General features: G+C 39.7%; 5 protein-coding genes and 2 long non-coding RNA genes across 15 annotated transcripts; 4 read left to right on the top strand and 3 right to left on the bottom strand.

The window, feature by feature from the left end:
• Nucleotides 1-48,486: 48,486 nt before the first annotated feature.
• On the top strand, nt 48,487-82,029 carry ZNF133 (zinc finger protein 133). 3 transcript variants are annotated; one of them, XM_036892209.2, is made up of 5 exons: nt 48,488-48,613; nt 49,908-49,979; nt 75,858-75,984; nt 76,122-76,217; nt 80,087-82,029. In XM_036892209.2, the coding sequence occupies exons 2-5, from the start codon at nt 49,935-49,937 to the stop codon at nt 81,811-81,813; spliced, it is 1,995 nt and encodes a 664-aa protein (XP_036748104.1). In that variant the 5' UTR covers nt 48,488-48,613; nt 49,908-49,934; the 3' UTR covers nt 81,814-82,029. The 3 variants fall into 3 exon arrangements, with proteins under 3 accessions (XP_036748105.1, XP_036748104.1, XP_036748102.1); XM_036892207.2 differs by having other exon boundaries at nt 80,084-82,029; XM_036892210.2 differs by lacking the exon at nt 49,908-49,979 and having other exon boundaries at nt 48,487-48,613; nt 80,084-82,029.
• LOC130683853 (uncharacterized) lies at nt 49,986-54,530 on the top strand. Its single transcript, XR_008997886.1, has 2 exons — nt 49,986-53,163; nt 53,890-54,530. It is a non-coding gene; the product is annotated as an uncharacterized LOC130683853 (long non-coding RNA).
• An 11,329-nt stretch (nt 82,030-93,358) lies between the features above and the next one.
• DZANK1 (double zinc ribbon and ankyrin repeat domains 1) lies at nt 93,359-208,453 on the bottom strand. Of its 2 annotated transcripts, XM_036892220.2 has the most exons (21): nt 208,170-208,453; nt 206,055-206,230; nt 203,216-203,369; nt 180,367-180,481; nt 177,998-178,094; nt 176,918-177,042; nt 173,376-173,461; nt 169,677-169,794; nt 162,435-162,548; nt 144,802-144,894; nt 139,136-139,258; nt 138,138-138,302; nt 136,642-136,849; nt 117,294-117,397; nt 115,299-115,373; nt 113,459-113,555; nt 112,927-113,027; nt 111,922-112,002; nt 111,278-111,405; nt 94,830-94,904; nt 93,359-94,393 (listed from the first exon to the last, which is right to left on the bottom strand). In XM_036892220.2, the coding sequence occupies exons 2-21, from the start codon at nt 206,161-206,163 to the stop codon at nt 94,270-94,272; spliced, it is 2,292 nt and encodes a 763-aa protein (XP_036748115.2). In that variant the 5' UTR covers nt 206,164-206,230; nt 208,170-208,453; the 3' UTR covers nt 93,359-94,269. The 2 variants fall into 2 exon arrangements, with proteins under 2 accessions (XP_036748115.2, XP_057358679.1); XM_057502696.1 differs by lacking the exon at nt 180,367-180,481 and having other exon boundaries at nt 93,360-94,393; nt 176,918-178,094.
• Nucleotides 208,454-208,658: 205 nt separating this feature from the next.
• On the top strand, nt 208,659-222,833 carry POLR3F (RNA polymerase III subunit F). 2 transcript variants are annotated; one of them, XM_036892224.2, is made up of 9 exons: nt 208,659-208,857; nt 209,907-210,024; nt 212,810-212,877; nt 213,381-213,448; nt 214,778-214,890; nt 216,820-216,963; nt 217,174-217,245; nt 218,100-218,291; nt 219,282-222,833. In XM_036892224.2, the coding sequence occupies exons 1-9, from the start codon at nt 208,796-208,798 to the stop codon at nt 219,357-219,359; spliced, it is 915 nt and encodes a 304-aa protein (XP_036748119.1). In that variant the 5' UTR covers nt 208,659-208,795; the 3' UTR covers nt 219,360-222,833. The 2 variants fall into 2 exon arrangements, with proteins under 2 accessions (XP_036748119.1, XP_036748118.1); XM_036892223.2 differs by having other exon boundaries at nt 217,174-217,281.
• LOC130683852 (uncharacterized) lies at nt 213,948-216,822 on the bottom strand. Its single transcript, XR_008997885.1, has 2 exons — nt 216,083-216,822; nt 213,948-214,407 (listed from the first exon to the last, which is right to left on the bottom strand). It is a non-coding gene; the product is annotated as an uncharacterized LOC130683852 (long non-coding RNA).
• Nucleotides 222,403-229,807, bottom strand: RBBP9 (RB binding protein 9, serine hydrolase). Its single transcript, XM_036892225.2, has 5 exons — nt 229,656-229,807; nt 228,415-228,457; nt 227,587-227,692; nt 224,858-224,943; nt 222,403-224,447 (listed from the first exon to the last, which is right to left on the bottom strand). The coding sequence occupies exons 1-5, from the start codon at nt 229,752-229,754 to the stop codon at nt 224,221-224,223; spliced, it is 561 nt and encodes a 186-aa protein (XP_036748120.1). The 5' UTR covers nt 229,755-229,807; the 3' UTR covers nt 222,403-224,220.
• A 21,139-nt stretch (nt 229,808-250,946) lies between these two features.
• SEC23B (SEC23 homolog B, COPII coat complex component) lies at nt 250,947-284,656 on the top strand. Of its 5 annotated transcripts, none has more exons than XM_057502694.1 (20): nt 250,947-251,333; nt 253,323-253,546; nt 254,577-254,634; nt 256,737-256,823; nt 257,998-258,234; nt 258,338-258,423; nt 259,325-259,469; nt 259,888-260,046; nt 260,362-260,477; nt 263,681-263,804; nt 264,855-264,935; nt 269,969-270,058; nt 270,755-270,861; nt 272,285-272,438; nt 275,111-275,188; nt 277,571-277,732; nt 278,819-278,905; nt 280,915-281,070; nt 281,558-281,623; nt 284,209-284,656. In XM_057502694.1, exons 2-20 carry the CDS (start codon nt 253,326-253,328, stop codon nt 284,296-284,298), a joined length of 2,304 nt encoding a protein of 767 aa, XP_057358677.1. In that variant the 5' UTR covers nt 250,947-251,333; nt 253,323-253,325; the 3' UTR covers nt 284,299-284,656. The 5 variants fall into 5 exon arrangements, with proteins under 5 accessions (XP_057358677.1, XP_057358676.1, XP_036748087.1 ...); XM_057502693.1 differs by having other exon boundaries at nt 253,312-253,546; XM_036892192.2 differs by having other exon boundaries at nt 250,947-251,351; nt 253,312-253,546.
• Nucleotides 284,657-288,358: the final 3,702 nt, after the last annotated feature.

Genomic DNA, 288,358 nt, shown 5'->3' with positions numbered 1-288,358 from the left:
AATATTATAATTTATTGCAATTCTTTGCCTGGGCTAAGGTAGCTCATATAATACTTTGTTCTAAAAATACAAAACAATCTAGAAACCAGTTGGTGTGAATTTTGCTTACTTGAAATCAGATGTCATGTTAACCCTGGCCTCACATGGATACACTGATGCCCTCAGACCAGATCCAGCAAGACTACATTCCATAATGCAAGGTTTTGGTTACAGGGATTTAATTGATGGGAAAGCAAATAGAGAGCAAGGGATTTCCCCCTACTAACCAAACTCTCAGGACCTTCTGAGAGAAAAAAAATCAATTTTCAAGTTAACTAGAAGGGTTTGCATCATCCTGGTTATGAAAATCACAGCAAGCAACAGCAGGAAATGTGGATGGTATCGTACTGCAATCAGTGAAACAGCTGAAAAGAGTACAATATTCTCTACTTCTACTTTTTGTGTGCTTTAAAAAGGGACCTTTATTTTTAAGGAAATTGTCTTTTTAACAATAGCTGCTATGTGTTCTTTCTTGGTCTATGAATAATAACACTGGTTGAGGTAGGGAAAAACTGGCTCTAGCCAGGGCCACGATGCACAGTTGTGCATGTTGTGCACTGCAAAAAGAAGCACCCAGTTGAAGAGTTAGTGGGGCTGAAATCTAAACTCTTCTCTGTTTCCCAAGCTGCACTCCTATGGGATTATATCCACCTAGAGAAAAGGACGTATTTTCTAATTATGCAAAAGTGCTGATTGTGTTAGAGTGGGCTCTAACAGTATTTGTGCTGTGTATATGTGACCAGTGGGGGAAGCGGATTAGGAGATACAAGTTTGGTGTGGCCAAAGGGATTGTGATGTATATGGCTATTGAAACCTCCTTACTGAAACCTCTTTATCATATGGCAAATAGCCTTTTCTAAATCTAGTGCTTTTGTTGAAAAAGTAAAGCTCTATTGCTCTTAATGTATCATTTAGAAATGTCCTATATATGTACAAATATATTTGTGTACACACAAATACACTCACATATTTGTTAATTTGTGCAAATAGCAGCTTACTATTATATCCTTTGCTTTTTAAAAACTTTAAATAATACCCATTTTTATTCTGATATAAAAATATACCATCCTGTTTTTAACTGCACAGTTCAATAACATTAGACACATTCATATTGTTGTACAACCATAAATACTCTCTATGTTCAGGACTTTTTCATTATGCCAAATGGAATCCCTGTACCATTAAACCTTAATTCCCTATATCTTCAGCCCCCAGCCCCTGGCAACCACCATTCTATTTTCTGTCTCTATGAATTTGACTATTCCAGATACCTCATTTATGTGAAATCAGACAATTTTTGTCACTTTGTGTCTCTTATTTATTTCATATAGCATAATATCTAAAAGGTTCATCTATGTTGTAGTTCATATCAGAATGTAATTTCTTTTTCAGGCTGAATAATCTATTATATGTATATACCACATTTGGTTATCCATTTATTAACTCAGTGAACACTTGGGTTGCTTCAACCTTTTGGCTATTGTGAATAATATACAAATATCTCTTCAAGACCCTACTTACAATCCTTTTGGGTATATATCCAGAAGTGGAATTGCCAGATCATGTGATAATTTTATTTATAAGTTTATGAGGAACAGCCTGCCATACTGTTTTCCAGGTAGCTACACCACTTTACCCCCACAATACACAAGGGTTCCAATTTCTCTACTTCCTAGCCAACACTTCTGTTTTTTTGGAAGTAGCCATCCTTATAGGTGTGAGGTTGTATCTCATTGTGGTTTGATTTGCATTTCCCAAACGATTTGTGATGTTGAACATTGTTTCATGTGCTTATTGGCCATTTGTTTATCTTCGTTGGGACAATGATTTCCCAGTGCCATTTGTTGAAAAGACTGTCCTTTTCCCTTTGTATGGTCTTGGCACTTTGTCAAAAATCATTTGATCCTGTATATGAGAATTTATTCCCGGCTCTCTGTTCTTTTTTGTTGGTCTACATGTCTATCTGTATGCCAGTACCACACAGTTTGGATTAGCATTGCTTTGTAGTAAATTTTGAAACCATGAAGTGTGAGTCCTCCAACTTCAGTTTTTATTTTTCAAGATTGTTTTAACTATTTGGAGTCCCTTGATATTCCACATGAATTTAAGGACAGAATTTTCTATTTTTGCAAAAAATATCATTAGGATTTTAATAGGGATCACACTGACTTTGTAGATAAATTTGGGTTATATTAACACCTTAACAATATTAAGTCTTCCAATCCAAGAACATAGATTGCCTTTCCACTTATTTATGTCTTCTTTAGTTTCTTTTAGCAACATTTTGTCCTTTTCACCTCCTTGGTTAAGTTAATTCCTAAGTATTTTATTCTTTTTGATGCTATTGTACATGGAATTATTATCTTAATTTCCTTTTAGATTATTTGCTGTTAGTGTATAGAAATGGAACTGATATTTTTATCTTGATTTTGTATCCTGCTCTATCTCTTGCTTTTTAAAATGTAGCATTGGGACTTTTCCACATAGTTAATACCTAGGCATGCACACCTCATCATACCCTGGATAGCTTTTCATTGTGTGGATATTCTGGATCAGAGAACAGAGCCAAATCTGTTTTCATACCTAAGCTGAGAATAGTTCTAAAATAGTGCCTACATAAAAACCTCTGTCTTATCTCTCAGCCCACAAAGCTAAAAATACTATCTGGCCCTTTAAGAAAAAGTTTGTCAATCCCCATTCTAGAACACACTTGGCCAGTTGCCTATTGAAAGGCATTTGGATGGTTTCCAATCCAATGCTATTATAAACAACGTTTGTTTGTAATTTTCATTCATGGAATTTTGCCCTCAGATATATCTGTAGGGTAAATCCCTACTGGAGAGAGAATTGCTGGATCAAGAAGGGGTATGTGCATTTTTATTTTTGATAGTTCACACCAAATGGCCCTGGAAGGAAATCCCAGACATTTACCTCTCATCAGCAGTGCCTCTTTCCCTACGTGCTTACTACCTGAATGCTGGTCTACTTTTTATTGTTTCGTTGTTGGAATTTCCATTTCTTTAATTGTAAGTAAGATTGAGTACCTTCTCAATTACAAATTACCTCTTTTGGTCTTTTGCTCATTTTTCTTTTGTTCAGTTGGATTACCTATATTTACCACCTCTTTTTGTTTTTAAATAACCGTTCTTTATACATTAGGCCAACTGGGCTTTTGTCATAGCAAATTTTTTTACAAGTTGTTCATTTCTAAAAACCTTTTCAAGTAAGTATGTTACTGTAAATAAACTTTATATGTACATAAATGTAGCAGTCTTTCATGGCTTCTGGGTTTTCTGTCTTTGAAAGATCTTCCCTATTTGGAGATGATTTTAAAAAACAACTCTTAAGTTTTCTTCTGGTACTTTTATGTTTTTAGAAGTACTTGACTCCATCTGGAATTGACTTTGGTATAAGGAGTAAGGTATGACTCCAGCTGGTACTCAGCTGTCCCAAAGCCATTTATTGAATAATCCACCTTTTTTCACTGCTTTGAAATGCCACCATTCCATATGCATTTGGGTCTATTTTGGGCACTCAATTTGTTCCATTGATCTAGCTATGCATTCATATGCTATTTCGAGCTTCTTTAATTAAGTTTAAGTTTATAATGCCTTTTATTATTTGGAAGGAATAATCTACTCTTTTGTAGAATTTTCTAAGCTATTCTTGTGTGTTTTACTTTTTCTATGAACTTTAGAATCAGCTTGCCTAATTGAAAAGTAGGCATTTTCAATGAGATTGCACTGTTTTAAATAAATTCAGAGAGAAAAAATTTATTATTTCTTCCTTTGAAAATGGGGTATGTCTTGCTATTTAAAAAAAAAAGATTTATTGCTAAAATTTTGGTTCACTTAAATTCATTTTAACTGAGTTTATTCCTAGGTATTCTGACTTTTGTGGGTATTGTAAATGGGATTTTTCTTTATATTTTCTAACATGTTTGCACAACAAACAGCAATTGCTTTTTGTATATTAAATTTGTAATCAGCCATATTATTGGACATTCTTATTATTTCTATTCATTTTTCAGTTGAATCTCTTGGGTTTTTCAGATATTCAATCCCATCACCTGCAAGTAATGATACTTTTGCTTTCTCCTAAAAGTTAATTAAAGCTTATTTTACTATGGGATTTCACTGCAGGGCCATGCAGAGCACCTAGTTCTCTATAAGTCTGTGTCTACAGTGGGGATATGCCAGCTCCAAAGGGCTATTCTCTTTATTCTGGGCCCCAATAGCTAATTTCCCACAAGCAGAAACACATAACAGAGAAGATTTTAAACAAAGAAATGACAAGACAGGTTTAGGAAAGAAGAAGTTATCTGGAGTTAACAAAGACCTCTCTGGTCACAGAATGAGAAGACGCCTAAGGAAGGGCAGAGGGAGGGGCAGCTTAGCACACCAGCATAGCCCCAAAGCAGAAGAACCATGCATCAGGGGTGGGGTGCAGCCAACCAGGTAGGAGCAGGAGGTAAAGTTGCCTAAACTTTAATGAGCATTTATTTAGCGCCAGGTAACAACACTTAAGCCCAGCCATCCTAGGATCATTATGCACTATTTACTCATGAAGGAACTAGGGCTCAGTGAAGTAACACCCCAGACCTCCCAGCCAGCACACGGTGGTGCCAACATTGGACTGGGCTGAGGAATCCCCTGTGTAGCACTGGAGGGCAAGAGGAGTCGCAGAGGGCTGGATCTTCAGGAGGCTGCCGCTCAGCAAGATCAGGCGGTACCAGGGAAGGGAGAATTCCACTCTAGAAATGCTGAGATTGGAAGTCCAACAGGTCCAGTCGGGGGATGAGCCTGGGCAGCAGGCTCATAATTTGGGAGGAATCCTTAATTTCCAGGTGCCCTGAGACTTCAGCCCTGCCTCAAAATCCCCATCTAGTGTAGGGTGTGTTCTAATTACCGAGACATTCCAAATGCTGACACCAGTGCTTGGAGACCTGAGGATGGGTAACTCAAGGATTCGGTGTCATCATCTCCCCACTGAGCTAGTATGAACCAGGCTTCTACTACAGGCCATTTACCCTGCAACATGCCCTGGGCGCTGGCCCATCTGCCAGACCGACCTTCTTCATTGACCCATCCTGACTTTCCAGCTGGGAGACCTTGATCAAGTTATTTAACTTCTCTGTGCTTCAGTCTCCCCCTCTGTAAAATGGGTATGTAAATGGTATACCCATTAGTAAATCTCTCAAAGCATTGTTATAAGGATTAAATTAATTAATATTAATACATGTGTAAGTTCTGTTAAAGTGTTTGCTGAGTTAAGTAAATAAATACAAGGAGAGACTTTTGTATGGGATATACTATGAATACTAAGGAAGAAGGTCAGTTTTATCTGGGGGTTAGGCTGGAGTCAAGAAACAGATGATCCTTGGGGTGCTGTCCATGTGCTCCCCCACCCTTGCTGTGGGTCAGGTAGCCCCGAGTTCACCTCTCCATGACAGTCCCCCATGCAAGCCATGTGATAATCCTAATTTCTATAGCTGTTTCTCCTGCTAACAGCTATGTCAGGTCCTTTAAAGTCATTCATTTTTTATGTTTTATATATATCTATATATCTATATCTATATCTATAGATATATATAATTTTTTTATGAGGTATGTAAGCACATAGAAAAATTTAAGTGTACAAGACAATGAATTTTCACAAACTGAACACACCCTGTCGGTAGCACCAGATCAAGAAATAGAATGTGACCGGCCAGTCCCTGGGCCTGGGGTAACCACTATCTGAGGGCACATACCCTGAGAATATTCCTCCTGCCTGTGATTTTTAAGTGGCTCTATGCACTCATTTCTCTTGAGTGTACAAATTTGTAAGTGTAATTTCTGGATCAGAGGGGATAAGTGTGGTCAGTTGTAGGAAATTGTGCCAAACAGGTTTCTGAGGTGGTTGTTCCAATTTACTCCTGCCTGGAGTTAGTCGACTTCAAGAGCCAGAGGCACTTCTACGGGGTGGAAATCATTCTTGGATTTGAATAATTCAAATGAGGCCCAGTACAGCTTGTAGTGATCCCACTGTCTTCATTTTCAGCAGAGAATTGTAAAACGAGGTTCAAGGAATATAATTTACTTTCCACTTACTGATAGTGAAAGAGAGAAGTTAATTTATTCACCCAAAGACCCAGAGATTGATGGAAACCAGCATTCTGGGATCTCTCCTCACTATATGAACCTATGAACAGTGTGCTGGTTGGGATCTTGGACTCCGGAGCCAGCCTCCAGGTGTCGGGACTGGCTGCCCTACCCCGCTAGCTGGACACCCCAGGACAAGGAATTGATGCATCGGGTCTCTGTGTCCCCATTTGTAAAATGGGGGTACCTGATTCATAGGATGGTCATGGGGTTTGAATGACATCTATTTGGAATCTCAAAACAGGGCACCGTGTATCATGCAAGCTCAATGAACTAGCTATTGTTTTGATATCTTGAAAAGAGTAGCAATAATTTAATATAGGATTCCGGACAAAATGAATTAAAACAATGCTGCTATCTGCCTTCCTTTTTACCACACGACCTGTCCTGGCCAGAGCCCAATTAGCCAGAAATACCACCCAAGAGAGTGAGAGGCCAGGGCTGTTTTAGCGTGCCTACACTAAGGCTCAAGTCCAAGGCTCTGACACAGCCTCTCACTGGCCCCAGGGAGGGTGGTGCAGCCCCCTGCTGCTTAGGGAAGCAGGTCCGCAGCGGGAAGACCCAGCCACTGGCGGCGGGGGGTGGGGTGGGGGGTGAGGGGTGGGGACCACAGGACACAGAGCAGAGGCAGAGCAACTAGAAAAAGATGAACAATCCTCAGGTATCCCCAAGATGCCCATACAGTTGAATCCTGAAAGGATTCCCATCATGGCAGAGGACAAAATAGCTGACATTTTTACATGATAATCCCAAAGAATCAGGAAAAAGACAAATAACATTCTCTGCCCTCTACCTACAGAGTAAGCAAGAATTTTTCTTTTTCTGAAGAAGAATTCAGGGTTCTTCAACACACACAGTGTAAGAAAAAAAAAAGATAGAGGGCAAATTGTTAGATTAGGACACTCAAAAACTATATCACAATGTTAGTGTGAGCTCCTTATTTGAATTGATTGAATCTTGATTATTTTTTGAAGTCTGATAAAAAAATGTCTGAATTTGTGACATAATTGAAAGGTGAGCATAACCAGGTATATGATATTGAGAAATTATCATTAATTTTTACATGAAATAACAGCAGTGTAATTATATTTAAGAAGAATTTTCTCTTTTAGAGAGTCATACAGAAATATCTAGAAATTAGATAATAAAATGGCTAGGATTTCCTTCAGAATTAGGTGGGTGGAGGGTCACTGACCACCCCTGGTGAGGGTAGGGGCCAGGGGCTGGGCACTGAGCAATCATTCAACTACAAACTGTTTTTGTGTATCTTCAAAATTCTTCATAATAAAGTGTTTTTTGAAGCTGCTTTTCTGAAATAAAGAAAAGCTGACCACTACAGACCTGAGAACACCAAAAAAGATTTCTAAGGCCTAAGTTTTGTAGGTTTCGTTTACTCTGGGAGTCTCAAAATGAAAAAACTAAAAACCATTTGTTAATTGAGTTAAAGGCTAGACCATTTGCATCCACGTACCTGTTAAAGGATAAGCAAAATGCTTCCCTTTCCCCTTAATTTCCTTCTGCACCAGATGCCTGCCAGGATGTGTACTGCCTCCAACATAACATATCTTATGTAAATGAAATGTACTCCTCTGAAGTTCTGTCTCTCTTGCCTATCTCAAGAATATAAAAACTTTGTATGACTTGGGGCCTGTGGAACATATCTCCTTCTTCACCCATAGGACTTACATCTTCCCAGCTCTAAATCCAAAATTTTGTCTTAAATAAAACTCTGTCTTTTACTTCAAAGTCATTTATTGAATTTTTCATCAACATTCTGAAAAAAAATGTGAGGAAATATGTAATGTTTTTTAGAAAAAAATTTCCATCAAAACTGCTTAAAATAAAGACTGGCAGTGGAAGAAGCAAAAAAAAAATGCAGCAAAATGGTAATGTATTTTACAAAAACGGTAATCCAAAATAATATTTAGGAAGATTTTTGCCCTATGGCAGAGGAGAGGGTGAGGTCAGCAATGATCTGAAGTCCTCGGTGAGCAATTCCTATCGGAAATCGGCTTGGCAGCCCACTGTGGGTAGGTAGCCTGGCGGGACCTGTGTATGGAGCAGGGAAACCTGCACACCCTGCTTCTGCCACAAGTGCATGGCCACACTGCCAACCCTCCCAGGCACTAGAGCAGCACCCCTTCCCTGCTCTGTGATAAATAGGAGATTCAGGGGTACAGGTGCCCCTGCTTTATGCAGGAAATCAAAACAGGCCTGGGGGACAGGTTTGCTTTTGGAATGCCGCTCTGAGCAGGCAGGGGAGCAAATGGCAGTTTCTTTAGTGAAGCACACAGAACCCTAACACTGCATTAGTTGAAAGAATAGGTTCTCATGATGGTTTAGGGCCGTGCCCCCAAAGCTGCAGGAGCTGTATGTGCCTCATCTGCTCCATCCCCAAATTCAATATGACCTCCAGGGCCCACAGTGGTGATTAAAAGAGTTAATATGCCATCACGGGAAGATGGCAGAGTGAGTGGTTCAGAGGAAATCTCCTCCCCAAAGCATATATATTTATGAAAATACAATAAATACAACTATTCCTAAAAGAGACACCAGTGGATGCAGTACAACAGCCAGGATACATCTTCATCTGCGTGAACTCCACATCACACGAAGGGGTAAGATACAAGCCACGGCCAGGCGGGACCTGAATGGTCCTCCACCCCAAAACCCGGTGGGAAGAAAGGAGTTAGAATGGGGAGGGAGTGAAAGCCCAGGACTCCTAAACAACCAGCTCTAGAAATCAGCACCCAGAGCACAGACACAAGGTGCATGGGGAGCTGGATATTAGAGAAAAGGAAAAGCAAAACCTGTGGGCAGGTCCCCGCAATCGGGGCCCCTGAGACAAAAGAAAAGCAAGTTCTTTCTGCAAGTCTTAAAGAGACAGGGACCCCATAGCTGAACAAAGTTGTCACGGCACACATAACCAGCAGCTGGGAATCTCAGGGAAACTTAGGCGCCCTAAATCCCGGGGAGGCAGTGCAACTCTGAAGCCACTCATGGCACTAAGCAGCCTGCCAGTCGTTCCACCAACTGGCATGGACCCTGACACACCGGCACAGTAGCAGGAGAGTGGCAGTGTGTGCTGGGGACAACAGCGCTGGAAGGGACCGGAAGTAGATCCGTGCGCCAGCGGTGCCAGATGGGCCAGGAAAGGCTTGTGCAAGCCCGCAGTGGCGTGACCAAAGAGCCCAGGCATGGCTCACACGCACCGGCAGCAGTGAAGCCAGAGGAGCCTGGTAGAGGCCAGCGCAGGAGAGCCCCATGTGCACCTGCAGCTGAGCCAGAGGGAGCAGGCGTGCTCCCAGAAGCCGATCGGAATCGCAGCCCAATGCACAGCTGCCCGGGCCACACCCAAAGGCCGCTGCTGCCACACAGTTGCCTGGCAGGGGTGCTGCTAGCATGGAGGAGAGCCTGGCATGCCTGCCACTCCCCGCAGGGCTCTGTGCTGCTCTGACAGAGACCCCGCCCACAGCAGCTTAGGGGACTAACCAGGTGGCTGCTCCAGGAGTGTGGATAACCGTCACAGACAGTGGAGAAGGGCAAGGCATCCAGCAAGCAGGAAAGGACCTTCTCCCAGCTGATACACCTGCAACCTGCCTACAGCCACTGCTATCACCATGAAAAGGTAAAAAAATTTAGTCCAGTCCAAGAGAGTTACAACACCTGAGAAAGGATCTGCAGAGGCAGACCTAACCAGTCACCCTGAAAAAGAATTCAAAATAAAAATCATAAACATGCTGACAGAGCTGCAGAGAAATATGGAAGACCTAAAGGATGAAGTCAGGAGGGAGATTACAGACATCCGGAGGGAGATTACAGAAGTGAAACAAACTCTGGAAGGATTTATAAGCAGAATGGATAAGATGTAAGAGGCCATTGGTGGAATAGAAACCAGAGAACAGGAACACATAGAAGCTGACACAGAGAGAGATAAAAGGATCTCCAGGAATGAGACACTATTAAGAGAACTGTGTGACCAATCCAAAAGGAACAATATTCGCTATTATAGGGGTAAAAAAGAAGAGAGAGAAAAAGGGATAGAAAGTGTCTTTGAAGAAATAATTGCTGAGAACTTCCCCTAACTGGGGGAGGAAATAGTTGCTCAGACTACAGAGGCACACAGAACTCCTGAGAGATGGGATCCAAAGAGGTCAACACCAAGACACATAATAATTAAAATGGCAAAGATCAAGGACAAGGACAGAGGATTAAAGGCAGTGAGATAGAGAAAAAAGGTCACCTACAAAGGAAAACCCATCAGGCTATCATCAGACTTCTCAACAGAAACTTTACAGGCCAGAAGAGAATGGCATGATATATTTAATGCAATGAAACAGAAGGGTCTTGAACCAAGGATACTGTAACCAGCACAATTATCATTTAAATTTGAAGGAGGGATTAAACAATTCCCAGACAGGCAAAAGTTGAGGGAATTTGCCTCCCAAAAACCACCTCTACAGGGTATCTTAGAGGGACTGCTCTAGATGGGAGCACTCCTAAAAAGAGCACAGAACAAAACACACAACATATGAAGAATGGAGGAAGAGGAAAAAGAAGGGAAAGAAATAATCATCAGACTGTGTTTATAAAAGTTCAATAAGCGAGTTAAGTCAGAAAGTAAGGTAGTAAACAAGCTAACCTTGAACCTTTGGTAACCACAAATCTAAAGCCTACAATGGCAATAAGTACATATCTTTCAATAATCACCATAAATGTAAATGGACTGAATGCACCAATCAAAAGACACAGAGTAACAGAATGGTTAGAAAAGCAAGACCCATTCATATGCTGCTTACAAGAGACTCACCTCAAACCCAAAGACATGCACAGATTAAAAGTCAAGGGATGGAAAAAGATACTTCATGCAAACAATAGGGAGAAAAAAACAGGCGTTGCAATACCAGTATCAGACAAAATAGACTTCAAAACAAAGAAAGTAAAAAGAGGTAAAGAAGGACACTACATAATGATAAAGGGCTCAGTCCAACAAGAGAATATAACCATTATAAACATATATGCACCCAATACAGGAGCACCAATATATGTGAAACAAATACTAACAGAATTAAAGGAGGAAACAGAATGCAATGCATTCATTTTGGGAGACTTTAACACACAACTCGCTCAAAAGGACAGATCCACCAGACAGAAAATAAGTAAGGACACAGAGGCACTGAACAACACACTAGAACAGATGGACCTAATAGACATCTATAGAACTCTACATCCAAAAGCAACAGGATACACATTCTTCTCAAGTGCACATGGAACATTCTCCAGAATAGACCACATACTAGGCCACAAAAAGAGCCTCAGTAAATTCCAGAAGATTGGAATACTACCAACCAATTTCTCAGACCACAAAGGTATAAAACTAGAAATAAATACTACAAAGAAAGCAAAATGGCTCACAAACACATGGAGGCTTAACAACATGCTCCTAAATAATCAATGGATCAAAGGCCAAATTAAAATGGAGATCCAGCAATATATGGAAACAAATGACAACAACAACACAAAGCCCCAACTTCTGTGGGACGCAGCAAAAGCAGTCTTAAGAGGAAAGTATATAACAATCCAGGCATATATAAAGAAGGAAGAACAATCCCAAATGAATAGTCTAATGTCACAATTATCAAAATTGTAAAAAGAAGAACAAATGAGGCCTAAAGTTAGCAGAAGGAGGGACATAATAAAGATCAGAGAAGAAATAAATAAAATTGAGAAGAATAAAACAATAGAAAAAATCAATGAAACAAAAAGCTGGTTTTCTGAGAAAATAAACAAAATAGATAAGCCTCTAGCCAGACTAATTAAGACAAAAAGAGAGTCAACACATATCAACAGAATCAGAAACGAGAAAGGAAAAATCATGACGGACCCCACAGAAATACAAAGAATTATTAGAGAATACTATGAAAACCTATATGCTAACAAGCTGGGAAACCTAGGAGAAATGGACAACTTCCTAGAAAAATACAACCTTCCAAGACTGACACAGAAAGAAACAGAAAATCTAAACAGACCAATTACCAGCAACAAAATTGAATCAGTAATCAAAAAACTACCCAAGAACAAAACCCCTGGGCCAGACGGATTTACTTCGGAATTTTATCAGACATACAGAAGACATAATACCCATTCTCCTTAAAGTTTTCCAAAAAATAGAAGAGGAGGGAATACTCCCAAACTCATTCTATGAAGCCAACATCACCCTAATACCAAAAACAGGCAAGACCCCACCAAAATAGAAATCTACAGACCAATATCCCTGATGAATGTAGATGCAAAAATACTCAACAAAATATTAGTAAACTGAATTCAAAAATACATCAAAAGGATTATACACCATGACCAAGTGGGATTCACCCCATGGATGCAAGGATGGTACAACATTCAAAAATCCATCAACATCATCCACCACATCAACAAAAAGAATGACAAAAACCACATGATCATCTCCATAGATGCTGAAAAAGCATTCGACAAAATTCACCATCTGTTCATGATAAAAACTCTCAACAAAATGGGCATAGAGAGCAAGTACCTCAACATAATAAAGGCCATATATGATAAACCCACAGCTAACATCATACTGAACAGCGAGAGGCTGACAGCTTTTCCTCTGAGATCGGGAACAAGACAGGGATGCCCACTCTCCCCACTGTTTTCAACGTAGTACTGGAGGTCCTAGCCATGGCAATCAGACAAAACAAAGAAATACAAGGAATCCAGATTGGTAAAGAAGAAGTCAAACTGTCACTATTTGCAGATGACATGATATTTTACATAAAAAACCCTAAAGACTCCACTCTAAAACTACTAGAACAAATATCGAAATTCAGCAAAGTTGCAGGATACAAAATTAACACACAGAAATCTGTGGCTTTCCTATACACTAACAATGAACTAATAGAAAGAGAAATCAGGAAAACAATTCCATTCACAATAGCATCAAAAAGAATAAAATACCTAGGAATAAACCTAACCAAGGAAGTGAAAGACCTATACCCTGAAACTATAAGACACTCTTAAGAGAAATTAAAGAGGTCACTAACAAATGGAAACTCATCCCATGCTCCTGACTGGGAAGAATTAATATCGTCAACATGGCCATCCTACCCAAAGCAATATACAGATTCGATGCAATCCCTATCAAATTACCAACAGCATTCTTCAATGAACTGGAACAAATAGTTCAAAAATTCATATGGAACCGCCAAAGACCCCGTATAGCCAAATCAATCCTGAGAAGGAAGAATAAAGTGGGGGGGATCTCGCTCCCTTCAAGCTGTACTACAGAGCCATAGTAATCAAGACAATTTGGTACTGGCACAAGAACAGAGCCACAGACCAGTGGAACAGAATAGAGACTCCAGACATTAGCCCCAACATATATGGCCAATTAATATACCATAAAGGAGCCATGGAGACACAATGGGGAAATGACAGTCTCTTCAACAGATGGTGCTGGCAAAACTGGACAGCTACATGTAAGAGAATGACACTGGATCACTGTCTAACCCCATACACAAAAATAAACTCCAAATGGATCAAAGACCTGAATGTAAGTCATGAAACCATAAAACTCTTAGAGAAAAACATAGGCAAAAATCTCATGGACATAAACATGAGTGACTTCTTCATGAACATATCTCCCCGGGCAAGGGAAACAAAGGCAAAATGAACAAGTGGGACTATATCAAGCTAAAAAGCTACTGTACAGCAAAGGACACCATCAATAGAACAAAAAGGTATCCTACAGTATGGGAGAATATATTCATAAATGACAGATCTGATAAAGGATTGACATCCAAAATATATAAAGAGCTCACACACCTCAACAAACAGAAAGCAAATAACCCAATTAAAAAATGGGCAGAGGAGCTGAATAGACAGTTCTCTAAAGAAGAAATCCAGATGGCCAACAGGCACATGAAAAGATGCTCCACATCGCTAATCATCAGAGAAATGCAAATTAAAACCACAATGAGATATCACCTCACACCAGTAAGGATCGCCATCATGGAAAAGACAAACAATAACTAATGTTGGCGAGGGTGTGTACAAAGGGGAACCCTCCTACACTGCTGGTGGGAATGTAAATTAGTTCAACCATTGTGGAAAGCAGTATGGAGCTTCCTCAAAATGCTCAGAATAGAAATACCATTTGACCCAGGAATTCCACTCCTAGGAATTTACCCTAAGAATGCAACACTCCAGTTTGAAAAAGACAGATGCACCCCCATGTTTATTGCTGCACTATTTACAATAGCCAAGATATGGAAGCAACCTAAGTGTCCATCAGTAGATGCATGGATAAAGAAGATGTGGTACATAGTACACAATGGAATATTACTCAGCCATAAGAAAAAAAACAGATCCTACCATTCACAACAACATGGATAGAGCTAGAGGGTATTATGCTCAGTGAAATAAACCAGGCGGAGAAAGACAAGTACCAAATGATTTCACTGGTATGTGGAGTATAAGAACAAAGGAAAACTGAAGAAACAAAACAGCAGCAGAAGCACAGAACCCAAGAATGGACTAATAGTTACCAAAGGGAAAGGGACTGGGGACGATGGGTGGGAAGGGAGGGATAAGGGGGGGGAAAAAGAAAGAGGGCATTACAATTAGCATGTATAGTGTTGGGGGACACGGGGAGGGCTGTGCAACACAGAGAAGACAAGTAGTGATTTTACAGCATCTTACTACACAGATGAACAGTGATTGTGAAGGGGTATGTGGGGGGCACTTGGTGAAGGGGAGAGCCTAGTAAACATAACGTTCTTTCTGTAATTGTAGATTAGTGATACCAAAAAAAAAGAAAGTTAATATGTGGAAAAGGGATGCAAGAGCACTAGGCCTGTAGCAGGTGCTTAATGTGGTGCTAGGTAAACTTTTTGTTACTACAATAATAACACAACTGGCTGTTTATTCTGATCCCCAAGGAGTCCCTTAAGTATTTCTGGGGCCAGCCTGTATTTACAAAATGGCAAGACTCTGCCATAAATAGCTTGAGCACCTTTTTGCTAAAACCATGATTGATAAAGGCTGTACCCTAGCTAGGAACTCAGTTTCAGTATGACCACATAGACCTTTAATAGTGTTTTTATAGTTCATGTCCAAGAGCATGTGCCACTGTGACACAAATCTCCATTTTCTCCCCCTGTGAAATGGATACACATCCTTAAGGTGGTAGGAAGGAGAAGCCACTCTCATTAATGTGGGTAAGTCCCTGCTCAAGGGTAAGACCAGGACGTGCCAGGAAGACAGCCTCAGGTAATTCCTCTCCTTTCTGAGTTTGCTCCAGACAATTCTGCCCCTGCCTTTCTCACCGTGACATGCTGGGTGATTCACTGGGTTCAATCGGGGAACAGGCACCAGGGTCCTGCTCATCTTCCTAGACACCCAAGATTCCAGTTTCTTTCTCCAAGTCTTGGTGTCCTCAGTTGACGTTCCTGGGTGGCTGTAAACCATGGGAGTGTGGAGAGCCCACTGGCTCCTTGCTATGGGGTATCATTAGGGAATTAGTCACCTAGGAAAGCCCTTGGCACATTTGTTCAAGTAATGGAGAAACTTCTTTGGTATTCCAGACTCAAAGTATTCATCTCAAAGGAGCCTCATCAAGCCATTGCCATTTACTCAAAAGTACAGTGCCTGTAAAAACATCGTGCCAGGAATGTGGGCTGCTTGCTTGGCTCAGTCTGATGCACTCAGAATGTTCTTTTTTTCAGAAGCCCTCTGGCAACCCCTCCCACCATCATTTGAGCTCAGGATATCACTCCCTGGTCACACCTAGATTCTTGACTGATTTATTAAGTTTTATGGGGAAAGGTTTCTATTATTTGCTTGGCAAATACTTTCTGGCTCCTGTTCATAGATGATTACAAGAGCATATAAAGAAGTGGAGGCTGTGGTCATATATGGTCCCCAGAGCTATTCCAGCAGTTTTCCAGAGGCCTGAGGGTCTGGGCAGGGGGCATGTGAGGCTTGGTTGTGGTGAATCATTTGCCAAATATGGACACATAGATAAACTGAGAGCAATGCTGAACATCCCCCACAGTGAGTCACAAATTCCCATGACTCCCCAGTCAGGCCACAGGGAGTGGTGGGAACTATGGTGAATTGGAAAATGCTAGCCCCTTCAAGAAAGCAGCTACCCTACCCCACTAGCTGACTGTTGCCTTGCAGGAATGAGTGCCCGGCTTTGCCAGATATTTTGACTTGTCAGAAGAGGCCAGAAATTTGGAGTTGTGAAATTTTCAGATTTTTCGTGTTGGTAACTATTTTTCTGCAAAAACATGAGCAGATGAAGTGATGCTCAGCATCACTAATCATTAGGGAAATGCAAATTTCCAGATTTTTCATGTTGGTAATGATACTATCATTAGGGAAATGCAAATTTCCAGACTTTTCATGTTGGTAACTATTTTTCTAAAAATATATAAACAGATGAAATAATGCTTAGCATCACTAATCATTAGGGAAATGCAAACTAAACTATAAGTACCCCCTTTATACCCATTAGGATGGCTAATGGAAAATAACAATTGTTGGGAAGAATATAAACAACTTGAAACCCTTGTGCACTGTTGATGGGAAGGCCAAAATAGCATGGCTACTGTGGAAAACAGTATGGCTAGTCATTAAAAAATTACAGATAAATTACGATATGACTCAGCCATCCCACTTTTGGGTATATACTCAAAATGATTGAAAGTAGGGTCTTAAAGAGATATTGGTACACCCATGCACATAGCAGAATTATTTGCGATGGCCAAAATGTGGAAGCAACCCAAGTGTCCACCGATGTATGAATGGGCAAACAAAACGCAGTACATACGTGCAGTAGAGTATTATTTAGCCTTAAGGAAGAAGGATATTCTGTCACATGCTTCACATGGACAAACCTTGAGGACTGTGGGTAAAATTGCAGTATTTCCAGAATTTCACACCTGGATTTAGTGCATCTCCATATCAATAGGTGTTTCCAAGGGGTGGAGAAAAGTAGCCATCTCCATGTCAATAGGTGATTACATGAGAGAGTGAGGGCATATGTGGACTTGAGAGGTTGGGTGGGGTCCCTTTTTTGCAGCTGATTCAGGAGAGACATGGGCAAGCAGAAGTGGATGACTGATTGTAAGCAATAAACGGGTTTCTCCGACTTTATTTCTCCCTTTGACTGATTTTGGTTTCAAAGGTAATTTGCCCTGGGCTGGGAACATGATCTGCTCCCCCCACCGGAGTTACAAGGATATTATGCTAACTGCAATAAATCAGTCACAAAAGACAAGTACTATATATTTCCACTTATATGAGGTACTTAGAGTTGTCAAATTCATAGAAATTCTGCAAAAAGTAGAATAGTGGTTGACAAGCGCTGGAGGAGGGGAGAGTGGAGGGTTCTTGTTGTATGGGGACAGTTTCAGTTTTACAAGATGAAAAGAGTTCTGGAGATGCTGGTGGAGACAGCTGCACAACAATGCAAATATGCTAATGCCATTGACCTGTACACTTAAGAATGGTTAAAATAGCAAATTTTGTATGTGTATTTCACTGCATTAAAAAAAAAAATGGAAAAAAATTTTTAAGTACAGTGCAGGCCAAATGAAACTTGTCTTTGGGCCCAGCAGGGCCTGAGGCTGCTCTGCTAGCTTGTCCACTTTGCTGTACATGATGCTCCACATCATCCCGTTCACAGTTCATATTCTGTCACATGCTTCACATGGACAAACCCAGCCCAGCTCTGTGCAGCCCAGCTCTGTGCAGTCTGGGGAGCAAGGCACACCTGGGTTTGACTCCTGGCTCTGCCTCTTACCAGTCAGGAGATGTTGGACACTTCATTGATAGGTCAGGGACTATCAGCTTTGTCACTGTGTCTGTGTCATGTCTGAAGGTCTCTGGAGGGACTGGCCCCAAAGGCCTCAGTGTGGGTGCCCTGGATCCACTGGCCTGGATATGACATCTGCTGCTGATTAGAATATGGCCTGTGTGATTCCCAACATGAGCCCCTCCCCTGGCTGTGTGGACTGGGTACCGACATGCTGACTTAACATGGTGCTTTAGAATGACAAACTCTGTGAACCTGAATGAGAGGAGGATGGAAAAATCACCCAGGTACCCTGAGGGCAGGTGTTCAGGGGGCCATGCTCCACATACTGAACGAAAGAGGACAGAGGATGTAGTAGCAAAACAATTTTAAAATAATGTCCCCTCATGGTTTTTCTTGTAGCTTAAAATGTTGATTGTGGCCTGTTTTCTCTGAGGTATTCCAACTGACTTGCTTTTCCTGAGAGTATAAAATTTAGTGAAAGTGTATGAGAACTTTTCTTGTGAAAGTAAATTTTCAAGTTATATTCCTGAAATGGACCACCTTTTCTTGGACAGGCACTGAGGATTCGAAGACAAATGAGTGGTGCAGGGTCCTGTCCTCAAGGAACTTACGTTTCAGAGGAAAGACAGAAAATTAAGTGTATTTTTTAGCTTCTGGGCAACAGGGTACCTGGAGGGTTCCATAGGATGGTAAGTGAGCCAGCTGGCAGGAAGGGGCCAGGGAGCAGGTCCTGCTGGGGGGGTGCCCAAGTGGGCACAAAGGGTGAGCATGAGTGAGCCGGACAGAATGGGAGCCAGGAGCACAGAAGCACAGAAAAGTGCTCATGCTGGGATGGAGGCCTAGGAGTAAGTACTGCCTGGCTCCTGGTGACACTGGGAAAGCCTCAAGTACCCTTACCACAAGGTCACGTCCACACTCGTTCCCGAGGGTGAGCACCCGCAGCCAAGCAGGCCCCCTTGTCAGGGGGCAGAGTTCCTCCTCCCTGTCTCTAAGTCGCAGGTTTCAGTTCCCTGCGAGCTGATGGAATTGTTCCAACAAGCCAACCACATCCTCTTGCATGAGCCAATGGTCACGCCATCCTCTTGATGCCACGGAGCTGACGTCCAGAGGAAGTGGTGTTCACTCTTTCCAGGTGCAGCCCCTGTGTGGCCCTGCATTTTCAGTGTCCTCTGCCCCGGGCTGTGAGGCTATGTGACTGATAAACTGCTGTTGAGCCCATCTGTCCTGTGCCACGTGTGTGCACTTGGCCATCCCCAACCCTTAGGACATCCCCAAATCACTCACCAGTAGGATGGATAAGAGGGGATTAAAACAATGCCACTAAGGTATGTGTGTGTGTGGAGCCCTTCCCCAGCATTGCTGGAGTGTTCCGTGAGGCTGGAGCAGTGGCACGGCTGCTGAGGAAGTGGGCAGAGACCAGCCCATGAGAGCTCCAGGACCTTTCGCTGGGGAGCGTGGCTCACAGTGGCAGGAGCCTCAGTGCTGAACAGGCGTGAGTGAGAACCAGCCATGTCTGAGTTCCAAATAGATGACTGGCCAATGTGTGGGCTGGGTTCCCAGGGGATGAGACTAGAAGTAGCAAGATTAGGGAGCCACTGCAGCCATCCAGGTAAGGATGATGGGGACCTCAGGACCTCTAGGGTCAGGAGTGTGGGGTGGGAGAGAGAGAACCCTGGGAAGTGTTTATAATGTAGAAAATGTAATCAGTTTGGCCCTGCTCAATTGAAAGGCAGCAGATGTGAGTTGAATACATTAGTGAATGAACACAATGTTAACAGAGCTTGTGCCGGTGCCCAGCAGGACTGCAGGGGGAAGCTGCTCAGGGAGAGTACTTTCCAAGGGCAGCCACCCTGGAAATGAGCCAGGGCTGTGGGCCGCCCTTGCATTCCACTCACAAAGGACAATAGAGAAGTTTGTAGGAGGTAACAAGGAGAGACAAAGATATGGCCCCCTAGTTTATGGCTTTGATTTGCAAACCCAAAAGATGACCCAGTTTAACTGGATCACATGCTCAGTTGCTGATTCAGCCTGGGTGTGCAGGGTTCTGAAAAGGCAAATACCATCTCTCTCCTTTTTCTCACGCAAGATAAAAGTTGGACTTCTTGGGAAAAAAAAAAGCTTTCATTTCTTTGGGTAGGATTAACTTTGAACATGTTGACTCAAGTGTGCATTAACCGATGGATCCAAATTTAGGACTTTTTCTTATTTAGGACTTTATCAAGACTAGGGAGTATTACCAGGGTCCTCTGGGCTATGATTTCAAGAGAAAATTTAGAAAGATGAGAAGCTCAATGAATGCAACACTAAAGAACTTTATGCCAGTGGTTGTCAACCTGGCTACACATTAGAAACATCTGGGCAACTTTTAAAAATATTTAAATCCAGCTTCACACCCATAGGTTGTGTACAGTTAGAGGGACAAGGCACTGCCATTAGTACTTATGTTATCCTCAAAACAAGTGAAGGGGAGGTGCTTGAGGGGGATGGGTAAAATAGGTGAAGGGGATAAAGAGGTACAAACTGCAAATTATAAAATAAATTATCCCAGGAATGTAAGTACAGCATAGGAATATAGCCAATAGTGTAATTTCTTTGTATGTTAACAGATGGTAACTACAATTATTGTAGTGAGCATTTAGTAATGTAATAGTCAAATCACTATGTTGTACACCTGAAACCAATATTGTATATCAACTGTATTTCAATTTTTTAAAATCTCAGGTCAAAAAAGGGTGTTAGCTCAGACACTAACACCTGGAAGAGAAAATGCACACTCTGAGACCAGCAATCAACATTTTATATTTTATTTTATTCATCTTATTCACATATTATACTAAATCAGTACTTGAAAGTCTTGCTCATGTACTCAGACCAAGCATATAAGATTTAATTATAGAAAACTTCCAGCTAAAAAGGAACAGTCAAGAAGATTCCATCTTACTAATTCAAACTTAAACACATTATCAAGCACTTTGAAGAGCAAGTTGTTATCCACTGTGTTGGATGGGGTTTGGAAAAACACCAAATGATAAAATGAACAAATCATATTCAGTACCTGAAAGGTATGATAATTAGGTTTACATCTTAAATTCTGATGACAATTTTTGTTTCATCTTCTGCATGCCCCAGAGTAAACCATAAATCAAGATTTACAAAATTTAAAGGATTTATTTTTTTACCATAGTAAGTCTCCAAAAAGGTGTGGCAGAGTCTGGAGAAACCTGCTCTTCATGGGCTTCTGGGTTCAGCTGCCTTTTCTCCCTGTGGCTTTTAGCCATTTCTTCTCAGTTTTCCCATCACTGTAATTAGTGAAAGTCACCACACCCCCGTAGATGACACCCACAACAACTTGAAGCTTTACTAAGTACTTTCAAAAACATAGAAGAGACATGTTCTGCTCCTCAGACAGGCTTAAATTCCAAAACAACACTGTGGTTTACACAGTAGTATAGTGAGCAAACAGAAAATCAAATAAGACCTAGCTAAAGATATATATATATCATATTATATATTAATGTGTTATAACATTATATTTTATATAATATTATTATTTTATATTACTGGTGGAATTAATGATCTACAGCAGCAATCACCAGAGTTTCTCAGCTCATGGTGCCCTGAGCATCTCAGTAGTTTTTTCATGGCACCTCCTAGACCAACAAGAATACTCCAAACTTCCATTTTTAGGTTTAAATAACACAGGTATTATATAAGTATTTAGCAGCCATTTGAAAAGATAATAGCATAGCTTGAAAAAAATATATTTTATTTATTCCTTAAACATCCTGAAATCAATTAAATATTAGTGTGTCTGTTGGGCACCCACAATCTCTCAAAAATCTTGGAATCAGCTTGGGTAATGCCTCCTTCACTTCCTGTACCATGTTGATCTTCACATGAGTAAACACTGAAAGCTCAGCTTTATAAATTTATAAAATTTTATTGGAAAGAATGAGCATGATCAAAAATCGGAACTGTGAACTGCTTGAAGCTGGTCAACCTCTCTGAGCCTCAGTCTCTTCACTCCTGAAATGGTGATAAAATAAATGCATGCCTTCCTTATTTGACATGACTTTTGACAAAAAAATGAGTTGAGGAAAGTGTAAAAATGGTGTCTAAAAAATATAGAGCACTATAATAATAGACACTCTTATTTCCTGTAATAAATAATAAAAATAAGTTGGAAAATACCATAAAATAAATGGAATTAAGAAATTAAATACTAAGCTTCTTGAAAGTTATTATCATCCTTTAAATATTGCCACTCAGTATGGTCTGAAGACCAGCAGCAGCTGAGAGTGGTGTTAGAAATGCAGAATTTCAGCTGCACTCTAGCCTTATTGACTCAAAATCTGCATCTTAACAAAAAGTCAAGGTGATTCATATGCACAAAAAGTTTGGGAAGCACTGATTTAATCAACTTCCATTGTTTATTATTAGTTAGTTATCATTAAAATTACTTGTGGAATAGAAACTAACAACAGAAGGAAGTCTTGGAAATCTCCAAAAGTTTGGAAATTAAATGATAAGCTTTGAAATGACCCATGGATCAAAGAAGAAATTACAAAGAAAATTAGAAAATATCTGGAAGCTGAATTAAAATTAAAATGCAGTATGTCAACATGTATGGCACAGATCTAAACCAGTGCTTAGAGGAAAGTTTACAGCATTAAATGGTTATATTAGAAAAGGAGAAATTCCTCAAATCAATTACATAAGCTTCCACTTCAAGAACATAGAAAAAGAAGAGCAAATCAAATCCACAGAAAACAGAAGGAAGAAAACAATAAAGATCAGAGCAAAAATCAGTGAAATAAAAAGCTAAAAAATAGAGGAATCAATGAAATGCATGAAGTTGACTCTGAAAATTCAACAAAATTGATCAATGTTTAGCTAGACCAAGAGAAAAAGAGTTAACTCCCAAAATCAGAATGAAAAAGGACATGTCACAACATGCCCTATAGAAGTCAAAAGGATTAAAACAGAATATTATTCACAATTTTATGCCAACAAACTAGACAAGTTAGATAAAACAAATTCTTAAGAGGAAATTACCAAAAATGACTCATTAAGTAATATGGAAGCTGAACAAATGAGTATCAATCAAAAACATTGAACTAGTAATTTAAAATCTTCACACAAAGAAAAGGCTGGATCCAGCTGGCTTCACTGGTAAATTCTATCAAGCCAAATTTTCTTCTAAGGATAAATTTTCCTTAAATTTATTTTAAGGAAAAAAGCAGTTATATTTTGTGCAGATCCAGTTTTTCATTTGATGTCATCTTTCTGCATGAGGGATTTGTTTTAACATTTCTTACAGTAAAAAGTCGGTTAGTGATTTCTTCCAGCTTTCAAATATTGAGGAAGTAAATTGCCTTCATTTTTGAAAGGTATTTTTCCTAAGTATAGAATTCTAGATTGATAGTTTTTCTTTCTACCTTTAATTTTTTTTTTGGTATAATTAATCTACAATTACATGAAGAACATTATGTTTACTAGGCTCCTCCCTTCACCAAGTCCCCCCTACATAACTCTTCAGAGTCACTGTTCATCAGCGTAGTAAGATGCTGTAAAATCACTTGTCTTCTCTGTGTTGTACAGCCCTCCCTGTGCCCCCCACACAGTATACATGCTAATAGTAATGCCCCCTTTCTTTTTCCCCACCCTTGTCCCTCCCTTCCCACCCATCCTTCCCAGTCCCTTTCCCTTTGGTAACTATTAGTCCATTCTTGGGTTCTGTGATTCTGCTGCTGTTTTGTTCCTTCAGTTTTCCTTTGTTATTATACTCCACATATGAGTGAAATCATTTGGTACTTGTCTTTCTCCACCTGGCTTATTTCACTGAGCAGGTGAATAAGGTTCAAATAAGGTTCACTTATTTGAACCCTCTAGCTCCATTCATGTTGTTGCAAATGGTAGGATCTTTTTTTTCTTATGGCTGAGTAATATTCCATTGTGTATATGTACCACATCTTCTTTATCCATTCATCTACTGATGGACATTTAGGTTGCTTCCATATCTTGGCTATTGTAAATAGTGCAGCGATGAACATAGGGGTGCATCCGTCTTTTACAAACTGGAGTGCTGCATTCTTAGGGTAAATTCCTAGAAGTGGAATTCCGGGGACAAATGGTATTTCTATTTTGAGCATTTTGAGGGACCTCCATACTGCTTTCCACAATGGTTGAACTAATTTACATTCCCACCAGCAGTGTAGGAGGGTTCCCCTTTCTCCACAACCTCGCCAACATTTGTTGTTGATTGTCTTTTCAATGACGGCGATCCTTACTGGTGTGAGGTGATATCTCATTGTGGTTTCAATTTGCATTTCTCTGATGACAAGTGATGTGGAGCATCTTTTCAGGTGTCTGTTGACCATCTGAATTTCTTCTTTAGAGAACTGTCTATTCAGCTCTTCTGCCCATTTTTTAATTGGATTATTTGTTTTTTTGTTTGTTGGGGTGTGTGAGCTCTTTATATATTTTGGATGTCAGCCCTTTATCGGATCTGTCATTTATGAATATATTCTCCCATACTGTAGGATACCTTTTTGTTCTATTGATGGTGTCCTTTGCTGTACAGAAGTTTTCAGCTTAATATAGTCCCATTTGTTCATTTTTGCTTTTGTTTCCCTTGCCCAGGGAGATATGTTCATGAAGAAGTCACTCATGTTTATGTCCATGAGATTTTTGCCTATGTTTTTTTCTAAGAGTTTTATGGTTTCATGACTTACATTCAGGTCTTCGATCCATTTGGAGTTTACTTTTGTGTATGGGGTTAGACAGTGATCCAGTGTCATTCTCTTACATGTAGCTGTCCAGTTTTGCCAGCACCATCTGTTGAAGAGACTGTCATTTCCCCATTGTATGTCCATGGCTCCTTTATCATATATTAATTGACTGTATATGTTTGGGTTAATGTTTGGAGTCTCTATTCTGTTCCACTGGTCTGTGGCTCTGTTCTTGGGGCAATACCAAATTGTCTTGATTACTGTGGCTTTGTAGTAGAGCTTGAAGTTGGGGAGCGAGATCCCCCCCACATTATTCTTCCTTCTCAGGATTGCTTTGGCTATTTGGGGTCTTTGATGGTTCCATATGAATATTAGAACTATTTGTTCCAGTTTGTGGAAGAATGCTGTTGGTAATTTGATAGGGATTGCATTGAATCTCTATATTGCTTTGGGCAGGATGGCCATTTTGACGATATTAATTCTTCCTAGCCAGGAGCATGGGATAAGTTTCCATTTGTTAGTGTCCTCTTTAATTTCTCTTAAGAATGTCTTGTAGTTTTTGGGGTATAGGTCTTTCACTTCCTTGGTTAGGTTTATTCCTAGGTATTTTATTCTTTTTGATGCAATTGTGAATGGAATTGTTTTCCTGATTTCGCTTTCTATTAGTTCATCGTTGGTGTATAGGAAAGCCACAGATTTCTGTGTGTTAATTTTGTATCTTGCAACTTTGCTGAATTCTGATATTAGTTCTAGTAGTTTTGGAGTGGAGTCTTTAGGGTTTTTTATGTAAAATATCATGTCATCTGCAAATAGTGACAGTTTGACTTCTTCGTTACCAATCTGGATTCCTTATATTTGTCTGTTTTGTCTAATTGCCGTGGCTAGGACCTCCAGTACTACGTTGAATAACAGTGGGGAGAGTGGGTATCCCTGTCTTGTTCCCAATCTCAGAAGAAAAGCTTTCAGCCTCTCACTGTTCATTATGATGTTAGCTGTGGGTTTATCATATATGGCCTTTATTATGTTGAGGTACTTGCCCTCTATGCCCATTTTGTTGAGAGTTTTTATCATGAACGGATGGTGAATTTTGTCAAATGCTTTTTCAGCATCTATGGAGATGATCATGTGGTTTTTGTCCTTCTTTTTGTTGATGTGGTGGATGATGTTGATGGATTTTTGAATGTTGTACCATCCTTGCATCCCTGGGATGAATCGCACTTGGTCATGGTGTATGATCCTCTTGATATATTTTTGAATTTGGTTTAATAATATTCTGTTGAGTATTTTTGCATCTACATTCATCAGGGATATTGGTCTGTAGTTTTCTCTTTTGGTGGGGTCTTTGCCTGTTTTTGGTATTAGGGTGATGTTGGCTTCATAGAATGAGTTTGGGAGTATCCCCTCCTCTTCTATTTTTTGGAAAACTTTAAGGAGAATGGGTATTATGTCTTCTCTGTATGTCTGATAAAATTCCGAAGTAAATCCATCTGGCCCAGGGGTTTTGTTCTTGGGTAGTTTTTTGATTACTGATTCAATTTTGTTGCTGGTAATTGGTCTGTTTAGATTTTCTGTTTCTTTCTGGGTCAGTCTTGGAAGGTTGCATTTTTCTAGGAAGTTGTCCATTTCTCCTAGGTTTTCCAGCTTGTTAGCATATAGGTTTTCATAGTATTCTCTAATAATTCTTTGTATTTCTGTGGGGTCCGTTGTGATTTTTCCTTTCTCGTTTCTGATTCTGTTGATATGTGTTGACTCTCTTTTTGTCTTAATTAGTCTGGCTAGAGGCTTATCTACTTTGTTTATTTTCTCGAAGTACCAGCTCTTGGTTTCATTGATTTTTTTCTATTGTTTTATTCTTCTCAATTTTATTTATTTCTTCTCTGATCTTTATTATGTCCCTCCTTCTGCTGACTTTAGGCCTCATTTGTTCTTCTTTTTACAATTTTGATAATTGTGACATTAGACTATTCATTTGGGATTGTTCTTCCTTTTTTAAGTATGTCTGGATTGCAATATACTTTCCTCTTAGGACTGCTTTTGCTGTGTCCCACAGAAGTTGGGGCTTTGTGTTGTTGTTGTCATTTGTTTCCATATATTGCTGGATCTCCATTTTAACTTGGTCATTGATCCATTGATTATTTAGGAGCATGTTGTTAAGCCTCCATGTGTTTGTGAGCCATTTTGCTTTCTTTGTAGTATTTATTTCTAGTTTTATACCTTTGTGGTCTGAGAAGTTGGTTGGTAGTATTCCAATCTTTTGGAATTTACTGAGGCTCTTTTTGTGGCCTAGTATGTGGTCTATTCTGGAGAATGTTCTATGTGCACTTGAGAAGAATGTGTATCCTGTTGCTTTTGGATGTAGAGTTCTATAGATGTCTATTAGGTCCATCTGTTCTAGTGTGTTGTTCAGTGCCTCTGTGTCCTTACTTATTTTCTGTCTGGTGGATCTGTCCTTTTGAGCGAGTTGTGTGTTAAAGTCTCCCAAAATGAATGCATTGCATTCTGTTTCCTCCTTTAATTCTGTTAGTATTTGTTTCACATATATTGGTGCTCCTGTATTGGGTGCATATATGTTTATAATGGTTATATTCTCTTGTTGGACTGAGCCCTTTATCATTATGTAGTGTCCTTCTTTACCTCTTTTTACTTTCTTTGTTTTGAAGTCTATTTTGTCTGATACTGGTATTGCAACGCCTGTTTTTTTCTCCCTATTGTTTGCATGAAGTATCTTTTTCCATCCCTTGACTTTTAATCTGTGCATGTCTTTGGGTTTGAGGTGAGTCTCTTGTAAGCAGCATATGAATGGGTCTTGCTTTTCTAACCATTCTGTTACTCTGTGTCTTTTGATTGGTGCATTCAGTCCATTTACATTTATGGTGATTATTGAAAGATATGTACTTATTGCCATTGTAGGCTTTAGATTTGTGGTTACCAAAGGTTCAAGGTTAGCTTCTTTACTACCTTACTGTCTAACTTTACTCACTTATTGAACTGTTATAAATGCAGCCTGATGATTATTTCTCTCCCTTTTTATTCCTCCTCCTCCATTCTTCATATGTTGGGTGTTTTGTTCTGTGCTCTTTTTAGGAGTGCTCACATCTAGAGCAGTCCCTCTAAAATACCCTGTAGAGGTGGTTTTTGGGAGGCAAATTCCCTCAACTTTTGCTTGTCTGGGAATTGCTTAATCCCTGGTTCATATTTAAATGATAATCGTGCTGGATCCAGTATCCTTGGTTCAAGGCCCTTCTGTTTCATTGCATTAAATATATCATGCCATTCTCTTCTGGCCTGTAACGTTTCTGTTGAGAAGTGTGATGATAGCCTGATGGGTTTTCCTTTGTAGGTGACCTTTTTTCTCTATCTCACTGCCTTTAATACTCTGTCCTTGTCCTTGATCTTTGCCATTTTAATTATTATGTGTCTTGGTGTTGTCCTCTTTGTGTCCTTTCTGTTGAGAGTTCTGTGTACCTCCGTAGTCTGAGCAACTATTTCCTCCCCCAGTTTGGGGAAGTTTTCAGCAATTATTTCTTCAACGACACTTTCTATCCCTTTTTGTCTCTCTTGTTCTTCTGGTACTCCTATAATGCAGATATTGTACCTTTTGCATTGGCCACACAGTTCTCTTAATAATGTTTCATTCCTGGAGATCCTTTCATCTCTCTCTGCATCAGCTTCTATGCGTTGCTGTTCTCTGGTTTCTATTCCATCAATGACCTCTTGCATGTTATCCATTCTGCTTATAAATACTTCCAGAAATTGTTTCACTTCTGTAATCTCTCTCTGGACGTCATCCCTTAGCTCTTGTATATTTCTCTGCATCTCCTTCAGCATGTTTATGATTTTTATTTTGAATTCTTTTTCAGGAAGACTGGTTAGGTCTGTCTCCTTCTCAAGTGTAGTCTCTGTGATTTTGTCAGCCTCAGATTCTGTCTTTTCATGGTGACAGAGATAGATTGCGGAACTGGGGCTAGTGACGGCTGGGAGAACTTCCATTCTTGTTGGTTTGCGGCCTTCCTCTCCTTGGAGAACAGGGACCTGTAGCGGCTTGTGCTGGGCAGCTGCGCACAGACAGGGCTTCTGATTCTTGCCCGCCCGCTATGGAGTTTAGCTCCGCAGTTACTGTGGGCGTGGCCTGCGTCGGGGTGCTGCTCCGATATGGCAGAGTGGCTTCAGAGGGGAAACGGCCGGGAGGCTGTTTATCTCCGTGAGGGTCCTCCGAGCAGCCCTTCTGCACAGGGGGTTAGGGTGCCCAGAGTTCCCCGGGATTCCCAGCTGCTGGGCTGTGTGTCCTGGGATGCTTCCGTCCAGCTGTGGGGTCCCTGTCCCTTTAAGACTTTCAAAAAGCCCTCACTTTTCTTTGTCCTTGGGGCGCTGGCTGCAGGGACCCGCTCACAGGTCTTTCTGTCCTGTTTCCCTAGTTTCCAGCACCCCACGCATGCACTGTGTCTGTGCTCTGGTGCGGATGGCTTGGCCTGGGTGTTTAGCAGTCCTGGGCTCCCTCTCCCTCCCCGCTCTGACTCCTCTCCTCCCACTGGGAGCTGGGGTGAGGAGCACTCGGGTCCCACCGGGCCGGGGCTTGTATCTTACCCCCTTCATGAGGCGCTGGGTTCTCAAAGGTGTGGATGTAGTCTGGCTGTTGTGCTGTGTCTTCTGGTCTGTCTTTTAGGAATAGTTGTATTTGTTGTATTTTCAAAAATATATGTGGTTTTTGGAGGAGATTTCCGCTGCTTTACTCACGCCACCATCTTGGCTCTGGCCTCTTTCTACATTTACTTTTAAACAGTTTGATCGTGTTGTAGTTTGGTGTGTTTTTCATCATATTTCTTGGTCATATTACTTAGTTTGTTCTTCTTTTTCTAGTTCTTCAAGGTGTAAAGTTGGGTTGCTTATTTGAGATCTTTCTTTTTTCTTAGTGAAGGCATTTGTTACTTCAGACTTCCCTCTTAGAACTTCTTTTGCTGTATTCCACACAGTTTGGCAGGTTGTGTTTCCATTTTCATTTGTTTCAAGACATTTTTTTATTTCTTCTTTTACCTGTTGGTGTTCAGGAGTATGTTGTTTAATTCCCATACATTTATGAATCTTTGAGTTTTCTACGTTTTATTAATTTATAGTTACATATTGTTGTGGCTTGAGAAGGTATTTGGTATGATTTCACTCTTTTAAAATTTGCTAAGACTTGCTTTGTGACCTAACATGTGATCCATCCTGGAGAATGTTTCAGGTGTGCTTGATAAGATGTATATTCTGCTGCTATTGGATGGATGTTCTCTACATATCTGTTAGATCTATTTGGTCTGAAGTACAGTTCAAGTTCAATTAATGTTGCCTAATTTATTTTAAGTCTGGATGATCTATCCTTTGTTGAAAGTGCTATTATTTTATTGTTGTCTAGTTGTGCCTTCAAATCTATATTTGCTTATTATATTTAGGTCCTCTGATGTTGAGTGCATATATATTTATACCTGTTATAGCCTCTGGATGAACTGACCCCTTTATCATTATATAATCTTTGTTTCTTGTTATAATTATTTACCTGAAATCTATTTGTCTGCTATAAGTATAGCTACCATTGCTCTCTTTTGGTTTCCATTTGTGTGGAATATCTTTTTCCACTTTGAGTCTATGTGTGTCCTTAAATCTGAGGTGAGTCTCTTACAGGCAGTTATAGTCCAATCTTATATAGTTGAATCTGTTTAAAATCCATTCAGCCACTCAATGCCTTTTGTTTGGAGAATTCAGTTAACGTACATTTAATTATTGATAGGTAAGGGCTTACTAAACCCATCTTGTTTTCTGCCTGTTTTATAGTTCTTTTGCTCCTTTCTTCCTGTCCTGTTGTATTCCTTTGTGATTTGATGTTTTCCATAGGTATACTTTGATTCTCCTCTCTTTATCTTATTTGTATCTACTGTCAATTTTTTGTTTTATGGTTAACCTGATGATAGAGCATCTCATAGATATAAAGTCTATTTCAAGATGACAGTGACCTAACTTTGATGGCATACAAAATGTCTACCCTTTTATTTCTGCCCACATCTTTTGATATCACAATTTACATCTTCTTATATTGTATATACGAAGTGATTAACACACCACCATATTATGTATCAGGGCATTCTGAATTTTATTGTCTATCTACAAATACCAGTGTGCTGTATATTTTCATATGCTTTCATGTTACTAATAGCATAAAGTTAGTTCCTTTTGGTACTGAGCAGTGCTAGCCTGGAAGGCGGAATATTGTGGCAAAAGGTATTCTTTCTACTCCTTTTGTGCCGTTGTCCTCAGGATTTTTGTTCCACTGTGTGGCTGAACCTTCTTAAGTGGACTCCTGAGCTCTTCCAGAGTTATTTTCATTCATGGATAGCTGTCTAGTTGTTGATCTTTGTTGGGGCATGGAGGCTGGAGTCTTCTACTCTATCATTTTGTTTACCTATGCATATCCTTTTAAAGAAAAAAATATACCTACTGATTTTTTTCACTTGATAAGTTACAAACAGAAGGATTTAATTTCAGATAAGATTATTCATTCAACAGGTATTTACATACTTCTTATATATTACTATATACAAGTAGAATGGAGAAAATAGATGACCAATGTGGAAGTACCAAAAAGCTTAAATCCTTACACAAGTTTGGTCCTTTACCTGCTGTGAATTAGGGTAAATGATCTCATTGTGCTATGTTAATATTTTTAGTGCTTATTTTATAGGGTCCATAAAAGTCTTAATTAAAAGCATTAAAGTAATTATATTATTTATCCCTTAGTTTCTCTTTCTGTATAATCACTATTTGGGCAGAATATATTCTTCAGGGCATGATAAAAGATAAACAAAATATAGATAATAATGCAAGATATAAAATACTCAAATAATTAGGTGTCAAACTTCAAATTTAAGGTTTCATACTCACCCTGGCATTTATTTAGGAAAGCAATAAGATGCAGTTAAAAGAGTAGCTTTTATACAGAGACCTGCTTTGGAATCCAAGCTTAGTCCCAGTGAACAGCTGGCACCCTCAGCAGGTTCTTAATGCATTAACATAAAGAATTCTGTGGCTGGTCTGAATTTCCTATGTTACTGTTTATGAAGGTCTGTTTCCTGCAGGTGGCTGAAAGAAGTGCTCATTGGGAGTTTCATATATGTCCAAGGCTTACTAATGAGCAGTTTTCCCTCTATAGAATAAAGGCTGCAGATGATGCTCCATGTACTCAAATGAGTAGAGGCCTGCCCCAATATGGGAGGAGTCTTGGCTTTCCCTGGACAGTAAAGAATGTGGTAGAAGTGATGGCCTGTCACTTTTGAGACCAGCCTCTTGACTCTCTCTTTTCTTGCACTTGGAACCCAGCCACCACTGTGTAATGAAGTTTAGGGCATATGCAGAGGGAATGTGTGGCTGTACCATCTGCAGCCCCGGTTAGGCCCTCAGATCACAACTGACATTAGCCACCAGACATGAGTGAACGTGCCTTCAGTTAATTCCAGCTCCAAGCCTTAGAGTCTGATAAATCATCCTCTTTGTGCCCTGTCTGAATTCGTGTCCCCCAGAAACTGCAAGAAATAAGAAATGATTACTTTTGCTTTAAGCCACCAAGGTTTGGTGTAATTGGTTATACAGGAATAGGTAAGTAATATAGCCAGCTGTGACAAGTTAGAGCATCTTTAAAGTGATTCCATAATGGGACCTACTCACTGATATTTAGGTACAGGCTGCAGACTGTCATTCATTTATTTACTAAAGCATGGTTGGGGAACCAGAGATTCTGGGTATGCAGCAAAGTGGGAGGTAGTGCTATAAAATAAAGAACTAGCTCATATCCCACACAGCTTTCAAATGTTTTTTGCCCCCTGGTTTCTGTTGGATCTGGTCAATGTGAGGCCAGGAGAGGAGAGTGGAGGGTGGAGGGAGAGAGGTCAGGGTACTTATAACCTGGATTTCCCCCCAACCCTCTCACCCATCTACTCTCGCAGCAGTGGGTTGCCTGTAGCCAAGTTCCTCTGCCCAAGCCTACAACTCTGGTGGAGCAATCCTCTCCTTCAGCAACACAACTCAACTGAGCTCTAACAACCACTGCCTCCCTTGAACCTTCAGGAACTTTTGAGAGCCCCTTGAGAGCCTCAACCTTCCCTGATGGTTTCCCTGAACCTGCCTATACCTTCATGGAGCATTTCTACTTCCTTGTTAAAGCAGGCCATCTGCTTCCTGAGGGAGCACTCGGTACATCGTATGTCTACCACTTCCCCTCTTTGGAGGTGTTTGTTCCTAACATGTTATTCCTACTTAGGTTAAATTATTTGTCTATTTCTTCTATCATATGCAAATAAGTCTGATTTATCTCATTTGAACACTAGTTTACATTCTCTCCGCCACCCTTAGCTCTTTTTTTTTTTGTACTTCTCAACTGGAATATATTCTGAACTTCTTGCTTACTTTTAAATCTAGACTTATTCATTATAAATTGGTATAGCAGTCTAATTTCTACATACAAGTGCAAGCATTTGCTCTTTTACTATGTTTTCTAAAGTAGTCATGCTAGAGCAACTACACATTGAAATACATGTTACATGTTATTTTATAAATTGCATTTCTTGTACTTCTTTATATTATAGTTTGGAATATATATACATACACATATATATTGTTTGGGTCATATATGTGATGTGGTATGATGTGTGTGTGTGTGTTTATTATCTATGAATTTCATTTCCAGACAGTAAAAGGGATTTACCCAATATTAATTAAAACAGGGAGGATGTTAGGTCTTATAGGGTTGAGGACCTCTGACGAAAGTTTCAGTGTTTGACAAGAATTCAGCAAAGTCTCCTCCATGACGTTGGTGTTGACTACCCCACACACCCCTTCAGCAACCTATAAGATTTTGTGGCTTTCCAGAGAACAGTAATTGATTAACCTAGAGAAAGGACTCCCAAGTGCAGGAAGCTTTCATATGAGCCCCTTCTCTTGACTTTTCCAGAAGCCTGGTAGGAATTCTGAAACCCACCTGTGTGGAAGCCTCAGAATTGCTTAAGCTGTGGAAGTCAGTCTCGTAAGGAGGAAATGGGCAATGTGACTTCCTTAGCCCACGTTTACTGATCCCGTCCTCCACTTCCCAAGATGTTGGAAATATGAACATAGACTGCAGTGGCCTAGAAGGTTGTGAGGACCCTCTGGAGTAGATTGCTGAATGCAGGAGTGATCACACTGGGGCACTCTTGGAAAGTACCAATTGTTAAAGACAGTTGTAAGGAAAATGCGTCATTGAAATGCACCATCCTGCACACTGACTATCATTAATTCCCTTATTCTTCTATGTTCTCACAAAACACTCTGTTGTGACCTTCTTTAGAAAGCTTCTGGTTATACTGAAACCAGACAGAGACAAAGTACACTAGAGCAGATTTCACTAAAAACAGTTAGACTCTTGATTGCTGTAATCATTATGGCTCCATAGAATCATCTTCCTCCAAGGAGCTGAGAATCCCTGCAGACGTGACTTCATTTATCTACATGACAAACCTGTCTTTAGGTGAGGTATTATTATCTCTGTAATGCCTTATGCAGTTAGGACTGTCTCAAGGTCATCTGGAAAATTGGCCAAAGAGATCCAGCTTGCTGCATGGAGCAAGACATATTTTGGAAAAATGCATATGCATGTTGCCACCAAATGTGAAAGCAGCAGTATCAAAGCCCAGGTGTTTGAAACATACTCCAAAACAGGAAACAAAAAAGATTCTAACACATCACCTAAAGAAACTAGAATATCTTTGGCTACAGACATGCCAAAAGATCTTGGGTCTTCCAAGTGTCACACCATGAAGATAAAAGAAAAAAAAAGAAAAGAAGTATGAATAAAAAATAGAAGATGAAATCAAGAAACATTCCTTTTAACAAAATAGTGCAGGTAAGGGAGAGACGTTCCTCTGGAGCCCTCTTCTAGAGGCAGCAGTACTTAGATATGAGACGGTATTGAAGAAGGGTAGAAATGCATCAAAATAATTTGCCTTTTTAAAAGAGATCTAATTTTAATCTCCAATTCACTGCAATCTTCTTCCTATTTGGTATATTATCCCAATGCAATCAAGAATCTGAAACATTTCAGGGTCCTCTCATAAACGTCTACCCATAAGCTGAAAGTATCCAAGTCTATTGTTAATATGATTTCCTAAATTAGAAAAGCTAATTATCTGCAACTATAACAACACAGTTTTAAAATAACCTGGAAAGCAGCTCTCTAAAGCATTGACTTTAGAGTTTGGTTTCCACCTGGCCCAGTAACACAAAGCTTTCCTAACAAACTCATTTAAGACTTCAGGGCGTGCTGTGAGGTAGGGTAAGGCACTAGACCTGGCTTGGAGGACTGGCACTGTGCATGGACCTGGGTGACCTTGTGCAAACCACAGTTCCTATGCCTTGAAACTTCACTGTAAAGGAATAGGGCCAAACAGGAAGTCTTTGGAAGCCCCATTCTTCAGCTCCCACAGGCTGAATTTGCTCGATTAGACTACCTGCTTTTTTTGGCCTCTCCTGGAGCCAGTTTGTGTCCCCCTTTGTGATGTGTACCCCAGCATCACCAGCTAATTATCAAACTGAACTTTGTGCTCCACCAAAATGTTAAAGACCTTTCTACACTCATTACACTGACATGAATAATTCCTTACTTCGTCATTCCCCCAATGATACTATGAGTGTCTTTGGTGCCGGAGCAGAGTTCCTCCTCTTTGAATCCCAGCAGCTCAGCGGAGCCAGACCCAGTAAGCATCCAATACATGTCTGTTAGTTGTCTAAGTGTTACAGCATGTTATCTAATAAATTAATACAAATATAATATAGATGGATATATTTTTTGGAGATATATATGTTCATCTACTTAAATATTCATAATCTAAGATGACCTTTTGTTCCTTAAAAAAATCTGAAAATATCTTTTTTACAGGTAAAAAGAAAATCAATTTGACATTGCACTAATGAAATTTAAGCAAGCAAGATAATGAGACTCCATTCATATTTTATTTTCAGTAGAATCTTTTAACTCCAAGGAATTCAAAATATATCATATAAGCAAGACTGACTTAGCTTTGTAACAATTTTGAATAAGCTGGAAGAAAACAGAAAAGATAACATTTAATTCTGATCTGTTGTTGGAGTCCATACAGCAATTCCAGAACTCTAAATTTTCAATTCACTGAATTAGTTATTTTTTTCTTAGAGTTTGACATTCTAAAGATGATCACTTTACAGTCAACAGCACAGATCCTTCTGTTTCATTTTGTAAATCCCCAATCCAATGGAACACCAGCATGTCAAGTGCACAAAACAGGAAGACATTCCGATGAAAGTTCTGGTTTTTAATAATCTTGAGTTTTTTTAGCTATGTAAGCAACCAGTGGCCTACTAGCCAACAGCAGGCTGCTCCCTTCTGTCCCTGAAGCTCATTAAAAGTTGCTCAACAGTCCATGGAGTCACCCACCTATCTCATTCTTATCTTTCCATTTCAAAGTTTTTTCAACCAGGTCCTCAGCACTTTCTGAGTGTCAGCTCTGAGGGTGTTAGGTGATAGAATGACACGTGGCACTTCCCCTGGGGGAGCCCTTTCCTGATAGGAGACAAACCACAAGGAACATGTTGCAGAAAAAAATGAAGGCAGAGCTTTGTACAATGTGCGAGAAAAGTCAGATGAAGAGGGGGAGGTTTCAGAAAAGAGGTGACACTTGAGCTGGACCTTGAAGGGTGAAAAAGAGTTTGCAGGGGAAGAAGGGGCGATATTCAGTGCTTGGAGTAATGGAGGATGAGGGGCTAGTAGCACATTTTGAGGAAATTCTAAGTAGCTTGAAGTGGCAGGGTATACCATGAGGTGAGGAGGTGGAGCAGAGAAGAGGACAGTGAATAGCGGTTAAAATAGGAAAGAGTTGAAGTAGACAGGAACAGAGTGGGGTTTTATCCGGGGGACAGTGAGGAGCCACTGGAGGTGTATAAGCAATTCGGGGAAATGGTCAAAGTGCTGTTTAAATAACAGAAGTGCAGAACATAGAAAGGAAGTGAGGAACCTCCTCATTGCCAGAACCTGGGCCGAGCAGCTGCATTACTCCTGCGGGGGAAGGACAAGGCCGAGGCTACATTCAAGGCTGTGGGAACAAGAACAGAGAGAACCCAGTAAGAATCCATTACTGGCAACGGGTGCTTGGTAATCAGTTAGATGTTGGGCTGAAGGGAAACGAAGATGTTGAGAAAGACTCTAAGAAAATGCTTAATCATTTGTGAAACTAAGAGGAGAGTAAGAAATGAATGGAGATCAAGAGACTAGGACGTGAGTGAGGACTGGGAAGGAAGGGGATGGGATGAGGTTGAGACACACTCAGCTTGAGGTTCCTGACAGTCAAGCAGAGACATCCACCTGGCATTGCAGACTAGGTCTGGAGCTCCAGAAGACTGATATGGGATGGGTCTTATATTCTCCCACATGTGCAGAGAGAGAGTCTGCTTTTGACTCAAGAGGTTGCAGAGCCACTGTAATTCCAAAAAGATGGAGCAATACACATGCAGAGATATTTTGTTTTGTTTGAGGGGCTATGTGTGTGCAGTTCTATTTGCTTGTTTGTTTGTTGTGGTCATCTAGATATTAGTGGACTGTCTTCTCTCAGGAATGTACTTAATTTCTAGGTCCTGGGGTAGATTTATTAATCACCAGCATGAAAATTTATGTTTGCCTCCAGGTAAGAAGAGTTGGTAACAGGGGAAAGGGCAGAAAGAGGGCAGGTACAAAATAAAGTTACGAAATAAGCTGCTCTTCTGCTTCTCTCTTCACAGGATTTGATTAGTTTCTTGATATCTTTGGGCAGGGTGTGCTCTGAACAAAACTAGGAAGCGCAATTTACATCTTAGACCTTGTAGAAACACATATCTATTATGAAAGATTTCAAGATGAAAAAATTCCTTAAGGGAGCATCTTTTTGTATCTGCAAAAAAATGCTGTCAAGTCTGTTAGAAGCTCTCCTTTCCTATTGAAGATGGTTCACTGGTGAGAAATGTAAGAACAATAACATGTATTTATTTCACCTGTATATTAGAAGGCTAAAAGGAAACACAATCCATTCACTCTCCAGCTGCTGGAATCACACTATGGATATCAGCTGGAATTCAGTCTTTAGCCAGAACAAACACAATGTAAGATACAACCAGGCTTAAATCTTGTTACAATGCAATGTTCTTTTACCAGAAGAGAAAGTGTAGCATCTCCATCTTCTTGCTTACATTTTATGGAAGTGGTGAAGGAAGCCAGAAGATATCTTGACAAGTTCTTGCTAGGATTCATGTTTTAATTCCTTATGTAGATGTTTTCTTACATGAACACATCTTAGTCCATCTGGGCTACTGGCATCAAAATATAGACTGGTTGGCTCAAAGAGCAAACATTTATTTTGTGAAGTTCTGGAAGTCCAAGATCAAGGCACTGAGATTCTGCGCCTGGTGAGAGCCCACCTCCTGGCTCACAGATGGCCTTCACACCACATCCTCACGTGGCAGAAAGGGAAAAGGAACTCTCTAGCATATCTTTTATAAGGGTACTAATCCCACTCACTGGGCCTCCTCTCTCACGACTGATCATCTCCTAGAGGCCCCATCTCCAAACAGTATCACCTTGGGGATTAGGTTTCATTTATTAATTTGGTGGGGGACACAGAAATTTAGTCTACAGAACATATCATCAAGAATACCATAAACAATATTTTAATGTTGTTAAAATTAATTCCAAAGAAAGAAATACAACTTATATCCATCAGATCTTCACCTGTGTGTTTAGTTTTTCATGTGTTTTCTGCCTGACATCTCCCTGGAAGTAATTAGCTCCTGAGAAGGTAGATGCTCTGCCTTGTTTATTGCCATGTCTTTAGCACCTAGAACAGTGCCAGGCACAGAATAGGTGCTCAATAATTTTTTTTGCTGACTAAACAAATTTTTTAAGACTTGTTAAACTAAGGTTTAAAAGAATTTAGTCAGGATGAAAAGAAATCAGGCCAATTTAAAACTATAATAATAATCATGTTAATGAGTATGTCAAATGTTTATTGAGCAATTACTATGAGCCAGACCACAGTTCTAATGGTTAAAATGTATAGACCTACTGAATCCTCCCATGAACCACTGAAGGTAGAATAAGAAACTTCCCCAAAGTCAGCCAGTTGTGAGTGGCAGAGCTGGCATTCAAACTCGGACAGCCTAATTTTGGAAACGGTGCTGTTCACAAAAGAATACTTGCTTCAGCTGCCATGGTTAGTATGAACACTAAAATCTTTCGACCAATGCACCACCCTGAGGCTGATAAATGCAAAGTGAGCTGGCTTTACTGTCTAACTTTCTTTCCACAATGTTCTATCTGTACATTTAATTCATTCAGTGGTCATTTTCTCAATTACCTCATTTTGGAAAACTGGACAGCAGATTTCCTTTCCCCTGAGCAGTTTCATTTGGATACTATGTGGTGTTTGTAAGGGCCACACTTGGAAATGCACTTCAAGGCCTGGAAGCCTATTTCAGCCCATTTCAGCTTAAAATACTCATAAGCTTTAAAGGGGGCAAGGGCTTTGCTTTATTAATGCTGTTAAGAAAAATGGTTGGCTCGATAGTAGATGCTCAATAAATATGAACAAATGAATGAACTCATCTTTGAGAATCCTAGGACATTGTGTGGTACATCTCTCCCCACCACCATCCTCCCACTACCACCCCAAAAAAGAATGGCCATATTACTTATATGTGTTTGATTTTGGAGCAGTAAATTACCATAGGATTACAAGAAATGAGTCATTATTTCCATCTTCTTCAGTGATATCCTATGCTTAAAATACAATTAAATGTTTCAGTCTCACAAATATTTGGAAAGACAGGAAATCAATGGCTGCCTGAGGCTTTGGCTCCCCCTATGGCTCAGGGAGATGACCTTCCCCTGACAACAGAACCCTGATTTTTGAGAAGTTGGCTTGCTCCCATTGTCCACCTGATGGCCAGAAGTGCTCACAGGGAAGGGAATGGATCACTGTGTTTAGGGCACCGCCTGCTGTTCAGTGGCGCTGAGGCACTGGGAAACAGGGGAAGAGCCTTCTGTGAATGAGGATCTTAGGTCAAAGGTCAGATAATCACCTACTTTCATTCTCGGAAGGACCTTAGAGGTGAATTTAAGCCCGTATCTTACAGATGAGGAAACAGGCCTAAAGAGGTCCAATAAAGGGGTAGTTCCTTTATTGACTTTAGTTTGCTTTATCCACACCCTCTCTGAATCCCTTTTGAGATTTTACCAGCCTTTGGTTATCTTTGCCTCTTTTTAGCCTAGCCATTTGGTAATCTTACCAAAGGCAGGTAAAATCTCAAAAGGGCAAAGCTGGACTCCCTGACCCATGCCTCCCATCAAAGGAAGCTGAGCTCATAACTCAGGTCTCCTCTGCTTTTTAAAAAACTTAAGACCAATCACAAAAATTACTTGCTGAAATCCAGCCAACAAAAATGTGACATTAATGAAGAATTCAAATTTAGAGGAGCCGTGATAAATAGCTTATTAGAAAATGTAGAATCTAACTTAATCTAGATCCAAGATTAAGCAATCAGGAGAATCACAGTGTAATTTATAGAATGTAAACCACAAAAATTTTTACAGATGAAAATAGTTAACAAAAATTATTAAGGGGAGTATATATATACTGACTTCCACATTTCTTCCAGCAATAAATCAATAGGTACTATCTAAAACTGAAATATGTAGTTTAAAAAAAATGTTCCAATTACCTTATATTTTTCATAATCTTCCTTATCTTTAGAGGGGTCATTCAGGAAAGGGAGTCAATTATAAATGTTTAGCTGACATTCAAAGTTCAGTTAGATTCATTTAATTTCTCTTTTTCTCAATATAGTAAAGTAAATCCGCTATGTTAAATCTTTAGTGTAATTAATATAATCCCAATTTCATAAAACTATAGCAAAATGGTTGAGTCTAAACTCTTAACTCAGATTGCTAGTGTGACCCAGAGAAGATTACTAACTGCCCTGTGTATAAATTTGGACTGATAGTCTCTAGTTTATGGTTCATCAGTAATCCATGTAAAGCTTTTAGAACAGGGCTCAAATGTTAGCTATAATCATCTTTCCTTCTATTTCTGTTATTCCTAAAGATGTAAATTCATGTTGGTAATAGTATTCACCAAATGTTAATGATAGCTGTTTCTGAGGGATGGGATTTGGAGGTGATTTCCTTCTTTAGTTCTGTACTATTTAACTTTAAAAAAATTTTTACAATGAATAACAAAGCTGTCTCTAAAAAATAAAGTTAAAAAAGTATATAAATTTTTTAAGAATAATCATAAATTCATTGTGCCCATTTCTTATGCCTTATACCTTCAACTTCCTATAATGTGAACTATTCACATTTTCAATACATGACTTGAAAAAATTAAATTATCATTTTTGGATCCCAAAGGGTCTCCAGACATGGTTTTCCTTAAGAATTAAAGAGATGGTTGCTTCTTTTAAGCCTAGACATTTCTTTCATTACTATTCTCCCTAGGCCTAATTTTGAAGGTTTTTAATCAACCAATGTACATTTAGAGGAAAAATGTGTTTTTTCACTATTTTTTTTTGGTATCATTAATCTACAATTACATGAGGAACATTATGTTTACTAGACCTCCCCCTTCACCAATTCCCCCCAACAAACCCCATTAGAGTCACTGTCCATTAGTGTAGTAAGATGCTGTAGAATCACTACTTGTCTTCTCTGTGTTGCACAGCCCTCTCCATGCCTCCCCCCACATTATACATGCTAATCGTAATGCCCCCTTTCTTCCCCCACCTTATCCCTCCCTTCCCACCCATCATCCCCAGTCCCTTTCCCTTTGGTAACTGTTAGTCCATTCTTGGGTTCTGTGATTCTGCTACTGTTTTGTTCCTTCAGTGATTTTCTTTGTTCTTATACTCCACATATGAGTGAAATCATTTGGTGCTTGTCTTTCTCCGCCTGGCTTATTTCACTGAGCATAATACCCTCTAGCTCCATCCATATTGTTGCAAATGATAGGATTTGTTTTCTTCTTATGGCTGAATAGTATTCCATTGTATATATTTACCACATCTTCTTTATCCATTCATCTACAGATGGACACTTAGGTTGCTTCCATTTCTTGGCTATTATAAACAGTGCTGTGATAAACATAGGGGTGCATATGTCTTTTTCAAACTGGGCTGCTGCATTCTTAGGGTAAATTCCTAGAAGTGGAATTACTGGGTCAAATGGTATTTCTATTTTGAGCTTTTTGAGGAACCCCATACTGCTTTCCACAATGGTTGAAATAATCTACATTCCCACCAGAAGTGTAGGAGGGTTCCCCTTTCTCCACAACCTCGCCAACATTTGTTGTTGTCTTTTGGATGGTGGCGATCCTTACTGGTGTGAGGTGATATCTCATTGTGGTTTTAATTTGCATTTCTCTGATGACTAGCGATGTGGAGCATCTTTTCATGTGTCTGTTGGCCATCTGAATTTCTTCTTTGGAGAAGTGTCTGTTCAGCTCTTCTGCCCATTTTTTAATTGGATTATTTGCTTTTCGTTTGTTGAGGTGTGTGAGCTCTATATATATTTTGGATGTCAACCCTTTATTGGATCTGTCATTTATGAATACATTCTCCCATACTCTAGGATGCCTTTTTGTTCTATTGGTGGTGTCCTTTGCTGTACAGAAGCTTTTCAGCTTGATATAGTCCCACTTGTTCATTTCTGCTTTTGTTTCCCTTGCCTGGGGAGATATGTTTATGAAGAAGTCGCTCATGTTTATGCCCAAGAGATTTTTGCCTATGTTTTTTTCTAAGAGTTTCATGGTTTCATGACTTACATTCAGGTGTTTGATCCATTTCAAATTTACTTTTGTGTGTGGGGTTAGACAGTGATCCAGTTTCATTTTCTTACATGTAGCTGTCCAGTTTTGCCAACATCAACTGTTGAAGAGGCTGTCATTTCCCCATTGTATGTCCATGGCTCCTTTATCGTGTATTAATTGACCATATATGTTTGGGTTAATGTCTGGAGTCTCTATTCAGTTGCACTGGTCTGTTGGTCTGCTCTTGTGCCAGAACCAAATTGTCTTGATTACTGTGGGTTTGTAGTAGAGCTTGAAATTGGGGAGCAAGATGCCCCCCACTTTATTTTTCCTTCTCAGGATTGCTTTGGCTATTTGGGGTTTTGGTGGTTCCATATGAATTTTTGAACTATTTGTTCCAGTTCGTTGAAGTATGCTGTTGGTATTTTGATAGGTATTGCATTAAATCTGTAGATTGCTTTGGGCAGGATAGCCATTTTGACAATATTAATTCTTCCTGGCCAAGAGCATGGGATGAGTTTCCATTTGTTAGTGTCCTTTTTAATTTCTCTTAAGAGTGTCTTCTAGTTTTCAGGGTACAGGTCTTTCACTTCCTTGGTTAGGTTTATTCCTAGGTATTTTATTCTTTTTGATGCAATTGTGAATGGAATTGTTTTCCTGATTTCTCTTTCTGTTAGTTCATTGTTAGTGTAATGGAAAGCCACAGATTTCTGTGTGTTAATTTTGTATCCTGCAACTGTGCTGAAATCCAATATTAGTTCTAGTAGTTTTGGAGTGGAGTCTTTAGGGTTTTTTATGTACAATATCATGTCATCTGCAAATAGTGACAGTTTGACTTCTTCTTTACCAATCTGGATGCCTTGTATTTCTTTGTTTTGTCTAATTGCCATGGCTAGGACCTCCAGTACTATGTTGAATAAAAGTGGGGAGAGTGGGCATCCCTGTCTTGTTCCCGATCTTAGAGGAAAAGCTTTCAGCTTCTTGCTGTTAAGTATGATGTTGGTTGTGGGTTTATCATATGTTTTTTCACTTTTAAAAATACAGATACAAATACCATGTCTGACATATGCTGATTGTTATTATCAAATGAAATTGGATGTGTAAAACACTTAAAACAGTGACTGATAAAGAGCAAAAGCATTCTGGAAACGGTAGCTATTATGACTATATAGTAACAGACTAAAAGCAAGGCAGGGAAAAAGGGCTTGTCAGTCTGTGCTGCCTTGTGGGAGAATAACAAATCATTTCTTTTTGACATTTTGAAATATTAAAAACAATAATAAGGGTTCAAATGACTCTGAGGACACTTAAGAGGCCTGGGAGCTCCAGGCTGTGGCCACCTGCTGTAAGCCATTGAATCCCCCCACTGGGGGTCACTGCTGTCACACAGGACTCTGATGCTCCTTCATCCACTGTGTCCATGTGTGTACTGTGGTGTGAAGGTCATGCCCCTGCAGCCCTCTACCCTTTCTTATCACTCAACTATACAAACATATCCTATCAACTAATGCTAATGGATACATACCTGAAGTCCAGTTAATTAACAACTGTTTGCTAAAACCACAGGCTTCTTAAAAAATAAAAAAGGCTAATTCCATTTACATGAAGATTTAGGACAGGAATCACTAATTTAGTGATTCCTTCAAGACTGTGAGCACTAAGAGATATAAGGGAACTTTCTGGAGAGATGGGAAGCTTCTATATCTAGGGAAGAGTTTGGGTTTCATGGGCCTGGCATTTGTCAAAAGCCATTAAATGGTACACTTAAGATATGTGCATTTCATTGTAGTTTTACTTAGAAAAAGGACTGTGAATAAACATTGAATTCTAGTTAGTGATAGGCAGGCTGATTAGGGGTGAAGTGAACTGATATCTAGAACTTTGAAATGCCTTAAAAATTAGATGTACTGATGGATGGATGACAGAGAGGAATGTGACAAAAAACAGAGTAAAATGTGAGCATGTGGATATTCACTGCACAATTTTCTCAGCTGTTAGAAAGTTTTCATATAAATGTTGGGAGGAAAAGAATTAAGGTAGGTTTAATTAATTATTTATTATGTTTAAATATGTTACTTCAGCTTATCCAGTTTTCAATATTTTACTTTGTTAAAGGGCATTCATTACAGTTGTCCCCAGAGCATTCTGCATAGCGGAAAGCTAATACCTCAGTGGTACTTTCCCTACTAACATGGCTGGATGGTAATTACCTGCACACATCCTTCTCCCAGCCATTAGTCTGTGCTGCTGGAAGGCAGGGCCTGCAACCCATTCATTTAAGGAGCCCTGTGTGTGGTGTGTGATGGGAACCTCATTAAGAGCAGAGTTGTTTGGTCAGACAGGGGTTCAGATGTGGGTTCTGTAACTTTCTGGTTGCCACCAGCTCTGAGCTTCTGTGTTCCCATCCTTAAAAAGAGGGTAATCTCCATTGGGCTGTTCTGAGGGCTCAGTGAGATGATGTGAATAAAGCATAGTGTCTGGCTCCTGAAAAGAGCTTAAAAAATAGTACCCAGTACCTGAGATTGAGTCACACCTGGGTCATCGGGCCCTCGGAGACTACTGGGGACTAAAATCCCAAAGGAATCATCAGGTAGTGATCGTTTATGTTCATAGAGACCGGGATACCTTGTTAAGCCATTTCCAGGACAGACCTTTGGCTCCTTCTGTAGTTCGCTTTATCCACACCCTCTTTGTCATTTATAGCCTCCTAGAGTTTCACAACTCCCAGCACACACCAGCAGCTTCTCCCCTGATGGGGAGCTCAGGTTCCAGACTCCCAATCTGCATCTTATCAGAATCCCCAGTGTATCTGTGTTTGAGCAGCTCTGGTCTACATTGGCTTTTCCAATGACTCCCAGGAGCTCATCAATAATAAATCTCATTAGTCTTTACCAAAGGTACCATCAGCCCTTTATGCTCTGTATCTTACTTCCTATTGTCCCTTATCTCTTTATTCTTCAGGATCTGCTCTTCACTGCTGCTGGCATTATTGTAATTTTTAAAAAATCTGATCACGATGCTCAGTCTTGCTTAACTATGAATATAATTTAAAAATGTTAACTTGCTAAGGGGCAATAGGCATTTCTGAAAATATCAAATATATAGGTACTTGGATGCATTATTTAAAAAAAAATTAATACATCAATAAAGCTCCTTTCTTTAACAATCAGGTTTTGTGTTGTTATAAGCTCACCAAAGTACAGGATGGAGTCTGGACACCTCATCCAGGAAGGTGAGGAGGTTGGTGGAGCCTCAAACTCCCTCACTAGCCTTGCCTCTTGCTGTTTCCCACCTCATGTTCCATTCCCCCATGCTCTCACAGCTCTCCAAAGCTCTGAATCGCCCCATGACACTGAGATCTGGGGGTTGTGCATCCATCTCTCACTGCTACCTGGAACACTGTATTTTCTTTTTTAAAATTGCATCCTGTTTACATACCTAGTGCCAACTCAAAAATATGGAAGAACTGATGGCACTGGAAAATTGTAACTTTGTAACCATCATGGTAAAGATTGGCTTAGGCAAGAATCATTGAGGTTGTCTCAAAGTTACCTCCCCAGAGTTTACAAGGGAAATAATAGAAACTGACAAGGGAGAAATCGGGACCACCAGGTGATACTCTGAGAGGGACACAACTCCCCTTAAGTCAGTACTCTGACCAGGATCATACAACCTAAATCTAATCATATGGGACCTGAAACAAACCTCAGTGAAAGATGTTCAACTTCCAAAAAAGACCCCAATTTTTCAAGAATGTTATTGTCATAAAGGACAAAACAGAACAAAAACTGAGAAATATCCTACACTGAAGGAGACTGGGGACATGACAACTAACTTAAAATCCTAGACTGGTTTCTATATTAGAGTGAGGAAACATTATCGGGTCAATTGTTAAATTGGAATATGGATGGTAGGTTATGTACAAGATTCATTTCGGTGTTAAATATTGAACATCATGTAAAATATCTCCTTATTCTTAGGAAATGCATGCAGACATATGGTATATACAACTTGTTCACTAATGGTTCAGGAAAAATGTGTGTGTGCATTCAGGGGGTACAATCAGAGTACATATGGTATATTCTGTATTTCTCAGATGTGGGGAAGTCAATATAACAAAATGTGCCTGAAGTTCTAATTTAAAGTTGTAATTAATTCAACCCGAACAAGGAGATTAACTAGATAATTTAATGATTACCTAATCATAACCTAAGATCAGCACAGTTATGTATTACAAGTTTACAGAAAAGCTAAAATACCATATACCTGAAATATTTGTGTTGTATTTCTAGGATAACAGTAATACCAATCACTTATCTTTATATTTTTTAATCCATCAAATTATTTTATCTCAAAAGTGGTTACTGAATATCCTTAGCTTGTGAAGTATATTTCTGTGAGTCAAGGAGAAACATAATTACCTTTTCACAATTGGGGCTGATTTTTTCACAATGAACCTTATCACAATTGGGGCTGATTTTTTAATTTGCTAATGAAAACCTCCCTCACTGAGGCCAGGGCAGTCTGCCCAGTGGCACTGACTTGGATTCCTTCTGCCTTCCCACTAGCCTGTTTTCCTCCAACTCTTCATCTTGCCTCTTCCCTCAGGGGAGCTCAGGTGGTCCCTCATCTTGGAAGTCTTCCTTTGGTCTCCAGACTCAAGATCACAGCCATCTCTGCCCTTTGCACAGAACAAACGTCACTGTACACTTAAACACAGATATCCTTGATACTGTATGTTGTTAACAGCTAATTTCTTGAATGACTGAGTCATGGGTGGGGCAGAGAGGGATGACGACCGCGGTTCCAATCCTGGACACTTCTGCAGGGCCAGGGATGAACTGAATTCACAACGAACAGGGCAGCGCGGCAAGAGAAAGAATGGATTCACTCTCCAAGAAGTTGTTTTAGGAGATTCTTGTCTATCACTAGCTCTCTGGGCCACGTGAACGTTTTCTTGGTCTTCCTTAGAGAAAGACAAAATCTTGGAAAACAGCTGACGAAGGTAAAGAGAAGTGAGAAAGTGCCCGGGTGGAAACGCCCTCCCACGGGTGAAATGGGTCTTACCCTCCAGCTCCCCCACTGGGGTATCCCAGACGACACTAGCACTGCCCCATTCTCAACCAGAACCTGGAGCACAGCCAACCAAGTCGACGGCGGGCTCTGGCCCAAGCAGTGATCTGAAAGTGAGGTTCCTATGCCCCATGAAATAGTTTGCCCATAACTTCGTGGATTCCAACAGAGAAAAAAGGTCTCCGGGTACCCGTGATCGGGTGGTCGGGTTGAAAGCGTGCGCTCAGAACCCGGGTCTGCGCAGACGTGAGACTTCGGGAAGACTGCTCTGTTTCTCTCAGCTTCGGTCTCTCCTCGGGTTTAAATGGCGTTAAAGGGGTCTGTGAGCAGGACGAGCCCACGCCTCTCCGGCGCTCGCGGAATAGCGGAAACATGTTTACAGCCCCTCCGCCGCAGCAGCACCACCTCACAGCCCAGCCGCCGACACCCGCCAATCTCAAGGGAATCGAAGCTCTTCTGACGCGTCATTTCCGCGATCTCGGAGGCGGGTCCAGAACCGAATGCATAAGTCACTGCAGGGTTCGCTGGGGCTTGTAGTCGTTGAGGGGGAGGCGTTAGGGAAGGTGTTACGTAGAGCGGGGAGCTTCACCTGAACCCTTTACGTGTTTTGTGAACATGGTTTTAAATAAAAAGAGGGGGGATCCAGGTGCCACAGTAGTCATTCTCCAGCGACCGGAGCACGTTGCCTTGAAACGGCTCCCTCGGAGTTCAATGGGAACAGTTGGCCCTCTGTGCGCTCCTGGATGCGCCGAGCATCCTGGGAGGTATGGTCCCCGGGCCACGCCGAGGGTTCTGGGTAGTGTAGTTCCGGCGACCTACTGAAGTGGCGTCCCAGCTGGTGGTTGGGTGACCCCTTGTTCTTTGGTGGCGCTGGCGAGTGGGGTTCCCGCGGGACCCTTGCCTCAGTAGTGCCCTTGCGCGCGCGGAAAGGTAGGTCCTCAAAGACTGGTCTGTGGGCTGGGGCTGGGGCAGTGCAGATGGCGGGGAGAGGAGGGAGGGTGGGGACGCGCTGTCGTGGCTCAGGCCGTGCTCTCCCGGATGTCTTATTTTGGGGGTGTGGGCGCGCATCTCCGGGGGACTGGGGTGAAGCTCAGCCGTGAAGCCCAGTGGTGGTGGGTGCTGGGCTCGGATCTTTGTGCTGGGTGTCTTGTGGGTGGGGACAGGTTCGGTTTGGTCGAAATCGAGATTTTGGGAGAGGGGAGATCGCTTATTGAAACAAATCCTCAGGTTTTGGGGGTCGGGGGAGTTGGGTAAGTAGACTTTTGGGGATCTGATATTTCCCAAGTGGTGCTGTGGGATCCGCCCCTGGGGCCATGTGTCAGAATTTTTGGTGGGTGGGCACTTAGTCTTATTTCGGGCCCAACTACCCCTCAGCTTTGCTGTGGAGGAGCAACGCTCGGGCTGCCTCGACCAGACGTCCCCGGGTTGCACTGGGTGTGGAGTGGCCATTTTGGCGCGATCTTGGGGTCTCTATTTGACTAGTCGTCCCTGGTTTCGGTCCTTGGAGGAAGGGGTGGGGCGGGGGCGCTCTGGGCAAGTTTTTCTGAAGTCCTGAGACCACAGGAATCACGGATTCCCACATCTCTGGTATGCCATGCTTTGGATTTTAAGTTCCATTTTAAGTTTTTATTACGGAGAAATTTCAAGAAGTCTGAAGTAGAACTCTGTAGATGCATTATCCAGATTCAGTGCTTATCGCCTTGTGACCAATCTTGATTCTTCTCATAACGGATACACTGAGAATTCTTACAGCCCACAGTGGCTCACCATCACTGCCTTTACTGGTTAAGAATATGGCCTCTCCAGTTCGATTTCATCTAGGCTCCGTCTCCTTGGGCAAGAGACCCACCTCACTGTACCTCAGTTTTCTCACCTATAAAATGAGATACAGATCGTACCGCACTGGGTTGTTGTAGTAGAATGAGGTAAAACTCTTACAGTGGCCTGGAACAGTCTCTGGTATATACTAAGTGCCAAGTTAAGTATTAACTTGCCTTATTAAGAACCAAGGTGAGAGAGGGTCAGTTCATGCTCAGCTTCAGCAGCCTGTCAGGGCAGGCTGTGTCCACATCCTAGCTGTGTTCCCAGCAAGATGCCCACAATCTTTTCTTCTGTGGCAGGTCAATTCCTGGTGCCTTTAAGGAAGAGGAGCCCTAGTCTGCTGGAGCTTGAGGGTTTCCATTGACTCCCCTGAACGCTTCTTGTTCTCGTTCTGCTCCCACAGCTCCTGTCTGCCCAAGAGAACTGCCTGATGGGCACAGGGAGGATTCCTGGGCTCCTGACGGCCCAGCTTCAGGTGGGAGCCACTTACCAAACCACCGCGGGCTTTGCTCAACTTTGGTATCTTGTGCCATCCAATGGCACATCCCATCAGAGCCCCAGCTGGTTTCCCCAGGAAGTGAGGCCTGTTGTAAGGATGACAGTTCTCACAGGGACTGTTCTTCAGACTTTGTGTCCCCTGCTCATGACCCCTCCACCCCAGCATTTGATGGACTGCTCACACGCAGGGCTTGTCTGCTCTGGAGTTACCACTGTGCTGTTCTTGCTCCGTCCAGTGCCCTCACTCTTTTCCCTGCCAGAGGAGTTGCAGCACATCCCTTCACTTGCAGATGCTTTGGTGGGTGTCTAATGGATAAGGGCTTCTTGTTGTAACAGAATCACAATTTCATGATTACACCCAATGAAATTAAGAGTTCTTTCCTCAGTTGTTTTAAAAAAAACTTCTTATTTTCCCAGTCAGAATAGCTCTGGTCAGAGGCAGGTGAGGGAGACATATCTGGAATTCAGTGTGGTGGTTTTCCCTGTCTCTGCCTGTTTCCCTTCGTTTCTTCTGACCTTGCTGATCTAAGTTAAGAGCTACAGTTTCTACCTGTGGTACAAGCTGGGCCTCTTGCTGTTTCCTTGCCTCTTTGTTCTTTCCAACCTTACCTCCCATCTGTTGTCTCCTATCAATTCCACCTGTACTCTACTCCTTGATTCCTTCTCATTCCCTTTGCACTCCTGTACACCCATGCTTCCTGTCTCTTCTCCACCTTCTTGTCCCTACTTTCCCCCACCTGTTGAGTTGGGCTCTGAGATAGAAATACTGATCCTGTCATTTAATCTGCTAGGAAGAGACTTTCTAACTGTCTGTTTGTTTCTGTCCAAACTCCAGAGTCAGACTGCCTAGGTTCAAATCTCAACTCACCATACTCCAGCTGTGGCCATGAACGTGTTACTTTCCCTCTCTAAGCCTTCTTTTCTTCATCTGAAAAATGGGGATCATAATGGCGTCCACCCACAGGAATCTTGTATGTGATAACACTAGTGATGATGTTAAAGCACCTGGTACATGGAAAATACTCAATAATCATTAGTTAGGATTATTGTTATTGCTTCCAACTTCTCCAAGTCGCCGTTTCCATCTCCTCCCTACCAGCCATCCTTGTCAGACCATTTTACACCTGCATGGAGATACATTCCATTGTGTGCTTATTTTCCATGCCTCTCTGCTTCAGTATAAACTCCCGTTGAGACATCGTCATTCCTGGATTTCCCCAGGCAGTATCCCCAGGCTCCCTGTCAGCAGCAGAACATTTGATGCATCAGGGCTGCCCCACTGGGCTGTATGGTAGTTCTGTGAGGGTTGGTTACCTCATCTTGCTCCTTTTGAGTCACTGATAGATTACCTGGCACCTCGTTGGACCAAGCAGGTGTTGCCGCGCGAAGACAGGAGGTGTTGTCCTTACCAGTCGGGAGGAGGGTTCACATGGGGAGTCTGGTTGGCACAGTGTGGGCTGGGCATTATTAGAGTGAGCCCTAAATGACAAGTTAGTGTGGCCTTGATCTGAGGGCAGGAGGGGCCACTAAAGGGTTTTGAGCAGAGCAGTGACCGTGATTTCCCCCTCCACCTGTGGGCCTGTGTCTGCTCTCCTTTAGGGCAAACCACTTGCAAGACTTGCCTGTACTTGCTGTTCCCATTTCTTGCCTTCCATTGTGTTTTACATATTCCAGTGAGGCTTTTTCAGCGATGTCCACTAAAAAATATTCTTATTCTTGTCAAGGTCACAGTGATTTCCCAGCGGCTAACTGCCTCAGCCAGTTCTCAGCAACATTTTACATAGCTACATCAGTCTTCCTTGTTAGAATATCCTTTCACATAGTTGCTCCTGGCTTCCAGGCTCCCCTCCCTCAGAAGCTGCTTCCCCTCTGTCTCTTTTGCCGGCTTCTTTTCTCCCAGACCCCCACCATGGAAGGCACTGGTGCAGTCCTTAGCCCTCCCCTCTTCTCCAGCCACAGTGTCTCCTTGGTGGCCCCGTCTTCTCTCAAAGCCTTAAGTGCCATCTCTCTGAGGCTCAGCCTGAACCAGTGCTTTAAATTTCAGTATTCTACTGACTACTTCACATTTCCACTTGGATATCTCCTGGGCATCCCAAACTTAATGTGTGCAGAGAACACTGATACCTCCCCGAATGTGCCATACCACAGTGGCGTACTGACAGTTCATTCATGGAGATCAGCTCTGAGAGGGAGCGAGACATAGTGACTCCTTCCTTCAGACTGCTCAGTCTCAGAACCGTGGAGTCATTCTCAGCTCCTTTCTTACTCTTATACTCAATCTCCAGTAAACAATCTGGACTCTTAACAGTTCTCTTCAACCTCTACTGTTGCCACTGATCCAGGCCACCAGCTCACCTGGATGATCAATAGCCCTCAGGAGATCTCTTTGCTTCTTCCCTTGTCCCCCTAAGGAATATTAATCAGTACAGCAACAAGAGGGATATTCTAAAATGTCACTCAAATCATGTCTTGCATTTGCTCATAACCCTCAGCATCAAAACCAGTGTCCTACAGGGCTGGGGAGCATCTCCCCCAACACTTACCCTGGAACTTCATCTCCACCACTTGGTCTTAGTCACAGCATGCAGTGAACTGTCTCTACCTTGACTGTGCACTGTTCTCTTGCCTACACTGCTTTTTTCAAAGTTACACATTTGACTCATTCTCTCACATTCTTTAGATTTTTACTCAATCACCTTTTCAGAGAGGCCTTCCTTAATCACTGTTTAAAATTCCAAACCCCAACCCACTTCTGTAACTTCTTTTTTCCTTCCCTGTTATATATCTCTTCATCTCACTCACCACTTTCTGATGTACTGTGTTTTATTTATTAATTTATGATGTCCATCTTCTCCTTCCAGAATTTCATATCAATGAGGGCATTTCTCTGTTCATTTATGTATCACCAGTGTCTAAAATAGTGCCTATCACACAGTAGTGGCTTAATAAATACTTACCAAATGAGTGAATAATCCTTAAATATCTAGAGCTAGTTCTGGGAGGAATGGATGCAGCCGGCTGGGTGTTGGGAGAATGTCTGCAGAGACTGTCAGGCGGGGATCTTACTGTTGTCCTCATCCACCAGCTGGTGTGCGGTAGGGAGGAAATGAGCATTCTCAGGTGGAAATCAGTCAGCCTTGGGAACTGATTTCACGTGGCAGGTAAGAAAGTAGTCACAGTGATAGGGAAGATGCTTCTGTCACTAAGAAAGCTGAGCAGGGAGAAGGCACAGTATGTCTGGAAGGGTTCTGATTATTGATTGCTGTACAACAGAACACCCCAAAACTTAGTGTCTTAGAAGAACCTGTATACTTTAATCTCTCACAGTTCTTTGGGTACTCTGGGATCAGCTGGGTAGTTATAAACTTGACGGTGGCCGCAGTCACTTGGGGACTTTCTGGGTTGGAACATCCAAGATGGTTCCCTTGCACATTTGATGCTTCACAGGTTGACCAGAAGGCAGGGGTCAGCTGGAGCAAATGGCGCTCGTTCTCTCTCCATGCAGTGTCAGGGCCTCTGCTTCTGCGTGCTCTCTCCAGCAGAGGGGTTGAACTTCATACATGGCATCTTGGGCCTCACAAAAGCTTCCTTAATACTTAAGCCTGTAACTGGCACAGTGTCACTAGGGCCACATTTGTTGGTTAAAGCATGGAAGAGCCCAGCCCCAGGGAGCTCCCAGTGTTTGAAGCATAAAATAGTGATAATATTCTGTTATAACCCATGGTAAGATATGAATCCATACAGTATAAGTAAATAATTGAATAAATAAATGGAGGAAAAGGGACAGCTCTTCCCTATGAACAGTTCCAGTTAATGGATTTAGAGTGAAAGCAAGAAACAGAACATTGTCATTGGCTAAACCCCACATATATAACTGTTGCATGCAGGTGCCACAAATGTATGCTGAAGTTAGTGGGTGGAAGTTTGAGAAGTAGGATATTTGTATAATCTCAAAGTATCTCTCCCAAGGTACTAAAAAGGAAAAAACAGTGACTTTACAGTGGAAAAACCCAGTAGACACTGTCTTAATCAAATGATCAAGACCAAGGTTAACATCATCAGTAATGAGACAGAGCTGTATGGTGAACCCTTTGCTATGTTGCACTGGGGTAACCTTTTGAGGTAACCTAGCCAAAAATGAAGTAACCACCTCTAATCATGAAAAAACATCCTACAAACAAAAATAAAGGAATATTCTTCAAAAGTGTCAAGTTCACGAAAGATAAAACACAGGAACTGTCACAGATTGGAGGAGACTAAACATACATGATAACTAAATGCAACTCCCTCAAACCTCCTTTGAATCCTGGACCAGAAAAAGGACCATAGTGGGAAAAACAGGCATAACTTGATTAGGATTAAAGTTTAGTTAATAGTATTGTGTAAGAGTTAATTTTTTGGTTTTGATCATTGTACTGTACTAAGATGTTAATACTAGAGAAAGTTGGGTTAAGGTTATATGAGAACTGATATTTTGTAACTTCTCTGTAAGTCTAAAATTAGTTTAAAATAAAAAGCTTTAAAAATCTATCAGTCTTATGTTCTTTAGTTGTTTTGTTATGTAAGGAGTGGGTGTTGAGTTTTGTTAAGGAATATTTCAGCATGTGTAAAAGCAATCATGGTTTTTCTCCTTTAATCTGTTAATTAATATGGTAAATTATAGTAATAGTTTTCTTAATACTGAACCAGTCTTGAATTTCTGGGCAAATCCCACTCTATCATTGTGAAATATTTTCTTATGGTGTTGGAATCTCTCAGCTGGGCCCCAACTCCCAGTGCAGTCAAAAACCCAGTAAGTCGACTCCCCAAAAACTAAACTACCAATAGCCTAATATTGACTAAAAGCCTTACCAATAACTTAAATAGTTGATTAACACATACTTTGTATATTATATGTACTATATGTTATATTCTATGTACTATATGTTATATTCTTACTGTAAAGTAAGCTAGAGAAAACCAAATATTTTTTCAAATTGTCACAAGTCTCCAAAATATTTTTCCACTGTATTTATTGAAAAACATCCACATGGTTGAAACCCATGTTGTTAAGGGCCAACTGTAATTTTCTGTTGTTTGAACTTTCATCAAGTTTAGTTGTCAACATTATGGTTGCTTTATTAAAAGAAGGAGAGGGAGTTTTTCTTCATTTTTCAGTGCTCTGGGACAATAAGTGGAGTATTGTGATGGTCTAGTTTGAAAGTTGGGCAGAATTCCTTTGTGACCACGTAGGGTCAATTTCAGTAATTTGTATTTCCTTGGAAGTTATTCACTTCATCCACGTGTACAAATTCATTTTCAGAGGTTTGAAAAATACTTCTGTATGAATTCATAAAACTTTTGGTGAGTCATTATTAATTTCTCCTTTGTTATTTTTAATATGCTTTCTCCCTTAAGTTAGCCATTTTTTAGTAGATTTTCTTTAAGTTAGCCAGTTTGTTTTACTAATTTTTTAAAGAAATTAGGAGTTGACCTGTAGGACTTTTTTTCTGTTCATTAATTTCTGCTTTTATTTTTTGTTAAGGAGTCTGAGGCTATAAATTTTCCTCTCCTGACTGGTTTTCTGTTTTGTTTTTAAAATTTTTAAATTAAAATATACCTGACATGCTGTATTAGTTTCAGATGCACAACATACTGATTTGACATTCATTATGAAATGCTGGCCATGATAAGTATAGTTACCATCTATCATTGTACAAAAATACTACAATATTATATTAACTATATTTCCTGTGCTATATTTTTTATTCCTGTGACTTAACTCATTTTATAATTGGAAGTTTGTACTTCTTAATCCCTTTTACCTATTTTGCCTATCACCCCACCCACTTACCCTCTGGTAACTACCAGATTGTTCTCTGTATTTATGAGTATGCTCCTTTTATTTGATTGTTTTGTTTTTTAGATTCCACATATAAGTGAAATCATACGGTATTTGTTTTTCTCTGACTTAATTTCACTTAGCATAATACATTCTAGCTGTGTCCATGTTGTCACAAATGGCAAGATTTCATTCTTTTTTATGGCTGAGTAATATCCCATTCCATATATGTATATATATAGATACCCATCCTCCATATATATATATAGAAACACATCCTCTTTATGCACTCATTTATCAATGGACATATTTTACTTTTCTGAACACTTCATCCAAATCATAGATTTGTAAGTTTAATCTGAGTTATCATGATTAATTATTTCAACATTGAAAATTCATTCTTGCTAGTTTTTGTCCTTGGCTGTTGTTTTAGGTTTCACTGGTTTTGTTCTCAATGCAGTATTTTTCCTGTCTTGGCTACCCAGTGAAAAAAATTGTATATAAAAAAAAATGTATACTTTGTACTTTTTTAATGAAAAATCTCAAAAATAAAGGCAGTAATAACATACTGATCATTCTTACATGCGTCATCTTGATTTAACATTTATTGATATTATGCCATATTTATTGCATCTGTTTTTTGGTGGTGGTTAAGAATTCCAAAATAATTTTTTATTTAGGGAAAAACTTCAACCATTTTCAAAAGCAGCAAGAATAGTATAATAAAACCCCAGCTTTAATAGTAGTCACTATGTAGCATTCTTGTTTTATTTGTCCCAATTTTTTCTGAAATGTTATTAAAACAATCCCATGAATCATCTTTATCCATCAGTACTTCAATATTTATTTGAAAAACACCTACAATACCATTTTATAACCCCTCCAATTAACAATGTGTATTAACATCATCTAATGTCAAGTGAATGGCCTCAAAAACGTCCTTCTGCATTTAGTTTATTGGGATCAAGAGAGTTTGGGGCTAAAGCTGCTGAAGGCCTGGATTTCTGGACCTTTTACAGGGACCTGGTAGAGAACCATACTGTTACATCCCCCATCATGCTACCCTTCCCCAACTTGTGGGGTTGGAAAGCAGGTCCTGCCTCACTTGTGGGGAGAGCATTTATACCTGACACCCTTTCATTTCTATTTTCCTTACCCAGATCTGCCTTCCGAGATATCATCCTTTAGGGATACCAGGAAAAGTGGCCATGGGGTCCCAGAAAGCCAGGATGATGGTGTTTCCTGCATTTCCACACTGGCTGTCACAGTATGGACACATTGTCTTCTCTTGTCCTGACTGCCTTGTTAGTACCTGGCAGAGTCCATCACTAATCCTGGATATGACTTGACTTACTTACAGCCTGTTCAACCCATGACTTGTCATCTACCAAGTAGTTAACTCTGAACAACACAGTTGGTCTATAGCACAAGATAGGGTCTCCTTTGTTCAACTTCAAAACTTCTATACACTGAGAGTGATGTCAGGGATAATAATGAAGTAGGAAGTACCAGGAATCTATCTCGCCACCTAGATAACAATTGTACTGGCACACTCTGTCTGATATAACTATTTTGAAACTCTAGAGTCTTTTTGAATGCAGCTTCCAGGGGAGACTTGGAATAGTCAGTTTCAGCTCTTGGTGCTGTAGCTGTCACTCATCACTCACCAGTTAGCCCCAGAGCAAACAGCTGTGTGTGTTGATTGTTGCTTCTGATCAGAGAAATTGTTCCCATTGTTACAACCCCTATTGGCTGAAGTAGGGTATTTAATGCAACAGACCCTGAGTTTTGACCAGCTTCATTTTCCCCTTGTTTTCCTTTGGGAGCCAGACATCTCAGCCTGAACCCTGGCACAGAGAAAGCCTGCAATATTAAAACTCAGCAAATCCTAAGGAATCTGAATTCAGAGTTGCCATATAACAAGATTCAGATGTCCAGTTTTCAACAAAATTGGAAATTGTTGAATTTCAAAGGAAAAGGATAGAGTAGCACATTAAAAGGAAAAATATAAATACAAACCATCCCTGATAAAAGGCCAGATGGCAGGTTTACTAGACAAAAACTTTAAAACAGTTATGCTAAAGAGTCTCAGGGCACCTAAAATTAATATGTGACAAGGGAGCCATGGATATACAATGGGGGAAATGACAGCCTCTTCAACAAATGGTGTTGGCAAAACTGGACAACTACATGTAAGAGAATGAAACTGGATAATTGTCTGAATCCAGACATAAAAGTAACTCAAAATGGGTCAAAGAGCTGGATGTAAGTCATGAGTCTATAAGACTCTTAGAAGAAAACATAGGCAAAAATCTCTTGAATATAAACATGAAGAACTTTTTCCTTAACACATCTCCTTGGGCAAGGGAAACAAAAGCAAAAATGAACAAATGGAACTACATCAAACTAAAAAGCTTCTGAACAGCAAAGGACACCATCAGAACGAAAAGGCATCCTACACTATGGGAGAATATATTTGTAAATGACATATCTGATAAGGGGTTAACATCCAAAATATATAAAGAATCACATGCCTCAACAGCAAAAAAGCAAATAACCCAATTAAAAAATGGGTGGAGGATATGAACAGACAGTTCTGCAAAGAAAAAACTCAGATAGCCAACAGGCACATGAAAAGATGCTTCATATCACTGATTATCAGGGAATTGCAAATTAAAACCACAATTAAATACCACCTCACACCAGTTAGGATGGCCAACATAAAAAGACTAGGAACAACAAATGCTAGCAAGGATGTGGAGAAAAGGGAGCCCTCCTCCACTGCTGGTAGGAATGTAAGCTAGTTCAACCATTGTGGAAAGCAATGTGAAGGTTCCTCAAAAAATTCAAAATAGAAATACCATTTGACCCAGGAATTCCACTCCTAGGAATTTATCCTAAGAATTCAGGAGCCCAGTTTCAAAAAGACATACGCACCCCTATGTTTATCAGCACTATTTACAATAGCCAAGAAATGGAAGCAACCTAAGTGTCCATCAGTAGATAAATGGATGAAGATGTGGTACATATACACAATGGGATATTATTCAGCCATAAGAAGAAAACAAATCCTACTGCTGGCAACAACATGGATGGATCTAGAGGGTATTAAGCGCAGTGAAACAAGCCAGGTGGAGAAAGACAAGTACCAAATGATTTCACTCATCTGTGGAGCATAAGAACTAAGCAAAACTGAAGGAACAAAGCAGTAGCAGACTCACAGAACCCAAGAATGGACTAACAGTTACCAAAGGGAAAGGGACTGGGGAGGGTGCATGGGAAGGGAGGGAGGAGGGGAATAAGGGGCATTTCAGTTAGCATGCATAACATGGGGGGTGGCACGGGGAAGGCAGTATAGCACAGAGGAGACAAGTAGTGACTCCATAGCATCTTACTGCGCTGATTGACAGTGACTGTAATGGGGTATGTGGTGGGGACTTGATAATGGGGGGAATCTAGTAACCACAATGTTGCTCATGTGATTTTATATTAATGATGCCAAAATAAAAATTTAAAATTTAAAGAAAGAAACACCATTTGACCCAGCAATTCCACGCCTGAGAATTTACCCGAAGAAAACAAGATCCCTGATTCAAAAAGACATATGAACCCCTGTGTTTATTGTAGCACTATTTATAGTAGCCAAGATACAGAAGCAACCTAAGTGTCCATCAGTAGCTGAATGGATAAAGAAGTGGTGTGTGTACACAGTGGAATATTATTCAGCTGTAAGAAGGAAACAAATCCTACCATTTGCAACAACATAGATGGAGCTAGAGGGTATTATGCTCAGTGAAATAAGCCAGAGAAAGACAATACCGATTGATTTCACTCATTTGTGGAGTATAACAACAAAGCAAAACTGAAGGAACAAAACAGCAGGAGACTAACAGACTCCAAGAAGGGACTAGTGGTTACCAAAGGGAAGGGCATGGGGAGAATGGGTGGGGAGGGAGGGAGAAGGGGATTAAGGGGCATGATAATGAGCACTCACAATAGAGGTAGGTTATGGGGAAGGCAGTATAGCATGGAGAATACAAATAATGACTCTATAGCAGCTTACTATGTTGATGGACAGTGATTGCAGTGGGGTGGGTGGGGGGACTTGATAATATGGTGAATGTTGAAACCAAAATGTTGCTCATATGAAACCTTCATAGGATTGTATATCAGTGGGTTTCAGGCTAGGATTCAAGATGGCGGCATGAGAGGTGAGACAGAGAATTTCTCCCAAAAACCACATATAGTATGAAAATATAGTTAATACAACTGACCCTGAAACAGCAACAGACGGGAAGGCTGTACCAGATGGCATACAGATCTCACGAACAGAGCAGAACTCACGAAGCAGGGTAACGTACCAAAGCTTTGATCCAGTGGGACCCAACCCCACCTCACTTGCGGGAGAAAGAGAAATGGAGCGGGGAGTGGGTGGAAGCCTAAGACTGCTGAACAGCCAGCCCTGGAGGTCTGCTTTGTGTGGTGCTCTGTAGGTTGGTGGGGTTGGGGAGCTGAGAGCTTGAGAGGCAGATTCCAGCCATTTGTGAAAGAAGGGGATCCACATGCGGCCAGTCTGGGACAAAGGAAAGGCAGGGGGTCTGAGAGGCTTCCTAGCAGCAAGAGGGCTGCTGAAGGAGCAGAGTTTGCACAGAGCTTGCTGCATGGGAGAAGGGATAGGTGAACAAGGTTGTCTGGGCATGCTTTGCCCAGCAGGTTTGGAACTCTGAGGAGTTCAGGCGCTTCATCCCTCTGGTTGGCTACTCAGCTCTGAGGCCCCCCACTGTGACATGCAGCCTGCTGTGCCTTCCTTCTGGCCTGCAGGCACTGGCTTGCAAACCGGCAGTCACTGTGGTAGTGTCAGGCCAGCCAGTGGGAGGTCCCACCTATAACAGCTAGAGACACAAAGCACAGAGGCTTACACCTGTGTGCTCAGCCCACTGGCTCTGATATGGGAGACAGGCACTGCAGTTGGGAATCAGGAAACAACTCTTTCCTCCCCACCAGGCACCAGCGCTGCTCCCCTATGAACCCCAACCTCACTGTACTTTCTGAGCAGCTCCAGAGACTAGAGCTTCTGGGCATTAGAGGACATCACATAGAAATATGAAATGTCAAAAGAGCCTGCTTCAGAGCAAAATCCCGCATATCCCAGAAAAAGGGCTAAATGAAACTGAACTCACCAATTTTCCAGAAAGAGAGTTCAAAATAAAAATCATAAACATGCTCATGGAGGGACAGAAAAATATTCAAGAACTCAGGAACAAATTTAAGACAGACATTCAATCATTAAGAAATTCCATATCTGAAAGGAAACATACAATGGAGGGATTTAAAGGCAGATTGGATGTAGTAGAAGAGATGGAAAATGGAATAGAAATTAGAGAAGAGGAAAACAAAGAAGCTTAGGTACAGAGAGAAGAAAGGATCTCTAAGAATGAAAGAATATTGAGAGAACTGTGTAATCAATCCAAACAAAACAATATTTGCATTATAGGGGTACAAGAAGAAGAAGAGTGAAAAAGGGTTAGAAAGCATCATTGAGGATGTAATTGATGAAAACGTCCCCAATCTGGGGAAGGAGACAGTCTCTAAAGCCATGGAGGTGCAAAGATCTCCCAACACAAAGAACCCAAGGAAGACAACATCAAGACATATAATAATTAAAATGGGAAAGATCAAGGATAAAGACAGACTTTTAAAAGCAGCTTGAGAGAGAAAAATGATCACATATGAAAGAAAACCCATCAGGCTATCATCAGACTTCTCAACAGAAACCTTAAAGGTGAGAAGGGAGTGCCATAATACATTTAATGCAATGAAGCAGAGGGTCCTCAAAACAAGAATACTCTACCCAGCAATGTTATCATTTAAATTTAAAGGAGGAATTAAACAATTTTCAGATAAGCGAAAGCCGAGAGAATTTACCTCCACAAACCACCTCTACAGTGCATTTTGGATGGACTGATACACGTGGGAGTATTCCTAAGGCTAAAGATGTCACCAGGAGAAATAAAACCACAGCGAAGTAGAACAATTAATTAGGAAGCACATGCAAAATCAAATCAAATACCCCCAAAGCAGTCAAGGGATAGACAAAGAGTACAGAATATGATACCGTGCATATAAAGAATGGAGGAGGAAGAAAAAGGAGGAAAAAAAAATAAAAAAGAACTTTTAGGTTCTGTTTATACTAGCATACTAAGTGAGTTAAATTAGAATGTTAGATAGTAAGGGAATTACTGTTGAACCTTTGGAAACCACGAATCTAAAGCCTGCAATGGCAATAAGTACATACCTATTGATAATCACCCTAAATGTAAATTGTCTGAGTGCACCAATCAAAAAACATAGAGTCACTGAATGGGTACAAAAACAAGACCCGCCTATATGCTGTCTACAAGAGACTCACTTCAATCCTAAAGACATATACAGACTGAAAGTAAAGGGATGGAAAAAGATATTTCATGCAGTTAATAGGGAGAAAAAAGCAGGAATTGCAGTACTTGTATCAGACAAAATAGACTTCAAAACAAAGTCACAAGAGACAAAGAAGGACATTACATAATGATAAAGAGCTCAGTCCAACAAGAGGATATAACTATGATAAATATCTATGCACCCAACACAGGATCACCTACATATGTGAAACAAATACTAACAGAACTAAGGGGGAAATAGAATGCAATGCATTCATTGTAGGAGACTTCAACACACCACTCACTCCAAAGGACAGATCAACCAGACAGAAAATACGCAAAGAGACAGAGGCACTGAACAACGTATTAGAACAGATGGACCTAATGGACATCTACAGAATACTCCATCCAAAAGCAACAGGATACCCATTCTTCTCAAGTGCACATGGAACATTTTCAAGAATAGATCATACATAGGCCACAAGAAGAGCCTTAGTAAATTCAAAAAGATGGAAATTGTACCAGTCATCTCAGACCACAAAGGTATAAAACCAGAAATAAATTACACAAAGAAAACAAAAAAGCCTACAAACACATAGAGGCTTCACAACATGCTCCTAAATAACCAATGGATCAATGGCCAAATAAAAACAGAGATCAAGCAATATATGGAGACAAATTACAACAATAATTAAACACCACAAAATCTGGTATGCAGCAAAGGCCGTGCTAAGAGGGAAATATATTGCAGTACAGGCCTACCTCAGGAAAGAAGAACTATCCCAAATGAACAGTCTCAACTCACAATTAACAAAACTAGTAAAGGAAGAACAAATGAGGCCCAAAGTGAGTAGAAGGAGGGATATAATAAAGATTAGAGCAGAAATACATAAAATCGAGAAGAGTAAAACAATAGAAAGAATCCATGAAAGCAGGAACTGGTTCGTCAAGAAAATAAACAAAATAGATACACCCCTAGCCAGACTTATGCACGTAAACAGAATCAGAAATGAGAAAGGTAAAATCACTAGGGACACCACAGAAATACAAACTTATGAGAGAATACTATGAAAAATTATATGGTAAAGACTGGATAACCTAGAAGAAATGGACAACTTTTTAGAAAAATACAACCTTCCAAGGCTGACCCAGGAAGAAACAGAAAATCTGAATAGACCAATTACCAGCAAGGAAATTGAATTGGTAATGAAAAAATCACCTTAGAACAAAACTCCTGAACCAGACGGTTTCACTGCTGAATTTTATCAAACATTTAGTGAAGACCTAATACCCATCCTCCTTAACGTTTTCCAAAAAGTAGAAGAGGAGGGAATACTCCCAAACTCGTTCTACCAGGCCAACATCACTCTAATACCCAAACCAGGCAAAGACACCAGAAAAAATGAAAATTATAGACCAATATCCCTGATGAACATAGATGTAAAAATACTGAACAAAATATTAGCAAACCAAATTCAAAAATTTATCAAAAAGATCATCCATCATGATCAGGTGGGATTCATCCCAGGGATCCAAGGATGGTACAACATTTGAAAATCCATCAGCGTCATCCACCACATCAACAAAAAGAAGGACAAAAACCACATGATCATCTCCATAGATGCTGAAAAAGTATTCGACAAAATTCAACATCCATTCATGATAAAAACTCTCAACAAAATGGGTATAGAGAGCAAGTACCTCAACATAATAAAGGCCATATATGACAAACCCACAGCCAACATTATACTTAACACCGAGAAGCTGAAAGTGTTTCCTTTAAGATAGGGAACAAGACAAGTATGCCCACTGTCCCCACTTTTATTGAACATAGTTCTGGAGGTCCTAGCCATGGCAATCAGACACAAAGAAATAAAAGGCATCCAGATTGGCAAGGAAGAAGTCAAATCCTCCAGGTCTGCAGATGACACGATATTGTACATAAAAAACCCTAAAGAATCCACTCCAAAACTACTAGATCTAATACCTGAATTCAGCAAAGTTGCGGGATACAAAATTAATACACAGAAATCTGTTGCATTCCTATACAGTAATGATGAACTAGCAGAAAGAGAAATCAGGAAACAATGCCATTCACAATTGTATCAAAAAGAATAAAATACCTAGGAATAAACCTAACCAAGGAAGTGAAAGACCTATACCCTGAATACTACAAGACACTCAGGACAGAAATTAAAGAGGACACTAATAAATGGAATTTCTTCCCATGCTCTTGGGTAGGAGGAATTAATATTGTCAAAATGGCCATTCTACCTAAAGCAATCTACAGATTCAATGCAATCCCTATCAAAATACCAACAGCATTCTTGAACAAGTTAGAGCAAATCATTTCAAAACTCATACAGAACCATAAAAGACCCCGAATAGCCAATGAAATCCTGAGAAGGGAGAATAAAGCAGGAGGAATTATGCTTCCTGACTCAAGCTCTACTACAAAGCCACAGTAATCAAGACAATTTGGTACTGGCACAAGAACAGACCCATAGACCAATGGGACAGACTGGAGCGCCCAGATATAAACCCAAGCATATATGGTCAATTCATACACGATAAAGGAGCCATGGTGAAATGACAGCCTTCTCAACAGCTGGTGTTGGCAAAGCTGGACAGCTACATGTAAGAGAATGAAACTGGATTATTGTCTAACCCCATACACAGAGGTAAACTCAAAATGGATCAAAGACCTGAATGTAAGTCATGAAACCATTAAACTCTTAGAAAAAAACTTAGGCAAAAATCTCTTGGACATAATCATGAGCAACTTCTTCATGAACATATCTCCCCAGGCAAGGGAAACAAAAGCCAAAATGAACAAATGGAACTATATCAAACTAAAAAGCTTTTTTACAGCAAAGGACACCATCAGTAGAACAAAAAGACATCCTACAGTATGAGAGAATATATTCATAAATGACATATCTGATAAGAGATTGACATACAAATTATATAAAGAGCTCATGCACCTCAACAAACAAAAAGCAAATAACCCAATTAAAAAATGTGTAGAGGACCTGAACAGGCAACTTCTCCAAAGAAGAAATTCACATGGCCAACAGGCACATGAAAAGATGCTCCACATCCCTAATCATCAGAGAAATGCAAATTAAAACCACAATGTGATATCACCTCCCACCAATTAGGATGACCACCATCCAAAAGACATACCACAACAAATGTTGGCAAGGATGTGGAGAAAGGGAACCCTCCTACACTGCTGGTGGTAATGTAAATTAGTTCAGCCATTGTGGAAAGCAGTATGGAGGTGCCTCAAAAAACTCAAAATAGAAATACCATTTGACCCAGGAATTCCACTCCTAGGAATTTACCCTAAGAATGCAGGAGCCCAGTTTGAAAAAAGACATATGCACCCCTATGTTTATCACAGCACTACTTACAACAGCCAAGAAATGGAAGCAACCTAAGTGTCCATCAGTAGAAGAATGGCTAAAGAAGATGTGGTACATATACATAATGGAATATTATTCAGCTATAAGAAGAAAACAAATCCTACCATTTGCAACAACATGGATGGAGCTAGAGGGTATTATGCTCAGTGAAATTAGCCAGACAGAGAAAGACAGGTATCAAATGATTTCACTCATCTGTGGAGTATAAGAACAAGGGAAAAACCGAAGGAACAAAACAGCAGCAGAATCACAGAACCCAAGGATGGACTAACAGTTACCAAAGGGAAAGGGACTGGGGAGGATGGGTTGGGAAGTGAGGGATAAGGGGAAAAAATGGTCATTATAATTAGCACACATACTATAGTGTATGGGGGGACACAGGGAAGGCAGTATAACACAGAGAAGACAAGTAGTGATTTTATAGCATCTTACTATGCTGATGGAAATTTACTGTAATGGGGTATGTGGTGGGGACTTGATAATAGGGGGAGTCTAGTAACCATGATGTTGCTCGTGTAATTGTACATTAATGATACCAAAATTAAAAAAAATTAAAAAAAGATTTTATATCAATGATACCTTACTTTAAAAAAAAGTCTCAGGTCCTGAAGGAAGACATGAACAAAGTCAAGAAAATAATGTAAGAACAAAATGAAAATACCAATAAAGAGATAGGGCACATAAAAGAAACCAAAAAAGCTCAACAAACTCCAAGTAGGATAAACTCTCAAAAAGAGCTATACTGTAATCAAACCTTTGAAAGCCGAAGGCAACAGAAAATCTTGAAAGCAGCAAGAAAGAAGCAACTTGTCACTTAAAAGCGTTCCTTTAATTTCAGCAAATGTCTAATCAGAAACTTTGGAAGTCTAAGGCTGCACGCTAATATATTCAAATTGCTGAAGGAAGAAGCTATCAATCAAGAATCCTGTATCTAGCAAAACTGTAAGGGAAAAATTAAGACATTCAAGGTATGGGGAGAAAGGTGAAGCAGTTAATTAAAACTAGACTTGCCTTGCAAAAAATACTAATGGGCGTTTTTCTGATTGTAATAAAAGGACATTAGCCAGTTACCTGAAGCTTATGAAGAAAAAAGTTCTCCAGTGGAGGTAAATAAATGGGCCATTATAAAAGATAGTGTTACTGTCATTTTGGTTACCTTCATTATTTGTTTTCTTCATGATCTAAGAGACTAATGCATATTTTAAAGTTATTGGTCTGTATTTTTTAATACAATGCAAAAAGGTGTGGTTTATGACTTCCGTAACTGAAAAGAGATAAGGATGGAGCTGCATAGGGGAATGTTATATGCTATTGAAGTTAAACTGGTAGCAATTCAATGTTAAAACTTCAGAATGTTCAATTTTAATCACCATGATATCCACAAAGAAAATAGATGTATATGCAAAAGAAAATGAGAATGGAATTTATAAGTTGTACTAAAATCAATACAAAACTCAGTAATGCAGGAGAAGACCAAAAAGTTATATGACCCCTGCCCAAAGCAATTTACAGATTTGTCCCTCCCTGCTTCTGCCCCACAGATAAGGGAGGAGACGTGATGAGTTATCGAAGATATGAGAGGACCAGCCAGGGGACTCAAGGCGTGACAGCACAAGAGTGGTGCTGAAAGGGCACCTCTCATATTTATTGGTCAAATGGTTAACAACAATATAATTCTGTATAGGGGACTCAATGCACAATCATTAATCAACTCCATCTCTGAACAGTCTCCAATCTTCTGAAGCATAACAAACAAGTTCTTACATGGTGAACAAGTTCTTACATGGTGAACAATGCAAGGGCACTCATATCACAGAGACTTTCTGTTTTGATCACGAATCATGAACTATAAACAATCAAGTCAGATATGATTATTCGTTTGAATTCCCACACAGATTCATTGCAATCCCCATCAAAATACCAATGGCATTTTTCAATGAACGATAGTAAATAATCCTAAAATTTATATGGAACTATGAAAGACCTGAATAGCCAAAGCAGTCTTGAGGAAGAAGTACAAAACTGGGGGGTATCATGCTCTGATTTCAAGCACTGCTACAAAACTACAGTGATTAAAAACAGTATGACACTGGCACAAGAATAGATACATGGATCAATGGAACAGAATAGAGACCCCAGAAGTAAACTTATGTATATATCGTCAATTCAGATATGACAAAGAAGGCAAGAATATACAATGAGGAAAAGGCAGTCTTTTCAATAAATAGTGTTGGGAAAGCTGAATAGCTGTATGCAAAAGAATGAAATTGGATCAATGCCCAACACCATACTAAACAGTAAACTTGAAATGGATTAGAGACTTAAGACATGAAACTGTAAAACTTTCAAAAGAAAACATAGGCAGGAATCTCCTGAATATCAACATGAGTAATTTTTTCCTGGTATATCTCCCCAGGCAGGGGAAACAAAAGCAAAAGTAAACAATTGAGACTGTATCAAACTAAAAAGCTTCACAGCAAAGGAAACCCTCAGCAAAACAAAAAGGCAGCCTACTGTATGGGAGAGCATATTTGCAAATGGTATATCTGGTAAGAGGCTAATATCCAAAATATATGGAAAACTCATACTCAATACCAGAAAAACCAAATAACCCAATTTAGAACTGGACAGAAGACCTGAACATTTTTCCAAATAAGACATAATGATGACTAACAGGTACATGAAAAGGTGCTCCACATCGCTAATCAGAGAAATGCAAATCAAACCACAATGAGGTATTACCTCCAGTCAGGATGGCTACCGACTGGAAGACAAGAAATAACAAGTGTTAGCGAGAATGTAGAGCAAAGGGAATCCTCTTACACTGTTGGGTGGAATGTGAATTGGTGCAGCCAATATGGAAAGCAGCATGGAAGTTCCTCAAAAACTAAAACTAGAAATACCATACAACCCAGCAATTCCACTTCTGGGAATTTACCTGAAGAAAACAAAATCACTGATTCAAAAAGATATATGTGCTCCTATGTTTATCACTACATTATTTACAATAGCAAATATGGAAGCAACCAAAGTGTTTTTCAGTTGATGAATGGATAAGGAAGATGTGGCACATACATATAATGGAATATTATTCAGCCATGAAAAGAAAACCCTTGAACATATCTCCCTGGGCAAGGAAAACAACAGCAAAAATGAACAAGTGGGACTACATCAAGCTGAAAAGCTTCTGTACAGCAAAGGACACCATCAATAGAATAAAAAGGTTCCCTACAGTATGGGAGAATATATTCGTAAATGACAGATCCAATAAAGGTTTGACATCCAAAATATATAAAGAGCTCACACACCTCAACAAACAGAAAGCAAATAATCCAATTAAAAAATGGGCAGAGTAACTGAACAGACAGTTCTCCAAAAAAGATATTCAGATGGCCAATGGACACATGAAAAGATGCTCCACATCGCTAGTTATCAGAGAAATACAAATTAAAACCACAATGAGATAGCACCTCACACCAGTAAGGATGGCTACCATCCAAAAGACAAACAACAGCAAATGTTGGCGAGGTTGTGGAGAAAGGGGAACCCTCCTACACTGCTGGTGGGAATGTAAATTAGTTCAGCCATTGTGGAAAGCAGTATGGAGGTTCCTCAAAATGCTCAAAAAAGACTTACCATTTGACCCAGGAATTCCACTTCTAGGAATTTACCCTAAGAATGCAGCACTCCAGTTTGAAAAAGACAGATACACCCCTATGTTTATTGCAGCACTACTTACAATGGCCAAGATATGGAAGCAACCTAAATGTCCATCAGTAGATGAATGGATAAAGAAGAGGTGGTACATATACACAATGAAATATTACTCAGCCATAAGAAGAAAACAAATCCTACCATTTGCAATAACATGGATGAAGCTAGAGGGTATTATGCTCAGTGAAATAAGCCAAGTGGAGAAAGAGAAATACCAAATGATTTCACTCATCTGTGGAGTATAAGAACAAAGGAAAAACTGAAGGAACAAAACAGCTGCAGAATCTCAGAACCCAAGAACGGACTAACAGTTACCAAAGGGAAAGAGACTGGGGAGAATGGGAGGGTAGGGAGGGATAAGGGCGGGGAAGAAGAAAGGGTCTATTATGATTAGCATGTATAATGTGGGGGGGTGGGGGAAAGGGGAGGGCTGTGCAACACAGAGAAGACAAGTAGTAATTCTACAACATTTTGCTATGCTGGTGGACAGTGACTGTAATGGGGTTTGTGGGGGGGACTTGGTGTAGGGGAGAGCCTAGTAAACATAATATTATTTATGTAATTATAGATTAATGATAACAAAAAAAGGGGGGATTACTCCCTGATAGAATAAAATTAACTGCAAATCAACGATTAATGCATGCTTTACATATCCTTAATTTTGATCTTTTAAACGGTGTTGGATGATCAGCTATGGAAGTACAAGTTTCTGATAATATTTCTTTCTCCCAAAAAAAAAAGCAGTTCCTGTGTGATGGTCTCCAATAGGTTCTTCACAATGGTATAAAGGTCATATCAAAGTGTGGGCAAAGGGTTTGTTTGTGTTTATACAGAGGATCAAAGCCTAATTTGGCTACCCAGAAAACGAATTAAGATATGATATGAAGAACTTCCAACATCAACATCCTCTGGAAGAGTCACTCCAGAAGATGATCATCAAAAAACTTCAACAAAGATCCTGGTGCTGTTGCAGTTGTTGCTGCATTCATCCTGCCGTTCCTGGACTTGCCATTGGAATGAAGAAGGAGATATCTAAGCTGGCCTGTGCATACAGTAAAACAACAAATTTGACTGGATCTATATTGTCGGAACTCAACCAAGAATTGAGCCCTTGCACTGTTCACCATGTAAGAACTTATTCACTATGTAAGAACTTGTTCACCATGTAAGAACCTGTTTGTTATGCTTCAGAAGATTGGAGGCTGTTGAGAATTAGGCTTGGGGTTGATTAATGATTGTGCATTGAGTCTCCCCTATACAGAATTTTATTGTTGTTAACAACCATTTGATCAATAAATATGAGGGATGCCCTCTCAAAAAAAAAAGAAAACCCTGCCATTTGCAACAACATGGGTGGACCTGGAGAGTATTATGCTAAGTGAAATAAGCCAGGCAGAGAAAGACAAATACCATATGGTTTCACTTATATGTTGAATCTAAAAAGAAAAAGAGCAAAACAAAATAGAAATAGACTCATAGACACAGAAACTGGTGGTTACCACAGGGGAGGGTTTAGGTTGGGTGGGTTAAATAGGTGGGGTGTATAAGGAGGTATACAAATTAGAATATAAATTAGTCATGGAGATGAAAGTACAGCATAGAGAATATAGTCAATAATACTGTAATATATTTTTATGTTGACAGTAAATAATACTTATTGGGATGAGCATTTAATGTAGGTAACTGTTGAATCACTATGTTGTATACTTGAAACTAGTATAATATTGTATATCAGCTGTACTTCAATTTAAAAAATTACATGACATGTAGAAAACAGCAAAATGATAGAAGTCCAGAAATTACATGATATATAAATGGATTAAACTCTCCAATGAAGACAAAATTTGGCATAATGGAGCAATAAAAACAAAAACCATGATCTAAGTATACACAGTCTATGAAATACTAATTTTAGATCCAAAGACACAAATACATTAAAAGAAAAAGGATGGCAAAAGATATTCCATGTAAATAATAACCAAAAGAGGTTAGAGGTGCCTATACTAATATCAGACAAGATAGATTTTAAATCCAAAAAGGATATGAGAGCAAGGAAGACATTGTATACTAGTAAAAGGTTAGTATAGCAAGAAGATAAAAGTATATACACATACTTAATGACAGACCCTCAAGGTATATCAGCAAAATTGACAGAATTGAAGCAAGATACAGATGAATAATAGTTGGAAACCAATACCCCACCTTCAGGAATGGATAGAACAACCAAGTGGAATGTAAGTAAGGAAATAGAAGACTTGAGGAACATAATAAACCAACCAAACCTAACAGACATATACAGAACATTCTACCCAATAAAAAAAGTGCACATGGGACATTTTCCATGATAGACTATATGGTAGACCACAAATTAAGTCTCAACAGATTTTAAAAGATAGCTATGTAAAGTATCTTAACCCACAATGGGATGAAGTTAGAAACCAATAACGAGAAGGAAAATTAAAAAATTCACAAATATGTAGAAATGAAGCAACACACCCTTAAACAACCACTGGATCAAAGAAGAAATCACAATGGAAATTAGAAAATGCCTACAGACAAATGAAAACAAAATCAACATACTAAAACTTATGAGATACACAGCAACAGAAATGCTAAAAGGAACAATTTATAGCTATCAACACAACATTAAAAAAGAAAAAATCTCTAGGTTATAACCTATTTTTACAACTTAGTAAATTAGAAAAAAGAACAAACTAAACCCAGGCTAGCAGAAAGATGGAAATAATAAAGATTAGAACAGAGTTAAGTAGATAATTTTTAAAGAGAAAATCAACAAAACAAAGTTGGTTCTTTGAGAAGATTACCAAAACCAACAAAACCTTTAGCTAGCTTGCCTAATAAAACAAAATGAGAATTACTGAAACAAAAATGAAAATGGGTACATTACTACTGATTCTACAGAATTAGAAAGGATTGTAAGAGAGTATTAGGGTACACCAACAAACTGGACGACCTAAATGAAATAGACAATTTTTAGGAACAAAGAAGAAAACAACCTTAAGAAACAAGCATGCAAAAAACAAGACAGAATCATGAGGAAATAGAAATTCTGAATAGACTAGTAAGGCAATTTAATCAGCAATCAAAGACCTGACAAAGAAAACCCTGGACTTGATGGCTTCATCGGTGAATTCTACCATACATTTAAAGAAAAACTAACATCAATTCTCAAAGTTTTCTCAAAAAGTTGGAAAGGGAACAGTGCTTGGCTTGTTTTAAGAGGCCAGCATTACCATGATACCAAAACCAGACAGTAAAGAAAACTACAGACCATTATACCTTAAGAATACTGATGCAAAATTCCTCAACAATAGTAGCAAATCAAAATGAACAGCATATTAAAAGAATTGTATACTTTTATATACTATTAAAATAATTCTGCACATTATACAGAATTATACAGTATATTAAAAGGATCCTACTAATCAAGTAGGATTTATTCCTGGAATGCAAGGATAGTTCAACATATGAACATCAATGAATATACTACATTAACAAGTGAAGGGCAAAGGCCATATGATCATCTCAATTGATGCAGAAAGTATTTGACAAAATTCAACACCCTTTGTGATAAAAACACTCAAGCTAGGAATAGAAGTTACTCAGCATAATAAAGGCCATATATGAAAAACACAGCTAATTTACTCCATATTGAAAGACTGAAAGATTTTATGGTAAAATCAGGAATATGACAATTATGCCCACTTTTCAACTTCTATTGAAGCTACAGCCACAGCCCATGGGCAAGAAAAAGAAACAAAGGCATCTCAATTAGAAAGGAATTAAAATTATGTTTATAGATGACATGATCTTATATGTAGAAAAGATTTCACACACACACCTGTTAGAACTAATATATAAATTCAACAAGGTAACAGGATACAAAATCACCCAAAAATCACTTGCATTTCTGTACACTAGCAATAAACAATCCAAGAAAATTAAGATAGAATTGCACTTACATTTAAAAAATTAGAAATAAACTTGATGTGAAAGACTTGTACACTGAAAGCTACAAAACTGCTGAAAGAATTAAGACATAAATGAAAGACATTACGTATTTATGGATTGGAAAACTTCATATTGCTAAGATGCAAATAGTGCTCAAATGGTTTCAATGTAATCCCTATCAAAGTTCCAGTGAACTTTTTTTCAGAAATAGCAAATTTCATCTTAGAATTTGTATGGAGCTTCAAGGAACTCCTAAAAGCCAGAACAATGTGAAAAAGAACAAAGTCAGAGGACCACTGTTCCTGATTTCAAAATTTACTACAAAGCTACAGTAATCCAAACTATATGTGGGAATGGAATAAAGACAGAATTACAGACTAATGGAATAGAACAAAGGGCCCAGAAGTAAACCCTCACATGTATGGTTCAAATGATTTTCAGCAGTAGTACCGAGGCCATTCAACGTGGGAAGAAAATACAGAGGAAAGCTTCATGAAGTTGGATTTAGTGATAACTTTTTAGGTATTACACCAAAAGCCCAGGTAACAAAGGAAAATAGGTAAATTGGATTTAGTCAAAATTTAAAACTTTTGTGTGTCAAAGAGAGAAGATACATTTGTAAATCACTTTTCTGATAAGTGTTTAGTGTCCAAAATATATAAAGAACTATAACAACAACAAAAACATCACAATTCAAGAATGGCAAAGAACTTGAATAGATGTTTTTGCAAAGAAGATATGCAAATGGCGAATAGGCACATGAAAAAATGTTCAGCATCACTGAGCATTAGGGAAATGCAAACCAAGACCACACTGAGTTGCCACTTTACAGGTACCATTAGGATGGCTCTTTTTAGAAAAAAAAACAACAACAAATGTTGGCAAGGATGTGGACAAATTAGAACCCTTTGCATAGCTAGTGGAGACATAAAATGGTGCAATCACTGTGGAAAACTGTACAGTAGTTGCTGAAAAGAAATTGAATATAGAATTACCATTTGATCCAGAAATTCCACTTCTGGGTATATACCCAAAAGAATTTAAAGCAGAGACTAAAATAGATAATTACATACCAATTTGCATGGTAGTATTATTCACAGTAGTTAAAAGATGGATACAAACCAAATGTTTATCAATGGATGAATGGTATATGCATACAACTGAATATTTTTTAGCCTTAAAAAAATGCTAGGAAAGGAAGCCTTGGAAAGGAAGGAAATTCTGACTACGTGCTTCACATGAATGATTCATTGAAAACATTATGCTAAGTGAAATTAGCTAGACAAAAGGACTAGTATTGTGTGATTCCACTTATTTGCAGTACATAGAATAGCTACATGCATAGAGATGGAAACTAAAATGGTGGTTACCAGAGTTTGTGGGGAGGAGGGAGTTAACTGTTTGATGGTTGCAATGTTTGAGCATGGAATGATGATGAGTTCTGGAGGTGAATAGTGGTGATGGTTGTACAACAGTATGAATGTACTTAATGTTACTGAAATGTACACTCAAAATAATAGTTTTTGTATATATTATTCAAAAAATAAGAAACCTACAGATTACTACACTCCACCAACCATTATGTACCTTTTATTCTTCCCCAGTGGCCCTCCCCATGCCTATTGCGACTTCCTCTCTTCTGTTGTCACAGCGTTCTCTTCTCTACTTCCCACGTGCCTCATCTGGAATATGTGGCACTTCCCTCTTCCCTTGATTCCTGCCTGTCTTTCAAGATGAAGTTCCCTGGCCTTTCTCATGAAACCTTTCCTGATGTTTCTATTCTAGTGTGTTCGCCATTTTGAAATGATACTAGAGAGATAGAAGTAAAACCAGGCAGGAGGATAAGAATGGGATGTAGAGATGAATTTGTATATTGAGTGGCCAAGAAGACCCACTGTGAATATCTACAGTGTGGGGGCCATAAGTTTACAGTTATCCACATTTCACAGGTGAGAAAACTGAGGCACTGGTTGGCAGTGGAGGTGGGCCCCAACCCCAGGCAGTATGGTTCAAGTGCATACTCTTCATCACTCCCCACTTAGTCCTCTTAAGCTCAAGAAGGCCTTGGGTCTGTGGGATTTATTTAGCGGAATGACTGAGTTGTAGTTTAATCTATGCTATTATTAAATTGTATGAACTTTAATCACTCAGATGCTTCAGTACTAAAATTGGTCATACTCTTTAATCTTGAATTCTTAAAATGGAGAAAGTCTGTTATGCTTTAGTATTTAATTTTTACATGTTGTTTGTTATTCTTTCTATGTAGATTTAAAAGTTCTTGAAAGTTAGGGACTCTCTTTTGCATATATTCTCCAAACAGCCTACCCAAGGTCTTGCATGTGTAAATTCACAAGTGCTGCTGGCCAGATAGCAACAGAGGTTTAAAGGTGTTAGAACACATGGCGGAGGCAGAATCTGGATATTCCACCTACCTCCCTGCCCCTCACCCTGAGTCATGGGCAAGGCTGGCTCCTTGGTGAGCAGGGCTGTGTTTTGTGTTACAGGCACACATGGCATTCAGAGATGTGGCGGTGGATTTCACCCAGGAGGAATGGATGCTACTGAGCCCTGCACAGAGGTCCCTATATAGGGAGGTGATGCTGGAAAACTACAGCAACCTGGTTTCATTGGGTAAGGCTGGCATCTCTTAGGACTTGCATTCTTGTTGATGAGCATTTTAGGCTATGCTTGAAGCAGCTGTCTTGCTTTCTGACTTGGCCCTTGAGCCTATAACCTACAGCCACCTTGTTTTCTTTTCCTGCTCACAGGAATTCCATTTTCTAAGCCAAAGCTCATCACCCAGCTGGAGCAAGGGAAGGAAACCTGGAGAGAAGAGAGAAAATGCCCCATGGCCACCTGCCCAGGTGAGTGAACACAACAAAAGGAACATAGAGCTGCAGGCAGCTCGGGGAGGTTGGAGAGAGGTGCCTTTGCTGGGTGCTGGAGAGGGAAGCCATTCCCCTGACCCCTGGGCTGCTGTTTGCATTGCCTGGCACAGCCTCCCGTCCAGATCTTCATCCTCATTTGAGTATGGGGCTTTCCTGATGTTCCTCATCATCTTCCTCCGCTAGAAGCCTTTCTTCCTCCCCCTGGGTTTACCCTCTACCTCAGTCAGTTCTCTTCCATATTTATGGGCTTCTTTCTCTTGTTGCTATTTTTAAAAAAGATCAATTAAGAATGTAGAAAAAATCCAATGAGTTAAAGAAAGAAGACAAGTCCAGGGAGAGGGTGGAAGGCCAATTGAGAAATTGAAAATACGGGATTCCTCAAATACTGAGCCAAAAATGGTTTTTACATTTCTAAATGGTTAAAGAAGTACCTATATAATATCCTCAATTTTGCCTCTTAGCCCTGAAAGCCTAAACTATATACTATCTAAATGTTTAAGAAAAAGTTTGTTGACCTCTGCTGTAAGGGATTACAACATACAGCCTTAACTTTTCTTACTCTGTTTATTCTGGGTACCACTTTGTGTAAAATGTTAAGAACATTGCAGTTGTACAATTCCAATTACCCTTTCCTTCAGCATCCTTTATTCTATAATTGTGATTTTACTACATCCACATATAATCTAAATTCCCTAATACAGTGTTAAAATATTTGTTTTAAACACTCAATATATATTTTCTCTAAATTAAGAGAAAAAAATACTCTTTCTATGCTTTTCATTTTTTTCATGGAGTTCTGAGTTTCTACCTGGTTATCATTTTCCTTCAGCCTAAAGGACTTTTTCTGTTGCGAGTGGCAATGTATTCACTTACATTTTGTTTTTCTGAAAGTGTCTTTATTTCACCTTCATTCTTGAAAGATATTTTCACTGGGTATAGAATTGTAGCTTGGTTTATATTTTCAACACTTTAAAGACACTGTTCCCTTGCTCTGGCCTCTCTTGTTTCTGATGAAAGGTCAGCTGTTATTTCTGTAACTGTTACTGGTTTTTTATTACCTTTTTTCCCGCTCTGGTTACTTCTTAAAGTTTTTTCTGTATTTTTGCTAAGAGCTGTTTGACTGTGAGGTAACTGTTTAGGCATGCTTCTCTTATGTATTTTCCTGGTTTGGGGTTTGCTGAGATTTTGAATATGTAAGTTTATGGCTGGAGCCAAATTTGGGAAAGTTTCAGAGATTATTATTTTACATAACTTTTTTTTCTCTCCCTTTTTGGAACTATAGTTAAATATGTAATAGTGCCTTTTATATTATCCCATAGGTTATTTGAACCTGTCCATGTTTTTTCCCCCTGTGTTCTTTTAGATGGAATGATTTCTGTTGATCGCTCTTCAAGTTTACTGTCTCCTCTGTTATCTCCTGTCTGGCCAGTGCATTTTTCATCTCAGATACTGTATTTTTCTGTTCTGCCATATCCATTTACTTTTATTATAATTTCCTGTTTCTGTGATACTTCCGATCTGCTTGTTAATCACAAGCAATTTTCCTTTGCCTTCTTTAACAGAATAATTCAGATACTTAGTGGATATATTATTAAATGGAAAAGTTGCAGAACAGTGTGTATTACACCATTCAGTTTCTTGTTAAAGAGAAGTGTGTGAAAGACTATATACCAATATGCTTACCTGAAAATAGACATCTGTGTTGTTATTTATCACAACCAGTGGTACTTGGTGGGGACAGAATTGGAATGAGTGATGCAGTAGGTTCTTGAATTTTGCTTTCTACCTGGCATTATTTTTAAATGACAGAAGCATATATAACATCACAGAATTATGTTTTTTTTATTTTAAAAATACTTTTGACAATTTCATAAATGTTTCATGCATGGAGGCAAATATGTGTTCTTCTTTTCTGTGTAAGAAATTTGCTATTTCTTTCAGCTTTACAAATTTAAGAAAGACTTATAATTGTGTCTTAGAACCCCAAAAATACAGCATATAAAATTGAAATTATTCCTATTTTTCAAGTTGTTTATGTCCCCATTTTTCACCTGTTAGGAAGAGTCATGAAGCTCCCTAATGTCACTGTAATTTATATCATACCTTCCATTTATTTATTTTGCCTTATATTTCATTTCAGTACACTGTGAGGTATATAAAGGCTTATGACAAATTTACCTCATTCATCTAAGTTTTTAACAAAATTTGCTTTTTTTCATGTGATTTTAACTTTCCCTTTCTTTTTGGTTATTCTTAACACCCACTTTCTTGTGTTTTTTTGGTTTTTTTGGTATGGTTTTTACGTGTTGACCCTTTTATTTTTAAATAAAAATAATGTGGCTTAGTTGTTCTGCTTTCTGGCAGCAGCATGTAACTAGTATTGCATTTTATGCCAAACCAAGTATTACTGTCCTTTATTAGGGACTTTGACATTTCATATTTACTGTAATAACTGATAAGTTGCACAGGACTTGCTTAGGGGCTGACAGTGGGGCAGATGCATAGGTGCTTAACTACAGTGATAGGAAACAAGGTCAGGGCAAAGGAAGTAAAACATCTGCTTTAGCTCAGCTGCCAAACCAAAGTACCACAGACTGGGTGGAGTAAGCATAGAAGTTATTTTCTTATAGTTTTGGAGGCTTATAGTTCACATAGTTCTTGGATGATCAAGGTGTTGGCATGCTTGATTGCTCAGGAGGCCTCTCTCCTTGGCTTGCAGATGGCCGCCTCTCACTGTCTTCATGTGGCTCTTCCTTTGGGTCTCCTCCTCCTCTCTCTTCCTTTTCTGATAAGGGCACCAGGCATATTGGGTTGGGGCCGCACCCTAATGACCAGTTCTAACCTTAAATGCCCTTAAAAGCCCTATAACCAAATATAGTAACGTCCTTTTAGGATGGAGTACTGAAATGTAGGTCTGTACACAGTTGGCTTTCAAAAGTTCAGCTCATTGATCAAGGAAGGAGTGTTCAGGTAGATCTAGTAAGATCTATACCTGGTTTCTCAAATTGTGTAGTCATTTATTGCCTTCAGCTAACTAGAACCAGTTGTGATGAAACAATACATTCAATGTTGACATCTCCTACACAAGAGGTACTATGAGAAGAAAATACTTAATTTATACCAATTTCTAGAAAATTTTATTTAGATTAATTATGGAAATTAACAGGGCTTAGATTGGTCAGGGGTACCAAGTGGGAGCATCTTTGAAGTCAATGGGGACCTAGACCATGTTTGTGTTATCCATTGTTGAAAACCGCCTGCCTTGCAGAAATTCTAGCACAAAGTAATCCTCTAATAAATATTCGTAAGTGGAGAAACTCCAGTTCAGGCATCACATACATGATCTCTTTAACCACTCTTTTATGCTGCTTCCTCCACTAGGGGTTCTCCAGTTTGAATGACTGGTCTCTCAGTCTCTTTGTCCTCATAGGGAAATAGGGAAAGCTACTTTTTTCACATGGGTCCTCTGGTTAGGTATCTCTCAAAGAAAATACTTGTGGATAGTTTATATGAATGTGGCTGGCTGTGAGTTGGAAGAATATCGTAGTAGAGGGGAAGGACTGTTGCATACTGGCCTTATTTACAAAACCAAAACTGCCTGTGTTGCTTTTATAGTCAGATACATGCAGCAGGCCTAGGAGTGGGTCCTCTGGAATATCATGTAAGATGTAAGATGTCATGATGGGCTGGAAAAGTAGGTCATGTAAAGGAAGTCTTGGTCAGGAAACATAAGTTCTAAGCATTTGGAAGAGCAGGGAATCAGGTCTTACCATCAGACTAGGCAGAACTGCTCAGGCTGTGCTGCCAAGTCTCAGTTCTGACTCAGACTTTTCTCTCTGCAGCAGAACCAAAGCCAGAACTCTGCCTCTGTCCCTTCTGCCCTCCAGATTTTTCCAGTCAGAAACTCCACATGCAACACATGCTGTGTAATCACCCCCCCTGGATCTTCACATGCTTATGTGCAGAGAGTCATGGCCAGCCAGGGGGTCCATGCCCAGGGAGCCAGGAGAAGCAGCAGCAAGCCTCAGATCAGAGTTCCTGGAGGGATAAAACAGAAGATCAAGAGAGAGAAGGCGCAACGTCCCTGTTTGGAAAGACAAAGAAAAGAACTTTGGAAACATTCTCCAAGCCACCCCAAAGAGAGCCAGTCAGCTCTAGGAATGGCATCAGAGGGGTGGAAGTAGAGGCCAGCCCCGCTCAGACAGGAAACCCTGAGGAAACAGACAAATTGCTGAAGAAGATAGAAGTCTTAGGATTTGGAACGGTCAATTGTGGAGAGTGTGGACTGGGCTTCAGCAAGATGACAAACCTGCTTAGTCACCAGAGGATACACTCAGGGGAGAAGCCTTACATGTGCAGGGTGTGTGAGAAGGGCTTTAGTCTAAAGAAAAGCCTTGCCAGGCACCAGAAGGCCCATTCTGAGGAGAAACCTGTTGTGTGCAGGGAGTGTGGACGAGGATTTAATCGGAAGTCTACACTCATCATACACGAGAGGACACACTCAGGTGAAAAGCCTTATATGTGCAGTGAGTGTGGGCGAAGCTTTAGTCAGAAGTCAAACCTCATCATACACCAGAGGACACATTCGGGGGAGAAGCCCTATGTGTGCCGGGAGTGTGGAAAAGGCTTTAGCCAGAAGTCAGCTGTTGTGAGACACCAGAGGACACACTTAGAGGAGAAGACCATCGTGTGCAGTGACTGCGGACTAGGCTTCAGTGATAGGTCAAACCTCATCTCACACCAGAGAACACACTCAGGAGAGAAGCCTTATGCCTGCAAGGAGTGTGGGCGTTGCTTTAGGCAGAGAACAACCCTTGTCAACCACCAGAGGACACACTCAAAGGAGAAGCCTTATGTGTGTGGAGTGTGTGGGCACAGCTTTAGCCAGAATTCAACCCTCATCTCACACAAGCGGACACACACCGGGGAAAAACCTTATGTTTGTAGGGTGTGTGGGCGAGGCTTTAGTCTGAAGTCACACCTCAACAGACACCAGAATATACACTCAAGGGATAAGCCTATTGTGTGCAAGGATTGTGGGAGAGGCTTCAGCCAGCAATCAAATCTCATTAGACACCAGAGAACACACTCAGGAGAAAAGCCCATGGTTTGTGAGGAGTGCGGGCGAGGTTTCAGCCAGAAGTCAAACCTCATTGCACACCAGAGGACACACTCAGGGGAAAAGCCATATGTGTGCAGGGAGTGTGGACGAGGCTTCAGTCACCAGGCAGGTCTAATCAGGCACAAGAGGAAACACTCGCGGGAGAAGCCTTACATGTGCAGGCAGTGTGGAGTAGGCTTTAGCAATAAGTCAGCTCTAATCACACATAAGCGGGTGCATTCAGAAGAGAAGCCTTGTCTATGCAGAGAGTGTGGCCAAGGTTTTATCCAAAAGTCCCACCTCATCTTACATCAAATGACACACCAGGGGGAGAAGCCTTACGTGTGCAAGATGTGTGGGCAAGGCTTTAGCCAGAAGTCTCACCTCAGCAGACACGAGAGAATGAAATCAGTCCACCACAAACTGCCACTACACCCCAACTCAGAGGTGTTGTTTGGGACAATTGTCTGACCCCTTACACTCCCTTTGAAAATGAAAATGTTTGGTGAGGACTAAGTCAAAATTTTACACTTTGATGAAATGGAGTAGAAAAATGCATTCCATAAGTGGTCAAAGGACATTTGACTTAGTTTACTTTCTCCAGCGCTAAGTCTTCATATTTTGTGGCCTTTTATTCTAATAAAATTTGCTTCTTTACAAATCTGTAACCTTGGCTATGTACTTCATTCACTCATGTAAAGATAAGGAGCAAGGATTGGTACAGCTATCTTAAAACTATTAAGTCTACATTTCCACAAGAATTCAGTTCCTTGGAAGAAATAAGAACTGAATCACTAGTGTATTTCTTGCAAAGTCTGGTCCTTTGTAGAGGTAGAGAATCTAAGAAGTATTCAGGGATTTGGGGGGCAGGGGAGGAAATAAGAAAATAAGGCTTCCTCTAAGCAATCCACTTTGATCTGCAACCACCCTTTTCCCTTGGCCTCTGTGACAGCCCCCTTTCTTCTCTTCTCCTGATGTCTAAATTTGCTTTTGCTGAATCATCCCCTACCACCTTCATTCCATTTTCTCAGGCTTTAGTCCCTGGTCATCCCATAATGGAGCCCCCTCTACAGTACATTATCCCCAGCACTCCCTGCCCTCAGCTATACCACCCTCTTGACACTCCAATAATTTAATGACCTCTAACCATGTTTTTTCCTCAGCCCTCTTGATAACAGGGATAAGACTTGAAGCCGCACTCCCAAATCAGTCATGCTAACACTGGAGTTCAGAACTTAAAATCATGCTCATTAGCACTCCATCCCAGACCCAGTCCCCATGGCAGCCATCCAATAACTGGTCTGGGTCCCTTGGCGACATACCCTCAGTAGTTCTCCAGTCACAAAGCTAAGGATATTCACCCAAGTTTAAAGATTCTTAACCATACATACCTCCTTCATTGTGTTCCAGTTCAAAGTGGCTTGGCCCAAAACAAGTGGTCTTTAAGGTAAAGGTCATCTCAGAGCTGCAAGTGTAAGACCCTTCTTTAAGACTTCAGAAATGTGCAGCCCTTAAACCCTCTCAATTCCACAAAAAGGTTTCTGTGAATTTGAAGGATATCATCTCCCAGCACCCTGACACTGAACCCAAACCAGACAGGCTGACTTGAAAAGCTTTGTAGATGTGATTTCATCTAATGGAGTGAACTTCAGTAAGAGGTGTGGGAAACCCCTATTTGTAATAGAAAACACCAGCTTAGTCTGAAAGGACAGAGAAAACTCCCTACTTGTCCATGGGCAGGGAGACAGGCTGAGAAATGTAAGCTGCAAACACAGGCCGTTTCTTATAGAAAAGCAAGACTAACTCAAGAGTGCAGACACGAAAGCCATGGAGAATCACTCCCACGGGGCAGTGCTGGGCACTAGCCAAGGAATGGTGGCATGTGCCTAGCTGAATTTCAGAATTTCTGTAGACCACTGCCTGCTATGTGTCTACTCTTTCTCCACTTTTATCCTTGAATCAACATTGGATGTTAGCTAAGCTGCTTTAGTCCACAAGTCTTCAGTTGAAGCATGATCTGTACCTTCACCTGTTTTAGATAACAAGATCCTGAACTTTGAGCCAATGCCATAATGGGTTAAGACTATGGGGGACTTAAACATGAGTATATATTTCACATGGGATGCACATGAAGGTTGGTGTTCAGAAGGTGAACTGTGGAGATAGACTCCAAGATGGACATCATCATTTCCTTCTCACACGTATATGACTTGTTCCATGAGGTGGAGTCTGATTGCCCTCCCCATGAATCTGGGCTAGACTTAATGACTTGCTTGATCAAGAGAATATGGGAAAAGTGATATTATGGGACTTTCGTGGTAGGTCATAAGAAGCTGTACAATTTCTACTCTTTGAACCCCACTTCTATGACATGCCAATCTCAAGCCACATGGAGAGGCACTCTAATCAATACCCCCAGCTGAGCTAGCCAACAGCAAAGATCAACTCCAGTTACATGATTGAGCCATCTTTGAAGTTCCATTGTGTTAAGCATTCAGACCTCAAGTGAGAACCTTTCAGCTGAGTTCAAACTATAGAACTGTGAGAGATGATAATAAAATTATCTTAAGCCCTACATTTTAGTGTTGTCTGTTGTATAGCAATAGATCCTTTTTTTCTTCTTTTTGAGAGGGCATCTCTCATATTTATTGATCAAATGGTTGTTAACAACAATAAAATTCTGTATAGGGGAGTCAATGCTCAATGTACAATCATTAATTCACCCCAAGCCTAATTTTTGTCAGTCTCCAATCTTCTGAAGCATAACGAACAAGTTCTTACATGGTGAACAAATTCTTACATAGTGAATAAGTTCTTACATGGTGAACAGTGCAAGGGCAGTCATCACAGAAACTTTGGGTTTTGATCACGCATTATGAACTATAAACAACCAGGTCAAATATGAATATTCGTTTGATTTTTATACTTGATTTATATGTGGATACCACATTTCTCCCTTTATTATTATTATTATTATTATTGTTATTTTTAATAAAATGCTGAGGTGGTAGGTAGATGCAAGATAAAGGTAGAAAACATAGTTTAGTGTTGTAAGAGAGCAAATGTAGATGATCAGGTGTGTGCCTGTAGACTATGTGTTAATCCAAGCTAGACAAGGGCAATAAAACATCCACGGATGCAGAAGATTTCTCTCAGGACGGGGGGTGGTGAGGTTCTAAGCCTCACCTCTGTTGATCCCCAATTTCTCACCTGATGGCCCCCTTGCGACTGTGCCTGTCTTAGGTTGTTCCTCCCTTGAGGAATCTTACCCGTCTCTGGCTAACCAGTCATCTTCCGGGGCCATACAGGGAAATGTAAAGTTGGTAAGTGAGAGAGAAGCCATATTGTTTGAAAAGGTTAGCTTTTTACTTCTTTGCATATTTATGCCCTGTGGCTTCTATGCCCAGCATTTGTCTTGAGGTATCTTTACCACGTGGAGGAATTATGATACTCGGTAAATTCGATATGAGGCACAAATTCTATTTAAGGGTTGTAATTAGGAAGGAAGAAGAAAAGCTATAGAAGTACCAGGCGGCAGAAAACATGGGAAGATTGATTATTTCTTTGACATATCTTCTTGTAGAGTAACTTCAGCATGTATAGGTTTTAAGCTACTACTTAAATTGCGCACACACATTAACATAATAGGAGTATAGTTACCTAACCAAAGCATACCTGTAATTACCAGCCATCTCCAGTGAAACCAAGAAAACCAGTTAGGCACCTTAGGCATTTGTGAAAACTTATCTATGATATGGTGGACATTGTCCAACTGAGCTTGAACAGTCTGAGAGAAATCAGACAAATTAAAACAACCCATTCCTGGGGACTGTTCACATCCCTTATGTTCTTTTAACAGTAAAGAGTCTGTAGTTGTAAGATTTTGGAGCGCTACAATTTGCACTTCTCCTAATTCTTGGTTGAGTTCCAACAGTATAGATCCAGTCAAATTTGTTGTTTTACTGTATGCACAGGCCAGCTTAGATATCTCCTTCTTCATTCCAATGGCAAGTCCAGGAACTGGTGGGATGAGTGCATCTACAGCTGTAGCAGTGCGTGGATCTTTATTGAGGTTTTTTGATGATCATCTTCTGGTATGACTCTTCCAGAGAGTGCTGATGTTGGAAGTTCTTCTTCATATCGTATCTTAGTTCATTTTCTGAGTAGCCAAATTAGGCTTTGATCCTCTGTATAAACACAACAGACCCTTTGCCTACACTTTGATATGCCCTTTATACCCTTGTGTAGAACTCCTTGGAGGTCACCACAGAGGAACTGCTTTTTTTTTTTTTTTTTTTTTAGAGAAAGGAATATTATCAGAAAAATGTACCTCCGTAGCCAATCATCTGACACCCTTCAAGTGATCAAAGTTAAGGATATTTAAAGCATGCATTAATCGTTGATTTACAGTTAGTTTTATCCTATCAGGGAGTAATCCCCCTTTTCTTTCTTTTTTTTTTTGTTATCATTAATCTACACTTATATGAAGAATATTATGTTTACTAGGCTCTCCCCTATACCAGGTCCCCCCATAAACCCCTTTACAGTCACTGTCCATCAGCATAGCAAAATGTTGTAGAATCACTACTTGTCTTCTCTGTGTTGTACAGCCCTCCCCTTTCCCCCCCCACCCCATTATGCAATAGATCCTTTTAACACTTATATAATACAGGACAGACTTTTATAGCTTTGACTAAAAATCTTCAAGCCATAATGAAAATAGGGCAAGTTTGGCTTTACAAAAATAAATTCTGCAAGGCAACCCACACTTTCAGCCAAAACAGAGACAAACTGGAGGGAAATCCTGTAGTCAATATTACGAAGAGATCTGCCTAATATCTCTAGAAATCGAATTTTAAAAATCAGCAATTCAACAGAAATCAAACTCAGACAGTTCGGACTCAGATGCCAGTATAAGAAGACTTCCCATTTGAAAATATCCTCAATGTCAGTAAAGATACAAATGAAAACATCAGAGATACCATTTGCACTTGTCAGGTTGGCAAAAATTACAAAATTTGAGAACATTTTTTTATTAAAGTATCATTGATATACAGTCATATGTTGGTTTCAGATATACAACAGAGTGCTTCAACAGTTACCCATATTATTAAATCCTCATCCTCGCTAGTGTGGTTACTATCTATCAATGTCATAAGATGTTACAGAATCATTGACTCTATTCTCCATGCTGTACTACCATCCCTATGACCAACTTATATTGTGACTGCAAATTACTGTGCCCCTTTATCCCCTTCACCTTCCCCCCACAACCTGCTCCAACCCCTACCCCTTGGTAACCACTAGTCCCTTCTTGGAGTCTTAAGAGTCTACCGCTATTTGAAAACACATTCTTTTGTATACTGTGGAAACAGGTATACACTAGTCTTGGAAATACAAATTGATAGAAATTGATACTTTACATCAGACAACTTGGTGATACCTACCAAAATTAAAAATTAATAATCCCCTTAAGCCCATAATCTCACTTAATGGAATTTATCCAATAGCTACACATGTTCATGTGCAAAATGATTTATATAAGTTCTTCAGTGCAGTAGTAATTTCAAATTCTAGTAAAAAAGATGTTCACCAATAGAGGAACTAATTGAAGTCAACCATGCACAAATAGAACAATATGTTGTTATATTGTCAAAGACTGAGAAACATGTCTATGTACTTAAATGAGAGGATCTCCAAGATGACTCAGTCTGGGGATGGTTGGGGAAAACAGTCTGAGAGCACTACATTCAAAGAAGCAACAGAAGAACGTATTTTTAGAAGAACTAATTGAAGGATTTACTTCCAATTTCAAAATTACTAGAGCTACAGCAACCGAGTAATTAGTGGAGTGTCTTGAACATAAGCTGTACAGCAGATTTTTTTCCCAAATAGCTAAGGAAATGTAATTTTTCATCCAAATTCATTGTTTCATTTTTGTACTTAAATTTACACACCTAAGATTTTTCTTCTAAAATGGTTTAGAAAGACATTTTTCATCCAAATTGGCACAAAAAGTAAGTCAGATTTTCTGGTTGCAGTATCATATTCTGGTCTTGAAAATACAATTTTTAAAACCCAAATTCACTGTCCTAGGGGTTTTGGAAATAATTCTTTCCAAATTTTTCAAGATTTTTTTTAAGATGACCCCAAAATGTCACTTTTCATCTAACTTTGCTCAGAGTTAGGGTGGCATGGTTATAAATTCTATATTACGCATTTTTATGAAATGGCCTTCAAATACATTTTTTTCATGCAAATTCATTTAAATCATTGATTTTGGAGGTGGGCCAAATCCTCCATAAAAATTTCCTCCAAAATGTACAAGAAACATGATTTTAAAAATTCAATTCCATGTAAATAGTGGAGTTTTGAGAAATGTCATGTGCCAGGTATTTGTCTCCAGGTGCCACATTCAGGTTTTTCACCCAAAACTCAAATTTGGGGGCTTGTTTGCACTAGGTCCTACACCAGATTTTTCTTCTAAAATATGCAGAAAATGTGATTTCTTATCCAGATTCACTAAAATCTTGGCATCTTTTGGACATAAGTTGTATGTAAGAATTTTCTTCCAAGTGACCTGTTAAGGTGGTTTGTCAAATTGGCTCAACTAGTTCTTTGGGTATAATTCCTATGCCATATTTTCTTTGAGTGGCCTAAAAATGTGGTATTTCATCCAAATATCCTCAAATTGTGGGAGTTTTGGTAAGCCCTGTTCTAGATTGTTCTTTGCAAATAGCCATATTATTAAAATTTACTATTATGAGGTTTATTAGACATAAGTCCTATGCCAGATTATCTTCCAAAGTGACCCCCCAAAATGATATTTTTAAAATCCAAATTCATTCTAAAATGTAGTTTCTTGGACATAAGCTCTATACCAGTTATTTCTTCCAAAAAGTGGGTTTCTTTAGATTTAAGTCTCTCATGCACTTTTTTCTTCTAAAATGGTACAAAAAACTGACTTTTCATCCAAATTTTCCCAAGATGAATTTTGGGACATAACCATATGCCATATTTTTCTTTAAAAATCATATGAAAACAAAATACTTCAATTTGCTAAATTTCAGGAGATTTTAGACATGAATTCACAGTAATTTTTTTCCTAAAATGGCACAGAAATGCAGGCTTTCTAATTCATATTCAAATTGTGGAGTTTTTGGACAGAGGTCTTAAAAAGTTGTTTCTTCAAAGTGAACCAAAGTGTGATTTTTCATTCAAATTGGCTCAAACTTTAGGTTATTTTGGATGTAAATCCCATGCCAGATTTTTCTTTCAAAGTAGCTTGGAAATATGATTTTTTTCCATCAAAATTCTCATAAATCATAAATTTCTGGGGGTTATTTTTAGATCAGAATAGATACTATTCTGAAAAAAAATGTACACACACATTTATACCGTATGTCCCAATATAAAGGATTCTCAGTATCTGACAGTGTCTTTAGTAAGGGAGTCCATGCCTCTACATATGTGGTGAGGCTGAAATCGACCCTAGTGGAAGTCTTTTGCATGCTGTTTACATGTATCTGTTCTTTGGCTTGAAACTAGAGTATATTTTCTAGAGCCTGGTGGTGTTTCTTATATCCTCACATTTCTTCAACAGTTATGAACACCTCATTCATGAAAAGATTAGATGCTAATTATCCAAGAGTTTCTCTGGTTATGAACTTCCTAGCATTTTCCTGACTTTCATTTTTAAGGAGATGACACACTTCCAATTCCTGTAAACAGTATAAAACAGCAATAGAGGAGTGATGTCACTGCAAATGGCAGAGTAGGAAACTCTGAAACTCTCCCCTATGCAGAAGCAAAATAAGTTGGCAAAAACTGTGAGAATCAACTTTTTTGGAGCTCTGGAACCTATTGAAAACAACAACCAGGGGAATGCTAAATGAAGAAAGATGTTGGATTTTGGTATGAGTGCCATGGCATTGTAACTTTTATTTAATGTAATAATTTTATTAGTAACTTAAAAATACAAATTATAATGAGTTTTACCAAATTGGAAATATTTTATAAGTTGTAATACTCAGCAAGAATGCAGGGAAATGGGCATTCATTCATGTTCTGTAATTTGTAGAACCTTTTTATTTTTAATTGAAGTATAATTTATATACAGTCTTATATTGGTTTCACAGTTACCCATATTATTAAATGGGTAACTTTGGTTCAACAGTTACCCATATTATTAAATCCTCACCCCATCTAGTGAGGTTACTATCAACACAATACAGAATCATTGACTATTCTCCATGCTGTACTACTATCCCCACGACCAACTTATACTATGTTTGAAAAGTTTTGTGTGTGGCATTGCATCTTACCGGCTTAACATCTCCCAGTCCCAGGTCAGCAGCAGCCATGAAGACATGAGCCCACAGTCTGTGTGCAGGCTGTTGGTACCATGGCAACATGGACCTTATTCCCAAGGAGTTAGGGTTGTGTGCTTTTATCTGGTGACTCCCCGAAGAACTGACTCAAGGGCTTTTTATCACCTGACTTGAGCTTTCCCCAAAGCAGAAGCAGCTTTTCAGGTGACATTTCCTGAAAGCACTGAAGGTAAATGTATTAGCCTCAGCCTCCTGAGGGAAGGGATAAGAAATGGGAGAAGCAACAGACAGCCAGAAAAGTCTGAGAAGGAAGCGGTTCAGAAAGGTGCTTAGGAGAATGAGGGCTTTAAAAAGCCTATACATACACCAGGAAATCTAGAAGGCTCCATGAATACCCAGGACATATGCTCAGCAAAGACCTGAGACCCTAAACTCTCATCTCTGGCTGACTTTTAGGCTCTACTGGAGGAAGTAAAGGTTAAGGCTGAGTTTTAAACCAACTGGCTAAGTGTTGAAGGAGTGCCTCACACAAAACCAACATGTGGAATTGGGAGAGTATTTTGTAGTTTTGGCTTTAGGTGTTTCAGGAAACCTCTGTCAGATCATTAGCCGACCGCTAAGTTAAGAGGACAGAGATTTCAGTGGCCACACATGGCAAAGAATAGAGTTTCTATAGAAATAGTTCAGAGAAATCCTTACACAAATAATGACCCATAACAAGCAGCAAGGACAGTTCCTGGGAGGGGGCAGAATCTGATTTCTAGAGTTACCATATTATAGGATTCAGAATTTCTAGTTTTCAACAAAGAAGTATAAGACTGCAGAGAAACAAGATAAAATGAACCATCACAGGGAAATAAATTCATAGAAATTGTCCCTGAGAAAGCCCAAACATTGAACTTACTAGACCAAGACTTTAAATCAGCTGCCTTAAAATATGCTCAGCAAGCTAAAGGAAACTTAAGTAACGAAAGGAAGCCAGGAGAATGATGGTCACCAGAGAACATCCATAAAGATATGACCCTGAGAGCAAGGCCTGACAAAGACATCAAAAGAAAAGAAAACTGCAGATCAATCTCCCTTATGGCCAGAGATGGAAAAATGCTCAACAAAATCCTAGCAACTGAATCCAGCAGCATATTAAAAGGATTTTACACTATAATTGAGTGGGTTCCTGGTTTAACATACAGAAATCAATGTAATACACCACGTTAGGAGAACGAAGGGGGGGAAAACACGTTCAATTTATATGCAATATCCAGAATAGGCAAATTTATAGAGATAGAAAACAGATTAGCACATGCCAGAGGCTAAGAAGAGGGGGAAAGGAGAGTGACTGCTCCCCATTAGTAATACAGGGTTGTCTTTTGCGATGATAAAAATGTTCTGAAACTAGTCATGATGGTTGCAGAACATTGTGAATGTGCTAAAAGCCATTGAATTGTATACTTTAATGATTAAAATGCTAAATATTATATTATGTGAATCATATCTCAATTACAAATAAAAAAATTAGCCACCCAAATCCTGTATTGGTGGAAGAATAGAACAACTAAAAAAAAGAAATCCTAGAGGGTATTATGCTACATGAGTTAAATCAAACACAGAAAGACAAATACTCTATGATCTCGCCTATCTGTGGAATCTAAAAAACAAAACGGACAGACAAAACTGAAATAGACTCATAAGCACAGAGAGCAGACTGGTGGCTGCCGTAGAAGCAGGGCTGGGCAGGGAAGGGGGTGAAATAGGTGAAAGGGAAAAGAATTAGAATGTTTGCTATCTTGATCAAGGAGATGGTTACCTGAGTTTATACACACGTCAAAATTCATCAAGTTATACACTAATGTAATGTACATTTATTGTATGTACCTCAACTTAAAAAATATAACAAAAAATAAAGGATTTGACTAACTTGCCCCAAACAGCTTTCTGTAAGCACAATATGCACCTAATAACAAACCCTCAAAATACATGAAGCAAAATTGACAGGACTGAAGGGAGAAATAAATAATTCAACAGTAATTATTGGAGGGGGAAGAGAGGGAAGGGGAGTGAGAGAGGAAGGGAGAAGGTGAAGGTAAAGCATGGGACAGAGGTGGAGGCAGGAGAGTGACCAGGGGTAAGGAGGGTAAGGGGGAAAGAGGGCTGGGGTGGGGGAGATCTCAGGAAGGAGGTAAAGCAGAGTCAGAAATATTTGGCAGAGTCCATGAAGACATGCACTAGACCCTATCTGAAACATGTTAGAGGGGCTGGGTTTGCATCCTAATAAAAAGCTTGTCCCCCACCCCTGCTCACAAAATATGTGCTTTAGAAGATTCCAGGCTTCCTTTGTCATTACATGATCGAGTATTTAAGAGCTTTCCCTGCAGAAACACAGCAGTCTGTCCATCTGAGGGGTGATGACAGTTCTGTGTCACTCCCAAGCAATGACTCCCCCTGTGCAAATTCCCAGTTCCCAGGTCACCAAGGAATGTGTCAGTAGCAGAGGAAGGAAGCAAGCAGAAGGCTCCTCTTTGTCCCTTGGCCCCAGCACTGCTCTCCTAAGCCCCCTCCTCCCTTCCTGGGACAAATCACCCAGCAGTCTGTGGCACCTGGCTCTTCCCGGGAAATGCAGATTGTCCAGTTCTCTGCACAATGAAAGCTTGAAAATATCAGTGCCCCTTTGTCTATAGCTTCAGGATCAGAGGAGGAGGCATGAGCAGAGAAGGGGCCCTCTTTGCAGGCATCTTTTGTATAAAGGAACCTTTCTGAAATTATTAGAAACATATCTGAGGGACTGGAATTTTGGGAGAAACTGAGACTCTTTTCAATTTCATAGTTGCCAGAGACAAGCAGGAGCCTGGGTCTGAGGCACTGAAAAATAGACAAGGGAAAAAAGCAACTGGAGTGAATTCTTGGGATTCCCTACAGAAGTAACTGAAGAAAAATGCAAAATTATTCTTGGGATAAAGTCCAGCAAGAGATATTTACCTTCAGGCCCCAAGCCTGAAGCTGGGGCCCTGCTGCCAGTTGGTGAGGCCCCCGTTACCTGGTCAAGCCAGAGAGACTCCCACCACCCACAGGAGAGGCCAGTTTGAGGCTGGTGTCCTAGTTGTGTGGGACTCGGAAGGCAGCGACCCCTAGGTATACTGTCACACAAGCGGGAGCTTCCAGAACACTGTGAGCACTTACGGGTCTCCTGGAAACCAACCACAGTAAATACCATTTAAAATAAAATATGCTAAGCTACAGATGGCTTATAGGAGCTCAGTTTGCATAAGTCCTTAAACAGTGTTTTCTACTCAATATCCTTAGGTCATTTTTGACACTACAGTTGGACAGTTTTCAGAAAAAAAGCTTATCAGAGTGAGATCTAACTTCGCCCAGGCAGCATTTTTTTCATATCATTGCAGCAAAATTTCAAGATTCCTGTTCCTTATTTATTGTTTATTATATATACTCCTAAATCTCAGGAAAACTACTTGAAAAAAACAATATGGCACATTGTGTTCAATGTATGCACTTATAAAAATATACTGAAAAGTGAATTAAGGTGTGAATGAATGTATAAATCATAAAGAGAAGTACAGAAATGCAGAACAAGGCTAGCATCTGTCTTACCACAAGCAAAATTGTGCCAACCATTAGGAAAACCTGAAATTCCGATGTCATTCCACACACACACAAAATCTGAGGCTTAGCATAAATATTTTCGTAACATCTAATAATTTAATAGTGTTTTGCTCTTTACATTTCTAGTAGATCTAACACATAAAGGCCTCCTTTCGGCCACCCAACCCCATTTAAATGACACTATTTACATACATGAACAGAAACAATTTAGGGATTCCTTGATTATAGCATTACGACCCAGAGACTGAAATAACAATTGAATAAAGAAATAAGGCAAACTTACATGTTCCTGCAGATAGTTTATTCAAAGCTTATTTAAACCAAAGAACAAATCGTAGCAATAGGAATATTGGTGAGTTCAACAAGACTAATATTTTAAATAAACTATTTTTATGTGCTAACTTGGAGCCACCTAAAGATACATTATGCAAAGGAATGTGACACAGAACAGTGCGTGATTTGCTATACTATTTGTCCTAGAAGAGGGGATGGAGTATATCTGTGTTATGTGTATTTATATCTTATGTACACTTTGTACATATGCATCTGTTATATAATGTGCTTACATAATCCTAAACTATTGCTGGAAAGATACAGTTGACTCTGTCTGGTTGCCTCTGAGGAGGGCCCATGGGTGGAGGTTGGACAGGGAATGAGGGAGATTTTTCACTATATAATACTTTATACTTTTTAGCTTTGAACCATGTGCAATTATCTGTTGAAAAATAAACTTAAAGGAAGATTATAAAATAAGCACCAATAAACAATTAAAAAAACATACCTTAAGCTCATCATCATCCTGGGCATATTGGGACACGCCCAAGGGGTATTGGTGGCTCATACTGACATATAATAAAAAATCATATGAGTTCTACTCAGCCTCAATTCCCAAACTACAAATACACATTTCAGAAAGAAATAAACAAAGAACAGCCAGAGCTGGATGGGTTCTTTAAATGAAACTCCACAGAGACCCTCGGGTCTAACAGTCATCCAGGCCAAGCTTAGCAGCGAAAAGTGAGGTGATGAAGTCATCCCCAATTCCCAGCGCCAGGTCGTATGCTGTCTGGCCTCTCATATTCTTCTTTTGGGTGTTTGCATTGCATCTATGAAGGAAATGGGGGTGAGGATAAGGACTTCGGCACTTGAAGCTGAGGGTCTGGTGTTCCCTGACAGAGAGGTCAGTTGGGGATTCCCTTTGGCCCCACCATCGCAGGCCTGTGCCACGAGCCCCATGACCACTGCTCTGAAGGGTGACTCTACCCTGAGACATTTTCAGGTACTCTGTGATTTAAAAATGTTCAAGTGCCAATCCTGGCCATTGGTTCCTGTTGCACTGAAGTCATACAACTAAGTGTGTTTTAAGGGGGGCAACATGTTCACTGTGTTCTTAAAGGCCCTTAGTGCCTGGGAGCCATGGGGGGATGGTGGCCCCATCACAGGGTTGACTGTTTGGCAACCAGGGCCCTCTGAGGAAATCACAGTTCAGCAGGGGGATCACTGTGATCCTCAGAAGTCTCCCCCAGAGGCCAGGGAACATACCGCAGTAAAGTAGCAATGCACTCCCTTCCTTCCAGGCCAAGCAGAGTTGCTTCATGAAGAGCTGTATTTTGAAGCCTGTATGGGGGGAAAAATCATTCTGGGCAAATCCTTAGTTAGCATCATCAAGAAATTGGAGAGGGAGCACATGACCAAAAGGGCCTTCATTTCACCCACTGACCTATTTAATTAACCTGTGACAATCTCTTGGGTCTCACCTCTCTCTCTTCCCTTGAGCAAGACTGTGATGTGGGTAAGTCTTGATACTAGATTGAAAATGAAAAGTCTATAAACACATTCAGTTTTTAAAGTGAGAAACTCCACGAAGATCTGGTTTTCAGTTGATTTAATAAGTGCTAATAAATGCTATTTTAGTTAAGTTTCCTGCCTGAGTTTATGGAACATATGGCCCATAGTCTCACCCTTGGCTTGGACCTCTTCAGCACTGTCTATATGATAACATCCTTTCAGGGATGAAGCTCCTATTCTGTTTAGGGAAACTGACCTTGGCTTCAGTGAGCTTGGCTTGTGTGGTATGAAACTAAACACCAATTTTAGAACCCAGAGGGCAAGCCTAGAGGTCAGACAGAACATATTCTCCTGCATGCCAGACTGTCTCCTCACCTCGAGGGGACACCCACCTTGCCCAGTGAAGGAGCAGTGGATGACTGAAATGGAGGATGAGGTGGTATCTGCATTCCAAAATTCACAAAAGGCTCCTGATGAGGGAGGAGCCAAGATGGCGGCGTGAGTAGGACAGTGGAAATCTCCTCCCAAAAACATATGCATTTTTGAAAATACAAAAAATACAACTATTCCTAAAAGATCAGAAGATACAGGACAACAGCCAGGCTACATCTACACCTGCAAGAACCCAGTGCTTCGTGAAGGGGGTAAGATACAAGCCGAGGCCTGGTGGGACCCGACCGCCCCACACCCCAGCTCCCGGCGGGAGGAGAGGAGTTGGAGCGGGAGGGAGAGGGAGCCCAGGACTGCTAAACACCCAGCCCTAGCCATCTGCACCAGAGCACAACACAGTGCATGCGTGGGGTGCTGGAAACTAGGGAAACAGGACAGAAAGACCTGTGAGCGGGTCCCTGCAGCCAGCACCCCGGGGACAAAGAAAAGCGAGTGCTTCTTGAAAGTCTTAAAGGGACAGGGACCCCACAGCTGGATGGAAGCATCCCGGGACACTTAGCCCAGAAGCTGGGAATCCCGGGGAACTCTGGACACTCTAACCCCCTGGGCAGAAGGGCGGCTCGGAGGCCCCTCATGGAGATAAACAGCCTCCCGGCCGTTTCCCCTCTGACGCGGCTCTGGCATATCGGAGCAGCAGCCTGTGGCAGGCCACGCCCACAGCAACTGCGGAGCTAAACTCCATAGCAACCATGCAAGAATCAGAAGCCCTGTCTGTGCTCAGCTGCCCAGCACAAGCCGCTAGAAGTCCCTGTTCTCCAAGGAGAGGAGGGCCACAAACCAACAAGAATGGAAGTTCTCCCAGCCGTCACTCACCCCAGCTCTGCAATCTATCTCTGTTGCCATGAAAAGACAGAATCTGAGACAGGCAAAAATCACAGAGACAACACCTGAGAAGGAGATAGACCTAACCAGTCTTCCTGAAAAAGAATTCAAAATAAAAATCATAAACATGCTGAAGGAGATGCAGAGAAATATACAAGAGCTAAGGGATGAAGTCCGGAGGGAGATTACAGAAGTGAAACAATCTCTGGAAGCATTTATAAGTCGAATGGATAAGATGCAAGAGGCCATTGATGGAATAGAAACCAGAGAACAGGAACGCATAGAAGCTGACACAGAGAGAGATAAAAGGATCTCCAGGAATGAAACATTATTAAGAGAACTGTGTGGCCAATACAAAAGGAACAATATCTGCATTATAGGAGTAGCAGAAGAACAAGAGAGACAAGAAGGGATAGAAAGTGTCTTTGAAGAAATAATTGCTGAAAACTTCCCCAAACCGGGGGAGGAAATAGTTGCTCAGACTACAGAAGTACACAGAACTCCCAACAGAAAGGACCCAAAGAGGACAACACCAAGACACATAATAATTAAAATGGCAAAGATCAAGGACAAGGACAGAGTATTAAAGGCAGCGAGAGAGAAAAAAGGTCACCTATAAAGGAAAACCCATCAGGTTATCATCAGACTTCTCAACAGAAACCTTACAGGTCAGAAGAGAATGGCATGATATATTTAATGCAATGAAACAGAAGGGCCTAGAACCAAGAATACTGTACCCAGCACAATTATCATTTAAATATGAAGGAGGGATTAAACAATTCCCAGACAAACAGAAGTTGAGGGAATTTGCTTCCCGCAAACCACCTCTACAGGGTATTTTAGAGGGACTGCTCTAGATGAAAGCACTTGTAAGGCTAAATAGATGTCACCAAAGAAAATAAAATCACACCAAAGAAAGCAGAACAATCAAATACTAACTAAAGGCAAAAAATAAAATCAACTACCCACAAAGCAGTCAAAGGAAACACAAAAGAGCACACACACAAAAAAACACCTAACATACAATGAATGGAGGAGGAGGAATAAGAAGGGAGAGAAATAAAGAATCATCAGACTGTGTATATAATAGCTCAATAAGTGAGTTAAGTTAGACAGTAAGATAGTAAAGAAACTAATCTTGAACCTTTGGTAACCACGGACCTAAAGCCAGCAATGGCAATAAGTACATGTTTTCAATAATCACCCTAAATGTAAATGGACTAAATGCACCAATCAAAAGACACAGAGTAATAGAATGTATAAAAAAACAAGATTCATCTAAATGCTGCTTACAAGAGACACCTCAAACCCAAAGACATGCACAGACTAAAAGTCAAGGGATGGAAAAAGATATTTGATGCAAACAAGGAGAAAAAAGCAGGTGTTGCAGTACCAGTATCAGACAAAATAGACTTCAAAACAAAGAAAGTCACAAGAGATAAAGAAGGACATTATGTAATGATAAAGAGGTCAATCCAACAAGAGGACATAACCATTATAAATATATATGCACCCAATACAGGAGCACCAACATATGTGAAACAAATACTAACAGAATTAAAGGAGGAAATAGAATGCAATGCATTCATTTTAGGAGACTTCAACACACCACTCACTCCAAAGGACAGATCCACCAGACAGAAAATAAGTAAGGACACAGACGCACTGAACACACTAGAACAGATGGACCTAATAGACATCTACAGTACTCTACATCCAAAAGCAACAGGATATACATTCTTCTCAAGTGCACATGGAACATTCTCCAGAATAGACCACATACTAGGCCACAAAAAGAGCCTCAGAAAATTCAAAAAGATTGAAATTCTACCAACCAACTTCTCAGACCACAAACATATAAAACTAGAAATAAATTGTACAAAGAAAGCAAAAAGGCTCACAAATACATGGAAGCTTAACACATGCTCCTAAATAATCAATGGATCAATGACCAAATCAAAGTAGAGATCAAGCAATATATGGAAACAAATGACAAAAACAACACAAAGCCCCAACTTCTGTGGGACGCAGCGAAAGCAGTTTTAAAAGGAAAGTATATAGCAATCCAGGCATATTTAAAGAAGGAAGAACAATCCCAAATGAATAGTCTAAAGATACAATTATCAAAATTAGAAAAAGAAGAACAAATGAGGCCTAAAGTCAGCAGAGGGAGGGACAAAATAAAGATAAGAGGAGAAATAAATAAAATTGAGAAGAATAAAACAATAGAAAAAATCAATGAAACCAAGAGCTGGTTCTTTGAGAAAATAAACAAAATAGATAAGCCCCTACCCAGAATAAGTAAGAGAAAAAGAGAATCTACACACATCAATAGAATCAGAAATGAGAAAGGAAAAATCATGACGGACCCCACAGAAATACAAAGAATTATTAGAGAATACTACAAAAAACTATATGCTAACAAGCCTGAAAACCTAGAAGAAATGGACAACTTTCTAGAAAAATACAACGTTCCAAGACTGACCAAGGAAGAATGAGAAAATCTAAACAGACCAATTCCAGCAAAGAAATTGAATCGATAATCAAAAAACTACCCAAGAGCAAAACTCCCAGGCCAGATGGATTTACCGCAGAATGTTATCAGACATACAGACAAGACATAATACCAATTCTCTTTAATGTTTTCCAAAAAACAGAAGAAGAGGGAAAACTTCCAGACTCATTCTATGAAGCCAGTATCACCCTAATACCAAAACCAGGAAAAGACCCCACCAAAAAAGAAAAGTACAGACCAATTTCCCTGATGAACATAGATGCAAAAATACTCAACAAAATATTAGCAAACCGAATTAAAAAATACATCAAGTGGATCATACACCATGATTAAGTGGGATTCAACTCATGGATGCAAGGATGGTACAACATATGAAAATCCATCAACATCATCCACCACATCAACAAAAAGAAGCACAAAAACCACATGATCATCTCCGTAGACACTGAAAAAGCATTAAAAAAAATTCAACATCCATTCATGATAAAAACTCTCAGCAAAATGGGTATAGAGGGCAAGTACCACAACATAATAAAGGCCATATGTGAAAAACCCACAGCCAACATCTTACTGAACAGAAAGAAGCTGAAAGCATTTCCTCTAAGATCGGGAACAAGACAGGGATGCCCACTCTCCCCACTGTTATTCAACATAGTACTGGAGGTCCTAGCCATGGCAATTAGACAAAACAAAGAAATTCAAGGAATCCAGATTGGGAAAGAAAAAGTCAAACTGTCACTATTTGCAGATGACATGATATTGTACATAAAAAACCCTAAAGACTCCACTCCAAAATTACTAGAACTGATATCGGAATACAGCAAAGTTGCAGGATACAAAATTAATACACAGAAATCTGAGACTTTTCTATAAACTAACAATGAACTAATAGGAAGAGAAATCAATCAGGAAAACAATTCCATTCACAACTGCATCAAAAAGAATAAAATACCTAGGAATAAACCTAACCAAGGAAGTGAAAGACCTATACCCCCAAAACTACAAGACATTCTTAAGAGAAATGAAAGAGGACACTAAAAAATGGAAACTCATCCCGTGCTCTTGGCTAGGAAGAATTAATATTGTTAAAATGGCCATCCTGCCCAAAGCAATCTACAGATACAATGCAATCCCTATCAAATTACCAACAGCATTCTTCAATGAACTGGAACAAATAGTTCAAAAATTCATATGGAACCACCAAAGACCCCGAATAGCCAAAGCAATCCTGAGAAGGAACACTAAATTGGGAGGGATTTCGCTCCCCAACTTCAAGCTCTACTACAAAGCCACAGTAATCAAGACAATTTGTTACTGGCACAAGAACAAGAGTCATAGACCAGTGGAACAGAATAGAGTCCCCAGACATTAACCCAAACATATATGGTCAATTAATATACGATAAAGGAGCCATGGACATACAATGGGGAAATGGCAGCATCTTCAACAGCTGGAGTTGGCAAAACTGGACAGCTACATGTAAGAGAATGATCACTGTCTAACCCCATACACAAAAGTAAATTCTAAATGGATCAAAGACCTGAATTAAGTCATAAAACCATAGAACTCTTAGCAAAAAACATAGGCAAATGTCTCTTGGACATAAACATGAGCAACTTCTTCATGAATGTATCTCCACGGGCAAAGGACACAAAAGCAAAAATGAACAAGTGGGACTATATCAAGCTGAAAAGCCTCTGTACAGCAAAGGAAACCATCAATAGAACAAAAAGGTATCCTACAGTATAGGAGAATATATTCATAAATGACAGATCCGATAAAGGGTTGACTTCCAAAATATATAAAGAGCTCATGTACCTCAACAAACAAAAAGTGAACAATCCAATTAATAAATGGGAAGAGGAGCTGAACAGACAGTTCTCCAAAGAAGAAATTCAGATGGCCAACAGACACATGAAAAGATGCTCCACATCACTAGTCATCAGAGAAATGCAAATTAAAACCACAATGAGATATCACCTCACACCAGTAAGGATCGCCACCATCCAAAAGACAAACAACAACAAATGTTGGTGAGGTTGTGGAGAAAGGGGAACCCTCCTACACTGCTGGTGGGAATGTAAATTAGTTCAAACATTGTGGAAAGCAGTATGGAGGTGCCTCAAAAAACTCAAAACAGAAATACCATTTGACCCAGGAATTCCACTTCTAGGAATTTACCCTAAGAATGCAGTAGCCCAGTTTGAAAAAGACAGATGCACCCCTATGTTTATCACAGCACTATTTACAATAGCCATGAAATGGAAGCAACCTCAGTGTCCATCAGTAGATGAATGGATAAAGAAGATGTGGTACATATACACAATGGAATATTACTCAGCCATAAGAAGAAAACAAATCCTACCATTTGCAACAACATGGATGGAGCTAGAGAGTATTATGCTCAGTGAAATAAGGCAGGCAGAGAAAGACAAGTACCAAATGATTTCCCTCATCTGTGGAGTATAAGAACAAAGAAAAACTGAAGGAACAAAACAGCAGCAGAATCACAGAACCCAAGAATGGACTAACAGTTACCAAAGGGAAAGGGACTTGGGAGGATGGGTGGGAAGAGAGGGAGAAGGGCAGGGAAGAAGAAAGGGGGCCTTACTATTAGCATGTATAATGTGGGGAGGAGGGCACAGGAGAGCTGTGCAACACAGAGAAGACAAGTAGTGATTTTACAGCATCTTGCTACGCTGATGACAATGACTGACGGGGTATGTGGGTGGGACTTTTGAAGGGGGGCATCTAGTAAACATAATGTTCCTCATGTAATTGTAGATTAATTAAACAAAAAAAAAGGCTCCTGATCACAAGTGGTAGGAGTAATGGAGAGTGGGAGTCATGACTGGAGTAGAAATGGGATGAGCAGTTGAGGTCTGCATTCTCTCAGTCCTTGCTCTTTCCCTTAACATCCCTCACCGCCATCCCCTGTTCTGGCAGATGCACCTGCAGCCACAAATTTATCCCCATGGAAAAAAGGTACAGTGGCCTCCTTTCTGAAGAAGGTAAGTGGAGCCTCTGTTGAGAACCAGAGTAGCAGCTGCCGTGCTCAGAGGGGAGCTTTCCACTTGTCTTAGCCTGAAAGCAGCTTCGTCTACTCACAAACTCGCCAGCTGACAGGCTCCACTCAGGTTAACAGGATTCCCACTCATCTAGCCCATTCCCCATTCTCAAACATGGATGGACAACAGATGATCACAAACATATGAGAAAAACCCAAATCATCAAAGAGAAAAACCAAGACACACAAACGTAAGAAATTTAAAACAAGATGAAAACCTCATTGGTATCCTCAGAATGACTGAAGATAATATTAGATAAAAACATGAGGCCATGAAGAAGAAACAATCAGACCAAAAAGTAGGTCTAAGAAAGTAAATATGCATTTTGAAATAAAAAGTATTCAATAGGAGGATTAGGCACATTTCTTAAAGAGAAAAGGGGAGATGAAAAATATCGAAAAAAAGAAAAAAGAAAGATATAAGGGATCAATTCAAAGTGTCCACTATCCAACTAACAGGAATTCTAGAAGGCTCTCTATTAAAAACTTGGAAAGGAGAAAACACCAGAGATATTCGAAGAAATTTTTTGTGAACTGAAGACAAACATGACTTGCAGTCTGAATGGGCCAAATGGGTAATGAAATACAGCACATCAAAAAATACCCTTATAAAATTTCAGAACATCAAAGATTATGCTTCCAGAAAGAATAAATAGGTCACAAATAAACAAGAACTTTCATAGGCTATGCTGGATGCTAGAAATCAAGAAAAGGCAGCTTTCTAAAACTTGAGGAAAAATTATTTTGAACACAGAAATTAATATCAAAATATTAATCAAGAATGAAGACAAAAGAAAGTCATTTTTAGACATCCAAGGACTCAAAGTTGTCTTCTACACATCCTTTCTGAAGAGGTTACCTAAGGCCACATTTTAGCCTGACAAGGATTAAAACCAGGAAAGCAGAATATATAAACAACAGCTATAATTTATTATTTGTATTCATATTATCACTAATATGATAAATATTTATATCTGATATATTGATAAATAACAATGCTATTAACATAATGTTATTAATTACTAAATAACTGTTAAAAATCCCATAATAGCCACTGTGCAGCAGGGCTGGAGAGCTGTCAGGCAAATATGAGTAGGAAGTATGATCCAAGGAGAATGTGTCTAAGAATGGGATTAAAAAAACAAGAAACCATATGGGATTATGGATGTGGTGAAAGCATGTTTTTTTTCAAACTGGATAAACAAAGGAAATCAGTAATTCCAGGAAAATCAAAGGCACAAAAAACTGTATGAGTTATCCATGATTTATGAAAGAAAATGAAGTATTACATGATTTTGAATAATTTATGATGTGTAAGGCAAATCCATTTGACATATCTGGTAAGAAAATTCTACTGTGAGTGGCCTAGGGTCATTAAGCTGAACCCACAAACAAGAACACGTAATCAGAGCATACCACTTGGTTCTACAATGAACGGTATTTATGTAGCTGTTATAACCCAATTGCTTTGTGCTTTTCAACTATTGTAAAGAATGGAAGTCTTCATCATGTTAACACAAGTAAATATAACTGTGATCAGTCTTGTAAAGACTTGTAAAAAACTAACAAGGTGGGAGAAGGGGAGGAAGTAGAGGTAAAGGTAAGGAGCACTAATATAAACTTATATACACTCACATGTGAAGCTCTCAAGAGTTACCATTGAAAGATGATGGTCAAAATATAGAAGTTTGGACATCTTATTTATGTTTATAACAGTTATTAATAAAGGAGCCAAAAGTAGTGATAGAAGAATCAAAACATGAAGGTAGGGATAGAAATGCTCAGGTGGGGTCAGTGAGCCTAACATCATCCATTCTGGCAAGAATCAATACATGTTGTCTAAGTATGCTAAATCAGGAATTGCTGGTTTAAGCATATTACTTAGTGACAGAGCTGCAGCTGATTCCCAGAACTTTAAAATATTTAAACGAAGTTATCCCTGGGGGCAAGGAATGAGGATGAAAAAGTGAGGGTGACTCACACGTCTCAACACCCAAAAAGCAAATAATCCTATTAAAAAATGGGCAGAGGATCTGAACAGCCGCTTCTCCAAAGAAGAAATTAAGATGGTCAACAGGCACATGAAAAGATGCTCCACATCACTAATTATCAGGGAAATGCAAATTAAAACCACAATGAGATATCACCTCACACCAGTTAGGATGACCAACATAGAAAAGACTAGGAACAACAAATGCTGGCAAGGATGCAGAGAAAGGGGAATCCTCCTACACTGCTGGTGGGAATGTAAACTAGTTCAACCACTGTGGGAAGCAGTATGGAGGTGCCTCAAAAAACTCAAAATAAAAATACCATTTGACCCAGGAATCCCACTCCTAGGAATTTACCCTAAGAATTCAGCAGCCCAGTTTGAAAAAGACATATGCACCCTTATGTTTATCACAGCACTATTTACAACAGCCAAGAAATGGAAGCAACCCAAGTGTCCATCAGTAGATGAATGGATAAAGAAGATGTGGTACATATACACAATGGAATATTATTCAGCCATAAGAAGAAAACAAATCCTACCATTTGCAACAACATGGATGGAGCTAGAGGGTATTATGAGCAGTGAAATAAGTCGGGTGGAGAAAGACAAGTATCAAATGATTTCACTCATCTGTGGAGCATAAGAACAAAGGAAAAACTGAAGGAACAAAACAGCAGCAGAATCACAGAACCCAAGAATGCATAACAATTACCAAAGGGAATGGGACTGGGGAGGATGGGTGGGAAGGGAGGGAGAACGAGAATAAAGGGCATTACGATTAGCACACATAATGTAGGGGGGGGCACAGGGAAGGCAGTATAGCACAGAGAAGACAAGTAGTGATTTTACAGCATCTTACTACACTGATGGACAGTGACTGTAATGGGGTATGTGGTAGGGACCTGGTAATGGGGGGAATCTAGTAACCACAATGTTGCTCATGTGATTGTATATTAATGATACCAAAAAACAGTAACAAAAAACAAAAAAAGTGAGGGTGGAGGACTACCAAGCCTCCCCACAGGATTTGATTTTTTAATCATGTGCACATCTTAACTTTGATGAAAATTAAAGTTAGGTGTGTAAGAATTGTGTTTAAACACATACACAATTTAAAAAATCTTTCTGCCAGATTAATCATAAATAAAGCAATCTCATTTTGGGCCAAAATGAATGAAGTCAGTGAACAAACCTCCCCAGCACTGCTTTGCACCTAAGCAAGTCTGTTCCAGACTAATTTTGTGTCTCCCATCCTGGGGGTAGGCAGGATCGTTTCCTGACCACACCCTCTATTCTCCTACCTTTGTAGCACTTAGTCTCTGAAATTACTTATTTGCTTGCTTGTTGATTGTCTGTCTTCTCCACTAAACTATAAGCTCCACAAGGAAGGGACTTAGTCTTCATCACTGCAGTATCCCCATTGCCTAGAATAGTGACTGGCATATAATAGGTGCTTAACAAACACTGGTAACATGAATATATTAATGAAAAGAATGAAAAACAAATGAAAAGGAAGGGGTGCTGCCTCCAAGATTGAAACTCACATGAGTTGCATGAATTTCATGTAAATATGACCATAAACCTCTCCATCCAGTTGTGGAAGGAGGATCCCAGATTTGGGACCCAGAATCTGAACTGTAGATGGCTTTCCATTTTCCAAAGTAAATGAGGAACTTAGTACTTTCACTGATCTTCACGGTACCAGCACTCTCAAAATCAAACCACCCTAATGGTTTGAGATCTTATCTAATTTTAGATCTTACCGGTCAAATAATTTGTTACTTATATTACTTATTTGGCCAAGGTTCCTGATGTCAAGCAAATCTGAACAGTGTGATCAGCTAGTTTCACCTCATATTTCTTGAGAGGCAATAGATGAAAATGGCTAAGCCATCTGCCTTCCGATAGTATTTCCATAAATTTCTGAAGATTTGCCCATTGGTTTTATACACATACTTATTGTAAGCAACTAAGGTTTGGGGATCAGCCTTCATATTGTTGTTGTTGTTGGTGACATTACTATTATCTTTTATCAGATCAACAAAATTGATCTGTCAGGTATGGGGGAAAAATTCCCTGTGTCCACCAGCATTGTAAAGCCACCACCTTACCAAGGGCTATGGTGGGTTGTCTCTTAAAAGCTCAATATATGTTATGAACAGTCTCTAGATCCTTGATTCTCCAACTGTGTTACCTGGACCACTGGCACCCCTGAGAGCATGTAAGAAATGCAGAATCCTGGTCCCTCCCCCCAGCTCTACTGAATGTGCATTTTAACGAGATCCTTGGGTGATTAATGTTCACATTAAAGTATGAGAAGCACTTATTAAATTCATCTTCTTAGAATACATCATGCCCTTCCTTTAATATAAAAATTCAGGCTTAGGAAGACTTGGTGACATTTATTAACAGTAATAGAATTAGAACTGAAACTGGATTAAGCCATTCTTATGCCTTTCACTCTGGGCTTCCATTATTTAAGGCCGGACCCAAGGCTACTGTCCCAGGCCTGACTCATGCTCATCCACATAGCCTATGTCAGTCATCATGTGGCCCATACTTTTCACCCAAAGCCTGGTAATCCTTTTTCATAATCACAGCATGACTGCTACCATTTATCAATGTCCATTAGGCTCTTCAGAGGTACTACAAATACATGATCTCATGTCATCCTCCAACCAACTCTATGACACATCCATTATTACAGATGAAAAGGCCTAGCAAGAAGAGTATGTCCATTTTCTCCACATTCTGCTCCCTGCTGCCTCCACAGTCTGCCCTCTGTCTCCACAGAAAATACTATTTTCCATGTCTCCTTTTGCAAACTTCCAAGTAGTTACCTTCAAAGTTTACATTTCTCTTGAGGTCTTTCATATCACCTATGCCTAGCTGTCACTGACTCTGATTATTTATTCATCTATTTAATACATATTTGAGTGTCATCCTGGTGCCCCCATAGGTGGCCAGGGCCAGGGCCACCATGTCACATGTGACCCAGTGCTGATTCCCCTCCCAGGAAACTCAGAGGACCCACTGCAAATGCAGAGGAGAGGGGTACAGAGCATGCTCTGGGAGCCCTGACAAAGGGTGTCTCAGTCACACCAATGACACCCCTCCCCTGCTCATCTTTCCTCTTTTCTTCCTCCTTAGTGGCACAGGGCTTAACTGTTTGTCACTTCTGTCCCTTCATCCTTCAAGTTCCTCGGGTCTGTATAAGGCATTTACCCTTTAAACTTGGATATCATATGGTTTCTGCATCTCCTAAAAGACATATTGTCTTCTTCCTTCCCAACTCTCCTGAAACTGAGAGCAGAGTGTGCATTCTATGTACTGAATGGTGGTAGAGGGGAGGAAAGAGGGGAGGGCTTTTGATAGCTAGATTCCCTCTGTGGTGATTTCCTGCATAACCACAGTTCAGTTTTGGAAAATGATGATTTGTTACTCTGCTCACTCTAATGTGCATTGCTCCTCAAACACATAACCCCAGTATGGCAAGAGTGCTAGATGGAATGCACCTTATCAGACCCCCATGCTTCAGAGTAGTGGCATGGGGTGAGTTTCCTTGTGAATTTGTTCCTCTAAGTATCTTGGTATTATCTCATCAGACCTTCTAGAACATGTTTTGTACAACAGGTATACTGTGGTGTTCTGTGAATTTGTATTTTAAAGACACAACTCAAAGCACAAACAACTCAAACCACTTATTCAAACTAAGTATTACAGTGAATTAAGGAACATTTTCTCTTTGTAAACCTTGAATTACCTACTAGAATACATCTCCAGTTGAGCCTTTAAGATGTAGACTGATAGTTGCATTTTCCTCAGGTGGCTACTGGCACAGAACTAAAAGACTGCAGGTTTGGGACTGCCAGTGAGGAATGTAGCTACTGTCCAGAAGCAAACAGCACTTTGCTTTGTCCCTCTCCTAGTGAGACTCTGAATCTGTTTCAGACATCAGCTGGTAAGGTGCCAGCTTTCGTGAAGGATGTAACTTCTCCTTAGCTGTTCCCTTCCTGTAGAATATGTTTATTCTGGTAGGAAAGATACAAACATGGGAAACAGAAACACTAGGGAGGAGCCTCCTGCTACCTGCCACACTACCTAACAGAAGCTACCTTGTGCAGAGACCACCTACACTGCTTCTCTCCACAAACAAGCTCAAGGTGGGAAAGAACATTTTAATCCTTGTTTGCTAAAGAACAATTCACTGAATGTCTTTCACAGGAAAGCCAGACCTCTGGATGGCTTGTGCCTCAAGAGCAGTAGGATGGATGAAGCCTTAGGTTCATGTTCCTGGTTATGCAGAGGTCCAGCTTTGGGGTAGAGGCCAGGCTGACCCAATTCTAAACACTTCAAACTAACAAATATAAATTAGACTTAGCAGAACTGGCACTCAGTGGGAAAATGTGCTTTCTTCTCCCAACATAAAGTAAAACAGAAGAGCTCTCTGTGCTCTATTTTGGGGAGGGCCTCCACTCCAGCTTTCCTCACCTGCCCCTTCATGTGAACTAAATTCTGCTGATAGGAACTATGATAATGCAGTGGGAGTGACAAATGGCTCTACCCTACACACCATTCAGATAGACGGTATAACCACAGTTGTTAGACTGAGTAGAAATGCAATAAGATCACATCTGGAAAAATGTCGATTTATAGAATGATAATGAAGCAAAAATGGAAACTGAGGAACAGCAAAGCAAAACAGGTGACCTGTTCACTGTTCAGGGCAGCTTCATCCTCTTTGCTGGACTTTTCTTCATAAAGCCAGCATGCATCACTCTTAAGCATCAATTCAAAATGTGCTCAAAAGATTTTTGTACCAACCACAAATGTTATACTTAAATGCCTTTAGAAAAGCTTGTCTGAATTGTACACATATAAAGTATGCCTTAACACAAAACAAGTAGCATTATTTTTATTAATAAAGATAATACGGGTGTGGGATAAAGGAAGAAGCTGGCAGAATTTGAGGAATGTGAACCCAAAGGAAACCAGAGAAAGTAAACTCCAGCCATCACATATGTGCACCATCGTGCCAAACATTCTACCACAGAATAAACCCAAGAGAGGGATTGTGTCTACTGGTACTACACAGAACTTACTAAAATGCACATAGGAAACTTAGTAGGGATATATATATATATATATATTTTTTTTTTCCTCATGCAAGAGATTTTATTATCTGAAAGAGAAAATGGCTGCCGCCAGAGAGAGAGCAGCTTGTGGGTGAGGAAGTACGTTTTTAAGGAGTAGGGGTAGGGTGTGTTCTGTGTTGGTGATTGGATCTTAAGGGGTGGGCGACCATCTGGTCATTGGTGATTGGATCTTAAGGGATGGGGTTCTTAGCATGCCAGAATTTGCCTTCATTCCCATCTTTTTCTTTTCTTAATTGGGCCTCTGGGGAACTAGGTGTAGAATCTCATTCTTTAGCTACTTCCTGCTGGAAGGGGGTGCAGATTCTGGGGTTAGCGAGGCCATTGCTATAGAGTTGGGGAAGGGCAGGCATCTTGAGATGATTTGTGATGTCATCTAGCTGTTTTCGTTATTCTTCGTGAGAAGGCCTTGATAGCCCTGGAGGAGTAACTGGTTGACAGTATGGTTAGAAATTTTCAAAACTTGATTTTGAATGAATTCTTGGAATAGGTTAATGAAGCAGGGAAGGAAAAGGAGAAGAAGAAGAAGAAAGGTAATAGGGGCTAGGAGGGGCAGGAGCCAATTGAAGGGGTAAGGGAACAGATCGTTAGGGGAGTTTTCTAGAAGTTTGGAGGCTTGTTCACGGAGGTGTTTGGTGCCATCCCAGATGAGACCAGATTTGTTGGTGTAGAAGCAACATTGTTCTGGGAGTAGGGCACATATGCCGCCTTATGCAGCTGTAAGGAGGTCCTGCTTGGGTTGTAGAGTAGATTACTGGAGGATTTATAGTCTGTGGAGTTGAAGGTGTAAGTGGTCCCATTGGGATGGAGAAGAATCGTGAAGAATGCATCAGTAGATGAATGGATAAAGAAGAAGTGGTACATATACACAATGGAATATTATTCAGCCATAAGAAGAAAACAGACCCTACCATTTGCAACAACATGGATGGAGCTAGAGGGTATTATGCTCAGTGAAATAAGCCAGGTGGAGAGAGACAAGTACCAAATGATTTCACTCATATGTGGAGTATAAGAACAAAGAAAAACTGAAGGAACAAAACAGCAGCAGAATCACAGAACCCAAGAATGGACTAACAGTTACCAAAGGGAAAGGGACTGAGGAGGATGGGTGGGAAGGGAGGGGTAAGGGCAGGGAAAAAGAAAGGGGGCCTTACGATTAGCATGTGTAATGTAGGGGGTGGGGCATGGGGAGGGCTGTACAACACAGAGAAGACGAGTAGGGATTCTGCAGCATCTTACTACACGGATGGACAGTGACTGTAATGGGGTTTGTGGTGGGGACTTGGTGAAGGGGGGAGCCTAGTAAACATAATGTTCTTCATGTAATTGTAGATTAATGATACCAAAAAACAAAAAACACTAGAGGGAATTTTGAAACAGAGAAAAACAGAAGCAGAGTTATTTAACTTCTGTTCCCTGTGCTGGCTTGACATACTCAGCAGCACGATTCACTGACCTGAGCCCTGACCTGGGCTTAGCAATGATTCAGGAGGCAGTAGTGTTAGATACTTGCCATATCCCTAGATTCAGCAACTTGGTCTGCAGGATATAAGCAGTTAACATGAAAGATCTATACTCAGGGAACTTTCTACCCCAGATTTCCAAAGTAATTTGCAAGAGAATACTAGACTCACAAGGCTGGGAGAGGTCAAGGGGCTGGTCTGGACTAAACCTAGGAAAGTAACAAAGCTGTCCAGCATGACTTGGTGTGTCTCCCTCCTGCTTCACAGCTAGGAGAACGAAGGCACCAGGTGACTGTGAATTCACATGGGCCCCACTCCTCCCCGGTGGTGCTAGCATCCAGAGAAAATGGCATAAGGGTTTCTTTCTGCAGTAATGCTTCTTTTGTGGATCTTACAGTTCAGATCATGATGAAAATATGGCTTAACCGCCAAGGCTAATGATTTGCTGGTCCTGCAACAGCATAAAGTCAATAGTTAAAAAAATGTTTCATCACTTACACAGGCTACTAAAAATCAGGCAATCCAGTAGTGCATTTAAAATGCTTTGTTTCACCTGGATATGGAAAACAGAAGCAGTTAAGTCTCTTATTAAGGCCAAAATGGGTTAAGATGGTTCTTAAACAGTTCAAATGGAATAGGGCACACACATGGATTAATTGTGCTGCAGAAGAGCCCCATGAAGCACTAGGAGCTACCACATCATACCAGAACTCTCTTCTCACTGTGTTTCACTTACGGTCCCCACTGTTGGTCGATGTCTGCTCCTCTCTGCACAAGAACTGGAATTGCTTCATGGTGCTTATTCACAACAGCCATGGTTATAAGGGGTCGGTCCTTATTATCACTGCAGTTAGGATCTGCTCCCTGCAGCACAGAGAGAGAGAAAAGGACAAACTTGCCACAAAACCCTGCACTCAACAACATCAAACTGCCATCCTAATAAGTGTAACCAACATCCTTGACAGAAATAAACTGCTCAAAATCAGAAGGGGATCAGGAACCCAAAGACCCAGCCTATGACAGACAGAGGTGTCAAGTCACCCAGGGGATTAGAGCCCTGCACCCACATCAGGAGGAGCAGGCACCCAGACAGGTTTGCTTCTTGAGGAAACAAGAGTCCCATGGGATCATGGACCAGGAATCCCATCCACCTTCATGAATGTGATTTGGGCTCATGTGCACTCCTCTGCCCATTTTCTTTGCTATAAAAACTAGCAACAGTAACAATGTAAAATTTTTGACTAGCCATTTACTTCATTTCTAGACAGTTTTTAAACAGCACTATAATTATGACACTATTGAACAAAACTTCCACGGGAAGGAGACAGAGTCAGGCAGCCGGGCGGGAACCCTGAGAGAGCTGTGTCTGGGTGCACTTACGTCATCGAGCAGCTGCTCCATCACAGAGACTCTTCCTTCCCCTGTGGCTCCGACCTCCCTCAGCAGGAGCCTGTTCTCAGGCTGCAGGATTACACAATGGGGTCATTTCCACCGTCACAGAATATTTTTACTGTCCTGTCCCACTTGCCCAGGCTCAACCCTCAAGGCAAACACTTCCTCTCCAGGGTTAAGTTTTGAGCCCCAGGGACATGAGTGTGAGCATGTATGTGTGTGGGGGGTGAGGGGAGGTCTGCAACAGGCAGCAACACTAAAAAGCACGTCTAATGTAAATCTTGTTGGTTCTGAAACCTTGCCATGGGGAAGGATACCACACTGACACTGTGTTAAATTAAGTATAGGGATGCAATGAGAAACTTCGCAAAAAAACAGAAACCTCACAATTGTTTTATTATGAATGTTTCTAAAAAAAGACACAGGGAAGTGTTGGAAGGGAGGAAGGATAGACAGCCCCATGCAGGAGTGAAACACCGGAGCACTTCACAGCACCACCCTCACCAACGGAAAGGCCACTCAGGGGATCCTGAGACTTTCTCCTGCCCTCCCTGCCCACACACCCTCAGGGAAGTCTGCCACAGCATGCCCGCCACCCCAACAGGGACCTCGGGCCCACACACCATGCTGGGCACCCAGGCTAGTGCTGGTGCTAATCAAACTAGCCCTTCACTTGTCCACATGACTGGGGACCAAGGATCATCACATGGCTAACAGATCATGAACCAAAAACAGGAAAGAAAAGGATGGGCAGACAGAATAGACCCCAGAGGAAAGAGAAGTGATTCAGGAATATGATGGGAACTCAAAAATAATTCTGAATAATAATCTTGAGATATTTTAAAAGGTATCACAAAATAAAAAATACACCATTATTTTTTAAAAAGGGAATAGAAAATGAAAAGGTATTCTTCCATTCAAAATAATCCCAAAATAAAACATTAAATAGACAGGCCAAAGAAGACAGCTGTATGGATCCAGGAGTACACATACTGTAAGCGGCTCCTCCTTTTCTTGAAATTTTTTGGTCTTGAAAGTCTTTGTCCGCTTGACTTTTTTAGTGGTATCTGGGGTGCTCTGGCTATAGTCACTCACTGAAATGACAAAAGAGTCCAAACTGATGCCCCTGCCACTTCCTATGTAAACAGCTACTCTACCACCATGCTCCTCGAGGTCAGAAGGACAAAATGGCTTTTATATTGTTTGATTGAACCTGGCAAGAAGGACTCCCGGGGCCACTCTTCCCAGCCCAAGATAAGAGGAGGCGTGGGAAGGAGGGGAATAAAAGGGACTACAGCTTTTAGGTCCCAAAAGAGCACCACCACCACCTCCAAGTTTATCTCCCCAAGCTCTGTGAAAGACCTCAACAGTCTCACCCCTTCAGGGAAGTCAGAATAAAATAGCTAGAACATGAAAGTAAGATGCACCATCAGGCTGGTAAATTTTAGACAATTCTTGGGCATCCTTGCCAAGTGAGTGTGTTCCTGGTCAACTGCTTCAAAATCACTGGGAGGATAAAACTCACCCAAGCTGGACCTGCTGCCGGACAGCCCATTACCACCCTCGGTGACACTGCTCAGGAAGTGGTCACTGAAATTCACTGCATTGTTGAGGTAAGTGTTCTGGCCAATGGAAAAATTCAAGAACGAACAGAAAGAATGATTTCACTGCAGAATTTCATTAATCTTCACAGGCAAGCCTGAGACCTGGACACTTCCTCCCCTCCCCTCCTAACAGCCCCTCAGTCTGGCCTGTCCTCTCTGTCACTACAGCCACAGTCCCCTCCTCTCGCACCAGGGTCACTACATCAGCTTCCTACCACGTTCTTGCCAGCCCGCCTTCTGTGTGGCCTCCCCAGTTGCCTTCAAACAGTTTATAAGTAACTGTGTCTTTCCCTTGCTTAAAGACCTCCCATGTCTTAGAATAAGGGTGGCATGATGGGGAGGCTCAGTCTGCAGAGTTTAAATCCTGTTTCTATCACTAGCTTGGGGACCTTGGAAGAAGCATGTTGCTTAACTTATTGGAGCTCCAATTTTCTCACCTATAAAGTGGAAATATAATGGCCCACCTCAAAGGGATGCTGTGAAAGCACAATAAGGTAAATGGAGGACTGTAAAATAAGGGTAAATGACTCATAGGCCCAGCCTGGAATTGTTTATCCAGCTGGACCGATTCTGCCCATGGCAGCCTATGCCACCCTCACGTGGCTGCCTGTTTCTCCACGGGGAGCCACCTGCTCTCCTGACTGCTAGAACACACGGGCTAAGAAAAAACACATATTAGACCTGGGGCTAACTACTCCACTTCTTCTTAATAGACAGCACTGTGTAGATGCTCTGGTGACCACCCATTTCCCCTTAACCGAAGGTCCCCTTCTGACCTATGGGTTGGCTGCTAAACAGCCTACAGCTTCACCAGCGAACTGCCCTCAGCAGATGGTCACTGCCTTGCCCAGAGGCTATGCCCTGCCTCCCCATGCCTCAACTGGGGACAACTTTGCAGTGTCATTCACACCCCAGGGCTCCTTGTGGATCAGGTCAAGCTAGGCTTTACTTGTGACCACCTGTCCGCTCAGCCCTCCGCTGCCTCGTCCCTCACTCCCCTCCTCCTGAAGTGCCTCCCACCCAAGCTCTGCACCAGCCACACAACCAGAACCAGGGCACTTAGTGCTTCACATGATTTCAAGGCACTTTCATGTGCATTTGCCCACTGAATAGCCCCAGCCGCCCTTTGTGTTAGGCAGGGCCCATGTACCTACCCTGATTTTAAAGACCGTTACCACCCTGCCAGGCACAAGGCTGGGGCCTAATAAGGGCTAGTTTGCTTCTCTTCCTTTTTCTTTACCCATTTTCTCAGTCCATTAATTGTTCTTCCATATATTCTGACTTCGTGTCCAGTGAAACTGAGCTGCCAATATTGATTAATGTATATCACAGTCTTACAGGCTTGGTGGCAATGCTCCACTCACCATATAAGAGGGCAGATCAAGGGAGACAGGAACAGAAAGTTTGGTTTATTTTTTTATAGGCAAATAGATCAATGTACATATTGGCAAACATTTTTGTCAGTCTTTTGCCTATACACAGACTTCAGTGGATATAAATAAGCCTGAAAACTATGGGACCAATAGCGGAGGTGATAATTTCTGCTCTTACTACATCTTTATGTGCCTGAACACTGGCTTCTTTGAGGTTTAGCACAGTTATTTAGCCAATTCTATGAAATTCCTGGCCTGCAGTCAGTTTTACAATAATTGAAACCTTTCCTTTCTAAGGATCTCACAGAAGCATTTCTAATAAGGTGTGAGCTACAATTTACTGGTTCAGTCAATTCTCAAATGAATAACTTCTGAGGGTTTTACTCACCTTATTTGAGACTTGAATATAATTCAGCCTGATGCTAACTTCATATCCATCTTCATGGACAGTAGCAGAGATAAGCTTTTAAAAAAGTATTAGAGAGAATTCACAATCATGAGAATAGGACTCATTGTCCTGAGCAACAGCCAAGAAATTCTGAGATGTTAAACTGTAAAATTAATCAAATATTTAGTAACAAAAAATAAGGCAGGAAAAGAAAAACAGAGGAACAAACACTAGATGAGACAGAACACAAATAGCAAAATGGCCAACACAGATCCAGCCATATCTATAATGCCATTAATTATAAGTGAACTAAGTTAACACTCCCATCAGAGAACAGAGACTGACCTACTAGATAAGAAAGCAAGCCCCAGATTTATATTCTCTACAAGAGACACACTTTATGTTTAATCAAGCCCCATGGCTCGATGTCATCACCTGGGAAAAGGTATCCTGGGGGACCAGGCCTTGCCAATCAAGAGCCAAAATCATAGTTGAGCAGCTTTCTCTGTAAGTAGTCAGAGAATTACATCAACCAGGAGTTAGCAAATGCTTTAAGGATCAGATAGTAAGATTTCAGGATTTGGGGGCCATATGGCCATTGTCATAATAGCACAAAAGAAGACACAGATTTTAGTGAGTGCAGCTGTCATCCAATAAAACGATTTACAAAATTGGGTGGCAGGCTGGATTTGCCCCACAGGCCATAGTTTGCAGGCCCCTGGATTAGGCCAATGAATTAATAAACCACAAAAATAGATTACCAAAGGAAACTGAGAAGCTGACAATAAAGGAGTTTAAATGTTGGCCTACTTGGTGGCAGGGGGGTGGACAGGATGATTTTTAAAGGTTCCTTCTAGTCTCATGGCAAAAAGAGGAAGAGGTCTTCTCACTGAGGAGTCTATTTAGAATGGTGGTGTAGTACCAGAGAAAGGGCTAGGGGCGCAGGGTCTGACCATACCTGCTTCAAATCCTGATTCCCAAGACTGCCAGTGCAGTCCTGGGCAGGTCTCCAAACCTCTTTAAGCCAGTTTTTCTGGGTATCAAATATGGCTTGTTCTGATAATCTACTGAAATGTGAAACAATACCCGAAACTCAGTGGCGCTAAACAGCAACCACTTTATTACATTCATATCTCAACAGGACATGGCAGGGATAGTTATCTTTGCTCCAGATCTCAGAGGCCTCAGCTGGGAAGACTCAAATGCCTAGGGGTGGCTCCACATTTGGGGGCTGGAATGACCTACAGTCTTATCACTCACCGACCTGGCTCCTGAGCCAGGATGACTGGAAGACAAGGTTCAGCCTGGGCTGCAGGGCAAGGTGGCTGGGCTCCAAGGAGAATAGGAAGTAAGTGTTCCAAGCAAGAGGAAGTCACGTGGCCTTGATGAACACACCTTGGGGGCCCCACTGCATCATTATCGCCATATTCTGTTAATCCAACAGCCACAAGGTGAGACTGTTCAAGGAGAGGGGACAGACTCCACCCTTTGAAGGGAACACTTGTAAAGAATTTGTGGCTATTTTAAAAAAATTGCCAGAAAGGTAATACTCTAAACTTGTAGGTGTGTTATGAGGACTAGAGATGATGAGTATGATGCAGATATTAAGTGCACTGTTAAATGGTAACTCATAGGATTACAATTGCTGGTAATATAGTTTAGGATTTAAGCACACCTGGCTGGACTAAACTATTTGGGGTCTTTTAGCTCTGACCATCACAATTTCCATAGCATGTGGCATGGAAAAGCATGAGATGTTCACAATTGACTGTCTTTGGTCAGTTGCCCAAAGCAGATGCTGGGACAAGACTCATATGCAAGCGATTTATTAAGGCAGTGCTTGCAGGGGAGGAGAGTAAGGAAGTGTAGAAAGCAGGACAGGAAAGGAAGAGGAGCCAAGCAAGGTGTAATTTCAGGCAGAGCCCATGGAGGGGAACTTCAGCCTGATCCCACGGGACACAGTGGAGTTCTGAGTTCCATTCAGAGCTCACCCACCTTTCCCATCCTGGGTTCTGCAATCAAGGCCCGGAATTCAGGGTTGTTCTGAGCATAAGACCTGAGGTGAGCAGAGATGTGATCCAACTGTTTTCTCCAATACCCTAAAGAAGAGAAACCCATCCATGGGGACAATTCTTCTGAGGTTTAAGAAGGAAAAAATGCTAGTGTGCAACATGCTTCCTCAGAGAAGTTATTTTTCCTTGTTAAACTCTGTGATGGCTTTTACCCTCTGAGCCTTGACTATGTACTAGAATAAGTTCCATTTTTATTACCAGCTTTTTCTTTTTACACATGAATAGTCATTGAATATTACAGAATCTCAAAATAACATTTTGATTGGGGTGTTTCTCTTTTTTTTTTTTAAATTAAAGTATCACTACTACACAATATTATGAAGGTTTCACATGAGCAACATTGTGGTATCAACATTCACCCCCATTATCAAGTCCCCACCCTACTACATTGCAGTCACTGTCTATCAGCTAGTAATATGATATAGTCATTACATGTCTTCTCTGTGCTGTGCTGCCTTCCCCATGATTTACCTACACTGTGACTGCAAATCATAGTGTCCCTTAATCCCCTTCTCCCTCCATCCCCTCCCACCCTCCCCAACCCCATCCCTTTGGTAACCACTAGCCCCTTCTTGGAGCCTGTGAGTCTGCTGTGGTTTTGTTCCTTTAGTTTTGCTTTGTTTTTATACTCCACAAATGGGTGAAGTCATTTGGTATTTGTCTTTCTCCATCTGGTTTATTTCACTAAGCATAATACCCTCTAGTCCATCCATGTTGTTGCAAATGGTAGGATTTGTTTTCTTCTTATGGCTGAATAATATTCCATTGTGTATATGTACCACTTCTTCTTTATCCATTCATCTACTAATGTACACTTGAATTGCTTCTGTACCTTGGCTATTGTAAACAATGCTGCGACAAACACAGGGGTTCATATGTCTTTTTGAAGCAGTGATCTTCTTTTCTTTGGGTAAATTCCTAGAAGTGGAATTATTGGGTCAAATAGTATTTCTATTTTTACTTTTTTGAGGAACCTCCATATTGCTTTCCACAATAGTTGAACTAATTTACATTCCCACCACCAGTGTAGGAAGGTACGCCTTTCTCCACATCCTCCCCAGCATTTGTTGTTCCTTGTCTTTCGAATGTTGGCCAACTTACAACACTGGTGTAAGGTGATATCTCATTGTGGTTTTAATTTGCATTTCCCTGATAATTAGCAATGTGGAGCATCTTTTCATGTACCTGTTGGCCATTTGAAATTATTCTTTGGGAAAGTGTTGAGATCCTCTGCCCATGTTTTAATCAGGTTATTTCTTTTTTGGGTGTTGAGGCATGTGAGTTCTTTATATATTTTGGATGTTAACCCATGATTGCATAAGTAATTTACAAATATATTCTCAATTGGGGTGTTTTTCTTTTATTCTTCAAAAATTAATCTCACAGAGAGAGGAGCCAAGATGGCAGCATGAGTAGGGCAGCGGAAATCTCTTCCCAAAACAATACATATTTTTGAAAATACAACAAATACAACTACTCCTAAAAGAGAGACCAGTGGCTACAGTACAACAGCCAGGCTACATCTACGTCTGTGAGAACTCAGCATCTCATGAAGGGGGTAAGATACAAGCCGTGGCCCGGCGGGACCAGAGTGCTACCCCAACCCCAGCACCCCGGCAGGAGGAAAGGAGTTGGAGTGGGGAGGGAGTGAAAGCCCAGGACTGCTAAACAACCAGCTCTAGTAATTCATACTGGGAGTGCAGAAACACAGTGCATGGTGTGCTAGATATTAGAGAAACAGAAAAGCAAAATCTGCGAGCAGGTCCCTGCAACTGGCTCCCCTGGGACAAAAGAAAAGTGAGTGCTCTTTGAAGGTCTTAAAGGGACAGGGACCTCACAGCTGGATGGAATCGTCCCGGCACACTCAGCCCAGCAGCTGTGAATCCCAGGGAACTCCAGGTGCCCTAACCCCCTGAGCGGCAGTGCAGCTCTAAAACCACTCATGGCGATAAGCAGCCTGCCAGTCGATCCGCCGGGTGGTGCAGCCCCCGACACAGCAGCACAGTAGCCTGAGGGTGGCCGGGCAAGCCAGCGGTCGCAGTCGAGCAGCCGGGGAGAGGCAGCATGTGTGCGTGTCTGGCCGCACCCCCAGCAGCTGCCCAGAATCTCCTCCCAGCATGCAGCCACCGGGGCAGACCCAAAGGCTGCCGCCGGTGCACAGTTGCCCGGCAGAGGCAGGGGAGCACCGCTCTCACAGGAGAGGACAGGACACCTGGCTCGCCTGCCAGTCCCTGCAGGGCTCTGGGCTACCCTATGGTGACCCCGCCCACGGCAGCTTAGGGGATTAATCCGGAGGCTGCTCCAGGAGTGCAGGCAACCGACACATAAGTGGAGAAGAGCAAGGCGACCAGAAAACAGGAAAGGACATTGTTCTCCCAGCTGACACACATGCTACCTGCCTACATCTACCTCTATCGCTATGAAAAGGCAGAAGAATTTGGTCCAGCCCAGAAATACCAAGACGACCCCTGAAAGAGGGCTGGGGGAGATAGATTTAACCAATCTTCCTGAAAAAGAATTCAAAATAAAGGTCACAACCATGCTGATGGACTTGCAGAGAAATATGCAAGAGATAAAGGATAAAGTTGGGAGGCAGAATACAAAAATAAAACAGTCTCTGGAAGGACTTAAGAGCAGACTGGATGAGGTGCAAGAGACTTTTAATGGAATCGATTTTAGAGAACAGGAATACAAAGAAGCTGAGGCAGAGAGATATAAAAGGATATCTCCAGGAATGAAAGAATATTAAGGGAACTGTATGACTAATACAAATGGAACAATATTTGCATTATAGGTGTACAAGAAGAAGGAGAGAGACAAAGGGATAGAAAGCGCCTTTGAACAAATAATTGCTGAAAACTTCCCCAAACTGGGGGAGGAAATAGTCTCTCAGAACATGGAAGTAAACAGATCTCCCAACACAAGGGACCAAGGAGGACAACACCAAAGCATATAATAATTAAAATGGCAAAGATCAAAGACAAGGACAGAGTATTAAAGGCAGCCAGAGAGAGAAAAATCCATCAGGCTATCATCAGACTTCTCAACAGAAACCTTACAGGCCAGAAGAGAATGACATGATATATTTAATCCAATGAAACAGAAGGGCCTTGAACCAAGAATACTGTATCCAGCATAATTATCATTTAAATATGAAGGAGGGATTAAACAATTCCCAGAGAAGCAAAAGTTGAGGGAATTTGCCTCCCAGAAACCACCTCTACAGGATATTTTAAAGGGAATGCTCTAGATGGAATCATTCCTAAGGCTAAATAGATGTCACCAGAGAAAATGAAATCACAGGAAAGAAAGCAGACCAACCAAATAATAAAAAAGGCAAAAAATAAAATCAACTGTTCACAAAAGCAGTCAGGAAACACAAAAGAACACAGAATAAAACACCTAACATATAAAGAATGGAAGAGGAGGAATAAGAAGGGAGAGAAATAAAGAATCATCAGACTGTGCTTATGATAGCTTAATAAGTGAGTTAAGTTAGACAGATAGTAAAGAAGCTACCTTTGAAACTTTGGTAACCATGAATCTAAAGCCTGCAATGGCAATAAGTACATATCTTTCAATAATCACTGTAAATGTAAATGGACTGAATGCACCAATCAAAAGACACAGAGTAACAGAATGGATAAAAAAGCAAGACCCATCCATATGCTGCTTACAAGAGACTCACCTCAAACCCAAAGACATACACAGAGTAAAAGTGAATGGATGGAAAAAGATGTTTCATGCAAACAATAGGGTGAAAAAAGCAGGTGTAGCAGTACTGGTATCAGACAAAATAGACTTCAAAACACTGAAAATAACAAGAGACAAAGAAGGACATTACATATTGATAAAAGGGTCATCCCAACAAGAGGATATAACCATTATAAGTATATATGCACCCAATACAGGAGCACCAACATATGTGAAACAAATACTAACAGAATTAAAGGAGGAAGTAGAAAGCAATGCATTCGTTCTAGGAGACTTCAACACACCACTCACCCCAAAGGATAGATACACCAGACAGAAAATAAGTAAGAACACAGATGCACTGAACAACAAACTAGAACACTTGGACTTAACAGATAACTACAGAACTCTACACCCAAAAGCAGCAGGATACACATTCTTCTCAAGTGCACATGGAACATTCTCCAAAATAGACCACATACTAGGCCACAAAAAGAGCCCCAGTGAACTCAAAAATATTGAAATTCTACCAACCAACTTCTCTGACTAAAAAGGCATAAAACTAGAAATAAATTGTACAAAGGAAACAAAAAGGCTCACAAACATATGGAGGCTGAACAACATCCTCCTAAATAATCAATGGATCAATGACCAAATTAAAACAGAGATCATTCAAGCAATATATGGAGACTATTGACACTGACAGCATAAAGCCCCAACTTCTGTGGGACATAGTAAAAGCAGTTCTAAGAGGAAAGTATATAGCAATACAGGCCTAGCTAAAGAAGGAAGAACATCCCCAAATGAATAGTCTAAAGTCACAATTATTGAAACTGGAAAAAGAAGAAAAAATGAGGCCCAAAGTCAGCAGAAGAAGGGACATAATAAAGATCAGAGAAGAAATAAATAAAATTGAGGGGAAAAAAATCAAAGAAATCAAGAGCTGGTTCTTTGAAAAAATACACAAAATAGATGAACCCCTAGCCAGACTTATTAAGAGAAAAAGAGAATATACACATATCAACAGAATTAGAAATGAGAAAGGAAACATCATGAAGGACCCAACAGAAATACAAAGAATTATTAGAGACTACTATGAAAACCTATATGCTAAGAAGCTAGAAAACCTAGATGAAATGGACAACTTCTTAGAAAAATACAACCTTCCAAGACTGACTAAGGAAGAAACAGAAAATCTAAACAGACCAATTACCAGCAAAGAAATTTAATCGGTAATCAAAAAACTACCCAAGAACAAAATCCCCAGGCCAGATGGATTTACTGCTGAATTTTATCAGACATATAGAGAAGACATAATACCCATTCTCCTTAAAGTTTTCCAAAAAATAGAAGAGGAGGGAATACTCCCACACTCATTCTATGAAGCCAACATCACCCTCATACCAAAACCAGGCAAAGACCCCACCAAAAAAGAGAATTACAGACCAATATCCCTGATGAACGTAGATGCAAAAATACTCAACAAAATATTAGTAAACCGAATTCAAAAGTACACCAATAGGATCATACACCATGATCAAGTGGGATTCATCTCAGTGATGCAAGGATGGTACAACACCCAAAAATCCATCAACATCACCCACCACATCAACAAAAAGAAGGACAGAAACCACATGATCATTTCCATACATGCTGAAAGAGCATTCGACAAAATTCAACATCCATTCATCATAAAAACTTTCAGCAAAATGGGTATAGAGGGCAAGTACCTCAACATAATGAAGGCCATATATGACAAACCCACAGCCAACATCATACTTAACAGCAAGAAACTGAAAGCTTTTCCTGTAAGATCGGGAACAAGACAGGGATGCCCACTCTTCCCACTGCTATTCAACATAGCACTGGAGGTCCTAGCCACGGCAGTGAGACAAAGAAATACAAGAAATCCAGCCTGGTAAAGAAGAAGTCAAACTGTCACTATTTGCAGATGACATGATATTGTACATAAAAAACCCTAAAGACTCCACTCCAAAACTACTAGAACTAATATCTGAATTCAGCAAAGTTGCAGGATACAAAATTAACACACAGAAATCTGTTGCTTTCCTATACACTAACGATGAACTAACAGAAAGAGAAATCAGGAAAACAGTTCCATTCACAATTGCATCAAAAAGTATAAAATCCCTAGGAATAAACCTAACCAAGGAAGTGAAAGACCTATACCCTGAAAACTACAAGACACTCTTAAGAGAAATTAAAGAGGACACTAACAAATGGAAACTCATCCCATGCTCTTGGCTAGGAAGAATTAATATTGTTAAAATGGTCATCCTACCTAAAGCAATCTACAGATTCAATGCAATGCCTATAAAAATACCAACAGCATTCTTCAACAAACTGGAACAAATAGTTTTAAATTCATACGGAACCAAAAAAGACCCCAAATAGCCAAAGCAATCCTGAGAAGGAAGAATAAAGCAGGTGCCATCTCGCTCCACAACTTCAAGCTCTACTACAAAGCCACAGTAATCAAGACAATTTGGTACTGGCACAAGAACAGACACACATGCCAGTGGAACAGAATAGAGTCAAGATATTAACCCAAACATATATGGTCAATTAATATATGGCAAAGGAGCCATGGACATACAATGCAGAAATGACAGCCTCTTCAACAGCTGGTGCTGGCAAAACTGGAAAGCTACACATAAGAGAATGAAACTGGATCACTGTCTAACTGCATACACAAAAGTAAATTCAAAATGGATCAAAGACCTGAATGTAAGTCATGAATCTATAAAACTCTTAGAACAAAACATAGGCAAAAATCTGTTGGACATAAATATGAGTGACGTTTCATGAACATATCTCCCTGGGCAAGGGAAACAAAAGCAAAAATGAACAAGTGGGACTATATCAAACTGAAATGCTTTTGTACAGCAAAGAACACCACCAATAGAACAAAAAGGCATCCTACAGTATGGGAGAATATATTCATAAATGACAGATCTGATAAAGGATTGACATCCAAAATATATAAAGAGCTCATGCACCCCAACAAACAAAAACCAAATAATCCAATTAATGAATGGTCAGAGGAGCTGAACAGACAGTTCTCCGAAGAATAATTTCAGATGGTCAACAGACATATGAAAAGATGCTCCACATTGCTAGTCATCAGAGAAATGCAAATTAAAACCACAATGAGATATCACCTCACACTAGTAAGGATCGCCACCATCCAAAAGACAAACAACAAATGTTGGTGAGGATGTGGAGAACGGGGGACCCTCCTACACTGCTGGTGGCAATGTAAACTAGTTCAACCATTGTGGAAAGCAGTATGGAGGTTCCTCAAAAAACTAAAAATGGAAATACCATTTGACCCAGGAATTCCACTCCTAGGAATTTACCCTAAGAACGCAGCAGCCCAGTTTGAAAAAGACAGTTGCACCCCTATGTTTATGGCAGCATTATTCACAATAGCCAAGAAATGGAAGCGACCTAAGTGTCCATCAGTAGATGAATGGATAAAGAAGACGTGGTACACTGGAGAACCAAGATGGCGGCATGAGTAGAGCAGCAGAAATCTCCTCCCAAAACCATATATATTTTTGAAAATAGAACAAATACACCTATTCCTAAAAGAGAGACCAGAAGACACAGGACAACAGCCAGACCACATCCACACCGCGAGAACCCAGCACCTCGCGAAGGGGGTAAGATACAAGCCCCGGCCCAGCGAGACCCAAGCGCCCCTCACCCCAGCTCCCGGCGGGAGGAGAGGAGTCGGAGCAGGGAGGGAGAGGGAGCCCAGGACTTCTGAACACCCAGCCCCAGCCATCCACACCGGAGCACAGACACAGTGCGTGCGTGGGGTGCTGGAAACTAGGGAAACAGGACAGTAAGACGTGTGAGCGGGTCCCCACAGCCGGCGCACCCAGGACAAAGAAAAGCGAGTGCTTTTTGAAAGTCTTAAAGTGACAGGGACCCCACAGCTGGACGGAAGTGCCCCAGGACACTTAGCCCAGCAGCGGGGAATCATGGGGTACTCTGGGCACCCGAACCCCTGCAGTGCAGCACGGAGGCCCCTCACCACGATAAACAGCCTCCCGCCTGTTCCCCCTCTGATGCGGCCCCGCCATATTGGAGAAGCAGCCTGAGGCAGGCCATGCCCACAGCAACTACAGTGCTAAACTCCATTAGCGCCGGGCAAGATCAGAAGCCCTGTCTGCACGCAGCTGCCCAGCACAAGCTGCTAGAGGCCGCTGTTCTCCCAGGAGAGGAAGGCCACAAACTGGCAAGAAGGGACTTTCTCTTACCCAACACACGTGCCCAGCTCCCCACAACTATATCTATCGCCATGAAAAGGCAGAAGAAATTGATACAGACCAAGATCACAGAGGCAAACCCTGAGAAGGAGATAGACCAAACCAGTCTTCAAGAAAAAGAATTAAAAATAAAGCTCATAACCATGATGATGGAGCTGCAGAAAAATATGCAAGAGCTAAGGGATGATGTCCCGAAGGAGATTACAGAAATGAAACAATTTCTGGAAGGATTTATAAACAGAATGGATAAGATGCAAGAGGCCATTGATGGAATAGAAACCAGAGAACAGGAACGCATAGAAGCTGATGCAGAGAAAGATAAAAGATCTCCAGGAATGAAATAATATTAAGAGAACTGTGTGACCAATACAAAAGGAACAATATCCACATTATAGGGGTACCAGAAGAAGAAGAGAGAGAGAAAGGGATAGAAAGTGTATTTGAAGAAATAATTGCTGAAAACTTCCCCAAACTGGGGGAGGAAATAATCGATCAGACCATGGAAGTGTACAGAACTCCCAACAGAAAGGACCCAAAGAGGACAACACCAAGACACATAATAATTAAAATGGCAAAGCTCAAGGACAAAGACAGAGTTTTAAAGGTAGCTAGAGAGAGGAAAAATGTCACCTACAAAGGAAAACCCACCAGGCTTCTCAACAGAAATAATACAGGCCAGAAAAGAATGGCATGATATATTTAATGCAATGAAACAGAAGGGCCTTGAACCAAGGATACTGTATCCAGCACGATTGTCATTTAAATATGAAGGAGGGATTAAACAATTCCCAGACAAGCAAAAGTTGAGGGAATTTGCCTCCCACAAACCACCTCTACAGGGTATTTTAGAGGGACTGCTTTAGATGGGAGCACTCCTAAGACTAAATAGATGTCACCAGAGAAAATAAAATCACAGCAAAGAAAGCAGACCAACCAAATACCAACTAAAGGCAAAAAATAAAATCAACTATCCACAAAAGCAGTTAAAGGAAACAGAAAAGAGCACAGAATTAAACAACCAACATATAAAGAATGGAGGAGGAGGAATAAGAAGGGAGAAAAATAAAGAATGACCAGACAGTGTTTAAAATAGCTCAATAAGTGAGTTAAGTTAGACAGTAAGATACTAAAGAAGCTAACCTTGAACCTTTGGCAACCACGAATCTAAAGCCTGCAATGGCAATAAGTACATATCTTTCAATAATCACCCTAAATGTAAATGGACTGAATGCACCAATCAAAAGACACAGAATAATAGAATGGATAAAAAAGCAAGACCCATCTCTATGCTGCTTACAAGAGACTCACCTCAAACCCAAAGACTATAGGAACAAAGAAAGACTAAAGGAACAAAACAGCAGCAGAATCATAGAACCTAAGAATGGACTAACAGTTACCAAAGGGAAAGGGACTGGGGAGAAAGGGAGGGAAGGGAGGAATAAGGGTGGGGGAAAAGAAAGGGGGCATTACGATTAGCATGTATAATGTGGGGGGGGCATGGAGAGGGCTGTGCAACACAGAGAAGACAAATAGTGATTCTACAGCATCTTACTATGCTGATGGACAGTGACTGTAATGGGGATTGTGGGGGGGATTTGGTGAAGGGGGGACCCTAGTAAACATAATATTCTTCATGTAATTGTAGATTAATGACAAAAAAATTAATTAATTAATAAAAAAAGAAGATGTGGTACATATACACAATGGAATATTATTCAGCCATAAGAAGAACATGGATGGAGCTAGAGGGTATTATGCTCAGTGAAATAAGCCAGGTGGAGAAAGACAAGTATCAAATGATTTCACTCATATGTGGAGTATAAGAACAAAGAAAAACTGAAGGAGCAAAACACAAGAAGGCTCACAGAACCCAAGAATGGACTAACAGTTACCAAAGGGAAAAGGACTGGGGAGGATGGGTGCGATGGAAGGGATAAGGGGGCGAGCTAAAGGGGGCAAGATGATTTGCATGTATAATGTGGGGGGGTACGGGGAGGGCCACACAACACAGAGAAGACAAGTAGTGATTCTACAACACCTTACTACACTGATGGACATTGACTGCAATGGGGAATGTGGGGCAAACTTGGTGATGGGGGTAGTCTAGTAAACATAATGTTCCTCATGTCATCATAGAGTAATGATACCAGAATAAAAAATATATATACTTGCAATGAATAATCCAAAAGTAAATTGGGGAAACAGTTCTATTTACAATCGCATGAAATCCAATAAAATACTTAGGAATAAAATTAACAAAAGACGTTAAAACATATACTCTATTACCTACAAAACACTACTGAAGGAAATTAAACATCTAAATAATTGGAAATACACTCTATATTTATGGATCAGAATACTTAACATTGTTAAGGTGTCACTACTCCTGAAAATGATCTACAGATTCAATGCAATCCCTATCAGAATCCCAGCTGGGTTCTTTGTAGAAATTGGTAAGCTGACCTTAAAATTCAAATGGAAACTCAAGGACCCAGAATAACCAAAGCAATCTCGAAAAAGACAAACAAAAGAGAAAAAGAGAAACACTCCTCAATTTCAAAACCTACAGCAAAGCAACAATAATAAAAACAGTGTGGTTCTGGCCTAAAGACAGACATATAGATCAATGCAATAGAACTGAAAGTCCAGAAATAAACCCATGTTATCTATGGTTAGCTGTTTTTTGACAAGAGCTGCAAGATCATTCAATGGGGAAAGAATAATCTTTTTAACAAATGATATTGGGACAACTGGATAGCTACATGCAAAACAGTGAAGTTGCCCACCAAGTTGCCCACCATTTATAAAAATTAACTCAAAATGGACCTGAGACCTAAATGTAAGAGCTAAAACTACAAAACTCTTAGCAGTAAAGACAGGGGTAAATATTTGTGACTGGGTTTGGTAACAGATTCTTAGATATGACAACAAAAATACAAGCAGAAAAAGGAAAAAAACAGATAAAATTTTGACTTAGTCAACACTTAAAATGTTTGTGCTTCATAATACACTATCAAAAATGAAAATACTAAGGGGATTCTGGAAATATGGTGTAGTAGAGAGAGCCTGAATCCACTTTCTCCCACCTCCACAGTGAATCTAAATCTACACAGAGTATGTCACCCTCAAGAGGAATGGAGACCAAAAGTGTCCCATCGATACAATGAGGGACAGAAAGATTACATTTTAAAAAGTTCCAAACGGCAGAAGAGACAGAGATGCTGTAATCATGGGAAGCCCACCCCTGTACAGTGACCAGCAGAGGGGAGAGGAAGGGACATCACTGAGGGATCCAGGAATTGACCTCCTGCCCTGGGGCACAGGAAAAAAGCCTTTAAACAGTTCAAAGTGCAGCTGGACCATAAGTGAGAGAACCTAAGTTTCAGAACTAAATATCTACTACTTGCAAGGAAACTGTTGGAGACAACCAAGGTTCAGAGAAGCTGGCCAGTGCCATCATTTGGACTCCTTTCACACATCTTAGTGCAGCCAAGAGCAGGATCTTGGTGCTTATACAAATCTCAGACTTGGTCTGGACAGCACACTAACCATGTTCATACCCAGGCATGCTTGCAGGAGATCCTGTAGTCCCACCTCATTGCCTGCTGTTGTCTACCAGCCCAGCTCCCATAAGCAAGACCAGAAAGTTCCCTGGCTCACAGGAAGGGTCTACAATTCTGCTATATGGCTGGTGCTGCCAAAGCAACACCACAGAGCACTGCACGGGAATGCATTTGCAGGTCCAGATCCCTGGTCAGTAATGAGACCTGGAGAGCACTGACTCAAAAATTCCCCAGAGCAGTCTCCACTGGCCCAGGGAATGCAGCGGCATATGGGTGAGGAGGCACAGGGAACTCAGCTGGCACCACTTCAGGAGTCATCTGGAGTGTGTACCCAACCTGCTGCTGGCCCCTCACCCACCCCTGCCAGCACAGAATCCACAGGTGTTCACTCAGGAACCCCTCCAATGGTCCTCCAAGGCCACACCCCTGAGACCATGCCCTGGGAGCCCCAACACAGGGAAAAGCCCATCTCATACTTACTTGGTCTCCAGCTTGTCAAAACCATGAGGCACACACAGTCTACATAGGGAAGTCTCCTATATAATACCAATCCTTCAACACCAGCAAAGTTAGCCCTTTCAACTAATTCAAAGAACTGAGCACAGAAAGTCATACAAAATGAGGAGATAGAGAAATATGCTCCAAACGACAGAACAAGCTAAATAGATAAATAAACAGATAGATAGATAGACAGACAAATAAATAAATTAATAAATAGAGAAACAAACAAACAGAGTTAACCAACCAGCCTGGGAAAAAGTTTAAAGCAATGGTTATAAGGATACTTACTGAACTTCAGAAAACAATAATGAACTCAAGGTGGACCCCAACAAAGAGAAAGTCTAAAAAAAAAAAATTGGAGTTGAAAAATTCAATAGGATTAATTAAAAATACACTGGAGGGAAGGAACAGCAGACTAGAAGATGCAGAAGGATGGATCAGTGACTTGGAAGATAGAATAATAGAAAGCACTCAAGCTGAATAGCAGAAGGAAGAAAGAATTAAAATAAATGAGGATAGGCTAAGAGAGCTCTGGGACAACATTAAATGTTCTCTAACATGCATATTATAGGAGTCCCAGAAGGAGGAGAGAGAGAGAAAGGAGTGGGAAACTTATTTGAAAAGATAATAGCTAAAAACTTCCCTAACTTGGGTAAGGAAACAGTCTACAGGTCTTAGAAGCACAGAGAGCTCCAAACAAGATGATCCCAAGGAGGACTACACCACAACACATTGTCATCAAAATGTCAAAGATCAAAGACAAAGGGATAATCTTAAAAGTAGCAAGAGAAAAGCAATGAATTATGTATAAGGGAAACTATATAAGGTTATCAGCTGATTTTTCTATAGAAACTCTACAGGCCAGAAGGGAATGGCATGGTATATTCAAAGTGCTGAAAAGAAAAAAATCTCCAACCAGGAATACTATACCCAGGAAGGTTATCAGCCAGAGTTGAAGAAGAGATAAAGAGCTTCACAGATAAATGAAAAACTTCACCACTACTAAACCAGCATTATAAGAGATGTTAAAGAAAACAAAGAGATGTTTTCTTTAAGTGGAAAAGACTCTAAATAGAAGCAAGAAATTGAAAAACAGGAAAAATTTCCACTGGTAAAGCAAACATTGCAGAGGTAGTAGATCAATTACTTAAAAGGTATGAAGGTTAAAAGACAAAAGTAGCAAAAACTATTATATATAAAAATTAGTTAAGGGAATCACTTAAAGAAAAGGTGTAAAAGAAGATATTATATGTATAAAATGTGGAGGAGAGGGAGTGAGAAATGTAGTTAGAATGTGTTCAAACTTAACTTATCATCAGCTTATACATTGTTATATTCACAGGAGGTCATATAAGAACCCTATGGTAACCACAAACCAAAAACTTATAATACATACACAAAAAAGAAAGACAAGGGAACCCAACCATAACACAAAAGAAAGTCACAAAACACAAGAGAAGAGAGCAAAAGAGGAAGAAAGGATCAAAGAAGAACAATAAAAATGAGGAAACATTTAACAAAATGGCAATAAGAACATACATATCAGTAATTATTTTAAATGTAAATAGCCCAAGTGCCCCAATCAAAATACATAGGGTGACAGAATTGGCAAGTAAACAAGACCCATCTATTTGCTTCCTACAAGAAAATCACTTCAGATCTAAAGACACACACAGACTGAAATGGAAGGGATAAAAAAGATGTACCATGCACATATGGAAAAAAAAGCTGGGGTTGCAATATTTCTATCAGACAAAGTAGACTTCAAAAGAAAGAAAGGAACAAGAGGCACCAAAGGACATTAGAAAATGATAAAGGGATCAGCCCAACAAGAATATATAACAATGATAAACATCTATGTACCCAACATAGGAGCATCTAAATATATAAACCAGACCTAAATATACTAACAGACCTAAAGGGAGAAACTGACAGCAACAGAATAATAGCAGAAGAATTTAATACCATACTTATATCAATGGATAGATCATCCAGACAAAAAATAAAAAAGGCAACAGAGGTATTGAATGGCACATTAGACCAAACAGACTTAACAGATATATACAGAACATTCTACCCCAAAGAAAGAGAATACACATTTTTCTCAAGTGCACATGGAATATTCTCCAAAATAGATTATATATTAGGACACAAAACAAGTCTCAACAAATTTAAGAAGACTGAAATTGTATCAAGCATCTTCTCAGACCACAATGGTATGAAACTAGAAATCAAGTACAAAAAGAAAAAAAAACTGGAGAAAACACAAACACACTGAGGCTAACCAACATGCTTCTAAGTAATCAATGGGTCAAGGAACACATCAGAGAGGAAATCAAGCAATACATGGAGACAAATGAAAACAGAAACATAATGGCTCAAAATATGTGGGATGCAGCAAAAGTGGTTCTAAGAGGGAAGTTTTTAGCAATATAGGCATACCTCAAGAAACAAGAACAATCTCAAATACAACTGAAGGGACTAGAAAAAGAAGAGCAAACAAAACCCTAAATTAGTAGAAGGAGGGACATAATAAAGATCAGAGTGGAAATAAATAAAATAGAGAACACTAAACTAAATAAAAAAATCAATGAAACCATGAGCTGGTTCTTCAAGAAGAGAAACAGAATAGACAAACCCTAAGCCAGATAGAAAAGAGCAAAGGACACAAATAAACAAAATCACAACTGAAAAAAAAAGAAGTTACAAATGACACCAGAAAAATTCAAAGAATTATAAGAGAATTCTATGAAAAATTATGACAATAAATCAGACAACCTAGAAGAAATGGACAAATTCCCACAAACACAAAATCTTTCAAGACTGGCCCAGGAAGAAACAGGAAATATGAACAGAACAATTACTAGTAACAAAATTGAACTGGAAATCAAAAAATTCCCAACAAAGGCCCAATATCAGATGGCTTCATGGGTGAATTCTACCAAACATTTAAAGATGAGCTAATACCTTCCTTCTTAAAGTATTCCAAAAAATAGAAGATGAGGGAATGCTTCCAAACTCATTCTATGAGGCTGGTATTGCTCTAACCAAAACTAGACAAAGACACTACAGACAAAGGAAACTACACACCAGTATCCCTGATGAACACAGACACAAAAAAATCCTCAGCAAAACATTAGCAAACTGAATTCAAAAATATATCAAAAGGATCATTTATCATGACCAAGTGGGGTTTATTCCAGGGATGCAAGGATGGTACAATACCCACAAATCAATCAACATAATACATCACATTAAGAAAAGGAAGGATAAAAACCATTTGATAATCTCAAAAGATGCTGAAAAAGTATTTGACAAAATTCAACATCCATTTATGATAAAAACTTTGAACCCAGTGAGTATAAAAGGAATATACTTTTATATAATAGAGGCCATATAAGACAAACCCACAGCTAACAACATACACAATGGGAAAAGCCTAAATCTTTTCCTCTAGATCATGAACAAGACAAGGATGCCCACTCTCACCACTTTTATTCAACACAGTACTAGAGGTCCTAGCCATAGCAATCAGACAAGAAAAAGAGGTAAAAGTCATTCAAATTGGTAATGAAGAAGTAAAACTGTCACTATTTTAAGATAACATGATATTATGTATAGAAAACCCTAAAACTCCACCAAAAAACTATTGGAACTAATAAATGGGCTCAGCAAAGTTGCAGGATACAAAATCAATATAAAGAAATCTGTTACATTCCTAACAACAAACTAGTAGAAAAAGAAATCAAGAGAACAATTCCATCAAAAAGAATAAAATAACTAGGAATAAACCCAACCAAGAAGATGAAACACCTGTACTCTGAAAACTATAAGACACTCAGAAAAGAAGCTGAAGAAGACACAAATAGATGGAAATCTATCCCATGTTCATGGATAGGAAGAATTAATATTGTCAAAATGGCCATCCTGCCCAAAGCAATTTACAGATTCAATGTAATCCCTATCACAATACCATGGCATTTTTCAATGAACTAGTGCAAAGAATCCTAAAATGTATATAGAACCATAAAAGACCCCAAATAGCCAAAGCAATCTTGAGAAAGAATGAAGCGGGGATACCACATTCCTTGATTTCAGGCACTACTACAAAGCTACAGTGATTAAAACAGTATGGTACTGGCATAAGAACAGACCCATAGATCAATGGAACAGAATAGAGAACACAGAAATAAACCCACATATACATGGTCAATTAATATATGACAAAGGAGCCATGAATATACAATGGGGAAAAACAGTTCCTTCAATAAATGGTGTTGGGAAAACTGGACACCTATATGTAAGAGAATGAAACTAGATCACTGTCTTGCACCATACATAAAAGTGAACTCCAGGTGGATTAACAACTTAATGTAAGACATGAAACCATTACACTTTGGAAGAAACATAGGCAAGAATCTCATGAATGTCAGCATGAGAAATTTCTTTCTAGATACATCTCCCCGGGCAAAGGAAACAAAAGCAGAAATAAACAAGTGTGACTACATCAAACTAAAATGGTTCTGCACAGCAAAGGAAATCCTCAACAAAACAAAAAGATAACCTGCCATATGGGAGAATATATTTGTAAATGATATATCTGATAAGGGGCTATTATCCAAAATATATAAAGAACTCATACAACGCAATACCAAAAAACAAACAAATAATCCAATTTAGAATTGGGCAGAGGACCTGAATAGACATTTTTCCAAAGAAGACATACAGATGATCAACGGGCCCATGAACAGATGCTCCACATCACTAATCATCAGGGAAATGCAAATTAAAACCACATTGAGGTATCACCTCACACCAGTCAAATGGCTACTATCCAAAAGACAGGAAATAACAAGTGTTGGCAAGAATGTAGAAGAAAGGGAAATCTCTTACACTGTTAGTGGGAATGTAAATTCATCCAGCCACTGTGGAAAGTGTGAGGAGGTTCCTCAAAAAACTAAAAACAGAAATTCCATATGACCCAGCAATTCCACTTCTGGGAATTTACCCAAAGAAAACAAAATCACTAATTCAAAAAGATATATGCACTCCTAGGTTTACTACAGCATTATTTACAATAGCAAAGATATGGAAGCAACCCAAGTATTCACTGATAGATGAATAGATAAAGAAGATATGGTACATATACAAAATAGAATATTAACCATAAAAACAAGTACCAAATGACTTCACTCACTTGGTGGAATATAAAAACAAAACAAAACTGAAGGAACAAAATAGGCAGTAGACCCACAAACTCCAAGAAGGGACTAGTGATTACCAAAGGGGAGGGGCTGGGAAGGGTGGGTGGGAAGGGAGGGAGAAGGGCTGGTCACAGGGAAGGCAGTATAGTATGGAGAAGATAAGTAGTGACTCTATAGCATCTTACTATGCTGATGGACAGTGACTGCAATGGGCAGTGGTGAGGATTTGATAATATGGGTGAATGTTGAAACCACAATATTGTTCATATAAAACCTTCATAAGTTTGTATATCAATGAAATTTTAATAAAAAAAACAGTATTAACCATAAAAAAGAAGGAAATCTTGCCATTTGTGACATGAATGAACCTAGAGGGTATCATGCTAAGTGAAATAAACAAGGCAGAGAAAGACAAATACCAAATACCATATGATGTTAATTACATGTGGAATCTAAAAAGCAAAACACACCAACAAAAAAGAAATATAGCCACAAATATGGACAACAAACTGTTGGTTACCATTGGGTGGGGGTGGGGGATAAAAAGGTACAAACTGCAAATTGTACAGTAAGTTTGTTACAGGAATAGAAGTACAACATAGAGAATATAACCAATAATAATTGTAATACCTTGGTAGGGTAATGGATAACTACACTTATCGTGGCAAGCATCTAGTAAAGCATGTAATTATTGAGGCTCCATGTTGTACATCTGAAACCAGTGTAATATTGTATTTCAACTTTATTCCAATTTGAAAAATTAAAAGACAACCTATATAATAGTAACACATAGTTGCAAATTAAATATCTGATAAGAGTCTATCTAGTATACAGAATATATAAAGAACCCTTACATCATAATAACAAAAAGACAACCAGATTTACAAGTGGACAAAGGATCTCGATAGACATTTCTCCAACGAAGATACACAGATGGCCAACAAGCACATGAAAAGACTCTCAACATTACTTGTCATCAGGGAAATGCTAATCAAACTATAGTGAGCTATCACTTCGTACTTCCTAGGATGGCTGTAATGAAAAAGTGAGATAATAAGTGTTGACAAAGATGTGAAGAAATAAACCTCATACACTGCTAGTTAGAATGTAAATAGTGCAGCCACTTTGGAAAACATTCTTGAAGTTCCTCATAAAGAAAACATAATGTTGCCATTTGACCCAACAATTATACTCCTATGTAAATACCCAAGAGAAATAAAAACATACATCCACAGAAAACACCTATGATTATTCACAGCAGCATTATTCATAATAGCCAAAAGGTGGACTAAACTCAAATGATCATTGCTGAATATATCAACAAAATATCATTTACTCTTACAACAGAATATTATTAAACTATAAATTAATGAAGTACTGAAACATGCTACGAAATGAATCTTAAAAATATTACACTAAGTGGAAGAAGCCAGTCACAAAAAAACCATATATTATGTGCTTCCATTTATTATATGAAATGCCCAGGATGGGCAAATCCATAAAGATAGTAGGTTCATGGTTGCTAAGCCCTTAGAGTGGGAGATGTGGGGAATGACTGTTTAAAGAGTATGGGGTTTACTTTTGGGGTGATGAAAGTGTTCTGATATAGCAAGTGGTGATGGTTGTACAATATTGCTAATGTACTAGATGTTACTGAATTGTATACTCTAAAATGATTAAAAGGTAAATTTTGTTATGTGAATCTTACCACAGTACAAAAAAAGAGAGAATGGCCGACAAACAAAAACAACACAGACTAACAATATTTCTATGATAATAATAGAAATCCTTCTGTGTTATTTGATTTACAAACTAGACAATGGCATTATGGGTCTAACATCACAGCACTAGAAGTTTAAGGAAGAGCTATTATTCATCAAAGGAAAATTACCTGGAGGGGAAAAATGGAACTTCTTATATAGAGAAATAAATCTAACGTAAGAAAAAATAAGATTTTCTTTCAGAGAAAAAGTGAGTTCCCTCTGGACAAGAAAGTGTATCTTTCCCCTCACCTCGCCCTGGGCTGATGGCTGTGAGGAGAGGCTTATGGTCACTCATTTCCTCCTGTCTCTGCTTTTCAGAAACCATTTCCAGTTCCTTTTTGGCTAGTACTGTGCCAGATGGGTAGAACAGGCCAGTGGTCTGTGTGCCTACGTCCTTCTTAGGGCCAGCATCAGGTCTGGTCAAAGGAACACTCAGGAACTGCCAGGCAGATCGGGGCTTTGAGCAAGGCAGAAAACATAAAATACTAGAATTTAATTAATCTTCATATTATTCATAGAAAACAATTCAAATCAGAAATAAAAGTATCTCCAAAAAACTGTGCTTTGAACTAAAAGAGGTTGTCAGACCTTGCCTCATATTCCTTGCTTCTGTCTTTCCCAGCAACTCCCAGTGTGATCCCCAAAGCCAGCCTCATCCGTTTGGCCATTTACTGTTTCAAATTCAGCAAAATCAACTGATGTTCCCTGTCCTCCTGCCTGAGGCCTGGAAGAAATCTATCTTTCAGCACTAAGTCCAATGGAGCATAGACTTTACTGTCCATCCACACACTCCACCACTGGGCACCAATTTTTTCTCTGAGATACTCTCCTGCAACTGGATCTGGGGACTTGAGAGGACTGCCATGTAAGGCTGTACAGGCTGTGCACTGCACAACAGCACTGCTTCTAAAGGGGTAACATTCACATAGAGGACATCTTATATTTGCATATTTACTAGGACAATTTTTCTGGTATATGGATGAAAATGTCTAACAAAATAAGTATATTGCAATCTATTCCCAACAGATGGCAGTAAGTGCCTTGAGAAAAGAATACCTTTACCTCATGTGTACAAAGGTACCTTACAGGTTATTGGCAGTCCCAATCTATAAATCTTTCAATCAGGTTAAGAAAGCCAAGAACTCCCTAAATATGAAAGAAGCTGCTGAGTGCATGTGCATTCCAATAATTATCAATCTTCAAATTTTAATGAAGAGCTAAGAAGAAACCTGACGTCTTATATGGCTTAGAGAAATTCATAAAAAAGGTATTAAGAAGAGATTAAATCCTTCTGAAAATAAACTTCTGAGGTTTTTCTCAAACTTTGCCCAGTTGTTATAAATGGCAGAAGCAGTTTTATATACCCGATGAAAATTTTCTAAAATATAAAAGGGCATGGAGAAAAGTTCATGGTATGCTATGTAAGAAATTCAAGATAAATACATTCTATCTCATGTATTTTAAATCCACTTCTGCCTAATACATTACTTTTATTGCCTTGCATATGCAATTAGACCTCAAACTATTATGGGTAAATGCATATTTACATCTTTGAATTCTGAAGAAATCACTTGTGTGTGTAAAACCTATATTGATTGAAGTAATTTTCACATCTAGCTCAAAGTCCATGTGAAAGGTCTAAATGTTTTGGCTCTCTTTCCCAGGGTTGATTCACAAGGTAGAGTGTACAAACTCAGTTATAATCTTTTCCTGAGCACCAGTTCTGACTACAGTGAAGGCCTTACCTCAGCCAAAGAGCCAGGTCCTCCAGCAGCTAGAGACAGGCTCTTGTCCATGCTAAGTTTTGCCAAGGACTTCACATAAATACCACAGGAGCCACAGAACCGGGCAGATGGGTGATTGCTGGCCCCACATTTAGGGCAAACAGAGTAGCAAGCAGGAATGCCAGGCTAAAGGATTGAACATATTTTTATATTTTCATGAGTATTACTCATAGTTTTCCTATATAAATTATTCCTATACCATATAATCTCCAGTCATCAAAATAACATATGCCCATCCCCTTTGACCCTGCAATTCTATCTTCTAAAATTTATCCTAAAGATGGACAAGTATACAAGGAAGTATATCCAAGATTATTGTCCTGCAGGACTGTGGTTTTAGAGGAGATAAGTGAACCAACCTAAATGTTCAGCAACAGAGGATGGCCTACATGTATCATGGTACATATAGACAGTGGAATGAATGAGGCCACTGAAAAGAATGAGGAGGTTACTAACAAGATATGATGCTATGTGAAAAGAACTAGATCAGTGTTCATATTAAACTAGCGCTCTACTTATTAATGCACTGAATGGCTGAAACACCACCTCAGAACCTGGGCAATGGTGACTGCTTCTGGGGACAGGAGCGGTGAAACTAGGATGAAGGGAGACTAACCCTTCACACTAAACCTTTCGTATTATTTACATGCAACACATACTCAGATAAATAATTTTGAGTGTTTCATTAAAAAGGTTAGCAGACAATTCATAAAAATAAATACTGGTAGTCAATAAATGAGTGAAAAAGTTTAACTTCAAAGATATGCAAATTAAAACAGCAATGAGAGAACATTCTCAATTTTAGAGAATTAATTATCTCTGTCTCCAGGTGCTTAGGTAAATAGGTGCTAGTACCCAAGTCCTGAGAAGTGGTTTCTGTGAGGCAGTGGAGGAGCCTGGCTCTCCCTAGGATGGAGGGAGGCACTCAGCACAAAACAGCCCCGGGGTAACATACCCACCTTGGCTCCACACCAGTCACAGAAGCGAGCCTCCCGGCGATTGCGGTGACCACATTTGGAGCAGGACATGGTCTCCCCTCTCTGGGTGGGCAGAGGAGGAGCTTTATCTCCACTGCACCTGGACTGGTGAACATATGGCATTTATAGGCAGATCAATGCTCTCCCACCCAACACACAATCCAGAAAAGGAAAAAAAAAGCTGTAAATCAATGCAAGCCCTGGAAATAAGGTATTTTTGCCCAAAAGAATAAAATTAAGATGCGCTTCACCAATTAATAAATTAGTATAAAGAGCACGAATTCCTTCATAGTGAGCTGATGAAATGGGTGCCTCATGTATCTTGATATTCCTCAGTACTTTTAATCCCAAGGGTAGCAAGCCCATGGTTGATGTGCTATGACAATACTGATGAAACAATGAAGGAGAGATGAGCTACCGAAGGTGTCATTATTGAGGTTTGTCTTATATCTTGTAGGATTCTGGTCTCCATCTGGAAATGTGAATTTATTTTCCACTCCTGACATAAAAGAATTCTTCTATTCTGGGAAGGGAGTCGGAAGCAGTTCATGGGGATTTCCTAAAGGCAGTTAGGTAGGCCTGGGTTAGAATCTTTGCTCCCACTTCTTGCTTGCTATTGCCTGGTAAGAGATTTTCTCGTCAAACAAATGGGATGATAGTATTTGTCACTGCTACCTGATAATCCGCTATGTGCAGGCAGTGTTCTGACTGCTGCCCCCGGACCCTCACATCAAACCACACGACAGACATGCGAGGATGGTGCCATCATCACCTCTGTTTTACAGGGAAGGGAAACTGAAGCACAAGGAGGGTGAGACCCAAGATTTGAACCCAGGCCATCCAACTCTAAATCCTGACTTTTATCCATGACTCCATGCAGCCTCTTCAATACCACGGATCTTCCTTACACAGATCCGGGGGGGCGGTGGTTCAGATGGTTAACGCCAGTTAAGTATGTAGGAATGATTAGCACAGGGTCAAGCTCCACGTGTTGGCTTCCTGCCCTTCTCATCTTGCTTTCCACCAGGTCCTGATTTCTTTAAGAGAAGGGACTATCATTGATTGACTATCATCAATCAATGAATTATTGATTCAACTGATAACTAAACATGTGTACTGCTAAGAATGTGTACACTAGGGAAAATGTTTTCTATAGTGAGTTTTTCCTCCTAGACCAATATTTTAGGCACCTTTATTCACCTAGCTGTATCCTGTTTTACTTCAGCGACTATTTTGTTATCTTAAAATAGGCATCTAGCCAGAAAGAAGCTACATCAGCCCCCAAAATCCACCGAGACCGAGAAAGATGATTCTCTGTGTACACTCATGTTCATCTCATTTCTGAGCAATTAGAGGGAGACTCCTTGGTGTAAATCAAAAGAGAAACCCTTGCACACTTTTGCTTCAGACTTAAATTTCAATTTACCCGAATGTTAAAATAAGGTTTTGAAATAAAACTTGCTGGCCCAAATCTCTAAATATAAAACCTTCAGATCTTCCATTTAAATGCATCTACTGCTCAAGTGGATTTTTTAAAGAACGAAAAGTTATCTTACCCCATTCATATTAAGGCTAAACAAAAAAGTACATAAAGCTGCTATCAGACTGAACAGACACTGTTCCTTCTATGGTACTTCGAAGATAAAGATTCTAACTGACAGCTAAACTCAGATCTACCACTCAGACAGAAATACAGTTTGGAAACTAATTCAATTTTGGAATTGTTCCTGCAAGTTTGTTGGTAGGTGAGACCCAGAAACAGTTACATCATTGACAGTAAATAAAATCAATTTGAATTATTTTACTATTTATGTAAGGTGTTTAGAACATCTGAGAAAATAAATCTTTTGCTTGGCAACTTAGTTGACTTTATCAGCAAAATCATTCCAAGAATTTCCAAGTACCATTGTTTTCTATTTTTATGTTTTCTCAAGATATTTTTCTCTCTGGTGCCCTGGAAAATTATAAAGATTATAAAGTGTAATTTCATGATGGGAGAGTGACATGAAGTCTGAAACCACATTAAGTCACAGAGATAAATAGCAATCAACAAAAGACTACCCTAAAATTGCATTAGATTTGATTTGGGAATAAATTGGCTTTCATATTAAGTTTGCCAGATCATTAGTGTGTTTTTAGTTTCAGTTCTGAAAGAGAAACACAAAGTCATTATAGAAATCACCTTTAAAAAAAAACTATACAGATTTTCTTTGTGGTAGTGACAGAGTAAGACCATACCAAATGATTCCTATCCAGAAAATAACTATAAAACCTGCTCATAATGCATGAAGAATGAACAGGAGCAGAGAGACTCCTGTAGGAAGTGCACACAAGTATACAGAGTTAGGTCCCTTTTAGCCTGGGGCTAAGGCCTGTCAGCACAGAGCAAGTGAAATGGTGGGTAAAGGGCAGTATTTCCAGCTACTAGAACCAGGAAACTGAAGCTGGGGAATAGGATTTCAGTAGAGAAAGAGAAAGAAGTAACTATTCTGGAACAGAAAAATACAATATTTGAAATAAAATATTTACTGGATATACTTACTAGCTAAAAGGAGATAATAAAGGGTAAGTGAGCTTGAACATAGGTGAATCGAAATTATATGCAATGTAAAGAAAAGAAAAAAATTTTAACGAGCAAAACATCAGGGACCTATTGGATTATATCAACCAATTCAACAGATATGTGCATGGAATCTAAGGAGAGTAGATGGTGAGTAGAGTAGAAAAATCATTAAAGAAATCATGGCTGAACAATTCCCAAAGTTGATGAAAGACAGAGATTTACAGTTATAAAATGCTCAATGAACACCAACTAGAATGATCACCGAGAAGCTCACGCTGACATGCATTTTAGCCAACTCTTTGAAAACCAAAGATAAAAAGCAAATCTTAAAAGCAGCAAGAAAAAAATGACACGTCACCTTTTTGGTAACATCAATCTGATTAACATCCAACTTCTGATTAGAAACCATGGAAGACAGAAGAGAATGGAACATCCTTAAAGTTTTGAAAGGAAGTTATTGTCAAACCAAAATTATATAGCTATCAAACTTACCCTTTCAGAATGAAAGTGAAAAAGAAATTTTTAGATAAAAGAGAACTATGAGAGCTCATTACCAGCAGACCTATACTATATGAAATGATAGAGTTCTGTTTGAAGGGAGATGATATTTGAGAGAAAACTGGATCTTCAGAAAAGGGTAACAAACATCAAAAATTGTAAATACCCGCATAAGTACAAAAACAGGTTTTTATCTTTTTGCTTTTTTCCTCTTCTTTATAAACCATATAATTGTTTAAAGAAGAAATTACAACATTTTCATAGGGCTTAGAATGTACATAGGTGTAGTAATATATACAACTGTAACATAAAGGACAGGGGAGAGGGATATGAACCTATATGGTTGCAAGATTTCTGTGTTTTTACCTGATGTGGTCCAATAATAACTAATTAGACTATAAAAAGTCAAACATCTACATTTTAATCACTATGGGAACTACTAAAAAAATAATGCCAATAAATACAATTAAAATAACCAAAACGAAAATTAAAATGGAATTCTAAAAGTATTCAAATAACCCAAAAGAGGCAGGAAAGTAGGGACAAAGATAACAAAACAGATAGAAAATCAAATAATTAAATGGTAGATCAAAACCTGACTACATCAGTAATTACAGTAACTTTGATGAACTAAACCTTCTACTTAAAAGACAGAAATTGCCTCAAAGGATTTACAAAAAAGAAAAAACAACCACATGCAAGCCACAGACAAGAGCCAGCTATAGAGGCTGAAAGTAAATACATAGTCCATGCAAACAATAAAAATAAGAAGGCTGGGGTGGCTCTAACAATTTAGGATAAAATAGGTTTTAGAAACAAATGGTTTATGAGAGACATGTATGACCATAAAAGTTTTAAATTCACCAGGAATACATAACAATCAAAAATATTTACATGCCTGACAAAATACATGATGTAAAAATGGACAGAATTACAGGGAGAAGTAAACAATTACAGAATCATTGTTGAAGGTTTTAATACCCTACTCAGCATTTGCTAGAGCAATTAGATAATATTGATAAGACATATAAGATCTGTCTGTGCAACATTCTGCTTTAACTTACTTGATAGTTATAGAATATTATAATCATAATAATAGAAAACACATTCTTTTCAAGTGTACCTGGTATATTTTCAGGGTTAGACTATATAGTGGACCATAAAACAAGTCTCATTAATTTAAAATAGCTGAAATATATAGTGTGTTATCTGATTATAATGAAATCAAATTATAAATCACTGGCAATAACATAATTAGGAAACCCCATATACTTGGGAATTAAACAACCAATCTACAAATAAATCATAGGTCAAAGAAGAAATCATAAGAGCAATTAGTAAATGTTTTGAACTGAACTATAATGAAACTATAGCTTACATAAATTTGTGGGATGTTGCTCAAGAAGTTCTTATTAATAAATTTATAATTTATGTTAGAAAAGGAGAGAAAATTTAATGAGTTATCACCTTAAGAAATTTTGAAAAGAAGATCAAAGCCCAAGGCAAAGAGAAAAAAGGAAACAATAAAGATGAAAAAAATTTTTAAAGGAAACAAAAACTAGAGAAAATCAATGAACCAGAGCTTGTGTTTTGGAAAGATCAATGAAATGTATAAGTCTCTAGCTTTTGAGAGGGTGAGAGGAAAGAAGGACGGAGGGAGAAAGAGAGAGAACACAAATTACAAACATCAGGACTGAAAGGGGATGTCACTACAGATCCTACAGACATTAAAATGGCAAAAAAGGAATGTCATTAATAAAATGCCTGATAATATTAGTGATGAGATAGAGAAATGAACCTTCCGATATTGCTGGTGGGAATGCAAAACAGTGCAGCTGTTTGGGAAAACATATGGCACCATCTTCCTAATCTTAAATATGAACTTAGATAGGATCCAGTAATCATACTCCAAGGTATTACCCAAGAGAAATGAAAACTATGTACACACAAAGATTTGCACATGAATGTTCAAAGTGACATTATTTAAAATATCCCCAAACTGGAAACAACACAAATGCCCGTGAAGTGATGAGTGGATCAGTCAGTTGTGGTATGTCCACACTGTGGAATACTACCATCAAAATGAAAAAAATATGAATGCAACAGCATGAATGAACCTCAAAACATTAAGCTAAGTGCAGGAAATCAAACACAAAAAGCTACATACTTCTGTACAAGTCAAAACCATTATGTCAAAAAAGATCAGCATTTTCTGGGGCTGGTGGTCATGGGAGGAGCTCAACTGCAAAGGGGCACAGGAAAATTTTTTAGGGGAATGGAATTGTTTTGTGGTGGTGGTTAAAATGACTATAAATAATTGCCAACATTCTTTAAACACTAAAGTTAAAGTAGGTGAGTTTTACTGCACATAAATTATACTTCAGTAAAGCTTGGAACAAAAAGGATTCTTTTAAATCAACTAGTCTTAGACTGTCAGTAATTTGATACAACCTTAAAAGATACCTTGTCCAGCTCCCCTGTTATGGGGAGTATGCCCCTCTGAAGATTATATTTATTGATTATCATCAACATTGAACATTTAGCAGTCACTAAATATACACAGGACTGGCACATGCAGTCAACCTACCTCTTGTGATGAAAGCAGGGCCCCCTCGCAGGTGACACAGTATTCCAGATGGGCAGGATTGCCCGTGCCACAGGTGCGGCAGATAACTTTCTCCTTGAAAACAGAGAATAATACATGTTCCTCTGTGCAAAGAAATCATCAAGCAGTCTTTCAGCCAATCAGCCAGCTTTAGAGCCTGTTTTAACACCCATGCCCTGAGGTTGGGTTGGTTTAGGAAATATTCCAACATAAACAGTGTCAGACAAATGAACATAGTTTTAAAAGAAACAAAACCCAAAATGAATAAACTGAAAAAGAGTATTCATTTGGCCCTGGGAAGGCAAATACAATATTCTGCACTGATTATGTGTGAGTTATTATTTTTTTCTCTGTGAAAAATGTGGTCAGTAAACTCTCCATCTCCTGGCTTAAACAATAAACAGAAAGGCCCAGGACCAGCAAAAGCTTATCTATGTGTTCATGAGTAACTTAGTTCTTGGACTGTGGTTTACTCCATGAGCTCCATATTTAAATATGAATTTAGGGTAGCTCTGAAGTTTCTCACTTAGAAACGGAAAAGTGGAAACAGGCTTTCTCAGGAAAGACTGCCTAAGAAAACGAATGGTAAGTGCTACTTTTCAAGTCAGGAACCTGAAGGTAAGTTGCAATATGAAAAAGAAAGAAAGAAAGAGAATGATTATTAAAACAGCCTAACTGGAGTTCAGCTCTCAGAGGTTTGCTAGTGTCTGATTGGTCACTGAACACCATCAGGATACTACCTCCTGCAACTGTCAATGGCCCATGAAGCTCAGATGCTCCTTTCTACTCCAGTATGTGTTCCTCAGGTGTCCCAACACTGGTACAGTATGTTCTGAAGTTAATACAGGTAAGGAAGACAAGTACAAGAAAGGCCAACTCCTTGGATTTTAGTGTGACTGCTGCTAGGTAGGCCTATCAATTGCCTGGCCTTTCCAAGTCTGGCTAACTCTACTTTAGTAGAAGCCTCCAGGGTCTTCCTAGGAGCCTGAACCAACTCAGAAACCACAGTTCCCAATGCAGTTCCCAACACAGAGCATTCTTAGAGTGATGGCTGAGGAACTGCTATTCAAAGTGGCCGAGAATCACAGAATTGCTCTCACTGAGTCCTAACACTCCCTAGTTCCAGCTTTCTAAAAGTTGCTTCAAGTCTCCATGATATGATCTGCAATCGCCAGAGCTTTCCTGCATTTAGGACTCACTGTGAGATTCCTTAAGATGTGGCCTCCGAAAGATCTGGTGAACCCGACTAAAAAGTGAAACAAATTTCCTGCCCTGTGTTAAAACATACTGAGCTCAAATGAAAATAATAATCTAGCTGCTGTGGTAGGAAACACTTCCTCCAGAGAGAGAAGACTATAGACCAAGTGAAACTGCCTACTTTTTAAGTCTCACAGCTTCCCTCAAGATGCTCAACTTGCAGGGCCCACAATCCAAAATCAGTACGACCCCAAAGAGTTGCCACGTCTGTGTGTGTGTGGTAGGGGGCGGGGCAAGCGTGTGTGTACACACATGCACATGCTTTCATGTGCATGTGCAAGTGTATGTACGTGTTAAGAGCACCTGAAATCTCCTGTCTTAGTACATTTCCAGTATACAAAGATGGACATGTTAATTAGCCTGACTGTAGAAATTATGTCACTACATAAATGTACATCAAAACACCACCACTTTATATATAAAACTCTTATTAAAACAAATAAATTTTTTTTTGAGAGGGCATCTCTCATATTTATTGATCAAATGGTTGTTAACAACAATAAAATTCTGTATAGGGGACTTAATGCACAATCATTAATCAACCCCAAGCCTATTTCTCAAGTCTCCAATCTTCTGAAGCATAATGAACAAGTTCCAAATAAGTATTTTTTTAAACTAGCATGTCATAAACTTTTCCCAATCCAAACTATCTCAGCCCAATCCTAATCGTGCTTTACAAAACTCTCTTTAAATTTTTTTTTGTTAATAAACTTTATTTTTTAGAGTTTTAGGTTCACATCAAAACTGAACAGAAGAGGTGGGCTGGGTGTCGGCGGGCGGCGGCGGCCTCTGGGCAGTAGAGGGGGCTCCGGGGCTGAGTCCTCGACGACGCCAGTCGCGGAGGCGGCACCAAGGGCACTGGGTAGAGGGGCAAGTTGGTCACCGCCGCCCCGGGGGTGGTGGAAGAGCCGCGTCGGAGGAGGGGGCGGGTGGGGGAGGGAGGGGCAGGCAGCCTCTTCGCCGCGGCACTTTTTAAATTTTTTCGGGTGTCGCAGCGGCGACCCCTCCGCGCCGCTGTCCCTGATCCACGGAGCGACGACAGCCGCTGCCTAACCTGGAAAGGACCTTGTCAGCATGCTGCATCACCTCAGGGAATGCCATCACATGGAGCACACGGGAATAGCTGCCTCAAGGAGGAATGCCAGCTCCTGAGCAGGCCTCACTGGTGGAGGAGGGGCAACCACAGACCCACCAGGAAGCTGCCTCCACTGGCCCAGGCATGGAACCCGAGACCACAGCCACCACTATTCTAGCTTCCGTGAAGGAGCAGGAGCTTCAGTTTCAACGACTCACCCGAGAACTGAAAGTGGAGAGGCAGATTGTTGCCAGTCAGCTGGAAAGATGTAGGCTTGGGGCAGAATCCCCCAGCATCACCAGCACCAGGGACACAAAGATACCAAAACCTGGAAATTTCCAGTCCAGCAGGAGGGACCATTATGCATAACTAACGATGTGACCAAGTACCTTGGTAGCAGCATAAAATATATGACTACATTTTATAATTTTTATTTTGTGAAGTGCACTGTGTTAATCAGATTACATTGCCTGTCTTGGCTTGGTTCCAGGAAGTTTTACCTTGTCTTTGATTCTCATGTCCTTGGGTGAAAATACTTTCTTGTATTTTAAGAAAGAGAACAATAAGCATTACACCTATTGCATAACAGACGCTTGGGCTGGTAGATGTTTTGTGCCCATTATCTTCTTATTGTTCAATAAGGTTTACTTTTTCGTGTTTTTGAGTTTTCATTCAATTTGGTTTTAATTATTATTGTAGACCTGAATTCAACATTAGGATGCTATTTTCCCCTAAAGATAGTGTTATTCTATTGGTTTTTCCACTGGGGTGTCAGTAAGTGGTTTAAGGAGACTTAAGTACCCTACTTACCTCCACTCTACCACCTCAAGTAGACACAGTCTGTCTAGAATCATGTTCATTGTGCAAAGACAATTATAAAACACCAGCCCCTAGCCCCATCTCCACTACCATTATTTTGTCTCTCCTTTATGGAAACTTGAGTGGCTATCATTTATATTCTTGGTTGACCATAAACATATTACAAGAAGTATTGTAGATACTAATTCAAAGATTCTAAAAAAACAGTCTTGAAAAGTATATTGCCAGTAACGTACTTTCTGCAGTTCATTACCTTAGAGAGAAAAGTTTACCATTCCTTCATTTAATCACTTTAATTTCCATGAGGAAATAAAGAAGGTTGGTGGCACGTTTGCATTCTCATCCCCATCTGGCAGATTAAGGACACAGAGTAGCAAGACTGACGTGTGTGGTGAGATGTTTCCTTAACCTTCCAGAGAACTACTATCATACACAGCTCTAAGCCAGTGAGGTATGGAAAACGAAATAGAAAATATGATTATCCACCTAAAAGTGAGAGCCATCCATTAGTGCATTTTCAGCAGGTAATCAGCTTGCTGGAAAAATGAACATGGCATGTCTGCCAAGGGAAAAAAACTAACAACATCTGACAAATTTGCCAGACTTTGTAGTGAGCGCATTGTTATTATAGCTGTCTTCCCTGAGGCTTCACAATCTATTTAATAACAAATCAATCTAATCTGTTGGTTGCATAGATTTTCTACTCAGCTGTTGTGTTACTCCACAATTAAATAAAGGGAAAAATACTCTAAAACTGAAGAGGAGAAAAGCCTGTAGGCTGCAGATTTTCACAGCTAAAAAATTCATATATTAAAAATTATATATTTTAACCAGTTCAGATACAATATTTGGTTTGCCAGAATAGACTGCTTATAATAACCCAAGGAATAATTGGCTTTAGTGTGTGTGTGTGTTTACTTTTTTTAACTTTTTTTATTGGAAAAGAACAAATAACAGTTATTCTGGGATCTATGATATGTAGTTTCTACTTCAGAATAAGTCAATGAAAGGTGGATGTACCCCCAGCTATAGTTACATTATCAATAGTGGGGCTCTTTGAACCACAGAGAAAATGCGAGTAAAATTATCAACCATGATACAATAACTGGTGCTTAGGAAGTAAAAAATACAAATCTATATCTATTTTCTCAGCAGTAACAGTAGAATGCTTTTCAGTGAAAACTTACTTGTAAATAGAAAGTGAAATAGTATTGTATTGTATTCCCTATGAACATAAATACAAAGGTAGAAGTTGTGTTATTGACCAGAGGAATACATTAAGAATAATTTGAGGAGTTAAAATCTTGGGTGAATTTTGTAACCACTAACAAAATCATGTATCTAGATCAGTGATATCAATGGCTGCTAAAATAATTATCTGAAAAGATGATCTGTGTTAATATTCTAAAGTGGGAGATAGTCAGAAATTATGCCCTCCTGATAAGATGCAATAGGAAATATATGTCCATCACCTGTGATATATTCTTGCCCCAGAATTGCTCAACCATCTAGATACAAATACCCATTTGTAGGACATACAGAGAGAAAGGAACATGTTAAATGACACTGTGCTGATGCATTGGTTAGATGCATTAGATCTAGTTTGTCAGGAATTCTGCAGGGCAAATAAAATGATTTCAAACAAGAAAAAAGGAGGGGGGATGTAACTAAGCATCAAAAGAGATTTTAGAGACACTGAACCAAATACAAATATGTGGACCTTGTCTTGGTCTTGATTCAAAAAATCCATCTATTTTTAAACCTTGAAGCAGGGAATTTGAATACTGACTAGATAGATACTGGTTGATAAGAAGAATTTCACTGTTAATTTTTTAGGTGTGATAATGTTATTGTAGTTTTGGCCTTCTCTAGGCATCTGTGCTTGGAGATACACCTAAAGTATTTAGTACTGAAGTGATACCATGTCTGAGACTTGCTTCAAAATAATCTAGTGATGCAGAGAAAATACTGGGTAAACTTTTATAAAGTTAAGATGGTTACATTTCTTAAAATCTCAGTGATGGATACTCTATTTTATTTCAAAGACCATTTAAGTTGAATAAATTATGAATCTACAAAAAAAAAAAACTGAACAGAAACTCCAGTATTTCCATTTCTTCCCTGTGCCCACATATACACAACCTCCCACAACTGACATCCCACACCAGCATGGTACACTTACTACAACCATTGAACCTACAAGCACATACCATTATTCCACCATAATTTACCTTACCTAGGTTCAGGCTCTCTTTAAAATCAACAACTGTTGCAATAAAACGCTAAAATACAGAGATCGATTCAAGATGGCGGCATGAGAGGTGAGACAGAGAACTCCTCCGCAAACCACATATGGTGTGAAGATATAGTTAATGCAACTAATCCTAAAACAGCAACAGGAAAGAAGGCTGCACCAGACTCCATACACCTGGAGAACAGAGCAGACCTCACCAAAAAGGGTGACATACCAAAGCCTTGATCTGGCAGGACCCAAACCCTTCCCCCACCCCAGCTCACCAGCTGGAGGAAGACAAATGGAGCAGAGAGGGGGTGGAAGCCGAAAACTGCTGAACACTCAGCCCTGGAGGTCTGCTTTGGAGAACAAGCCTACATTCTGTGGTGCTCTGGAGGTTGGTGGGGCTGGGGAACTAGGAGAGTTGAAGTGCTTGAGAGACTGAAATTTCAGCAGTTTGTGGAGGACAGAGATCCACGTCCAGCCGCTCTGGGACAAAAGAAGGGCAGGAGGTCTAGGAGGAGGCTTCCTAGCAGCGGGAGGGCTGCTGAAGGGCTGGAGTTTGCACAGAGCTTTCTGTGTGGGAGAAGGGATAGGTGGACAAGGCTATCTGGGCATGCTTTGCCAAGCAGGTTGGGAACTTTGGGGGGCTTCAGGCACTCCATGCCCCTAACTGGCTGCTCAGCTCCGAGGCCCCCCACGGTGATGTGCAGCCTGCCAGCAGTGACTCACAAACTGGGAGTCACTGTGCTGGTGTCAGGCCAGCTGGAGGGAGGCCCTGCCTACAAGAGCTAGAGACACAAAGCACAGAGGCTTACACCTGTGAGCTCGGCCCACCGGCTCTGACACTGGAGAAAGGCACTGTGGCCGGGAAGCAGGAAACAGCTCTTTCCTCCCACCAGGCACCGGCTCTGCTCCCCTGAGACCCCAAACCTCACTCCAGGGGCTGAGCAGCTCCAGAGACTAGAGCTTCTGGGTACTAAAGGGTGCTACATAGAAATATGAAATGTCAAAGGAACCTGTTTCACACCAAAATCTCACAAACCCCAGAAATAGGGCCAAATGAAACTGAACTCACCAATCTTCCTGAAAGAGAGTTCAAAATAAAAATCATAAACATGCTCATAGAGGCACAGAAAAATATTCAACAACTCAGGAACAAAGTTAAGACGGACATTCAATCATTAAGAAATTCCATATCTGAATCAACATATACAATGGAGGGACTTAAAAGCAGATTAGATGCAGTAGAAGAGACGGTAAATGGAATAGAAATTAGAGAAGAGGAATTAACAAAGAAGCTGAGGCACAGAGAGAAAAAAGGATCTCTAAGAATGAAAGAATATTGAGAGAACTGTGTGACCAATCCAAATGGAACAATATTCACATCATAGGGGTACCAGAAGAAGAAGAGAGAGAAAAAGGGATAGAAAGTGTCTTTGAGGAGGTAATTGCTGAAAACTCCCCAAATCTGGGGAAGGAGATAGTCTTTTAAGCCACGGAGGTGCACAGATCTTCCAACACAAGGGACCCAAGGAAGACAACATCAAGACATATAATAATTAAAATGGCAAAGATCAAGGATAAAGACAGACTTTTAAAAGCATCTAGAGAGAAAAAAGACTACATATGAAGGAAAACCCATCAGGCTATTATCAGATTTCTCAACAGAAACCTTATAGCCCAGAAGGGAGTGGCATGATATATGTAAAGCAATGAAAAAGAAGGGCCTTGAACCAAGAATACTCTACCTGGCAAGGTTATTGTTTAAATCTGAAGAAGGGATTAAACACTTTTCAGATAAGCAAAAGCTGAGAGAATTTATTTCCCACAGATAATCTCTACAGTGCATTTTGGAGGGACTTCTACAGATGGAAGTATTCCTAAGGCTAAATAGCTGTCACCAGGGGAATTAAAACCACACAGCAAAGTAAAACAATTAATTAGGAAGCAGATGCAAAATCAAATCAAATATCCCCAAAGTCAATCAAGGGATAGACAAAGAGTACAAAATATAACACCTAACATATAAAGAATGGAGGAGAAAGGAAAAGGAGGAAAACAGAATAGAACCTTTAGGTTGTGTTTGTAATAGCATACAAAGTGAGTTAATTTAGACTGTTTTAGGAGTAAGGGAATTATCCTTGAACCTTTGGTAACTATGAATCTAAAGCCTGCAATGGCAATAAGTACATACCTATCGATAATCACCCTAAATGTAAATGGTCTGAATGCACCAATCAAAAGACACAGAGTAATAGAATGGATAAAAAAGCAAGACCCATCTATATGCTGCCTATAAGAGACTCATTTCAAACCCAAAGACATACACAGACTGAAAGCAAAGGGATGGAAAAAGATATTTCATGCAACTAACAGGGAGAGAAAAGTAGGAGTTGCAGTACTTGTATCAGACAAAGTAGACTTCAAAACAAAGAAAATCAAAAGAGACAAAGAAGGACATTACATAATGATAAAGGGCTCAGTCCAACAAGAGGATGTAACTATGATAAATATCTATGCACCCAACACAGGATCACCTACATAAGTGAAACAAATACTAACAGAATTAAAGGGAGAAATAGAATGCAATGCACTCACTTGAGGAGACTGCAATACACCACTCACTACAAAGGACAGATTAACCAGACAGAAAATAAATAAAGAGACAGAGGCACTGGGAAATGTACTAGAACAGATGGACCTAACAGACATCTATAGAACACTCCATCTAAAAGCAACAGGATATACATTCTTCTCAAGTGCACATAGAACATTTTCAAGAATAGATCATACACTAGGCCACAAAAAGAATCTCAGTAAATACAAAAAGATTGAAATTGTATAAAACAGCTTCTCAGATCACAAAGGTATGAAACTAGAAATAAATAACAAGAACAAAAAAGAAAAAGCCCACATTCACATGGAGGCTTAATAACATGCTCCTAAATAATCAATGGATCAATAACCAAATAAAAGCAGAGATCAAGCAGTATATGGAGACAAATGACAACAATAATTCAACAATGCAAAATCTGAGGAATGCAGTGAAGGCTGTGCTGAGAGGGAAGTATTCTGCAATACAGGCCTACTTCAGGAAAGAACAATGCCAGATGAACAGTCTAAACTCACAATTAGTGAAACTTGAAAAAGAAAAACAAATGGGGCCCCAAAGTCAGTAGAATGAGGGACATATAAAGATTAGAGCAGAAATTAACAAAATTGAGAAGAATAGAACAATAGAAAGAATCAATGAAAGCAGAAGCTGGTTCTTCGAGAAAATAAACAAAATAGATAAACCCCTAGCCAGACTTATCAAGGAAAAAAGAGAGTCTACACACATAAACAGAATCAGAAATGAGAAAGGAAAAATAACTACGGACACCACAGAAATACAATGAATTATGAGAGAATGCTATGAAAATTATATGCTAATGAACTGGATAACCTAGAAGAAATGGACAACTTTCTAGAAAAATACAACCTTCCAAGGCTGACCCAGGAAGAAATTGAAAATCTGAATAGACCAATTAACAGCAAGGAAATTTGGTAATCAAAAAACTATCTAAGAACAAAACCGCTAGACCAGCTGGTTTTACCACTGAATTTTATCAAACATTTAGTGATGACCTAATACCCATCCTCCTTAAAGTTTTCCAAAAAGTAGAAGAGGAGGGAATACTCCCAAACTCATTCTACCAGGCCAACATCACTCTAATACCAAAACCAAGCAAAGCCACCACAAAAAGAGAAAATTAGAGATCAATATCCCTGATGAACAGAGATGCAAAAACACTCAACAAAATATTAGCAAACTAAATTTAAAAATACATTAAAAAGTTCATCCACCATGATCAAGTGTGATTCATCTCAGGGATGCAAGGATGGTACAACATTTGAAAATCCATCAACATCATCCACCACATCAACAAAAAGAAGGACAAAAACCACACAATCATCTCCATAGATGTGGAAAAAGCATTCAACAAAATTCAACATCCATCCATGATAAAACTCTCAACAAAAGTACCTAAACATAATAAAGGCCATATATACAAACCCACAGCCAATATCATACTTAACAGTGAGAAGCTGAAAGCTTTTCCTTTAAGATGGGGAACAAGACAAGGATGCCCACTCTATCCACTTTTATTCAACATAGTTATGGAGTTCCTAGCCATGGCAATCAGACAACACAAAGAAATAAAAGGCATCCAGATTGACAAGGAAGAAGTTGAAGTGTCCCTGTTTGCAGATGACATGATATTATACATAAAAAACCCTAAAGAATCCACTCCAAAACTACAAGATCTAATATCTGAATTCAGCAAAGTTGCAGGATACAAAATTAAGACACAGAAATCTGTTGCATTGCTATACACTAGCGATGAAGTAGCAGAAAGAGAAATCAGGAAAAAAATTCCATTCACAATTGCATCAAAAAGAATAAAATACCTAGGAATAAACCTAACCAAGGAAGTGACAGACCTATACTCTGAAAACTACAAGACACTCATGAGAGAAATTAAAGAAGATAGCAATAAATGGAAACACATCCAGTGCTCATGGATAGGAAGAATTAATATTGTCAAAGTGGCCATTCTGCCTAAAGCAATCTACAGATTCAGTGCAATCCCTATCAAAATACGAACAGCATTCTTCAATGAACTAGAACAAATAGTTCTCAAATTCGTATGGAACCACAAAAGACCCTGAATAGCCAAAGCAATCCTGAGAAGGAAGAATAAAGCAGGGGGAATTACGCTCCCTGACTTCAAGCTCTACTAAAAATCCACAGTAATCAAGACAATTTGGTACTGGCACAATAACAGACCCATAAACCAATGGAGCAGATTAGAGAGCCCAGATATAAACCCAAGCATACATGGTCAATTAATACATGATAAAAGAGCCATGGATATACAATGGGGAAATGACAGCCTCTTCAACAGTTGGTGTTGGCAAAACTTGGCAGCTGTATGCAAGAAAATGATACTGGATTATTGTCTAACTCCATACACAAAAGTAAACTCAAAATGGATCCAAGATCTGGATGTAAGTCTTGAAACCATAAAACTGTTAGAAGAAAACATAGCCAAAAGTCTCTTGAATATAAACATAAACAACTCTTTCCTGAATGCATCTCCTTGAGCAAGGAAAACAAAATCAGAAATGAACAAATGGGACTACATTATGCTAAAAAGCTTCTATACAGCAAAGGACACTGTCAGCAGAACAAAAAGGCATCCTACAGTCTGGAAGAATGTATTTGTAAATGACATATCTGACAAGGGGTTAACCTCCAAAATATATAAAGAAATCATATGCCTCAACATCCAAAAAGCAAATAATTCTTTTGAAAAATGAGTGGAGGATATTAACAGACAATTCTCCAAAAAAGAAATTCAGATGGCCAACAGGCACATGAAAAGATGCTCCACATTGCTAATTATCAGGGAAAACAATTAAAACCACAATGAGATGTCACCTCACACCAGTTAGGATGGTCAACATAGAAAAGAATAGGAACAACAATTGCTGGTGAGGATTTGGAGAAAGGGGAACCCTCTCCTACACTGCTGGTAGGAATGTAAACTAGCTCAACCATTGGGGAAAGCAGTATGGAGGTTTCTCAAAATACTCAAAATAGAAATATCATTTGACCCAAGAATTCCACCCCTAGGAATTTACCCTAAGTATGCAGAAGCCCAGTCTCAAAATAACGTATGCACCCCTATGTTTATCACAGCACTATTTACAATAGCCAAGAAATGGAAGCAACCTAAGCGTCCATCTCCATCAGTAGACGAATGGATAAAATAGATGTGGTACATGGAGTATTATTTAGCCATAAGAAGAAAACAAATCCTACCATTTGCAACAACATGGATGGAGCTAGAGGGTATTATGCTCAGTGAAATAAACCAGGTGAACAAAGACAAGTACCAAATGATTTCACTCATCTGTAGAGTATAAGAACAAAGCAAAAACTGAAGGAACAAAACAGCAGCAGTCTCATAGAACCCAAGAATGGACTAACAGTTGCCAAAGGGAAAGGGCCTGGGGAGTGTAGGTGGGAAGGGATGGAGAAGGGGAATAAGGGTCATTATGACTGGCACACATAATGTAGGGTCAAGGTCATGGGGAAGGCAGTATAGCACAGAGAAGACAAGTAGTGATTCTATAGCATCTTACTACGCTGATGGACAGTGACCGTAATGGGGTATGTGATAGGGATTGGATAATGGGGGGAATCTACTAACCACAATGTTGCTCATGTAATTATATATTAATAATACCAAAATAAAACAAAACAAAATTAAGTCCAACAACAACAACAACAACAAGAACAAAGCAAAAACTGAAGGAACAGGGCAGTGGCAGACTCACAGAGCCCAAGAATGGACTAATGGTTACCAGGGCAATGGGGTCTGGGGGGGATGGGTGGGAGGGCAGGCATGGGGGGGAAAAGGGGCATTACAATGGGCACGCATAGTGTGGGGTGGGCACGAGGGGAGCAGTGTAGGACGGAGAGGAGAGGTAGTGATTCTATAGCATCTTACTATGCTGATGGACAGTGACTGTAGTGGGGTGTGTGGTGGGGACTTCATAATGGGGGGAATCTTGTGACCACAATGTTGCTCATGTAAGTGTATATCAGTGATACCAAAATAAAATTTAAAAATCTCTAAAATACCTTTCCATGTCTTTTCCTCCTTACTACTAAGACAGGCAAAGTTGTGGTCTCCATTACTATTTTAGATCCAATAAACATAGTCTTCTTGGTCAACAGGATTTTCCAGAGGTTTCTGTGGCAGCTTTTTGACACCATGCCATGACTCACTTCCCTGAAAAGTGGTGACCATGATCCACAGATCATAATAATTTTATATAATAATCACTATACTCATAGATGCATGTACATTCTTAGGATGATTGGGGACTGAGGCCACTATCTGATTGACTTAACAAGATGCTAAACATCTATGACAAGGGCTTTTATCACAGTCAATACCCTCATTTGCCATCTCATCCACAACATTTTGTAAATATTCAGTTGAATGGTTCTAAGCAATATAACAGACCCAACTTACAAAGTCACTGGAAGAAGAGAACAATTTTCTAATCTTCCAAATGATAAACTTTAATTGACACAATGAAATGAGGAAAAATGTTGTATACACACTCGTCGGTCATCACAAACTCGGTCTCATAGTTGATTTGTCAGACACTAAACTGAAGTTCTGCTCAATGCAGAGCTGTGGTTACACTGGCTTTAGCCTACAGGTATGAAAGGCAGGGGGTCTTATAAGAGGTAACTCCATCTTAGTCACGTGAGTCTATCAGATCTTTTTCGGAGTAATGACTTCAAGCAGACCCCAGCCCTAAGCCTCTCAGATTCTAGGACCCCCAAAGATGACTGGAGTCCTGGAGGTATACCATATGCTGAGAGTCAAAGCCCAAGGAAAACAAAGATCTTTTGCTAAAGGAGAGTTTGTGTGTTCTGGTGAAAGGGGAGATGATGAAATTAGTTTTCAGCTGTAGAAAATGACCAATGGGATGCATTTGTTTAAAAAACAAAACCAATCTAAATGTGTGGATACATATGTATATGTTTTTGAGCATCTAAAAAAATACACAGAAGGACACTCACTGAACTGCTATTACTGGTTATTTCTGGCAGGTAGAAACAGAAGTGGGATGGGAAAATATGCACTTCACTGTGTATCTTTGGAGTATTTTGCTTGTCATGAGAAATCAGAGAATTTTAAAAAGTGCAAAAATCCTCTCTTATTCAGAAACATAATATAGGCAAATAGAAATAGAGACACCTTTGCCAGAGAATAAAAGGAGAAACTTCTGCTATTGTATTTACTAATCCTGACAGTAAAAAAAAAAATCTGATAGAGTAAAATTCCTCAGCTCTGGCAAGGCCTTTAAACCAACAAGCTAAGTCTGCAACAGTGACTGCGTCTGTCTTCACCCTAGCAGAAGATGGATGATGCTTTTTGTACTACATGGAGTAAGATGTACACTAACACAGAAGTGGCCAGGGAGTCTTCAACAGGGCTTGCTGGTGCCTTGGAGAAGGTAAGGCATGTTGGTTTCTGTGAGCAGCTTACATGGGTATCCCAGGTGGCTCTCTAGAAGAGAATGTTATCTAAAGATCTCCTGCCCTTGTAACACCTGGGAAAGCTACTGAAATGAAGAGTCTCAGCCCAGGGTTTCCAAATAGGTGTCCTTCTGTGAGTAGAATCAGCAATAGTATTGTCCAGCCATAAAAATCAGGCATTTCCCTTCATCATCACATGTTATGGTGATAAAAGTCTCTCTGAAAATGACATTTGATTAAAACCTACCCTTGCTTTCATCCCCTCAGGGCCCACTGAGAAAAATGCAAACTTCCAAACACAATAGAAAAGCTCCATCTCTCACAACCCAGCATTCCCAGCATTTCTGTAGCTCTGCAAAACCAACCTGTCTGCAAAGTTTGCAAGCCCACCCTGGAATTTCCAGTTCCTGTACACCTTCCTGGAAAGTCTCCCTCTTCCCATTCTCACACACATGCATGTGAGCCACTTCTCTCTGTCCCATCCCTTTCCCATTTGGCAAATGCTGTGCCTCCCACTTTATCAGTTCAGATGACATAACTCCTCAAAGCTATCCCTGCCCTGGCCCCAGGTAAGAGTTAGTGAATTCTTCCTCTGTGTCCACACCTACCATGACCATCACCTCTAACATGGCAAGCACAGGCAGGCTCTGGGGCAGTGGGCCTTGGGGTCAGAGCCTGGGGAATGCAGGATGCAGAGCCCTAGAAAATGGTCAGGAAGCATCATGTTGGGGGAAAATCACATCAAGTCATATCTGAAAAAGTCCCTCAGTAGAGGGTTTGCACTAGAGCTGCAAGGCAGAACCTACAGAAACTGGATGAAGCTGAAGGAAGACTCATGGCCACTGTGGTGAGGGATGCCAGCGGCCAGGGGTGAAGCCCAGGTGCCTGTGACCACCAGAGGCCTGGCCTAGAGAACTCACTCCTTCCTCACACCCCTTCCCTCAATCTTCCCTGTTCAAGGGACCCTAAAGCAGGTGTCCAGCAACTGTTCCTCAGGCTCACAGCACTCCCTACTCCATCTTTTCATTGCTGGGAGTTCAGGCTTCTTCCAATAAATTCTTAGGATGCAGGATAACTGTGGTATATGTGGTAAAGTTTACAACCAAATAGAAAAAGAAAAAGAAGAGGGAGTGCCAAGAGTGACTCCAATGTTTTGGTAAAAATCACACAATTAAGTGCTTAATTACTAATCATATAAGATATACACTTGTTGAAGATATCTCTTTATTAAGAATGGCAATAAATCATAACAGTCCAATGCCAAAACAAAACACTGGGAAAAACATAGCGCCAGCAGCAATGATCATGAGATTCTCATTTCTGGAGAAAATGATAAAGCAATATCCTAAATCACTATTTCCTATAATCTTGAGAAAATTAATGTTCGAGAAGGCCATTTATGGAAGCTGTACCAATTCGAGGGATATTTAGCTTGCTTACTCAGTAATTTCAAAGCCCAAAACTCCCTTTAAAAACTCATCATCAACCATCAGTAGAACAAAAAGACATCCTACAATACGGGAGAATATATTGATAAATGACATATTTGATAAGGGGATGACATCCAAATTATATAAAGAGCTCACACACCTCAACAAACAAAAAGCAAATAACCCAATTAAAAAATGGGAAGAGGAGCTGAACAGACACTTCTCCAAAGAAGAAATTCAGATGGCCAACAGACACATGAAAAGATGCTCCACACTGCTAATCATCAGAGAAATGCAAATTAAAACCACAATGAGATATCACCTCACACTAGTTAGGATGGCCACCATCCAAAAGACAAACAACAACAAATGTTGGTGAGGATGTGGAGAAAGGGAAACCCTCCTACACTGCTGGTGGGAATGTAAACTAGTTCAACCATTGTGGAAAGCAGTATGGAGGAGCCTCAAAAAACTCAAAACAGAAATACCATTTGACCCAGGAAGTCCACTTCTAGGAATTTACCCTAAGAATGCAGAAGCCCAGTTTCAAAAAGACATATGCACCCCTATATTTATCACAGCACAATTTACAATAGTCAAGAAATGGAAGCAACCTAAGTGTCCATCAGTAGATGAATGGATAAAGAAGATGTGGTACATATACACATGGAATATTATTCAGCCATAAGAAGAAAACAAATCCTACCATTTGCAACAACATGGATACAGCTAGAGGGTATTATGCTCAGTGAAATAAGCCAGGTGAACAAAGACAAGTACCAAATGATTTCACTCATCTGTAGAGCATAAGAACAAAGCAAAAACTGAAGGAACAAAAGAGCAGCAGAATCACAGAACCCAGGAATGGACTAACAGTTACCAAAGGAAAAGGGAGTGGGGAAGTTAGGTGGAAAGGGAGGGATAAGGGGGAAAAAGGGGTATTACAATTAGCAAACATAATGTAGCAGGGTGGGGGGGGATATGGGTAAGGCAGTTTAACACAGAGAAGACAAGTAGTGATTCTATAGCATCTTACTATGCTGATGGTCAGTGACTGTAATGGGGTATATGGTGGGGACTTGGTAATATGGGGAGTCTAGTAACCATAATATTGCTCATGTAATTGTACATTAATAATAGAAAAATGAGAAAAACTTATCATAAGTTAAGCAAGCTTTATTTTCTAAATTTCATCTTTGAATTCTTAGTTGATTTCCTCATTATAGGGTATATGTTCTGACTTTTGCCTGTCAATTGAGTAGAAGTGAGTTGTAAGTGATCGTCTCTTACAATGGTTGCAATTTAAAGGATCACTCCTGCACTTAATGCCAGTAATCACTACAGAAGTCCTGCATTTACCTGCAATACTGGATTCAAAACGTAAAGTAAACATTACTTACTTATACCTTTGCACATCATTGCCTTCCCACAAAATGGTGAGAACTCTGGATTTCAAATACAGAAGGTGGCATAAGTATAGAATTTGGTTTATAACTAACACTTACCCCTATTCCTCTTGTTCTGAATAGTTCAAAGAGTTTGGAATGAAAACAGCCAAAATAACAGTGGTTTGGACAAGAAGTGGATTTCTCCCTCTCATGTATAAGAAGTCCAGAGATAGGCTTCCAGGCTTGTATGGTGGCTTCCTGTGAGAAGTGTTACTAATGTTTCTTGAGATTGAAAATATCCAATAAAAGGATTCATAACTTTGCATCTACCTGACTATGGCCCAGTGAGCTCCTCAAAATCTCATTTCTGAAGACTTACATCATCTGGGACACTTTAAAACCTTTCACAGTGGATGTAGAAGAAAAAGTGAACTTATCTTTTCTCTCATTAAAGTTCAATATACTTTGTTCATATAGAATATACAAAGTCTTTTTAGGGATTTTAGAGTTTTAATTGAACATTAAGTCCATGCATTTTTCTTATGACTAAAAATTCTTGCTCTGTTATCTCCCAAATTCTCTTTATGAAATCTATTTTATCCTTTAGTGACCTTCACTCAAGATTAAAAAGAGGTGAATGGGACTTTAAATTGAAAAATGGAGAGAAGATACAGTTGTATCTTCAATGATTCTACCACAGACATTTTTAGTAGCCCATCTGCACAAAGAAAGAGGTCAAGTTTGTCTTGGGATGCAAACACTGAAGGTGTAAGTAGATCTTAGAATGTAAGGTTTAATCTGCTCTTGTATAAAATTTGTGATAATATTTGGCAAGCCAAGTTTTCTGAAAATACACAGTGACACTTAACTTTCATCCACATGACTAGTTCTAATCCTTCTTTTCTACATATTAGGGGCCCACAATCAAATAAAAAGAAACAAAAGCATGAAACCGTATTAAGGACAAAATTATAAGTCGGTATTAATTACAATGTTCAAGTTTAAATATATGAAGTAAAAAATTGTCTGAGGTAGATGTAATGCAATTTGTCCTCAAAATCCATGTTTAGGAAATACATTTCCCTGTGCATTATAGATGTACATTAACATATTAACATTATAGATCCTACTGGCAGGTTAAACTCTTGGGCAGCCTGCTTTTCCAAAAGTTAGAGTGGATTTTGTTCACAAATATTAGCTTATTAACTGTTAGCCAAATCTACCAGCTGCAAATGCTTAATTGTTTAAACACTACTTCATTATATTTTATTCATGTATTTACAGAATCACACTTCATTACCTTCAAGCGGAGGCTGGCCTGTGGCTGCAGCTGGAGAGCAAGAGGGGCCTCACACACCACACAGATGGGAGTGTTCATGGGCACCATGTTTCCACATTCTGCACATAAGCCCATCTGCACAAAGAAAGAGGTCAAGTTTGTCTTGGGAAGAAAAAACTGAAGCTATAAGTACATCTTAGAATGTAAGCTTTCATTTACTTTTGTATAAAAATTTTTAAATAGTTGCTTTATTCTTTTTTTTTCCAATTAAGAGTAAAAACATGTTTATTGTAGAAAAGTGAAGTGTAAAAAAAGGGGGGGGAATATCTTACAGCATGATGGAGTGAGGAAGTGGGCAGATCCTCTCATCAATAAGCAATTATAAAGTAAGCTAAAACTGTAGAAAAAAACATTTCAGATTCTGAAAGTTACCAAAGGCAGTCAACAAACTGAAAGTACTAACTTCAGATAAGAATACTACAAGTCTGTGTGGTTTTTGCTGGGGGCTGTTCTCATCCTCCAGTTCTATCAGTGTGGTAGCTCTACCAGGGCAGACTGGGAAGACCAGCAGCTTTGTGGCTGATGATCAGCAGGGCTGACCTGATTTGGAGCTGATGATCTCAGTGACAAGCAAAGAGGGAGGGCCAGTAGCTCCACTAGCCTGAGACTGTGGTCCTGTTTGAGGCAGTCAGTGGACCATCAACTAGTCAGGGATTTAATAGGAAGTTCCAGGAGGTAGGTCAAATACAGAGGGCTGGATAAGCTCTCCACAGACCCTAGGTTAACTGGAGGATATGTGTACAACATAAACCAGAGGGGAACTGAGCCACCTACATATCCCTGGCTGATGGAGACTTTACATGGAGATGTAAGAGAGGTCAGCATAAAGTTAAAGCTGAGCAGACTTGAAAATAGCCTGAACTTTGAATGTTCTACTCAGCCCACACATAGAGCCATCATCAGAAAGTGAAAGCCTTCTGGACCAAGTTGTTTGAGCACAACTTCTGACCAGTTTTTATTCGAACACTAAGCTATGCAGACTCAGGGGTGACTCCAGGCTTAAAAATAAAAATAAGAAAAAGAAAACCTGATATCAGTGGCCACACATTTCAGGGAAGACAGAATGAAAAAGTTAATCCAAGTAAATTAAAAAATTAAGTAACAGTGCTAGGAAGAAAAGTCAGAATCCAGAGTTGTCACATTATATTATCTAAAATATCCAGAATTCAAGGAAAAAGTATGAAACATACAAAAAAACAAGAAAGTTTGACCTATACTCAAAGGAAAAAAAAAATAGTCAATAGAAATAGTATCACCAGATGTTAGATTTAGCAAAGATTTTAAAACAGCTATTGTCAAAATGTTCAAGGAACTAAAGGAAACCATGTTTAAAAAATTAAAGAAAGTACAATGACAATGATAAAAAAAAGGGAATATCAATAAAAAGATAGGAATTATAAAAACAAACTAAATCAAAACCTGTAATTGAAAAGTAAAATATATGAAAAAAAAATCACCAGAGGAAATCAATAGTAAATCAGAAATACAGAAGAAAGTCAGTGAACATGAATATAGTTCAATAGAAATTCCCAGTCTGAAGAATAATGAGGGAAAAAAAATGAAGAAAATAAACAGACCATCAAATACCTGTGGTAGAATACAAAACATATCAACATACACGTAATGGGAGTCCCAGAAAGAAGAAAGAGAAAGGCACAAAAGAAGAATCTGAAGAAATAATGGTCAAAAATTTCCCACAATATGAGGTAAAACATTAATCTACAGACCTAATAAAAATCAATCCCAAGAAAGATAAACACAAAGAGACCCATACTTATACACATTGTAGTCAAATTGCTACATTTCAAAGAGAAAATCTGGAAAGGATCAAGTTATTAGGAACTACTTACCACACATAAATACTACGGTGGCCAAAAGTCAGGAAAATCACATAGTCAAAGGCTGATATTTAAAATAACTGTCAAACAGAATTCTATATCCAGGAAAACTATCCTTCAAAAATGAAGGTAAAATAAACATTCTCAGATAAACAAAGACAGAGAGAGATGGCTAGCAGACATGACTTTAGGAAAGGAAGTCCTTCAGGCTGAAAATAAGTGACACTGGATGATAAGCCTGAGTTATCAGGTTATCAAGAAAGAAGTGAGGAAATGAGAACGTAGATATAATAAACACATGGGTAAGTATAAATGACACCATAAATATTTTTCTTATCTTTAAATGACATAAGATTGTGAAACAATGCATTTTCAGTTTATGACATATATTTATGTAATTTATATAATATGTATGTTACATAAGAGGTAAGTAAATGGGAAGGAAAAGGAGATATATTGAAACGAAATTATTTTATTTTACTGGATTTAAGTTAAATTATTCTGAAATAGACTGTGATAAGGTACATATTGTAATCCCTAAAGCACCATTAGAAAATGACTTTAAATAGTAAAAAAAAATCAACATAGGAATTAATATGGCAGACTAAAGCTATTTATTTAACACAAAAAAGGCAGTGAAGGAGGAACAAAGGAATAAAAAAGACAGGAGACAACTAGAAAACAAACAGCAAAATGGTATATGTAAATTCAATCATATCAATAATGACATTAAATGTAAACAGACTCAACACCATATTCAAAGGCAGAGATTTTCAGGCTAGATAAAAAAGCAAGATGCAAATATATGCTGTCTGCTACAGATACATCTTTAGATTCAAAGATACAAACAGGTTGCAAGTAAAAATATAGAAAAAGATATATAATGCAAATAGTAACCACAAGAGAGCAGGAATGGCTACATAATGATAAAAAAAAATAGGACTTTAAGACAAGAAATATTACTAGAGACAGAGATTTTGTGATGATAAAAGGGTTAAAACAATCAGGAATACATAGCAATTATAAATGTATACAAACATAACAACAAATCCCCAAACTACATAGGCAAAAACTATGAGTCAGACTTGAGGTAAGACTGCACCTATCACCTGACCCAACTTTTACTGGTGGACCACAGTGGTGTTTTAGATCTCCCAAGAATTAACATCAATCAGAGCCATTAATTCGCCAAAGAAATCTTTGGTGAATTAATGGCTCTGATGCTAATCCTTTCCCCAAATGCATAGTCACTCTAGTGAAGGCAACAGATCTCTGGAAAAGGTTCAATACTTGCAATGATAGAGGGTCCATTCTCAATCAAGGAGCTCTGGGTTTGTGAGTTGACTTAAGTTTGGAAACAGTGAGAGAATTGGGTGCTTCACTATGGTGACTCAGATTAGGTTTGGCTACAAGACCTAGTGTTTTTTCCAATTATATAGATAAAGTAATACTCAAGTAGGCTGCCATGCAATTCATTCCTAGGAACACCATGATCAGACTCCTGTGACTGACAGATCACTGGTGCCCTTACAGTAGATATGCCCCCTCATCTTTGGCAGTTGCTGCCACTTGACCTCTGCAACTCTGGAATCCCATTAGCTGCACTGAAATCAGGGAGTCCATCTCAATGGCAGGATCGCCCATAATCATGCCTGGACTACAAAAGAAAGCAGCCACAGAACTTTTCAAGGACGCAAGGGCTTTCATTAGTGTCTTCCTGAATGCCTTAGTAAAGGGAGTGTCTTCTGGGTCTTCTTGTGAAACGTAGGTAAGAGTTGGAGAGTACAGAACACACATTACAAGCCTGCTCCAACATTCCTATCTTTCTCCACATAATTCCAGGGAGTTCTGGTATCTCAGTCTCACTAAACATAGGCCACTACTGAGTCCAAGTTTTAGTCAGCCAACCAAAAGAGCAGTTATGGCCACATCCAGTTGCATTAGCAACATATTAAATCCAGAATCTATAGAAGGTGCATATATATCCATGAATTTGGTCCAATTAGGTGTTATATTCTGCCTTCATTTAAAATCAACCCCCACACCTGTTCCCCATATTAGCAGTCATGCTTTTCTTGTCATGTATAATCTATTTCCTCCTGGATCATAGAGTGCACCAGTCCCTCTATAACATGCTGAAATTGGGCCAAAGTAATGGTTTAGGGTGGGTGTGGTGGGTCTTGAGGAGAATAAGCATCCCTTCTCAAGGCCCTGCCACAGGTGAGGTTATCACAGAGATTTCAAGCAAAGAAAGGCTACTATTTTCAGAAAGGAGGGCAAGCTACATCCACTGACAATGAGGCTCAGAGTAACTTAGGGATTTTTGACTGTCAATTAGTTTCATCTGGGTCCAACTCAACATCTGCATTCCACATTTCAGGGTCCCATTTTTTCCCAATTAATGCTCTTTCACATAAGAAGCATGGTGATAAAATGAATTCAGCTGTTATTTTAACTCACAAACATATACAATTAGATTTTGTGTCTGAATTCAGCAACATAGCCCCAGAGTTACAAGAAGTAGATGCTTTTAGGGACCTTGTGGGGGCACAGCTCTAGTTCTCAGACTATGGCTTAAAGGTCCTGGCTTGTCAGTTTCTGAGAATGCCCGCATCTCTTCGGCAGGATCCTCCCACCCAACCTTCTCTGTAGTCATCATCACTGTCACAGCAGCTGAGGGCAGCAGCCACCTGGCCACTCAAAACACTTGCTTCAGTTGGCACTTTGTCACTATCAGCCATGTGACAGCTTGATTAATTGTGGTGCCACTTCATGTTTCCTGTTTGCCATTGTAAGGGGCTCAGTGCTGCTCTGGAGCAAAGGTAAAGGCCAAACCACTTTCAAACTTCCATCTTTGCAGGTCTGGTTCCTAGGGCCAGTCCTGGTACCAAGTATCAGGCACCAAGCACCTGGTACTTGTATCAGTCCATTCAGGAGACAGAAACCACACAGTAATTTGAACATGAAATGTCTAATGTGAGTATTAATGAGTAAGAGGATTGACTACTAATGGACAAAGCAAACTCTAAAGAATATAGGAATATCCATTATAGGGAGGAGCCACCACCTCTAAGGTGAGGCAGAGAACCCAAAGAGGACCAAATCTGGAAGAAGCAGTTACTCCCCCAAGGTGGAAATCAGACTTCATTGAGTTGTGTGTGGCTGTTGCCCAGTGAGTGGATGGCAGAGAAGTTCACCAGGGTGATACAGACCAGAGCTAGCAAACAAAAACTGGGGTCAAATGAAACTTGTTAGGAAATCCCCCTTTGGGACCTGGTGGAACATTCTAGGAAACCACATGCAGGCATGCTGCTGCAACTTGCTGGGAAACTGCCCACTGGGAGGCTTGAGGGCCATCTGGAAGCTGGCAGGGGTGCCAGTGGATCTCACTGAGAAGGTGTCCATAGGATTCCACTGAAATTCACAGGGATTCAGTACAACTAGAGGTTCCCAGAGGGTAGCCGAGCACCATAAGAGCAAGAAGAGTGGAAAGCATACCAGAACCAGGAGGAAAAGTCACATCCACACTTCAGCAGCAGTGTCCCTTTACTGACAACAATAAGCATCAAGGCAAAGGAGAAATATTTAAAGGGTCCAACTCCAGTACCAAAAGGCAGGGCAATGAAGGGGGGATTTGGAGCTGAGAGGCACACTTCAGCATCTCTCTCATGAGAGTCTGAGTGTCCCAGGTCTAGGATCATAGGAGCAGGATCCACTCCTTGGAATCTCAGAAACTTGGCTGACAGCAGGACACAGTAAGTACTCAATAAATAGTTTAAATTACAAAAAAAATTTATTGCAAAAAATACCAAAAAAAACCCCACCTAAATTACAAAGAAATATTGTAGCCTATTAATAAATATAATTTTGGGTAGAGTATATATGTTTCAAAGTTCATCTTTTAAATATTTTATTTAATTTATATTCATTACTTTTCTCACTCTAAAAACAAAGTTGTGAAATTCTGTTTTCAAGAAAGTAAAAAATAACTTTGACATTGCACCAATGAACATAAGTAGGTAAAATTTAAACCAACGGGACCTGTTCATATTTTATTTGCTGTATTACCTTCTTCATGGAGTTCAAAATACATCACAAAGTAAATTAAATTAACTTCTACAACAATTTTGAGCAATAAATTGCTGTAAATTTTTTTTAATGTCCATTTGTATTTGGCCCTTTGCTTGAAGGCAAACTCAATTCTAAAACTCTAGACTTTGAAATCACTGAATTGGTGACTTTTTCTAAGTAATTATCTTTTTAAAGATGGTCATTTTTCACTCAACACAGATCTTTTTATTTCATTTTGTAAACCCTACTAAAAAAAAAGGAGTATCGAGTGCATAAAAATGAACATATTTTGGTTAAGGTTTTGATTTTTAGTAAGCTGAGTATGTTTTCTAACTACAAACTCATTAGTAGGGTCATATCAATTATTATCTACATTTAATAGTCAAAGTTTTTTAATTTAGATACATTGATCTGCATAGAGCTTATAGAAATAGCTTCTTTGGACAGAATAATGTCCACATTATTATGGACATATAGACTTGTAATTAGTAATTAGTACTTCTTTCCATTTATTTCTAGAATATTATTTCTTTACTGTACCCAAGTTATGAACAGAAATATCATATGAGTAGGAAAAACATAGTTACCCATGCGTGCATCACTGAACAATAAGATTTCAGTCTCTCTGAGCCTGTACTGAGGCAAGGCCACCAAAAGAAATGATACTGCAAACAAGTGTTTCCCTCCTTAGGTAGGAATTTAGACAGCAAGAGATTAATCTGCCAGTAATTTTTCACCAGGTACTTATGTTTGTGGTTCTAGTGCGCCAGACACTATGCTACTTCTGCAAATAAATATCAGATAAACAAATGGAGGGCATTTAAAAAGATTTTGCTGCTCAAAAGAAATTCTCCCACTTGCAACAACATGGATGGAGCTAGAGGGTATTATACCCAGTGAAATAAGCAAGGCAGAGAAAGATAAGTACCAAATGATTTCACTCATTTGTGGAGTATAATAACAAAGCAAAATTGAAGGAACAAAACAACAGGAGACTCACAGACTCTAAGAAGGGACTAGCGGTTACCAAAGGGAAGGGGTAGGGGAGGGTGAGTGGGGAGGGAGGGAGAAGGGGATTAAGGGACACTATAATTCACAGTCACATTGTTAGGTAGGTCATGGGGAAGGTAGTACTGCACAGAGAAGGCATCTTACTATGCTGATGGACAGTGACTACAAGGGGTGTGGGGGGGACTTGATAATACGGGTGAATGTAGTAACCACAATGTTGCTCATGTGAAATCTTCATAGAGTGTATATCAGTGATACTTAAAAAAAAGATTCTGCTGCTCACCTGAGCTCCTTCTGGGGGTGGGAGACGACAGCCAAGCATGGGTGGGACAGGAGAGCCACATTCTTGACAGAAGTGAGCAAAGGGATCAGATGGGCGGGGGGCAAGGCAGTGGGCACACCTACAATAAAACAAGTTCCTGATTGGCTGAGTTCTGATGAGTTCACATTAAAAAGTCAGGTGAAAATCTAAAAGTAATCAAATATTTAAAAAGTAAAATAAAAAACAAAACAAGCAGACCACTCTCAAAAGCTATGGAGTGAGTTCAAGCAAGGAGATGTTTCTCGTCATTTGATTACAAAGTGGCCTCACACCTGGACCCACTGGTGTCCTTCACCTGTAGGCCAGGCCTGCATTACTTCTTGACTGTAGCAGATGTTGATCAGCAGCCTTGATGTCACTTCTGGCTTGTCCTATGACATTAGACTTGTTGTGTGTGCCCTGACCACTGAGCCCAGTCTGACTGACAGATCTTCTTGACTGGCACCCCGGAGGGTCGCTTCTTGCCTGCTTTTATCTTCCCTCCCCTGGTTAGAGTCCCAAGGCCCTGTTCCAGCAACATCTGGCCCCATTTCTTGGGCAGCTGTATCCCATCATTTAGCCCTTCTCCACCTATCTGGGTTTTGAATATTGGCCAAAGTAAAAGGATTCCTGGACTTGGGCTTCCCTGTGAATGTCACCTGCTACCATACCTTTCCAGGCAGTCTGGGTCTGATCCCGTGACCTGCCTGTCTGAACTGCCCCTCAGCATCTGTGATGTTCAGACACTGTGCTGGATGGCTTGGTAGCCCATGCCAGTCTCTATCATGGTCTCTCAACAATTGCCAGCCTTTGTATTTGAGTTCATGTCTCACACTCTTTACCCCATGTAGTCCTTCCTCCCAGACCATGTTACCAAGGTTTCAGCATGTCTCCTGCATTGGCCACCAGGGCAACAAGAATCTTCTCCTCTTTACCCCCAGACCTCATGAAGTGTTACTCAGTGGTCCATAGAGCAAACTATCTCATTGCTCTCATCTTTCTATCCATTCAGAAACATCTGAGAACCTACTAAGTGTCAGCTCTGAGGACTTGGTACCTACCCTGGAAGAGCTCAGATCCATGGGAGGAAAACAAAAATACATCAAAATCAGTATTAAAATAGAGGTTTTCAAAATGGGCTATGAATGTCAAAGGAAGCAAAGGATATGGAAACTTCATAAAAGACATGACATTTAAGCTGAATATTAAAGGATGAATAAGAGCTTGCCAGAGGGAGAAAATGGGTGGTATTCAACCCATGGAAAACAGAAGATAAAGTGGCTCGAAGCAAATATTTTTAGTGAATTCTAACAGCTTGAGAGACTTTTACTTCCAGGTAAGTTGACTAAAAGAGAGCATATTTACTTTCCCACCTGAATGAATAAAAAAATAAAAAACAGAAAATATATGAAGCAACAATTTTCAGATATTAGACAAGAGGCAGTGATGGCCACTGAGCCATGAAAAACAGGAAATAACAAATACAAGTCTTATGGTTGCTCCAGTGTACTGCCAGAAGAGAGGTTTCAAGTACTAGGGTAAAGGAACTCTGACTTGAGTACATAGAACCAGGAGCCCGAGGACATCAAGGCAGCTAGTTTTCAGGAAAAGCTGCATGGAGCTTCAGAAATTTTCAGAGGGTCACCCTCAAATCTCCCATTTGATGTACATGTGCATGAAAAAATTACTCGAGGTCAGGAAAAAAACACCAAAGGGGAAGAGAGGAAACTATATCAAGGGCCGACCCACATCTGGGAAGTTCATGCTTACAACAATCAGCCAAAGTATAAAACTTCATGTGTAATGGAGCATCAGGGAAGTACTCAGAAGAATAATTTCCAAGGAAAAATTATTACTACACTAAATGTTGCTCTGGCCCCCTCTACAAAACTTAAAAAACAACATTGAAAGGATCACTGTTACCAAGTAACTTTCAAGTAACTTTATGCCAGAATAAAGCTCAAGGATCATTATAGGAATATAGAAGTACCCAAGACTCAACAAGATAAAATTCACAATGTCTGGAACCCAGTCAAAAATTGCCAGGCAGGCAAAGAAACAGGAAATTACAACGCATAATCAGAAGAAAAGTAAATCCTGATATGACCCATGTGATAGCATTAGTAGACAAGACATTAAAACCATTTTTCATATATCTAAGAAGGAGAAAAGTATAAGCATGTTAAGTAGAGACATAGAGGATACAAAAATATACAAATAAAAGTTGTACAGATTTTTTTTAATGGCTGAGATGAAAAATACACTGCAGGATTAACAACACATTAGATATGGCAGAATAAAAGATTAGTGAACTTCAAATGAATGACTTCATTTTCCACATTAAAGAAGTTAGAAAAAGAAGAGCCAGTGAAACTCAAAGTTCACTCAAGAAGAAATAAATAAACCTGAATAGACTCACACCTTTTAAAGAATTTAAATGTGTAGCTTAAACTTTTCTTTAAAAGATAACTCTGAACCCCAGTGCCTTCACTGGTAAACTCTACCAAACACATAAGGAAGAAATATTATCAGTTCTAAACAAAATCTTTCAGAAACTGAAGGAGAATACTTCTCAACTCATTTTATAAAGCCAGTTATCCTGATACTAAAACCACACAAAGACAGTATAAGACAAGAAAACTACAGACCACTGTCCCTCATGTACATACATGCAAAAAATTCTTTACATCTTAGCAAATTAAACATTATATAAAATGGATAATACTTCAAGTAAGGCTTATCTCAGGAGTGATGGTTGATTTAAAACTTGAAAATTAATCTTTACAATTCAACACATGAACAAGAAAAAGAAAAACATAATGATCATTTTAACAGATGTGAAAAAATGGCTTTGGACAAAATCCAACATCTTGTTCTGATTTAAGAAAAACACTCAACAAAGTAGGAATAAGAGAAAATACTTCACACATTCCTGGTGAGAATGTAAAATGGTAATCTCTTTGGAAAATTGTTTGGCAGTTTCTTAAAAAGTTAGATATAAACCTATCACATGAGCCAGTCATTTCACTTCTAGGTTATTTACCTAAGGAAAATAAAAATTTATGTGCATATGATGACTTGGGTACAAATGCTCACAGCAGCTTTATCTATAACAGCCCCAAACTGGAAACAATCCAGATGTCCATCAATAGGTACATAGAGAAACAAACTGTGATGTACTCATATTATGGACTACTACTCAGCAGTAAAAACAAATAAACGCTTCATACATGCAACAACATGAGTGAATCTCAAAATAATTAGGGGGAGTGAAAGAAGCCTGGCAAAAGAAAGTACATGCTGAATTATTTCATTTACATATGGAACCAAATGTAAACTAAGCTATAGTCACAAGAAGCAAATAAACAGTTGCCTGGGGACAGGGAAGCGCCAAGGGAGGGGTTTCAAAAGGGTACAGTGTAGGAAACTTTTGGAGGTGATGGCTTTGTTCATTTTCTTGATTATGATGATAGTTTCAAGGATATATACAAGTGTCACTTATAGTCTCCAATGAAGTGCAGTTTATTGTACATCAATTTTGCTTTTAAAATTTATAAAAATGAAATAAAAAAACAATTGGGAATTGACAAACACCATTGTTATGTCACATCCTTAAATTCTTTTTGACCTCAATGTGTCTAAGTAGGGTTTAAGGAATAGTAAAGAGAATGCAGTACTTACTTAAGAAAGTCTATGTCCCTTTGAATTCTCATGATCTCTGTGCTTGTCAAACTCTTCTGGCCAGTTGCATGTGCAAAACTAGGGGACTAAAATTAAGGATATAGATAAAATCATAGTAAAAGCTAGAGTGTAGAAAAAGTTAATTAAAAATTCATTTTAATGTTTTGTCTTATAATATCCAGCATCCATACTTTAACAAACCATGATGGGGAATGTCATAAGTAATGATTACCCCAGTACTCAACATTAGAAAAATTAAAGTGCTATTCATAATCAGATATGTCTATTCATTAAAAACAAGAGTTTACAAGAAAAGGCATCTGAATTTAGTATCAGAAAATCAGAAAATCAGACCAGAACAGATGTTAGAATTTAAAAATCTAAATTAACCTCCATTTTTCTCAAAGTTTATATCCCTAGGAAACTCAAAAGGACTCACCTAAGAAAACATATGCAGCAACTGTCTGCTATCTGGAAATATTTAACTCATTTTGATACATTTTTAATTGAGCATCCACTTTGTACCAGGTACAGTAATTGATGCAGGGTCGGGGATACAAATAAATATTATGTGATCCCTACCCTCAAGGAGCTGAACCGGTACACATACAAAATACTGAAACACAATGGGTTCAGTAGAGTAATGCATTTGTACTGAGTCCCACGGGAGCCTAGAAGATGGATAATCACATTCATGTGCTCAGGGAAGAAGGGCTGTAACATCTGAGTGGGCCTGGGAGAGTAAAGTAAGTTATCAGGTAGACAGAAGGACAAAGGGAATTCTGAGTAGAGGAAAAAGAAGATAAAAAATCTGTGGTCCTTTCTGACCACGTTGGTCCTTTGAAATCTAGTCAAATTCCCCAAATTTGTCCCTTATACCCCTAGTTTTTTGGAATTCTGAATCTTGAAATCTTTACATATTGTCTTACTCTACCAAATATTCATACACAAAGAAAATAATTATTTCTGGACACATTACACATAATCATAGTCATTTAAGACTGTTTTCTGAAAATAGTTATGATTGTGTATTGTCATATACCATTCATTCATCAAAATGTTATGTTTTAATCTCAAAATCAGTATTCATACATACTACACTGGCAATAGCGGTGAGCACTGCTCACAGGAGTTGAGTGTGGTGCTCTTTTAGCCCATTTAGTAACCAGGTAACCATTCCCCCAGAAGACAGGGAAGAGCAATCTTCTGTTGTGGAGTTGGTTGTTCTTTTGTTGATTGGCATCTGCAAGTAGGCCCTACTGGGTCTTATTCTGGTCTCGGCTTTGTGGTCCTCCAGAAAATAAACGGGTGGGCAGATGGAGGAACTTGGGAAGTAAGGCCAAGTTACACCACAGATTTAGAGACTGAAAATGAAGGGAAGGGCTTGACTTGGTATGATAACAGCTGTTCTTCTAGGCCAGTGATTCTCAGACTGGGCTGATCATCAAAGTTATCCACAGACTCCATCCCAGGGTTATGAATATTATCTAGGAGGACCGTGGGAGGGTGAAGCTGGGAATACAGATACACATTTAAAGTTCCTTGCAGGTGATTCTGATGCACAACCTGGTTTGGGAGTCCTGCTTTTTCCCTCCTTTATACCTGATGAGTATGACCAGCCTTTGGAATCACAGGTACCTAAGAAGCAGTTGTGACTGGATAGAAAATGTGACTCCAGGTACATGCAACTTGGGGCCCAGAATTAGAGGAAGAGAGCAGGGGCTCCTGGGCTGCCCCTAGACGCCAAAAGTCTAAAGTGAAATTTATAAATATGGAAAAATCAACATGCCACAATAGTTATAGTAGGCAACTAACATAAGAGCATCTTTCTTGTATTATATAGTGAGAATGTATAGATATGGCTTTATTGAGGTCATCAATCACCTCCATCTTGTCAAATCCACTGGCAAGTCCCTGTCTAATTTGGATCCTCAGTAACATTTGACATAGATGACCACTGCCATCTCCTTGAAACTCAGTTCTCTTGGCTTCTATGGCACCATATGTTGTGGCTATCTTCCTACTTCTCAAGCTCATCCTCCTCTGCTCAACCTGTAAATTGAGGATTTTTGTCTTATGCTCTTCTCTTCATTTTCTGTACACCTTGACATGTGATCTCTTTAGACCTAAGCTTTAAATACCATATATATATTGAATATTTCTAAATATATATCTCTAGTCTTGACATCTCCCCTAAGTTTGAATGTGCATGTCCAATGGTCTACTTAACAGCTCCACTTGAATGTCTAATGAGCCCTTGAACACCTGCTCTTCCCTGGCCTTCTCTAATTCAGTTAACACTACCATCACCTCCAGGTGCTCAGGCCAGAGTCCTGAGAGTCATCCTTTGCTCCTCCCTTACCCTCATCCCATCCATCCGAACCCTCAGTCAACCTGTCAGCTTTACCTCCAAAACATATCTGGAGTCCCACTTGCTCCTATCATCACCTCTACTTCTACAGTCTTGATAGAAGCCACTGTCATCTTTCTTACCTGGAGCAAAGGCCACCTAAATGATATTTCCCTCTTATTTCTCTATAATCTAATCTCCATACTGTAGCCAAAAAAAAAAAAAAACCACCCCAAACACTTTTAAATGTAGATAATGTAGATGAGATCATGTCTCACCTTCAAATGGTTTCCCTTTACAATTAGAAGAAAATCCAAAGTCCTTACAACAGGCCTCAAGGCCATAGCATCTGTGATTCTTAACCATGCTTGCCTGTTAGAATCACTTGTGAAAGAACTGTAAAAAAATAAAATTATGCCCAAACCCCACAAACAGACCAATTAAATCAGAGTTTCTGTGGTTGGGTTCCTGGGATTGGTCTGAAGCCCTCAGGTGTTCCTAATGTCTGACAACCACTGCTCTCCATGCTGTAGCCCAGCCCACCTCACCCACCTCATATCCTCTTGCTCACCAAGCTCCATCCACACTAGCCTCCTCGCGATCCCTCACTTTGCTGTGCTTGTTGTTATTGCTGCCACAGTCTTTACAAGGCTGGCTTCTATTCGCCTTGAAGGTTCAATTCAAATGCCGCTCTTTCAAGGAAGCCCTCTCTCATCACCCCAAATTAGAACCACTTTTGTTCTTTCTCTATCCCAGGGGTTCTCAAACTTGAATGTACATCAAAAGAAGGGCTAGAATAAAACAGATGATTGGCCCCGCCCTCAAAGTCTGATTTAGCAGGTCTGGGTTTTGCGTGTCTAATGAGCTCCCATGAGATGCTATGGTCTTGCTCCTGGGACCAAGCTTGGACACCACTGCTGTATCCCATCACCCAGTTTTATCTTCTTCATGGTACTTATCACTATTGTAAATTTGTGTTCGATTATTCACATGTTTATTATCTGCCAATAAAATGTAAGCTCCATGAGTACTGAGTCCAGGGGCCTTTTTTGTCCAGCACAGTATTCCCTGCACTGGAACAGTGCCTGACCCACAGTGGAAAGGCTGGGGGGCACTTCCTTAAAAGTATTTCAGAGGAAGAGTAAAAATATGGGAGGTATTTGTCACCCTAAAGATTCTCCTTAGAAGTTACCTGAAACTGGAGGGTGGGTGGTCTAGAACCTGATTCTTCATGGTAAGCTGGGATTTCCAGGGGACTCTCTGAGAAGTGAAGATCTTTCAACGTTTTAGGGTCAGTTCTTTCACCTACCTCGAGGTCTACAATTATATCAAAAACATTGCTCTGTGAACATCTGCAATTACACATGTAATCATGTAAATATGTCCTCATAGTTGGACACCTTTAAAGGGACCACTGTCATCACATTCTTTATCTAGAAGTAGCTGTTATATAAAGAAACCTCTATGCAGTGAATTGGCACTGAGAATGAAAAAATTAGCCCAGACTGAGATCTGCCCCACTACATTCCACAACGTCCCACAACATCCTTCATAGGCTGGAAAAAGACAAACCCAATTGCAAGGTTAGCAAGAAACATTACTTCTCCCAAAGACATGCTGCAGCTGTAAATGTCCTAACAGCCCCCATTTGGAGTCACTACTGTTTCTTACTTGTTGGCAAACCATGTTCTCTAAAACCAGAGATTATCAAAAACTGTGCTGTTTGAAATCCTGTCAGTAAGAATGAAACATCCAACTCTTGCCTGAAGAGTCACTTAGACACAGAGAAGCAGCCTCAACTTCCCACTGCAGTTTCAGAGAAGGGTTTCTGCACACAGCATTCCACATTTATCTCTGTGGTTCCCAAGGTAACAGAGCCCTGGGCCCTTTGCAGACCCAACAGGCAGTGACACTTCACACACAGCCCTGCTTTGCCTTGTGCCTATCAAAACTTAGTTTTCATTTAAATTTCACCCAAACACCACCCAGCCCCCAATCCCTACAACTGTCTTTTCCCCTGGTAAGATGCCCATGGTGGTTCTGGTGTGTGGTCTCCCCCATTGCAGTGAGTGGATAAATCTGACTTTCTTGGACTCCTTGGTTACTGTCATGGTCTTAAGCTGTCAGCAAGGACAGCACTGAACTCCAGTTACAGCTCACTTCTGTACCCCAGCGTCTCTTATCCCAGCAAGGTCTGCAGACAAGGAAACAAGCAGTGAACCTGTTTGGTGGTTTTGAATAAAAAAATTTACCTTGTCCTGTCACATCATACCTGCAAACTTTCTAAAGTTAACATTCCAGCCTTGTTTATTTTTGGCATTCTTATATTTCTTCCTTAGTTTTGATCCCAAAAGTCCATTCTTCAATTCCTAGGAATGAAGAGACTACATGTCAGTCATTTGACTATGCCCCTTTAGAATGTGAAAATTCAAAATTACATAGTAGAGATAGTGTCAATGCGTGCACTTCTTACTTGAAAGGGTTTACAGTAGCTTTTACAAAATGACCCATTTCGCCTTACTCTGGAAATACACGGCTTTTTATCTGGGCTGCTTGGCTGGCAGCATGTCTGGCTGGCAGTCCCATCAGGTCAAGTAAGCAAGACTGGAGGCAGGTGGTAGCACATGAAGGCCAGATGTTGCAATCATAGGAATCTGAGTAATAGCAGAGTGACTACAAGACCCAGGGGCCAAATACAGGGTAAGGTCAGACCAAGAGAGGACTTATGTACACTCCTTGCCCACACATAGTCACTTCTCTTTTAAACACTTCTCTCTGGACATTCTTCTACATGGATTCAGTCCCTTAGGCCTGATTCAAGTCTCAGCACCTGCTGAAACATGTAGGCTTGGCCTCTGCTGGCAGCTCCTGCTTAGTGTACATCATACCTGAGCACACACTATGCCTACACCTACTGCTCTGGGCCCACAGCCTCCTCTCTGGCCTCTGGTCCCTCCTTGGGCTGAAGGACTCCCCCAATAAACTGCCTGCCACCCTCAACAAGACCACCAGGACTGAGACTGAGACTTTGGCTAGTCCATTATCTGGCTCCTGGATCTATCTCACTGATGCCCACAATGCAGGGACAGAAGTTTCCAACATCCTTTTTAGATAGGTCTACTTCACTCTCCAAAAAAATGAGGCTTTGAAATTATTTGGGGATGAAGATTTCAACATAGTAGAAGGCTATGCCCACTGAAAGCTTCTGCTAGTCTAATGCATCTATTCAACAAATATCTCACCATCCTCTCCTACCTGCCCCTGAACAAGGCAGTGAGTATGGCAGACACGCTCTGGGCCACCCTGGAATTCACAGTGCATGGGGAAGAAAAACAAGGAGATAAGTAATCACATAGTCAAAGCTTTCATAAAAGAAGGTCTGGGTGCTAGGGCAGCAGTGATAGAACACAGCATACACAGTCTAGTTTGGTTGGAGTATATGCACGGAGTCACAAAGCAAGGATGACTGTGGATCAGGATTCTCACCTGGCCCTGGTTGACTAGCTCACTGCACACCTGTGGGCAATACATGGCTGTTGACTCTATGAAAAGAGCTCCGCCCAGTGCTCTGGGCAAGACACAGTGGCAGGGATGCAAGGCTGCAGGAGAGCAGAGCAGAGGCTGGAGTGGTGGCAGCGCCAAGGACAGAGGCCCAGACGACAGCTGTGCAGGACAACTGTGCAGAGAGGCCCAGAGGACCGCTGTGTGGGATGGCTGTGCAGGCAGAGAGGCCCAGAGGATGGCTGTGCGGACAGAGGGACCCAGAGGCAGAGACCGGCTTGCTGCATGCAGACTCACTCTGAGTGAATGGGATTCTAGTGACTGACCTGCCACCTGGAAATAAAGTTGGGTATAACCCTTTCACCCTAAGAACGTTTTGCTGTCAATTTCTTTGGTCACATTGAATCCATAGCAAATTTGCCCAGGGCTGAAACCTATTGGCAAGACAATGACCAAGGGCAGAAACTGGTCACTTGGGATGCCAGGCCAAAGGTTCTACCTCCTTCATCAGGTAAGGGGAATCACTGAAGACACTGGAGCATGGGCGGTGAGGCTGGGTAGGAATTTAATGTGCAGAAAAGGAATTAATATGCTGCCATACTACATAGAGGGACTGACCAAAAAGAAACAAATCAGTGAAGATACTTCGCAATGGTTGACAGTGACCTCAATTATAAGAACCTGAGCATGAGCAGAAGTGGTGAAATGAAAGGAAGTGTGATCACTGGGAAAGGAACCAAGAATGTGATAACTATCAGAATGTGTTTGTGGGTAAAATATAAGTTCCTATAGCCAGGATCCTCACCCAACCCCAAAATACTTGATGATGTAATTGGCCTCCTGCTAGGCTAATGCTTCACACCTGAAGGCAATAGGCTTATATTGACTGAGCCATTATATTAAGAGCATTGCGCAGTGCTCCAGGAGGAGGCATAGTTGGAGGTGGATTACGGACTTGCAGACTTCTGGATGAAGATGGGATTATAGTGCCCGACCTACTGCAGTGAGAATAAAGCCAGGTATAAGCCCTTTTACCCCAAAAACACTCCACTGTCATTTCTTGGTCTCACTGAATCCACAGTGAACTTGCCTGGAGCTGAAACCCTCAGACAAGATAAGTGTTATAGATTCATCACTTGCCTTCTGTGTAGAATCTTTGAGAATATTTTCAACATTGTCTTCTGAAGAGACAGTATTTGGTGGCTCATAATCCACCTGAAACACCTTTGTTACAATGCCACTCTGTCTGCAGTCTCTGAAAATTATTTAAAAGGAAAAAAGTCTGTGTTACAAAGATTGAAAGAAAAGGTAGCAAGCAATTAAGATGATTATTAAAATATTGTAATTTATTTATATGTTGACATATGGTAATGACACTCACCATGGTGAGAATTTAGTTGACTCACTATGTTGTACAGTATATCAATGAAATTTTAATTTAAAACTTTTAAATGTTTTAAAAGATGACTCTATTAAAGTCCCTTGGTATAGCTATTAATTTTTGTTGTTTATAATTTTTAGCTGGGATTTTTTTAATGAAGGTATTATTGATACACACTCTTATGAAGGTTTCACATGAAAAAACAATGAAACAATGTGGTTACTACATTTACCCATATTATCAAGTACCCCCCATAAGCCATTACAGCCAGTATCCATCAGTGTAGTAAGATGCCACAAAGTCACTACTTCTCTGTGCTACACTGTCTTCCCCATGATCACCAGCACACCATGTGTGCCAATCATAATACCCCTCAATCCCCTTCACCCTTCCTCCCAACCCACCCTCCATTTGGTAACCACTAGTCCCTTCCTGGAGTCTGTGAATCTGCTGCTATTTTGGTCCTTCAGTTTTGCTTCGCTGCTATACTCCACAAATGAGGGAAATCATTTGGTACTAGTCTTTCTCCACCTGGCTTATTTCACTGAACATAATATCTTCCAGCTCCATCCATGTTGTTGCAAATGGTAGGATCTGTTTCTTTCTTATGACTGAAGAGTATTCCATTGTGTATATGTACAACTTCTTTTTTATCCATTCATCTACTGATGGGCATTTAGGTTGCTTCCATATCTTGGCTATTGTAAATAATGCTGCAATAAACATAGGGGTGCATATGTCTTTTTGAATCTGAGAAATTATATTCTTGGGGAAATTCCTAGGAATGGAACTCCTGGGTGAAATGGTATTTCTATTTTTAGTTTTTTGAGGTACATCCATATTGCTCTCCACAAAGGTTGAAATACCTTACATTTCCACCAGCAGTGTAGGAGTGTTCCCCTTTCTCCGCATCCTCACCAGCATTTGTTGTTCTTAGCCTTTTCGATACTGGCCATCCTAACTGGTGTGAGGTGATAACCTCATTGTGGTTTTTATTTGCATTTCCCTAATAATTAGTGAGGTGGAACATCTTTTCATGTGTCTGCTGGCCACCTGAAATTTTTCTTTGGAGAATTGTCTGTTCATATCCTCTGCCCATTTTTTAATCAGGTTATTTGCTTTTTGGGTGTTGAGGCATGTGATTTCTTTATACATTTTGGATGTTAACCCCTTGTCAGATATGTCAATTACAAATATATCCTCCCATACTGTAGGATGCCTTTTTGTTCTGTTGATGGTGTCCTTTGCTGTACAGAAACTTTTTAGTTTGATGTAATCCCATGTGTTCATTTTTGCTTTTGTTTCCCTTGCTTGAGGAGAGGCGTTCAGGAAAAAGTTGCTCATGTTTATATGCAGGAGATTTTTGCCTATGTGTTCTTCCAAGAGTTTTATGGTTTCATGACTTACATTCAGGTCTTTGATCCATTTCAAGTTTACTTTTGTGTATATGGTTAGACTATAATCCAGTTTTGCCAACACCAGTTGTTGAAGAGGCTATCATTTCCCATTGTATGTCCATAGCTTCTTTATCATATATTAATTGACCATACATGCTTGGGTTTATATCTACGCTCTCTGTAGTCTATTCCATTGGTCTATGGGTATGTTCCTGTGCCAGTACCAAATTGTCTTGATTACTGTGGATTTGTAGTAGAGCTTGAAGTCAGGGAGCATAATTCCCCCCACTTTATTCTTCCTTCTCAGGATTGTTTTGGCTATTCGGGCTCTTTTGTGGCTCCACATGAATTTTAGAACTATTTGCTCTAGTTCTTTGAAGAATACTGTTGGTATTTTGATAGGGATTGCACTGAATCTGTAGATTGCTTTAGGCAGGATGGCCATTTTGACAATATTAATTCTTCCTATCCATGAGCACGGGATGTGTTTCCATTTATTGGTATCTTCTTTAATTTCTCTCAAGTGTGTTGTAGTTTTCAGGGTATAGATCTTTCACTTCCTTCATTACATTTATACCTAAGTATTTTATTCCTTTTGATGCAATTGTGAATGGAATTGTTTTCCTGATTTCTCTTTCCGCTTGTTAATTGTTAGTGTATAGGAATGCAACAGATTTCTGTGTCTTAATTTTGTATCCTGAAACTTTGCTGAATTCAGATATTCTAGTAGTTTTGGAGTGGATTCTTTAGGGCATTTTATGTACAATATCATGTCATCTGCAAACAGTGACAGTTTAACTTCTTCTTTACCAATCTGGATGCCTTTTATTTCTTTGTTTTATATGATTGCTGTGTTGAAGACCTCCAGAACTATGTTGAATATAAGTGGGAGAGTGGGCATCCTTGTCTTGTTCCTGATCTTAAAGGAAAAGCTTTCAGTTTCTCGCTGTTAAGTATAATGTTGGCTGTGAGTTTGTCATATATGGCCTTTATTATGCTGAGGTACTTGCCCTCTATACACATTTTGTTGAGAGTTTTTATCATGAATGGATGTTGAATTTTAATGAATGCTTTTTCAGCATCTATGGAGATGATCGTGTGGTTTTTGTCCTTCATTTTGTTGATGTGGTGGATGATATTGATGGATTTTCTAATATTGCACCATCCTTGCATCCCTGGAATAAATCCTACTTGATCACGATGAATGATCTTTTTGATGTACTTTTGAATTCGGTTTCCTAATATTTTGTTGAGTATTTTTGAATGTCTGTTCATCAGGGATATTGGTCTGTAATTTTCTTTTTTTGTGGTGGCTTTGCCTGGTTTTGGTATCAGAGTGATGCTGGCCTCATAGAATGAATTTGGAAGTTTTCCCTCTTCTATATTTTGGAAACCTAAGGAGGATGGATATTAGTTCTTCACTAAATGTTTGATAAAATTCAGTGGTGAAGCCATCTGGTACAGGGATTTTGTTTTTAGGTAGTTTTTTGATTACCAATTCAATTTAGTTGCTGGTAATTGGTCTGTTCAGATTTTCTGTTTCTTCCTGGCTCAGCCTTAGAAGGTTGTATTTTTCTAGAAAGTTGTCCATTTCTTCAAGGTTATCCTGTTTACTAGCATATAATTTTTCATAGTATTCTCTAATAATTTTTTGTATTTCTGTGGTGTCCGTAGTGATTTTTCCATTCTCATTTCTGATTCTGTTTGTGTGGACTCTCTATTTTCTTAATAAGTCTGGCTAGGAGTTTATCTATTTTGTTTATTTTCTCAAAGAACCAGCTCCTGCTTTCATTGATTCTTTCTATTGTTTTATTCTTCTCAATTTTATTTATTTGTGCTCTAGTCTTTATTATGTCCCTCCTTCTACTTTGGGCTTCATTTGTTCTTCTTTTTCTAGTTTCATTAATTGTGATTTTAGACTGTTCATATGGGATTGTTCTTTCCTGAGGTAGGCCTGTATTGCAATATACTTCCCTCTTAGCACAGCCTTTGTGGAGTCCCTCAGATTTTGCATTGTTGAATTATTGTTGTCATTTGTCTCCATATATTGCTTGATCTCTGTTTTTATTTGGTCACTGATCCACTGATTATTTAGGAGCATGTTGTGAAGCCTCCATGTGTTTGTGGGATTTTTCATTTTCTTTGCATAATTTATTTCTAGTTTCATACCTTTGTGATCTGAGAAGCTGGTTGGCACAATTTCAATCTCTTTGAATTTACTGAGGCTCTTTTTGTGGCCTGGTATGTGATCTATTCTTGAAAATGTACCATGTGCACTTAAGAAGAATGTCTATCCTGCCGCTTTTGGGTCTGTAGATGTCTCTTAGGTCCACCTGTTCTAATGTGTTGTTCAACGCCTCTGTCCCCTTACTTATTTTCTGTCTGGTTGAACTTTCCTTTGGAGTGAGTGGAGTGTTGAAGTCTCCTAGAATGAATGCATTGCATTCTATTTCCCCCTTTAGTTCTGTAATTTGTTTCACATATGTAGGTGATCCTGTGTTGCGTGCATACATATTTATACATATTTATAATGGTTATATCCTCTTGCTGGACTGACCCCTTTATCATTATGTAATGTCTTTCTTTGTCTCTTGTTACTTTCTTTGTTTTGAAGTCTATTTCATCAAATACAAGTACTGCAACTCCTGCTTTTTTCTCCCTATTAGTTGCATGAAATTTTTTTTTCCATCCCTTCACTTTTAGTCTGTTTATGTATTTGGGTTTGAAGTGAGTCTCTTGTAGGCAGCATATAAAAGGGTCTTGCTTTTTTTAATCTATTCAGTAACTCTATATCTTTTGATTGGTGCATTTAGTCCATTTACATTTAGGGTGATTATTGATAGGTATGTACTTATTGCCATTGCAGGCTTTAGATTCGTGGTTACCAAAGGTTCAAGGGTAACTTCCTTACTATCTAAGAGTCTAACTTAACTCAGCTAGTATGCTATTACAAACACAATCTAAAGATTCTCTTTTTGTTTTCTCCTCCTTTTTCTTCCTCCTCCATTCTTTGTGTATTAGGTATCATATTCTGTACTCTTTGTCTATCCCTTGACTGACTTTGGGGGTAGTTGATTTAATTTTGCATTTGTTTAGTAATTAACTGTTCTACTTTATTTACTGTGCTTTGATTACCTCTGGTGACAGCGATTTAGCCTTAGGAACACTTCCATCTATAGCAGTCCCTCCAAAATTCACTGTAGATATGGTTTGTGGAAGGTAAATTCTCTCAGTTTTTGCTTCTCTGAAAACTGTTTACTCCGTCCTTCAAATTTAAATGATAATTTTGCCGGATCTTGTATTCTGGTTTGAGGCCCTTCTGCATCATTGCATTAAATGCCACTCCCTTCTGGCCTGTAGGGTTTCTCCTGAGAAGTCTGATGATAGCCTGATGGGTTTTCCTTTGTATGTGATCTTTTTTCTCTTTCTGGCTGCTTTTAATAGTCTGTCCTTATCTTTGATCTTTGCCATTTTAATTATTATATGTCTTGGTGTTGTCTTCCTTGGGTCCCTTGTGTTGGGAGATCTGTGCACCTCCATGACCTGAGAGACTATCTCCTTCCTCAGATTGGGGAAGTTTTCAACAATAACCTCCTCAAAGACACTTTCTATCTCTTTTTCTCTCTTCTTCTTCTGGTACCCCTATAATATAAATATTGTTCTGTTTGAATTGGTCACGCAGTTCTCTCAATATTCTTTCACTTCTAGAGATCCTTTTTTCTCTCTGAGCCTCAGCTTCTTTGTATTCCTCTTCTGTAATTTCTATTTCATTTATTGTGTCCTCCACTGTATCTAGTCTGCTTTTAAAACCTTCTGTTGTATTCCATGATTGGATATCCAACCGGAATTCATCCCTGAGTTCTTGAATATCTTTCTGTACCCCCATGAGCATGTTTATGATTTTTATTTTGAAATAATTTTCAGGAAGATTCACAAGATCAAATTCAATTGATCCTTTATCAGATGTTTGCAGGATTTTTGTTTGAACCAGGTTCCTTTGATGCTTCATATTTCTATGTGGCCCCCTCTAGTCCCCAGAAGCTCTACTCTCTCCAGCTCCTCAGCCCATGAAGCAATGTTGGGGGTTGCAGGGGAGTGGTGCTGGTGCCTGGGGGGAGAAAAGAGCTGTTTCCTGCTTCCTGGCTGTTATGCCTGTCTCCACTGTCAGAACCAGTGAGCCGAACACATAGGTGTAAGCCTCTATGCTTTGTGTTTGTAATTGCCATAGGCAGGGCTTCCCTCTGGCTGGCCTGATGCCAGGGTAGGGGATAATGGTTTGTGACCCCTGTGCAGGCTGGCCAGGAGGAAGCCACAGCAGGATGCGTATCATGGTGGGGGGCCTTGGAGCTGCATATCCAGCCAGGGGAATGGAGCACCTGGAGGTCCTGAAAGTTCCCAACCCACTGGGAAGAGTGAGCCTGGACAATTTTGTCTACCTGTCCTTTCTCCTGAGCGGTAAGCTCTGTGAAATCCTTGCCCCTTTGGCAGCCCTTTCACTGTTAGGAAGTCTCTCAGACTTCCCACCTTTCTTTAGTCCCAGCAGCCAGATATGGATCTCTGTTTTCCACAAGCAGCTGGAATCTCTGTCTCTTCAGGTATTCCACCTGCCTTAGCTTTCCAACCTCACTAATCACCAGAGCACCATGCAATGTAGGTTCGTGCTCCCAGAGCAGATATTCAGGATTAGGTGTTCAGCATTCTCAGGCCTCCAATCCCTCCCTGCTCTGTTTCTCTTTCTCCCCCTGGTGACTTGGGGTGGGGGAAGGGCTTGGGTCATGCACAATTATGGCTTTGGTACGTTACCCTGTTCCATGAGGTCTGTTCTTTTCTCCAGGTGTATGCAGTCTGGTGCAGCCTCCTTTTCTGTTGCTCTTTCAGGATTAGTTGTATTAATTATATTTTTCTATTATATGTGGTTTTAGGAGGAGGCCACTTTCTCACCTCTCATGCTGCCATCTTTAATCCATCTTTTTTATAGTAGCTATTAATTTTATTATATTTTAAATTGGAGGATTCACAATAATACAACTTCTATAAGTCGTTCTTTATCTTCCTCTCATTTAGATTACCTATCAACAGTTAACAAAGCACTCCAAAATGCAGTGTCTTAAAACACAAATTTGTGGGTTAACCAGGCTCATTTGGGTAGCCCACGTTTGCGTTGGCAAATGGTTGCAGTTAGATGCCCACTGAGACTGGAGTCAACATATGAGTGAAAGATCAACTCAGCTGCATGTCCAAACTGGTTTCTTCCCTCATTTTCAGAGCCTGGGCTGTGATAACTGGCACAGCTGAGGGCTTGCTAGTCATTTCTCTCAGTATCAGTGTGTGTGTGTGTGTGTGTGTATGTGTGTGTGTGTGTGTGTGTGTCTGTTTGTCTTTTTGTATTTCTCTCTCTCTCTCTCCATCTGCATGTGGTTAATTTGGGCTTCCTCACAGTATGTAAGTCTCAGGCCAGTCAGACTTCCTACATCATGTCTGGCTTCCCCAGAGTTTACGTTCCAAGAGACCAGAGCAGAACCTTGAATACTTCCTGTGATCTAGAGTTAACATCATTTCTGAAGCATTCTATTGGTCAAAAGTATGTTATAGGGCCATCCCAGATTCAAGTGGAAGAGCTACACTGGGAGGCATGTTTCATTGGGGGTCCATTTTTGGATACTATCCACCACACTTACATAAAGATTTCATATCATAAGCCTCAAGCTATTCTAAAAGAAAGCATGGGGTTCCCCATATATTGTTCAATTTGAGTAAAGGGAATTTTTCTTACCCCAGCAGGAAGTAATATAATATGTGCTGCTTTATAGGTTTTAACTGTTATTTCTCAAATAGTAACATGTTTTCAATTTATTCAAATTAGCCTTCTCCTCTCATGTAACTAAAGTTTCAAGAGAAAGTAATGTAAAGGTGTCCATAACTAAAAACTGGTGGTGATTTCATCTCAGAAACAGTAGCTAACTACATTCTTTATTATTTCTTTTTCATTTTTTAAAATTTTATTTTGGTATCGTTAATCTACAATTACGTGAGGAACATTATGTTTACTAGACTCCCCCTTCACCACATCCCCCCACATACCCCATTAGTCACTGTCCATCGGCATAGCAAGATGCTGTAAAATCACTATTTGCCTCCTCTGTGTTGCACAGCCCTCCCTGTGCCCCCCCCCACATTATACATGCTAATCATAATGCCCCCTTTCTTCTTCCCTCACCACGACCTCCCTGCCCAACCATCCTCACCAGTCCCTTTCCCTTTGGTAACTGCTGGTCCTTTCTTGGGTTCTGTGATTCTGCTGCTGTTTTGTTCCTTCAGATTGTCCTTTGTTCTTATATTCCAAATATGAGTGAAATCATTTGGTACTTGTCTTTCTCTGCCTAGCTTATTTCACTGAGCATAATACCCTCTAGCTCCATCCATGTTGTTGTAAATGGTAGGATTTGTTTTCTTCTTATGGCTGAATAATATTCCATTGTGTATATGTACCACATCTTTATCCATTCATCTACTGATGGACACTTAGGTTGCTTCCATTTCTTGGCTATTGTAAATAGTGCTGCGATAAAAATAGGGATGCATCTGTCTTTTTCAAATTGGGCTACTGCATTCTTAGGGTAAATTCCTAGGAGTGCAAGTCCTGGGTCAAATGGTAAGTCTATTTTGAGCATTTTGATGAACCTCCATAGTGCTTTCCACAATGGTTGAACTATTTTACATTCCCACCAGCAGTGTAGGAGGGTTCCCCTTTCTCCACATCCTGGCCAACATTTGTTGTTGTTTGTCTTTTGGATGGTGGCAATCCTTACTGGTGTGAGGTGATATCTCATTGTGGTTTTCATTTGCATTTCTCTGATGATTAGCGATGTGGAGCATCTTTTCATGTGTCTGTTGGCCATCTGAATTTCTTCTTTGGAGAACTGTCTGTTCAGCTCCTTGGCCCATTTTTTAAAAGGATTGTCCACTTTTTGTTTGTTGAGGTGCATGAGCTCTTTATATATTTTGGATGTCAAGCCTTTATTGGATCTGTCATTTATGAATATATTCTCCTATACTATAGGATGCCTTTTTGTTCTATTGCTGGTGTCCTTTGCTGTACAGAAGCTTTTCAGCTTGATATAGTCCCACTTGTTCATTTTTGCTTTTGTTTCCCTTGCCTGGGAAGATATGTTCATGAAGAAGTCACTCATGTTTATGTCCAAGACATTTTTGTCTATGTTTTTTCCTAAGAGTTTTATGGTTTCATGACTTACATTCAGGTCTTTGATCCATTTTGAATTTACTTTTGTGTATGGGGTTAGACAATGATCCAGTTTCATTCTCTTACATGTAGCTCTCCAGTTTTGCCGACACCAGCTGTTCAAGAGGCTGTCATTTCCCCATTGTATGTCCATGACTTCTTTATCATATATTAATTGACCTTATATGTTTGGGTTAATGTCTGGAGAGTCTATTCTTTTCCACTGGTCTGTGACTCTGTTCTTGTGCCAGTAACAAATTGTCTTGAATGCTGTGGCTTTGTAGTGGAGTTTGAAGTCAGGGAGTGAGATCCCTCCCACTTTATTCTTCCTTCTCAGGATTGTTTTGGCTATTCGGGGTCTTTGGTGTTTCCATATGAATTTTAGAACTATTTGTTCCAGTTCATTGAAGAATGCTTTTGGTAATTTGATAGGGATTGCATTAAATCTGTAGATTGCTTTGGGCAGTATGGCCATTTTGACGATATTAATTCTTCCTAGCCAAGAGCATGGGAAGAGGTTCCATTTGTTAGTGTCCTCTTTAATTTCTCTTTAGAATGTCTTGTAGTTTTTTTTGGTATAGGTCTTTCACTTCCTTGGTTAGGTTTATTCCTAGGTATTTTATTTTTTTGATGCAATTGTGAATGGAATTGTTTTCCTGGTTTCTCTTTCTATTAGTTCATTGTTAGTGTATCAGAAAACCTCAGGTTTCCATGTATTAATTTTGTGTCCTGCAACTTTGCTGAATTCCAATATTAGTTCTAGTAGTTTTGGAGTGGAGTCTTTAGGGTTTTTTATGTACAATATCATGTCATCTGCAAATAGTGACAGTTTGACTTCTTCTTTACAGATCTGGATTCCTTGAATTTCTTTGTTTTGTCTAATTGCCATGGCTAGGACCTCCAGCACCGTGTTGAATAACAGTGGGGAGACTGGGCATCCCTGTCTTGTTCACGATCTTAAGAGGAAATGCTTTTAGCTTCTCACTGTTCAGTAAGATGTTGGCTGTGGGTTTATCATATATGGTCTTTGTGATGTTGAGGTACTTGCCCTCTATACCCATTTTACTGAGAGCTTTTATCATGAGTGGATGTTGAATTTTTTCTATTGCTTTTTCAACATCTATGGAGATGATCATGTGATTTTTGTCCTTTTTATTTATGTGGTGGATGATGTTGATGGATTTTCGAATGTTGTACCATCCTTGCATCCCTGAGATGAATCCCACTTGATCACGGTGTATGATCCTCTTGATGTACTTTTGAATTCGTTTTGCTAATATTCTGTTGAGTATTTTTGCATCTGTGTTCATTAGGGATATTGGTCTGTAATTTTCTTTTTTGGTGGGGTCTTTGCCTGGTTTTGGTATTAGGGTGATGCTGGCTTCACGGAATGAATCTGGAAGTTTTCCCTCTTCTTCTATTTTTTTGGAAAACTTTAAGGAGAATGGGCACTATGTCTTCTCTGTATGTCTGATAAAACTCTGCAGCAAATCCATCTGGCTTGGGAGTTTTGTTCTTGGGTAGTTTTTTGATTACCGGTTCAATTTCGTTGCTGGTAATTGGTCTGTTTAGATTATCTATTTCTTGCTTGGTCACTCTTGGAAGGTTGTATTTTTCTAGGAAGTAGTCCATTTCTTCTAGTTTTTCCAGCTCATTAGCATAAAGTTTTTTGTAGTATTCTCTAATAATTCTTTGTATTTCTGTGGGGTCTGTCTTGCTTTTTCCATTCTCATTTCTGATTCTGTTGATGTATGTAGATTCTCTTTTTCTTTTTATAAGTCTGGTTAGGGGCTTATCTATTTTATTTTCTCAAAGAACCAGCTCTTGGTTTCATTGATTTTTTTCTATTGTTTTATTCTTCTCAATTTTATTTATTTCTTCTCTGATCTTTATTATGTCCCTCCTTCTGCTGACTCTAGGCCTCATTTGTTCTTCTTTTTCTAATTTTGATAAGTGTGTCTTTAGACTATTTCTTTGGGATTGTTGTTCCTTCTTTAAATATGTCTGGATTGCTAAATACTTTCTTCTTAAAACTGCTTTTGCTGCATCCCACAGAAGTTGGGGTTTTGTGTTGTTGTTGTCATTTGTTTCCATATATTGTTCGATTTCTATTTTAATTTGTTCATTGATCCATTGATTATTTAGGAGCATGTTGTTAAGCCTCCCTGTGTTTGTGAGCCTTTTTGCTTTCTTTGTACTATTCATTTCCAGTTTTATACCTTTGTGGTCTGAGAAGTTGGTTGGTAGAATTTCAATGATTTTGAATTTTCTGAGGCTCTTTTTGTGGCCTAGTACGTGGTCTATTTTGGAGAATGTTCCATGTGCACTCGAGAAGAATGTGTATCCTGTTACTTTTGGATGTAGAGTTCTATAGATGTCTATTAGGTCCATCTGTTCTAGTGTGTTTTTCAGTGCCTCTGTGTTCTTATTTTCTGTCTGGTTGATCTGTCCTTTGGAGTAAGTGGTGTGTTGAAGTCTCCTAAAATAAGTGCATTGCATTCCATTTCCTCCTTTAATTCTGTGAGTATTTGTTTCACATATGTCAGTGCTCCTGTATTGGGGCATATATATTTATAATGGTTAAATCCTCTTATTGGATTGACCCCTTTATCGTTATGTAATGTTCTTCTTTATCTCTTGTTACGTTCTTTGTTTTGAAGTCTATTTTTTCTGATACTAGTACTGCAACACCTGCCTTTTCTCCCTGTTGTTTGCATGAAATATCTTTTTCAATCCCTTGATTTTTAGTCTGTGCATGTCTTTGGGTTTGAGGTGAGTCTCTTGTAAGCAGCATATAGATGGGTCTTGCTTTTTTATCCATTCTATTACGCTGTGTCTTTTGATTGGTGCATTCAGTCCATTTACATTTAGGGTGATTATTGAAAGATATGTACTTATTACCATTGCAGGCTTTAGGTTTGTGGTTTCCAAAGTTTCAAGGTTAGCTTCTTTACTATCTTACTGTCTAACTTAACTCACTTATTGAGCTATTATATACAGAGTCTGATGATTCTTTATTTCTCTCCCTTCTTATTCCTCCTCCTCCATTCTTTGTATGTTAGGTGTTTTGTGTGTGTGTGTGTGTGTGTGTGTGTGTGTGTGCTCTTTTGTGTTTCCTTTCACTGCTTTAGTGGGTAGTTGATTTTATTTTTTGCCTTTAGTTATTATTTGATTGTTCTACTTTCTTTGCTGTGATTTTATTTTCTCTGGTGACATCTGTTTAGCCTTAGGAGTGCTTCCATCTAGAACAGTCCCTCTAAGATACTCTATAGAGGTGGTTTGTGGGAGGCAAATTCCCTCAACTTTTGCTTGTCTGGGAATTGTTTAATCCCTCCTTCATATTTAAATGACAATCGTGCTGGATACAGTATCCTTGGTTCAAGGCCATTCTGTTTCATTGCTTTAAATATATCATGCCATTCTCTTCTGGCCTGTATGGTTTCTGTTGAGAAGTCTGATGATAGCCTGATGGGTTTTCCTTTGTAGGTGACCTTTTTTCTCTCTCTGGCTGCCTTTCATAGTCTGTCCTTGTCCTTGATCTTTGCCATTTAATTATTATGTGTCTTGGTGTTTTCGTCCTTGGGTCCCTTGTGTTGGGAGTTCTGTGTGCTTCCATGGTCTGAGAGGCTATTTCTTTCCCCAGTTTGGGGACGTTTTCAGCAATTATTTCTTCAGAGACACTTTCTATCCCTTTTTCTCTCCCTCGTTCTTCTGGTACTCCTATAATGTGGATATTATTGCATTTCAATTGGTCACACAGTTCTCTTAATATTCTTTCATTCCTGGACATCTTTTTATCTCTCTCTGCGTCAGCTTCTCTGCATTCCTGTTCTCTGATTTCTATTCCATTAATGGCCTCTTGCATCTCATCCATTCTGCTTTTAAGTCTTTCCAGAGATTGTTTTATTTCTGTGTTCTCCCTCCTTAGCTCTTGCATATTTCTCTGCAAGTCCATCAGCATGGCTATGACCTTTATTTTGAATTCTTTTTCAGGAAGATTGGTTAAATCTATCTCCTCAGATTCCCTCTCACGGGAGGATATCTGGGTTAGTCTCATCTGTATCAAATTCTTCTGCCTTTTCATGGCGATAGAGGTAGTCATAAGCTGTTGGCATGTGTGTCAGCTGGGAGAACCAAGACCCTTTCCACTTGCTCCTGGCCTTCCTTTCCTGGGAGAATGGCGACCTCTACTGGCTTGTGCTGGGCAGCTGCATGCAGATAGGGTCTCTGATTCTTGCCCGGGCTGCTGTGGAGTTAAGCTCTGCGGTTGTTGTGGGCGTGGCCACTTTCAGGCTCCTGCTCCGCTATGGTGGGGCCTCACCGGATGTGGAATGGGTGGGAGGCTGTTTATCGCCATGAGGGGACTCCAAGTGAGCTGCCGCCCAGGGGTTAGGGTGCCCAGAATTCCCTCGGATCTGCTGGGCTGATTGTGCCGGGATGCTTCCATCCAGCTGTGAGGCTCCTGTCCCTTTAGACTTTCAACAAGCACTCACTTTTCTTTTGTTCCAGGTGCACCAGCCGTGGGGACCCGTTCACTGGTTTTACTGTCCTGTTTCCCTACACGCCATGTACTGTGTGTCTGCGCTCCTGGTGTGGATGGCTAGGGCTGGGTATTTAGCAGTCCTGGGCTCCCACTCCCTGCCCGCTCCAACTCCTCTCCTCCTGCCAGGATCTGGGGTAGAGGTGGCGCTTGAGCCCCGTCGGACTTCAGCTTGTATCTTACCCCCTTCATGAGGTGCTGGGTTCTTGCAGGTGTAGATGTAGCCTGGCTGTTGTATCTTCTGGTCTCTCTTTTAGGAATAGTTGTATTTGTTTTATTTTTAAAAATATGTATGTAGTTTTGCTTTTCTAGAAATTTTAAGTAAATGTAATCATACATAGTCTTATATGTGTGATTTCTTTCACTTACTTTTTTTTTTGAGGTTCATCTACTTGCCTGCATCAGTGGTTCATTCATCTTTATTATTGACTAGTATTCCATTGTATGGATGAATCAGTTGGTTTTTCCATGCTCCAGCTGGTGGTCATTTGGACTTTTTCCAGTTTGGGCTTATTGTGAATAATGCTGCTATGAACATTCACATTCTTAGTCTTCATAGTAAGTCCTGACAGTTGGCTTTCTCTTGTTTGTAATAACAGTGCCTGACTTGTTTTGATTGCTGAGGCATCCACTCCAAAATGGCTACATAAAATAAACACACTGCCAACCACATGACAGAGAAAGAGCCAGGCCTCTGCACTCCACCGCCTGTTCTGAGGCTCCTTTGTCTTAGAGATCTTGGTTGGTTTTTATAACTGACCATTTTGGCAGCTCATTTTTTTCTCTTTCCGCCTTGTAAATTCCAGCTCTTATGTTTAAATTCACCATTAAAAAGTGAGCCTCAAAAACCCTAGGTCCCCACCTTAACCACAAAAAACAAAAAACAAAAAACAGAACCCAAGGCCAGAGCCTTGTCTCTCCTGGCAACCTTGCTATGTGTCCCAGGTGTGCCATGCAGGGACTTGTAAATAATAAACCTTATTTCTTTCAAAGTTTCCTGATGATTACTGTTGAGGGCATCTTGTGATCATAAAAGAACCACAGGGCAGATCCAGACACAACACTGGTAACCAATAAGCTGAGACCAGCACATAAAAGCCTTCTTGTGGAAAATTTTCATTTCTCTTGAATAGATACACAGGAGTGGACATACTGAATCATAAGGTATGTTTAACTTTTTAGTTAATCATTAGGTATGTTTAACTGCTGAACTGTGGGTGTTCCATTTAACATTTCCACCAGCATTACCTGAGAGTTCTGGTTTCTCCACAGACTCATCAACACACTTGGCCTTGCCAGCCTTTTTTGATCACCGTACTCTTGATCATGTTCTCTGTGGGTATTTGCTTGTGATGTGTCCCTAGTGTATTAGGATATAGGCTTGGCTGTTGTAACACAGACCCAAAACAATAATGGCTTAAACAAGAGAGAAGCAATGGGTTATAATCAGTCCAGGTGATAATCAGAGATGGTAAGAAGTCGTCATAGTTACAAGGGGCATGGTATCAAGTTTCCAACTTGTTGTTCTACCATCTCTAGGACACAGCACTTGTCCTCATGATCCAACATAGCTGACTACCACATCTACATTCCAATCAGCAGGAAGCAGGGTGCACTTCTTCCCTTTAAGGGCACAATCCAGAAGCTGCATACATCTCTTCCACATACATCTCCCTGGCCACCCCTGATGACTAGGCTCTTGCTAGCTGCACAGAGGTTTGGGGAATAGCTTTTTTCTAGGCAACTGGGTATCTGGCTAAAATCCATGGGCTTTATTATTCTAGAAGAAAGGAAACAGATATTTGGAGGACAGCTAGCAGCCTGTGCCACATCATGACAGCACTTGGTATGTGTATTTGATATATTTAACTCTCACCCCTGCTAATTTGTTCTGAAAGCTCATAGCTGGAACACAAGTGATGCTGTTTGAGTTCTGTTCTGCCCAGATATTTAATGCTTTTTACATTAATGTGTCTTCTTTCTTCAGTCTTCTTTGCTTTGCTCTTATGGATTTTCATATTGGTCTTTGATACATTTTATGTTTCATTAGCCTTTCTTTTGCAATTTCTCAGATTTCTTACATGCCAATTTTTATGGTTCTTAAAATTTTGAAGCTTTAAGTAAATTAGTGTCCAAATGCTTTAAATTATTTGATTAAATAATCAGATACATATAACATCAGTTCCAAAACATGGAGAAATGTCTAACGTTAAGCAATATGGAAGCTTTAAGCTACACTTTTCAAAGGAGAAAAAAATTCTCAGAGATACACAATTCATCTAAATAGCCACTACCTATCAGTGACAATATTTAAGAAATAACATGATCAGAGGCTACTTGCATGTTCACTGGCTGGAGTGACTTATGAGAGGCTCAACTTTGGGGAAGCACATTTTGTTTTTAAAAACAAAATCTGAATGCACATATAGATGATCTTTTAGATGACCTGCTTGCTTAATTCATCCACCTCAACATCCATCTCATCTAAATATTCATCTTTGGTCCCTGGTCTAAAACACAGTCATGCTCCTTAGCACACTTCTGGACATCACAAACATCTCCATCCAGTGACCATTCAAATCCTGGATGAACACTGGGCTCCCTGAATGTGTACTGATACTGCCATCATCATGCTGAGCAAGTCCCATCCACTTGCTCTTTCCCTTTAAGGTCCAAGTTGTCTCCCCCACTGCAGAAGGCCCTTTCCTTGGCACCTCAGCCAGGGCCCTCACCCAGGGGTTTTCTCCTACAAAAGGAGACCAGAAACTAGCTTAAACTGCCTGCTAATAAAAGTATAGTTGCCTGAATCCTACCATTTGCAGCAAAATGGATGGAGCTGGAGGGTATTATGCTCAGTGAAACAAGCCAAGCGGAGAAAGAGAAATACCAAATGATTTCACTCATCTGTGGAATATAAGAACAAAGGAAAAACTGAAGGAACAAAACAGCAGCAGAATCACAGAACTCAAGAATGGACTAACAGGTACCAAAGGTAAAGGGACTGGGGAGGATGGGTGGGTAGGGAGGGATAAGGGGGGGAGAAGAAGGGGGGTATTAAGATTAGCATGCATGGGGGTGTGGGAGAAAGGGGAGGGCTGTACAACACAGAGAAGGCAAGTAGTGATTCTACAACATTTGCTATGCTGATGGACAGTGACTGTAAAGGGGTTTATAGGGGGGACCTGGTATAGGGGAGAGCCTAGTAAACATAATATTCGTCATGTAAGTGTAGATTAATGATACCAAAAAAAAAAAAGGCAGTTCCTGTGTGAAGACCTCCAATGAGTCCTACACAAGGGTATAAAGGGCATACAAAAGTGTAGGCAAAGGGTCTGTTTGTGTTTATACAGAGGATCAAAGCCTAATTGGGCTACCCCGAAAATGAACTAAGATACGATATGAAGAAGAACTTCCAACATCAGCACTCTCTGGAAGACTCATGCCAGAAGATGATCATCAAAAAACCCCAACAAAGATCCACGCACTGCTACAGCTGTAGATGCACTCATCCCACCAGTTCCTGGACTTCCCATGGGAATGAAGAAGGAGATATCTAAACTGGCCTGTGCATACAGTAAAACAACAAATTTGACTGGATCTATACTGTTGGAACTCAAACAAGAATTAGGAGAAGTGCAAATTGTAGCGCTCCAAAATCTTACAACTACAGACTATTTACTGTTAAAAGAACATATGGGATGTGAACAGTCCCCAGGAATGGGTTGTTTTAATTTGTCTGATTTCTCTCAGACTGTTCAAGCTCAGTTGGACAATATCCACCATATCATAGATAAGTTTTCACAAATGCCTAAGGTGCCTAACTGGTTTTCTTGGTTTCACTGGAGATGGCTGGTAATTATAAGTATGCTTTGGTTATGTAACTATACTCCTATTATGTTAATGTGTGTGCGCAATTTAAGTAGTAGCTTAAAACCTATACATGCTGAAGTTACTCTACAAGAAGACATGTCAAAGAAATAATCAATCTTCCCATGTTTTCTTCCGCCTGCTTCTTCTATAGCTTTTCTTCTTCCTTCCTAATTACAACCCTTAAATAGAATTCGTGTCTCATATCAAATTTACCGAGTATCATAATTCTTCCAAGTGGTAAAGATACCTCAAGACAAATGCTGGGCATAGAAGCCACAGGGCATAAATATGCAAAGAAGTAAAAAGCTAACCTTTTCAAACAATAAGGCTTCTCTCTCACTTACCAACTTTACATTTCCCTGTATGGCCCCGGAAGATGACTGGTTAGCCAGAGACGGGTAAGATTCCTCAAGGGAGGAACAACCTAAGACAAGCACAGTCGCAGGGGGGCCATCAGGTGAGAAATTGGGGATCAACAGAGGTGAGGCTTAGAACCTCACCCCCCCTGTTCTGAGAGAAATCTTCTGCATCCGTGGATGTTTTATTGCCCTTGTCTAGCTTGGATTAACACATAGTCTACAGGCACACACCTGATCATCTACATTTGCTCTCTTACAACACTAAACTATGTTTTCTACCTTTATCTTGTATCTACCTACCACTTAAGCATTTTATTAAAAATAATAATAATAGAGAAATGTAGTATCCACATATAAATCAAGTATAAAAATCAAATGAGTATTCATATTTGAACTGTTTATAGTTCATAATGCATGAGCAAAACCAAAAGTTTCTGTGATGACTGCCCTTGTACTGTTCACCATGTAACTTATTCATTATGTAAGAATTTGTTCTCCATGTAAGAACTTGTTCGTTATGCTTCAGAAGATTGGAGACTGATGAAAATTAGGCTTGGGGTGGATTAATGATTGTGCATTGAGCATTGACTCCCCTATACAGAATTTTATTGTTGTTAACAACCATTTGATCAATAAATATGAGAGATGCCCTCACAAAAAAAAAAAAAAGTACACACTTCCAATTGTAAAATAAATAAGTAACTGGGATGTAATGTATAGCATAAGGAATATAGTCAAAATATGGTAACAACTTGGTATGGTGATAGCTGGTACCTAGAATTATCATGTATATAAATGTTGAATCACTGTGTTGTACACCTGAAACTAATGTAATGTAATACTGTGCGTCAACTACCCTTCAATAAAAAATAATTATCTACAAAAAAAAAAAAAAGATGTTAGTGAAGTATTCATTTATGAATTAAGCATCATCATTAAAAAAAAAATACAACCAACAAACAAAAGTAATTTCAGTGCAGCTCAGATCTCTGTCAAAGTGATGAAAAACAAGGAAAGACTTAGAAACTCTCAGGCCAGAAGGCTGCAGATATATGATAGCTAAATGCGGTATGGTGCCCTGGGTGGGATCCTGGAATAGAAAGAGAGCATTAATGGAAAAACTTGTTAATCCAAATAAAGTATGGAGTTTGGTTAAAAAAAAAAAAGAAGTATAGTTGCCTGATGTAACCACCAAAAAGGCTTGAGTTTGGGGATCGAGCTAGAAATCCTACTCAGAGCCCAAATCTAATTTGAACACACATACATTTTTGCTAGGGTTGGAATCAGAAACCTTGAACATGTATCTTTAGGAATACCAATATACGGTACATTTGACATTAAAAAAATTATATGTAGCTCTATCCACACAAAGATTACCAACCTCTCAGTAAAAGAGTCAAGGGGCTGGATCCATTAAATTCTGCAACCTGTTAAGGTCAGATTTTCTTAACCTATTGAAAACAATTGAAATTTGGGGCTAGATAATTCTTTGCTGTAGGAGACTGCCCTGTGCCTTGCGAAATGTTTACCAGTATCCTTGGCCTCCCCCTACCAGTCGCCACTAGCACATTCCCACATCCAGCTGTGCATTTTCAGACATTATTAAATATTCCCTTGAGGGCAAAATTATGACCAAGTGAGGGCCTCTGGGTTAGGAACATGAATGGAAAGCACTTACTCAGGCAGGCATAAACTTCTCAAACACAAGGCAGGTCTTGCTAGTTGGGTCACAAAACCACAATCTTTTAGTCTGTTGTTAAGAATCTGAATGATGATGACAACGACAGCTACTATAGATGCGACACCAGGTGTATACTAAGTGTGTAACCTTTGAACTTCACGATGGCTGTCAAGTAAATTCTATTAACTCATTTAACAAGTGAGAAAACTGAGAATCAGAAGACCGCATAACTTATTTAAGGTGAAAGAGGAAGTGAGAGAGCTGGAATTAAAATCCAGATCTGCAGGTCAACAAACTCCATCCTCTCCCCACACTCCAAGCTCACTCTCAAGGCAGTGATTTCCTTCTCTCTGTTGCTGTCTATGGATATGACATCTGTATTTTTCCTGCATGCAAACACACCTTCTTAGGGCACATTATATACTTCAAGGGGCTGCAAAAAAGTGCCAATGAGCTGTATGAGTACCCTGCTGGTAAGTTTACTTTATTGCTGTTCTTGCAAAACTGGAAAATCTCTCGTGGTTCTGCTAAAGAAAAATGATTGTTCTCAGGGGACCTTGACTCCCCAACTATCTGTCCTCAGTTCCAAGCCACTTTCACATCAGCCTAGCTTGGTTTATCCTGACCACCACATGAAGTCATTGACAAAAAAGGGAGAACCATGCCAAGTTCACTGCCAAAACACTACAAAATTATGATACTAAAGACAGGAAGGTCCTGACCACAGGGTGGCTTTTAAAGAAGTAAGACAGACATCAGAAAGTTTACAGATCATGAACTAGACCATCAGTATGGACCATCAAAACCTGACAACTTCCAACCACCAACCTTGTTAAGAGGTTCCCAAGTTCTTGTCCACATGTGTTCCTTACTGGCCATTCTCTGATGTGAAATCCATGGACATAGATTTGGACACATGAAAGCACACATATGACAATGCCCTTCTTAAGCATTTCATTTCATTCTAGAATATCACACTTTAATAAAAACATATTCAAAGTAGTTGTTAGTCAAATTTCTCTCATTTGAAACATTTGTTTTCCATTAGTCAGTTGTCACCCTAGGCTGAAATGACCTGGAAACTTTAAAAATGTTGATGCCTGGGTCCCACCCCAGGGGACTGTTACTTGTTGGTCTGGGTGGGCCTTGTAATGGAGATTCTGGAAAGCTCCCTGTGGTTCTAATGTGCACCTGTGGTAGATTTTTACAATAGTGGTCCCTGGTCCACCATGCCCACCTGTACCCTGTACAGGGTACACCTTGTGCCCTGGTAGAATGACTTTGGGTGTTGCCATGTGACTGGCTCTGGCCAGTGAAACATTAGCAAATATGACAAAAGCAGCGACTAGAAGACATTTGTGCTCTGGGGCTTGCCCTTTCTCTTACTGCTCCTGGAACTGGCACAATGTGAAAAAACTCACGCTAGCCTGCTAGAAACATAAGGTCAGCCAACAGCCACCAGAAATGTGATTCCCCAGCTCAAGGTGAGCCAAGGAGTAATGGCAGCCATGTCAATGACCTCAGGTCAGACCAGCAGAACTACTCTGCTGAATGCACACTACAACACTGACCCATAGAATAATGAGCAAATAAAATCACTGTTCTTTGAACATTTAACAGTTCACTTTCAGAGTGGTTGTTATGCAGCAATAGCTAACTGATTAAGCTGCCAAGGTTGAGAAGCACGGTTACATGATAATTTTGGAGATTCCTTATTTATTATTTATATTTATTTTTTGCAAAAGGAATGCCCATTGTTAAATTTTGCAGGCTACAAAAATTATGAAGAAAAAAATGATTTTATCGCTAGAGGCAATGACTGCTAAAGTTTAGCACTTTTTATTTTGCTTCCAAATGATTTAGACTTAATCAAAACTAAACTAACTGAAAAGCTAACAATAGAGAACGATTACAAATAAGTGCCTTTTGCAAACTGAGCAGGGGCAGAAAGGGACTGAGGCTGCACCTCAACCTGATCCCTTGTGAACACAGACATCCACAGTGTCCCTGGCAGTCTGGCACAGGAAGGGGGAGACCAGTGGCTGCATTGAGGTCCACTTGCCCCCTACCACTCACTCCTAGCCAGCAGCAGGAGCCCCACCTTGCCTTCTCTGGTCTTCACCCTACTCTAGCTTCACCCTACTCTAGTCCCCTACCACAACCATATCCAACAGGTCCTAACCAGTGTCAAAATAACTGGTTAATGACCTTTGTTAACAGTCTCATTTAAAACCCTTTTGCTCCTTGTTAAGAAACTAATTAGCTTAAGTATCTAGAAACAGACTTGAATGAAGCAGTATAATTTCCATAAAGAACTACTATGTATAAAAGCACCTATTTTTCTGTCTTGAAAACTCCAAAAAAGTTTTCTGTAAATACTGTCCCTGAGCTCAGCACACCTGAAATACTCACAGTGCTTTCAGAACAGACACTAACTGTACACAAAGCAAGACGGTGAGAGACATAAAGAATTACCTTATTTTTTAAACTCTTTTGGAAGCTTTAGTAACTCCTCTGAACTACATACTTAGTCATTAATTGCTACTTAATTTTACTACCTACAGCTTGTAAAGAGCCTTAGGCACCAGAGAATTTTGCTTGTTAATTTTTAATAGTAATTGGTAATGACTTGTTTTGACAGAAGTGGTTTCACACATGGGAAAGCCACAAATTCCAATCTTTAATAAAGAATAACAATGTGTATTTGGGGGTTGTTTTATTTTTATTCTTTCTTTTTTTTTTAATTTCAAATGCCAAAGCAATCATCTTTGACTGTAGAACTTCTGGGTCTCCTCAAAAAGTCATGGGTAGTTCAGCTCCAGGGAGAGCCTGGAGAGTTTTTTTTAAAAATACCTGGGCTGGCCAGGTGTTGGTTTGGGGCCAAACCTGTCTTGCTGTGCAAAGTAACTCCTCTATCACGGAAACAGAAACTTGCAATCTAAACAAAAAGATTAGAATTTTTTTCTCTGCAACATACGGTTTCCAAATGAAGCAGTGTTTCTGCTTTTAAAAATTAGAAAAAGTCATTGAGAAGGAAAGAAAGGGCAAAGAAAGGATTAAAGTAGCTAATGTGAAACAAATTGAAATGACAGTAGCCGTGAAGGCCAATCAAGTCTATACAAAATAAAATAGAGAATGGTGGTGGTAGTTGTAGGCCATGTCCCAGGGGAAAAAAAATCCACTGAAAACAGTATACTCTTCAGAGCCAGATGAATCTCTTCAGAGGTCCCAACCCCTGAAAAGGCTCTTCCACCCCTAAGTCCCAATACAGAATTCAAAATAAAAACAGTATTAATATATATAACACCCCACTGAGCTGTACTCTCTTACATGTGCCCTTTACAGTAGACCTCAATAGAAGACAAATAAAACACAAAAGTGAAAGATATATGCTGAAATTAGAATAACTTTCTTTAGTGCCCTTCCAATCCAGAACTGATTCTCAGAGGAAGAAATAATTAAAATTAAAAGATAATGTCATTATATTATAAATTATTTTAATCACCATGCACTTAACTTACTTAGAGACAGCAACAGCTTTAACTTGTATTTTTCCATCAGGTAGAGTGATGGGTTTTGTATATTTAAATGTAGTATTTTCACCATAACCAACTCTCTTCAGGAATTCAGGTTTGCTGCCATCCAGGGTGTAATATATGTTGACATCTAGGGTGTCTGAAAAACCCAAAACAGGATAGATGTAATTAACACTGAAGTAACAAATTCCTGAACAATGCTAAATTTCTTTTATATGGTAGAAATTAATAACAATAACTAACACTAACAATAACTTACATATTCTTATGTATTATAGAAATGAATAACAATAAATAAGAAAGAAAATTGAGTTCTTTCTCTGTACCAGGCACTGTCTTTACATGAATTACATCATTTCACTTACACAACCATATCCAACAGGTCCTATTTTATACCTACTTAATAAATGAGGAAACATAGTCCCAGAGAGGGTAAGAAACTTGTTGAAGTACAGCAGAATTGTGTTGGACTTTGGCTAGGTTGGGTCCACAGCCCATACTCCTGAGTCACTATGCTATCTTGCCTCTCCAGTAGGGCCCTGATACAAATGGAGTAGACGTTAGCTTGGTAAAACACCCATTTAGAAAGCAGAAGCTAATTTTTCATTTTTTGAGCATGGCTTCAGAAATGCCTTTATCATATTTTATTTAGACTTGGTAATTCCTACACTTTTTGGAAAAATCTTGAAGGTAATAAGTTCATATGATTCAAGGTTCAAAAGTTCAAAAAAGATTGCTAAGAGAGTAGATCTTAAAAGTTCTCATCACAAGAAAAATAAATTATAATTATGTGGTGATGGATGTTACAAAATGTACATATATCATAGTTACACACTTGAAACTACAATGTTATATGTCAATTGTTTTTTTTTTTCTTAAAAAAGCTCAAAAAAAGGAGATACAATTAAAAGTCTCCCTCACATCACTGACATTAGCTGGCCAAAGGCAATCAATGGTATTTTGAATATCCTTCCAAAACTATTTTATATCCGTACAAACCTATATGTACATATTCTTATTTCTACCTCTCTTTCAACACAAATAGTGGCATACCAAACCCTGATCCACACTTTTTTTTTCATTGAACAGTAATACCTTGGACAGTGTTCTACACTGGTATGTAGAGTAACCCTATTCTTTGTTATGGTTGCATCACATTCTCTCCCTATATAGAAGAACAATAATTTAACTAGTCCCCTATAGATGGATATTTAGTCTTTATTTTTCTTTCTCCTTTTCTTTTGCCTTTATAAGCAGTGCAATAACTTCAGAGAAAGTTCTTTTTATATCTGTATGATATGTAGAACAAGTACTACTGAGTCAAAAACATACATGCACTTGTTATTTTGATTAATATTGCCAAACATCCCATCGTGGATGTTGAAACATATTTACACTGTGACCAGCAATGCATGAAAGTGCCCATTTACTTGTAACCTCACCCATATAGTGTGTTATCAATTTTTCTTTTTTTTTTTGTCAATCTCTTAGGTTAAAAAAACACTATCTTGTAGTTTTAACTTACATTTCTTACATTTTTAGTAAGAATCATTCATTCATTACATATTTACTAGGTACTTATCATGTGCCAGACACTGTTCTAGACACTGGGGATACACCAGTGACCAAAGTCCCTGTTCTCTTAGAGCATCCATTCTAGAAAGGATACACAAATAAGCATATACATTCTGTTGAGTGGTGATTAAGTGCAATGCAGTAAATGAAGTCAGGGATAAGGTCTGGGGAGAAAAGGGTAGGTATCCTCATATGTCTGAAAGCCATTTATATTTCCTTTGCTATAAAATGTCCTTTCACATCCTATGCCCATTTTTCTATTGGGTTATTATTCTTTTTGTCACTGAACTTTAGAAACTATTTATTAAACATTTTAAATATGAGGAAATTTGGATACCCTATCATTCATAAAATCATTTATCAATAATCATCCAACTCTTCCTAAGAGTTATGGGCACATTTATTAAAATTTGTATTTTGGTTTGAGAATTTTAAAAAAATATTAGCTTTTAAGATGAAGGGAGATGAGGTATAACTGAACATATTTTTAGTTGGAACTCTCCGTTTAGGAAGCCCAGGGGTTACCATGCATATAGGTAAGTAGTTTTTACACAGTTATTGAAATATATAATCAGAATCTCAGCATCTTTTTAAACAAGTACTTGTTCATATGTTTTATCTACAGAACTTTCCCTTCTACTTATATATTCCTGTCAATACTAGGAAATACAGTCACTGCTTTATGTCTGTAATAATAGTTAAGATTTATTCTGGTATTACTATGTACTATACCCCATGTACCTAACATAATATATCAATTCATTTAATCCTCACTATGGCTCTGAATGGTAGATCTTATTACCACTATCTAACAATGAGGAAACTGAGACCCCGAAAGGCTAAGTAATGTCATCAAAGGTCACTAGAAGTTGTCAAAACCAGGAATCAATCTCCAACCTGTCTGACTGGAAAGCCTGTGTTAATAGCTCAAATTTATCATCTTGGCAAAATAATGAGAATCCTGGGGAACTTAGGGGAAACACCAGTACATCTTACATTGGCTAATGTGAGGCACAGCACTGCTACACCTGTATACCTATACAAATACAAGGTTGGTCAAAGCAAACCATGTTAATCTAATATAAACCATTTTATAAACCACCAAGTACAACAGTTTCAAATTTCGAAAGTTTTACAAACTTCCTAAGATCCTGACTATAGAAAGCATGCAGAGTTAAATTAACAATCAGATAAACATAATGAGTATGGCAATGTTATTTTAAGCAATTTCAAGTAATCTGATTCTTACCAGATTTCATTTCCAAAAGGGTATTGTTATCAATTTCATGGTTGGCTTTTCCGGGCAGAGGCACTCGCAATGGTATGATCTGAGGGACACACACTGAACCAGCAGTCATTTTCCCTCCTTACATTAAAAAAGTGGATGAGAATAATTCCAGCGGTCACCTTTATTTGAACACAAAGCTGAAGAAAAGCATCCCACGTAAATATAGTAAAATTAGTAAAAGCCACAAAGAATACTGCTATTATACCATCTACAAATATTATTTAATTTTTAATTGAAATAACTATTATTTCAGCTGTATTTTTGCTACTGAGGTCCCATGTAGAGTTTTGATTATTCAAAAACTTACCTCACTTCCGGGAAAAGAGCATGGAAGAATGAGATGGGGGAAATGGAATTATTTTTAATGGGCAAATTAAATGACTACTGCAATCGGAACAAAGACTATCACTAATGATCTGATGTGAGCTCCCTCTGGATCATTATTACCTTTCTCTGCCTCTTATTAGTGTGCCACTTTCTTGGCTTCAGGGAAAGTCATCACACAAGAGGAAAAGAAGTAACTCTGCATATAGAATGAAGTGTTAATTTAGAGCCAGCTCCTCTGGGATAGCTCCAGGTTGAAGGCCCTACAGTTGTTGCCAAGTGGTTCCTGCATTTGAAAAGCTGCAAAGAAACTTTAGAAGGATGGCAGCATATCAAGCCTCAACCAAAAGAAAGCTGGCACTGACAAGTGATATAAACACCTGCTCCATCTCCTGTACTTACAAATAATTTAGTATGCATATGGAAGCCTTACTGATCTTTTTTCCTGGAATGTGTCAAAATTTTTAATTCATGAAGGATTCAGGGGGAGAAAAAGCAAACCTTACCTTAATATAGCAACTGTTTGCACCTCTGTATGGCCTCTTCCAATTTCAATAATTATGGATACATAGCTTTTACTCAATTATAATCTATATAGTCATTCAATTTTTAGTGTACTTCTTGCATCCTCACTCTATTATTCACAATTTTCCATGTGCTTATGTAATCTCATTTACCAATTTGTGGTTGGGCATTTAGGATATGACTAGTTTCATTCTCATTTTGGCTGTTGCAATTCTAAATAATGCTGCTCTGAAAATCTTGTGGCTTGAATTTTGTCACAGACTATATTCCCAAAAGTGGAATAACTAAATTTAAGGAGTGACTTTAATGCCTAGTTGGGTAGTTCCAGGATGGGAGCTAAGAATTTATTTTTATTGAAGTATCATTGATATACAATATTATATTGATTTCAATATACAACACAGTGGTTCAACAGTTACCCATATTATTAAATCCTCACCCCTATTAGTGCAGTTATTATCTATCAACATAGGAAAAAATTACAGAATCAGTGACTGTATTTTCTAAACTGTACTTCTATCCTTCTGACCAACTATATTATAATTGAGAATTTTTGTGTCCTTTTATCCCCCTCACCTTCCCCTCTAGCCCCAATCCCTCCTGCATGGTAACCACCAGTCACTTCTCAGTGTCTATGAGTCTATTGCTATTTTGTTCATTTTGTTTTGTTTTAATATTCCACAAATAAGTGAAATCATATGGTATTTGTCTTTGCCTGGCTTATTTCACTGAGCATAATACCCTCTAGGTCCATCCATGTTGCTGCAAATGGCAGGATTTATTTTTTATCTTGGAATAATATTCCACTGTGCATATGTACATCTTCTTTAACCATTCTTCTATTGATGGACACTATGATTGCTCCCATGTAGGCTAAGCATTTAATCTGCAGCTACTGATAGAATAATAGCCTCTACATAAGTGTGGCTGGATTAGCAGGGGGCGGGGGTCTTACTCATTTTTCCATTTAAGTGAGAGGCAATTAAAATAGTTGAAAAATTAGTTCAAAATAAAAATTGTTGGGGAGGGAGTAATTCGTGCAGCAAGTAAGGGCTGCCCGTGACAGTCGGGCAGCCAGTGCGCCCCAAAGGAAGGGAATCAGAAGTAGACTGATCTGCTAGGCCCAGAGGACAGTGTGGGTCAAAGCAGCTCTCACCCACCAAATCCCCACATTAAGACCGCCCCTCGCTGCCCGGATCCGGAACCCCGTCTAGTCTCCGTCCTCACCTATCAGGCCAGACAGGGACGCCCGCTTCCTTTCGGCTGGAGTTGGGGAGAAGGGCCCCCACTCCTCCTCCAGTCACCAGGACCGGAACTGGGACCCTCACGGAACCTCGGCCGACCGCAGCCAGGGAGCCCACCTCTCCGGCTTAGGCCCTCTCCTCTGCAGCCTCCAGGTTACCACAGACGCTGCGAGCCGCGTCCCGCCCACTGAGAACTGGGCAGGTGATTGGTGGAAACCTGGCTTCCTAGCAACCAGCGCCGCCCCGGCCGCCTGGACTGGAGACTGGTACCTGCTTCCCCCTTGGCTAGAGCTTCGCCGTAGGCGTCGGAGGATATGCCTTCACAGAAGTTGCCAAGCGCTAAAAGGCGGTGTCCCAACTCTGAATGAGGGAGCCTGGTTCGTTGGTCAAGCACTGACATTCTGGAAAATAAGAATAACACGTAGCGGCGCGGGCGAGTGAGACGGAGCAGGCGCAGCTTGGCCACCTCCAACGACAGACAAGGAAGGACCGGCTGCGACACGGAGAAGAAGGTCCCTCGCCCTAATCGGGCGCTCTCCTCAGGGGTTCTCTGTTCCCAGGCTGGCTATCTGAGCGCCTCTTCCCTTAAAGCCCAGGAACTGCGCCCTAATGGCTGAGGTGAAGGTGAAGGTGCAGCCGCCCGACGCAGATCCGGTCGAAATAGAGAACAGGTAAACCAGTGAGTGAGGCTTGCTTCCCGGCTCCCGGGTCCCCGTAGGCGGCCGGTCGTTTGGCAGCCGGAGCCAGTCTCCGGGGACTCGGTAGTGACTGGAGTAAGTTCATTGAGAGCGCAGGAAAGGAACTGACTGCCCATGGGGTTCGGAACCCTCCTCCCATCCCTGGAACGCAGAGCTCTAAGTTCAAAACGAGTTTGACAGTTTACAACTTGATGTAGCTGACTTGCCCCCGAGTTGTTCGGAAGGTTGTGATGATGCTCTTCCTGCATTAAGGGGATCGACGCTCAGAGAAGTCTCGGCGTTTTTCCCATAGTACTGTTGATACATATTCTGCCCCAGGATCGCTCTTGGTACTAAGCGAACTCCCAAGGTAGAGTGGGCAAAGTTAGGGTGCGGTTTGTGATTTCAAAGCATCATTAAGCCAAATGGTTTTGGTGCAGTACTTATGTTTTAGGACACCTAAAACCCCTCCCAATTTGATATTCTCTATCAGTTATCACGTAGTTTTAAAAGACCCCAACTTTCTCAAACTATTATGAATAACACATCTGATGGTCCTATGACAAGGTGAAGATTTGAACTTATTTTTGTTTGGTAGGGATAATTCCAAAAGCAGGCCCCAGTTGTGATGAAATGTCATAACAAATTTTGGCTTCTTACCAGAAGTGTCTGATTTGCCTGCTGCTTACAGATTTATGGCTGCCCATGCACTGTATCTTAACTTGGTCATACTTGTTTCATCTGAGAAAATTGACGCCTCCGCTTTAATATTTTTTTCTGTTTTCATTTCACTTTTGTTAAGTTCTTATTAGTGAGGTAAACAAATATCTTCCTTAAAAACAATAATAATGCAAATGTGTATTTGAAAGTATCTTCCTCAATTTCTAATATGCTTTGATTCAGAACCATTTAGAAACCCAGACTATCTGGCAAATGTGAAAATAGGTATACCGTTTTCAAACTGTTCTGCTTGTATTTTTTCCTCCACTGCCTCTTGAAATAGGTGAAAACATGAATAATGCCATTAATGACTTTGTTCCTAGGATTATAGAATTATGTCATCAGTTTCCTCATGGAATCACAGACCAAGTAATCCAAAATGAAATGCCTCATATAGAAGCCCAGCAGCGGGCAGTGGCCATCAATAGACTGTTGTCCATGGTAAGGTGAATCCAACTAGTTCACCAAATTATATGTTATGATTGTCGTTACTGTTACATAGTCATGAAGCTATTTGAGAGTATATTAGGTTGTGACTATAAGACTCCAAATCAGGAAACAGCTCAGACTGCCCAAAGTGGGGAAATAAATAATGGCACATCATTTTACAAGATGAATGGAATAAATGTGTTTTATCTGTTGTATTTATTAACCTAATTGTCATTGTGATACAGAGGGCACACAGACATAGTCTGTTCTTACCTTCTGTTTGCTTCCTACCACTGGTATTGGATTATTCCCTATGAAATATCCCACCTTTGATTTTCCTGCACGTCATCATGGAGCCAGTTCATTAGGATGCCACTCTCCACAGTCTCACTTGGAGCATTTCAGAAGATAGCAATGAGTCTAGTTGAATGTCAGGAGTGCTGTGCTTCTGGGATGAAGTACAGGCTCAGCCCACAGTAACTCTGCCATTGGGTGTTTCAGTGAAGCTCTCCTACCTGATCTTACCTCTTCTCTTGGGGCCCTAATGTCACTCTCCTTTACTGGCCAAACCACCTCACCTTGTGGCACCCCATGCTCTAACTCTACCCTATTTCTCCTTTCTTTCCCCCACCATCAAAAAGTCCCATGTCCTGAGAGCATCTCAGTTTTGCCTTAGTAGCAACTGGATAAAAGATTTTTACACTAAGGACTCCTCTGAAGACTGATTTGCTTTTGAAAACTACCAGCTTTGTTGGATTTCTAAGGGCTCTAGATAATGGAAATTTGAGAACAGGTGAACTATTAACCACTCCCTAAAACCTTTTAGCCCCAGGTTTGGCAAATTTTTTTATAAAGTGCCGGACAGTGTATGTTTTAGTGTTTGCAAGCCATGTAGTTTCTGTCACAACTACTCTGCAGGAAAGTAGTCATGGACCATACCTCAGCTAATGGCATGGTTATGCTCACAATAAAACTTATATTTATTTTTTTTAAAAAGCAGTGGACCAGATTGCTAACCCAGGCTTTAACCCAAGGAATAAAAGAAATGTTGATAAATTTCTAGTCAGTTCACCACGGTGAAGGATCAGCTCTAGGAGGGATAGTGGAAAGGCTACTGGGAGATGGTGGCAATGGGACATGATTTGTCCCACCACCCTTTCAGCCCTTTCCTTTCTGTCTGAAAATCATCCTCAGTACCTCCCTCTATCTTACCACTTCTGCAACCCCACCTGCTACCAGTCCTATTATCTATAGGTTGTAGGCAGTGATGAAGCTATTGAATAATTTAAAGCAAGGGAGTAGTTAAATAAATCACAAGTGTTGCTGATGTTAGCTCTTAAATGGTTCTCAGATTTGACCCCCCGTTTCTGTTCCTACTACCCCCACATATGTTCAAACTCTTGGCTTTTCCATGGACTACTACAGTGCATCCTAACTAGCTTTCCTGGCTCAATTTGCCTCTGAATGACCAGCCTGTTCTAAATACAGATCTGACCATGTCACTTTCCAGCCAGAATCCTTCTCTCAATACTAGAGATTCAAATTCAAACTCCAGGGCTTACCATACTGAGCCTCTTCTTTCCTCACCTGCCTCATCTCCCTTTAGTACTCTGCCTCAGAAGTTCTATTTCAGAGGGAATCAGTTGTTTGGGGTTCCCTGTCACAGCATGCTGTTTCATGTCTCAGGGCCTTTGCTCATGCTTCCCTGCTTACAAGGCCCTTCTTCCCTTTCCTGATAGAGTGATGAACTCATTATCCTTAAAGACTCAGCACTGCTATCATCTCCCTGAAAGCCTCCCCAAGTTGGGCCAAAGCTGCTTCTCTGAGCAACTATTCCAACCTTTACATACCTCTATGTTAATGCCAACCAGATGGTTTTGAAGTTGGCTGTGTGGTACTTTTTTAGAATTCATGTTTGTCCCCCCAAACACCTACCACAGTACAGTGTTCGGTAAATGTTCATAGGCTAAATTAAACTCCAAATTGAGCTTTGTGGTTTGATTTTGCCAGTTAGTGGGGTCTGGGGAGGGAAGGGGAGGGTATTGCTGTTAATCCATATGTGAACTTATTTCCAAGTAGTGAGTCTGGCCCAGTCTCAACTCATGGGAATGAGGCCTCATTCAATCATGACTTCCCCAAACTTCAGAAGCCCAGTGGTACAGCCATCTGGGTGCTCCTGAGTTCAGACCCAAGAAAATTCAGAAACATATCAGACATGCTTTATTTTACTTTTTATTTGTTATATATTAAAAAAACACTGCAGGTGTTCTGTTCATTGGTTGGCCTTTCTACCTAATTTTCATGTAACAAAAGAAATCACGCTTATCAGTAAATCTCACTATTTGCTTTCTAAATGTTATTTAATCATATTTATAGAATATTTATGCATATTTAGCTTTCAGTTCAACTTTTTATTTATAATTTTTATTTTTATTACATTTATTTTTATATATGTTGATTTGAATTTGAATGTGGATTTTTACTTATTCTAAAGCTGCTTGTCTAAAATTCTTTATGCATTGATTATATATATAATCAAGCCATGATCTAGCTTACAGGAAATTGTTAGGTATTAATATTTTGGAAAATGATGAGATAAAGAGCTAAGTTTTCAAAAATACATTACATGTGATATGTAGGCAAAAACTTGAGTCTCAAGTGAGGCACTGACAAATAACTATGAGAGGTATGATATTTTAGTCTGTCTACAATATTAAGGAGTACATTAATATTTATGATTGATAGGGTATCTCTCCAAAATAATTCACTGCTATTTTCTATAAAAAAATACCTTTAGGGTCAGTTGGATCTCTTAAGGAGCAATACAGGCCTTCTGTATAGAATAAAGGATTCTCAGAATGCTGGGTAAGCACCCAATTTTTTTTTTCAAGAAAATTTTAATTATTACAAAAGTAATACATGTTGGGAAAAAGCAAGTACAGACCTGCATAATGTAAACCTATTCTGCATACATTCCCACCTCCCATCATGAACTCCATTTCCCAGAGATAACTCCTTTTAATAATTTCGTCTATATTCTTTCTTCTAGGTATTTATAAATACATATAGATGATTATATATTTATATACTATATATTTACATATATCTCTTTTATTTATTGATTTTTAAAACAAAAATTGGATCATGCTATCCATACTTTTTTGCAACTTGTTTTTTTCACTTACTGTATCTTGGACATCTTTTCATCCTGGTACATATAGCACTGTCTCATTCTTTTTAAGGTAAGCCCTTCTTTGGTAAATATGTCAATGTGATGATCTTGTCTGCCAATTCACTTATGTAGCCATGTAGATTATTAGATTATCCTATACCTTTTGGCTTTCTAATTCTACCTTATTCCCCTGCAGTAAAATGAAAGGATCAGATAACCAAGAAAAACTAGTATATCAAATCATAGAGGATGCAGGAAACAAAGGTAAGTATATGAAGAAAGAAACAGAAAAAACATGTCTTTAAGCCCAGATATAGGGACTGAGATCCTGGCTTTCCAGGGTGTAGAGAAGTATGTAGAATATACTGCCATTTGTGTTAAAAGGAGAGGGAAATGTAACACACATATATAATATACATAAGCTTTATGACACCCAGGAGTAATGCCATTTTTGCCTCAAGAGAGGCAGGAACCAGGTGGCTGTGGGCAGGGATCGAAAGAAACTTCTGAATTCTGAACCACATGAAAAGTATTATCTATTCAAAATAAATAAAACTCAAGGGTTTTTTTTTAGGTCCTTAGTTTCTAAACTTTGGAAACCTTAGTTTCTTCACCTTATCTGAAAATTGTAGGTAATAACATATCTCTGGTTTTTGCAAAAAGTAAAGGGATGTCTCATGTGGTGTGGCATGTCTGACATAGGTCCTGCAACAGCTATTCAGTTCCTCTCCATCCCCCTTAAAGAATTATGTCCATATCGCTATTGCTGCAATTCAGGATTTATTTGAGTCATTGATAATGGCTTCGGCAATTATGATGTAATCTGAAATCATATCATTCTTAAAACTTAATAGTTAGGAGGTTAAATTAACATTTTAAAAACAGGTTTAAAAAAGTCATTCTACTTAAAAAAAAAACTTCTTCCTCTCTCATTATGCCTTTACACTGGGAAGAAAAGAGCAAATATTTTATGTAAAATTCCTTTTCCATATATAGTACTTATTTCCTTCTTTGAAAGAGAAGTCATAGCTTTCTACGCAGGGCTTTTAGGAGCTATAAGAAGCACAATCTTCCATTTTCCACTTTCTAAATGTAGCATTGTAGAAATAATGGATATACATGCATATACATGCTCACATAAAGAGTTTTTTGGCTCTCCAGTGACAGTGGCAGCTGCTCTTGGCCCAAACTTAAGTTTGTTTGTTTGTTTTCACATACGCAATCTAAAGTGAAAATAACAGGAAACAGGTTGTTACAGAGGGGTTGGAAGAAACAATATATATTAATTCAATAACATTAAAGATTTTTCTTCCACTACACAAATGTCCTTTTCATGTTTTTTAAAAAGTGCCACACTAGGACTCCAAGAAACTTCTGGTTAGAAAATCAAGCACATACTTATTTATTATATTGCATATTTTTGTTATGTTATCTGAAATACTTACCTCTAAGTCACTTAATTTTTCCTATAGCTATGCTTTAGGAATATATACATAAATACATGTTTTGTTAGTTTTAGAGTGAGATACAAGCAATAGGAATATAAACACAAATACTGTGGTGTTCAACTTATTTCACTTTACTTTCTGATAGGAATATGGAGCAGAGATATCCGATACAAAAGTAACTTGCCATTAACAGAAATTAACAAAATTCTAAAGAACTTGGAAAGTAAAAAGCTTATCAAAGCTGTTAAGTCTGTGGCAGTGAGTACTTTTCTCTTTTCTTCCCCAAATGTTCACTGTACATGTAATGTTCCAGGTATATTTCAAGTTTTTATCATTCTTTAAGGTATCTCATGATTTAAAACAACTGGTCAAAAAAAATTTTTTTTAATTTAGCTCATATTGGACTGTTTTGAAGATGCTGCTTAAATGTCACTGCCAGTTACCTCTTAGCTATGTCAGCCCATAATCTAAAACCACTTTTACTCTCTTCAGTAAGAATTTTTGGAATCATGAACATTTTTCCCAGATTTTGTGGTGTGTAAAACAATTCACTTGATTGTGGCATATCATATTACTCATCCAGCAAACATTTGTGTGTTTGCCATGTGCCAGGCACCAATCTGGGTGCTTGAGATACATAGTGAACAAGTCAGAGAAAGATGGAGCATCTCTTCCAGCACATGGTGTTTCTCCTCCTCCTCCACCCCAGCCTGTCACTTCCTGAAGGCGCTCATCCAGAGCTGGCTGCATCAGGGATGCCTAAAGCTGACCTCACTGAGTTACGTGTCAGAAGAGCCAAGGTTTCTAAACTTAAACTTACTTGAACACAAATTTCAGCTTATAAGAATTTGGTGTTCATCCGTGATTTTATTTATCAAATGATATTATGTCTCACCATCCCCTAATTTAGGATATTATTTCTCTTCTACATTTTTAATGAATAATTTCAGATATGTAAAAGTAGAGAAAATAGTATAACCAGTCCTCACATAACTGCTAGCTTCATCTGGCCTTCTACATCTTTATTTTTAACAACTTTATTGAGATACAATTCACATACCATAAAATTCATCCATTTAAAATGTGAAATTCAAAGATTTAGTATATACATAGAGTTGTGCAACCATCACAGTCCTAATCTTAGGGAATTTTCATGTGTGAAATGTTCAAAATGTGACCCTACTGCTAGCAGTCACTCCCCAGACTCCCTGGACTGCTTCTAGGCCCTGACAACCACCGATGTTCTTTCAGTCTCTATAGATTTACCTATTCTGGGCATTTATAAATGAAATCATACAATATGTGGTCTCTCATGTCTGGCTCCTTCACTTAGCCTGATATTTTCAAGATTTCAAACTAAAGTAGTATTAGATTGTAACCCAAAGTATAAAATAAATGAGTCTATACTGATATGTTTGAATAAATAAATACAAAAATGGGGTGAACAAACCTCCTATGAAGAATTCCAAACAATTTATGTAGACACTCAACCCTCAGGGAAGTGGAGTGGAACTCGCCCCCTTAAGTGTGGGCAGTGCAGTGATGTCCTTCCATATATGGGAAGGAAGGGAAAACAGTAACTTCACAGTGGAGAAAACAGAGACACTGCCTCAAGCCAATTGATCGAGGTTAACATCCACACTGGTAAGTCCTATTGATGATCAGTCATCACTGTGATGATCAGGTATCCTGTAATGTGATGAAAAGCGTACTTTACCTCAGTGGTCTTCTTCCCAGTCTAATCATGAGAAAAACATCAGATAAGTCCAAGTGAAGGGACATCTTACAGAATCCTAACTAGTAAATCTCTAAGCTGGCAAGTTCATCAGGAACAAGGAAAGTCTGAGAAACTCACAACCCAAATTTGCCTCAGGAGACAATGCAACCAAAGGTATTGATTGGGCAGGATCCTGAGCCAGAAAAGGGACATGAGGGAAAAACTGAGGAAATCTGAATAAAGTATAGACTTAAGTTAATAATGTATCAATATTGATTCATTAATTGTTACAAATGTATCCTAATAATTTAAGATGTTACTAATAGGGGAAACTGTACAAGATAAACGGAATTCTACCATCTTCATAATTCTATAAATCTAAAACTGCTCTAAAATACAAAATCTGGGTTTTTAAAAAATCTTAGTTTTAGAAGACTATTATCACATCTGTTGTTCATTTTTTCCCCTAGGCCTCAAAAAAGAAGGTGTATATGCTGTATAACCTGCAGCCAGACCGGTCTGTGACTGGTGGAGCTTGGTATAGTGACCAAGATTTTGAATCAGAATTTGTAGAGGTGCTTAACCAACAGTGTTTCAAATTCCTACAAACCAAGGTGAGGCATAACTGAGGAAATATCATTGCAAATCTTTTTTGGAAAGTTTCTTCATAAAGAATGTTTAATCTTGTGTATCATTTTATGGGAATTAAAAATACTGAAATTGATAATTTTTACTAAACAAAATATGTTGTTAATTTCACTCTGTATAAGTTATATTCAGAGAACATCAGTATTGTTGCTAGATTTATGTGTCTACTTTTATAGGCAGAAGCAGCACGAGACAGCAAGCAGAATCCGATGATACAAAGAAATAGTTCCTTTGCTTCATCACATGAGGTGTGGAAGTATATCTGTGAATTGGGAATCAGTAAGGTCAGAATCAGTTTCTAAATTTCATCTTCTTTTTAGAAACTTATTCCAAACATATTTGACCTAGACCCTTTTTTCAGGTGATACCTGTAAACATTCTGCAGAACCCATTTTGAAAAAGTACTGTCTGTCCTAAGCCAGCTGGGCAAAGGCTTTCATTGCCTCAGGCACTGTCTGAACTGTATAGATTTGAACTTGGGATTAGAGCATCAGAGTGGAGGCCAGGCAGTGTGTTTTACTACCAAAGTTCAAGTCTGTTCTGACATGTTCTTGGACATTTCAATGTATGTGCCAGTATCAGTCACCACAATGTTCACTTACTAGTATTGTCCTGTTCAGAAGTGGTGTTACCAGCATAGTTTTCTGAAGGCCTGTACATATGGACACTGTGCTGAATGCCTTTCACAATAAGAAGAAATTGAAGTGGCTGTTTGGTCAAGTCATTTTTATTTCCTAGACCCCATATTTCACATTTATTAAAAAAAACAGGAATTCGGACTATTTGATGTCTAAAGAACTCTCCTCAAACATTTCTTGCCATCAAATTCTTGCCACAGAAATGTTACTTTATGGCTTCTCTATTTTACTTAAGAGAATAGAGACATGAGAAAGTGTCAAGCCTCAGCATGAGATTGGACATCTGTCCCTGGTGTTTCAGTGGTTTGTGCTGACTTGTCCCATCATTCAACCTTTGTGGTTTCACTTACTCACCAGCATGCTTCCCCATTTCACTGAGGAATTATGACCCTTGACTGTTGATAACACACTGCAGAAGGATGTCTTCTTGTCCTTTTTTCTTTTCTAATGTATCCCTTTTTTAGGTAGAGTTGTCCACAGAGGACATTGAAACCATCCTGAATACACTCATTTATGATGGGAAAGTGGAGATGACTATCATTGCTGCAAAAGAAGGCACGGTTGGCAGCGTGGATGGACACATGAAACTGTACAGGGCAGTCAATCCAATCATCCCACCAACAGGTTTGGTCCGGGCTGCCTGCGGACTCTGCCCGGTGAGTTAAAGTGGCTTCACTTTACACTTGGCTACCATCAAGTGCCGGTGCCATTTACCATCAGGCACACCCATTTCTCAAACTCTCAAGGGTTGACCAAGAGCTGCTCAAATCTTCATATAACCTTGAAGAGCAATTTAAAACAGACTTTTAACAAGCAAATCATTGCTTTACATTCTTAGAATAACAGGTTAGGGCAATTTGTGTTTTCTGCTCCTGGTCCTGAAATGGACAGTTTTTGTTTGTTTGTTTGTTTGAAATGGACAGTTTTTGATGAGGGCTAATCATTTAGCCTGAGCAAGGAGAGAATGAGATTGAGATCCTACCATGGGCCAGGCATGTTCTTGAAGATTTGTGTTTAATCCTCTCAGGTCCTTCGGAGCAGGTGGCATTTCCTTAAACATTCAGCAACTTAGGCTAAGGAAGACCTCAGGGTTTCAGCTTCCAATTGACACCAGGCTGCAGACCAGAGAGAACGTTTTCCTCTGCCACATGCCCCACCCAGCACTCCTCATTCATTCTCACATAGTTCCTGAACCATGTGCTGTAGGCTCCGTCCCAGCTCTGATGGCATCTACAGCCTTGTTCTGCTGGTCTTTTATTTCATTATACCAGCACCCTTCACCAAAAGGAAGGTAGCTAAACATGACACATTTGGCTGGTCAAATTAAGTCATATATACAGGTCTCCCTCCCCGTGTTCCTGTTACCTGCTGATAGCCTTTAGTCCAGTGGCAGATGAACATGGTCATCTTAATGCTGCAGTAAAAGGTCATTAGTAACCTTACAACCACTGAGCAGGTCCTATTACAGTGTGTTCTTAAATACAGTCCTGGTTTCTTTCCATTTGCAAGTTTTGTTTTTAGTATTGCTCTAAATGGCTGGGTCTTGGATATTTTGTTAACATAAATTTTAGTTGTAGTTAACATTTAAGACTTTACCTATAACAATTTTAAAACATCATTTGATTATAAACTCTTCTTTTTTAAAGGTTTTTGATGACTGCCATGAAGGTGGTGAGATTTCACCATCTAACTGTATTTACATGACAGAGTGGCTTGAATTTTAACAGTTATGAAGTTACTGACATTCTGTAAATGAAGTTACTATGGGGCAAATAATTTAATTCATGATGGAACATCAAACTCTCTTGAAAGCAAACTATACAATAATGGATAGAGGCTTGCTGCTGTGGAAAAATATATTATTGTCTATGAAGACTAAATTTATATTGACAGAGTAGCCAACAGAATTTGAAGCTGGTAAGGTTAATAGTGAAATCCATTTTTCAATAAATAAAATACTTGGAGCTTCTGGAGGACCATCATCCAGCCTTTCAAGACTTCTGAAGATTCACAGAAAGAGAAGCAAACAAATCCCTGTTTACCAAGTACAGTGTTAATGGCTGGAGTTTAACAATGCCTGTTTCAAAGTTAAGATCGTCATTGGAAATGTTTTATGTCTGGTTCACTCTCACCATTTCTGTTTTCTGTTCTCAGTGGTTTTGTTGAGAAGAAATTAAGCAGAGAAGGCAGGAATACCAGGGGAATATACGCAAACTAGGAGCATGCATGGAGGGAGAGTGGATCATCCCTTTTCCACACACTATTAATTAATCTTTATGTCAGAGATATGTTTTCAGGTGATTATGTCTCTGTACTTGCCACAAACCCAAGTGATGACTAACATCAAGGATATGTTTTTAGCACCTAAACATTACTATTCACATACTAATAGGAATATTGTCATTGGTCCTTTTTTAAAAAAAGTCTTAAAAAGTTTCAGACCTTGTCTCAGTTGTATTATTTGCTAGAACTCTCCCATAGACTCTTATGTAACTAAAATTAAAAATAATCTGTTGCCCTCCATTCACAGTTTATTGGGCTGGGTCACCATTCTTTTCTTGTCTTGTTTTAGATTGGTTTCCTTTTTCTGTTCTAAAAATCATGGTGCAGTAGGTCCAAGCTAAGCAGAAAGCCTTTATAATTGTCCTCAGTTCTAATAGTACTTTCAGTTCTAGTCTTTAGCCATATAGAAGCACTAAGCTATTTAATGCACTTGCACAGAAATTAGATGGTAGGGCCCTTCAGTATCCTAGCTGCTGTACTTGTAGCACTTAAAAGTTTCTGTGTTCAGCACGGGACCAAAGGAAAGAAATTCAAGGTCAGCCACTGTTGAGGCCTGAGTTCAAACATTAGTTTGGAGCTACTCTAAGTGGACAACCATCTGAATGGTTATTTTGAGATGAATAGGATCATTAAAATAAAATTCAGCTCAGGAACCAATTAAGAACCAGATAAATTCTGTGGCCAGCTCTATGGACCTTAGCATTTGATGACACCAAGCACTCTGAAACAAAGATTTCTCAAATATTGGGTATATAGTTAACTGTTGAACATCACAGATTTGAATAGCATGGGCCCACTTATACACAAATTTTTCCAATAAATATATTGAAATTTTTTTTAGAGATTTATGACTATTTGAAAAAACATTTTCTCTAGCTTACTTTATTATAGTAATATAGTATATAGTATATGTAGCATATAAAGTATGTGTAAATCAACTTTCTGTTATCAGTGAGGTTTCCAGTCAACAGTAGGCTATTAGTAGTTAAATTTTGGGGAAGTGAAAAATTGTATGTGGATTTTCAGCTGAGCTGGGGGGGGGTTAGTGTCCCTAACCCTCGTGTTGTTCAAGGGCCAACTGTATATAAGATATAGAAAACCCCAGGAACCTGAAACTAAACAGGGTTTCTCTTTGGCCCCCAGTGAGAGTTGGAATGGTAAGAGGAGTATTATCCTTCCTGGAACCTGGCCTATCACAGAGGCTCTAGTCTTATTTAATGAGAAAACTGAACTTGGAGGAAAGTTAGACATGGAGAGAAGGAACCAGTTTATAATGTTAAATACAGAGTTTACATTGTCTTGACAGCCAGAAATTGATTTTTTTTTAAAGCCTTCAATCAATGGCTAAACTAAAAGTATTCTTCCCTTCACCAGAATAGAGACCCTTGAAACTTTTTTCCCGTAGCATGTTTTTCATTCTGAATATTAACTGAAGGAGAAAAGAAACAATAATTTAAAAATACAGTACCTCTGATGTATATATAGTTAAATGGGTACTTACCCTACAGAAGTCAGCTTGGACCAAAACAAGTTGTGGGGGTCTAGACTTGTGACACCACCAAAAAAATCAAATTGTGAGTAAAATCCTAATCGTTACAGATGATTTTCATTACAATAGAGTATTTTGTTCACTTGAGAGTAGATATTCCTTGGAGTCTGGCAAGGCCTCTCTACAATTAATGATCTATAGAGAATCAAACATAGAATCATGAGAGACCATGACTTGATGGTTTAAATGAATAGTTTGTGTGGAATTCTTCCATGAAATTCCTCTGATCTTTGGTGGTGAATAAACTTTACAGAATCTTGATTTTTTATGGTGATCGACTAGGCAAACTAGTCAAGTTCAAGTTGAGTCACTTATACTTTGAACTATTTACTCACTATTAGATGGTGGGTGAGAAGAGACTATAATACACATGCCCTAGACCAGTGCTGTCCAACTGAATTTTCTGTAATGGTGGAAATATTCTAAATCTGTCCAATAGGGTAGCCATTAGCCACCTGTGGCTGCTGAGCCAGTGTGGATGAGATGAGAAACAGAATTTTCATTTTTAGAGCCTCCTGGGGTTCTGGCCACCATACTGGGCAGCACAACTCAGTCACATAGGTCTAATTATTTCTATAAGAATTAAGAGTGTCCTATAGCATCTGACTACGCTGATGGACAGTAACTGTAATGTGGTATGTGGTAGGGAATTGATAATGGGGGAAATCTAGTAACCACAGTGTTGCTCATGTGATTATATATTAATGATAAATAGATAGATAAATAATAATAAATAAATCAAGCAAGCAAGCGAAATCTGAGGAACTCACCCCTAAGAGGAGCCTAAGGAGACATTATAAATAAATACAAATATAAATACCAGAGATACGGTATTTCAGGAAGGGGTCCTGGAACAGAAATATGACATTTGGTTAAAAAACTAAGGACATTTGAATAAAGTATGGACTTCAGTTAAAAAAAAAAAAGTATCAAAATTATTTCTCAATTGTATATATTTGTTTTTTTCTATGGCAGAGGAGAACAAAGTATTATGAACTGTTACTTGCATAAGTTTGTAATTTTTTGAGAAAGGACTTAAGAAAACAAAGCAGAGTGTAAGAACAATTAGTAATCCCAAGTAATTCAAATAATATAGAATTAAACTTTGATTATAGGCATGGTCAAATCAATGCTAAACTATCTTTTTAAGAAAATTACTATTCAATTGATTTACCTAATTTGCTTTTCACTAACTTGTCAAATAAGTTGCCTTAAATCCTAATTATTGTAATTTAATAAGTAATACCTGTTCAGTATAACAACTCAGATAATCTCCAGGTATATAAAATAGGAGATGTACACTACACTGTACCTGCCAAAATTCCCATCCCCCAAAGATAATTACTATTAAAAGTTTATAGAGTTTTTCCTGACTTTTTTCTTTGAGCACATTTAGAAACCAAAAGACTTTTAATGATGGCTTTGAGTCCCTTTTGGGCATAAAAACTGTGGAAATTCACATTACTACAGCAAACAACAGGTTCTGCAACAGCAAATATGAATTCACTGGAAATTGTTTGAGGTAACAAAACAGCCAAAAAATATTGGGAAATGAAAAGGTCTGTTTTGAGGGAGTATGAGCAGAAGAAAAACTCATGGAATGATGCTTGAAACACATCTAAAGGACCACGGGAATTAAAAGGAACTCTACAAAACAAAATTGGAGGTAAGGAAAGATTTTTTTTAAAAACTTAAGACTTTTAACAAAATCCAAATTGTTCTCATGATTTCACCCTTTGACATGTTCATTTCTCATAAAGGGTCATTTAAAGCACCTAAGTTAATCCTTATGGCAGAAGTTACAAATGGATGGTTTGGACTTTGGGTGTCCTGAAGCATTTATAAATTTTTATACTGTAATTACCAACTAACATAATCCATATGGACATGAGTTAGACATAATTCAGGTCCCTATGGATTGTATGTAAATGCATACATGTATTTTCCCTGGATATAAAAACTATTGCATGGTTTTTTCAAAAATATCAGAAAACTGGCAATACCCTGCCACATTCCCACATGGCAGCAGTTTAGACAGGGCAAGAGCTTTCCACATTGCCCTAATCTTCATAACTCTGGTCTTGCACAAATCTAGTCAGCTGTGCTTTTATATATATATATATATATATATGGGCTGGGCCTAAATTCCCTGCCTGATCTTTGTGGACCCTTATATATCATTCTCTTTCACATGTTTGAAGGACTGGGGCAGGGTGTCAAAGGTGAAGGCCCTAGTCTGGGATTAATGTCCTGGGCCAGCTTAGCAGATAGTACTTTGAGATCTAAGCCAACACTCTGGACCTTTAGTCATGTCTTCTTTCCCCAATAAAACAAAAGTTTTATTTCAAAGAGGTTTAACTCCTCAAAAAAATGTAACTCCTATAACATACAGAAAACCTATTTAGTTTTAAGCTGGGCTGGGAATCAGGAAACCTGGATTCTATTTTTGTCTGACTCTCTTTGAACAGATGAGGGTGATTAAGCTGTCCTTATGTCCCTTACCAAATAGGAAAAATACTGCTTTAGTTCATTGCAGCTCACTTTGGGGAGGTGTAGATTCTGGAAAGTGGAAATGCTCTTTGTAACTTAGGCTAAACATTGGAACTTGTGTTTGCTTTTTAGGCATTTGTGGAACTTAACTTGACCTGTTTTCCATGTCCAGTAATCACCTGATAATAGATAACTTACCTATTAACAATCTAATAATTGCTCTACCTCTATATCAGTATGCAAAATAGCAGAAATCATCCTGTCTATGCTGGTACTTTCAGCATCGACTTTACCACACTAATCAGTTCATGAAACTCCGTGTTCTGGAAATGGCCACGGTCAGTGAATCTGTACAGTTTGGCATCCAACCTATCAGCCACTTCTTGTTGTTCTTTCCAGGGAAGGAAAGGATCATCAGTGGAGCCAAACTGCACAATGTGAGGGCAGTTGGCTTTGATCTTCTCCCATTGCCAGGGGCGGCTGAAGTATCCTATGGGGAAAAATATACATGACCTATCATTGCCTATGGATAATTTCCATTCTAGTCATTCTAAAATATCTAATAAAGACCATAGCAGAGACACAACAAATCAGAGCCTAAGTGTGAGTCAGAAGACACCCTTTAGCTTTCAAATCTGTAAGGCTTATACCGTACCTACTTATGAAGTATATGGCTCACATAAAACCCCACCTCTAGGGTTCAGTTCTAGATTATGGACTAGAAAAGGGTCTACCACCTCTCAAAGTGCCTAACATATCCAAAGGTGGATGGTAAATATTTCTTGTATGCTATCAGATTTTTTTTTAACCTATCTAGAAGACAATACTGTTTTATAACCTGAACAAATAGCTCCGTGACTGGAGGAAGGGCTTTTTTGGGGGTTTTGCCCTCAAACTTACCACTTGCACGCTCATTTTCATCCCCCAAGTCTGAGGTGTATGCAGACACTAATACAATAGCATATACTCGATGTGTTTCTGCATACCTGCAGAGAGAGAAATAATGTCAGCTAATACTGCTAAGTCTGATCACCAAAAAGTCAATAAAACACCTAAAACCTGGTTTAGCTTACAAAAAATATGTGCTATATGCTGTAGAGATAATATGAAAAATAGTAAGGAAAATGCAGAACTACGAGCCAGTGGTTAATGAATTAACCTTGGCTACTTAATGTCATTTTTCAAGGCAGCCCAAACCTCTTCTGTAATCCTTTCCAAACAAGCATAAAAAGTGTAATCATTCTCCTTGAAGCACACATTAATCTACCTTTAGTATGCATCAGCATTACCCTGTTAACGTGGATTCCAGGACTCAGTCCCAGAGCATCTGATTCAGAGGGTTGGAATTGAGGACCACAGATCTGCATTTTAAGGTATGACACCTCCTCCAATCCAGGTGGCTAATGCAAGTGATCTGCACTTGCATTAAGAAATATTTTAAGAAACTCTGAACAACAGCAGCAATGTACCTCTTGGCACATACTCCACGCTGCATTCTATTACTCATTTGCGTCACATGAAATCTATCTCCCCTAATAAGCCATCAGCTCCTCACGGGCAGGATAAGCCTTCTTGATCTTTGTAACCCTGGTACCTTATACAGTGCCCACCAAGAAGACACTCAGCTAACTAGCTTCAGACAGTTCACTCACTCAGCAAAGACTAGGCTAAGGGAAGATGTGGAATAGCAATAGTTTGAAAAGGCCTCTTACCAGGACAGATTTTAGGGTTAATATTTTGTTCTTGGGCCTAAACGTTTTCCCCTGACCTTTTGTTTTGAAAAATTTCAAATCTACAGAAAAGTTAGAGGAACAAGTATGTAGATCATTAATTTACCTTTCACCCCCAAATACTTCAGCATGTATCCCCTAAAAACAAAGCCTTTCTCTTATATAACCACAGTACCATTTTACCAAATAAATTTAACATTGATAGAGTAATATTACCTGTGTTCATTTTTCCCCAATTGTACCAAAGATGTTCTTTAAAACTGCTTTTCAATCCTAGATCTAGTCAAAGATTATGAATCACATCTGGTTTTCATGACTCTCTAGTGACTTTTAAATGTTTTATTTTAAATGACATTGATATTTTTTCAGAATGTAGGCCAGCTGTCTTGTGCATTATCACCTAAACTGAATTTGTCTGTTTCCCCACGATTAGACAGAGGATAAACACTTGGCATGCTGTGTCCTTCCTGCTCCATCACATCAGAGGCACACAATGCCGGTTTAACCCCATTATTGATGAAATCAGGTTTGATTACTTAAAGTAATATCCACCAGATCCCAACACTGTAAACACAATTTCCCTTTTGTGATTAGTAAGTAATCTGTGGGGTGGTCCTCTGTGACTGTCAATATCTGGTTCCCCTACAATCTTAAACCAAATGGTTTTGGCATCTGTTTTTCTCCTTGCCCACCTTAACTTTGGAAGTCAATTTTTAGAAGGTTGCTGACAATCCTGCAATAAGTTTCATGGGCCTTAAAAGAAGGCACATCTTTATTAGTCAATGGGCTGAGCAAAATTCAGTTGGCCTTAAGTTACAGATTTCAACAAAAAAGTATTTCTTCATTTTCCAGACAACCCCTGGCAGCTTATAAACACTATGACTATATGATAATTCTCTATCTCCACACTGAAAAGCATTATTCTTATACCTTCTATTGGTGAGACTGAACAATAATGGAATTTGGCAAGATCCTGATAATGTAATTTATGTGACATTCTGAGTGACTGCATGGGACAAGAGGCTACTCAAAAATTATAATTCTTTGTTATCCAGCCTAGCAAATGTGGGGGAAACCCAACCCTGAAGGACTTACTCAGCGTGCTAAGTCCTTACTCTCAGGGAGAGATCAGGGATGTGCCCATGAAATCTAAGGACTGTGATTTGGGGGTGGGGTAATAGCCTCCACCCTCCAACATATTGAGCACCTACCATATGCTAGATACTCATCTAGGCACTAGGGTTTCAGTGTCTGAATGAACAAAATCCCACCTTCATGAAGCTTATATTCTATTGCAAGAGACACATGAGAAATAAACAGGATGTCAGATCAAAGTGCTAAAGATAAGGTATAAAGGGGATAGGATGGGATGTATGAGTGGGATGAAGCTGCTGTTTCATGTGGAGTGATTAGAGAAGACTTCACGGAAAGGAGATATTCGAGCAGAGAATTAAAGGAGGAGAAAGCCACACAGGCATCTACAGAAAGAGTGCCCCAAGTAGAAAAATGGCAAGTACAGGCTTAAGGCAGGTGCACACCTGGCCTGTTCAAGAAACTGCAATGAGGTCTGTGAACCAGGCTGGGGGCCGTGAAGGAGAGATGGTAGAGATGACAACAGCTAGTGGGGGATGAAGGCTGAGGATTTTCTTCAGAGGGTGACAGGAAGCCACTGGGGTTTGCAGCCACACATGTTTTAAAAGGATCACTGTGTCCCAGTAAGATCAGAAAACCCTTTAAAATGTACAAACCAAACCAGGAAGGAATAAGGACAGATTATGTTACCACTTTTGAGGTCAGTACTGTTGCCTCTGTAGGTGAAATTTAAGATATACACTGGTATTTCCCAAGCAAGCATGTCTGGAGCCCACACCGAGGGTGACAATTCAACATGGATCACACCTCATGGCCGCAATGGCCCCGGAACTGTGACCTATGATGATGGTCTTCTCATCACAGTGCAGCTCCGTCTCCATGAAGGGCAGCCAGATGCTCTCCTGTGCTGTAACTGAGGTTCAGAGTAATGAAAGTCTGTCATTTGATAGGGACAGTTTTAGTGTACTGCTGCCCTACCTTTCAAATAGATGACTACTCAGCAGTTAAGAGCTTTAAAACTGCAGGATAACAATGGGGATGGGACTGTTTTAACAGTCAAAGATGTATGTGCTGCTATTTGAAAGACTCAAATCTGTAGTTTGGATATATATACATATATTTGCTTTTATTTTTACCATGTTTGTTAAGAAAATACTCAGAAAATAATATAACTAAAAAAAGCTGAAAGGTTTAATGTGAACTTTCAAACTTAAAAAAGAAACTCTTGACAACTTTCTTTCTTGAATTCACATTATATATTTCTTTCCAAAAAGGAAATTTCTAAAACAAGTCATAGGCATACTCAGAACAAAAAAATTACATTTTTAAATATTAGGATCTCATAATAACATAAATTCTGCCTGAAAAGTATCTGTTGACTTACATAAGGGAAATCGAATTGCTTGCAAAGTTGAAAGTTAAATTTACCAAGCCCAGATGCTTTTCTTGATCCTTCCTAGAATTTTCTATTGTTTTTTGGTTCACACCCTCCTCCCCAAACTACTTGCTATCATGCATTCTTAAGTATATATTTGCTTATGCTTCTCTACTATGATATTCCTGCTCTCCACTAGGAAAATGGTGAGATCAAAATCCAACAAGATGAGTCTATTTAAAAACACATTTAAAACTTACTTGGGTCGGGCATGTTCTTAGCCAAACACTGGAAACCAGGTATCTATGACATGAGAGGGGGGGAAAAAGCTTATAATAAAGAGCTTAATTACAACTAATACTTTGTTAATAAGAAATTAAACACCTGGTATGATCTTTCTCAATTCCATAAGTAATTTGCTTATATTACAAAATGAAGTGGCTTAAGTGCTACAGGGTTACATATGAATACACAATCCCTAATAACCTCCATCTGGCTGTCCTCTACACAGCCAGTTCTGCAGGTCTCTAAATAAAAGAGAACTGTATCTGCATTTGTACTGTAGGCATATGTCTATGGAGAGGGCATGAGTGAATGCTTTCTAGATAAACTGACCTGGAGCCAAACAGACTATGTGCCAGGGAATGTATAAAACAGGGTGGTACAGAAACGTGGTAAGAAAGTTGGAAATCCTGTTTTCTTTAGACAGCTTCAGCCCTGACCTTTTGGTTTGTAGCTCTGGCCATAGTTTTCAGCCAAAACTCTGGAATTTGTACTCTACGGACCTACTCTAGTGTTGCAGAAGATGGCAAATCAGGTAGCAGTCTTATTGCCTGGTTATGGAAAAGTTTTTAAAAATATCAAGATGAATAAGACAACCTACAGTAGGTTACCATTTTTTTAAAGCACATAAAGAAGCCAAGTTAATATGTTAAGGTATACATACATAGGCTACAAAAGTAATTTTTAAAAGAGAAGCAAATGAAAAAAATTTCAGGATAGCAGGGAAATGGTATTGGGTACATACAGGTGGCTTCGAAGGTACTGTTAATATTCTAGATTTCAGTTTGGTGATGGATTCTCAGGTCTTCATTACATTATGCTGCATAATTTACATACATGTTACATGCATCCTTTCTATGTATTAAATATTACATACTGATTTTTTTTTAATCGAGAAGACAGATGTAAAATTATCTGGGGAAGTCCCAAATCTGAACCAGCAGCAGATACAAGGAGGGGATGGAGCTCAGGCTCTGTAGTTCTGGGAGAAGGTGCCTATACTCTTTTAAGGACTGAGCCCTCAAATAAGTCTTCCAGGCAATGTTACCAACCAAAATCCCGACCACTAGTTCGAGAGTTTATACAAGGCAGCAAGGGCGAGCAATGAAAACACAAGGGGCATTGCTGAGAGGAGGGGAGCGAAACAGGGTTCAACTCGAGTCCTCCGTCCCCTCCAGCTCCAGGCTGACTTCCCAGCGCAGCGAGGCGTGTGTCTTACCTGATCCAGCGCCTTCCTGACCCAGCCATACCAGCCGTGGGTGGCCACATCCCCGCCGCCATTCCCGGGAACAATCACTGCCTTGCTCGGAGAGGCCATGAGCGCAAAGGGGCCGTGCCCCGGCCGCCGTCCCGCGGAGCTCGGAGCCGCGGGCTGCGTCGGCGGGAAGCCCGCCCTGCGGCATTCCGGGAACTGTAGTTCTGGACGGTTCGCTCACTAGGGCCTTTCTTATAGCACAGGGCAGCCAAAAATAAAACTTGAGAGTTTCCACTAAATATCAGCCACCTTTTACTTGCCTCTTACTAGAGCTTTCAATTTTTCCCCATCTTATTTAGGACGGGCCATGTGACATGCCCAGAGTTATTATATCTTTACTAGAATTACTGATATTTTCACAGAAAGTTGGTTTTTGTTCCAAACAGGCAAAAACAATCTATTTGTTGGGGCAAGCCATATTATTTTTCCTTCTGATCTAAAAACAGTTCTTAGAATAGTATCAGGCCTGGCTGTTACTGTTCATTGCTTTAAAAGGTATCCTTTTAAAAGCTATCTCTGTTGATGTAGGGCACATGAGTAACAGTCAAACCAATTTAGAAGCTGGGGAAACTGAGGTACCAATGAAAGGGTTTATCTGTTATAATATGGCAGGCCTTAAGTTTTAGGAACTGGTCACATTACGGGCAGACACTAGAATAGAGTCCTCAGTCCTTGTCTTCAAGTATGAAAAGAATTTTAACACGTGACACTTAGGAGTATGTAAGCAAGCAGTGCACTTTATCAGACAACCAAGGAAACAGAAACACCTTCACAACCAAAGTGGGGTGCTCAAGTAAGAGTCAGCCCTGGAATTCGAGATGGCAGCATGAGAGGCGAGACAGAGAATTCCTCCCAAAACCACATACAGTATGAAAATATAGTTAATAAAACTAGCCCTAAGACAGCAACAGGAATGATGGCTGCACCAGACTGCATACAGACCTCACCAACAGAGCCAACCTCACTAAACAGGGTAAGGTACTAAAGCCTTGATCCAGAGCGACTCAAGCCCTTCTCCCATCTCAGCTCACCAGCGCGAGGAAGAGAAACAGAGCAGGGAGGGGGTGGAAGCCTAAGACTGCTGAACATCCAGCCCTGGAGGTCTGCTTTGGAGCAAAAACCTACACTGTATGGTGCTCTGGAGGTTGGTGGGGTTGGGGAGCTGGGACAGGCGGAGTGCATGAGAGACTGAGATTCCAGCCATTTGTGGAGGACAGGGATCCACATACGGCTGCTCTGGGACAAAGGAAAGGCAAGTGGTTTGAGAGGCTTTCTAGCAGCAAGAGGGCTGCTGAAGGGATGGGGTTTGCACGGAGCTTGGTACACGAGAGAAGGGATAGGTGGACAGGGTTGTCTGGGTGCACTCTGCCCAGCAGGTTGGGAACTTTGAGGAGCTTCATGCACTCCATTCCCTTGGCTGCCTACTCAGCTCCGAGGCCCTCCACTGTGACATGCAGCCTCCTGCACCTTCCTTCTTGCCTGCCGGCACCTGCTCGCAAACCAGCAGTCACTGCACTGGCGTCAGGCCAGCCAGAGGGAGGCCCCGCCTACAACAGCTAGAGACGACAAGCACAGAGGCTTACACCTGTGAGCTCGGCCCACTGGCTCTGATACTAGAGACAGGCACTGTAGCCATGAATCAGGAAATAGCTCTTTCCTACACCCAGGCACCAGTGCTGCTCCCCTACAACCCCCCAACCTCACACTAGGGAATGAACAGCTCCACAGACTAGAGCTTCTGGTCACTGGAGGGCACCACATAGAATTATGAAATGACAAAGGAACCTGGTTCACACCAAAATCTGACAACTCCCAGAAAAAGGGCCAAATGAAACTGAACCCATGAGTCTTCCTGAAAGACAGTTTAAAATAAAAATCATAAACATGCTCATAGAGGTACAGAAAAATATTTAAGAACTCAGGGATTAATTTTAAGACAGACATTCAATCATTAAGAAACTCCATATCTGAAATAAAACATACAATGAAGGAATTTAAAAGCAGATTAGATGTAGTAGAACAGAAGGTAAGTGGAATAGAAATTAGAGAAGAGGAATACAAAGAAGCTGAGGCACAGAGAGAAAAAAGGATCTCTAAGAATGAAAGAATATTGAGAGAACAGTGTGAACAATCCAAACGGAATAATATCCACATTATAGAGGTACCAGAAGAAGAAGAGAGAGAAAAAGGGATAGAAAGTGTTATTGAGGAAGTAATTGCTGAAAATTTCCCCAATCTGGGGAAGGAGATAGTCTCTTAGGCCATGGAGGTGCACAGAACTCCCAACACAAGGGACCCAGGAAGACAACATCAAGACATATAATAATAAAATGGCAAATATCAAAGATAAAGACAGACTTTTAAAAGCAGCTAGAGAAAGAAAAAAGATCACATACAAAGGAAAACCCATCAGGCTATCATTAGATTTCTCAACAGAAACCTTACAGGCCAGAAGGAAGGGGCATGATATATTTAATGCAATGAAGCAGAAGGGCCTTGAACCAAGAATACTCCACCTGGCCAGGTTATCATTTAAATTTGAAGGAGGGATTAAACAATTTTCAGATAAGCAAAAGATGAGAGAATTTACCTCCAACAAACCACCTCTACACTGCAGTATGGAGGAACTGCTATAGATGGAAGCATTCCAAAGGCTAAATAGATGTCACCAGGGGAAATAAAACCACAGCAAAGTAGAACAATTAATTACTAAGCAGATGCAAAATCAAATCAACTACTCCCAAAGTCAATCAAGGGAGAGACAAAGAGTACAGAATATGATACCTAACATTTAAAGAATGGAGGAGGAAGAAAAAGGAGGAAAAGAAAACGAACCTTTAAGTTGTGTTTGTAATAGCATACGAAGAGAGTTAAATTAGACTGTTAGATAGTAAGGGAATTACCCTTGAACCTTTGGTAATCACAAACCTAAAGCCTTCAATGACAATAAGTACACAGCTATCGATAATTACCCTAAATCTAAACGGTCTGAATACACCAATCAAAAGACATGGAGTCACTGAATGGATAAAAAAACAATGCTGCCTACAAGAGACACTTCAAATCTAAAGACATACACAGACTGAAAGTAAAGGGATGGAAAAAGATCTTTCATGCAAATAAAAGGGAGAAATAAGCAAGAATTGCAGTACTTGTATAAGACAAATTAGACTTCAAGACAAAGAAAGTCACAAGAGACAAGGGCATTACATAATGATAAAGGGCTCAGCCCAAAAAGAGGATATAACTATGATAAATATCTATGCATCCAACACAGGATCACCTACATATGAGAAACAAATACTAACAAAAATAAGGGGGAAATAGAATGCAATGCATTCATTGCAGGAGACTTCAACACATCACTCACTCCAAAGGACAGACCAACCAGAAAGAAAATAAGTAAAGAGACAGAGGCACTGAACAACGTATTAGAACAGATGGACCTAACAGACATCTACAAAACAATCCATCCAAAAGCAACAGGACACACATTCTTCTCAAGTGCACATGGAACATTTTCAAGAATAGATCATATACTAGGGCACAAAAAGAGCCTCAGAAAATTCAAAAAGGTTGAAATTGTACCAACCAGCTTTGCAGATCACAAGGTAGGAAACTAGAAATAAAAAAGAAAAGAAAAAGCCCACAAATACAATCAAGGCTTAAAAATATGCCCCTAAATAATCAGTGGATCAATGACCAAAAAAAAAAAAAAACCAAAAAAATAGAGATCAAGCAATATATGGAGACAAATTACAACAATAATTCAACAACACAAAATCTCTGGGTCACAGCAAAGGCCGTGCCAAGAGAGAAATATATTGCAATACAGGCCTACCTCAGGAAAGAAGAACAATCCCAAATAAACAGCCTAACTAGAAAAGGAAGAACAAATGAGGCCCAAAGCCAGTAGAAGGAGGGACATAATAAAGATTAAAGCAGAAATAAATATAATCAAGATGAATAAAACAATAGAAAGAATCAATGAAAGCAGGAGCTGGTTCTTTGAGAAAATAAACAAAATAGATAACCCATTAGCCACACTTATTAAGAAAAAAAGAGACTCTACACACATAAACAGAAACAGAAATGAGAAAGGAAAAATTACTATGGAGACAACAGAAATACAAAGAATTATGGGAAAATACTATGAAAAATTATATGGTGACACACTGGATAGCCTAGAAGAAATGGACAACTGTCTAGAAAAATACAACTTTCCGAGGCTGACCCAGGAAGAAACAGAGAATCTGAATAGACCAACTACCAGCAAGGAAATTGAATTGGTAATAAAAAACTACCTAAGAACAAAACTCCTGCACCAAATGGTTTCACTGCTGAATTTTATCGAACATTTAGTGAATACCTAATACCCGTCCTCCTTAAAGTTTTGCAAAAAGTAGAAGAGGAGGAAATACTCCAAAACTCATTCTATGAGGCCAGCATCACTCTAGTATCAAAACCAGGCAAAGACACCAAAAAAAAGAAAATTACAGACCAATATCCCTGATGAACAGACATTAAAAAATATTCAATAAAATAAGAGCACAACAAATTCAAAAATATATTTAAAAATCACCCATCATGATCAAGTGGGATTTATCCCAGGGATGCAAGGATGGAAAAACATTCAAAAATCCATCAACATCATCCACCACATCAACAAAAAGAAGGACAAAAATCACATGATCATCTCTATAGATAATGAAAAAGCATTTGACAAAATTCAACATCCATTCATGATAAAAACTCTCAACAAAATCAGTATAAAGGGTAAGAACCTCAACATAATAAAGGCCATATATGACAAACCTGCAGCCAACATTATACTTAACAGCAAGAAGCTGAAAGCTTTTCCTTTAAGATCGGGAACAAGACAAGGATGCCCACTCTCCCCACTTTTATTAACATAGTTTGGGAGGTCCTAGCCATGGCAATCAGAAAACACAAACAAATAAAAGGCATCCAGATTGGTAAGGAAGAAGTTAAACTGTCCCTGTTTGCAGATGACATGATATGGTATATTAAAAACCCTAAACAATCCACTCCAAAACTACTAGATCTAATATCTGATTTAGCAAAATTGCAGGATACAAAATTAATACACAGCAATCTGTTGCATTCCTATACACTAGCAATGAACTAGCAGAAAGAGAAATCAGGAAAACAATTCCATTAACAATTGCATCAAAGGAATAAAATACCTCGGAACAAACCTAATCGAGGAAGTGACAGACCTTTACTCTGAAAACTACAAGACACTCATGAGAGAAATTAAAGAAGATACCAATAAACGGAAACACATCCCATGCTCATGGATAGGAAGAATTAATATTGTCAAAATGGCCATCCTGCCTAAAGCAATCTACAGATTCAATGTAATCCTTATCAAAATACCAACAGCATTCTTCAATGAACTAGAGCAAATAGCTCTAAAAGTCATATGGAACCACAAAAGACCTTGAATAGCCAAAGCAATCCTGAGAAGGAAGAATAAAGCAGGGAGAATTATGCTACCTGACTTCAAGCACTACTGCTAAGCCACAGTAATCAAGACAATTTGATACTGGCACAAGAATAGACCCATAGACCAATAGAACAGACTAGAGAGACCAGATATAAACCCAAGCATATATGGTCAATTAATACATGATAAAAGAGCCATGCATATACAATGGGGAAATGACAGCCTCTTCAACAGCTGATGTTGGCAAAACTGGACAGCTACATGTAAGAGAATGAAACTGGATTATAGTCTAACCATATACACAAAAGTAAACTCAAAATGGATCAAAGACCTGAATGTAAGTCATTAAACCATGAATCTCTTAGAAAAAAACATAGGCAAAAATCTCTTGGACATAAACATGAGCAAAAGCTCCATGTATCTTCATGAAATTCTTCATGAACATCTCTCCCTGGGCAAGGGAAATAAAAGCAAAAGTGAACAAGTGGGAATATATTAAACTAAAAGTATTCTGTACAGCAAAAGACATCATCAGTAGAACAAAAAGACATCCTATGGTATGGGAGAATATTTTTAGGAATGACATCCGATAAGGGGTTGACATCCAAATAATATAAAGAGCTCACATACCTCAACAAACAAAAATCAAATAAGCCAATTAAAAAATGGGCAGAGGAGCTGAACAGACACTTCTCCAAAGAAGAAATTCAGATGGCCAAAAGGCACAAGAATAGCTGCTGCGCATCCCTAATCATCAGAGAAATGCAAATTAAAACCCAGTGAGATACCACCTCACACCGGTTAGGATGGCCAACATCCAAAAGACAACAAAAACAAATGCTGGCAAGGATGTGGAGAAAGGGGAACCCTCCTACACTGCTGGTGGGAATGTAAAATCGTTCAACCATTCTGGAAAGCAGTACGGAGATTCCTCAAAAAACTCAGAATAGAAATACCATTTGACCCTGAATTTCACTCCTAGGAATTTACCCTAAGAATGCAGGAACCCAGTTTCAAAAAGACATATGCACCCCTATGTTTATTGCAGCACTATTTACAGTAGCCAAGAAAAGGAAACAACATAAGTGTCCATCAGTAGTTGAATGGATAAAGAAGATGTGGTACATAGGTACAATGGAATATTATTCAGCCATAAGAAGAAATCAGAAGATTAAAGATGGCAGCGTGAGAGGAGAGACAGAGGCTTCCTCCTAAAGCTGGATACAATTAGAAAATTTAATTGGCACAACTAATCCTGAGAGAGCAACAGGAAAGAGGACGGCGTCAGACTTCACACACCTGGAGAAAAGAGCAGACCTCACCGAACGGGGTAACGTACCAGAGCTGTGGCTCTGTGGGACCCGAGCCCCTCCCCCACCCCAGCTCACCATCAGGAGGAAGAGAAACACAGCAGGAAGGGAGTGGAAGGTTTGGGACTGCTGAATACCTAGCTCAGGAGATCTGCTCTGGGAGCACAAACCTACATTTCATGGTGCTTTCATGGGACTTGCATGACTACCAGGTTGGAAAGTTAATACAGGCAGAGTTCCTGGGGAGACTGGGATTCCAGGTGCTTGTGGAAAGCAGAGATCCATACCCAGCTTCCCTGGGACAAAAACTTACACCTGTGTGCCTGGCCCACTGGCTCAGGCAGTGGAGACAGGCACAGCAGCCAGGAGGCGGGGAACAGCTCTTTCCTCCCCCCAGGCACCAGTACCGCTCCCCTGTGACCCCCGACATTGCTTCAGGGGTGGAGCAGCTCCAGAATAGAGCTTCTGGACACTAGAGGGCGCCATATACAAACATGAAATGCCAAAGGAACTTTGTCCATATCCAGAGTAAAATTATTAATACAAATCTTGAGAAAGATTTCTATGATATGGACCTCGTGACTCTTCCTGACAGGGAGTTCAAAATAAAAATCATCAACATTCTAATGGAGGTACGGAAAGACATACAAGAACTCAGGAATGAATTCAGGTCAGAGATCCAATCATTGAAGAGCACAACGGATGGTATTAAAAGCAGGTTGGATATGGTGGAGGAGACAATAAATGAAATAGAAACTATACAAGAGGAATACAAAGAAGCTGAGGCACAGAGAGAAAAAAGGATCTCTAAAAATGAAAGAATATTGAGAAAACTGTGTGACCAATCCAAGTGGAACAATATTCGCATTATAGGGATACCAGAAAAAGAAGAGAGAGAGAAAGGGATAGAAAGTGTCTTTGAGGAAGTAGTTGCTGAAAACTTCCCCAATATGGGGAAGGACATAGTCTCTCAGGCTGTGGAGATTCACAGATCTCCCAACACAAGGGACCCAAGGAAGACAACACCAAGACACATACTAATTAAAATGGGAAAGATCAAGGATAAGGACAGACTGTTAAAACCAGCCAGAGGCAGAAATAAGATCACATACAAAGGAAAGCCCATCAGGCTAACATCAGACTTCTCAGCAGAAACCTTACAGGCCAGAAGGGAGTGGCATGATGCATTTAATGCCATGAAGCAGAAGGGCCTGGAATCAAGATTCCTTTATCTGGCAAGATTATCATTTAAATTTGAAGGAGGGATTAAACAATTTCCACATAAGCAAAAGCTGAGAGAGTTTACCTCCCACAAACCATCTCTGCAGTCTACTTTGGAGGGACTGCTATAGATGGAAGTGTTCCTAGGGTTGGATAGCTGTCACCAGAGGTAGTAAACCCACAGTAGGGAGGGTGGAGCAGCTGATTGCGAGGCAAATGCAAAATTAAATTGACTATCCCCAAAGTCAATAAAGGGATAGGAAAAAAGTACAGAATTTGATACCTAATATATAAAGAATGAAGGAGGAGAAATAGAAAAGAACCTTTAGATTGTGTTTGTAACAGCATACTGAGTGAGTTAAATTAGACTCTTAGATAGTAAGGAAAATAACCTGGAACCTTTGGTAACCACGAATCTAAAGCCTGAAATGGCAATAAGTACATACCTATCGATAATCACACTAAATATAAATGGATTGAATGCACCAATCAAAAGACATAGAGTCACTGAATGGATTAAAAAAACAAGACCCACCTATATGCTGCTTACAAGAGACTCACCTCAAACCCAAAGGCATGCACAGACCAAAAGTCAAGGGATGGAAAAAGATATTTCATGCAAACAATAGTGAGAAAAAAGCAGGTGTTGCAGTACTAGTATCAGACAAAATAGACTTCAAAACAAAGAAATTAACAAGAGATAAAGAAGGACATTACATAATGATAAAGGGGTCAGGACAACAAGAGGATATAACCATTATAAATATATATGCACCCAACACAGGAGCACCAGCATATGTGAAACAAATACTAACAGAACTAAAGGAGGAAATAGAATGCAATGCAGTCATTTTAGGAGACTTCAACACACCATTCACTCCAAAGGAGAGATCGACCAGACAGAAAAGAAGTAAGGACACAGAGGCAGTGAACAACACACTAGAACAGATGGACCTAATAGACATCTATAGAACTCTACACCCAAAAGCAACAGGATACACGTTCTTCTCAAGTGCACATGAAATATTCTCCAGAATAGATCACGTATTAGGCCACAAAAAGAGCCCCAGTAAATTCAAAAAGATTGAAATTCTACCAACCAACTTTTCAGACCACAAAGGTATAAAACTAGAAATAAATTGTACAAAGAAAGCAAAAAGGCTCACAAGCACATGGAGGCTTAACAACACGCTTCTAAATAGTCAATGGATCAACGACCAAATTAAAATGGAGATCCAGCAATATATGGAAATAAATGACAACAACAACACAAAGCCCCAACTTCTGTGGGACGCAGTGAAAGCAGTCTTGAGAGGAAAGTATATAGCAATCCAGACATACTTAAAGAAGGAAGAACAATCCCAAATGAATAGTCTAATACCACAATTATCAAAATTGGAAAAAGAAGAACAAATGAGGCCTAAAGTCAGCAGAAGGAGGGATATAATAAAGATCAGAGAAGAAATAAACAAAATTGAGAAGAATAAAACAATAGAAAAAATGAATGAAACCAAGAGCCGGTTCTTTGAGAAAATAAAATAGATAAGCCTCTAGCCAGACTTCTTAAGAGAAAAAGAGAATCAACATACATCAACACAATCAGAAACGAGAAAGGAAACATCACGATGGACCCAACAGAAATACAAAGAATTATTAGAGACTACTATGAAAACCTATATGCTAAGAAGCTGGAAAACCTAGAAGAAATGGACAACTTCTTAGAAAAATACAACCTTCCAAGACTGACCAAGGAAGAAACAAAATCTAAACAAACCAATTACCAGCAACGAAATTGAAGCGGTAATCAAAAAACTACCCAAGAAAAAAAACCCCGGGCCAGATGGATTGACCTTGGAATTTTATCAGACATACATAGAAGATATAATACCCATTCTCCTTAAAGTTTTCCAAAAAATAGAAGAGGAGGGAATACTCCCAAACACATTCTATGAAGCCAACATGACCCTAATACCAAAACCAGGCAAAGACCCCACCAAAAAAGAAAACTACAGGTCAATATCCCTGATGAACGTAGATGCAAAAATACTCAATAAAATATTAGCAAACCGATTTCAAAAATATATCAAAAGGTTCATACACCATGATTCATCCCAGGGATGCAAGGATGGTACAACATTCGAAAATCCATCAACATCATCCACCACATAAACAAAAAGAAAGACAAAAACCACATGATCATCTCCACAGATGCTGAAAAAGCATTTGACAAAATTCAACATCCATTCATGATAAAAACTCTCAAGAAAATGGGCATAGAGGGCAAGTACTTCAACACAATAAAGGCCATATATGATAAACCCACAGCCAACATCACACTGAACAGCGAGAAGCTGAAAGCTTTTCCTCTGAGATCGGGAACAAGACAGGGATGCCCACTCTCCCCACTGTTATTTAACATAGTACTGGAGGTCCTAGCCATGGCAATTAGACAAAACAAAGAAATACAAGGAATCCATATGGGTAAAGAAGAAGTTAAACTGACACTATTTGCAGATGGCATGATATTGTACATAAAAAACCCTAAAGACTCCACTCCAAAACTACTAGAGTTGATATCAGAATACAGCAAAGTTGCAGGATACAAAATTAACACACAGAAATCTGTGGCTTTCCTATACACTAAAATGAACCAATAGAAAGAGAAATCAGGAAAACAATTCCATTAACAATTGCATCAAAAAGAATAAAATACCTAGGAATAAACCTAACCAAGGAAGTGAAAGACCTATACCCTGAAAATTATAAGACACCCTTAAGAGAAATTAAAGAGCACACTAACAAATGGAAACTCATCCCATGCTCTTGGCTAGGAAGAAGTAATATAGTCAAAATGGCTATCCTGCCCAAAGCAATATACAGATTTGATGCAATCCCTATCAAATTACCAACAACATTCTTCAATTAACTGGAACAAATAGTTCAAAATTCATATGGAAACACCAAAGACCCCAAATAGCCAAAGCAATCCTGAGAAGGAAGAATACAGTGTGGGGGGGGATCTTGCTCCCCAACTTCAAGTTCTACTACAAAGCCATAGTAATCAAGACAGTTTGGTACTGGCACAAGAACAGACCCACAGACCATTGGAACAGATTAGAGACTACAGACATTAACCCAAACATATATGGTCAATTAATATTTGATAAAGGAGCCATGGACATACAATGGGGAAATGATAGTCTCTTCAACAGATGGTGCTGGCAAAACTGGACAGCTACATATAAGAGAATGAAACTGGATCACTGTCTAACCCCATACACAAAAGTAAATTCGAAATGGATCAAAGACCTGAATGTAAGTCATGAAACCATAAAACTCTTAGAAAAAAAACATAGGCAAAAATCTCTTGGACATAAACATTAGCGACTTCTTCATGAACATATCTCCCCGGGCTAGGAAAACTAAAGCAAAAATGAACAAGTGGGACAATATCAAGCTGAAAAGCTTCTGTACAGCAAAGGACACAATCAATAGAACAAAAAGGTACCCTACAGTATGGGAGAATATATTCGTAAATGACAGATCCAATAAAGGCTTGACATCCAACATATATAAAGAGCTCACACACCTCAACAAACACAAAGCAATTAATACAATTAAAAAATGGGCAGAGGAGCTGAACAGACACTTCTCCAAAGAAGAAATTCAGATGGCCAACAGACACATGAAAAGATGCTCCACATTGCTAGTTATCAGAGAAATGCAAATTAAAACCACAATGAGATAGCACCTCACACCAGTAAGGATGGCTACCATCCAAAAGACAGAGAACAACAGATGTTGGTGAGGTTGTGGAGAAAGGGGAACCCTCCTACACTGCTGGTGGGAATGTAAATTAGTTCAACCATTGTGGAAAACAGTGTGGAGGTTCATCAAAATGCTCAAAATAGACTTACCATTTGACCCAGGAATTCCATTTCTAGGAATTTACCCTAAGAATGCAGCACTCCAGTTTGAAAAAGACAGATGGACCCCTATGTTTATTTAGAATAGCCAAGAAATGGAAGCAACCTAAGTGTCCATCTGTAGATGAATGGATAAAGAAGATGTGGTACATATACACAATGGAATATTATTCAGCCATAAGAATAAAACAAATCCTACAATTTGCAATAACATGGATGGAGCTAGAGGGTATTATGCCCAGTGAAATAAGCCAAGTGGAGAAAGACAAATACCAAATGAATTCACTCATCTGTGGAGTATAACAAAGGAAAAACTGAAGGAACCAAACAGCAGCAGAATCACAGAATGCAAGAATAGACTAACAGTTACCAAAGGGAAAGAGACTGGGGAGAATGGGGGGATAGGGAAGGATAAGGGCAGGGAAGAAGCAAGGGGGTATCATGATTAGCATGTATAGTGTGGGGGGTGGGGAAAAGGGAGGGCTGTGCAACACAGAGAAGACAAGTAGTGATTCTACAACATCTTACTGTGCTGATGGACAGTGACTGTAATGGGGTTTGTTGGGGGTACTTTGGGTAGGGAAGAGCCTAGTAAACATAGTGTTATTCATGTAATTGTAGATTAATGATACCAAAAATAAATAAATAAATAAATAAATAAATAGCAGCCATAGACAATAAAAAAAAAAAAAGGAAGAAAAATCAAATCCTACCATTTGCAACAACATGGATGGAGCTAGAGGGCATTATGCTCAGTGAAATAAGCCAGGTGGAGAAAGACAAGTATCACATGATTTCACTCATACGTGGAGTATAAGAACAAAGCAAGAACTGAAGGAACAAAAGAGCAGCAGACTCACAGAACCCAAGAATGTACTAACAGTTACCAAAGGGAGAGGGACTGGGGAGGATGGGTGGGAACGGAGGGATAAGGGGGAAAAGGGGGCATTACAATTAGCATGTATAATGTAGGTGGGGGGACATGGGGAAGGCAATATAACACAGAGAAGACAAGTAGTGATTCTATAGCATCTTACTACGCTGATGGACAGTGACTGTAATCAGGTATGTGGTGGGGACTTGATAATTGGGGGAATCTAGTAACCATAATGTTGTTCATGTAATTGTACATTAATGATAGCAAAGTTAAATAAAATAAATAAATAAATATAAAAATAAAAAGTTACTTTGAAAGAAAAAAAAAGAGTCAGCCCTGAGAAGTATCAAGGTAGCTTCTATAATGGGGAGCGAAAATATTTATTCACCGATTAGTAGGTTATCTAGCAGAGTATGGAGTGTTTCAATTAGCACATGCGCAGCTGGATTATATACTTGCCTGTATGTGGCAATGTCATCTCATGTATTATTAGCATATAAAGTCTCCTCCCAGGGGTGGGAAATTTAGTAATAAAATGAGTAAAAAGCAACTATCAGACACTAAATTTACATTATGTGCATGTCATGGGTTGTTTTTGTCTTGGTCCATTGATTATGTGACCAAGAGATCTCTAAACCTAGGACACAGTAGCTATAAAACTTGTTAAAACAATTGGTTGACATGAAAAACAAGACATATTGGAACCTTACAGAGCCAGTGGTCCGAGTCACAAGGCATTTTGTGAGGACATAGGTATGTGTGGTTGAACTGGTCTCTCTGTACTTTTTTCTACCTATCTCAGGTTTACCTTATAGATACATGCAAACCTTACTGAACTGAGGTGGACCAAAGAGTGATCATGTGGTTTTAAGTGGGAATGGACAGAAAAGTTCTTCCTTGTCTCTCCCAAGGACTTACTGTGTACCTCAGGCATGTTTTAGCACCTGATGATGAGAAACACTCTTAGGCAGTTTATTTTGGAACAGATACAAGTAGGTGATCCATGATATACTGCCCCACCATCACATTCTTTAGGAAGAGCAAGACCTTCTCTTTCATCTTGAACCTTACACTCTGAATTTTCTTCAAAAAGTCAGTTTTATTGGATTTTAAATATAAGCTTATTCACTTCAGAAGAAATGAATTTCTGACACACGTATTAATTATGCTGAGTGAAAGATGCCACTCAAAACAGAGTACACAACTTATTATTCCATTTTTTAAAATTCCATATAAAGGTCACAAGGAAATGTTATGTAATGATATATATTCATTATCCTGATTGTGGAGACGGATGTTAAAATTTAAACTGTATACTTAAACATGTGCGGTTTATTGCAGGCCAGTTATACATCAATAAGGTATTTAAATTTTTTAAATAAGTTAAAACAAACAGAGGCAAGCCTAGTGGTTGTTTGCTTAGTGGTTTTTAGTTCAAGAAACAATGACACTCCCTTAACAGGAACTGTGGGGTGAAAAAGGATCCACCCTTCCTTAAGACTGGTTTTAAGATTTGTGTTTCTACTTCCTCAATGTGGTTAACTCTTCCTTTGAGGAGAAAAATAAGGTAATGGCCTCAATTCTCATCTTTCTCATATTGCTTTTGTAAATAATGACTGCAGAGATTACATAATTACACATAAACCAACCTTGTTTTCTTTTCTACTTTTTATCTCTCCAGCAAGTATTTTCTGGACTTATTGTCATCAGAGAAGAAATAGCTTAGTTCCAAAACTAAAATACTAACATTTTTGTGAATTAAAAAAAAAATCTTAAAATGCACATTTGTGTCTGGTGCATCATTTGCTAATATAGAAAGAGCTGTTCTCAAGGACTTGCCAAGGCAGTTTTAACCTTTCGATGGTTCAGCCACCCTCTTCGAAGGTCTTCCTTCTGAATAATTTTCCTCTGACTGAACTTTTCTTTGCAGGTCAGAATCTCTCCTTCAGCCAGATTGTATCTGACTCCTCATTGATCAAGCATTCCCTCTTCTGTGTTTACTTTTCTGTTTCTTTCACATAGTACTATATTTTTAGCCATCCTGAGGAGAAAGGGAAATAAAAGGAAAGGTTCTCTGGAGTCTTGAAGGAGGCATGGGGGTTGATCGGGAAAGGGCACAGAGACCAGACACAGCACACATGGGCTGAGGAAGACACTTGGCTCAGGGCTGTAGGAGTGAGGTATGCAGATCACAAAGGGCCCTGAGGACCACAATAAGGGGTTCTCTCCTGTGAGTGATGAGGAAACTAGGTAGAGTTTTAAGCAGCAGAATGTCAGGATCAGATTCTGAAAAATCCACCTGGCAACCAATGTGAGATTTGGGCTTGGCAAAATCCAGACAGAGATCGTTTAGGGGGTCTGTTGTAGTAATCCAATGAGAGAGGATGAGGGCTTGAACTAAGTAGGTAGATGGAATTATGAACTATTTACAATAACAAATCTACAGGACCAAGTGAGTCATTATCAGTTCCAGGGTTCGGGGGTTACAGATTAGAGGAAGAAAAAGAGTCTTGTCCTTCCACCCTTCCAGAGTCTTGGCTGGGCACTGTCACAAAAGGCAGATGAACAAGAGCAAAGCAAACACATTAATTTTTTAAATATAAACTTTACACGACATGGGAGATTTCATAAGGAAATGAATACCCAAAGAAGCAATTAAACTGATTGTTTTTATGCTAGGTTTGATGAAGAGTGGAAAGTCATGGGAAAATGTGATAGGACAGAAACCTTTGAGCTAAGGGTACTAAACTGGGAGGAACTTGGCAAGGCCTGAGCATTCTGATTCCTCTCAGCATGCTTCTGTTTTCAGAGGGAACAATACTTCTTTCCTCCTGGTAAAGGGAGAGCACACTTCACACAAAGGCCTTATGACCTGCTTCAGGGGAGAAAGGGAGGCCAGAGAGTCCTCCTTGCACCTACCATTTCTCAAAGTCATCCATCTTAAAATATCTAATATGCCAACATGTTGTACTTTGGGGTCATGTGTCCTGATCCTCTCAGAGATACAGAGGGGCCAAGGATAATTCCCTAGATACTAGGTTAACTGGAAGGAGAATGGTACCTCTATGTGAAACAAAGTATAAGAGATAGGTTAGGATAGTAGTAAGGGGAAAGGTGAATTCAGTTTAGGGCTATTAAAAGATACACTGAGGCATACTAAAAATGTTAGAGTTTGAGCAAAAATCAATTTGAATCAAGCAGTGCCAAACCAGAAATGATTAGAAGCACTCTACCGTCAGCAGCCAGGTTTGGAAGCAATGAAAGAAAATTATTTGATTGTCTAGTTGGCTGTTTGGGATTGGTTGTCCTCAGTGTTTTGATTTCATAACCTTGAGGCATTTACAGGCTTAGATCTTGATTTGCTTATGTAAGCCGTCCTGGCAATAGAGCCACCTCAGTCTAATGGTCTTCTGCTTAGTTAACTTAACAAAACATACTGACTTTGAGGTGCCAAGAATACCCAGAGATATCCAACAGGTTGTTGAATATACAAACCTCATGTTAGTTAGAGAATGCCGAACTAGAAATGTAGAAGTTAGATTATACATGATAAACGCTACATCAGGAACATAGTGAAGGATTTTGAAATAGCCAGAAGAGATTATTTGGCCAAAAGATGAACTTTCCATGAAATGCTAGGAATTTTTTTAAAGAACTCTCTGAGATCATCTGATTGTAAGGGGTATGTGTCTTTATCTTTGATTAAACTATTTTATAACTCAGTAGAAATAGATATTTACAGAAAACTGATAGTAATGCAAAAGTTTCCTGCCCACAACAATGCAGATGAGAATCTTGTACAGTAGGGACAATGAATCTATAAATGAGATTCTTCACTGAATAGTTTTGAACATCCTTACTTGTTTCTTCATTAATGAATGAGTTAGGTGGAATCATTGACACGTGTTCATTTTATATTTGCATAAGGTCCAAAATTTTACCTTTGTGAAACTTTAACTATTTTGGAGGTTTCACCAACTTCCCAATGAATAGACCTGACAAGACCAGACAAACCATACTGCTGAAGAACACCTCCTGGGCTGCTTAAGTCCAGGCATATTTTCCCTTGGCTCCCAGAGTGAACAGTGAGTATTACCAACTGTCAATAGTACAACAACCTTGCTGACTCTCCATTTCTCTAGGTTTGCTTTCTTCTCTTCTGATTTTGTGTTTTTTGTTTTTGTTTATTTTATACCTACAGCTGGGAAGTTTTACCCCATTGGTGGCAGCAGCGATTAGGAATTTAGTTTTATATACTGACTGTTGTCTTTTTAAATGAATTAATAGTTTACAGACATATAGTCTCTCTTGGGTAAGAGAGGAATCTGGTTGGTTAGTACTTTTTGATTGCCTGTTTGGGTGTTTATGAGTTCAAATCAGTTAAGACTTCCAAGCCCACAGCTCTTTGATGCCTAGGCTAGTGATTGTTTGCGTTTCTGTGTTCACTTTGATCTGTGGCTGCAGTTGGAGAACCAAAGCTCTACCTGCCTGTGCATCTGTGTGTCTTCATTGCTATAGTCAAGAAAGGCTTTCACCTCTGTGAGTGTGAAATGCTTTACTAACTGCAGAATTTTAATAAATTAGATTTTTACATTTCTCAAAGGAGTTCTGTTCTGATTGGCTTATCAAGACAAATGCATGCTTATATAAGTCAAATATTTCTAAAATTCCCAGAAAATAAGGAAATTACACATCTAATATTTTAGATGTGCTAGCTTTAAAAAATCCTTCTTATAGAAATTCTAATACAGAAAGAATCCAGGTTCAAATGATTAAAGCAAATCTTTGGCTAATGATATTCTTTTAATGTTTATTTAAAAAACACAGCAACACAGCTATATTCCTATATACTAACAATGAACTAGCAGAAAGAGAAATCAGGAAAACAACTCCATTTACAACTGCATCAAAAAGAATACAATACCTAGGAATAAACCTAATCAAGGAGGTGGAAGACCTATACTCTGAACACTGTAAGACACTCATGACCGAAATTAAAGAAGAAACCAATAAATGGAAATCTATCCCATGCTTATGGATAGGAAGAATTAATATTGTCAAAGTGGCCATCCTGCCTAAAACAATTTATTCAATGCAATCCCTATCAAAATACCAACAGCATTCTTCAATGATCTAAAACAAATAGTTCTAAAATTCATAAGGAACCACAAAAGACCCCGAATAGTCAAAGCAATCCTGAGAAAGAAAAACAAACTTCCGGGGGAAAGGGGATTACACTCACTGACTTCAAGCTCTACTACAAAGCTACAGTAATCAAAACAATTTGGTACTGGCACAAGAACAGACCCACAGATCAGTGGAACACAGAGTCCAGATTTAAACCCATGCATATATGGTCATTTAATATATGATAAAAGAGCCACAAATATACAATGGGGAAAAGACAGCCTCTTCAACAGCTGATATTGGCAAAACTGGACAGCTACATATAAGAGAATGAAACTGGATTATTGTGTAACTCCGCATAGAAAAGTAAATTTGAAATGGAACAAAGACCTGAATATAAGTCATGAAACCATAAAACTCTTAGAAGAAAATACAGGCAAAAATCTCTTGAGTATAAACACGAGCAACTTCTTTCCTCAAAACATCTCCTCGACAAGGGAAACAAAAGCAAAAATGAACAAGTGGTACTACATCAAACCAAGAAGCTTCTGTACAGCAAAGGATACCATCAGCAGAACAAAAAGGCATCCTACAATATGGGAGAATATATTTGTAAATGACTCATTGGATAAGGGGTTAACATTCAAAATATACAGAGAACTCATATGCCTCAACACCCAAAAAACAAATAACCCAATCAAAAAATGGGCAGAGGACCTGAACAGACATTTCTCCAAAGAAATACTAATGGCCAACAGGCACATGAAAAGATGCTCCACATCACTAATCACCAGGAAAATGCAAATTAAAACCACAGTGAGATATCACCTCATACCGGTTAGAATTGCTACTATCCAAAAGACAAGAAACAGCAAATGCTGGTGACGATGTGGAGCAATAGGACCCCTCCTACACTTTTGATGGGACTGCATTATTGCAACTGCTGTGGAAAGCAGTATGGAGGCACCTCAAAAAACTAAAAATAGAAATACCATTTGACCCAGTGATTCCACTCCTAGGAATTTACCTGAAGAAAACAAAATCCCTGATTCAAAAAGATATATGCACCCCTATGTTTATCGCAGCACTGTTTGCAATAGCCAAGATATGGAAGCAACCTAAGTGTCCATCAATAGATGAATGGATAAAGAAGAAGTGGTATGTATACACAATGGAATATTATTCAGCCATAAGAAGAAAATAAATCCTACCACTGGCAACAACATGGATGGAGCTAGAGGGTATTATGCTCAGTGAAATAAGCCAGGTGGAGAAAGACAAGCACCAAATGATTTCACTCATCTGTGGAGTATAAGAACAAAGAAAAAACTGAAGGAACAAAACAGCAGCAGACTTACAGAACCCAAGAATGGACTAACAGTTGCCAAAGGGAAAGGGACTGGAGAAGGTGGGTGGCAAAGGAGGGATAAGAAGAAAAAAGGGCATTACCATTAGCACACATAACGTTGGCGGGGGGGAGCACAGGGAAGGCAGTATAGCACAGAGAAGACAAGTAGTGTTTCTATAGCATCTTACTATGCTGATGGACAGTGACTGTAATGGGGTAGGTGGTGGGGACTTGATAATGGGGGGAATCTAGTAACCACAATGTTGCTCATGTGATTGTGTGTTAATGATACCATAAAAAACACAATGAGATATCATCTCATACCAGTTAGATTGACTGCTAACCAAAAGAAAAGAAACAACAAATGCTTGCGAGGATGTGAAGAAATAGGAACCCTCCTACACTTTTGGTGGGATTGTAAAACCTAAATTGTTGCAACTGCTGTGGAAAGCAGTATGGAGGTGCCTCAAAAAACTAGAAACAGAAATACCATTTGACCCAGTAATTCCACTCCTAGGAATTTACCTGAAGAAAACAAAATCCCTGATTCAAAAAGATATATCTACCTCTATGTTTATCGCCACACTGTTTGCAATAGCCAAGATATGGAAGCAGCCTAAGTGTCCATCAGTAGATGAATGGATAAAGAAGAAGTGGTACATACACACAATGGAATATTATTCAGACATAAAACAAAAAGAAATCCTGCCATTTGTAACAACATAGACTGATCTAGAGGGTATTATGCTTAGTGAAATAAGCCAGACAGAGAAAGACAAATACCATATGATTTCACTTATTTGTGGAATATAAAAACAAAGCAAAACAGAAGGAACAAAACAGCATTTGACTCATAGACACTGAGAAGTGACTAGTGGTTACCAAGTGGGAGGGGGGCTGTTGAACCACTGTGATGTACATTTTATAATAAAAAAAGGACACAGCTACAAGTTGGTCACAGGGATATTAGTACAGCATGGAGAATATAGTCAATGATTCCATAACTTCCTATGTTGACAGATAGTAACTGCACTAGTGGGGGTGAGGATTTAATAATATGGGTAACTATTGAACGACTGTGTTGTATACTTGAAACCAATATTAGATTGTGTATCAACCATACTTCAATTAAAAAAACACAGTTGTCTTTTCTCATATAAAATACAAATGTATATTTTATTTTAATTGAATTTTTTTCCATACTGAGGTAATAAATTTGAACTTCCTAAATTTATACAGGTTTAATGATCAAATAACCTATCATCATTCTTACATAACGTTTTAGGAACAGGAAAAATGTAAATTTTGTTCAACAAAACTGAATCATTTATTTGATAAACTTTTTATATTAACATATTTACATTTCATAGTACACTGATTTAAAACTAATTTCTATTACCTGTAAATAACTTTAAACTGTACGAATTGAGCTAATTAATGGTAATTCTTGGATGCCTAGAAATGTTCTAAGGATAATTTTATGTAGTTGTTTCTTATTTTTATATGCTACAGAGAGGTTATGTCTCTGGGTCAGATTAATAAACGTGCTCATTTCTGCCACTTAAAAAAAGGTGATAAAACGGTTGGTAGCTGTAGTAAGTTGTGGTCTATGTAGTTAAGTGCTGTGTTACTCTCCTAAAATGCTTGGATATGACAGTTCTCGATTATTCACCTTTTCGTTGAAGGATGACAGAAATACAAGAGAGGAGCTGTGCCCTAGTGTCAGCCTCCGCAGGGAGCGCAAGGCCATTGGAGCGAACGAAAGTACGAAATGAAGTCAAACGAAGATGCTCAACTACACCTGCTCAATGCGAAATAAATCTTGCGCATGCGTCCCCACGCTCCCTCCGCCCCGCCCGCTCCCACGGCCTGACACCTCCTTCCGGCTACCGTCAGTTTCTTCCGCGTGGGCCGCTCCTTCTTTCTGAACTACACGTCATCGTTCTCGCTTCCCGGTAACTAAGGCGATGAGAGGGATTTCCCACAGATGCGAGGAGGCGTCATATTTGATCAAGGCGAATCCCTGGGGCGTGCAGGCTGCTCCCAGGAAACAGCCTGGTAGGCACCAGGATTTTCTGAAACTGAAACGTTGATAAATGAACGTGGAGAAACTTGCATCCTGAGATACTAGTTTTGTGATGCGAGGCCCGACGGTCTTGCCCTGTTCTAAGATGGCGGTGTGGCTTCTCTCAGCGTCTTGCTTCCGCCCTTACGCCGGGGATACGCCCTTTGATTGGCCCGCTGACGGTGCCGTGGCATGACGCACGGAGAGCTCTGACTAATCGGCAGAGAGCTGAGCTGGACTTGGGCGTGCGAGCCGAAGCTGTACTCTTGAAGCTGTAGGTGCTGACTGCTGCGGCCAGGTGAGCGGCTCCGGCCAGGTGAGCGGCTCCGGCCAGGTTAGTGGTGAGCGTAGGTGGTGGGGGGTCAAGGGCCCAGACAGGAGTCTCTGCAGGGGGCGCCTGGGTAGCTCCTGGGGTGAGCCCTTTTCCCGGCGGGCAGAGGCACTGAGGGAATCGGTGATCCCAAGGGTGGGCTGAGAATGACGAGTTCGCCGCCAGGCGGTGCGGCTGGCCGGCTTCTCAGAATCGCTTCTCAGGCGGTGCGGAAGCATCCAGCCCCCATTTCCAGTTGAGGAACTACAGATTCAGGTGAAATGACTTATGCTTCGTGACAGAGTTGGAACTAGAACCCAGGTTTTCGGACTTCCCTTCCTTGAACTTGGCTACCATGTCCTGAAAAGTTAGGATTTGGTGGGATGAGTGGTCCAGATTTTTTGTTTTGCGAATCCTCCTGCAGGGTTTCCACAGTTCTTTCATTTATCCATTCATTAATTAATTCATTCGGGTATTAACCTCTTCAGAAACCCTGCCCCTTTGAAAATGTGATGTAAGCTGTAGACCCATCTCCCTAGAAAAATTCACGTTCACTGATGCACACAATTTCAGAGGATTTATTGACCCCCTGAAGTTTCCGTTGGTTCTGTTAGAGAATCCATTCTCTAAAAAGGCTGAGGGGAAGGGTCAGTGTGAAATGGAGAGAGCAGGTTTTAATATGCAGATGCTGGGGGACATTGGATGGAGCCAGTGCCTTTTAACAGTGAGCTGTTTTGAAAGGAGAAACAGCCATTTAATGAAGCCTGCTGGGATACTTGCTGAGAACTGTGATATTAGAACGTTTTTATTCCCACCTGAATTGTCCCTTTGCCACCCAGGAAGCTGCAGGAAGTACCTCCTATCTAAACAGTGCTTTGGTGTCCCGCTTTTGCCAGAAGTAACAAATAAATGCTGTAGAGTTTCCATGGGAGAAAACAAACATTTAGAGTTTTTGTGGCCTGGGTTATGTGTAGTAGAGTAATTCGTTCATTTGCTTTTCTGGCCCTCTGATATTCCCTTAGTCCACATTATTTACAATACAGCACTATTCATAAAAACACGGAGACAGTTATTCAGCATTGCATGAATTGAGCACTAAGAGGTCACTGTCATCGTAGATTCTTCAATTTGCCTTTTTTCCCCATTTTTTCTTGAGGGGCTTGTTCCCTAGAGCCCTGTTAGCTGAGGTGTGTGTTAGATGAGATTTTAGGATATAAACAGGATGTATAAAACACTCAACTGCAGTTGGCATTATTCAGGTTTGAAAAGCCTAACGTGGCATGTTATTACCTAAAATGTTTCAAGGCATGAGTGTTAAGCACCCTTGGTGAGGTGAGGAGGGAAGTCCTGGAGAGGGACTCAGTCAGCATAATAACACACTTTGCTTTGTAATTTTGGTGAGCCCAATCAGAAATACTTTGACTTGGAACTGGTGGTGGTTCTCATTATGAATTGGATTCCCACATCAGTACTCAGTTTTTCTCTCCACAGTTAAAACAGAGGGAGAAGGGGAAGGGCACATAAAGAAGATCACTTGGAATGTAAATTTTAATACAGTGTTCACTAAAGCAGGGAAGGAAGGGGATCAAAGAGGAAGGTAGCTGGATGCTGAAACAGGGTTTGAGACATAATGAGCAAGGGGCCGAAATTGGCTCATCTAAGATGATGTGTGATCTATGGGGAGGTTTAAGTTAGTATTATCAGCTACATGCAGCCTAGAGATCAAATGATTGTAAACATTCTGCCTCTTTTATGTATTTAAGTGCTAGAGAGGAGAGTTGAGAAAGGAACAGTAGTCAAAGATAACTGAAGTTAATTGGCTTTTAGGGGTCAGAGGGAAAAGAGATATTGTCATCCTTCAGTGACAGGTTCTGCCAGACTAAGTGTTTAAGAAACATATTAGGTAATCATCTTCTTTTTTAAAGTATAGTTGAAGTGTCACATACAAGTAAAGCTTTATTTTCAGTTCCTTTTTAGGCTATGGCAACATATCTGGAGTTCATTCAGCAGAATGAAGAACAGGATGGTGTGCGTTTTAGTTGGAATGTGTGGCCTTCCAGCCGTCTCGAGGCTACAAGAATGGTTGTTCCCCTGGCTTGTCTCCTCACTCCTTTAAAAGAACGTCCAGACCTGCCTCCTGTACAGTATGAACCTGTGCTTTGTGGCAGGCCAACTTGCAAAGCTATTCTCAATCCACTTTGGTATGAATTATTTTAGAAGCTAGTAAAAATGAATAATACAATAATTATGACTTTAATGTGATTCTCATGACTTTAGTGTGAGTCTCAAAAAGTGATTCTATTTGGGCAAGTCCTTAAAATTGAGATGAGTAGTAGATGCTGGGATTCTTAGGTGATGAATGCTTGTAGAAATCTCCTTGGCCTTTTTCTCTAGATAAAAAGCTGAACTTACTGGAATGAGGTGGAACAATAGGGAAAGGATTTGAAATACACTTTTTTGCTGATTTTTATTTTGTTTTTTGCTTAATTGTACATCTTACAGGTACTTTTTAGAACATTTTCAAAATAAAAATTTAAGTTTTAGACTGTTTTCTCGTATGTATCTGGTATGGTGATGCTGTATCAGAAATATTCTTTAAAAGATAATATTTTATATGAAGAAAAATTTCCTCTTGCTTTTGCTTAATTTGTCCCTATATAAGATGCTGCTGCTTTTTTAAGATGATAGTCACTGATTGTTAATGTTCTAACTGTAGAAAGGAGAAAAAAAGCATTATCTTGAACCAATTCTAGGAAGTATGTCCACCCAGAAACATGCCTTCCCAGCTTTTCTTGAAGTGAGCAGAGTGAGATTAAAGTCTGGGTAGTTTTTCCTGTGTATACTGTGTGCTTTTAGTATTGAACTTTAATAGTTTTATATATCTGAAAGATAAAGATGTTAGAAAAAAAAATCACAAGACTATGTTAAGTTGCCAGGGCAAAAGGAAATAACCTATGGTTTATATAAAATTATGAACTTTTAAATAGTATCTAGGAAATTAGGAAAGGAAAAAAAAGGATTTACTAATTCTTCATTGCTGCTCTTGAAGGAACTTTTGGTGTGCTTAATAGAATTCTAACTGCAGTGAACATTTTGTACACTGTCAGCCATTCATGCATACAAACACAGAAACACATATCTGTGATTTACTGAACTTGAAATTCACTTATGATTGCTTTCTACCATAAAAATGAGAATGGTACTTGATTGTAATATTTCTTTTTCTCACAGTCAGGTTGATTACCGAGCAAAACTTTGGGCCTGTAACTTCTGTTTCCAAAGAAACCAGGTATGTGAATTGATTTGAAAAGTGTTTTCTGTGTTTCATGTTTCATTGTATTACTCTCAGAAAAATTAAGTGAGCTTGAATTGGTGTCTGTTCTGGCAGTCAGCAATTTCTGCTAAACTCAAGGTGATATTGATTCCACATAGGCTTTAGATTGAACATTTGTGATTTTTTTCTAGTGAAGGTGTTGGGAAAAATATTAATTGTGCCCAACATAATGTACAGTCCTAGCAGATCTCAAGATATTAATAACATGCATTTGTTTATTCATATATTTGATCATAATTACGATTAACAATCATCCTGAAATACAGAGCACACAGTCAATCCAGTAATGAAGAGACCATGTATAGTTGATGACTAAGTACAGGCTTGGAAACTAACATAGATCACAGATACTATTCATGATTGATCTCCATGACAGATTCAAAAACATATGCAAATCGTAGACTTTTCTATACCCTATTACATTCAGATTGATGTCTGTGTTTCATGTAATTTATTGGGAAAATTCTTTGACGTCAAAAGACAATGTCAAAAGAGTAAAAAAGACAAACCACATAATGGGCAAAAATATTTGCTAATAAGGGATTAATATTTAGAATATATAGAGGACTCCTAAAAAGCAAAAAAAAAAAATGGGAAAAGGGTTTGAATAGATATTTCTCCAAAGAAGATACAAAAATAACTAATAAGCACACTCAACGTAACTAATTTGTAGGGAAATGAAAATCAAAACTACAGTGAGATACTACCTCACACCCATTAGGATGGCTACTATCAAAACAAAAGAAAACAGTAACAAGTGTTGGTGAAGATGTGGAGAAATTGGAACACTTGTGCACCATTGGTGGCAATATAAAATAGTATAGCTGCTATAGAAAACAGTTTAATATTTCCTCAAAATATTAAAATTCATATTTACCAAATATCCAATATCCTCCCTTCTGGGTATATCCCCAAAAGATCTGAAAGCAGGGTCTTGAAGAGGTGGTTGCACACCATATTCAAAGCAGCATTATTGCCAACAGCTGAGATGTGAAAGTGACCCAGGTATCCATTGATGGATAAATGGATAAGCAAAATGTGGTCTGTACATACAATAAAATATTCAGCCTTAAAATTGAAGGAAATTCTGACATATGGTACAGCATGGATGAACCTTGAGAACATTATGCTAAGTGAAATAAACTAGTCACAAAAAGACAAATACTATATGACTCCATTTTCATGAGGTACTTGGAATAATTATTCATAGAGGTAAAAAGAATAGTGGTTGTCAGGAGCTGGGGGACAGGATACTGGGGCCTATTGTTTAGTAGGTTCAGAGTTTCAGTTTTGCAAGATGACAAGAGTTCTGGACCTAGATGGTAGAGACAGTTGCACAACACTATGAATGTATTTAAGACCACTGAACTGTACACTGAAAAAATATTAAGATGGTAAAACTAATAGTATTTTACCTCAATAAAAACAGTCTATAAGCTATGAATTTAAAATGTTTGCAGAGAGTTTTAAAAGCAAGAAAATGCCTGTGATATTATGGTAAGCATAAAAAGCAGTTTGCAAAATTGTGTGTACAGGATGATCTCAGCTGTGCTTAAGTAGAAAAAGTCTGAAGGAAACTATGGCAAGATAATTGACAGTAGCTGCCTCTAGAGGATAGGAGTGTGAGGGTTTTTTCCTGTTTTCTTATATTTGCCTGTACTTGTCATTTTTCTACAAGAACAAGTATTATTTTTTTGATAACAGCTAAAATAATAAACCCAGATAAAAGTGGTAGTCTTCCACATAAACTATTAATGAGACAGCTAAAATCTCAGCCCTTAATTTGCAGGGCAATGCTTAGGAAATGGTTTTTAATAGTGCATTTTTTAATCATTTAAAAGTTACAACATAACCTAAAACTGCATTAAAAAGTTAACACAGTGTAAATGTAAGGGAGGGTTATAGATTTAAATTTTTGATTTTTGTATTTTAATAACGTTCTGTATTTTATGCTTTCAGAATTAATATGTGGTCATTAACTATTTTTCTAAGTGGAAATTAATAACATACATATCTTCCAGCCCTACTAAAACATTGCTATGTTTTTGTCCCTTCAGTTCCCTCCAGCTTACACAGGCATATCTGAGGTCAATCAGCCTGCTGAATTGATGCCCCAGTTTTCTACAATTGAGTACATGATACCGGTAACTTGTTTGTCTTGCATTTAACGAGCAGTGTTAGGTACTGAGTTTCTCTTGCAATACATGTCTTCCATGTCCCCTGCCTGTCTGGGGCAGTTTAGGGCTGTGTTTTCAGCAGGATCCTGAACATTTGGTTATGGGGCATGTGCACATGCTGGCTCTGCATTCAGGTTGTGGTAGAAGGCTAAAGGAAAGGGAGCCTGATTCTGTTCAAAATCTGTCCTCTACAGCCTTCTCCATCTCAGTTGATGGTACTCCATCTTCTGGTTGTTCAGTTTAAAAGCCTTAAAGTTGCCCTGACATCTTTCTTTTTCCTACACCCCATATCTAATCCATTAAGAAATCCCATCAGGTCTATAGTTAGGATTTATCCAGATTCCAACCACTTACTTTTCCCCACTGCTCCTATCCTAGGCCAGCTGCTGCCTCTCATATGAATTACTGGGCAGTCTCTTAAGTCTTCTTCCCAATTTTACCCTTTGCCACTTACATTTTATTCTTAACCCAGCAGCCAGAATAACTCTTTAAAAACATACCTTGTTATTTCTCTGTTCAGAAACCTCCAGTGATGAAAACACCTCCCTTTTCACTCAGAGTAATAGAGAGTCTTCAGAGCTATGTGTGAGCCAGCCTTGTGTCACCATGCTGACCTCAACTTCTTCTAGTGGTCTCGTGTAGCCAGGTGGCCCCCTTGACTTTCCTCAAGCATACCAGGAATGCTCCTGCCTGTGGACCTTTGCTCCAGCTTTGTCTCAGGCTGGTACTCTTTCCTCTATATCTATATCACTCCTCCCCTCTCCTCTGCATGTTTGCTCAAATGTTACTTTCTTCATGAGGCTGCCCTGACCTCCTGGAAGCTGCCCACCACCTCCACTCCTGGCCTCTGCAATCCCTTATCTCCTCCATTCCAGAGGGCACTTCTGGAGGCAGGCAGGGACTTTGTTCTTTTGGTTCAGTGATGTATCCCAGGGCCTGGAACAATGTCTGGCACATAAGAGAAGGCATTCAAAAATGTAGAATAAATTGTTGGATTATAAATAGTTTCTATGTGTAGTTTGTTTTAATAGAACTTATCACTGGCTGAGGTAAGGAGAGGTTTGTTGAGATGTCCTTACCCTGTGACAGTAAATATAGGTGAAGATGTGTTATTTACATACCTGTTTTTCTTTGCATAAAGCGAGGAGCTCAGTCCCCTCTGATCTTCCTCTATGTGGTCGACACGTGCCTGGAAGAAGATGACCTTCAAGCACTCAAAGAATCTCTACAAATGTCCCTGAGTCTCCTTCCTCCAGATTCTCTAGTGGGTTTGATCACATTTGGGAGGATGGTGCAGGTTCATGAACTCAGCTGCGAAGGGATCTCCAAAAGTTACGTCTTCCGAGGGACCAAGGATTTAACTGCAAAGCAAATACAGGTTTGTGCCTTGCTCGTATACCAGCAGGAACAAGAATATTTCTTCAAATTTAATTAGCCATTCACTTTCAGTGCTATGAGAAGTAAGTCTTTGGTTTTTTTAGGATATGCTGGGCCTGACCAAGCCTGCCGTGCCTGTGCAGCAAGCACGACCTGCTCAGCTACTGGAGCACCCTTTTGTTTCAGGCAGGTGAGCCGCTGATGTGCAGTAGTAGGCATGCGGGGCAGTCCACTGGAGCGAGGGAAGAAACATGTTAGAACTTTTATTTTCTGAGAAAAATAATTGAGCCTGACCAATATTTAATAATGTACATAAAGTACCAGTATATATTTAAAATAAGTAACTGAATTATATAATATACACACACATATATATATACACACACACACACATGTGCTTAGAATGTTTTCCCTGTTAACGTCTATCATCATGAAGATTCTGAGACCACTGTATTCGTTCCTTCTCCTCCACTTACATGTGGCTGTTGTCCTTGTGGACTCTTAAGTGAAACTGGGAAAACTGAAAAGGCGTCTGTTGGATGTCCTCAAACAAAGCAGAAACCAGACACTTCATCAGCTATTGAGTGCCTGGGGCAGTGCAGGCCCTGGTGGCAGTTGACAAATGGGATAAAACACATGGCCTGACACCTGGGCATAGCCACTACTCTGGTGGAAAACCAGTGCTTCTCTGTGTGTTACTCCTAAGGCTAAGGAGAAACACAGACTGTGAATCTTAAGTATAATGAAGACTGTCCACATCCATGAACCTTCCATGGACTGAATTCACATTAAACATATCTTTAGGATTTCTTTGCTTCTTAAAATATAAGTAAATGATTTGCTCCTATTTAAATTGATTTTTTTCTGTGCTATATATATATATATATATATATATATATATATTGCTGTATATTAGGCTATAAATTCCTGGATAAAATTGCTTTAAGATGTTTCATGTTTGAAACTCTGAAGAAAAAAATTTCAAGTTTTTTCTACTCTGTTTTGAAGAGCAGTAACTATGTGTGGCCTAGGATTAAAGACCAGAGTACTTTATTAAACCACGATTGATGTGTCCATTCGAAATAATGCAGATTTCTGCAGCCCGTTCACAAGATCGACATGAACCTCACTGACCTTCTTGGGGAGCTGCAGAGGGACCCATGGCCTGTGACTCAGGGGAAGAGACCGCTGCGATCCACTGGTGTAGCTTTGTCCATTGCTGTTGGCTTGTTGGAGGTAATTCAAAATTCCCAGGACCTCTCCCACCCTGCCACCTTGGTCTTAGAAGTTCTGTTTGTTGCCCTTGTTGAAAATCAGTTGTGGCTTAAGTCAACTGACTATGTTATTTTATCAGAAAGTGCTTCATTGTTATTCCCTGCATTGAAGGAGACCTTCAGTGTTTTGAACACACCAAAAGTTTTCATGAGAAACACCAGGCCATTGGAGCAACAGAAGTGTTCACAGCAACTTAATTAAAGTGTACAACATGCCACGTTGCAAGAGGGAATGCTGCTTGTCTGCATTATCATCTGCATTACTTTGCAGTATCATCAGTATCAAAAGTGAAGAGAAACCCTGTCTGGGGTGTTTAGGGACATGGAAACATACTTGGGTGGGCTGTATGTTTCTAAAATGCTGCTATTTACTGTTTTAGGGCACTTTTCCAAACACAGGAGCCAGGATTATGTTGTTTACGGGGGGTCCCCCAACCCAAGGGCCTGGTTTGGTGGTCGGAGATGAATTAAAGGTTCCTATTCGTTCATGGCATGATATTGACAAAGATAATGCACGTTTCATGAAAAAGGCAACCAAGGTAGGTGCCCCCGGCACGGGTAATGTGGTGACCAGTGCTGGGGTTTAGGCTGTTCTGGAGCGACAGCTTGTGGTGGGGCCGGGCTTCATGGTCAGCAAGTTGCTTTTGTTAAATTACTGCCTGAGCTCTCAGACCCTAGTTAGAGTGTGGGGCCTTAAGAAAAGTGTTCTGAGGTTGAAAACTACTGTTTTATTTGAATGTTATAAAGAAAACTATTTCCACTTTCCTGTATTTAATTTCAATCCTTTGGTCTAGTAAGACATACCCAGTGAGTAATGCTGCTGTTTCATAAAGATAATTTTTCTCTCTTCGCAGCACTACGAGATGCTTGCTAATCGAGCTGCTACAAATGGCCACTGTGTTGATATTTACGCTTGTGCCCTTGATCAGACTGGACTTCTAGAGATGAAATGTTGTACAAATCTTACTGGGTATGTTAACAGCAGACACCTGGGAAAAGTGAGAGTGCTTATTGTAAGGAAAGAGAAATGAGTGATAGAACTACAGGAGCAGGCAGGGCTCACTCTGCGAAGCTCTCAGGTGGCTCCAGGCTCTGTGGGTGCCTCCTGGGCCAAGAAGCATGATTAGTGGGAGGTTCCAAGGGTTCACTGTAAGTAAGTCATATCAGAGTAACTGCAGTTCTTCCTTAGAGTTCTTACAGATACCAGGGCAGGAAAGCAAGCAAGCATGGAGTATGTGGCAAGGCATTTCCTCGTGAGGAGGGGGCAAATGGGGTCTGAGTGCCAGAGCAGTTAGGGGACCCTTCCCCTGACTTAGGACTACACCTCATGACTAACACGGCACAGCCTGGAGGGCATGCTGGAGCTTAACTAAGTCCATACCATGTACACAGGTCACCGTAGAGCCAGGGTTCTCAAAGCTTGATGGTGCTTAGCCAGCAACCTTCAGGGCTCCTGGAGCCTGATTAGAAATGTACAGCGCTGGGTCCCACCCCATAACTGCATCAGCAGTGTGGAGGATGCAGCCTGGCAGTCAGTTTTAACAGCTTCTCCAGGGGATTCTGGTGTGCTTGAAAGTGTGAGGACCACTGATGTGCAGCACTGGTCTGAAGCCAGCTGCACATCAGAGGAACTTGAGAACTACCCTTGATTGGGTCTTGTCCCCTAGAGATTCTGATGTAATGGCCTTGATGTCTGCATTTTTTGAAGTTCCCCAAGTGTTTATAACATGGAGCAGAGTTTGAGAGCCACTGATGTGGACCCTTTGTGTTCATGGTGTGGCTGAGCACAAGCAGCATGAGCCTCACATGAGAGCTTGTTAGAGACACAGCATCTCAACCTAGACCTATTGAGTCAAAACCTGCATTTGAAAAATATCTCAGGGGATTTGTATGCACAGGACAGTTTAAGAAGCACCAGCATAGAGCTGTGGGGTGGGCCTGAGATTCTGCATTTTATAAGCTCCCAGATAATGCTGCTTGGCCCTCCTGAGTAAAGAGGGGAGGGTAGATGATAAAACCTAAGTCACCCGAAGCTGCCATGCAGAGCAGCAGGTGTGATAGGTAATGGAGTCCCCAGTGAGCTACATTTAATGAGATGAACTACAGTACCCTTCGGGAACTCTTGTCTCAGGGCATCCACAGAAAAGCTTTAGTGTATTTGTGAATGTCCTGAGTTTATATACCAGAGTTTGTATGTGTATTTCTCCTGGGACAGGGGACCACCACTTCCATCACATTCTCAGGGAGGCCTTTGACTTTTGAATGACTTAGTATTTAGGTCACATCACTTGTACAGATATAGTTTCAGGGAAATAACATTAGCAAGGACGTAAATATAAAAGGTTTAAGAGTTTTAGTTGATAGCTCAGGATGAGCCAGCTATTTGGGATGACTTCCAGCAAAGGTAAGGTGAGCCTAGGCTGTGTTACAGGAGTCGATTACCTTCAAAGGAGATCATAGTCTTGGTTTCTTTGTTGCTGGTCCCACCCAGGTTATGTTGTCTTCCATTCTGGCATTTCAGTTTAACAGGATGAATAGGTAACTGGGATGTTCAAAGGGGAGCAGTCAGAGTGGTGGTGAGCACTTGAAACTATGTCATGTGGAAAACGAAGGACCTGGAAAAGATTACACTGAAGACAGATGGGGTGTCAGCAACTGAAGGTCTGTTTTAGGGAGAAAAAATCAGACTTGCTCTGTATGTGACCAAGGTCAGAACTAGAGCCAGCAGTGGAAGCTGCTGGGAAGCAGAATTTCACTGAGTATAAAAGCAGATCTTTTCTACCCATCAGTGCTGTCCAAGTGTGCTGTGGACTGCCTCTGCAGGGCATAAGCGCCTGAGGCTGGAGTTCAAGTCCAGTCTGGATGGTGAACTGGCATGTGTGCAGGATTGGAGCTGTGTAACTAAGGCTCAGAGAAGTTAAGGAAAATGTAAGAAAAACCCAGAGTAGGTCTCTTTCTCACTGGAGGTAGGCAGCCAGGGCCAGTATATTGACTCAGTCATCATCAGCATATTGATTTCATCATCATCTGGCCTGAGGCTGTACCTAACACCTTACTGTGTTGTGGTTCAAGGTGGTTGCTGGCCTTTGAGCCATGTTACAGCAGCAGGAAGGAGGAGATGTCCCTTCCCATAAGAAACCCCCTAGAAATCACAAAGGTCATTTCCAACAGGCAAAGCTGAGTCACACTGCCATGTGCAAAGCAGGCTGGGAAATAGTTTTTATTCTAGGAAACCATGGATTCCATGACCAAAGAAGGTGGGGAGGGTGGATATTTGAGGCCAAATAGCCATCCCTGTAGCTGGAGGGGTCAGGCACTCTGAGACAGGTGGTCCAGATGATCTTTTTATGTTTTTCCCAGTTTCAACATTGTGTTTGATGATCAGTGACTGGATGCATAACTTTCATTAAGCTGTGCTTATCTGCCCAAATATGTAAAATGCTAAAATTTTGAACAGTATTTTCCTTTAACTTCAAAAAGGGATGAACATAGATATTCATAGCCAGAAAGAATAATTCACGTAAAGCCAGGGAGTCAATGTTTTGAGGCAGTGAATTAACCTGGAAAGCACTTCCCATAGTCTTGGGTATTTTCCCCCACCAAAGAAGTATGAGAGGAGTTGGAGGTGTTTTTTTCAATAGATGGCTCATTAAACCTGTGGATTTGTTGATGAAGGGTTCTTTTTTTTCTTTTTTCAATAAATACAGATTCACAATAAACTGCAGAAGTAGTACAAAGAGGCCATCCCTGCTCTTCATCTAGCAACTCCCAGTAGTAGCATCTAACATAAACAGTACAATGTCAAAACCAGGAAACTAACATTGGTACAATATAATTAACTATATTACAGACTTTTCTTGGAATTCACCAGTTTTTACATATGTGTGTATATATGGTCCTATGAGGTTTTATCATTTCTGTAGATTTATATAACCCCCACAGTGATCAAGATATAAAACTAGTCTAAAGAGTTCTGTTTAATGTTTTGAAGATGTCCTTCTTAAGTACAAATTGAAGAGCTATTTTCCATTTAAGTTAGTCAGTAGTAACTTTGGACATGGTTTCTTTTTTTCTTCTAATTTAAATTATTGTTTGTAAATACCAAGGAAGCATCTGAATGGCTTTCAGTCATCCTAAACATTCACTATCTTTTTTCTTGTTGTTCTTTCCTAGAGGCCATATGGTGATGGGAGATTCTTTCAACACTTCTCTTTTCAAGCAGACATTCCAAAGGATTTTCACTAAAGATTTTAATGGCTGTTTCCGAATGGCATTCGGTGCTACTTTGGAAGTAAAGGTGTGATAGATTTCTAAAACTTCAATGGAAGGATACTGCTCTTACTTAGTAGTCAGAATTATGAAAGCCTCAACCTGCTGGACACAGACATCTAAAGATAAAAGGTTCCCAGCAAAATAGCCCAATAAAGTATATTTATTCTATCCCCTTGCTTCTCAAGGATGACCTGTATATTTATTTATTTATTCTAAATAAAGAATTTTGTGGTTCCCTGTAAGCTCTGCCCTGCTGTAGGACAGCAGTCCTTAGAAGGGGTGAGGGTGCTGAGCACAGAGGCAGCCACAGTGCTGAGTGTCTACCTGGCCATCAGTGTGGGCCACCAAATTCTCAGAACCATGATATGTATTTAGTGCCTACCTGTAGACTATCTGGGGTGCTCTAAAATAGTGCAGTAATAAAATTTTGGGTTTTATCCATGTAGGGACTGAAAGCCCGATGCTCTTAATTTGTAAGTCATTGAGAGAGCATTGAAAGAGGTAGTTAGAAAATATGATTGGAATTATTCATTTGAGATTGCAGTAATCATTAAATCATCTAAGTTAAACCTTAAGCAGCATTCTCAAATGTTTGAAGTCTTTTTTTAAAAACATGAAGAGAAGTGTATTCACATTTAAGAATCTTAAATATGTTAACCTTAATATATTGGAGTTCATGAATTAAGTAGTTTTAGAGCAACGCAGAACAGCATATTCACTGCTTAGGAATTGTAAATAATTATAATTAAGTACAGGGGTTTGGAAAATAATGCAGTATTGTTGGTAGAAATATTATCTACTGTGTGTACAGTGATATCAAAGTTAAAGTTGAAAATGCTGCATCATCTTTGGAACAAAGAGAACACAGTTTAAAAAGAAGGATTTTAAAGTTTTAGTCTATTCACAGTGGCCCTGGAAAAGCTTGTAAGAGCATTTGTATACCATAATCCATACAGGATCTACTCTCTGGAATGATAACACTGCTGTATATTTCCTTTAAGTTTGCACTGTGTCCTTCGTGAGAGGATTGTTCTCAGTGATTTTTAACTTTATACTCCATGTAATTCTGTCTTAGACCTCTCGGGAGCTGAAGGTTGCTGGAGCCATTGGTCCTTGTGTTTCTCTGAATGTGAAGGGACCATGTGTGTCAGAAAATGTAAGGAAAACTCCCCCATCACCCTCATTGCCTCTGCTCCTGTATTGTAGCCCATTAGAAATATCAGCGAAGTGACTTTGCCTTGTGGCAGCTGTTGGGATGTCTGTGGTGAGGGGAGAAGGGCAGCTCTTACTGATGATCACAGTCTGTCTATTCATTTACCTAAGGGGTCAGAGAGGAGAAAACTGGCTAGAGAGAGGTTAAGTATTTTGCTGAGGCTCAAAGTATGTTGACCTAATTATACTGGAGTTCATGAATTAAGTAGTTTTAGAGCAATGCAAAACTGCATATTCACTGATTAGAAATTGTAAATAATTATGACTGAGCAGTTGGGATTGGAAAATAATGCAAGTGATGGTGGATCTGCACGTGGTCTGGAGGAACTGGAGCCCAGGTACCCCTCACCTGACCGCCTTGCTTGGGTTGCTTTGCCAGCGAGCTGCAAGGCATTCTCTTTAGCATAAGGCGGGCATCCAGCAGAATCCTTCAGGAAGAGACCTCTGTGCTTGTTGCCCTTAGAGTGATACCTTTTTCTCACTTCTGAGACCACTTGGAGTTAGTTGGACAGTGGGTGACACTGTGGTGTATCCAGACATCTATGTTCTTGGAGTAACAAATTTCGAGTATGTGTGAACAAAGTTTAGTTTTCAGTGGTTGGTGAGGTGGCTTTGCTGATAGCTTACTTCCTCTAATTATACTTTAGCTGCCAAGAGACAGACCATTTGGTCCAGTGAAGCCTGTCCAGGGTGGTTCCGGGCTGGAGATATCGGTCAGGTCCTTCCCTCACTGTCATTGTCAGCAGAAGGGTAGACTGGGGAGCCAATGTGGATTCAGGGTGTGGGTTCACTGCTGCTAGCTGCATGGCCCAGGCTTGGGACTCCATTGCTCAGGAATTCTGCATCTGTATCTGGGAAATGGAGTGAGTGAGGGCACCTAAATTTACAGCACTGCTGGGAGGTGCAGGTAAAACACAGAGCTGTACCTGGCACAACAGCCCACACTGGATTTCAGCTTTCACATCATCATTTTTGTCTTAAGCAGCAAGGGACATTCACTTTGACTGCTTAGATTAACTGCTATTAGAGTTGGCAGAGGCAGGGCAATTCAAGACTATATTCCTGTAACCGCTGCATAAGGCGGGTTGCTGCCCCAAAGCCCATCTGTTGGGTCACTCATTACCCCAGTGAACTAAGGGACGTGTGCCTGTATTTCCTAGCAGGGCTTAAGAAGGATGCCAAAATATTCCAAAATATTTTCCATAAACTTAAAGTCTGCCTAAGAAGATAGTTTTATGAATTTGTACAAACTGATCTTGGATCTAGTAGGGATGAGCTATGAAATTTTTGGGCAGGGGATGGGGGATGCAAGGAGGAGGAAAATACAATTTTCACCATACAGAAAAGTTTAAGGGAGTATAATGAAGTCCTGGATACCCACTATTTAGAGTCAGTGATTGTTGACATTTTATCATAATTGTTCTGTCATCTGAGGATCATCTGTTTGCCATACTTGCCTTAGCATAATTTTACAGAACTTTTGAAAACCAGCTGCAGATGTCATGATGCTTAGTCTTTCAGTATTTTGGTATGCGTCTTCTAAAAATAAGAATGTTCTACTACTGCAACATTACCAAACCTAAGAAAACAGCAATTTCCTAATATCATCTAGTATCTACTTACATTCTTTCCCTGATTTCTCCCCAGGTGCTCTTGTAGCTGTTCTTTTCTCCTCTAACTGGCATTGCATTTGCTCTTGTATATCCATTGGCTTTTTAAGTCTAGAATGGTCTTCCTGTCATTTTGTTTGCTTCTTTATGTATTTTGTTTGATAACATTGATTTGTTGAAACACAGTGCCAAGTGCCAGGTGTCTCCTGTAATAGACTCTCATGTTCTCAGTGTGTCCAGTTGTTCCCTTGCTGTGGTGTTTAACTTCTGTCCTCCCTGTATTTTCTGTAAAGTGGAAGTCAGATCAATGATTAAATTCAAGTTAAACCTTTTTGTCCACCACACTTCCTGCTGATCTGTGTGCCTTATGCTGTGTTTTGTCTAGAGGCACTTCTCTCTGATGCTGTGTTAGGGAGCTAAGTTAGACTGTGTATTAATGTGATGGCTGTCCCACATGTTCCCATTGTAAGGGCAGATTTCCATTATGCCATTAGCAAGAAATCTGTTGAATGAGATTATAACAATATGAATATCTCATTTGCCAACAGCCTTTCACATAATGGTTTAGCATCCATTGATTTTCCTCACTTAAAGCAATATATTCTGTTGGTTATTATAAAACGGTGATTTCTAAGTTCTGTCTTTACATTTTTTCTAATAGAGGTAAATTCTTATGTAAGGACTTTGTGTGTCAGTGAGATAATGCACTTTTGGGGCTTGGGAGGGTTTGTGGCCTTTCTTGGGCATTGGTGCTATATATGAGTTTACTCTACCGATCATAGATTCATTGACTGGGGTGCTGCAAATTAAACTGACAGACAGGTTAATGAGAAAAACAGAAGTTCATTAACACGTGCATTGCGCACATATACATTGCACTTACATACTTAAGTGGTAAGTAACTCAAAGGGTTGGTTAGAATTAGGGATTATGTAACATCTTAACAAGAGAACAAAAAATTTGTAGAAAAGTGACAAGACAAAGGAAAGAGACTTTGAGCTCCTAGGGGTGGCAAATTGTGGAAGAGTAGATAAATGGGGAAATGAGTGGAAGATAGGGTTGTTTCAGCAATGTTGGTTCTGTAGATCTTCTGAAGCCATCTCTGGGCTGTTAAGCATCCAGAGTTGTCTTTGGTGATTATGAGTCTTCCTGCCCTTCTTTTTGTTTTTGAGAAACATTATGTTTACTAGACTCCCCCCTTCACTAGGTTCCCCCACATACCACATTAGTCACTGTCCATCAGCATAGTAAGATGCTATAAAATCACTACTTGTCTTCTCTGTGTTGCACAGCCCTCCCCATGCCCCCACATACATTATACATGCTAATCATAAAGCCCCCTTTCTTCTTCCCCACCCTTATCCCTCCCTTCCCACCCATCCTCCCCAGTCCCTTTCCTTTTGGTACCTGTTAGTCCTTTCTTGGGTTCTGTGCTTCTGCTGCTGTTTTGTTCCTTCAGTTTTTCCTTTGTTCTTATATTCCACATATGAGTGAAATGAGACAAATTTGGTACTTGTCTTTCTCCGCCTGGCTTATTTCACTGAGCACAATACCCTCTAGCTCCATCCATGTTGTTGCAAATGGTAGGATTTGTTTTCTTCTTATGGCTGAATAATATTCCATTGTGTATATGTACCACATCTTCTTTATCCATTCATCTACTGATGGACACTTAGGTTGCTTCCATTTCTTGGCTATTGTAAATAGTGCTGCGATAAACATAGGGGTGCATCTGTCTTTTTCAAACTGGGCTACTGCATTCTTAGGGTAAATTCCTAGAAGTGGGATTCCTGGGTCAAATGGTATTTCTATTTTGAGTCTTCCTACCCTTCTTGGTGGGAGGAGGACAGAGTTCTCTTGTGTCTGCTTTTTTTTAAGTAGCCTTTACCTTAAAAATAAATCCTTTATAATTAGTACAAGTAACACCAGAGTGGCGTATTTTTGATTGGCATACTCTGAACCCCTTGATTTGAAATTTTAAGCAGTTTCACATATTAAAACTTGAGTTGGTAGGTACGGACAGAGATTCATGAGTTGGGATTAGCAAGGCAAGAAAGGGAGGCATGCAAGCTCCTTGTCCTTTGCCGTTTTCCCTGGATGTAGCCCTTCACCTTCCAGCAGATGTTAACTTGCTTTTAGGAAAGGCCACTGAAGTGACTCTATTAGCATTTTTACTATGCTGATGGACAGTGACTGCAATGGGGCGTGGGGGGACTTGATAATATGAGTAAATATAGTAATCACAGTTGTTGCTCATGTGAAGCCTTCATAAGATTGTATATCAATGATATCTTAATAAATAAATACACAAATACATACAAACAAAAAAAGGCCACTGAAAGAAAAGGTGAACACCCACACATCCATCCTTCTCACAGTCTTGCTTAGGGAATACTTAGCAAACAGTGTGTCCTCCCCACTCTCCACCTTAGAGCTGCTGTGTGATTTCACCAGAGAATCTTCCTTCTCCCTTCTGACCATCACCTTCTGAAATTAATGGCATGACTTCATAGAGAGACCAGACTGTTATCAGCTGTACTCCGCTAACAGTGTAGGTGGTGGGTTCAGAGTAAGAAAGAAGAGATACCATGACTCTAATTCATAATCACATTACTTTCTAGGTACAGTCTTTCCAGTTTTGATAAGGTGTGCTAAAATGTGTAATACTCACTGTCTAGAATGATTGAAGTGATGTTTCAGAGACTAGTGATCTTAGTTGGTAATTCTAGGTATTTTTGACACCTGCAGCTGTTTCTTCTAAATGTCGTGGTTAAAACAGTGATACTTTCCACATTTTAGTGAATCTCATTTATAACTGGGAGTCCTTCAACTAGTCAATAAAAAGCAACCTTCACAATGCCACTAAAATCTCAATACTCTTACCAAGAATTTATCTGAGGCTTTTGTGCAAAGGAATTGGATTAAATTTAATATTTAATAACTAAAATTCCATAACTGTTTCTTGTACTAATAGTGATGAAAGAAGTACATAAAACTTCGAAGCTTAGCAGATCATTCTTTAACTTTTCTATTTCTTTCCCAACCCTGACTCGATTCTTTCAGTTGATTTAAGTGTTATGTACTGTGTGTGTATGCACGTGCATGTTTAGAAAGAGATACCTTAGTAATGTAATGGAAATTGATCAGAGTGCCAATACAAAAAGCTTAATGTTAAGGTACTATAATAAATGACACACTTTATTTTGCCCTATAATTGTACTTTTTTCAGTTAAATTTAAATTCTTATTTAGAATGAGATAGTGTAAGTGGCCTTCCCTTCTCAGAGTCAGTACTTTTCATCAGCAGTTAACCACAGGAGTAACTTTTTTGTTTTGTTTTGTTTTTTAATGCCTCTTCTCACCTCTAGGAGCTTGGTGTTGGTGGCACGAATCAGTGGAAAATCTGTGGCCTGGATCCCACTTCTACGCTTAGCATCTACTTTGAAGTAGTCAATCAGGTGAATTTGACTTCTTCATGAATATTCATGTCTCAATGTTGTGTTTTCTGATTTATTACAGACTGAAGGCCTCTGGTTTCTTTTTCCACAAACTGATGCTATTTTGGGCTTGTGTTTGGCTGATACCAGTCTAGTGTGATCTTTTTTATCCCTTCCAGGGTTTGGTCAGAGTCAGACAGCAGATTGCCATTGTCACTTTTTTATTGAACTGTTAAAGTCATCAGAAGAGGAATGACTTTTAGCAGCCATCCATGCTGGTGAATTTTTGAGTGTGTCAGTTCTTAATATTTTATTTTAAAAAATTCAAACTTACAGAAAAATTAAAAGAACTGTACAGTGAATACCCACATACCCACCACATAGATTCTGTAAATAACATTTTACTCTATTTGCTTTGTCACATATCCATCCATCAGTTCATCTTATTTTTGATGCATTTCAAAGCAAATTGTAGTCATCAGTGTCTTTCATCCCTAAACCCTTCAACATGCATATCATTAACTTCAGTTCAGTGTTCACTTGATTATGGTTCTTTTTTGGGCTTAGAAGTTACATGTACTATTATGTTAAATGTACTATTCAAAATGGATCAAGAACCTTATTATTGCCACTGTGTCAGTTGTTTGAGGAAGAGCATGTTTTGTGTTTGAGTCACACCTGCCACAGTAATGGGGTATATGGCCTCTTGCCCTGCAGCACAACGCCCCAATCCCCCAAGGAGGCAGAGGCGCCATCCAGTTTGTCACGCAGTACCAGCACTCCAGCACCCAGAGACGCATCCGTGTGACCACCATTGCCCGGAAGTGAGCAGTCCAGTTTTCAAGTTTCCGTCCACTGAGCCACTGACTGATGATGTGCCTATGAAGAGATAATTTAGTATCTAATAGTTTGTCTTTTTGTGATTCATTGACTTTTCTCACCAATTCTCACTGGCTTATTTGATCAGAGGAGGAGGAGGAGGAGCAAGAGGCATTATTGGCTAACACAGTTAGGCCTGGAGGTACTTGCCTGCAACAATCATCTCTCAGAAATAAGCTCATTAAAAATTATTTTTCATTATTTTATTAGCAGATAAGTAACCCATTAATTATAAAGGATTTGGGCCACTCATAGTTACAGAAAGAATGGATCTCTTCACCCGTTCTCTTTTTACAGTGGCATTTAACTTCACAAAAAATGGCACATCTGTGCAATTGCATACCAGATGTGTGTATTACATACATGTATGGCTTCTCATATTAACATATTTATAAGCTTTTCTCAGTGTGTCAAGGACATCTTCCATGTCAGTGCTTATAAGCCTCCATCTCATTGAGTTTATGGCTGCATAGTGCTGCCTGGTTTTGATGGGGCCATTCAGGTCCTCTGTTAAAGGCCATTTCAGGTCCTACCTTCCTTCCAAAAGTGCTGGATTCATATTTTGAAGTCTTTGTGAAATATGAGTATTTCGTCCCAGCCGCTTTGTGGAATTGGAATTTTGGATACTGTAAAACTACTCTCCTAAGAAGCTAATTTGTATTCTTTCCAGTAGTAAGGAGAGTGGCCTGTCTTTTCATTAGTAATAGATATTACCAATCTTTAACATGGAGATAGAGAAATTTGTCATTTTTATGTGTTTTTTTCCAGTTAAACAGTCGATTAAGCACTTTCATGCTTATTGGCCACATGTATTTCTTCTGTAATAGCCTTTGCCCATTCAGTAAAACCTGTTTTTCTTGTTCATTGATTTGCAGGGACTCTTTGTATATTCTGGATATGACTATTATTTGTTTTTCATATCTGTTCTTACCTGTTGCCTTTTAGTTTTGTTCATAGTGTCTTTTTTTGTCTGGAAAACTTTTGTATATGTGTTAAATCTTTCTACTATGGATATAATGCTGGAAAGTCATTTTGTGAATTTGTAAACATAGGCTTTTGTAGAATTGGCCGAGAGGAAGGAATGGTGGCTGGAGACCTAGGTACCTTTTGGATACCTACTTTCATGATGGCTTGTAGAACACTAGAAAGTTCTCTACAGTTTTCCTTTTGCATCTAGAGCCTTCAGAGATCCCATGAGAGTAAATGTGCAAGTGTATGTAAAGCTCCTGTGATTCCTTGCTGACAGTGCAGTTCAAATCCATGTTGTCTTAGAGCAGGGACCCAGACTTGTGCTTCTTTTTCTTGATTGAGAGCTGGCTTTCTGGTCACTGCTGAGTGTAAGCCTGGCACTAACCCTGGACTTGTCAGTTGGGCAGATGCACAGAGTCAGCTCAGGCACATAGAAGCAGCGTTTGACCAGGAGGCTGCGGCTGTCTTGATGGCACGGCTGGGAGTGTTCCGAGCAGAGTCCGAGGAGGGGCCTGATGTACTCCGGTGGCTGGACCGACAGCTCATCCGACTGGTGAGTTGAGAACAGTGGCACTGGGTTCAGTCTTCGTCTCTGCTCTGCTTTTGAGGGGGAAAAAAACTCACTTAGCCTGTTATTTTATATAGTCAGTCAACAAGAATTAATCAGTTGCTTACCTTAGGCCAAACACAACATTCTGAGAATGATATTGAAGTATTAAATGTATATTTTGCCCTTGAAGGCTTCTGTTAACATTTGGGAAGAAACAGCAGGTGCAGACCATTTAGAGAGTGATGCAAGTATGTGTTAAGAGTTGATTTAGATGAGTCACTGTGAATGCTGTGGTTATGTATTTTCCCTCCAGATCTTGGAGGTTTTTTCATTTTTTTGGAAATAGAGGTCCATGGCCCAGTGAATGTAGGAAGGTGCCTAATATGTCATTCCGGGTCTAATCAGGAGCGAGAAACCACACAGTATTTTAAACAGGGAAAGTTTTATATAAAGAGTTACTATCACTGCAGCGGACTCCAAGAATGAGAGATTGGCCAGTAGGAAGTAAAGAAGTCTGAGGAATAAAGGAATAGCAGGTACAGGTGCAGCTACTACTTCTAGGCCAAGGCAGAGATAGAGCACCCAAGGAAGAGGGCCCTTCCCGCCAGGACTGATCTAGACCATGGCTGCTGAGTCTCATGGCAGAGAGGCTGCTGTGATGGTGTGCTGGAGGGACTCCCTGGAAATTTGCCCCCTAGGACTGGGGAGCCAAGGAAAACTGTTCACAGGGAAGTGTCTCCCAGAGGCACCTGGGAAGCAGAGGTAGGTGCTGGCTGCTCTGTGTCCCAGGAGCTTAGCACTGGGGAAGCCACAATTGCTCCTGCTGAGTGAGCACAACCCCCAGAAGCAAACGTTTGCCTCCAGCACCTTCTACTGGCAAAGCTGCTTAACCTCATGGCATCTGGTAGGGGGAAACTATTTCAAGGGCCCTGATCCATTTCACGAGCAAAAAGGGTGAATTTGGAGCCAGTATATCAGTAATTGATATACCTTATAATCTTCCCACCTTGGAAATTCACAGCACCTGTTTGTGATCAAAGCACTGAGAAGCTGGGAAGGAAACCTGTTTTACTTTGTGTAGCTCTGTGTGTGCCCTTGCTGCCCATGAGCCATTTTTCAGGAAATGCCAACATTCCCTGTAGAGAGGGTCCAAGTGGTTGGCAAAAGCTTCATTTGTGAAGTAAGCCTTAAATCAAGTCTTTTAAAAAAGTGGCATAATGGGAGGAGCAGCCAGGCTTGCCAAGTGGAGGGCCAAGTATGGGACCCTGATTTCAGCTTTCTGGGGACACAGAGACAACTGTCTCAGGATCCCAGGTTGTATTTTGGGGAGAGCAGTGGTGAAGGTGCATCTTGGTTGTGGAATGCCCAAATTTTAAAGTTGAGCCACTGCTTTAAGAGGGGAGAGGCAAGTGTGACTCTTAAGCAGGAGTGTGAAATGAGTACGACATTTGTGTTTATACTTCACATTTCCGTGTAAGATAACAGGTCAGAAAGGCAGTTAGCAGACTGGTGGAGGATTTTGCAGGCTCGCAGGAGCTGAGAGCAGGGTGGTGGCAGTTGAGTTGGAGGGGAGAGGATGTTTGCAGTCAGGAGGCATGCTGAAAGAAAAATTGATAAAACTTGATCAACTGTATGTGAATCAACACCCTAAAAATAAACTTTGACTCAAGTTTCAATGTGGGTAACTGCAGGAAAGATGAAGTAGAAAATGGGAAAGGAGAGCTCATTTAGGGTGGAGGAAGGAAAATCTATTTTTAATGTAATAGTTTATTTTAAATGTGACCTTGCAACAATATGTCCAAGGAAAGCTATCCCTTGCTTAGGTACAGGTCCTGGCAGAAACTCAGGTTAGAGGTCAGCCCTGGACATAGGGGAGGAGTTTGGATGACATGGGTCTGGCATTATTTGCAGCTGAAGCAGTGAAGGTGGGAGCAGGGGCCAAGAACTCTCCTGTGAGGAATGTGTAGCTAGAGGCAGGTGGGAAGTCCAGGGCTGATGAGGAAGGCAGGATTAGTTGGAGAGATGATAAGAAATAGAAAAGTGCTCTTTTAGTGGCTGAAGGAGAATTGCCTGGAGTTGTGGGGGGGTCCCTTGTCTTGCAGTATTAGGAAGTTCAGGAAGAGAAGAACCATGCGAGGACATGGGATTTGGGAGGGAGAGAGTGACTGTCAGTGATGGGCTTTCTTTACATGGGGGACAGTCGGATTCTCCAGTGGCCAGAGGAAATGTGTGATTAAAGAGGAAATAAAGGCAGGAAGAGAAAACATTGCACAGAAATTTGCCTTTCAAAGGAGGAAGAAAATTGAGTCATAGCGTGCTAGAAAGTGAAGGGTTGTCTCTAATTGCTGGTGTTTCACCGTCTTAGAGGTTTTCTTATGGAAGAGGCTCCTGAGGCTCCTCCAGCCCTCACTAGTCAGGGTGGCCACTGGGCAGCAGTGCCTGGGAACTGGTTGGAAATGCAGGCTCCCCAGTGCCTCCCTGGATCTCCTGAATCAGACTCTGCATTTAACAACACCCTAGGCGGTGTCTGCTTCTCTTCCTGAGAAGTGCTGGTGTAGGACTCACAGTCAGAGTTGGGGCTGGAATATAATTCTCCCCCTCCAGGGATTTTTCCAGGTGATACTAACTTAAGTTTTTTTTCTTCTCTTTTTTTTTTTGCTATTTTCTTTCAACAGTGTCAGAAGTTTGGACAGTATAACAAAGAAGACCCCACTTCCTTTAGGTTATCAGACTCCTTCTCTCTGTATCCTCAGGTAAGTAATATATATATTTTAAGTAACTATGCAAGAATACATTGTGGTAGAAATTAAAGTACTGCTCTCGGGCTAAAGTGAGGATTTGGTGTGGTTTGAGAGTAGAGGGTGAAGGCTGTGCAGGTCATGACAGACACTGTTTTTGAGACAGTGCCTAAGCCCTACAGAAGACAGAGATGATAGGCAGAGAGGAGGAGAGGGGTACGGGATTGTTGCTGTAAGGCCACAGAAAAATTGCTAATCGGTGGTTCTGGTGGATGGTCAACTACCTCAGCAGCAGACCAAGAAAGCCAAGCACACGTGAGGATGGATGTGAGAGAATGAGACTGCAGTTAACATGACAGTTGTCTCAAGACATGCCTGTAGTTATCATGCCACATCGTGACTGGGAACTGACAGTAGTAAGCAGCTCCTGGAAATAACTGCCCTGTGCCTGAAGCAGGCATGAGCCGATGGACAAGGGAAAGGCGGGAGAGCTAGCCGGAGTGCGGAGCTGCTGGGCACCTGGGGGCTGTGTTTCCTGACCTCCGTCTCATCTGATCGAAGAACCTAGAGCCCAGCCCCATGGGCGGCTGTGAGGACTGCACAAGCTGAGGCTGAGGACTGCTTGTCGCAGGCCGGCACCTGTTAAGTGCCAAGTAACTGTGAGCCAGTTCCGCACTGGGGTGCTGACTCCCAGGGTGGGCTCTTCCCAGATGCAGCTTTCCCAGACTGGGAGCAAACACAACTTTCCCCCCACTTTCCTCAGAGATGCCTTATGAGGAGTAACTAGAAAGAAGCACACAATTCATACCTAAATTGCGAGGACATAGATACCCCAATGTGTATTATCCTTTTGGGTACTTGTTTGGAAAGTGGACGTGGGCTTCTGTCATGAATGTGTATAGCTTGGACTCTTAGGGCCAGAGGGGGCCTCAGAGGTCACCTCATCAAAGCCCAGCCAGGACAGGGCTCTGTGGTCCCTGATGTGTTGCCCTGTGGCCCGCTCTTGAGCAGTTCAGGCTGTATAGTGTTGTGGAAAGAGGCCTCAGGGCTGGGTTCCAGTGCTGGCTCTGCTTCTGCTCATCTTGGATGAGGGCCCAAACCCCTGTGGGTTTTTGGTTTCCTCTTTAGAAGGAAGGAGTTGGCCTGGAGAAGTGGTTTGCAGTCTTTTTAGAGCCATGGAATCCTTTCTTCAAGAGGACCCTCTCAGAAGTGGCACGGAAAGCAGGCCAAACTGGTGCAGCTCTGTTGTGCCCGCATACCACCCTCACCCGCTGTGGTCTACCTGGTGCCCCAACCTCCCACCCACTGTGGCGGGTAGTGCAGATAAGACTCTGAAGAGCACAGTTTGAAAAACACTAAATAAGATGGTTTCCAAGATTCCTTCTGGCCAGACATCTAGGATAGAGGTCAAGAGCCCAGTCTGCGGTGTCAGACAACCTGGATCCAAGTCTGGCTCTGCCACTCAGCAGTGGGTGGCCTCTGGCAAGGTGCCTACCCTCAGCTTCCTCACCTATAAACTAGGGATGGTAAGAGAACCTCCCTCGTAGGCATACTGGGAGGATTACAATCATTCTTGTCAATTACTTTTTGCCTTGCACATAGAAAGCACTGAATGTTGGCCATGATTATTATTTAGGCACCTGGGATTCCATATTTGGAGTCTCAGAAAGCTTTGTGCTTCCCAAGGCAGCTCATTTCATGTTCTGGCAACTTCTTAGAGCAAGCTTTGCTCTCCACCTCCTGACCCTTGGGTAAAGAACACACCTCTCCAGAGTCATCACTAGCTCTCCGTCCCTCACCCTGCTCACTCCAGCACACTGGTCTGTTTTTCTTGCCCTCCAGCCTCTCCTGTGTTGTCACTGCACCCCCATGCTGGCTGACCCTCTGCCCTCACCCCATCCTCCTAGCACTTCACTGTACATGGCTCATGACATCACCTCCTTGCATGTGCCTTTTCCCCACTGGTCTGAGGTCCAAGAGCAGATATTCTGTCTACGATCTGGCCCAGTGACTCCAGAAATAAATGCTTGTCTTTCCCATTTCGTTGGAAGCTTTGAGATACTCAGAGAGTCTCTCCTTTTGAAAAAATAATTTTTATTTCTAATTGTAGTAAAAAACGTAACATTTACCATCTTCACCATTTTGTGTTACATATCTTTACATTGCTGTGCAACAGACCCAGAATTTCTTTCATTTTGCAAAACTGAAACTCTACCTATTAAGCAGCTCTCCATTTCCCTCTTACTCCAGCTCCTAGAACTATAATTTTACTCTCTGTTTATGAACCTAGAGGATTTTTTCTTCAAGTCTGGGTTCTTTTACAGAGATCTGTGGCACATCTGCTCTCTGAGTGTCTCAGGTTACAACTGTCTACATTTTTTTTCTTTATAAATGCAGTTCATGTTCCATCTGAGAAGATCTCCATTTCTTCAAGTGTTTAACAACAGTCCTGATGAGTCATCATACTACAGACATCATTTCGTGCGGCAGGATCTAACCCAGTCCCTCATCATGATCCAGCCCATTCTATACTCTTACTCCTTCCATGGACCACCAGAGGTAAGGCTGATGGGCTTTTCACATGCTTTTCTCAGAATTGGAATCACCTAATATATATTTTTTCCAGCATATTTACTCTTAGAGCAAAATTATTTAAAAAGAAGAAAGAAAAATTTGAATCTTCATAGCAACTTAACATTATTTCAGAGTTTTTAAAAAATATGCATAGTAAAAAGTCACAGGACATGTAAAGCGATTATCTGTGGAAGGCAGGATTACATTTAAAAAAAGTTTAAAAAATCTGTAGGTACTTTTTTCCCAATGTGTTCATATACTTTGGTCCAATAATTCCATGTATTGTATCTGAAGGAAAGACTCTAACATACAGAAAAAGCTTTGTTCAAAGTAGTAGTAAATGAACTGTTAAAATGCAAAGTTAGAAAACAATCCGTATGTTCACTAGTAGGAAAATAAATAGGAAATATTCATGAAGTTTATATAATGTAATAAAACAGATAAATTGTTATGTTAAAATGTTACATTAAAAAATCAAAATAGAAACTTTTCCAAATTGTGTTTTTTAAAAGCCTGCAAGGATTAACAACTATAAGGAAATAAACCAAAATATCAATATTTGTTATACTTTTGGGTATAGATTTTCAAATTGTCCCTCCTGGGTATAAATTACTTTTATTATTGAAATAAATATCACAATAAAATATATTCTGTATTAAACTTTTATAACTTGCATTAAAAGCTGTCCTTTTCATATAGGCATCATTTGTCTCTGTCATCCATAGCAGTAAATCTGACAGAATAGATCTCTGATAGATAAAATACATTCCTAACACAAAACAGAGAATGTTTGAAATTATTTTTGGTTCCTAGCACAAAAGATGCCATTAATCTCCCTTCCTAAATGATGAGGGTTTATTTGGAATCTCTTTGTTCTACAAAGTTGAAACCTTGACTGCTGAGTCAGGGAGCAGAAAGTGGGTTTGGCATGAAGAGCAGAGAGCCACTCTGCCGGGCACCAGTTTTCAACAGCCTTGTAGCTATTCTGTGGGCACCCTGGCTATGGGGCTGCAGCAGCCACTGTGTGGGGAATGGAGGGAAGACCAGTGCCTTCTCTCTCTCTCTGTCCAGCCAGTTCTCCTGGACAGCGGCAGCATTCTAGCTGACAGAATCTTGCTGATGGATACATTCTTCCAAATTGTTATTTATCTTGGCGAGGTAAGATGATATTAATTTCTTTCCTTACTATTGCTTTAATTTTTTATGACATTTGAAATAAAAATTTGGGCTTAGAAAACCCAACCACAGTTCTATTACAATGGGTACAGTGGCTTTCATTCTAGTGAATAAAATCTTTCTTCAGGTCCCTGGGGTATTTGTATATATAGTAATTTTAATAATATTTGCTGTAAGTCAGGCTCAGATGGTTCTGTTAATCACTGTAACTTCCTGCTTTCTGAGTTGTCAGGCAAGATCAGTTCAGTTTTCCTCTGTAAAATTTTTAACACACCACTGTCCTTGCAGAGTTATATTAGAGTTACCAGTAAACAGTGAGTTTGGGACTGGTTTTTTCATTTGATGAAATAAGGTGGCACAGAAAACTGTACCCAGGTTCTGTGGTTCCCCACGAAGGCTGTGGTTGGCCCCCAGGGGAGGGTCCCTTTCTCAAAGGGATTCATGTACTAAGGAAAGGAGTGGTTCCTCTGAAGAAACTCCCTTTATCAAGCATCATATGTAGTGATACCTTCTTTCTATTCTGTTGTACATTCTTTACCTTCAGTTAAATGCTTTCGTAGTTGACTTGATTTCCTGGTTGGTACATTAGAAGTGATTGTAAATGTCCTGCAAAGATAAATTGTGTTTCAGAATTCCCTTAATAACTTAAGATGAATTAGTTTTTAATACTAGTAGACCTTTTATAATTTTTAAACTTTTTCAGCATATTAACATCCACTCTGCTCCTGCTTGCCCACAGAAGCTAGGCCATCAGTAATGTTCCCAGACCAGGGGCCATTGGGTAACCAGCTACTGCTCCTGCTGGTTCCCTTAGGAACAGTAATCATGACACAGGTTTGACTTCAGATTACCCCTTACAGACATTTCTGACCACAGCCTCCATCCTGTTCGTTCCTATATTCTGTGTGCAAGTGATGGGTTCTAAAGGCCAAGACAATGACATTGTTCTCACCCTCCAAAAATCCCCAAGTCTGTTGCCCGTGAGTGTTCTTATAAACTCTTGAACCCGAGGAAGCTTTTGGGCATTTACTCTATGCCACCAGTCAGTCAAAAATGAATATCTGGAAAATGATACTGGAAACTCAGAGAGGAGGCTGCAGGCGGCAGAAGGAAGCATCTGTTTTTAAAACACATCAATCACTAGTTACCTCCTTTTACTCCATTTTCTCTCTGCGTTGTTTTCTTTTTTAGGATCCCCTAAGTAACATGTGAAAGCATTGCAGCTTATTTATAAAGAAATGGTAGTCAGTCAGTATTTCTTGATTTCCCACATGCACAAGATATTCTTAGAGCAGCTGATGATGGGACTACAAGAAGGAATGAGACACAGTGTTTAGCCTGCTTGGGGAGACAGCCCTTACTTTCCACACTTCAGTATATTGCCTTCTACTCCTTGCCTAATTAACACCCATACTTTGATTCTTAGAACTTTATCTCCCCCCACCAAGAGTATCCCATTTCAGAGCCCAGGGAAGCTGGGGAAGGGGTGAGGTCAATCCCAGCCAGTCTGTGTGACCACTGTACACCAGTGGATGCAAAACGTGTGCTGCTAGGAAAGAGAAGGATGAATGGATTCTCTGTAGGAAGCCAACAGATCCCTCTCCCTGACAGGTGTAAGGACACGAGAGTCTAGACCAAGTGATAGCAGTGGAAGGGGATAGAAAGGGAGCCTATGGTACCTCGGGACAACCAATCCCTGGGCATTTTTAACTGGTTGGTATGTAAACTTAGAAAGTGAAGAGGAGGTGTGAACAATAACTCTGACATTTCCGGGAGAACTGTGTTGGGGGTGCCCTGGATGCACCTCTTTGCTTATTCATTCTTGTCTTAGCTTTGCTTTGCTTCCCTCTGACATAGTCATTTTTGACATAAGCCTTCTTCACTGGAAACAAGTTCTGGATGGTGGTGGTAGTGTTAGAATGTTAAAAATGTCAAAGAAGGCTGTTGTTTCAGTGTTTCCACAATAGCTGTTGTTGTTTGTTTTGATGTAGACCATAGCCCAGTGGCGTAAAGCTGGGTACCAGGATATGCCTGAGTACGAAAATTTCAAGCACCTCCTCCAGGCACCAGTAGATGACGCTCAAGAAATTCTGCAGGCACGCTTCCCAATGCCACGTTACATTAACACAGAGCATGGAGGCAGTCAGGTGAGTGAGCTGAATTCCGGCACTGACAGTCTGTTGGTTTTGTGGTATATTTTTTGGATTTTAAATCCAAACAGCGTGGTTAATTTTTTTTTATTAAGGTATCATTGATATACAATCTTATGAATATTTAATATGAGCAACATGTGGTTACAACATTCACCCACATTATCAAGTCCCTCCCACACCCCATTGCAGTCACTGTCATGGTTAATATTTTATATGATATAAATTGACATACAGGTAAACTTCCAAATATGGCTTCAAATGAGTGGCAAAAATATGTTGATGTAAAAGTAGAGGATTGCCAAAATAGACATTTCAGATTTCAAGAGCCCTAATAAATAGCCATTGGGATTAAGGTACAGAAATGGGTTCTGATGTGGTAAAAAATTTCTATGTAACAAAAAAAATGTTGTAAAAACTTTTTTTCTATTACATGAATATTAATGCCACTTTTAATCTTTAAACTTTTTTTTTTTCCTTAAAGGCACGATTCCTTTTATCCAAAGTGAACCCGTCTCAGACACACAATAACCTGTATGCTTGGGGACAGGTAAGAAATGGTCAGGTATGGAGAGAAGGCCAGACTACTTTTTGAAAAGCTTGTTTCAAATTGGATTCCTTTTGGTCTAGAGACAGAATACCCTGGATAGTTCACTGGAAAAAAAGTTTGAATAAAATAGTCAGGGTGGAGGTTGCCCTATGTGGATCCGCTTCTGTAATTCACAGCATAACATGACATGTCCAGGCCAGAGCAGAGAACACTGTAGTGTGGACTGCATTTGCCTCCCACAGAGCAATATCCCCCAACCCCCCACTCTTCTCTCTCCCAAGAGTGCCAGACAGAAACATCTGCTCCTGCTCACTATTGGTTCTGCCTCCTCTTTACTTTTGAGCTTCTGATTCCTTCTTTATCTGATTATTCCCAGCATTTTTGTCTCTCTCAAATAAGTCTCTCCTTTCACTCTATTTTCTTATAACGTTATAAAAAATAAAAATTTTTTGGAGGCAATTGTAAATTAACATGCAATTGTAAGAAATAATAGAGGAGTCCCCTGTATCCTTTAGCCAGTTTCCCCCAGTGGTTACATCCTGCAGAACTGTAATACAGTACCACAGCCAGTCAAGACAAACATTACTGTCATCACAAGGATCTCATGTTGCCCTTTTATAGTCATATTCACTTCCTTTCTGATGCCACCCCTTCCTTAACACCTGGCAGCTGCTTATCTGTTCTCCATTTCTATAATTTGTCGTCCAGAATATTACATATATGAAATCACATGGTATGTAACCTTCTGGGATGGGCTTTTTTTCCCTCAGCATAATTATCTAGAGATTGATCCGTTGTTGCATGTATCAGTTATTTGTTCCTTTCTCTATGCCAAGTAGTATTCTGTGGTATGGATGTACTGCGGTTGTTAAGTCATTCACGTATTGACGCATATCTGGGTTGCTCCCAGTTTTGGGCTACTAGGAATAAAGCTGCTATAAATATTCATATACGGGTTTCTTATAAGCATAAGTTTCATTTCTCTGAGATAAATGCCCAGGAGTACATTTGCTCAGTCATATGGAAGTTACATGGTTAGTCTAAGAAACTGCCATACTGTCCAGAATGCCTGTTTGCTCCTACATCCCCCACTAGCAATATACGAGTCAGTATCTGTGTACCTTGCCAGCATTTGGTATCATCATTTTTATTTTAGCTATTCTGGTAGGTCTATAGTGATATAACATGTGGTTTTAACTTACATTTTCCTAATGACTAATGAACATTTTTCATGTTCTTCTTTTCTATCTGTAGGTAGATCTTCTTTAATGATATCTCTGTGGGTTTTTTTTGTCCATGTTCTGATTGGATTATTTGCTTTTTTACTGTTGAGTTTTGAAAGCTGACACTTTAACAAATTGGGAGTTAAGGGTGCCATCCCCATGCAGTCAAAAATAAAACTTGACTCCCCCAAAACTTAACTACTAGTAGCCTAATTTTGACAAGTGTTCATTGCTAGAAATACAGTTGATTTTTGTATGTTTATCTTGTATCCTCTATCCTTACTGAGTCACTTAGTACTTCTGGGAGACTTTCATAGTCCAAGGGCCCTGAGGCCCTGTACATTTTTTTTTCATTTTTGAGTTGGGTAGTTTCTGTTATTTTATCTTCCAGTGTATTGATTATTTTTTCTATCCCCTTTCTGCTCTTGAGCTTATACACTAAGCTTTTTGTTACTGTTTTCCAGTTCTGAAATTTCCATTTGATTCTCCTTTATGTCTTTTACTCCTTTCCTCAGACTTTGTATTTCTTTGCTGAAGTTTTCCACTTTTTCAGTTGTTTCAAGTGTGTTTATCATTTGTTCATTGAAGCATTTTTATTAGCTGCTTTAAAGTCCTTTCTAACTTTGTTGTCAGTTGAATGTTAACACCTATTGGCTAGGTTTTTTTTTCCATTCACTTTGAAGTCTTGACTCATTGTATGAAAATGATTTTTTATTGAAACAATAACATTTTTGTATTTTTTTATGGGACTACTTCTATTTAAACCTATTTTAGCTGGCTTTTTGTCACACTGTTCTGGCAGGGAAGTGGAGAGGAGACATTGTCTCCTTACTGGCAGGTAAAGATAGGAGTGTAGGTTTTCCATTGGCCTCTGATGACACATGAGGTTGGGGATAATTCCTTGTTACTGCCGGGTGGAGATGGGCATTCCAGCTCCCCACTTAGTTTCCACTGATCCTGCTGTAGAGGTGGCCTTGATACTGTCGCATGATGGTGAAAGTGCTGGCTGTCCACTGGTACCACCCCAATAAGTAGGGTGGCGCTTTACCAGCTCATGCCTGGTTGGAAAGCCATACTCTGAATGAGTCATCAGAACTCTGGAGAGAGGTAAAGTAGAAGGGCATATGCTCAGAACTGTTTGCAGTGGCAGGGTTGGCCTCATTGGGTCATGGAATGGTTCTGTGAGGAAATTATGCTTCAGTTGAAAGAATTAGCTGGGCAGAGGACCAGGATGGTGGGAGTACTCATAGCAGAGAGGGTTAACACTTGTGAATGCTGTAAGGTGGAAAGCTCCTTAATAACTCATGAATGCTAACCAGCTTTTAAGATACCTGCAAATAAACCTTTTTCATTAAATCTTAGGAAACAGGAGCACCCATCCTAACTGATGACGTTAGCCTGCAGGTATTCATGGATCATCTGAAGAAGCTGGCTGTCTCCAGTGCCTGTTAAGCTGGGGATGTGAACAGGACTTTGAAGCAAACACTGTCAGATTGTGTTCCCAATTGTTTGTAAAGGCTTAGTAACATTCCTCTGTTTTCTTGTGGATTTTAATAAATAATCAAAGGAAATGTTGTATGTAACCTTTAGAAATAATTTATTTGTATTCCTTATGTGTGCCCCTTTTCTTGTATCGTAAAATTATAAGGTCACAAATGTTTTGGTATTTGTAGATGTTTATATGCCTTTTGTGTCCTAACTTTACAGTCTATATAAAATCAGAGGTAATGTATTTTGGCAACTTGCTTAGATGAAAATCATGATGATCACAAGGGAAATAAATGAATGAAAAACTCATTGGCTAAAACAAGTTTGATCTCCCGAGCTCTCTATGTTGAGTGTGTGTGTGTTTTAAGTGACTGTCCAAGAAATATTTGCTGAACTTAATTCTCATTTACTGTCCAAGTGTTAACAGACAAAGGAAAAGTCTGAAATACAGGAAACTTTATTGAGACAGAATGATCTGCAGTGGTACTCTCCCTAACTCGTGTACTCCATGTAGACAGTCCATTCTAGGCAGGCTTAAAGAGTGGCTGATGGACATAAGTGACTCTTAACAGTGACAACACTTTATCCTGGGCAATAAGTAAAGTAACAGGTACTGTTTTTAAATCAAAATAATGTATTATGCATGGTAAAAAAAAAATGCTAGAGAGTTTATAACAAATAACAGTTCTTTGTGTTACATAAACCTAAACCTACTCTTCAGAAGTGACTGCTCTTAACCTTTCCTTACAAGGTTTTTGTTCTTCTATCAAATTTAGCCATTATCTCACTTCATATTTTGGAGAATAAGGATATGAAGACCTTTCTCTCTACCATGCAGTTTTGATCAGTGCACCTTTTACTGTCATATTAACAAGGTTGGTAAAATTTACATTCCAGCTTACAACCATAGTTAGGTCTTTTGTCTCAAAGCTGATCCTGAAAGTTGAGAACTGATAAAGATCACTTACACAGTTGTGGTAATGTAAGTATTGTCATGTCTGAGTCAGGTGGTACATTTTTCTCCAGGAGTTTGATGTCCCAGCCCCTATGCTTCTTGACAGAAAGCATTCCAAATGGCAAAGTCAGTCATTTTGCTTACGTTCAGGTATTCTGAGGGTTGATTCACCTCCTTTTTGGATATGGCTTCTTATATTTGCTGCTGTTTTCCCTCGAGTTTCCAATTTTTGTATTTTGAGTGAAGACTTTGTTCTCTATTTTATTAAGAAACTCCAGCTTGTTACTCTCCTTTAAGAATGGGGTCCAGTCTTTAAGGTCACTGATATCTTTAAACATAGGCCAATTGCTGTGACAACTGTTATCCAGGAATTTCTTTTAATTGGACTCCTGGGTTGAACTCTTCCTTTCATCACATAGTCATTTGCTGTCTTAAATGCCTTTTCCTTTAAAGGGTATATTTGCTATCCTAAAACACTTTTACTTTAAAAAGCACGTGGTTGATAATTCACTGAATCTATTCTATTGTCATACTTAATATAAAATTCTAGGCCCAAAATCATTTTCTTTCAGAATTTTGGAGCTGTTAGTTCATTCATTCAACCAATAATTCTTCAGTTACTTACCATGTATGGAGTAGTCTTATAAGCCCTGGAATGTAGTCTGTAAAATAATAAATCCTGCTGTTTTGGAACTTTATGTTGTAGTTAGAGAAGACCAGTAAAAAAATTAGAGGTAAATTATATAATTTATTAAAAGGTACCAATGCCATGTAGAAAAAGAAAGATGGGAAGACATTAAACTGGATTTTGGATAATCTGAATTGATTTTCATGCCCTATCTTTTGATTTTGCATTTACTGCCTTTTTGCTTCTGCTCTACATTCTGGGAGAGTTTCCTATCTTAAAGTGTTGAGCAGTTTACATTTTTAATGGCAAAAACTAATTTTCCTGGAGGATTAAAGATGGCAGTGTGAGAGGAGAGACAGAGGCTTCCTCCTAAAACTGGATACAATTAGACAATATATTTGGTGCAACTTATCCTGAGAGAGCAACAGGAAAGAGGGCGGTGTCAGACTGCACACACCTGGAGAAAAGAGCAGACCTCATCGAATGGGGTAATGTACCAGAGCTGTGGCTCTGCGGGACCCAAGCCCTTCCTCCACCCCAGCTCACTGGTGGGAGGAAGAGAAACGGAGCAGGGAGGGAGTGGAAGGCTTGGGACTGCTGAATACCTAGCTCTGGAGATCTGCTCTGGGAGCACAAACCTACATTTCATGGTGCTTTCATGAGACTCGCATGACTATCGGGTTGGAAAGTTAATGCAGGCAGAGTTCCTGGGGAGACTGGGATTCCAGCTGCTTGTGGAAAGCAGGGATCCATATCTGGCTGCTCTAGGACAAAAACTTATACCTGTGTGCCCGGCCCACTGGCTCAGGCAGTGGAGACAGGCACAGGAGCCGGAAGGCCGGGAACAGCTCTTTCCAACCCCCAGGCACCAGTACCACTGCCCTGTGACCCCCGACATTGCTTCAGGGGCTGAGCAGCTCCAGAGACTAAAGCTTCTGGACACTAGAGGGCGCCATATACAAACATGAAATGCCAAAGGAACCTTGTCCAGAGTAAAATTATTAATACAAATCCCGAGAAAGATTTAAATGATATGGACCTCATGACTCTTCCTGAAAGGGAGTTCAAAATAAAAATAATCAGTATTCTAATGGAGGTATGGAAAGACATCCAAGAACTCAGGAATGAATTCAGGTCAGAGATCCAATCGTTGAAGAGCACGATGGAAGGTATTAAAAGGTTGGATAAGATGGAGGAGACAATAAATGAAATAGAAATGAGAGAAGAGGAATACAAAGAAGGTGAGGAATAGAGAAAAAAAAGGATCTCTAAGAATGAAAGAATAGGGAGAGAACTGTGTGACCAATCCAAGCGGAACAATATTCACATTATAGGGATACCAGAAGAAGAAGAAGAGAGAAAGGGATAGGAAGTGTCTGAGAAGGTAGTTGCTGAAAACTTCCCCAATCTGGGGAAGGACATAGTCTCTCAGGCTATGGAGATCCACAGATCTCCCAACACAAGGGACCCAAGAAGACAACACCAAGACACATAGTAATTAAAATGGGAAAGATCAGGATAAGGACAGACTGCTAAAAGCAGCCAGAGAGAGAAATAAGATCACATACAAAGGAAAGCCCATCAGGCTAACATCACACTTCTCAGCAGAAACCTTACAGGCCAGAAGGGAGTGGCATGATGTATTTAATGCCATGAGGCAGAAGAGCCTCGAACCAAGATTACTTTATCTGGCAAGATTATCATTTAAATTTGAAGGAGGGATTAAACAATTTCCACATAAGCAAAAGCCGAGAGAATTTACCTCCCACAAACCATCTCTACATTCTATTTTGGAGGGACTGCTATAGATGGAAGTGTTCCTAAGGTTGAATAGCTGTCACCAGAGGTAATAAAACCACAAGAAAGCAAGTAGAACAGCTAATTACAAAGCAAAAGCAAAATTAAATTAACTATCCTCAAAGTCAATCAAGGGATAGATGAAAAGTACCAAATATGATACCTAATATACAAAGAATGAAGGAGGAAGAAAAAGGAGGAGAAACAGAAAAGAACCTTTAGATTGTGCTTGTAACAACATACTAAGTGAGTTAAATTAGACTCTTAGATAGTAAGAAAAGTAACCTGGAACCTTTGATAATCACAAATCTAAAGCCTGAAATGGCAATAAGTACATACCTATTGATAATCACCCTAAATGTAAATGGACTGAATGCAGCAATCAAAAGACATAGAGTCACTGAATGAATAAGAAAACAAGACCCATCTATATGCTGCTTACAAGTGACTCACCTTAAACCCAAAACATGCACAGACTAAAAGTCAAGGGATGGAAAAAGATATTTCATGCGAACAATAGGGAGAAAAAAGCAGGTGTTGCAGTACTAGTATCAGACAAAATAGACTTCAAAACAAAGAAAGAAACGAGATAAAGAAGGACATTACATAATGATAAAGGGCTCAGTCCAACAAGAGGACATAAC

Source organism: Manis pentadactyla, chromosome 5 (assembly GCF_030020395.1).
Source record: "Manis pentadactyla isolate mManPen7 chromosome 5, mManPen7.hap1, whole genome shotgun sequence".
Taxonomy (NCBI): Eukaryota; Metazoa; Chordata; class Mammalia; order Pholidota; family Manidae; genus Manis; species Manis pentadactyla.
This window is presented reverse-complemented; position numbering and strand designations above follow the sequence as displayed.

Coding starts and splice junctions, on each gene's coding strand:
- POLR3F (XM_036892223.2), top strand. CDS start 208,796: ATGGCTGAGGTGAAGGTGAAGGTGCAGCCGCCCGACGCAGATCCGGTC. Junction 214,891..216,819: donor AAGCTGTTAAGTCTGTGGCA/GTGAGTACTTTT, acceptor TTTTTCCCCTAG/GCCTCAAAAAAGAAGGTGTA. Junction 217,282..218,099: donor GTGAATTGGGAATCAGTAAG/GTCAGAATCAGT, acceptor TCCCTTTTTTAG/GTAGAGTTGTCCACAGAGGA.
- ZNF133 (XM_036892207.2), top strand. CDS start 49,935: ATGGGCACAGGGAGGATTCCTGGGCTCCTGACGGCCCAGCTTCAG. Junction 49,980..75,857: donor TCCTGACGGCCCAGCTTCAG/GTGGGAGCCACT, acceptor TTTGTGTTACAG/GCACACATGGCATTCAGAGA. Junction 75,985..76,121: donor CAGCAACCTGGTTTCATTGG/GTAAGGCTGGCA, acceptor TCCTGCTCACAG/GAATTCCATTTTCTAAGCCA.
- SEC23B (XM_057502694.1), top strand. CDS start 253,326: ATGGCAACATATCTGGAGTTCATTCAGCAGAATGAAGAACAGGATGGT. Junction 258,235..258,337: donor TAACTGCAAAGCAAATACAG/GTTTGTGCCTTG, acceptor TGGTTTTTTTAG/GATATGCTGGGCCTGACCAA. Junction 258,424..259,324: donor CACCCTTTTGTTTCAGGCAG/GTGAGCCGCTGA, acceptor GAAATAATGCAG/ATTTCTGCAGCCCGTTCACA.
- DZANK1 (XM_036892220.2), bottom strand. CDS start 206,163: ATGACTGCTGGTTCAGTGTGTGTCCCTCAGATCATACCATTGCGAGTG. Junction 138,303..139,135: donor GTGACTGGTGTGGAGCCAAG/GTGGGTATGTTA, acceptor TCAATCCTTTAG/CCTGGCATTCCTGCTTGCTA. Junction 136,850..138,137: donor GACCTGGCTCTTTGGCTGAG/GTAAGGCCTTCA, acceptor CCTTGCTCAAAG/CCCCGATCTGCCTGGCAGTT.
- RBBP9 (XM_036892225.2), bottom strand. CDS start 229,754: ATGGCCTCTCCGAGCAAGGCAGTGATTGTTCCCGGGAATGGCGGCGGG. Junction 228,458..229,655: donor TCAGGAAGGCGCTGGATCAG/GTAAGACACACG, acceptor CTCATGTCATAG/ATACCTGGTTTCCAGTGTTT. Junction 224,448..224,857: donor TGAAAATGAGCGTGCAAGTG/GTAAGTTTGAGG, acceptor TTTTCCCCATAG/GATACTTCAGCCGCCCCTGG.